The 288,358-nt window shown below is 38.5% G+C and overlaps 4 protein-coding genes and 2 long non-coding RNA genes across 16 annotated transcripts; 3 read left to right on the top strand and 3 right to left on the bottom strand.

Annotated features, from left to right (window-relative positions):
* The first annotated feature begins 5,688 nt into the window (after window positions 1-5,688).
* On the top strand, window positions 5,689-12,163 carry LOC104062618 (purpurin). Of its 2 annotated transcripts, XM_009564701.2 has the most exons (6): window positions 5,703-6,124; window positions 7,030-7,147; window positions 8,403-8,539; window positions 10,102-10,214; window positions 10,420-10,632; window positions 11,931-12,163. In XM_009564701.2, exons 2-6 carry the CDS (start codon window positions 7,031-7,033, stop codon window positions 11,939-11,941), a joined length of 591 nt encoding a protein of 196 aa, XP_009562996.1. In that variant the 5' UTR covers window positions 5,703-6,124; window position 7,030; the 3' UTR covers window positions 11,942-12,163. The 2 variants fall into 2 exon arrangements, with proteins under 2 accessions (XP_009562995.1, XP_009562996.1); XM_009564700.2 differs by lacking the exon at window positions 11,931-12,163 and having other exon boundaries at window positions 5,689-6,124; window positions 10,420-11,924.
* A 6,043-nt stretch (window positions 12,164-18,206) lies between these two features.
* IDUA (alpha-L-iduronidase) lies at window positions 18,207-62,382 on the bottom strand. 4 transcript variants are annotated; one of them, XM_054053831.1, is made up of 14 exons: window positions 62,138-62,382; window positions 59,397-59,537; window positions 30,542-30,624; window positions 29,818-29,925; window positions 29,081-29,176; window positions 28,313-28,515; window positions 27,722-27,901; window positions 24,939-25,155; window positions 24,134-24,349; window positions 23,434-23,555; window positions 21,959-22,084; window positions 21,272-21,348; window positions 20,431-20,531; window positions 18,207-18,343 (listed from the first exon to the last, which is right to left on the bottom strand). In XM_054053831.1, exons 1-14 carry the CDS (start codon window positions 62,257-62,259, stop codon window positions 18,243-18,245), a joined length of 1,893 nt encoding a protein of 630 aa, XP_053909806.1. In that variant the 5' UTR covers window positions 62,260-62,382; the 3' UTR covers window positions 18,207-18,242. The 4 variants fall into 4 exon arrangements, with proteins under 4 accessions (XP_053909806.1, XP_053909807.1, XP_053909808.1 ...); XM_054053832.1 differs by lacking the exon at window positions 62,138-62,382 and adding an exon at window positions 61,961-62,119; XM_054053833.1 differs by lacking the exon at window positions 62,138-62,382 and adding an exon at window positions 61,741-61,916.
* On the top strand, window positions 37,087-56,906 carry SLC26A1 (solute carrier family 26 member 1). 4 transcript variants are annotated; one of them, XR_008447699.1, is made up of 4 exons: window positions 37,087-37,266; window positions 50,006-50,665; window positions 51,993-55,349; window positions 56,164-56,906. XR_008447699.1 is itself a non-coding variant. In XM_054053828.1 (3 exons), the coding sequence occupies exons 1-3, from the start codon at window positions 37,102-37,104 to the stop codon at window positions 53,511-53,513; spliced, it is 2,346 nt and encodes a 781-aa protein (XP_053909803.1). In that variant the 5' UTR covers window positions 37,087-37,101; the 3' UTR covers window positions 53,514-56,905. The 4 variants fall into 4 exon arrangements, 3 of the variants coding, with proteins under 3 accessions (XP_053909803.1, XP_009562993.2, XP_053909804.1); XM_054053828.1 differs by having other exon boundaries at window positions 51,993-56,905; XM_009564698.2 differs by lacking the exon at window positions 37,087-37,266 and adding an exon at window positions 43,083-43,252 and having other exon boundaries at window positions 51,993-56,905.
* An 18,825-nt stretch (window positions 62,383-81,207) lies between the features above and the next one.
* On the bottom strand, window positions 81,208-143,794 carry SLC12A2 (solute carrier family 12 member 2). Of its 4 annotated transcripts, XM_054053795.1 has the most exons (28): window positions 143,169-143,794; window positions 126,022-126,141; window positions 125,682-125,757; window positions 124,984-125,079; window positions 123,254-123,393; window positions 121,580-121,690; window positions 120,645-120,753; window positions 120,111-120,238; window positions 119,939-120,023; window positions 115,718-115,866; window positions 111,600-111,707; window positions 108,267-108,390; window positions 106,809-106,910; window positions 105,440-105,595; window positions 104,281-104,380; window positions 101,783-101,894; window positions 99,973-100,113; window positions 99,650-99,756; window positions 97,987-98,066; window positions 96,112-96,252; window positions 95,305-95,352; window positions 93,677-93,799; window positions 93,399-93,510; window positions 92,821-92,907; window positions 90,257-90,392; window positions 88,759-88,826; window positions 87,679-87,846; window positions 81,208-85,731 (listed from the first exon to the last, which is right to left on the bottom strand). In XM_054053795.1, the coding sequence occupies exons 1-27, from the start codon at window positions 143,646-143,648 to the stop codon at window positions 87,711-87,713; spliced, it is 3,375 nt and encodes a 1,124-aa protein (XP_053909770.1). In that variant the 5' UTR covers window positions 143,649-143,794; the 3' UTR covers window positions 81,208-85,731; window positions 87,679-87,710. The 4 variants fall into 4 exon arrangements, with proteins under 4 accessions (XP_053909770.1, XP_009563023.2, XP_053909771.1 ...); XM_009564728.2 differs by having other exon boundaries at window positions 81,208-87,846; XM_054053796.1 differs by having other exon boundaries at window positions 81,208-87,846; window positions 96,112-96,249.
* A 15,300-nt stretch (window positions 143,795-159,094) lies between these two features.
* LOC128850331 (uncharacterized) lies at window positions 159,095-270,927 on the bottom strand. The gene is made up of 5 exons (XR_008447646.1): window positions 270,865-270,927; window positions 218,953-219,209; window positions 176,597-176,741; window positions 168,037-168,189; window positions 159,095-166,700 (listed from the first exon to the last, which is right to left on the bottom strand). It is a non-coding gene; the product is annotated as an uncharacterized LOC128850331 (long non-coding RNA).
* LOC128850330 (uncharacterized) lies at window positions 264,042-286,931 on the top strand. The gene is made up of 3 exons (XR_008447645.1): window positions 264,042-264,297; window positions 283,047-283,304; window positions 285,955-286,931. It is a non-coding gene; the product is annotated as an uncharacterized LOC128850330 (long non-coding RNA).
* The last annotated feature ends 1,427 nt before the right edge of the window (window positions 286,932-288,358 follow it).

The following is a 288,358-nucleotide window of genomic DNA, read 5'->3' as shown; positions in this document are numbered from 1 at the left end:
TCGGTGTATGCAGCAGAACAGTGTAAAGGGGGGTGCAACACTGGTATGAGCAGGGCTGCAGCAAAGAGGAAGCAAATACTCCCATTCCAGAGACCAGCAACAGTCTGTCATACAGGTTACAGGTGTTTTAGTGACTGTAAAAGGAATGGCTGTAGCTCCCCATGTTGAGACTCCACTCACAGAACTGCAGTAAGTACTCCAGAGGTTTTGACAATGTTTGCACACACTGCAGCCTGCCTCTACTTCCTTCTCTCCTTGTGGGCTGAGAGCTGCTTAATATTTGTTTCTCGCAGCAGAGGTTGATCCAGAAATGGTATTTTTAGTGGGTATTAGTAACTATCTCTTTGAGGCAATGCTGTAGTTATCAGTATTTCCATCTTGTTGCTCAGTCTGAACTGGATGTGAGTGCTGTCTTTGAGTCAAGTGTATTCCAGTTGGAAGTTTACAGAGATGGTAACACTTTGAGACTCTAAGAGTTGACTGGAACCTCTCTGCCCTTACGTAAAATAGATTCCTCTGCTATTTAAGTGCCCTCAGCTGATGAGAAGCATGCCATGGTGAGAACAGTAAAGTTTCCTATCCATGGAAGATCTACCTTATCTCAGGTCTTGCGGCTTCAAAGAAAATGAGCTGTTTAAAGCATAAAACAAAGTCCTCTGTGGAAAACAAATTATTAATCATCTTTGATAGCTTAGGAAAAGAAAATCCTAACAGTTCTTTTTGCTTTTCCAAAGCAATATAATGAAGTCCATCCTTTTCTCTCACAGAGGAAGCAGAGGTAGAAAGCTGAAATGCAATTATGTGAAAGCTTTTGGCTTATTCTCTAGTTCTGGGACTCACTAATCAGCTTCATGTTCACAATTATGCACTCCTTGGAGTGCAAAGAGGTGCTGCCACCTAAATCTCTCCTCCTCAGTCTGTTTCCACCTTCTGTTGCAGATGGAAACTGTGTTGTCTAATGCTCAGGAAGGCCAGGTGCCTGGCTAACTGCCTTTGGTTGCATGCATATACAGATCCCCCTGGCTTTGGTAATTTGCACTTCTGGTTTTAGCTTTTAAATCCATCATCAGGGCAAGCATAGACATCCTGGCTCATCCAGAACTACTCAAGCTCTGTGGCAGCAGTATTACTTTTATAAAAGCACTTTGAGATGCATGTCATGTAAGGAGCTGTAAATATCCCATTGGAGTAATCTGGAACAATAATCTGGAGGCAGCCCTTACAGCCTGCTATATGTAACGGAGGACTTACTTTCCGCTGTTTCATGTTTTGCAAGAAGTTAGAGCCTATAGATTTATTCCTGCATTTTTGGTGTTAAGCTGCTTCTGTTGTATGAACAGAAAAAGAACCAGACTTAGGATACTACATGTATGATCTACATGTATCTCAAAGATATTCTCACACTCTCTGAGCCTCTTGTTTTTGGAAGGCGTCCTGGAAATAATACCAGGGATAAAATATGCTCTGGTCTGTACCTCACCGCAAAATGTGGCAGGAGTTCTGGCTACCTCAAGAGAGCAACCTCCTTCCTCCTGCCTGCCCCTAGGAGAAGAATAGGATTAGACCATGGAGACACCCTATGGCTATTTTCAAGCACAAAGACCTTAACTGTAGACAGATGAACTCTGCTTATGTTTGCATGTGCCATCCTTCTTGCCCTCTTTTAAAAGGCAGGCTCTCCAAGCTTCCCACACTGAATTGGCTGGTGTTTGCCCTCCAGGAGCCAGCAGGTTGGTATGAAAAGACAAGTATTGTATCTTTAAGCAAATGTCGTAATTAAAATGAATAAACCTGACAATGTCTGCAAATGGGCTGTTTCAGTACCAGTAGTAAATGCTGGCTACGTGTATAGATATGCCAACAGTATGCCTAGTAGTAAACAGTAGAAAACAACAACAAAAATGTCCAGCTGTTGATTTGATGGCCAAAACCTTCACTTTTTTCATCAGGTTTTCTCAGGTCTGTATAGTCTTTTGATATAGAAGACCACTAGGGAAACTGTCGTGACATGGAGAGTGAAACCCAGCAGCTCACTAAACAAGCTGGAAACATCCTCTGTGCAATTGTGCAGAAACCAGGAGATGGCACAAAAACTGGTCTGTCTCTTTGGCCAGCAGATCCCTATATGTTTACACATGACTTCAGGAGATTTTGTCGTCAGCTCTGCCTTCTCCCTGTGCTTCCCAGGTGGCAAGATGCTGAAGGATTTTGAAGAGAGTCTGTAACTTAGTTTTGCCACCAAGCCTTTGACAACAGCCCTGACAAAACCATTCCCCTTGGCTGGTTACCCATCACAGGAGAAGATCTGAGGCTCCCAAACTCCACCAGGCTTTGGGCTGCCTCTCGTTTTCACTTGCAAGCTTGGAGGACATGTATGCCTGTCTGTGTCTGAGATATGCTGTGTGCACAGGAACACGTGAGCCCCAGCTCTACCGATTTTCACTGAATACCTTCAGCAAGAATGACAGTACCATAGTTCAGGAGGAAAAAGTGCCTTTCAGTTTATGTAATTTAAAGCTGTGACGCATTTGAATGGCACCTTGAAAGTAATAAGGCAGTGATTCATGATGCTTTTTTATCTAATGATGTAACACACCCAATAACTTTACCCTTGAACCACAAGGGATCAAACTTCAAATGATTTCCGCTTTGTCTGTATTGTATCACCCTCTTCATTGGGAAAGATCAGCATTTCCTAGCAGAAGTCACGGAAACTGAGAATCTCTTAGCCAATGGCCTTCATGTGGTGTACCACTGTGTGAAAGACTTATTTCTCCTGCCTCCTACCTTGGTGAAGGAGTAAAGCAAGCTACCCCTTCCTCTCAGTCCTTGGCAGACCTTGGACTGAGACACACGTCCTCCAGCAATGTAGGGACATGTATGTGACACTCTGGAAGGAACCTCTGCATCCTCAGTAGCAAAAATTAGATCTAAATCTAGATCAGGAAATCCTCCCAACTTACACTGCAATAACCACTGCAATAGCTATGAAGGGTCACCAAAAATTCATCTACATATAGTTGTTTTGCGGCACTGTAAACAAGCCCACAATGTGATCCTCTGCTGGACAACAGGGAACTTAATGCCTGATTCAGGTGTCTATTTAGAGATCTCATATTGTGCCATGGGCTGCTGAGCCAGCACATGTTGCTAAATCTGAGCCTGCAGTGCTATTGCAGTAATTCCCAGGGCAGTTTACCAGGTGCTTATTCCAATAATAAGGCGGGGGGAGCACTGTGAGGGGTAGGAAATCCAAAACTGCTGCTGCTGTGTTTCATAGGATATGGCAGAAAATAAGATTAATCAACTCATCTGCATACCTGTTTACTGTAGGCCATTAAAACTACCACTTACTCTTTTGCTGAGTCTAGTACATTGCATATGTGTTTTATTTGGTCAGGCCACTTCTACTAAAAACCAGTCAGGTTTTATGAGCAGGTCTGGAACAGGCCCTTGGATATCTCCTCTGACAACCAGCTCCTGCAGTGCACCATTGTTTTCATAAGATAGGTGCCATGGCACATGAAATTTAACAGGCCCAGGAATTTAATACTTCCATGCCTCCCTTTTTTTTTTGAGAACAAACTACCATAATACTGTGAAAATGAAGGTTAGTTTGATTTTGTTTTCTTCTTGCTCGAAACAGCAAATAATGCAGTGACAGATGTTATAGTTACCAACCAAAATCTTGTGCCGTGATTAGCTATTATTAGCATGTCTTTAATCCCCAGGGGATTAAATGGTCACCTAAGCATGGCTTCAAGCGTCACCTATGTCTCACATGGACATAAACTAATCTGTTTTGTTGGAAACAGATGAAGTGGTAAGTGTTTTGAAGCCCTTCTAGTTTACAGAAAACACTGCAGTTGCTCTCTCGCAAATCTCTGTATCAGGGTAGAAAAATGCAGTTTTGCACTTGGATCCAGTGTCAGGGGAAAGTCCTTTGAAAATCTAGTGGGCATCTAGCCCTAAAAAAGTAGTTTAAGGTGTTACTTTTTATGATATTCTTTAAGTGTCTGGGCATTTCAAAGAAATTAAATGGGCTTCCTGCTGATTTTCCTTTCTCTTCTAAATGAAGTAAAAGCTGCTTATGAAGAAGATGCCAGGGGAGCGGAAGCTAGACAGCCCAGTGTCTGTGCAAGGCCATAGGTAACAAGCTCTGCCTGAATTACCAGACTTGGTTATCTTCACATTCAGTGCCAGAGGCCACCAGTCCCATGCAATCCTTTCAGGGACCCTGCTCCCTGTACCATCCTTGGAGCATGGTACATATGATGAGCAGATAGCTGTAGCTGAAAGATCAGTTTGGTAAACAGCTGTTTGGCACTGTTCTATAAAACCGTGACAAGGGGTCAAGGCTGGATGAAGTAGATCTACATAGTCCAGGACATGAAGCAACCAGTACTTCATTGCCGAGGCTGGGTGTGTGACATCTCCTCACACTTCCAGGTCTAAGTGTTCCTGGATAAACCCAGCCAAAACGCAGAGGCCATCACACATCATGCTGTCCAGCCACGCAGTGTTATACGTGCCCCCCAAAAAGACAGAAAGAGCTAAGAGCATGGGGTGTGATGGCATGGCCTCACTGTGGCTGGGGAGGGCATGAAGGCTGCACCATACCCTCCATCAGATGGAGGTGGGCATGTTGTGGCATATGCCCTTGGTCATGGCCAGTCTTGGACGGGTGCTCTCACCTTCTTCTCCTCAATCACTAGCAGGTCACTTCCTTATAATCTTGCCCAGGCTGCCTTCGAAGACACGCAGATGACATGAACAACGTCAGCTCAGTCCCACAGCCAGAAACTGAAACACATTGAGAGTATTATTGCCTCCTTCTAAAAGTGAGTGGAAGATGCACTAAGACCAAAGCAAAGTTTCCTCTGGCAGCAAACAAGGACTGTCTTTCCCACATAATGGGCAACCCTAAATACGCTGCCTGGAAAGCAACACAGTTTACACTATCTATGGGCTCAGATTGCATGCTTTGCTCAGGAGTTCCTGGGAAAGTGGCTGAAAGGGATCTCTGCAGCATGTCCATTACATGCAGCAGCTTTAGCCATGCTCTAAATGTCCAGATTGTTGGATCAGTACCTGGAGGTTCAGGACTCCCTGGGCTTACTCCATAGGAACTATACAGTCATCCCTAATGTGTATGTCCAAGACTCCCCAGCACTCAGAAGCCCAGTGGGAGAAGTAACTTCCAGTGCTAAAAACTCCTGGATGAGTGTCTGAAGTCTTCAGTTTTCTAGGTGAGCCTGGGTAGAAAGAGGACATGGGCAGCCCTTGAAATTGGAGGAAATTCTTTGAGCACTTGGGTAAACTTTAAGAACAGCAGGCACAGTTCGCTATCAAAAATGTTTTTGAGCCATGCCTCTCATTTTTTTCTGTGCTTTGTTGCATCTCTGCATAAGACTTATAGGAAGAACATCTTGGGAAGGAGAGTGATAGTATTTACGTAACTGGAAAAGTTGACAATATGGGCTGGGAAGAATGTGTATAAAGATATTTCTGTGCACAGGATAACTGCAGACTACAAGATCCAAATGTGAACATGATGGCAAAATCTTTATTGTTGCAGTTTTGCACTAGTAGATAATGCATAACTTCTTTCTACTCTTGCCAAGATCACTTTAATTTAATGATGTAGATATTGGAAAACCTAATTATACCCCTAACCCATGCAAGCTGTCAAACAAAATATGAACACTTGCCTATGCAGGTGAGTATGTGTAGTCCACGAGTTTCTCTGTTTAATGATCTGTTCTGATTATCTTAACACGTGTTAGAAGCAGAAAGGCTTCAATGAGACAAAGGTGTGGTGCAATCACATCAGCAGACTCATTAGCTTCCTGGGCAGCTTTTTCCATTATGTAAAAGCTGTGTTTGTATTAGTATAGCAGTCAGACCCATCAGTACGAGGATTACAGTTGGTTTTTACATAATGGATTATCCAAGATTAAGCGTTTTATTCAGCCACACGACCAAAAATAACCAATTAGTGACTTTGCAGATTCATTATTTAAAGGCAGCTGGACGGCAATTGACACAAAACTCTCCTGTTGACTGTAGCCCAAAGATTGAAGCAGAATAGTCTCAGAGATCTCCAACACCTCTACCCCAACAGGTAAGTCTCTCTTCAGCAGAAGCGGGCCAGATTAACATCTCTTGCAGCAGGGAAGTGCAGCTCACATGGCAGCAACTGGGAACAGAGTAGCTGCTTGGGTGTTTGCAAGTCCTGGGTTGGTAGCTCAGCTTGGATGCTGCAGGCAAGTTTCACGTGTTTTATCTGGACATCAGAACAGGTATTCAAAGTCAAATTCTCTGCAAGAATATATATGCATGTGCTCCCTTCCCAAAGTGTGAGAAACAAATATCCTGGGGTACAGATGAGCTGGGATGATCAGGGAAACAGATAAAGGCATGGCCGCCTTGTGGGTGTGCTGCAATGGTAGATCAAGACTCTAGAAACTGACTATTACGTCATATTTGTAAAGGGAATGATCTGAGGTCAGACAATACCAGAACATGTTTTTCTGTTAGAGTAGACAGCTGGAAGAGCCTGTTTTGTTGAAGAGAACTGGTCATAAAGAACACAGCCTTGCTAGCTTAACAGTAAAGTGGACATTCACCATGAAATATTTAGAAACAGCATACTTACAACCTACAGTGCATTACCAGAACCCATCAGAATGTTATTCTTCTTGTGAAAACAAAAATTTTTAAGAAATCAAATTTTAATGAATTCTTACCATCCTTATCTAGAGTCTGATTTAGTTTATAATGTAAAAATACAATGAACGACAACACTGCTACTAACAAGCAAAATACTCTTGCAAAGTAATTGCCATTGACGCTTAGTTTTGGCTGGATTTAGGCACCACAAATGCAGTAATTTCTCATTGGGGGAGCTGGCAGTCTACTCAGTATGGAAAGAAACTGATTTTAAAATAAGAGGAATGTGTCTGTAGGAACAGTACTAGCTACTCACACCTACTGCATGAAATAAAGCTGTCTGGTTTTGTCTTGCAGAATGAAATACGCACAGTATGTTTTCCTGGCCTCAATCTTCTCCACAATTGAAAATAGCCTAGCTCAGACCTGTGCAGTGGAGTCTTTCGCTGTGAAAGACAATTTTGATCCAAAAAGGGTAATTATGGTTACTTCAACAGTATATGTGAAGAAGTTTCATATATAAACTTGTTTTTCCAGGTGATGGGTTGCATTAGTCTAAAGGGGTTTCTCATCAAGAAGTTAACTTTTCATTTGTGGTCTCACAGACACTATTCCTGTAGTTTGCTTGTCTCAGTACTGCTTAACCTTCTAAGCATTGCGGTAAACCTGCCCTTTAAAGTTAAGGATATTATTGTTTTAGACATGATCTGTGAGTTTGAAGCTCAGTATAGATCTCAGCTTTGAGCCGTCTCATGAATGAAACAATACAGTTCCCATCAGAGAGAAAGTCCAAACACATGCCTGGGGCACTTGCCTCTGAGGAGGAATTCAAAGCTAACTTGGTGTTGGAGAGGTCCAAACAAGTATGCCAGTACCTGTTTTGACTGTCCCTCAGCAAACATGACTTCCAGCCACAGCTCAGGAGGAGCCAGTACTTCCTCTATACAAGATTTGCTTTGCTGGAAACATCCCAGATTTAAAAAGTCAAAGTTTTGCTCAGGCTCCTGTATTTGGGAATTACAGACTCTGTTTCAGGCTTAAGCATGTAACTTGCCAAACAGATCTCATATGCTTCACCGAAGAATCAAACTTAACACAGCTAAGCTCTGCTTTCCTCAATGTTTCTACTGATAACGTTAACTACTGAGGCCCCTTCTGTCTGTCAGTTATGTGTTTAGAACTTGTTTTCATTTTACTAGATACTAGTTGCGCATATTTTTGGACCCATTTTTTCCTAAAAAAAATTCTTCCTCTTAATCTCATTGTATTTCCCCTTGCTGCTAGAGCCCCAAATACATCCTTTCCTCTTCACAGTGCACAGAGCCATGGCTTTTTGCTTTGCTGAGTAGTCTTTCAACACCAGAGATAAACTGTGGCCCCTGGGAACCACAGAAGTGTTTCCAGCCAACTCGCTAAGGACTTTCAGTCTGCTGTATGGTATTGTTGTTGGCATTTTCCGTGGAAAAGCAGAACCCCAAACATGAACAGGGAAGAACCTCCAGCAGACAGGAGAAGCTTTCAACGTGGGGTCACTCTGACAAGAATGTCTCATGTGACAAGGAGTACAAGCACACACAAGTGCAAAGCTGCTAGACCCACTGCTTCTGGTACAGAGGCAAGGGCACGTCAGATGGCAATAAATAGTTAGAAGGGCATTATGTTTACAAAAATGCTTTTGTGCTTATCTTGTCATGGTTAATAATCCAGATATTAATAGTCTTTGATGTTAGTATGCAGGGAAATGGTATGCCCTGGCCAAGAAGGATCCAGAAGGCCTTTTCCTTCAGGACAACATCTCTGCCGAGTATACTGTGGAGGAAGATGGAACAATGACAGCATCTTCCAAAGGCAGAGTGAAGCTTTTTGGGTGAGCTCTCTTGACTTTCAGCTCTAGCTGCTGCCATGAGGTGCTAGAGGAGGGGGACATGGATCGTGATCCATCCTGAGCACACAACACGACTGGGTTTTCTTTGTCAAAAAAGGAAGCTCAATAAAGGCAGTAATATATTAGAAGCCAGAGGTTAGACACTTACAAGTCCTGGGTTACTTCTCAGCCTGGTTCTGGTCTGAGTCCATCACAAAACTACTGCATAAATTAAATTATAAAATCAAGTTTTGAGTTAAGGAGTGGTTAGGTAAATTAACTGCAACCAAGAGAGCAGATCTAGCGAAGCCTGTGGGGCTGCGAGGGCAGGACGGCTCTGATTTAATAGAGGTTCAGGGGAAGGAGAGGAATCTAAGTGAGCATTGCTTTCACAGATCTTTCAACACAGTGTTGAATGGACTTCTGAGGAAAATGGTCAATTCTGGGATGTTGTTGCGATGCCTGAATAGACAGATGGAAGGAAGTTTAAGTTTTGACTTTGGTCATTGTTACCATAAGGAATTGCAACATGTAAAAAGCTTTCCGAGTGTAGAAAAGAAAACCTGGGGCTTCCCATAGGCTAACACTAGTTCTGTTGTGCATTATCTACAAAAAACTGTCTAATTGCATAAATAATAGAGTACAGCAAGTGGCTATGAACCTTATAAATCTTAACAGCACAGCACTCCAGGATACTTTGGGATTGGGCAAATGAATCTTGGCAAGCATGGCATACAGAGTGGGTGGGATGATTCCTGAAAGGACTCTTCAGAAATCTAGTGGGGTCACAAGGCTGCTAGGAATCTACTTCTGCAATGGCAGGGTAAAGGAGAAGCATAGCCTGTGCAAGGAAGGGAGTGAAGACCGTTCCACTGTTTCACAAATCTAGCTAGCGCCTGATGAACTGTGCTGAGACAAAGGTGGCCTTCAAAGTGAGTAGAAGCCAACCAGAAAAGGGCATAGAAGAAATAGGCAATAAAGACAGGCTGTTCTTGTACCTATAGGGTTCCCAAAAGCTATGTGAAGGCCTTTAAGTAGTTTGGAGAGCAGAGTGTTTTTATTTCCTTGCTTGTAACAGACATCCCTGTGCCAACAGAGTTAGGAAGTGTTAGGGAGAGAAGAGCCAGCTCCCTGCCTCCACCTGGGAACACAGCAGATGAGCCCAAATGAATCCAAATGCAGGTCAGCTCACTCTACACATTGCCAGCAGGGAGCCAAGAAATGACATCCATGATTTTGCTTGGTCACTATCTGCTTGTACAGAAATGAGTGGTAAAAAGCCTTCTGAGCTGAAGGAGGATCAGAACACTACCTTAGCTGCAGCATTGCTGCACAGCAGAGAGGTGGGACCAGAGAGCAGCAGCACACTGTCAGTGATGAGAGGTTTGGCCCAGATTTGCATTACTTACTGGCAAGCTGTGACTTTGCATTAAGAAGGGCCATGCCTATGACGAATGCAGTTGTGCTGAACCGTAGCCTGTTTCTGGCCCAAGTCCTGAATGCAAGACACTCATTTGAAGATATGCCACTGAGTTTTGTCTTCAATCTCATGGATCTTGTTGCAGGTTCTGGGTGATCTGTGCCGACATGGCTGCTCAGTATACCGTACCTGACCCAGCCACGCCAGCAAAAATGTACATGACTTACCAGGGCCTGGCCAGCTACCTCTCCAGTGGTGGTGAGTGAACTTCTGCAGTCCCACAGTGCTGGTCAATAGCTTTGCAGCTGCCTAGACATGTAATGATGTAGAGACAGGCTGAATGTGAGGTATGACTTTAGATCCTTTGCTGGAATGCTGAAATCAGGTGTTTTCCTGCACAATGACTAGGTCCACCTCTGCTCTGTTTTGCTGATTGTGACAAATGCATGCTCTACTGTTTCAGGGGATAACTACTGGGTGATTGACACCGACTATGATAACTATGCCATTACCTATGCCTGCCGCAGTCTAAAGGAGGATGGCTCCTGTGATGATGGCTATTCCCTGATCTTCTCACGCAACCCTCGTGGCCTCCCGCCAGCCATTCAGCGCATTGTGCGTCAGAAGCAGGAAGAAATCTGCATGTCTGGCCAGTTCCAGCCTGTGCTTCAGTCAGGTACTTCAGGCTAATTAGCAACCTCACTGAAATGGCTGCACTGGCAGCTTGTAAAGTAGGTGATTGCACTTGCTGTAAAAGCAACCGAACCATAGCAAACTAAGTTGTACTCTTTTAGCAACCTTTTTTTTTAACGTTATATCTAACAAAAGATAGCTGCAAAGAGAAGTCTGCATGAAGGAGAGCCTGTTACAGGCTGGTTCTACAGCCTTACATTTGCCCTTATAGGAGTCCTGTGTGCAGAAACTGGCACACTAATCAAAGAAAGATCAGCTTTGCTATGCTAATAGACGGATAGGATAGGATAGGATAGGATAGGATAGGATAGGATAGGATAGGATAGGATAGGATAGGATAGGATAGGATAGGACAGGATAACAGCATGGTGTTTCTGGACTTGGAAGTGCTTGTCTTGGCAATCTGGGTAACAGCATCTTACCTTAGGTCCGTGCAGTGTCCGCCAGGAAAGGAGGAGAAGCTGCCTCCAGGAAAGATCACCCTCATTCTTCTTAGCTCCACCATGATTTGCATCCTGGACAGTTTGAGAGCCCTGCGATGAAGGGCTCTGAGCCGCAGTTCTGACTGTGTCTGCTGGCATTGGGAGTCAGCAGTTGTGCCATGTACATGTAAACAGAGCACATCTAAAGCCCATCTTGAGACAAACTTTTTTCTGGAGGCATGGGAGCCAGTTCTCTAGTTCATAGGCTGTTCATGAGATAAGCAGGTATTTTTTTAAGGCTAAGCTGGAGGCAGATATTACTCTTTGTTGGCAGTTGAGTGCCCACACTCTATGCATGCTACCTTTTCTGGAGACTGGTCCTTTTCTAAGCTTGGCCTGAAGAGCCGGACTGGAGAATTGCCACAGTAACATGTATTCTGCACTGCTAGACAAGAGAGAGCAGCTAAAACCTCCTGAACAGCGTATCATTGTGAGCCAGTCCTTCACTACAGAACAAGTGCTGGCATCGTCCAAGCTTTTGGTGCTGATAAGGGCATACCTGCCCCACAACCTTTTGTACTGCTTAGCATAGTAGAGTGAGGGTAGTTGGTTTGTGGGCCCATGCTTAGGTGCTCACATGAGCTGAAACCACATGGCTAGCTGGGACTAGCAAAGGCTGCGCAAGTGCTGTGCCAACAGACACAGAGCAATGCAAATCAGCAACTTTTGCACTCCCCCATTTTTGATTCAGAAGTACCCTAGGAATGTTGTAGCTACAGCTTCACTGAAGACTGAAAGGCTGTTAAAGTACTTTACAAATTTACTTACAAGGACTAAAGTTTACTTTTCTTTCTTTCAGGGGCCTGCTAAAAGTACACTTCTGATCCTATCCTAAAGCACAGAAACTAGACCTCTCGGTCTTGAAGTTGCCACTCAGGTAATGAAAAAAGAAAATCATAGTATGGACTAGCATTTTTTTCCTGAAAAGCACTTGAAAATGTTGGGATTTTGTAGACCGCAATACAGTACTTATGTTTGAATTTTCAGGGGAATATCTAACGTGGTATTTGTCAATAAAAGTTTTTAAAAAAAACACGTCTGGAACTGCTTTTTGTTACTTGCCCTCCTGTTGCGGAGCAGGAAGAGCTGGACTGCTCGCTGAGAGGAGGTGAGACAGCAGCTAAGGGTGGCCCTGGCACAGGCAAGGAAGTGTCCCTCCCCAGCACCAAGGAGGGGAGCAGCGCAGGGGCAATGACAAAGATAGGTCCTCTGACAGTGCTGATCATTAGACAAATGTATGGTGGCAAGGCAGGTCTGGGGGTTCACTTAGGAAGTCCAGCCAGTGAGCAAGGGCAGCAAGGCAGAGGGCAAGGCACAGGTGTGCCTGCTAGGTGGCTTTGGCCAGAAACAGGATTGGAGACTGGGACAGAGGCAGAGCTACCTTCAGCAAGGCTCTCAAGGAGGAGAGACCTGGGCTGAACTGAAGATGGTTTGTGGACCAGGGGCAAGGGGTGTGCAGGTGAAGGTCACAGGTGAGACTGTGCAAAGCAACGAAGGCTTGTAGGTGACTACAGGGCCCTGGTGTACACAATGTACCTCACGCACCAACATTTCTATTTGAAGCCTGAAGCTAGGAAATCCTCTGAAACAACAAACACTGAGATTAGGCTGATAGGAAGATCCTTGCTGCCTGCTAATATCTTATGGATATTTCTGGTACACTTGAACACTCAAAAGTTTGCACAGAGTAATTCTAATAAGCCCCTGTATCACAAATGCAATAAAGCAGATATTCCTTTCAATAACACTGAGACATTGCTTTAAAAAAGCATTTACTTCCCTTTCTAATGGTGTAGGCAGTAATTTACACACCACTGCCTTCATAGTCCAGCCTTCAGTATCTGAGAGATGTAGAACTGAAAGATACAGAACCAACAGGTTTTACGGCCAAGCATTTCATAGATAGAGGGAACCAAAAGAATAGTAACTAGACAACTTCATGCAGAATGAGTCAGCATTTATGATGTATCTTATCCACTGCATGTAATAAAATCATATTCACTTTGAATGTTTACCATGAAAAACATTACCAGTCCAGAACACCACCAGGACCCTACTGAAACCTGCAGTTTATCAGCAACACAAATTTTTCCAAGTTACAGTTACCAAGCACAGAGTGATGACCAAGCTGAACAGAAGATGCTTGCGCAATTCTGTCTATAGTATCCAATGATTATCTACTACATCTGTTGGAAGAAGCATAAAACCCATTTACTATAGACTCTTCTCCAAAACCAGAGGCATTGTCCTAGGGATGCAGGGAAGTCTGTCAAGTTTGCTTCCCAGGATGTCCAGGTGGAACTCCTAAGACTCTCAACCAGCATCAAATAAAGGTGTTCCTTGCTCTTCTAGTTCAGGGAAAACTACCCTGACAAGGAACAGGACAGTGAACTACCATGTAAATCTAAGGACATAAACAGAAGAACAGCAGCAGGCAAGGCAAACAATGAAATACATAGAGACTACTGAGTGTTGAAAAATATGAGCCTTTTGTGTTGGACTAAGTGCAAGGTTGGTGCATTGACTGAATGTTTTCCATTTGCTCCCCTCTCATTAGGAATTTCTCGGGTGGAGATCTGTGAACTTAGGACTTGTATCACAAGTGATTAGACAATGCAAATGCTTAGTTGAAAGAGCCTGGCCTTTGGTCAGGACATTCAGACCAATACTATCAGTCCTGTAGAAGTGTGATTTTTATTGTCTATAGTTATAACAACAGTATGACCAGAGAAGATGGAAGTTCTAATAAGAAGGATCTGTATACAGGACTAAGTGCTGACCAGATGAGTTAAGTGCTGCTTAACTCATCTGGTCAGCCCCACAAGGTTATGCATCCAGGTTTGCAGGAGGAAAGTGGTGGCTCTGGCAGAACACACCACAGTTACACATGCCCCAGGAGTCTGCCTTGTTTTTGGAAGAACTAGGGGAATATGTTCCTATCAGCACTGCATGCAGGCCCTCATCATATAATCTGGTCAGTTAAGAAAAAGATGGGAGTTGGGTTCATATCTGTTGCTCTCCCCTGACTGCAGGAACATGAAAGATGATGTAGAGTAGGGCAGGCAGCTAAAAGTGCTTTCTGATCCGACTTATGCTTCTCTTGTTATTTTATTGAGTTCAACATACAACACGTAGGGTATGTCTACAGGCAGACACACTTCTGTTTGTTGTTTGAGCTGGCTGATGAGAACCAGTCTATTATTCCTGGATTTAAGTGTGTGTATATAGGTCTCAAGTCATAATTTATGTCCTGCATGAACTTTCCAGTACCAAGAGAAAAGAAAAAGCTGTTTACAAATGAAAAGAACTGTTGTTTTGTCCTCAAAAGGTCCTTTGGTGCTGGCAGAAAGGCCACAACTGTGCAACAGCAGGAGACACCCTGCAAGGATATTGTCCTTCACACACTAGTGCATCTCCTCCCAGCAAGGACGCAGCAAGTCCTGAGATCTGATGCTATGATATTATGTTGAGTTAGACCAGTTTTCCCAGGAATGTGGTAACTGAGATTAAGTTCCTACTTCAGCCTTGAAATTTCTTATGGTCACATTGCCTTCACGCTTCATTTTTATGCAATGTTGGAACTTGCACCAATCAAGCCATCTTTCCTGCCTTGAGAACCTGACACAGGAGTTTTGAACATCTTCCAGAACACAATGATCAGATCCTGTATATACAGGGTTCACGTGAAAGATTTAGAACTGTTTCTATTAGGTAGCACAAAAGATGGTAATGAATGCAGTACATACACAATTAGACACTATAGAACACTCCTTTGAAAGCCTCTTGGCTGACATTCATTTTAACAAATAGTTGCAAAATTTTTACAAGGCCTCAGAAGCTTTTGCTTGAAGAGCAGGCAATCAATCTCATCTTGCAGCTGCAAGACTAGATTTCTTAATTGGATTTATGGTCAGCAACAGAAATACTTGAGCACTCTGAAGTCTTGGTTTGGTTCTGATGCTAAGGAAGTACAAAGCTAAGGAACTACCTTCTACTCCCACTTAGCATGACATATATCCAGCACTTTGGAATACTGAAATTGTGAGGGCGGGTGTTGATCACTGCGTTGTAGCAGAGGAGATGGTAGAGTTATAAACAAGCAATTTGGAAGCCCTATCAGACAAAGTCAGTGCCAGATGGTTACAGAAAGCTCAGGTTTCAAATACCATTTTTCTGTAGACATTAAATTATAAAAAAAGATAAGGGCAGCCTAAAGCTTCTACACTTTGTTGAAATAACTTAAAGTCCGGAAACATTGAAGTCTCTTCTCTGCTGCAAGTGTTTAAAAGTTTATACCAAAGCAGCAAAAAAAAAGAAGAAAAAAAAAATCTTGCTGAATATTCAAATGTTGTTTCTGACAGACACTGCACCATTTTCAGTCAGTTCTGCTTTCAATGCACATTTGACACTGCCAGGAAAATTTCTGAAAAAGTACTGTGTCTTCCCCATCTACAACATGATAAGCTCTGACCTTGCAAATGGAATTGCTGCTTTTTTGCAGCTTCAATAAGCAATACAATAATGTATGGAATTTTACCTTGAAGCTGTAGAGAAAACAGCACTCTTTTGCTTTTTAACAAAAAAAGTGAGCATGAGAATTACAAACCACTTCAAAGAGGCAGCTGCAAACCTCATGTCTGTCACAGCTGAGAAGCAGAAATCCCAGACCAGCAGACCAACCAGCCTAAAAGCTTCTAAAAGATGCTAACTTGCCCTAAAGGAAATCACTTGCCATAGCGACAGACTTCAATACAGTGAAAGAGAAAGCAAATTGTCATTCTATATTCTGCAGCTTTGCCAAAGCCAAACATTCCACCAGGACTCATCAGCTCTGCATCATACATGCCATTAATGACCTCACTTATGTGAGGTATGATTTAAGTTTGCCTACTAAATAGAGCGGGACAGTGATTTTTAATCTTCTATTTTTCATGATTTTCACGCCTATATATTTTCTACCACACCCCTGCACAGCAAGATCAATATTCTTCACGACAGTTATACGTTGTTCTTTTTCAAACACCTGTAACTAGTACATGGTCCTTTGTTTGTTAAAGACTGCTATGTGGGAGAATTTTAACATAGAAGGCTACTCAAATATCCTAACGGGGTAAACTGTCCTCTTGAGCTCCTGTATCTTCCTCTGCATCAGATGCACTGAAATCTCTCAAGAACGTATACTTGAATATTTCCAAAACTCTTTTTTCCTGTGGTTCCACTTCATACTGGCAAAACAATATATCTTAACTGCTAGATTTTATTTAACTGCTTGTCACAAATGACATCACTGCTTATTCTGATTCCTCACTTAGGGGTAGTTATAACAACTTGGAAATCTATTTTTACAATCAACATCCAAGTAGAACTTCTTACTAACTTTTTTTAAAATTGAGAACACTTCTCAATTAAGCAGTCACCACTAGCCCTTTTCTATTCTGAATTAGTTTTTAAGGGCAAGGAATAGGCAGATTAAGACGTGATAAGCACTCCTTATCCAAACTTCAGTGAGGCAAGAAATGTTTCATCTGAGTGCCGTGACAAAATGAATGTTTTAAGGGTAACTTTCTGCATAAGAACATGAACGATTAACAAGAAAGTAAGATACAACACCTCATTTAATATATACTGACTTTTTGTATGTTTCCTTCCAGTAATGTAAAAGTGAGGCCATTTGAGGTAGTTCAACTCTCTCCTACTGTGCAAACTTGCTTTTTTTTGTCTGAGATCTGAATGTTTTGGTAAATATGCAGTCTTTGTTGTTACACTAATGAGGTGGCTGATGTCAGCAAAGAGAGCAGTAGGGGATTTGTTTGTGTGACAAAATTGCTCCTCTTATGGAAAACACTCCAACTGTTTTCACTGGCATTATCCTTCCCTCTACAAGCATTTTAAAGGCAACTTGAAACTGTGCCAGCTGTGAAAAGGGGAGAGTGAAAAATCACCCCTGCAATTTCAGGGAACTTTGCTGTTACATAAAATGTTAGGCAGCTGCAAAGACAGCCAGAGGTGTTCTGCAGATCATGATCAGAGGCTATCACATGCTTGTGCACGTTTTGCAAAGCACAGAGGCTCAAACTGTTCTCGACTAATTTCCTAACTGGTTGTCAGTAGCAGCCTTGTTATATTCAAGAGTGTGGTCTCCTGCAACATGAAAACACAAAAGGCGTTTCAGCTTTCTCCTGGCCACCGAAAGCCAAACCTCAGGTCACTTACAATCTGACAGGGGAGGCATTACTTGGGACAGACATTACCTGAAAGACCTGTAGAGGTAATGCGGAGAGTGAAGGGCTTTCAGGTTTATAGTGTCTACCACAAAGAAGCAGCAGCTAACAGTCATAGTGCAAACAGGTGAGTTGGGGAAAAAGCAGAAAGGGTGGGGAAGTCTGGAGGGCAGTTTCCTGTGTGTTCTTCTCCTTTCAGGATGAGCTGCTACTCCTTCCTCTGCCTGTGCATGGGGAATACCTCTGGCATCCAAGTTAACAGCCACAAATGCAGAGAGAGATGGGTGAAGAACCTCATAGATCAGAAGATATGGCAAGTGCTCTGAAATAACTCACTGGGCCATGTGTGACTAACTGGCAGGGAAGCAGGGATCCTTCACTTCATGCTCCTAACGTGTCTGGGTGCTGTGCATTTTTCCATCAAACCATATGCCAAGACAGCCTGGTAGCTGAGGCTGGAAGTTCACTCTCATGCAGGTTGTCCTTGTGCCTGTGCTCCCGTGCTCACGTATACAGTGAAGTGATTGTCCTGTTCCTCTTGCAGTCTGTAGCATCTACAAATCTTTGGTTGTCCCGGCCATTTGCTCAGTGTAAAACAGGGAATGACATTTATTTCCTTAATTCCTAGTTACTAAGCTGAATCCCAGTCGTACATCAGTCTCTTAAAATTGTACTGGTTGCATTGTCAGTTGTGGCTATTTGATGAGGCTATCTTTTGGGCTCTGAAGAGTTAATAAGGGCAGCTGTTTCAAACTTGCATTCCTCACTTGCTTCATCAGGTCCTTTTCATACTCCCTCCTCAGCTTGGGAGGAGTTTATTTTTTTGGGGAGTTGTCATTTGCAGGGACCATAGACCATGTAGCCAACAAGCCAGACACCATTCATCAGAGTCACTTGAAAGATTCAACATACTTCACAGGAAGAGAGGGCAGGCCTGCGTCCCCCCAATAGTCAATGGCACGCACTCTGTAAAAGCCGGAGACTGAGCTACCTGCAAATGAAAAGGTTAGAAATGGTCACTGTGAAAGGCTGAGACCTGTTGTGCCTGGAGGATGTGGGGCAGGCACTTCTCCTATAAAATGTAGGTTTATGGAATGAGCTGGGGAAGGGATGAAATCAGTTCTGCACCCTATGTAAGCATGTCTGTGTCTGCCTAACTAAAAATGATCATAAATTCCTCATGGCCAAGTACTGGCTTTTTTTCCTTCTTTGCACCACGGATCCCCTCTCTACTAATTAGGATTTGTAAGTACAGCTAGAGGACTGCTGTTGCAGCAGTCCCTTTGGAAGAAATTGATGACTACTCCTGCAACCCACAACGACTAATTTCTTTTCTTCTGACCTACTTTCCTGCCTGAATTGTGCCTTTGGAACAGGTAATGTGGGGACAGGACCAACAAAGCAGCAGAACAAGAAGTATGCAGGCTGACTGAAAACCCTCTGCTCAACTCACGAAGCAGCAGCGCTTGCTCCAAAGGTATGTGAGCTGATGTTCCGTGGCTCTGCTGGTTTTCATCCTTGATACAGTTTGAAGAATATAGCCTTCCCTACCAGAGTATTTAACCCCATAAACAATATAAACGTTTTTTTCTCATCTATTTTCTTGATTTTTATGTTTGCTTTATAGTTTTTTTTCTAAAAGAATGTTAGAAATAATGAGTAAGAAGGAAAAAACTAGCAGTAAGGGCTGCTGAGATGTGAGATTTTTTCAAGCAAACTTTTCTGTTTTTGAAACAAACAACTAAATTCGCTGGGTCTTCCAGATGTGTAGCAGTAGATGATAATGAATCCTAATTTCAGAGATTTGCTTTAGCCATGACTTACAGTCTTTGCTTACCTGTGTAGCCTTTACATTGCAATAATAGCTCTGAACGTACTATGCACTCACTGCTGATGCTAAGCCTTTCTCAAGCTAAGATGAGCTTGTGTTTCTGGCAAAAACCTCTTCGGATTGCTCTTTCTAGTATCGCTTTGAGCCAAGGTCTGTGTTTCACACAACTCTGATCAGTGCTTATTAGTACTACTTGTTGGATAGCTGCATTGTGGATTAGACCACAGTTGGTTAAAATAATCCCCCAAACAACAAAAAAAAATACTGAAAGAAGGCACCACTATCTTCTTTCAGTGTTTTTCATCTGGATATGTTGTATTACATCTAGGTTGTACTTGAGAAATGACCACAGGCTCCGGGAGAAGCTTTGCCTTTTAACAAAGATGAAACTCGCTGCCCTCTAACATGAAACATCTAAAACTTAGGCAAGCTAGTCAGGGCTAAAGGAAACAGCAAAAAGAGCAGTCTCTCCTTGGCTAGGTGTTCAGATAGCCAGGATAAACTGTCCTAATGGAGGACCTCTTCTGTTCTTACAGCAGAGCACCTCAATATCCTAAGATTCCCAAGTCATAAAACGGTGTGGGAACAGAGACAGATCATCATGAAGGGAGCAGAACTGCAGGTTTCCCCTGAAGCAGCTCAGAATCAGAATACAACCAAACTCTCCAAGAAAGGTGGATATGACCTCCTACTCTTTTCAGTGTTGATGCCAGGTCCTTAGGCAGTCTTAATAAAATAAGTGTTAATAAGGTAGTTTGCTCCTATTCCCCTACCCCTATCATACTAATCTAGGCAAAGGTATAGCCAATACCTGTAAGACATCCCAAACCTCAGACTTGCCTTGCTGTGAGTCTACTACCAAGAGCAGAACATCAATTTCTGGTCATGTGCAGCTATTTTCTTTTGTTCTTTCTTTTTTCACATGTTTCTACACCAGCTACGAGTAGAGACAAAAGTGCTGCTTTGCTTCTCAGGGAGCCTGCCAGGCTTGCAGCTGCATGATTTCAGTTTCTGTGACAGGCAATACTCCTAACAATGTCCTCATGACTATTTGTCAATTAGTGATTGTCCTTGAGAATAATAAGGCTTTCACTAAGAATGTGGTCTTAAATGGAGGGACGTGCTCTTATTTGTCATGGGATTGCATGCAACTACATACCTTCAGTAGTTACTAAATGATGTTTCACAGACTCATGAGCGGCACTACTAACATAACAAAGTATATAATATGTCTGTTCTTGCCTTACCTGGACTGTAGACCCAGAGAGTGAATATTGTGTCTTTGGCATTAATCCTATGGTATGCTTTTCCATCTGGTGAGAATTGCACTTCAAAAGTCTTTATACATCTAGGAAAGAAAACCAGTCAGCTCAGTAAAGAAAACTGATAATGTGCTGAGTAATCAAATCCTGATCTCAGGCCATTTCAACAAAGAAGGCCAAACCCAGGAATATTCAGTTGACACATTCCTACCATATGCGGGATGGCATGAATTATTGGTATTAGGAAGAATCACAGATCCAACAGCCCACAGATGAACACCCAGACTGACTTGCTATGTTGGGTACTTGCAGCATTATAAACTGTCAAACAATTTTTACTCCCAAACTAGGGTCATCAAGGCTTGAAAAGGAGCTAAGCCAGTGCTTCCTGAGGGATTATGGATGTACACTGGATACAGTTTCCCTACAGAGGGGTTCCCGGCTAGTACAGCTTGTTTGAGTGAGGAACTGGAGGTTTTCTCTTCCAGCTCACATCCCTTGCAGGTTATAATATATAATTTTATATATAGTATAACTTTTATCATAGATGTTCCTGTCTGCTACGCTGAAGGCAAGTCACTCAAAAACGCCATTGAATGCTGGTGAGGAACAGGCAGATTCCTTTGCTCAGACCATAAGTCAGGGCTGCTCTCCATAGGTACTGCATGTAGGTCCTACGGTTCATTGTCAAATACACTATAGCATCTCTGAAAGAGCAAGCAGTCATTAATTTGTGAACTCACTTCACTTTGTAGGACTGGTGACAGCTTATGGAGTATTGTGCTGGTAATTTGGTTATACCCATTTTATTTTAAAAGTTACTTACTTTGAATTTACACATTCATCGTCCCACAACACAATGACCTGCCCCTTTGTGAGAGGGATCAAACGAACACCAGTCACCTGTCCAAAGACACATGCCCACGTAAGAAAACATACAAACCAATCAGCCATGTCAGATTTTTCTGTTCATCCTTCCTTACTAATTATTTGCTTTGATTCTTTCAATTGAGACCAAGGGATAAAAAAATTCCTGTCTCCATGGCTTTGTAGCCTAGTCTCCACCCAGTCAACCTTGCAGAGGACTTTCACAGGCTTTGAGCACCACTATGAACATGGGAGGGGCTGAATAAGCAGATACAGACGTCTAATCTATGACAGCCACGACTCCATTTCATTTTCAGCTATCAGTTATTAACTGGAGAGCTGTTGTTAAGCCTGGTAGCACACAACGTGATTTGCAAAAAGATACTGCATTTTCCAGTACTGCATTATTATTTTATAGCCATAAATAAACTTGCAGTTATCTCATTGAGGGCTCCTATCACTTGCTGTGGAATGCCTTATTTTAAATTATACCTTGGAAAGCCTTACCATCAAAGGAGAGAAGTATTGGTTTTTTACTACTTTTAACAAAAATAGGCCCAAATGCTAGTCCAGCTCTTCTTAGTGAGACTTAGAGCAGGGAGCAGTTTTTAATTTGGTGAGTCCGACAGTAAAATACAATACATACTTGACCAGGAACAGATCTAGGTCTTGCACAGATGTGGATAAGAAAGACTGAGGGAATGGGAAGATCTTGCTTCAGTGTCAGGATGCAATCTTCAGGAAATGGGAATGGGCCTGTTGCCACTGGGTCCTGTGGAACCAAATAGAACCATTGCGAATGATCTTTCATTACAGCACCCCAAGGGCCTACTGTTACATCAGTGGAAATGGACTATGTATTTACTGTGGGACTATACATTTTGAATACGGTTGGTGCTGATAACCCATCAAAGCTCTTCAAGCCAAGAGACTTTTCTATTTCACCTTTTTTCCATCTCTTCAGGAAACAGAAAGTTTGTCCATCTCACAAACTGGGTTGATCACAAATTCCCTTTAGGCACCATTTGTCACTTTAGGTACCTCCCATGGATACCTTTCAGACCTGTGGTCTTTATAACCCACCCCGCTGCCTGTTAGATATGGATTCTTGGTGTGCAGTGAAAGCTATTGCTTGCTATAACAGCCACTCAGGTGGTCTCTGAGAATGAGGTTCCACCACATGGCCAAGTTTATTGAGAATTTTGCTGCTGCCTGGTTGACAGAAGATCTGTCATACTCAGAAGGCTCCTATAGTATCCCACAGGCCTTAGCAATAGTTGATTACGATGATTAGGAAAAGAATACATAGTACTGTACACCAAAGTCTGAATGCAATTACTGTCTATGGGCCCTTAAGAGCACAACAATGGCCTTCTTTATTTTAACTAATGGGTCTGAATGCATTGGGAAACTATGGGAGACAGAGCTAAAGTGACAGGCTGCTCATATATTCTCACTGGGCATGGCTTCTCTCAGTAGGGAGGAGTCATAGAATCACAGAATGGTTTGGGTTGGAAGGCACCTTCAAGATCATCTAGTCCTCTGGGAGGAGTTACTCCTCCATCCCTTCTGGTGTGCATTCAGTACTGGTGACAATGATGAGAAACTGCAGGCTTCCCTGTGAGCTCCTGAGAGATGCCAAGTGTCTTCCTAACCTGTACTGGGTAGTTTCTACATCAGGTAGCTATTCATTTTCAGCTATTGGAGGGGTTCATTTCAACTCCCTAATGCAGCAATTTAGCCCTTCTGTAATATATACAGGGCCACGTAACTTATCTGGGGAGACAGAACAGAAAGGCTCTCAAAGCGCGCTGAAGTTTCAGAAAGAAGGTGAAACTTGTTCTGGAGCAACTCTACCTCCTTAGCTAAGGGTAGGCCAGTAGCAAAGAAATGTCATCTACATTTAGGTATAATATGCATATGTCATATAGATATGTCGAGAAATGCATATCAGTTGCATTTCTTGACATGACTGCAAGTGCATTTGCACATGTATAAGAGATGTGCATAACTGTAGGCTAAGGAAATTTTGACTCCTGAGTTGATTTCTTGTCTCTTTAGCTGTAGCTAAGCAATTCACAAGCACTTTACCTATACGACACTTCGAAAATGAAGTCATACCTCAGCATCCCTTATTTGCTGGAACTGTTCTGGGGAAGGAAAGTCAGGGCTTCCTAGCTTTTTCCACACCAGGTAGGGATTGGTTTGGTTGTTATCCAGGTAATATGTCACAAACACCATCTCTTTAGGAACACAAATGAAAGACAGTAAACTCTTTACTTAGATTTAAAGATTAACAAGAATAAATTTAGAGGACACTGTTTAAGTCTTCATTGTCAAAAGTGATTTCAATACTTCAGAACCTGGATTCCACTGGGAAGTTACTCTTACAAGGCTCTAAAATTTATATTTGACAAGTTTAAATTTCCAGCTATTACTTCCATAACCAGAACTGAAACTTTCTTAATTTTTTGCACAGGTGTAGCATACACTTGTTGGACAACTGCATCAACTACATAATTATGTCATGATGGCTACCTTGGAGTCATCCCAGTTAAAGACACTGGGATTAACAGCTTTCCAAAAAGGCAGAACTTGCAGCTGCCATTAAAGGCAGGGTCAAAGTGCAAGAATTAGGAAAGAACCATTCCCAGAAGAGCACCATCATATTTTAGAAAATCAAGGAGTGCCCAAAAGATAAGGGAGAAAGTTAACAAATTAAACTCACTCTTGCAATGAAAGGTGACGCAGCAGAAGTGTTTCAGTAGATATTCTGTCCTAATGATCAATTACGTGAGCTGCCTACATGATGTCTGCTTACCTCTAAGTTTGGGGAAGTGTGTGGCATTCACTGTGACGGTGCTGATGTTGGATGAAGTCCTGTTATCCTCACTTGAATACATCAGTAGAGTAGCTTGCCAGCTGTCTGAGGGTTGCCTCTTACTTGGGTTGTGCACAGATGCCAGGACACCAATTGTGCTGTTTTCAGTACTTATGCCTTCACTGCTGTTCACTTCTGAAAATATCTGCTTTTCTCCTTTAAAAAAAAAAAAAGTGACAATTCTGTAAGCATCAGTGTTAGTCAGTTCTGTATCAGCTTCTGTTACAGGAAGAGTTAAAATATGAGGATCTACAGGCTGAGATACATTGTAGCTTATTTTACAAGCTATAGCATTCAGTCAGACAGTTTACAACAGCAGCAGAAGCACATACTGTAGTAGTTCTTATGCTTAGCAGTTCAGCTAGTAACTTCTAAGAACATAAAAGTGAATTAGGATCTTCCTTTAGTACGCTACATGGGTCTTCCACAGCTGGGGATTACTTAAAGACATTTGCAGCCTGATGTCATGGCACAAGAGGGAAGTACCAGTCAATAAAAAAGATAGAGGGTATAAACAAAGCAGTACATTAAATCAAATGGATAACAGACTGTCAAGAATATATCCCAAGCTGTTAATTTCTCAGAGGAAATGATGTTTCATTTTCTTAACATAGCTGGTAAATAGAGAGCAGAAGAAATCCTGCTTTTATCAATGGTAAGATGGCTGGAATAATCCCTCTTAGGCAAAAAAAAATTGTATGTAAATGAGTTTTTTGATGTGCAATTTAATGAATGGTTACTATACCTAGCAGTGCCAGCAAGCCCATGACAGTCAGCACTGGCTTCCGCACCATCTGGACATGAGGTGGCTTTGTATTGTTCATCTGAAAACGTGCTGTCAGAGTCCGCTGTGTGAAGTAATGAGGGTAGTAGCTCAAGAAGGCATTGTCATTACTCAGCAGTGTGTAGTTGATGGTGTTGTTTGCTTTGGAAATGATCAGGTTTTGATGCTGAACGATTACCTGCAAAATCATAGAGAAGATGGAACTTTATCGCAGAGAAAATCCAACAAACACAATGTCTGCATTTTTTAAAAATCTTTACAGCATATTAAGAAGAGCTGTCACTCTGCCATTTAGAAAAGTCTGAAGAACTAAACTGTTCCTCATAATTTTTGGAGAAATTATTCCTCGGGTGATATATTATTCATTGGAAAACTTAAAATATCCACATAGTTTTGCCAGTAGCAAGTCCCTGAAATACCCATTACCAGTAGTCTGCATAAATTATGACTATATTTCCTTGGCTACTGCACTAACAGCGATGTTCTTCTGTCTTGAATATTAAATTAGTAATCTGGATTTACCATGTGAATTAAATCTAAATGGTTCTCCAGTTCTGGAGTTCCTTTACACATATGCCCGGGAGCTGGTCCTGAATTCAGTTACTCAACGAGTCATTTTACCCACTTGGTGCTAACATGGAGTTAGTTCTCCTGGTATTTCATGGACTGCTGTGCTGCTTTTCTGCAAAATATCAGAGGTCCCAGGCTCTGTGTTTACCAGATTGTGCCTAAGTATCAGAATCAAACAGAACTTTAGAAGGCTGACAACTGAAAATGTCTCACAATAGTATCCCTGGAGGAACACAGGGCTCCAGTTCCTGTCCACCCAAATGTTAATTTTCCGTTGGATGTCCTTTGTTTTCTCTTTTCATATCACCATGTCTGTATTATAAACACTATTGGTTGCTTTCACAAACTTTCTGCAATGCAGTCAATGGCTTGTTGTTTTGGAGATGACTGCTTCTGTGTGCAGCCAAAAGGAGCTGGTAGCCTTTGTCTCCACAGGAACAGCTGATGAAACATATAATTTCCAGGTGACAAGACATGCTCCCAGGTCTGGTAATTATTACTTCGCACACGAGCACTTGGACTCTGGATGCTGTATGAGGTGGTGGCTCAAAAAACAACAGACTTGCAGTGGGTAGTATTGCCATGCAGAGATCCTCAGGGCTCCGTACTGTGACTACTGCTGGTTAATATTTTCATTGATAAGACAGTGAGATTGAGCGTACCCTCACCAAGTTTGCAGATGACGCCAAGGTGAGTGGTGCGGTTGTCACACCAGAAGGACAGGATGCCATCCAGAGGGACCTGGACAAGCTGGAGAAGTGGGGCTGTGAAAACCTCATGAGGTTCAACAAAGCCAAGAGCAAGGTCCTACAGCCGGGCCAGGGCAATTCGTGGTTTCAATACAGGCTGGGGGACAACATGATTTGAGAGCAGCCCTGCAAAGAAGGACTTGGGGGTGCTGATTGATAAGAAGCTTGACATGAGCTGTCAATGTGTGCTGACAGCCCAGAAAACCGCATCAAAAGAAGTGTGGCCAGCAGGGTGAGGGAGGTTATTCTCCCCCTCTACTCCACTCTTGTGAGACCCCACCTGGAGCCCTGTGTCCAGTTCTGGAATCCTCAACATAAAAAGGATATGGAGCTGTTTGAACAGGTCCAGAGGAGGGTTATGAAGATGATCAGAGCACTGGAGCGCCTTTGTTATTAGGACCATTTGAGAGAGTCGAGGTTGTTCAACCTGGAGAAGAGAAGGCTCCAGGGAGACCTTATGGTGGCCTTCCAGTACCTGAAGGAGGCCTACAAGAAAGCTGGAGAGGGACTTTTTACAAGGGCATGTGGGACACGATGAGGGGAATGGCTATAAATTGTAACGGGGAAGATTTTGATCAGACAGTAAGAAGAAATTCTTCTAGATGACAGTGGTGAGGCACTGGAACAGGTTACCCAAGGAAGTTGTGGATGCCCCCTCCCTGGAAGTATTGAGGGCCAGGTTGGATGGGGCTTTGAGCAGCCTGGTCTAGTGGGAGGTGTTCCTGCCCATGACAGTGTGTGGGAACTAGATGATCTTTAAGGTCCCTTCCAACCCAAACCGATCAATGATTCTATGAGTCTATGCAGGGTCAAGAGCTGAGCTTGCTCCAGGGCCAGGACAGAACTCCTACAGGGGCAGGAAGGCTGAGCATTCTCTTCTCCTTCTGCTTTTCTGATCAACAGCACTAATTACTAGCAGTAATTAATAAGACAGCATCCAAAACCGAAGAATGGGCTTATGCTGACAGCTCAAGGCACTTCTTCATTTTACCTTATGTCTCTTGATGAGATAAACTTACATACAAGCCGGGAAATGATGTCTCACATAAGTGAGGTGATAGCTAGCAGTAGTAGGTGATAGCAGTAGTATTACATGGAGAGCGGATGTGTTGGTGTAATCTTATCAGGTGGACCTAACTGAGGGACTGTATACAATATCTGACACACTCTCCAATACATAGAAGGCTAGTTCTCAAATGTTTTTTCTTTTTTTAAAGGGAAGATGTATGAAAGTAATAGAAACTCAATAAAGCTACTGAAAACAGGCTATTAGGGAAACCCCAACTGTAACAACAGGGAGATCTCCTTTTGTTGGATTTATTATTCTGAGTAGCTGCTTAAATATTTACTGCAAGTCTACTTTTGCGACTGCATTAATGTGTCAGGAGACCTTCCTGTGACAAGACACTCAATGAACCAAGTTACCTTTACAACCATAGCTGCGTAAGTCACATCAGCTCGCCACAGTTGCGGAACGGACCATCCAACCATTGGATCTGCTTCATCGTTGTATATGGCAACAGAAGTAAAATTTGGGAACAGCTTCTGAATTTGTTCAACTGCTTCTACTTCCTGTTGCAAGATGTAGAGAGAACTCCCACCTCCCTGCAACAATATTTCCTGTCTGCTTAGTGAAAGTGAGCAAACAGTAGCAAATACAACATACAGATACGAACATATCCTGAAAACATACTCCTGGAGTCCCTGGGGAGCTCTAGGCCAGACAGTATTAGTATTTTTATATAACCAAGTACAGCATATTTGCATGACCTCCTCCTAGAATGTAAAATGGAGAAGAGGTAAAGGAGTTGCTTCCCACTGGGAATTAGGCAAAGGAAAATTTGCTTTGAGTTTAAATCTTGCAACTGAACATCCTCAAAACTTTATTAGAATCGGTAGCCATGCTTCCTGCTATAGGCTGAATATTCATCCGGAAGTGAGCTTCATAAATCAGAATAAAATTTAACTTGCATTGAACCAATTAAAAAATAGCCTTAAATGAAATCTTGGACTGACCTTTTTATGGAGAGAGATGTAGTCTAGCCTTATACCAGTCTCTCCTGTGAAGAAGTTGGTTCCATTGTAGCAATGACACAGAAGACTCCAGCATATGGGTGACTTGGGTAAGGGGTGAAAGGAATCCCCAGGCCCTCCAAATTTCAGTAGAGGACTGGCTACTCTTAATCCTTCTGAGCAAGCATCATAATAGTTGAGAAACCCTGAATTCCAAGCAGATGTGTGTATCAAAGATGGTAACTCAAAATAGAATCTTGACCTAAAACTACAGGGAGATGTTATAACTCTATTATTGCATTTATTGGCATGACCTCACAACTGGGGCTACTCTTTCCTATGCAGACAACATGAGAAGACATCAAAACCTCAGCTGCATTCACAAGGCTCTTCCAAAGGTCTTGTCAGGACAGGTTCCCAAAGCGTGCATCTGCCAATGAACAGTTTTCCTCTTATTCCAGCCCCACCCCCTTTACCTCCAGTAACTTTACTTTATATTCAAACAATGAACTATGTCTTCTTAGTGTAACTCCTGTTCTGTTTTTCCTGTTCTATTATCCCTGTATTTATACTGATATTCAAGCAGGGGACATTGTGTAGTCAGTAATATGACCTTACCAGAAGAGACTAGATATACTTTTCACACTCCTTTACTCTCCTACCTACCTTAATTCTTTGCCAGCATGTCTCTTTTCTGACTGTCACCCTTCCACCCACTCCACACACCTGTCTCACTTTACTACACTAGTCAGTGCTTCAAAATGTGCTTACCCTTCACTGTCATAGACACATTGTCAAAGTCATGGTGGTCTGGTTCATTCCATGTTTCAAAATTCCATTTAGCAACATGCTCCAATCCGTACTTATCTGTAGGAGAGGCCTCATCTATCAGTAAGATGCATATTCAGACAATCCTACCACATATTCACTGATCTATACAATATTATCAATTAGGACTCCAGGTGACGTTTAACATCCAGAGCTACAATGAGGTGTAAATATTACCTATTTTTAAAAATGAGGGAAATGTGATTTGGGTAGTTTCTAAATGATCTTTCATTTTTGATCAAATGAAGCAGTATTTGAAAAAGATGAAAGATGAGAGAAAGATGAAGTGAGTTACAGCCTTGTGGTTGAGGCACTCACCTAGCCATAATTCAGGATAAGGCTTCTGTCTCATTAGAGATATTTGAAGCTGGCATATGGGAAATATTCAGATTATTATGTCCTAGTGCAAGCTCATGGTTTACAACAACAACATAACAAATTTAAAAGTCAGTCCTCAGAGGCATGTCAAATGTGTTACCCAGAACATGCTACTCATTTGGGATGTTGGCCACGGATCCCCAAAATGGGTCTATTATCCCATTGTCTGTTCTTTTCCTGTTCTGTGCAGAAATCCAGGCTCTTGAAATTGATCACAATACACTGAAATTTTGAAGGTACTTAGAAGGGATTAACACAGAATAAATAACAGGGCTTTTCTGATCTTTTTTTTTTCAACTTACCTATGTATCTCCTGGCCAGAAATGTAATTAAGTTCCTCCATCTTACTACCTGTTCTTTATCTTCAAAATCCAAAAAATATCCTGATGGATTCCCCATCAACTCAAATCCTAAAAAAGATACATAAGATTGGTCTCCTTTTTTTTGTTTGTGAATGCTATCTCCCTTTGATTAACAAAAGGGTGATTTCACTATCTAAAACAAACTTGTTAATGAAGTAACATCATTAAATGGGCTTCCCTGTTTCCACATGTCCTGCCAGGAATATTTCAGATTTGAGGCTGCTCACACTTGATACTTGTCAATCACTATATTAATCAATACTAATACTTACCACCATAAATTCAGCGCTCGGAGAGACCTTTAAACAGTCAATGTTTGCAAAAGTTCAAGGGAAGCTATACCTTTAGTATCTGCCTCTCTGGCCATTTTAGGTACATGTTTAAGGGTACAAAGGTTTCTGATCTTCAAGAGTTCTCATTTCCCAATTCATACATCTCAAGCTGTTGTTGAAAGCAATGTAATACCATTTGTGTCGTCTTAATTACTCTAACACTAATTTGCTCACCCTGTTTGCATTTACATGGACATGAGGAAAACCTAAGTAGGAAAAGAATTAATTTTTATCAAAATCAGCTTTGGCAAAGCTCTCTAAGAATTTTCTGATAATTGCACAACATGGAAAAATGGATGTAGGAAGTTGTGGGCTTAGGGAGCTGCTCTTACCTGGAATTAGCTTATTTTCCCACAGATGATCCATAAGGTTATCCAAGGCAGTAAAATTGTAGTAAAAATTCCCATTCATGACTCTGAAAAAAACAGGTAATCCAAAGTAGAAATGTAAATATGATAGCAAAGGTGGCACTTGGTTGCAGATGGCCGCCTTCTTTTGGCTCCCAAAATTTACAGATAACTATGGTTCTTGGAAATGTACACAAAATTCCTGTAATTGTACACCCATTCCTGTAATGGGTGTTCACCATAAGCAAGTAATGTTTCTTGTCCAATCCATACCCTTTTCCTATTGCAGCAGCAGCAACAGTAGCAATATAATGAACTTGCTTGCTGGATGTTGAATTTTTAACAGGATATTAAGATTTCTAACTCTTTTCTGAAGTAAAATTTACCTGGGCTTTTTTTGGCTAACCTGTGTTTTCAGTGTCTATTTGATTATGTACTGCCAGTCCAGCTGTTTTCCACCTTGTCTCATATGCAGTCTTTCTTAATATTTTCTTCACTTGTAATATATAATACAGCTTTCTTAATAATCCTCTTTATCGGTTTACATCCAGCTAAGAAATAACTTTGTATTTTTCAAAGAATATGGAATTTATGCACACATCTGTATTTTTTACTTAATTGTTAGCATTTGCTTACTAATTCTGCTGTATTCCCAGGATATCAGGCTGCAATCCTTTTACCCAGCCTTGAATCTTGAATATATGTGTTCAAAGACTTAGGAGTAGTCCCATGATCCATCCCTTTGTGTTAGTGAATCTTGCAGGAGCATAGGTAGCAAAAGTTGGACATGAACCTGCATGGGAACACTGGAGTTCTTTTACCCAGAGAATGAAAACTGGCATTTGCAATTCATCTATGATACATTTGAAGATATGCTTTAAAATCCAAAAAGGCTTTTCTTGCCCGGTACCCAGTGAAAACAAACATGTGCAACAGTTTGTGATTTCCCATAAACTTTGCACGTGTGGCCTGATTTAACTGAAATCTGATAGCATGAGAGAAGTTTTGCCAGTATGGAGTGGAAAATAGGGATTAAAAATGAACTTTTGATGATAATATTCTGGTAGTATGACTTACTGCCATTTGGCCCAAGCCATGGCCTTGGCCTGGTGCCCAAGTTCTGACCTCAGTATGCCCTGAGTGAGAATCTTTGTAAATACCCTTGAGATAAGTCCATCCCTGGTCATATAGGAGGGCTAATCCGGGTCTTACCAGTGCCTCTGAAAGCTGATTTCTCCAGCATTGCCAGAGCACTACACCTAATTTCTCTGGCACAGAGCAGCCTGAGCTCTGCCTCTGCTGTATTGCCTACTCTTTCCTAGGTACCTTGCCTCTGCTTGGGTGGAAAACCGTACAGGTGAACTGTAGATCCAATGTCCTAGGTATAACAGAAAGAAGAGACAATCACTTATAGTTCTTGTAACTGATCAGTACTAGCAAGGCATGCTGGACACGGTAAAAAGTGAGAATGAGGCAGTCAGCAGACCTCTTAAATCAGTGCTGGGCTCTGTTCTGAGATTCATGACTTGTTTCTTTCTGTGCCTTCCCATGCATTTCTAAACCACTTAGATTGAGGCTCTTCCTTATGCTTTCTTGCCAAGGGAAGGCTTCAGTTGAAGAACTGTAATAGCAGTCCCAAAGTTCTCAAAGAAATAAGAACTGCTGGCAGAATTGTCCAGTAAACAAAGAAGGGAACTGTGCAACCTGAAAAGGAAAAAGTGCAGTCAGCTTCACTGACTAAGATCTACAAAATGAAAAGAGGACAAGCAAAATGACTACAACGTAAGCCATATCCAGTGAACCAGCTCTACTTGTGAAGCAACCAAGCACACAGTCCTAGCCCCAGCATGGTCACACTCTTCTACCAAAAACCCGGAGCTGACTTTTCTCTTTTAAAATATGTTATACCACCATGACAGAAACTGTCATGTCTGCAGCAACTGATGAGCTTGCAGTTCCTGCCAAAGTCAAATGGTGTGGCTGAGAAATAAATAGCAAAAAGATATTTATTTACTTTAGTATCCATAAGAGCATTTTAGAAGTTACTGTTGAACTAAAGAATGCCCATTTGTAAGGGGAGGTGGGGGGGGGGGGGGAGGGAAGAAACATCTGATAGTCCTATTCCAAAGTTCAAAGACAAATATTTTGTTGCAAAAGGTAGCTTTGCTTCCTCAGATCCATTAACTGTTTCCAGTTGTACCCTGTGTTCTATTAAAATATTTGCTTACACGAACACTTACAGTCAGTGACCATAAGAATCATTAACTCTACTGTCTTGTAAAAACTTAATAATACCATTTAGATAATAGCAAAGGAACTAGTGTCTTCCTGACTCCAGTCTAATGCCTACATTGTAAAAATGTGAGTAAATAAGGCCTTCTATCTGATGCATATACACTTAAGATATCAGTACATCTACATTTCCCCCCATGTACCAATTAAGTAAAACATTTAAAACAGAATGCTATTCCTAGTCATGACTGAAGTGACAACAGAATATGAGATCCCGTGTCATGTTTGTAGACGTAGAGGAACTTCTTAAGTCATTGGCTGATCTGTCACTTAATGAGAATCTTTTTTTTTGCTTACAAATGGATTAGACAGCATGCTCCTATTAATAAAATGATTACTTGACTGACAAGACTTCCACTTCCTCAGATCTTGATCTTCTCCTTACTCATGTTATTTTTCTTTTGTGAAATTAATGCTATCATTTTATAACCTATATAGGATCACTAGAACTTGGGTTGCATGATTACATGCCATGTGGTGTCTGGAAGCCGTGTTGACTGTCAAGCATGAGGCTCAGCTGGAACCTCACAAGTTGGTATTATTTACAAACAACCTGTACGGGGAAGATTGGCTCAACTGTCAGCCTGTTACCAGAAATGCTGTAAACATAATTTTAGGACACTGAAGACCAGATCAAAACTGTTACAGCTATGTGACAAGGCAAACTCCTGATCTGGGATAAACTCACTTGACAAAGTGACCTAAACAGCTTTGTATATCCGACCTAGGACCTTCTGTGGCAGCATCACGAACCCATAGTAGCAGCGAACCCACAGACTTTTACAATCTTCTACCTTTTTTTTAGCCTGTTCCTATTCTGATCTTCCTGTCATTAAGTCATGGTTTCCAGACACCATTGTCTTCACTTATGAACACAAAGAAGGCTATATCCTTGCCATTTCATTTCAGTGCTGAATTTTTTACTTTCATTGTTTGCTGTTGGATGTTTCTGACATGAAGTGACAATTATTGTCCTGTCTGTACCTGGCCTTCAAATGTTCCTCAACTAGGCTTTTTTGGGACACTTGTCAGAAGAGGCCTTCCTCATATTCAGTCATAAGAAGCAGCTACGCTGAAGCACACTCACTGGCATCTTGGTACCAATGTCCTTGTAAGCTCCAGGTCTGAAGCTGCTATACCCCTGAGAATGATGGCTTTCTGGTGAGGTGTCTGCAGTCTTTGTCATGGTCTCAGTTCTAGACTGATTCATACATGTTGCCTCTTTAGAGCAATAACTGTGTTGTTATTATATATTATTATTATAACATGAAGAGCAGTGGTGAGTATGGAGGGGAGCTTGCTGTCTCTCCTAAAATCTTGCTTTTTTCCTTGGAAAGGCTTGCTTTGTCAGCCATCTGTTGTTCAGTCAAAGGCTACAGGCCTGTGTTAACAGCTTTCCACTGTCTTTCTTTACTGAAGTTAGGTTTTTCCATTATGGAGGGATATTCTTTCCAGGTGCACAGGCCGCTACTGCATAGCTTGCCAAACTGTTGTAAAATAATCATGTTGTGCTTCTTACCCATGCCACTTTCAACCTACTCCCACTCATGAAATTAATCTCTTGGGAGGGCAAGGGGAAGCTAGCTTTGGCTTCAACACTCTGCATTACAGCCAGATCTGCTCCAGTTAGCACAACTGCGTATACTGCTACTCAGCCTACAGCTACAGCTTGCCTCCTGTGCCCAGCAACTGCTTCTTTTCTTTTCTGTCCAGTGATATACTTTGGTCCACAGACATTGGACCAAATATCTTATCTACAGAGGAGACATCAAGAAAAACATAGGCAAGGAGTGTTTCCATTACGGGTATATCTGCAGTCAAGTATTGAAACTCTGATAACATGTTAAGCTGACTTTATCTCACTTGTATTGTACTAAACAAAATTTCCTGGTACAGGAAGCCTTGTGGCTGACCCCTGTCAGCTCACAGCCTTTTTAGAAATTCAAAGGTTACATGTAGGGTAACCCTCAAGAGAGTTATTCTATTAGTGGCAGATAGGAATGGTTGGACTCGACCATCTAAGAGGTCTTTTCCAACCTGGTGATTCTATGATTCCATGATTTTATGAAAAGAGCTTTGTCTGGCCTAGGATCAATATGATTGAGGAATATCTATATATTGGAGTAGTGCCTTTCTCATCCTGACAGTCTCACTTGGCCGGTACGTTCTACCTTTTTACTTCTGGCAAACACAGTTAACGTGCACATCGGAAGTTAACGTAGCCTGGTTTGCTTTCACCAACGACTGGGAACAGCCTCTTTTCAAGTAGATTGGCCCTTACGGCTGGCTAATACCAATCCCAAGGCAGCAGAGCCTGCTTACATCCTCACTGGAGTCTTCTACTGGGAAAGACTGCTCATCTAGTGTAAAAGCAGCCAAGAAATAGGGACAGGAAACTGGCACAAGGTGTTGCCAAAGGAGAGGTGCAAATGACACCTTAACAGTAAACAAAATTTTTCAGCAGGGTATTGGTTGACCTCAGATTTGAAAGGTACATGAGGGAGCTACCTGAAAAAGACTCTGCTCCATGGGAGTTTCCTGTGTTGCAGTCTTGGAGAGAAGTGAAAGTGCAGTCTAAGACACTAGCCTTGTATGGTGTCAGCTGAGATAATTATCATATTACATGCCACTATTCATTTAACAGAGATGCTTAACTGTGTGTCAGACTATCTACATCCAGCCTAGTAAGGTGGTTCCTGCAAATTTACACTTGTTTGGCCATGTGGACCAACAGTAACACAATCACTTCTCTTCTGATGAGTGTAAATATGCTTCATAATTAAATTCTCCCTCTCAAGAGTACATAAAGAGTAAACAGTTGTTGCAGTAGGTGACTACTATCAGGAGCATCCTTAGATACAGTGTCCCAAGGAACTGCTTTCTAGAGTCCGTGATGTCATTTTAGGGATCATAAAACTCCAGAATAGACACAAGTGCCCATCTAACCTGGAAAGGTGCTCACTGTTCAAAGCCGAGATGTTTAATGGGAAGAGTTAGGAACAAACACCAACAAACCATGCCTGTTCAAACTGTAGCTGCTATCAGATCCTCCACAAGCAAGTGTCTTCAGAAGTAACATTTCTTTAGCTAGGAGAGCAGGCTGCTGAAGTGATAATGAAGCATGTAGGCTGTGAGCACAGCATCTTCAAGATTTCCTGGTCAGGAAAAGCCAGCAAGTTGTCCCCCCACAGTTCATTTTACAACACAAAATGATCCTGCCTTCTCTACATACCTCAGAGTATGTAGCCCCCATCAGCATTCACTGTTCTAGAAGTTGCCTTCTCCGTGTTTATTGCTCCAGGTTTCCTCAATATCAACCTGAATAACCCTACTAGATTGGTACCTCAGGTTTAAGCATAAGATCATTAATGAATAACTATGAAATCAGCAGGCTCCTGGGTTATTAATAAACAACACTTTAATAAAAAACACTGAATTTAGTGGAAGCTGACAATGCAATACTCATTCATACCACAGCTGCTTCCACCCAGTTCTTGCTCCACTCGCTCTCTGTTTCCTATGATCAGTACCGGTATCATAAATATTCTCCCTTCCTTGAAATCCCCATATCCAAAACCAACCACAATCACTGGGCAGTTTGCGGGTCCATGAATACTGATTCTTTCTCCCTGTCAGCCCCCAGGCAAAACACATCCTGTGTTTTTCACACATGCTTTGCAGACCAAAAACCTCATTTAGAGGCTTTTTTTCAAAGTTGCAAGGCCAAAAACTACTGCACCCACGATAAAGAACTGGCATATTTTACCACTCCTGGGTTTTTTTATTAGCATTAACATTTCTTTGCACTTCCTTCTCACATATGTCGTTTATGTAAGCAGAGACTGAAAATCTGCTTCCTTAACAATCATGGCACAGCTTCAGCCAAGAGGCACAGTGCTGAAGTCCTTAGTACATCCTGGGTCCACGTTACGCAAAATTCACTCACCCTATAGCATTTAAGAGTCAGCCCAGCAATAATGGAAGGATGCATTACAAAACTACACAGCCAGGCAGCATCCAGCCCTTGCTGATGTCACAGCTTGTCACAGTTAATCCATCCACACAACCAACCAGCATGATACATGCGTAAAAAGAAGGACGGGTATGAATCTTCGTCTTTTAGGAACAAGCTGGCTTCAAAAATGCAAAATACAACATCTGTTATTTATTGGAAATCACTTCCTCTTCTACAAGCTAGCCAGGAGGCTGTGCATTCAACTGAATCATTTTATTTTTTTTTTAAATAGCTAACAATGAATGCTTTCAAGCAGATGCTAATCACGATCTATGATTTTCCATTTCTTACTCAGCCTGCTTTTGTGAGCACAGTCTCAGTCTTTCTTTCAGCAATGTGCATGCTGTGTGTGGGGAGAAGAGAGAGAGAGGCAGACAAAGCATCAGCAGCTTCCTGTGTCGAGGTGAGTTAGCTTGCTAGGAAAATATTATTAGATTGTTGTGTCTCTTCCCTTCCCACTTCTCCCCTCTCAAAATAAAATCAAGATGTAAAAGGTGAAACAGGCTATGAAAGCATAGACATTCAGGCAAAGGCATAAGGTATTTTAGTATCTGGTCTCTCCAGACATGCAAACATACCCCATCAGATCATGTAGGCATGGATAATTTAGAACTGTTGTGAGATCCTGTTGTGATCCCTCTGTTGAGATCTGTTGTGTCTACATTCATTTAGGAAGGGAAGCAATGAAATAATGATAAGGTGAATCCACTAGCAGGGTATACTTTTTGATTGATTTTTCACTGCAAATTTAAAGGCTCAGTCGGTGACTGATAGGCAGGCTCAGTCACTATGTGTGGGCTGGGCTGCTAAGAGGACACCTTTCTTTCTGATTGAGTTTGATGTATGGAAGTGATTTCCTCCTGCATAACAAGGAGGAGCCATTTACATGGCTACAAGTAAAATGTTCGTTGTGGTTTTATGCTGTCCTTGACAACGGAACTCCAAATAATGTCATCTATACACAAAAGTTTTGGAAAGAGGGGGATACGGAGACTAAAACCACAAAGACAACTAAAGGGTTACTATTTGGATACACAAGGAAGAAGAATGAGGACCAAGTGCTAAAACTAGCTTGTTTCAAGCACATAACTCCTTTTGGCATAGTCTGGGAAAGCTGTCACTGAACTCTTCTTTCCAAGCAGCAGCACAACTGTTCTCTGTATGCATCCAGAATTCTAATTCAAGCATGCAGCCTAATACTACACGCTCAGTAATGGGTGCCCATGGTACATATTTGAATTACTGGTTTCATTTCACAGTGCTGTTATTGCTACACCTCCGTTTTCACATTTTTATTTTCTGTTCATGCTCCTTCTGTTCCTTTGCCTGTCAGCTGTATGTGGAAATACTGTCCAACAGTATGTAAATTCAAATATAGCATGGGACATAGAGTATTTATTGTCGGGTAATATCAAAACAAACTGTTGGAATGATTGCCCTCCCTGTCGCCAAGTATGCAACAAGGACCAAGTTCAACAATGCTCTACTTAGTCTGCTCTGCACACCTTGCAGCTACTCAGGTTGCTCATAGGTTCAACTCACATGCTGTAACTGGACCTGAAATTCTGCACTAACGCACAGTGTGCTACTTTTATCCGATGTTTAACTTCTTCCATGTTATGGTTCTCAAAACTTGTTTCCACTTAGTGAGGCTGGTATTGAGGAGCATGTAATGGGACAACTAACAAACAGCCTAATAAAAGAAAAACATGGAGATACATATTGGAGGTGTGAAGATTTGCACCTAGACTTCTCAGACAATTTACTCCTCTAATGTCTAAGGTACTGATAGCACATGGTATCTGATGAAGTTCAGCTACTCCTAGATCTATTTACATGGCAGATGTAGATTCAGCTGTGTCTTTCTATATAAATCCTTGTCTGTCCAAAGGCAACTGTGTGTCTAACTTGAACATATCACTTATTTGCAAAATGGAAAATAGAAGAGGTCTTCACTAAATGATACTGAGTTAATTTCCCAATTTACCAGTTTTTAATAACTTACAGTGGTGGAAAGGCACAACATATATGTCATCCACTGTCTTGCTCTTAATCTTGCAGAATTTTTGTGATGAGTGGTTTGTGAACACTTTAGAACCAACAAATGAGCACCATAACCCAGTCTGGAAAGCACAGGTCTTAAAATGGCATCCCAGTGTCTGGTCTTAGCTTTTCAATGTAAAATACAGCAAAACCTCTAAAAATTAAGGAGGTAAAACTAACTAATTGCACTTACACCCAGTTTTCAATGAGATGCAAACCTATATGTCTCTTCGAACTGAAAGCTGACAGTTCTGTTCTGAACCTGGTTTTGGCGTTACAATTTAGGCTAATGATGTATTATTAAACATGGTAGTGTTAGCCTTTCCACTCCATGGTCTTCATCTTCATGTATAACCTTTTTTAATTCTTTCTTCTCCCATGCAAAACAACTTCCACTAATATGAAACGATGCCTCTATACTTTTTTTTTCAATATAAAGGCGCATTATATTCTGTGCCAATGAAAAATGAAAACTTACTTCACAACGCAGTAAGAAATCTTCAAATCTCTTTGCACACAGAAATGGGTTTTGAAAATCTAGTTAAGATTACACATGAATGCAAGGAATTAGTTGAAGCTTTAGTATTCCTGAAAGGCTATCCTTGCTACAGCAAAATTTGCCTCTAAGACTTACAAATATCAGCAGTAACACTCATTCTAAACCAATCAATAAGCAGGCTTTGGTTTCACAGTTCTAGCTGTTTAGGGATGAAACAACAGGCAGGCGAGCACAAGGCAGACAAGCCCAGACTTCTTACACTCATGCAAAACCTTCCTAGACAGCTGAAGGTATGCAAAGTCTTCCTAGACATTAAGATTTACTGGACAAGCCCACTTCATGATGTATTTCAATAAAAATTATTTTTCAAAGGACACAGCTGTGTTAATGACCGTGGACAGCTCAACACTGTGCGTTAAGGACAGCTCCACACGCTGCTTATCCTAATTCCACTTAACACATTGAAGTATTTTTTTGTCTAATTGCAGTAAGTATACAATACCCCTGAAAATGTTAAAGCTAAGTTAGGACTGCACTTCTGTTTGACCTCCATGTAGTACAACGCGCACTGTTAAAACAGAATAGCAGGGATGAGTAAGAAGGCAGAGATTACTAGCCCCTGTAATATAATGATTTTAAGCTTATCTTCTACCCAGTATTACACTCTACAGGACAAATAATTTTTTCCAGTGCTACTATTTATTTATGTTATCTCACTGTAAACACCAACGGAGTAATATCATTGGGCAGACATGAACTATATTACGACAGAATTTCTAATCTAGTCTTGTAGAAAGCTGTGCTTCTAAGGAGCCGTGTTACTGTGTGCTGATAAGAAATCTGCTGTGGACCTACTGCAGTTACTTTGTGCCTTTGATAAGTGCTAATCAATTGGTTTTATGTTTGTAGTAGGAAATGGAAGAAAAGATGCCTAGTAAAGGATGGTCTTACACAGTTTTGAATATATACATTTGCACTGAACTTTGCAGATCTCGGTGTTTCTCCTCAAAAGGGACTGCAGAAGATTGTTACCATTTTTTTTAAAAACAGCTAATCAATAACATGTCTCTCCCCTCCCATACAGGCAACATTTTCAGGTGCACCTTGTCACAAGTAAAGAAGAAATGTTAGGTGTAGCACATAGGGTCTTTTAAAAGAACGGATGCTTATTTTTACTGGTCTCATCCTTCCTACTAAATAGCAAACAAATGTATGGGTTTTGGGCACACCACTTGGTCACTATGGTGTAAAAGTAAATTGTAGACTAATCAAGGCTTGATTGCATTTTAAATATTGCAGACATTAGGTTTAAGTGTTTGTTATAATTGACTGAATTCATGAACTTCAAACATTTGTACAGAAGAAAGAACAAGGCTATTTCATTTGCATCATGTACTTTTGAAGATTTTACGTTATTGATTTTCTTTGAAAATTTTCAGAAAGTGTTATTTTTAGGCTAGCTTTAGGCAAAACAACTATATGTTGTAGGGGTCAAGTGACAGCCTTAACATCCTGTAGTACTCTTAGGAGCCTGATATTGGGAAAAGTACTGTTGGAAAGAAATGCAAAGATATGTCTTTCAAAAAAGTGTTAAGCAGGGCAATATCCATTATTATGCAAATCCCAGGACTGCGAATACTAGACATTGTGAAGTTTCCAAATCTTTGAAACATGTTGTAAAGGAGAACAGAGAAGGCAAGCTTACTTTGGTCCTGAAGCAGACAGCATGCACATTTTAAGCGATCTTTAGAGAAGATGACTCTTGGTTCTAAGAATTAGTAAAAAGGATGAAAGAACAGATTTGAGAGTCTGAGTTTAAGTCATTTTATCTGCAAGTAAGAAATGCCTCAGGCCTGAAAAGAAATTAACAGAAAAAACAGAGCCATTTTTATTTTCATGGTGCACAAGACCAAAGAGACATACTACCTTCCCACTATCAATGTGCAAAATTCATCATGCAGATTAAGCGCACTATTGCTTCCCTTTTATTCAAAGAGCTATCTTGAGAATGGAAAGGCTTGAAAAGACTTTCTACAGGAGAGGGGCAAGAAAGGACTTAAATGACCTTCCCTAGCTTTTGGGATGAGAATGTCTCAACTATTCACCAAGTCTGAGGTCTTGGTAACAGCCAGTAGTTTCAAGAACCCATGACAACTAGTTTAGCATCACAGAGGAAAGAGATGCTTCCGTTGCTGTTTCACACTCATGCTGATGTTTACACTTCTCATTTCCATAATTTTCATGTTTTCTTATTATTTTTAAAGAGCAGCAAACAAACTTTTGCAGTAGAATAAAAGAGGATGCTAGAACCTGGCCCTCTGTCAACGTGCTTGTGTACTGCATTACCCTACAAGCACTCCTACTGGCAGGGAAGAAAGAATGACATTTGTCTATCCAGAAACAGAGTCTGTTTCAGGCCTTGGACCTCCCATTTCAGATTGCTATTGCATGCATGTTCATGTTCTTCATTGGTTGAGCAACACAACACACATCTCCTTATCATGCTGCTTGTAGGCCAACTGCTTTTGAGAGTCCTGGCCTTGAGCCCAATCCGTTAATGTACACTGTTTAGTAACCACTAACCATTACTTATCACCTTTGTCGAGAGGAGGCGAGGGATAATTATTAGTCATTTGCATAGGTCTGCACCTATCCAAAGAGCTAAGGCAACAGAGGAGGGACTTGGTCATCTATATGAGGTACAACACAAAAATCCCAAGACAGTGCCTGTAACTTTTTTTTTAACAAATTAAAACAATCAACTATGATCACCTTCAAAATAGTTCCCTTCTGAGTTGACACACAGCTGCATACGATGCTGTAAACATTCAAAGCAATTCCACAGATAATTTTCTGCAAGGCTGTTGAGATTCTCTGTTGGTTTTGCTTTCACATCTTCTACCAACAAAAAATGGGTTCCTTTGAGCACTGACTTGATCTTTGGGACCTCTTCACCATAAGCCTCAGTCTATAACTGAAAAGTTTCTATTGTGGATTTCTTCAGTTTCACAGAAAACTTCATGCTAACTCCCTTTTAGCTCTTGCACACTGACATTTCCTGACTGAGGCTGAGCACATGTCTCTATTTGAATATGTGTCCACTCGTACTGAGTGAAGTGATCAAGTTAAGCCTTGTCTCACTGTGACAGTTTAGAATATGACCTGTAATTACCTTTTTCTCTCCCCTTCCACTCTTGGTTCCTGAGCTATAGCATTAGTCTAATTTTTTTGTGTTGGACCTCCTATACCTCACAAAGAAACTCAGTCTTTGTCCTGTTGATCTGCCTACATTTTGTAGTCATTGGTTTACACAGAGGCAATAGAGATCTTGTGATCTGAATGTGCCAAGGCGTACAAATGGAACTCTGACCTCTCGCTGTACCTTCCTATGTGCTGTACTTATTCCAGGCTGCAAAACACACAAATCTCAGGCAAGACTACAGTCCTACTCTTATACCTTGAATATGTAAAATCAAAAGCTAATGTGATATGAGGATGCATAAATCAGATCAAATGTCAGATGAGAAGTGGCTTGAAAGGTCAGAGATGTGCTAGCCTGAACTCAGCATAATTTTTGGAACAGTGTTAGTTAATTAATAATCTTGCGCATTATTTAACTCATATCCTCAGGAAGTGCTGCATATATATCCAAGTTTTCAGAGTGGTACAAGTGACAACACACTACCAAGCGGCAAGCTCAAGATTCCATAACAACCCATTTTTTCCCTTGAGGAATATTTAGCTAATAATTACCTTTTATGCAAATAAGGCAATGCCTGACTGAAGACTTTAATTCAATTCTACATGCAAAACCAGAGCTGAACATTCCTGTCAAAAAGCTATCCAGGTAAGAGATTTGCTTCCCCTCCCATACCTCTAAATTTAGGTTTTATTTGTTCTTTGGCTGTTTTCAAAGGTGTAGAACTGCTTCCTTTCAGTTATTTTGCAAGCTGGTGTTGCTTTTAGGCTTTATCATTATTCCATTCTTCATAAGTTTTGCTTATAAAGTAGATACTGGGCAAAGGTTTGTAAAACGTGTAGTTAGCTGCAATTGTTACAGAAGTAATCTTTCCTGCAAACTCTTGTCTAAGAGTTCAAGACAAGCCATTTGGCTAGTTCTTATTCGTACTTCTGAAAAGTAGTCTAGATGAAGCTTGTCTATTTCTCAAATTATTAAATTATCACTAAAACTGAGAATTTTCTTAGTGAATAAATATGAAAGAGGGTTTATAAAATATTGTACTTGTTTTGTGTAAAGACACAGGACAGGCAATAGGAAAAAACCATGAGAATGGTATATCAATTTGTTTCTTTCTATAGTAGTTTAGCGTGACTAAACAAAGTCCAGCAAAACCACAGAGCAGAAAAGAGAGCTTAGTGTTTAAGTTTGTGACTGATAATTAAGATCTTAAAAAGCTGTCTTGAAAGATTTTTTAAAGAAACACCTTCACTTTGGACTAGCTACTTTACCCAAAGGAAGAAGTCTGATTTTTAGGAATGTTCTTTGACGCCACAGAAAATGTGGTTTCAGTGGTCATGCCCTAGGACTCTGCAGAAGAACAGTGCTGTCTTGTCTTTGAATGCATACCAGTATTTTAACCAGCACGTTCTGGAACCCCTGAACAAAACCAGTCCCTGGAGAACCAGTGAAAGTACTTTATAATTTATTTCCAAGTTCTGATCATTCCCAAGGATGATTTGAATGGGCAGTCTTAACAGCAGCTACTGGCTGACTGTGAGTTCTATTGTAGACTGCTCTTCACACCTGGGATTGTAACATGTCATTGTCTGTAATCTTACTCACCAGGACACTGAACCGAGAACCCTTGGAAAAATATGAACTGAATTACAGCTGCTGGTGAATGGAGGCATCTGAGAAAGTCTAACTTGCCTTGGAAATCCTAGATCAATTTATAGCTGGAAGTAGAATTTATGAATTGGAGATCTTAAGTAGAAATACACAAATCTAAAAGACCTCTTGAGTTTCAGAATAACTCCTTAACACAGCAATATTAACTTCTAGGTGACTTAAGACTAATGTTCTAGCTTTCCTGACTCGTAGAGACCAATAAACATTTTCTTCTTTCACTTTTGAACTAGCATAATGCTGAAACTCAACAGAAAAATGCTTTGAACCCACAAAATTTTGCCCACATATAGTAAAACACTAACTCAGACCATCACGTTTCACAGAAGTTTCCTAAAATTCACTGTGATGTTCTTTGCCTTTATCTTGAAAGCTTGCTAGTTCAGTGTTTAAATAAAAGGTTTTGATATCTGGCACCTTGCTTAAGGTTGTTTAGGTGCTTAAGGTTGTTTAGGTGCTTAAGGTTGTTTCCAAGTACATGTGGGTCCTGGCCCTCTAAAGCTGAAAACACAAAGGCTTATGCAAGTCACAGAAAAACATTCATTTCATTTGTTCTGTTTTGTCACTTGGTCCTTTCTAATAGGTTATGTTGACATTTCTAAGTATTTCTGTACAACAAAACACCTTAGTAAATCAAAGCAGTAAGCGCTGAAGTAGTTCTGTATTATAATATATACACTTCATGTCATTTTATTTCATACTAGTCAGGTTTAAAAGTCCTTACCACATCTGTTCAAGTCTAACCAAAGAAACAATTGCTGGCTTAGGTTTTTATGCCACCACAAAGGGTCAGAGTGCACTGGGGCAGAGCTTCTGGGTACTTCCCTATTGAAAAAATGTTGTTTGCCAACATAACACGCCTCTGTACATTTAATCCGTGCATCATAAATGAAGCTAGCCAAAGGATTTTTCAAAACTGTGTTAAAACTGAAATCCAGAACAATAATGTAATCATAGCCATTAGAGATCAAGAGATGTTTCTTACAGGCAGAAAAGACTGCTGTCAGGAAAGATGGGTAAAATGAACAGTTTAACTCAACATCTACAAGTGCTTTAAATCAAATGCCTTGCTAAACTGATGTCTCACACTTTTTTCTATGGTATATGCAACAAAACCAGAATGAAACTTCACGTGATAAATATAAAACCCGCTTTATCTACATCAGGTTTTAGCTGATTTTTCAGTTTGAATATAGAGAAAACGGCAAGCCATCACTTGGTTCAAACTATTTAAGGGGCTCCATCCTAACTTACCATCACTATTTTAGTAAGACTGAGTGATTCTAGTGTAGAATTATGATACAGTCTGGCCTCTGTCCCAAATACAGCATTTAAGAGATTGCCTTAGCATAGAAAGGCAGGCTCACCCTACCTACTCCCTCCTGGGTTTTCTAGCAATACAGCTTCAGATTTTCTGGTGGACGGTCAGAACAGGGAGACAAAAGGATGCATCAGAATAAAGTTTTTTGGGGGTTGTTGTGTTTCACAAAGAATAACTCATCCAGCTAAAATGGTTATATATGTACTAGCAGAAACTGCTTGCCAAAGAATCTGCAAAGAGAAATCCCACTGAACACATTCAGATGAATCTTTCCTCCCCTCTAGAGAGATTTCGTCATGTCAGCTGCATGGTGAAAAGACAGGAATAGAAGTGGGACTAAGGCCAGCTGGAAAGTCAGCAGTTTCTTTGGCTTGAATGGTTCTTTGCCTTGTTTCTCTTTTTCATAAGACAAACTGCACTATATTTAACTTACTCAAACAGGAGGAAACAAAGGTCTTTTTCTTTTGCCTATATGGTCAAGTACAAGCTGAAAAAATGTAGCGGTGAAAATTCCAAACAGCAAAATACAATTAAAAAAACCCAAGATTACTTTTTGTTGTCATGACATGGATGATACATATGTATACAAGTGTGCACACAAGCAACACTCATTTGTATCCAAACAGCTGAGAACGTTCAGATACCAATGTCAGTGCAATGGATAGACATGTTCTATGATACACGTTTCTTCATTTGCACATCTACTCTAAAAACAGCTCTTTCAGCAAGTTACTTGCAGCCTTCACTTGAATAAAATGCCAGCATTATGTTCTGTGAACCTCTAGGGCATGAGGGGGAGCCTGAAGTAGGAACTGTCCCTTTTCTTATGAACCACTTGGTATGGGCTGAGCTGAAAATGAATCAGTTTGATGAACCACGAGAGGAATCTATTTACTGACACTCCTAGGGCTCCTGAATATTGCTTAAGTACTACCACTGTGAAAAGACAATGTTAGTGACAGAATCAGAAGGCTCGAGTCGTACTTGTGCACAGGACTAGACAAATCCTCTCTCTATCCTCCTTTCTTTGGAGATGGCAAAAGCATTCAAAGCTCCCACCTCTCTGCTATGCTGTACAAATGCACAGGGAATATCACAAAGCTATGGTGGAACCTGATTTTCTTCAGGTAAAGTAACTAAATTATTACTGAGCTATAGGCATCACAGCTTGTGAATTCTTGGATTACTCAGCTGAAAAATGTTTAGCTGGTAACAATTCCCTTTCTCTTATTTCGTTTGGCTTTAATATGTATTAAAAGCAACAATGAAACTCAATAAGCATTAATAGTTTCTGGAAACCAATATAATCTTGTTTTAGAGCTGAGTGCTCTATAGTCAGCAGGTTAATTTGACATGGGTTCTGAAAATGTATCTAGCAGAATAAGATGTTATTTATATGAAGAAAATCCTTATTTTTATGAGAAAAAAACAATTGAAGAAAATCACCTCCTTTCAATATTTAGCTATGTTCTAGCATGAGCGTATCTATTCCACCAGGAAGATTTTTTGACCTGTTTCTAAAATGCATCAAAACCGCTGAAAAGACACATGCTTCATCACACTAGTACAATCCAGATATATTACTAAATTATCATTCCTACAGAAGACTTCTTAACAGATACCCAGTGAAATTATGTTCCAATAATCTTAACTACTATCAATTATTATAGCCCCTAAGAAAGCTGCACAAACAATGCATATCTATGAATTTTAATGGCTTTTTCAGTAAACACAAATTTACTTTTGAGTAAATCGTTTGAGTTTAGAGAGAGGCAGACAGCAACTGTACAATTAAATATATGAGACTAGTGTACATAAGTCAATGCATTTTTTTTTAATGTAGTTTATCAAAAGCATTCACTGGGTACTGAACTGCCCACTAGCTTTAAGTATATAGAACAAAGGCTGTATTTATTTCTTGGCTGTCTGAATTCACTTGGCTGAAAGAAGCGAGTTGCATTCAAACAGGACTTCCTGTCCTTGTGCACGAGCCTCTCATGCTCCAAACTAATTTAGGTAAGACAAGAAGCGTGGGGTTTTTGTATCTTAAAAATGAGTGCCTTATTACAGTTGGTAGCACTCTGTATTTGGTAAACACTAACTATGCTCTTAAGTATTTATCTTGGTGCTGTAGCTTATTTTGTCTCTTTTGTCTTTTCTCTCACCTTTGCACTCTAACAAAGACTAGATCGAATGTATTTCTTGTGCAAGCAGATCCTGCCTAACATAACCAGATGGTACATTACAGTCCAAAGTTAAATTTGGCATTACAGGTAAAAATTAACCATCAATCTTTTGAAATAATTATACTAAATTGTAATTAGTTTTCCTTTATGACAGAGATAAAACTTACCTACAAACATAAAGAAACTTATACAGTGTTTAAAAACTATTTAATATAATTTGGATGGATAGAAATCTACTGGGTTTTTAAAATATATTTACACTACCATGCAGGTCATTTTCAAGTTGGGCAACCAGTAAACGTGCCTGCACCAAGAATCTCTTTTCTGCCTTTTACCCAAGTTATGAATTACACAATTGTAACACTTAAACATCCCATTTCAAGTTGTGGGTAAACTTTGCACGGCCTTCAAAATCATGCTGTGTCATTTACAATACAATGTAGGAAGTTGTTTAAGACTTCTGCGCTAGTTGCAGAAAACATATCTTCTTATTGTTTTTCATTTGCTGACAAAAAATACTTGTAAAATCTTGAAAAAAAATTTCAAGGCAGGATAGACAGAAGGCTTTATAACAAGACACTCTATTTGGAGTGCTACAGATAAAAGCTTACAGGCTGCTGCTATTCCAGTTGGACTCATAAGCCCTTTGTTTTTTCTCAGCTTGGAATTCCACACTTTAACTGGGCGTTACCGAGCATTTACAAATCATAACACTTTTCTTCACAAAAATTTTCTTCACATATAATTAAAATATACCAACAGAATACTGTGCCAGTGAGTATATTCCAAGTTTTAGGATACTGACGGGTATGGCTTCTGTCTCTAGATACTGAAAAACTAAAGAAACAGCTTTATCTTGTAAGGGAAGACAAGCTTTGACATATACTACAATGTCACAGCTGGCACCTAAAAGCTTTGTTGCAGAGATCCTGGCTGTTTATGAGAGAGTCTGGGCTTCAGAAGTCCTTTCCTAGAGATGCTGTATACCATTGTACCAGCACATACTCTCTTCTTCTAGGTCAATACGAGGCATTCCATTTCTCCCAGTACTTACATATGGGTACCTACTCTTGGAACTCAGTTCTTTCCTTCCGCTGCAAACCAGAATATAAGATTTGCCACTGGCCATAGTCTGACATTTTCCACCTTCCTGCTATTATTTTTATTTTTAAACTGTTTAAAGTAGACCACTTGCATGTGATACTGTCCTGCCTCTTAGTCACGTCCCAAACTACTCCCAAATGACTTATGAATGCACTACGCTAATTTCAATTTAATTTGACAGTTAAGCAAAAATGCAGAGGTTGAGTGAAAACAGTTGTGCTTATAGAGGCAAAAAACATCAAAAGCACCTTCATCTGGAGAATACAAATCTTCCCAGTCTTTATATATCAGAAAACTGCCATGCAGAAGAACCACAGGAAACACCACTGTGTTTGTTCTGCTGCAGGCATAATTATTTGTTATATCTTATTTCTTGGAGAGCAAATCCAGGGTAATTATGAGTTTGAACTGGTAATTCTAACATGTAGCACTCTTCTGAGATGGTAACAGATTCTATCACAGTTTATGGTCCACATGTTGCTATTTGTGACAAGAAGCTTGCTAATTAATAGAAACTGCACGTCAGAACAATCTGCAATTCAACAGGATCATTTATGTAGCAGCTTCTAAAGAGTCCATCAATGGTTTGTGCACAAATATTTGCATAAGACTAAATTGTTGCTCTCCAGAAAACTACTTTACAGATCCTACTAGCAAAATTTTTCTCCTGTGTATTGAGGACAGGTGCACTAACAGATGACTATATCATAGATGAGTTCCACATCAGTGACTACAGACACACTATTAGAAGGATCATAGCCTACCTCAATAGTGTATGTTTATTTCACACGATTAAGTGCTGCCTTCTGATGACAAAGACCTCTGTGACAGAGCATTTGGAAGAGCTGATGGAAATATGTCACAAAATGACTAATTTAACTTCATTTTTTATTAGTAGAACAAACCAGATTCAAATGAATGTACTCTTAAGTGTCTGCACGAAAGAGCTCAATGTGTAAATTTATTTCTTGCTGGTGTGTCATTGAAGCCCTTGGGTGGTGTTCTTGTTGCGATGATGCCTCCTGAAAAGCACAATCAGGTGACAAACTTTTAGTGTTAAGCATCTGTGCTGAAAAAACTTCCATGAATTGCAGCCTACCAGATATCTTCTTCACATTGCAGGAACAGGTATATGAAGTAAACACTGGGACAATGGAAAGACCACTTGAGGCTACCAGGATGGAAAACAATACCTCTTCCTGCTTTCTCATGGAAAGAAAGACTCGTGTCAAGATTAATATGAAAGAAGTCATGCTAGCTAAGCTGAGGAAGAGCTGCTCCTGCACTCCAAAGAAGTTGAAGAACTTTGTCATGGAATTCTTTCCTGTTTTACAATGGCTTCCTAAGTATCAGTGCAAAGAGTACATTTGGGGGGATATTATGTCTGGGTTAGTGATTGGGATTATTTTGGTGCCACAGGCAATTGCATACTCACTCCTGGCAGGTCTGAAGCCCATTTATAGTCTTTATACATCGTTCTTTGCCAACATCATCTATTTCTTAATGGGCACATCCCGTCACGTCTCAGTTGGCATTTTCAGCTTGATAAGCTTAATGGTAGGACAAGTTGTGGACCGAGAACTTGTCTTGGCTGGGTTTGACTTGAATGATGATGCCCCACCAGCCTTGGGTGATGGCTCTCTGCAGAATGGCAGTCAGTTCAACACAACTGCCTTCAACCTACGATTGAACACAACTGCTGGGATGAATGCTGAATGTGGGAAAGAATGCTACGCTATTGGCATTGCTACAGCCTTGACATTTGTGGCTGGAGTGTATCAGGTAAGTGGTTGCTGACATCCAAAGGCAAGGTACGAAGTCCCTAAAGACTCTTTGCATGACCTAAGCTTTGGTTTGACTCTCTTTCAATCAGATACAGCATCAGTTCACTTGAATGACCTTAAGACAGTTATCTCCAGGAAGCCTAACTGTAGGCAACTGAGAGAAAGCACGAGGTAGGCAGTTTTCTTAGCTACTAGCAAGCAGAGGATAAACAAGTGTCCTCTGTAAGACTATTATTATTTACTACTGCCTCTTGGCCTTGCTGCTTTCATGGGCCCACAAATCCAATACAGACCTTACCATAAGAGAAATTCCCAGGTAGCTGTGTACTTCAACAATGAAGATATAATTGTTTCCATACTTTAATAAAGGTGTTGATCCACTCACCTACTTCTACACAAGTTCAGAATGCATTGCTCAGTGTTTAGCTAGTGAGTACCAAGTTTACCAAACTGCTGTCTGAAGATAATTCATAAGCAGAAAGGACAAGGGATGAAATAGAATGACTAACCTACTTTTCAGAAAATGGGTGTGCTGGACTTTTTGAGACTCATCAACATGCTGCCTGTTATGAGGATATCAAAGGAACACAGAAGGGAGCGTGATAAACATACTTACACCTTAATTGTATGGAAAGGGCTTGCTATCTTCCTGTTTACTAAGAAACTGCAGGTCACAATGATGAACAACAAAATGTCCTTGTAAAGCTATATTTTCCAAAGCCACCAAAGAAAGGAGACACAACTAGTTAAGGGCAGTATCCCCGGATTTGGAAAGTGAGCAATTCTGCCACTTCTGACCTTACGCGTGCCACAAACGCTGCCTATGCTGTACTCTCCCTTCTGTTCAAAGGGCTAAAATTAAAAGCTGTTTAATGTAACAGTGCCACTAAAGTAAGGATCTTAGCTGTTGTCATTGAAGTTCTGTTCATGAAGCGATGGCTACAAGTTTTAACTTCATTCACTTTAAGACATGAAAAAAGAAAATTTGTTTTGGTATAACAGAAGCATTTTGGGATCCAATGATCTTTTGGACGGGAAATAAAATGTAGACAACCCATTTCACTGGAGTAACTTCAGACCATTGCCTGAGATAGAGAGTTTCATTGACCCTGCCTCAAACTCCTTATTGACCTCTTGGGTTTGTAGTATCCCAGGAAAAGGGATCATGTTTTAAAAGCAGACTAGAAACATCAGGATAATTCCTGTTTTAAACTTCAAATAGCTAAATGCTATTTGCCTCCAGTTAGTTCTCTCCCAGCTTTACTTAATTATTTGCAGCATGACTTAAGGCTCATCTTCTTTTGTTTTTTTCTGTTTCTCCTCAGGTTCTAATGGGGATATTTCGACTGGGTTTCGTATCTATGTACCTATCTGAGTCTGTACTAGATGGCTTTGCAACTGGTGCTTCCTTAACTATTTTAACAGCTCAAGTGAAGTATCTGATTGGAATAAAAATTCCACGTAGCCAAGGGCATGGGATGCTTGTTATTACCTGGATTAACATTTTCCGGAACATTTCTCAGGCTAATGTTTGTGATATCATCACAAGTGCCATCTGTATAGTGGTGCTGGTCACTGCTAAGGAACTGGGGGATCGGTATAAGCATAAGCTGAAATTTCCTCTTCCTACAGAACTGGTAGTTATTGTTGTGGCAACACTGATTTCACACTACGGGAAGTTAAATGAAGTGTATGCATCCAGTGTTTCTGGGACTATTCCAACAGGATTTATTCCCCCCAAGGTACCACATTTCAACTTAATGGTCCGAGTAGCTGTAGATGCTTTGCCTCTTGCAATAGTCAGCTTTGTCTTCACTGTATCCCTTTCTGAAATGTGTGCAAAGAAATATGCTTACACCATCCGAGCCAATCAGGAAATGTTTGCTGTGGGATTCTGCAACATCATTCCTTCATTCTTTCACTGTTTTGCAACAAGTGCAGCCCTGGCAAAAACACTCGTCAAAACATCTACAGGCTGTCAGACTCAGGTCTCTGGAGTAATTAGTGCAATGGTAGTCTTGCTGGTGCTGCTCTTCTTAGCACCTCTCTTCTACTCCTTGCAGAAGAGCGTCCTGGCTTGTATCATCATTGTCAGCCTTCGAGGAGCACTGAGGAAGTTCAAGGATGTGCCTGCACGGTACCACACGAATAAGGTGGACACAATTGTTTGGGTCGTTACTATGTTCGCCTCTGCCTTGATCAGCACAGAAATAGGGCTGTTGGTTGGCATTGTATTCTCCATGTTATGTATCATTGTTCGAACACAGCGCCCACGGACAGCCTTGCTTGGTCAGATCCAAGACACCAGCTTTTATGAGGATGACTCAGAATATGAAAATCTCTCTCCTGTTCCAAAGGTCAAAATATTCCGTTTTGAGGCCCCACTATACTATGCAAATAGAAACTATTTTCTAAAGTCTCTGTACAGATTGACCAACTTAGATCCTAACCTAGAAGCTGCCAGAAGGAAGAAATATGAAAAGAAGGAAAAGCAGCAACTGAAAAAGCGAGATCACACAACTGCTAATGGCCTAGGCACTGGAGAAACCATTCTTCAACTGGTTCCTAAGCAAATTGACTTCCAGGCCCTTGTTCTAGATTGCTCTTCCATCTCATTTTTGGACACCACTGGAGTTAATACTTTAAAGGAAATCCTGAAAGACTACAAGGACTTAAACATTTCTGTTCTCCTGGCTTGCTGCAATCCTTCAGTGATAGATTCTCTGAAAATAGGAGGTTACTTTGGGAAGGATTCTGGAAGTATGCAGGAAATGCTGTTTTACAGTATACACAATGCTGTGCAGTTTGCAAAAGAACAAATGCTTCCAGCAGATTGCTCAGTTTAATCCTGTATCTTCATTGATGATTAACTACACAGGTGATGGATGAGGAGGGGCAGTTTGCAATAACTAAATTATCAGACACACCGTTGGCCTTTCCCTCTTGAAAAGCTCTGCTGTTTGTCAGTTGCCACATAGGACAATCACTGCGGATGCAGTCCAGGACCAGGATGGAACAGATTGGATTATTACCTGCACTTTCACTTCAAAATGCAGGTGATCCACCAGATGGCAGTTTGGGATTGACTTCCCCCTTGCGCCATGACTATATGTGACCCAATATATAGATCATGAGATTGTTGTGCTGTCTGCCCAGTGTCAGTCAACTCTCCCAGTGGTTTAATGGCTGGTTTGTGTTAATAGGGATAAGCCATCTCCATCAAAATGCAATGGATCTAGCCTCCTGGACACATAATGGTTTAAATTCTGACTTGTAAGGCCTTACCCCTTCTGTCATTCTAGGTGTCCTCCTAGACAACTTCCACTATTTGCATACAAATAAATTGTATAAAATATTGTGGAATATAGCAAGTCTCTCCACCTTGATTACATCAGTTTAATGACACAACGTGCCACAAGTCAGAGAAAGCACAAGTTCCCTCTCAAAACCATCATTTCAAAAAATTATTCCTGGAGTCACCTGTGTTACTGGCTTCAATCTGTGGTATTAAATTACTGAAGGTTTTGATACTCTTAATGACACTGGAAGAAATATGACTCAGATGTACAATTTTGTAACTAGTAAGAGGATCAACAGGATTAAGAAAAATGAATGTCTTTAACTGGCAGTCACACAGTTACCCAGGTAGTTGTACCATCCTGTAAAAGTAAGTTGACCCCAGTGGGCAGATTCAGCTCCAATTCAGGAACACATAAGCACCATCAAACACAAAACCTCAGAACTGTGATGCACTACAGCACGTTCTTCCTACAGCTGCCTGCATGGGTGCAAAGAGAAACAGGAGTAAATACGGTAGGGTGGGAAGGTAAATGGGTGATGTATCTAGAAGGGAAGTGATGTGTCAGTGAGAACTGCCTGGCTGGTCTTCTCTGATGCAATGCTAATGAAGCTTTACAGCAGCATACCTGGGCCATCACCTGGCAGCAACACTTTGTAAGTTGTGATTCCCTATATGCTGGAAAACTTCCATCACTGAACATGCTACAGACATTTTGGGGATTTTTTTATTTTATCTTATTTTACTTTTTTATTCCTATTGTATTATGCTTTCACTTGAGGTCCACTAAGCTATTTTTTTCCAGAGCTGGGTTACTTTCTATAACAATTTGCATTAACTGCTGTACTTGCTGCTGTATATCAAATGATACCCCTCGAGTCAGTTGTGCTGTTATATTTACATGCTGTCTCTCTACAAACAAACATAGATTCAGATTTTGACTGTAACACAGCTAGTATTCAGTGTTCTAGCATTGGAACAATACCCTCTCTCATACTCAAGCTTATAACTACCAGCAGGAAAAGCTGCCCTATCTTTCTCTCCTTATTTGTAGCTGGTTCACACTCAGCATCAAGCATGGAAGGCATTTCTATCACAGCTGTGCCTCTTACAGTTAGCAGACTCTAGAAATACATTCAATGTATGCAGAAGCCATTTTTCTGCTGTGCCATTTAAAAAGGAAAGTTAGGCCAACACATCATGTGACTCGCTTATTTCAACTTTTCAGGTGATTGAATGAAAGAACACTCAAACTGAGGTTCTCCAGGTGCCCCAGAGCCTGTCTGGTTCTCAAGAACAAATATTTTCTTAAAGGAAAAGCAGTACATGCCCTAAAGACAAATAAAAAATGTCTTCAAAAGGATTGAGAATAGCACAATATTAGGTAAGTGATTCAATGCTGACATTTTCATGTATTCACTATAAAAAAATGCATACCAGCTGCACAGCTCAGTACCACCAGAGCAGTAAAACGTGATAGAAACGTCTCTCAAGAGATTAAAGGATTGACCAATGGCAGCATTCTCCTGCCATAAAACAATTTAATTACATTATTATTTAAATTGCTGACTTGGTATGACTACCTTTTTCTGTCATAAAAGCAAACGGACAGAGCCCAAGGACAAAGTATTGATCCCACTTTTGTTTTTAACCGTTCTTTGAACAGGATATACCTCTTATAAATTCCTGCTAGGGCCTATCATGAGGAAGTGGGTTTACAGGAGTTCTTGCCAGACAGTACCAATACAGACAGTCTTAGGTTGTTTTGCCAAAGTAAGGTGTTAATGGTAGTCAAATAAAATTGCTTCAGTACAGAAGAACACACATCCTAGCAATCTGGACTTCTTTTATCGGTTAAGTAACCAGCCTAGAACATGAAGAAAAAACATGCAAAAATATCCTTAACTCTAGATCAGTATCGTTTTAAAAGAGAAAAAAATAAGAACGATTCCAATGGAAGGTGTATCCCTGCAACAGTCTCTGGAGAAAAACAAAAAGACGTTACCCCTCTCTTATCCAAAAGGCTGAGAAATTAAGAGACAGGAGTCTCTTTTTCATCTTGTTTATTGTAAGAATGGCACCAAATGATATCTAAGCAAAGAAACTTGCCTGTGCATAAATGGGGTGTAAGCTTTAAGACTTTTCCTAGGAAGAAGCGATTTACCAGAAGAAACTGTAAGAGCAATTTTCTGTTTCAGCTGCACCGCCAGAGCTGGCTCTCAATCAAGTTGTTGTGTTGGACAACGTCAAACACAGCACAGAAACAGCTTTCAGTACTATGATGTAGGGATGCTGGGAGACTGTAAATTATTTCTAAGGAGCATGTAAAAGGTAACTTAAAAAGCAATCCTTTCCCTGGCACGTGTATGTTTGCTATACTGCATTTTATAAAGATTAATGTTATGAAGACTGAAAATGTTAAAAATTGTTGATTCTCTTTTCTCCTGTTCTACTAGGAATTAGGTATCGTGACTTTGAGAGGAGCTGGGAAGGGGCTGGTAATTCCAACCAAATTAATACTAATGTTGAAATAAAATCATTATACGTCTTTTAGAAAATGTTATAGGCATATGTAGATTGACTATTTTGCTGTGGTGCCTTGTATAAAACATGTATCCAACAAACTTCAGTACTGCTACATAAGAATAAGAAAGGATTCATAACTTGTGGATTGTTTGGGTCCCATGGAGCTGGGAACAAAGTTGCGAATCTTTACCTCAAACTCTCCTGTTTACTAGTGCAGCATGACCAGAGCGTGTGATGTAGGTGTCTAAATGGCTGTATTTATTGGCACTAGTAACTAAAATTCTCGCAACTGTCCATTCCTAGAAAGACACCTTGGGTTCCCTTGTAAACATGAATATTTCTGTGTCTCATGACCTAGAGACAAATGTGTGCTTTCATTTGGAAAATAAAACTAGCAGTTCTTTGAAAACAGTTCGCCTCATGGTATCTTTTCACAGATGGTAAAATGGCAGCATAACTTGGAATGAAGAAAAAGAAAATACGTGGGTTTGCTGCCTAGAAAAGGGTTAAAATACAAGGACGCACTCAGCGTTGGGGGATTAGAAGACATAATGAGAAAGAGCATTATAAAAGCAAGAAAGGGAAGGTGGTGGCCTTCTATGAGTATGCCTGCTTGGGAGGAACATTTATGGTACCTTTCTACAGACAGCACAACCATGAGGAAAAGCAATGCCTGTGCCTGTCAGTCATCCACAATAGTGGGATCTCCTAGTTCTCCATTTTCTGCAAGTACTCTTCTTCAGTCAAGTACCTCATATCACCTTCCAAGACATCTTCTCTACTCCCCGATCCCATGACATAACACAGTTTTCTTGTTCCAGGGTTGTCACTCAAAAACCGTTTACATCCTTCTGGTAATCACTGTTTCAAGAAGATAATTGCGCATGCACAGAAGTCAGCATTAGCAACAAACTCCTGTTCAGACCTGCATTCTTGCCCCTGTGGCTTCTTTCAATGCCAATGTTTGTCTGCAGGCTCCATGCTCTCTCCCAAACCATTCCTTTCCAAACTGTTGCTGCTGCTTAAGTCATTGGGTGTCCTTTCACAACTTAAATGCATTCCTGTCTTTGACAAATGCACATTTCTGTAAAATGAGCTTGGTTCTAGACAGTAGCAAAGTTTCTAAGTTCTGTATGTCAAAGCTGGGCTAGATATTGAGTCTGATGTGTTAGAACCGTACCCTTGAGGTACTGCTGCTTTCCTGGGGCTTCCTCTTTGACTACTAAGTTTCCATGCTCCTAGAACTTTTGACTGCGCAAAGGACATCCCACTTCAAAGGACTCAGTGCCTCACTCCCTACAAAGGCTGAGCAGAATCCGTAACAGATGCATTTCCCTTACTCATTGATTTGGAAAGCCCAATCCAAGACATCACACAGCTAAAGCAAGCTGCCAGGAGAGATTTTAGACTCTGAGTGTAGATGTGGCTGCTTTCTGTACTCACAGATTTTTCTCTAAGTCAATTGGTTACATAAACCTGAAAGACCTAAGCCATTGCTCAGAAGAAGCCTTAAAGATCCAAGACAGGGACTCCAGCAGCAGTGAGCAGTGACAGTTGTCCTTGTCCCTGCTGAAGGTGAGTCACTCCAAGAGTAATTATAAAATCCAGTAAGATAGGGAGACACAGCACAAGAAAGGGTGTTTACTGGGAAAATTCCGCAGGGAAAGACAGGAGAGAGGAGCTGTTTCACCTCCTGTATTCACAGATGGACTAGCTCTGAGTTACAAATGCAATACTCGTCTGTATGAAGGACCTCTGAACTCCTTCCCAAACAAACCTACATACACAAGCACACCCTAATATCTAAGAAGAAAATTTCTTCTGTTCCTAACGTACACTTTGAAACCCACTACTCCTCTGCTCACATCTTGTTTCCAGAGTCTGAGCTCTTCTGCCCCTTGTCACTTCTCCACACTTAAAACTGGCAAATTCCCATCTTCCTGTGCCTGAGACAGCAGATGCAGTCATGATGTAGATTGTAAACATGCTCCCCTTAGTAACATCCTGAGCTAGGAAGAACTTTAAAAGCTATTACAACTGCTGATGGATTTTTTTTATGGTTTGTCTTTCTTCACAGACCAATCACTCCTGTTCCAGGCATCTCTATTTGTTTTTTTAACCACCGCGCATACTGGTATGAATGTGTTCAAGCTGAATTTCCAAAGTCTGTCTTCATCCAGCAGTTCAGCCCAGTACAGAGTAGATGCTGGTGTCACTGCACTAAGACCAAACTCTGCTGGACTTGAAGGAACAGCAGTACTAACACCTAATATGAGTATTCAAACATTTGGAATGATTGTTGCATTCAATCAAGCTGACAGCTCTCTCCATAACACTAGGTGTAGATGCCCTGACTGTAAAGCAAAACTCTTGCTTGCTTGAGGAACCATAGCAGAATCCTCTAAAGCGCCTTTCAAAGTTGTGCCAAGCAGTATTTTATAAAGGATGCACACAGTTAAAGAAAGCTTCACTAGAACATTGCACATGCAATGGTCTAGGAAACCCATTTCTGCTAGTCTGAGGCCTCACTGGAGGTCATGGTACAATTGGGAATCAAGATTTTGAGGCCTAGACATGGCAGCAGAGGAGACATGGAATGACGGTAGCATACGACCTGAGATGGGCTTGGTAAAACTTGACCAGCACACCCACAAGACTCTTCAGGCGAAATGAAACCTTAAAGTGCTCCTTAAACTGCTGTTAGAATGAAATGCATGCAGGTTAACCCCAACTTTCTCAATGCAAGCCCTCTCTTTCTTACTGTCATACAGTCCCAAACTGACTCCCAAAGAAGCAAATTCATTCTCAGTTTGCAATTACACTAAGAAAAATATTAAAGTGAGCACCTGTTGGTCACTTTAATGTGTCACATTTTGCTGGATTTTGACTTCAGGTGTTCACTTACCTGACAGCAACTAATTCCAGTAACCAGTGAATCCGAACCTGTTCAATGCCACCATGCGGAACAGAAGAAACGTAGGCAAGGTTCATCACTTGGTCTTTGCTCAGGTCAAACAGGTCAGCACGGCTGTGAGGTAAAGGAGGGCTACAGGAAAGGAGAGACAGAAAAGAAACAATATATTGCAACATTAACTAGCAGCTCCATTGGGTATCCAAAGATTCCTATGCTAGGCCCCTATACCACCTGCAAGATCCTCTCTGTCTAACATGAGAGAGAAGTAAATGCAGTTGCAGGTTATTTGAGGCTAACTGGATACACATGTAGTTTGACAAAGCAGGACACAACTTGGGGGCATCTCATTGCCACGCTCAAAAGAAAGCACAACAAGCAGTCATTACTGCACGGGTAGCAACCTCAGGCAGCAGTGGCCTGCAGAAGCCATACAATGACAATCATCTTGCCTCTGAGTAACTGATGATAAAGGGTCTTCAGTGTCCTTTAGGCTGTGGAGTGAAAGTCAGACTTGCTCAGGTGTATAGTAAGACAACCATGCGCTCAATATTCCTACTGAATTCCATGTGAAAACATCAACTCTTGCTCTACTGTGGAAGCTGCACTCATTAGAAGCAGAATTCGACCCTCAGAGCCTCCACATTATCCAGCCATGTTCAACTCACCCCTAAGCATAAGGAAGCACAGGAGTATATGGCTTGAAGTGTCTATGCTTGATGCTGCAAGCAGTTTAGCCTGCTCCTGGCTATATAGCAATGATTCTGTTAACATGACTTTGGTGTCTACTTATTCCACTGAAAGTAACATAACACTGGGGCAAATTTCTGCTGCCTCCACCACCACAGATAAATAGCTGCAAGATGGAGGGAGATCTTACCTCCACCCTCCTAAGTCAAAAATTTAGAAAACTGCCCAGGTCACTGGGTTTGGACATCCTTAGAGTCTCATTAAGCATCCTGATAATGTATAAATTTCTGAGCTTTAAAGCATTTGTATTACAAGAAAGATAAAACAACCTTGTCTCCAAGGTTTGTTAAAATATTTCCACGTGTCTCACACAGCAAAGAGAGATAACTTGTGCTCTAACTACAGACAGTATATTAACTGTCTCCTCTGATGGCTGGATCAGCTCTGTGCTGACTGTAACTACGCTGAGAAGAGTCATACCGTCATCCTCTCCTCTTCTGCACCCCTCCACATACACCCTGTCTCCAAGGTCCACAGTGAATGAACTTGCTAGTGGAGAAACGTGCGCCCAAAACGGGAAAAGCCTGACCCCATCTGGCCAAAAACCATATGCAACTTTTATCCTAGATAAGACACTGCCTACTTATTACCTCACCTCCTGCATCCTTACCAGAAAGTGCAAGTCTCGATACAAATTACATCCTTGCAGTGCTTCATATCAATCTGCCAGCACATGTGACGCCTTCCAGAAACTTTACTAGTATAAAAGGCACTTACACACCACCTCCCTGAGATTGCTTCAAGTCACACAAGTAAGACAGAGAAGTTAACAATTCCACTCTTACTAAAAATGTATCAACCACGTGGGTCTTTTTAATTGTTCCAGTGGATAAGGCCAATGTTAATTGAAGTTTTTTGAAGAATTGCTTACTATCACTGATTCCAGCACTGTTGCAACTTTTTTTCCTACACCCGTTTTTTAATCCACTCTATGCGTAAGTGAAGGAAGTCAAGATCAGTTTAGGGTAAGATATGAACATGGCTGAGGAATACTCTTGCTCCTGAGCCTGCTAAAAGCATTCACATATCTCACAAAATGATGTTAAGGCCCTGGAGCGTGTCCAGAGAAAAGTAACAAAGCCAGCAAAGGGGCTGGAGAACAAGTCTTACAAGGAGTGCCTGAGGGAGCTCAGGCTGTTTAGCCTTCAGAAGAGGAGGCTGAGGGGAGACCTTATTGCTCTCTACAACTACCTGAAAGGAGGTAGTGGAGAGGAGGGAGCTGGCCTCTTCTCCCCAGTGACAGGGGACAGGACAAGGGGGAATGGCCTCAAGCTCCGCCAGGGGAGGTTCAGACTGGACATCAGGAAAAACATTTTCACAGAAAGGGTCATTGGGCACTGGAACAGGCTGCCCAGGGACAGGGTTGAGTCACCTTCCCCGGAGGTATTTAAAAGACAGGTAGATGAGGTCCTCAAGGACTTGGTTTAGTAGCAGCTAGGAATGGTTGGACTTGGTGATCCAAGAGGTCTTTTCCAACGTAGTGATTCCATGATTCTATGAAAACTTGAAGGCTGTTCAGCCTCAGCGCAGCAAGACTGGGCTTTCTCCAAGAAGCAAAGCACCAAATAAGATGAAACAGTGGTCCCACCTGTTCCCCTGACTCAGATGAAATGGCCTTACTGGCCACGACAGGAAGACGGTGCATGTCAGAAGTGTCTTGCAGGAAAAACAAACTCCTGGAACTAACAGCCAGGGAAGCTTTGCCTGAGCCTACTTAGGGACTGTGACAATGGGAACAGTGAAAAGGAAAAGGATGAGCTCCGAGTTCCAAAAGATGTGCTGCCTGGGTAAGAAGAAGGGCTTCACACCTTCGAGGGCGTTCGAAGCAAGTCGGAGAGGCGGCGTTGGCCCGCTGACACACCTGGCCGTGTCCCTGCAGGTGACCCGCACCGGGGACCCCGCAGCGCCGGGAGGGCCCGGAGAGGCCGCGCCCCGGTGGCCCCGGGCCGGAAGCGGCAGAGGCGGCGGCTCCCGCCCGCGCTTACCAGAAGCCCGTACTCCTCCAGAAGTGCCGCAGGGGCCGCCCGGCTCGCCGCGCATCCACAGACACCACGTAGGCGGCGGAGCCCGCGCCCAGCGGCAGCAGCAGCCACAGCAGCGGCCCCATGGCGGCGCGGGGGCCACAGGGGCCGAGCGGAGCCGAGCGGAGTCGATCGGGGCCGAGACGAGTCGAGCGGAGCCGAACGGAGCCGAGCGGAGCCGAGCCCAGATGGGCGGAGCCTATAGGAGCCGAACGGAGCCGAGCCCAGATGGGCGGAGCCGAGCCCAGATGGGCGGAGCCGACGGGAGCCGAGCGGAGGCGACAGGAGCCGAGGCGAGCCGAGCCTGGTCGAGCGGCGCCGACGGGAGGCGAGCCCTGCCTAGCCCTGCCGAGCCCAGCCGACAGGAGCCGAGCAAGGCCGAAAGAAGCCGGACGGACCCGGCACGGGCCGAGCTGAGGCTAGTCTAAAGGCGTTTCATGATGAACAATGGGCTTTAAGTAAAAAAAAACATGCAAAAATATCCTTAACTCTAGACCAGTCTCGTTTTAAAAGAGAAAAAAATAAGAACGATTCCAATGGAAGGTGTATCCCTGCAACAATCTCTGGAGAAAAACAAAAAGATGTTACCCGTCTTATCCAAAAGGCTGAGAAATTAAGAGACAGGAGTCTCTTTTTCATCTTGTTTATTGTAAGAATGGCACCAAATGATATCTAAGCAAAGAAACTTGCCTGTGCATAAATGGGGGTGTAAGCTTTAAGACTTTTCCTAGGAAGAAGCGATTTACCAGAAGAAACTGTAAGAGCAATTTTCTGTTTCAGCTGCACCGCCAGAGCTGGCTCTCAATCAAGTTGTTGTGTTGGACAACGTCAAACACAGCACAGAAACAGCTTTCAGTGCTACAATCATAGAATCACTAGGTTGGAAAAGACCTCTTGGATCATCAGGTCCAACCATTCCTAGCTGCTACTAAACCAAGTCCTTGAGCACCTCATCTACCTGTCTTTTAAATATCTCTGGGGAAGGTGACTTAACCCTGTCCCTGGGCAGCCTGTTCCAGTGCCCAATGACCCTTTCTGTGAAAATGTTTTTCCTGATGTCCAGTCTGAACCTCCCCTGGCGGAGCTTGAGGCCATTCCCCCTTGTCCTGTCCCCTGTCACTGGGGAGAAGAGGCCAGCTCCCTCCTCTCCACTACCTCCTTTCAGGTAGTTGTAGAGAGCAATAAGGTCTCCCCTCAGCCTCCTCTTCTGAAGGCTAAACAGCCTGAGCTCCCTCAGGCACTCCTTGTAAGACTTGTTCTCCAGCCCCTTTGCTGGCTTTGTTACTTTTCTCTGGACATGCTCCAGAGCCTCAACATCCTTCTTGGAGTGAGGGGCCTGGAACTGAACACAGTATTTGAGGCTTGGTCTCACCAGTGCCGAGACCAGAGGGCGAATAACCTCCCTGGACCTACTGGCCATGCCGTTTCTGGTACAAGCCAAGATGCTATTGGCCTTCTTGGCCACCTGGGCACACTGCTGGCTCATGTTCAGTCGGCTGTCAACCAGCACCCCCAGGTCCTTCTCCTCCATGCAGCTTTGTAGCCACTCTTCCCCCAGTCTGTGGCACTGCATAGGGTTATTGTGCCCCAAGTGCAGGACCCGGCATTTGGCCTTGTTAAACCTCATGCCATTGTCTCAGCCCAGCGGTCCAGCCTGTTCAGATCCTTTTGAAGAACCTTCCTACTGTCAATCAGATGTAACAGAGAGGCTGTAGGCTAACTTTCTAATGATTTATTTCTTACAATATGTATCTGAGGACTGGGTTTTCCGTGGGGGTGAAACTCTTCCTTAGCATCCCTCTCTTTTACATTATATGGCCTTCAGGAATCTTGCTAAGCTTTGCTAGCTAGAAAAATGGGGGGAATTGAGCCTCTCACATCCCCATTTTGTGTTCCTTAGTTCTGATGAAATATGTGGATGCATATCCCAGTCTGATTTCCAGCAGTGGCTTTGGATTTAGCAGGGGAAATCATGGGCCCCTGTAAGAGCGCTCACACCAGGGAAGCTGCACTTTGCCAGGCAAAGAACTGGTCTGCAGATGAAAACGAAGAAAACAAAGTGACTTCTGTGTCCATGGAAATTGAAGCTATCAGTTCTAGTGGTGCAACCAAAATTTGCCACTTCAAAAGCTCTGTTGTTTATGCCCATTTCACTAGAGCTTTCCCTGAAACACTTCTGCCACAGACAGCAGAGGTGGCAACAGACAGACTTTTATTCCTCAGCTCAAGAATATTACCACTAGGAAAAGACTGCACGAGTAAGTTTATGCCATGTGTAACTCTGCTTCAGCCAAAAGGTCCCCTGTCTCAAAGAAGTCATTAACTGGGACCCATCTCTAAGACATTGCAAAGTGGCTTGGTTCTGGTTGCTGTTACTTTATTCCTCTGCTTGCAGTTTCATCTGCCTCTTGAGGACTTCAGTCCTAGTGATACTTGTTTTGAGTTTCCAAAACTCACAGCCATAATCCAGGCAACTGCATTATGCCCTGGAGGCTCAGGTGGGAATGGTAACCTGACATTGAGACTTTACTCTGGCAAGGAGAATTTACCTAAATTCCCCAGGCCTGCTTGTGCTGTGGTTCGGCTCAGTACTCCAAGGCTTTGGAATTGCAGCAAGCCCAGTCTGAGTTCTAATGAGGTTTCCATGAAGGATAGTTAAGAAATTGCCTTTATCCTTACAGGTAATGCCAATTTGGCAGCCAGGGCTTCTGCAGTGGGATACCTAACTTCTCCAAACTCTCTTTTCTGAGAAGACCTGATGAAGGTTGTGGTCAATGACTCAATGTCCAATTGGAGACTGGTGACGAATGGCATTCCTCATCTGTTGATATTGGGATCAGTGGTATTTAACATCATTCTTGCTGATGTAGAGAGTGGGAATTGGGGGCACCTTCAGCAAGTTTGCTGATGATGCCAAGCTATGTGGTATAGTCGACACACTGGAGGGAAGGGATGCCATCCAGAGGGACCTTGACAGGCTTGAGAGGTGGCCCTGTGAGAATCTCTTGAAGTTCAACAACGCCAAGTGCAAGGTCCTGCACCTGCATCAGGGTCATCCCAAGCACAAATATAGGTTTGTTGGAGAATGGATTGAGAGGAGTCCTGAAGAGAAAGGCTTGGGAATGTTGGTTGATGAGAAGCTCAACATGAGCTGCAATGTGTGCTTACAGCCCAGAAAGCAAACCATATCGTGAGCCGCATCAAAAGAAGTGTGGGCAGAAGGTCCAGTGAATCCTGGAGTCCTCAACACAAGAAGGACATGGATCCACTAGAGCAAGTCCAGAGGAGGGCCATGAAGATGATCAGAGGGCTGGAGCACCTCCAATACAAGGGCACGCTGAGAGAGATAGGCTTGTTCAGCCTAGAAAAAGGAGGAGAAGGGTCTGTGAAGACCTTATAGCAGGCTTTCAGTACTTAAAGGGGAAGCCTACAGGAAAGCTGAGGAGGGGCTGTTTATCAGAGAGTGCAGTGGTAGAACAAGGGGTAATGGTTTTAAGCTGAAAGAGAGGAGATTTAGATTAGATATTAAGAAGATTTTTTTTACTGTGAGGGTGGTGAGACATTGGAACAGATTGCCCAGGGAAGTTATGGATGCTCCAGCCCTGGAGGTGTTCAAAGCCAGGCTGGATGAGGCCACGGATATAGTTGGGCAGAGAATGCATTGAGAGTAGCCCTGAAGAAGGGCAGCCTAATCTAGTGGAAGGACAGTGTCCCTGCCCATGGCGGAGGGGGGGGGGAGGTTGGAACTAGATGATCTTTGAGGTCCCTTCCAACATGAATGATTCTATGAAATAGGAAATGGTACCTTTTTCATGACTTCTAAAACATAAAGTATTTTAGTTTGTCTTGAAAATGTTCTCTTGATGTTATTGATGTTTCCAGCACTTAACTAGATTTTATGTAAATGTTTAATGAATGTATGTCATGGTATTTTAGTTTATGGGTATGACATTATTCCTTAAGCACTACTAGAAAACATGAGCAAGCACTGCAGTTTTCTTTCAGGCCCACCAAAGGACTTGTGCCCAGAATCCCTTACTGTGTGCTTTTCATTGTATCAACACTTACAGTTTCTATGAATGCACACGTCCAGTTGGCTATGAACTAAGAGAAGACCAAAAGATGTGCAAAGGTAATAAATGATGTATGAACTTTTCCCCAAATTTCATCACCCTGTACTGGCCAAAGCATAGTCTGAATATTTCTGTGCATCTTGCATTCATCCTCTCAGTGGAATGCAGCAGACAACCCAGCAGATGATGAATTACTTTTTTTTTGAAATTCAAGTAAGACTAGCATCTAGTGTTTTTGTTATCCTTGATGGGGATTGTAAAGCTAAGATAATTACAATGTTCATCTTCAACATGACAGGATGATACAGCTCACAAAGATCAAGTCAACTGCAATTAAGCACAGCTCTCAGATTTTTATTCAGTGCTCATTAGTTAGGGATATCTATGTATCGTTTTGATTGGGAAAGTTCTAATTGTCTTCAGTAACTGAAGGTAATGGAAGGACATACAAACACAATTTTTTTTTTTCTCTAGATCTAGATGAATGTACTGAAGGTTTCTATGACTGCGAGTCAAGAGGCATGATGTGCAAAAATTTGATTGGTATCTTTATGTGCATTTGTTCCCCTGGGATGACCATGAGATCTGATGGAGAAGGCTGCATACGTAAAGCTTAGAAAGGGAAGAAGACATCTATTGAAATATAAACAAGCAAGAAAATGTAAAATTATCTCTCTATGTAGTAAAATACAAAATAACAATTCATAAAGGACACTTAAGATGGCTAATGATGCCCAACATCTTGAACTTTCTTTTTTTGTTTCAAGGTTTGAGCCTTGTTAGGAAGTAGTTCTAAATCACTAATAAGTGTTTTAGAAGAAAAACTCTGCTTTTTTTATTTTGTTGTACAACAAAATCAGAAGGTTTGTTAGACACTTATTAGATTTGAAAAATAAGTTGCCAAACGAAAGAGACCTTATTGGATGAGTAGGAAGCAAAATTATCTTAAATAAAGATTACATTTCCTTTATCATTAATACTGTTCATAAATAATATTGCAGTTCCTTAAGAAATTAAAACTATAAGATTCTAAAACAACACATAAAAGCCAAGAAGAGCAAAAGATGTGGAAAATGCCGTAGTTCAAAATAATTCTCCATCCTGTAAGTAAGCAAACATCTTTCCTTTACGAATTTTTCAATTAGTCAAGGAGGAAACGGCAGCTACATTTTGGAAAATGGAGGCTGATATATTCAGCAACTATTTTGCCTCAGTCTTCACAAGAACAGGCTCAAGCCACACTGCCCAGGTTTCAAGGACTGGAATAATGAAGCACTGCCTGCTGTAGGAGATTAAGTACAGGATCATTTAAGTAACCTAAAGGTATACAGATCTGTGGGACCTGGTGCGATGCATCCATGGCTCCTGAGGGAACTGGCAGACGAAGTTGCTAAGCCACTATACATCTCATTTGAGAACTCATAGCAGTCCAGTGAAGTTCCCACTGACTGGAAATGGGGAAGTACAACTCCCTTTTTCAAAAAAGGAAAACCCAGGGAAATACAGGCTGTTCAGTCTCCCCCTTGTGACCGTCAAGATCATGGCAGATCCTGCTGGAAGCTCTGCTAAGGTATACAGAAAATACGGAGGTGACTGGTGGCAGCCAACATGGCATCACTGAAGGCAAATGATGCCTGACAAATTTGTTGGCCTTCTGTGATGGGACTACAGCGTTGGCTGGGAAGGGAAGAGTAACTGATATAATCTACCTGGACTTGTGCAAAGCATTCGATGTTGTCTTGCACAACATTCTTGTCTCTGTATTGGAGAGTCAGGGATTTGGACCACTTGATGGATAAGGAATTGGCTGGATGATCACTCTCAGGGTTGTGGTCAATGGTTCAGTGTCCAAGTGGAGACTGGTGATGAGTGCTGTTCCTCAAGGGTGGGTATTGAGGCTGGTGTTGTTTAACAATTTTGTGGGAGAGACAGTTAGTGAGATTGAGGGCACCCTCAGCAAATTTGCTAATAACACCAAGCTGTGTGATGTGGTCAACATGCTGGAGGAAAGAGATGCCATCCAGATGTACCTTGATAGGCTTGAGAGGTGGATCTATGTGAACTGCATGAAGTTCATCAAGGCAAAGCGCAAGCTCCTGCACATGGGTCGGGGCAATCCTGAGGCCAGATACAGCCTGGGTGGAAAATGGGTTAAAAGCAGTGCTGAAGAGAAGGAAGGGCATGAGGGTGTTGGTGGAGAAGAAGCCTTCCAGTCCCTAAAAAGGGAATCCTACAGGAAAGCTGGGGAGGGACTCTTATCAGAGTGTGGTGGTAGGACAAGGCATAACAGTTTTAAGCTGAAAGAGGGGAAATTTAGATTAGATGTTAGGAAGATTTTTTTTTACTGTGAGGGTGCTGAGGTACTGTAATATGTTGCCCAGAGACATCATGAAATCCCCATCCCCAGAGAGTTCAAGCCAGGCTGAATGGGGCTTTGGGCAGCCAGTTCTAGTGGAAGGTGTCACTGCTCATGGCAGAGGGGTTAGGACTGGGTGATCTCTATGGTCTCTCCTGACCCAAACTATTTTATGATTCTATGAAATTGTACTTTCTTCTAGTATGTAAAAAACCACCAAGACCATCCCAGAGTTCTCAGTGGACAGAAGTAGCTGAGGTTGTTGTTGGCTCAGAGGAAAAAAAAAAAAATCCATCTCAGCCTGAATGTATTTTAAAACACTGTTCCTTCAATAAAAGAATGTCTAATCTTCTTTAGAGATTTGTTATTTTTTAAGGGAAATAATCTCTGTTAATATGAATTTTGCCTTTTCTGATGTGTAATTCTGCCTTTAAACCACCTTAGGCTTCCCTGGAGTTTTACTTTAAGCATCTATAAATATGTATAATTGCATACAGTATCTGTACCACTAGTTACAGAAGAAAATACAATAAGATTGTAAACTGTTTCAGGGAAATGATGTGCAGACTGAAATACAAATTATTGAGAAAGAGGTCAAACTGATTCAGAGGCCTATAATGATTACAAAGTGAACATTTTTAATTGAAATAATACATATATTCTATTTTCTTTAAATGTTATTTATGACCAGTAAAGTATGACTAGAATTTGCTCTACTGCATGTGTTTTTTGCTATAAGTTGCAAAGAACGTACAAGGATTAAAGCTTTTGTCCTGGAATGCAGTACATAAGCAACAGAGTAGAATAGTGTTATTAGGAAAGTCCTTTCCAGACTTAATCAGTTGTTGATTTTCCACTTGGCAACTATTACACAGAATAATGAATGCATTCTGTAAGTGTGAAATATTTTCTTGTAAGAATTTATTTAATTCTTTAAATTATATTTTTGTATAGATGAAAATGAATGCCGCATCAAGACAGGTATCTGCAAAAGTGGTCATTGCATGAACATTATTGGGAGCTACCAATGTGAATGTAATGAGGGATTCCTGTCAAGTCCATCAGGCACTAAGTGTCTTGGTAAATGCCTCTTTGCTATGTGTTACATCTTACGTTAGGATATAAAGGATGCAGAGTATAAATTAGGCTTCTGAGCACCTAACAGCTCTCCTTTCTACAGAAATTAAATAATGATCCTTTTTACTTAAACAGTAAGATAATGATAGAATATTAAATAATGATAGGAATGAGGAGCATCTTGAGTCAGGTAATCAAGGGCCCTACATATGTCTAAATACCAAACGACATAAATATGGTGCTAAGCAACACTATCCAGACAAAATACAGATATTTTTAAAGGAAAAGTAGATTTAGTGACCTCAGGTAGAACAAAAAATGGTATGGAGAGCAAAATTAAGTGTTTGTATATTCAGAATGTGATTTTAAGTACCTCAATACTGTAAATAGGCAACTGAATTTTCTGTACCTTTAATTCAGACAGTGATTGTGAATATAAAATACTAGGATTTCACCAAAAAAAATGTGAGATATATTTAAAGTCTTGAGGCGGACCTGCACATTAAATGCTGGTGAAGGATTTTATATTCATCAACCTGTATTTCCTTTTCAATATATTCAGATTTGTCATTTGCACTGTAAAATTAATTAATTGTCCCCATTTTAGAAGTTGAACAGAACTGGAAAACCTTACTTTTTCATGATCAGTGGTCATGTGTACATACTTGGAAGTGTTTTACGATACTGAAACTGTATGAATATTTCATTATTATTCTTGCATCAAAAATACTTGTATGTTATCTTATGTAAGTATATTATGTAAGTATTAAACCAGCTTCCTGTAAATTGTCATTTGTAGCGTATGCTGACTTCATGGCAAAATAATAACATAGGAAGTGCAGGGTATTTCCTAGGGATTAAGACCAGATGGGAACAAGATGCCACAGTCTGTTTACCTCAGCCAGTCATTTAGTGCCAAGAAAGTCCCCTGCTTGCAGCTTATAATTAATATACGATTTTCCTACTATTTTCTATAAACTACACTTTGGGTTAGTTTGCTTATTGCTGCTTTTTCTTCAGTGTTTCTCAGGTCAGAACTTACAATGGAAAATGAGTCGGGGAGAAACAAAGTATTTCTTCAGAATTAAAGCACAAACATTGTCTTAGATTACATTATTTCAAATATATTATGCAAACCAATATATTCTGTTCACATTAAGGTTTATTCCGCATCTCAAACTGGGGCAAAGTAGTCTGTGTTCTTGAAGTCATAATGTGCACAAAGACCTGTACAATATACTATCTAGGAGAACAGAAATCTGCTGAATCTCACAAATTACTATGGCAAATATGTTGTCTATCACAACTGACACTTTCAGGAAGGACTGCTTTATTTGATGCAAACAGTTAAGTTACTGGGCACCCAGTACATTCTGCCTAAAGACAAAGTTTGCATTGTACCTGATTCATGTAAGGGATACACAGATTTTATTCCTCCTCTTTGTAAAAGGGAAGGTCAGTTGGGTGTTGATACACATGCGTGTTCTGAGGGATATGAATGATTTCAACTTCTAGCTTTAAAAGAAAAAAATAAAATCTTTCATTTAAAAACATAAATGTCTGCTAGACCATAGTTGACAACATCTCAGTTTTAATTAAGAAGTAAGACAAGTGATGTAGTCTATTTAGAAGATATAACCTCCTCAAAATTTAGAGTTTCTATTAACACTGGAGCTGGGATCTCTGCTCTCCTCAGCTGCCTGTTTGAAGTGGTAGGAACTTAACGACTCTGAAGCCTTACTCCTCTTTCAGGACTGACAGGTATTGACCAAAAGGTTTTAAAATAAAGGAAAACAGGATTAGAAATGGACAGGTCAACAATAAGGCATATAAATTTTTTTTTCCCCCTGACAAAATCTAGGAGTGCCACTGAATGAGGTATCAGCACTCCTAAGGATTTTGTCATTTAAACCACATCAAGATTGACATGCTATTTTTGCCAGTAAGACAAAGAAAACAAACTTCTAATGCTACTCCAAACAAATCCAAGTTCAAATGGAAGCCAAACATAGGCAATGTAGGCCCATAGCTTGTTTGGCTATCAAGCAAGCTTACCAGATATTCCCAAGAGCATGATTTTCCTAGAAGTAAAACTTATACCCAGCTCAAACTGGTAATGAACTTTAGGGATGTCTGAAATACATTTGGAATGGCAGCAAATGTATTTTGGCATGATAAATGGCAGAAGACACAGCTAGTATGAAAGGCTGTCGAAATAGACACAGGCTGGTTGCTAACAATCTTATAGTGCTCCCATGTGTTGACAGAGAACCAGAAAAATACATCATGTGCTTAACGGATCAAATGTTTATCTCCTGTGCTTTCTTGATCTCTCTACTAATTCCTTACAGATATTCGCCAAGGTTTTTGCTTTGCTGAAGTTTTACAGACGATGTGTCAGATGGCTTCAGGCAGCCAGAATCTTGTCACTAAATCTGAGTGCTGCTGTGATGGAGGCCGTACCTGGGGTAACCAGTGTGAGCTCTGTCTGCTTCCTGGAACCGCCCAATATAAGCAAATCTGTCCACACGGACTAGGCTATGCTACGGATGGAAGAGGTATTTGCAGGGCTGAAAACAGGCAGAAAAGGCAAAATGAATATGCTCGCATATATAAGAAAATGCAGTTAAAAACACCTTTAAACAGTAGCTGCAACCGGAATACTTAGAGCTGTGCAGAATTTTCAGAGTTGGGATCTAAAACAGGAGGTACCCATCCAGTAACTAAAAGCTGGAAACGATCCCAAAACTTTGTAAAGTTGCATACATGGCAAAGGGAACTGTTGCTCTAACAACAGTTTCACAAAATGCTTTACAAGCTGACATACATTTTTAAATTTTGATGAAAACTTTTTTACATCATTTAACTGATCATAAGAAAATTCACTTCTACTGGTTTTGCATTTTGAGTTAGCAAAACTAGAACCTGGTTACCCAGTGAAATAACAGGGAGGCTTTGTACAAAAAGCAATGTAAGTTTGAAAGATATTTGACTTTGAATTCAGTTCCATTATTAAAGAGAAAGAAAGGGTAAGTGGAAGAGAAGGAAAAGGTTGAATTTAAAACCAAAAGACATTACATTTAATGTTTTCTGTTCAGATATTGATGAATGTAAGGTAATGCCAAACCTATGTAGAAATGGACAGTGTATTAACACTATAGGCTCCTTCTGATGCTTCTGCAAAGTTGGCTATAACACCGACATAAGCGGCACATCTTGTATTGGTGAGATTCAGTATCTTAATCCTTTGTAAACCTTTGTATCAAAGTATTTCTTCTCTTTATCATTTTTGCCTCTTTTCTATCTTTCTTTCACTAACATGCCCTTGTATCTTTGTATTTCATTTAGGGAAATTGAGAAACAAGCTATACTGGCAATATTCCTGTTATAGGATGAGCACTGAAATACGTTTCAGCTGTATAACAATTTTGACTGACAAACCAGCTCATTACTTCATAGTCTACATTTTCTCACTTCCTTATTGTTTAACACACACAAGTGTACCATAATATACACAAAAATAAATACTTAGTCCTTACATAAAATATTAATGGCACTATCAATCTTGTATGCTACTGATTCAAGACGTTCAGTTTGTCACTGCAGTGGCAACTCCATAGGAATTCCTCAGCAACATATCCATAGAGAAAGAATTAGGAACTCTTAACAAATTTAAATTGGGGACGTTTTCCACAACTATTTTTCTCTTAAATATAATGCAGTTTAGAAAACACCCTTCAGAGACAGACAAAGAAATCGGTATAACAGATACTTAACAGTTTTTTTCTGTAGATCTTGATGAGTGCTCTCAGTCTCCTAAACCATGCAATTCTATCTGCAAGAACTCAGAAGGAAGTTATCAGTGCTCGTGTCCTTGGGGCTACATCCTTCAAAAAGATGGAAAGACATGTAAAGGTAAAGGAAGTTATACACAGTAACTTTTAATTTCTTTGCACCAAGACTGAAAAATAAATAGTTTTGAGGTTTGATGTTTTTATTAAGTTAGACTAAATGTACCTCTTTTTTTTTGTTGACTTTTCTTAAGTAACAAAAATCCCTTACTTTTAGATCTTGATGAATGTCAAACCAAACAAGACAATTGTCAGTTTCTCTGTGTCAACACTCTTGGAGGTTGTAAACCTTTAATTAAGTACTGATCAACCCGGAATATTAAACACAAATTAACATTGTTCTGGCACATGACAACGGCTAAATTCTTTAGTTCCAAAGTTCCAGAGAGGGTGGTTTTGTTTGTGTCTTTGAAAACTTATACATTAAAATTAGAAAAGCTCACAGGCCTTCAGCCAAGAGTTGTGTTTCATTCAGTGTGCCAGCGTGAAGAAAATTTATGCACAGACATCCTGTGGAGGCAAGGGAAAGGAGGAGGATACCAGAAACTGTGGTACATATTACATACACTCACTTTCCATTTAACAGTGTGGTTCGTGAGACTGCAAGAAGTAACTAAGACATTTTTATTCAACAGCCACTGTGTCTCAGGGATGGGATTTAACAAAGGCCTGCACCTGCCACTGGACAGAGATGCTCAAGAAGAGAATGCTTTGTCCCCTGAAGCATGTTATAAGTGCAAAATCAATGGCTATTCTAAAAAAGACAACAGGAAGAGAAGTGCTAATGACACTGTATGTACAATGACAAATAATCACTATAATGTAATTCAAGGTATTATAAAAGATACTATACTTGACACTGTCATTTAATGGAGAGAAATTTTTAACAGGCCACGCTTGGGTCCTATTGTGTGATAACCAGAAAGACATCAACAGCCATGAATGAGTGAAGTTTTTAAGGCTTGTAAAGGATCCTTTTCAGTGCAAAATGTAGTCTAGTTCCTCAAAAATACTTAGGGAAATAATTTTCCTATAATTACAGAGAGTAGGAAGCTGGTCACATCTGCAATCTGTTCTGCTGTCACGAGGAGACTGGATAGCACTTTATGGTCTGAGGCAGCTAAATAGATCTTTCAGATCATTTTAGTCTAAGTGTCTGTTCCATGGATGCTCAATTGTGGGAGAGACTAGAGTCTATGGCCTAGTTGATACACTTAAGTCCAATATTAGCACAATTGCTAAGGGTATTAGAGAATTATATTTAAGAGTGTTTTTTCTTACTGCATTTTGTGGGATTATAAAAAAGTTACGGGACACTCATGAAATGTTTTAGATGCTTTTTTCTAAAAGTTAGAAGAGTATACCTGCTTATGTGTTATCTGCATTGTCTGTTTGATAGGATGTTATCTTGTAGCATTAGCTCTGGTCTTGAAATCTGCAGTAATGGGAAACAATTAAGAGGTGAAGAAACACACAGATGTTCAATCAAGAGTGCAAGAGCTGTGTAATGCAAGCAGAGAAAATACAAGCCCTTTACTACAAACGTGAAGTGCGCTGGCCACATAATTTACATTAGAGGAATAGGGAAACAAGTCTCCTTTCTGAAAGGGAAAGGACATAAGACTATCCAGAAACTCCAGCCTTAGTACACGCTGCTTTGCATGATGATTTCCCCACACGCATCCACTTACCTCAAACATTTCTTTTTCCCTCTCCACCACCACTCCATTGGACCTGTTCCAGTATGAGTTCTGTGGTCAACCCACCACAGAAATACATGGACATTTTGAAAAACATTTTTCCTGTTGCACAGTTAATTTTGTAATTGTTGTTATTACGTCTTTTTATAGCGTTAACCTTTTCAGTTTCTAGTACTAGAACTATCTAAGCGGTAAAAGTGAAAATTTTCACATCCAGAAAACTGTGTGAAAAAAGAAACAATGTCATGACTAATGACATTATGTGGTGTAGTATTTAAAACATTGTAGTACTTGCTCCTGTCCAACAATTTTCCTTGTTTTCACCATGTGGTTTTAATTACATTACATATTAGTACACATATGTGCTCACATGCAACTGGAATTCCCCTACAGAGAGAAAACCTTTGCTATCTTTACAATGTGAAAGGATCTTGACTTGTGGGCTAGATACCACAGGCAGTATCAGGTTTCCTAAAGAAGAGTGCAGCCTATATACTTTCGTAGAAGGACTTCCAAAAGTTGTTGTTTGTTAGATGGTTTTCCTAGGAATGCACTCACTCGCACCTTCTGCCCCTAAGTGTATTCACAGCTAACACCTGTGGACAGTTTTACACCTGCAGCATAACTATACTGAAGCTCAAATTAAAAAAAGAGCACAACTCATTAGTCAGAAAAGCAATGCTACGACTTTTTTTCCACACTACTTTCAGTGGTCCAAATAGAATGTAATTGGACAATGTGACATACTAACCCTTTCTGTATAAGGCTAACAATATAGCCGTCCTTTCCTTACTTCAAAAACTCTACTTCCTCATCACCAAATGCTGAGCCTGCTTCTTTTAGAAGCCAGGATTCATTCAACCAGTTTTACTGGAAGTTTCAGGGACAATGTTGTGTTATGTGTTTCCGTAATGCTCCTCACTGAAGCTGGTGATAAGAGTAAGACTGTGCCTCTCCTACAGTCTTTACTGCAGTAGTAAACATAGGTCTCTTCTTTACATGGATGTTTTTGCAAACATGAAGCTAAACACATTCAGAAAAGAATCTGAAATCTGAGCTACCCTCTGTAGACCCGATGCTGTAAATTTAATTATTCTGTTAAGCCTGTGGTTAAGAATTACAGGGTGTATTATATGGAATGGAGCAGTTCTTCCAGGTGGGATGCATTTACAATTGTTTCTTTCATAGCTAGATTGACAAATTCAGAAACTGTTAATAATCATGTATTATTATTCTCCCAGTGCAAGCTAATATTTGTTTTTCTCCTGATTTAAAGACCTTCTTTTCTCCTTTACTTAAGATCAAGCAGATTAGTTTGGAAAGTCTAAACATAGGTAGTCCTTTGAAGATGAGAGTCAACATTTCCAGACTTGACAACAAGAAGCACATCTTGGAAATCATGCCAGCCATTGAGCCCCTTGCCAACCACATTCGCTATGTCATCTCACACAGCAACTATAACAGTGTCTTTCAAATCCGTCAGAAGAATGGACTGAGCTATTTGTACACAGTTAAGAAAAAGTCGGTGCCTGGAACTCACACACTGGAAATCACCAGCATTCCTCTATATAAGAAAAAGGAGCTAAAGAAACTGGAAGAGAGCAATGAGGACAACTACCTCCTAGGAGAGCTTGGAGAAGCTCTCAAAATGAGGCTGTGGATAGACCTCTTCTAGCCATCTTCCAGAAAGAGTCCAGTTCTTCACTCACTTCTGTTCACCTGTCTACCCACCTGAGCATATCTCCATTTCCAGGGCTTTGAAACAGTCACCAACATCTACGGGAGGAAGGGAGAGATGAAGGAAGACCTTTTTCTTTCCATCCTCCAACACTGTAGAACCACCTTTGCAGGAGGGTAACATAAACTCTGCTGCCACCAAAGCCTCAATTACAGTGGTGAACATGGTTACTATATCTTTTATATAGCCTCAATTAAAGGTATATTAAAAAGCTAAAGTTCAAGAAGTCATAATATGGCACTAAATGGCACAAAAAAAGTGAGCTATTTTTTTCCTGTTGGCAGTCTGTAACACTTCAGGTATTTTGCTATAGTTCCTGAAAAAAAAAAAAAATTATAGAAGTTTATTTATTTTTAATGCAGTAATATATGGAGAAAAAAACAAATTATAACAAAAGAAAACTTTACAGTTCTTTAGATTTATAAATTTGAGCTATAACATTTTAGAGGTACTTTCTTAATTCAAATCAGATTTCAAAGACTTTTTCCTTTTGTGTTTGGGCCAGACACAGAGCTGAAAAACCCCTGTAGTACATCTTCTAGATATTCTAAAGTGCTCTTGCAAAACTTTGAGTATTAAAAAAAAAGAAAAGCCTTAAAGAACAAAAATTAGTCGCTGCAGAGGTCATATTCACAGCACCTCAATAGGATTGTATTCTGAATCAGCCACACCAAATAATGGAAGAAGAGGCACAACCACTGCAGCAAAATACCTTGACTGCTTTTAATACCATTAGAATGGCAGAACCAAACTGTACCGTACTTCCTACCAATAACCTCAAAGAACCACACACACAGCCACACCTCATTCTTGGAAGGAGTGCTCTACAAACTTGCATCACTGTAAACAACTGAGGAAAATGTCTCACTCTGAAGGGAACACATAACGTTTCATGCTGTTTGTTGCTGGCTTAAATTAACGTATCAGGATTGCCGTATGTGCAATCTAATTATGCAGTGCAGGCAAGGGAAATGTGTTCTGGAAAGCTACAAACCCAAAAACTCTGTTGCTAACAGTAAAATGAAAACTGTTCTGCTATTTGAGAGAGGCTGCAATATAAGTCTCTTGGCAACTAGAAGCAAGATAGCAGCAAGTAAAGGTAACATCTAAGCTAAGCCTAGGCAGTGGGGTACAGTCCACCAGTATACTCCAGATATTCTGGCAAGTCTATGATACTTTCTCATAATAGTAGTTTTAAAATATATATGTATTAATAACTGATACCCTAAAATTTAATTTTGAGGAAAGTATTTCAGTTCTTTCCAGCTCTACTGCAAGGACTCAGCCTCCTAGCTCTAGATAAGAACATTTGCTTTCCCAGCATGCCAGCACAAAAGTTCAGCATCATTTACTGCAAACCCACAACGTCACCAGGCCCATCAAAGAATGAAAGGCTCCTTTTCTGGCCTCAAATGCTCCAGACTGTTTGACCTCTGTGTATGTGTCAAAGTGCCTAAGAATTGTGTACAGGCTTTTTAGGGTTCCTCCTTCTTCTTTAAGCACGGCTCCAATTCAATAGACAAAGGTGCATTGCTGGCAGTATTGCTTAGTAAGATTCCAGCGATGATTTCCGAGTATGTCATGTTCTTCTTCACAGCCACACCTCTTAATCTAACCAGCAGCAGTGATACAGCAATTCAAACATCCAGTTGTTTCACATTCCTTCTGTGACAGGGTGGGCCAGCAGCAGTTTTTGATAGGCCATTCTCTTCAGTCAGCATTATAGAATGGACTGCTTTTGTATGGCATTTTATTAGGTTGACGTGAAATCACCAGTAAAACTGGTCCCGGCTGCGAGTGCACTTTTAAGACCAGACTCACTACTGAGATACCTGAGCTCTATGTCTCTCATTCTTGATCAGTAAGACTAACTTCATCAGACAATTTAGTCAACAGTAGTCCCATCTCTGGAAAGCGCAATGTTTCTCATCAAGCCTTTAAACTTTGCAGAAATGTACTTTCCTGACTGACCCATTGAATTCTTGTACATATAATGCATAGTATTTTAATCCTTTGATTTCAGCATGCCTAAGATGCAGTGAAATCCTCACAATATGTACTGCTGTTACCCTAATCAAACACACAGAGATGGGGCCTTAAATAGCTGCTCTTGGTTCACAGCTGAGCTCACTTGGATAGCTCCTGATTCATCTCATCTATTAATACAACTTCATGGAAAATGCCAGTTATACCACACATGCTGTTAACTAAGTGGATTGAAATTCCTTTGCCTGCTTACTACATGATGCAAAGAAACACTCTTTCTCAAGTATCCCACACAATAATAAGATCTATTTAATCTCAAGCCAGCTGGTTTTTGGCTAACTGGTAGCTGTCCTGGAATGCAGTTTTATAGCCACGATGAAAGTAGAAGACAATTGTTTGAAAGGAAATTTGGTAGTTATAAGTAATTTTTCAGCTGCTTAGAACACAGATGTAAATTTTACAGATGTTCTCACTTCCAAATACAAGACATCATGGAATATGGAGTTAGCCATAGATGAGTCTTGTCTCCTGAATTGAGTTGCATCTATCCCTTCCTCAAGCCTAGCTACATCTCCTAAGATGAGGTACCATATGGAACAGAATATGATAGCATGACTTGCATCAATTACTCACATTATTGATTGGAATCCAACATGCTTTAATGCTCTTCAGTGTCTCCCCACTCTATTCTTTCATTTTTAAATGGACTGGCCTGGCTCTTGTGTATTTGTGTTTGTATTTAATGTCTGTCTAATTCTGCACGTTCCCAAACTTCTTTCAGTGAAAGGAAGAATAAGCTACCCTTCATCAGGACACGTGTTCTTAAGGAAAGCATAGTCCAGAGGCAACACCCAAGAAAAACAAGCCACAGCAACCAACACTAGAATTGACCACCAGCAAAGCAAATAATTGAAAAGGTCTTGTTCCCATGAAATTACATTTAAAACCCACAAAAACATTGCTGCCTGCAAGACAAAAAGTTGGTAAAAAGACAGCATGAAATGGGCCCTAGATATGTATATAATTTGGTACAGTTAATTAAAAAAGAAACACAAACAAATCCAAACACACCTTCTTTTTGGAAAGCAGTATTTTTTGTTACTGTTTCTGAATTTTCAAGACCGACATCCACAAAAAAATGGGTCATACCTTTATATCCACAAAATATGCAAAATTGTTAGTCACAGTGCCAGATTTACCTTCTCTATTGCTCAGACAATACTTTCCAAAATGAATACAATAGAAGTGTCTTTTAGATATGAGAGGAAACCACTCTTAACTCTCATAGTCATTTATCTCTCAGACTAAAACCAGCATCAGTTAACACTATATAATTTTTTTTTGTTAAATAACCATCAGCTAGTTAAGAAAGCCGCTTAGTTTTGCTTTTAATGGTGCTCATTAACCACTCTAATCTTCTTCACTTTTCACTTTCAGTATCAATTTCCTAAAAAATCAGCTCAACTTCCTAGCCTCACAACTTCTTCTATATTTTTCTTCCTAACATTCATAAGTCTCATCTCCGAAAGCAGTGCCCATAAATACAGAAAGACCATCACATGCTACTGTAGTAGCATATCAGAGAAGGATGCATTCAGATGTAGGATGAAGTCTACATCAAACAAGCACACAAGGATGACAGCTGGTTATGAAAACAACCATGAAAAACTATTCTAAAGTGACCAAGACAAAAACCAAGATTTGTTACAAAGCAAGAGGAAACACAGTCTAGAATACAATATACATAAGCTGTCAAAATCCAAAATTTTCAATGATGAAAGCTCTGTCAAGTATTCCAGAATTAAATGGTTAATTATGAAGGAAAAAAAGATGAAAAACAGTGAGAAAAAAAAAAAGGCTTAAAGCACTTCCATAGTACACTGCTTTTTCAAAATAATTCGGTACGCACAGAGGGTGTTCATACACTTTTCTCACCAGCTCTGATAGAAAATGGAAATAAGACAAATAACAGAAAACGTAAAGTTGATTACCACCACTACAAACTTGTTCCTCCACATGCACCTTCATTTGTGTAAGACCCCATATCTGCACTTCCAGGTATCCTATAACATTTCTCCAATGCCTTTCCACACAAGACCTTAATTTCTCTCCACGTGAGTGACAGAAAATAAGTGATAAAGACCTTCTTTTGAGAAAGCCAGCACGGTTTCACAAAGGTCAAGTCCTGCCTGACCAAAGTGGCTTTTTATGATGAGGTAACATCAGCAGACACAGGGAAAGCAACGGATGTGATCTATTCTTTAAAGCCTTTGACACGGTCCTCCACAACAGCCTTCTCTCTAAATTGGAGAGATTAGGATTTGATGGGTGGACTGTACAGTGGATAAGGAATTGGTTGGGTGGTTGCATTCAGAGAGTAGTGGTCAATGGCTAAAAGTCCAGATGGAGATCCGTGATGAGTGGTGTCCCTCAGTGGTCCGTACTGGTGCCAGTGCTGTTTAACATTTTCATCGATGATATAGACAGCAAGATTGAGTGCAGCCTCAGCAAGTTGCAGGTGACGCCACGCTGAGTGGTGCAGTTGTCACACCAGAAGGATGGGACATCATCCGGAGCGACTTGGACAAACTGGACAAATGGGCCTGCGTGAATCTCATGAGTTCTCACCCAAAACATGCACTCCACTGATCTCTCTGATCCATGTTTTGTTTTATTGTTAGGTGAAATGAATAGTCTATGTTAACAGTTTCAATGTAAATTCCCATCCTCTTAAAACTCCCAAGTGACACTTACAATCTCCTCTCCAAAACAGAAATCAGAACCATAGGATCTCATTCACGGACATTCATCTTCTGCCATTGGAATTACTTGCACCAAGGTGACTCCCAGTTCCCAGCTAAGAATCAAGCTTCATTCTTCTAGATGCTAACAAACACAGCAAGAAGAAAGCAGCACCCCCCAAACACAGAAACACAATTAAAATAAAAATATAATGGATAAAGTTGCTTAGTAAGGTATGGCATGTATTTTACAAAGCTTCAGTCTTCCCATTAAATCTTACCATAACTGAAGTACTACTGTTGCTAGTTGAAGGATACAGAAATATTTTAATCAGAATAGAGACCCTTAAAATTAACAACACTCAACTGCGCAATCAATAGTAAAATGAAATTCTATTTGAGGTTAGCCAAAATCCTATCGGAAAGCCCGCACTGTTCTGTGGTTAGCCTTGATTTCATATGCTAATATGATGAATGGCTGTTTTTGGTTGACTTCATAAAATGCCATTTCCTTTGAGGAGCAAGCTGCTCTTGGCAGGCACTGTGCTTTGATCCGCTACAATTTCTAGGTTACTGGTGCTTAAACTACTACGCTTTACTACATACAAATGTGCTTAATTTTTGTGCTTGTATTATTGCACTTTACATCTGTTTTGAATTTTTTTCCTGTACCTTCACAGCTCATCAGATGAGTTACATTAAATTGATCAAAATATTTATAAAACACATAGGCTAATATTGTCGTGACATATTCTTCTGTACGTATATCCCACCCCCTGCTTCATTTATATATTTTTTCATTATTATTCTAAACGTTAATCTATGTGATTCTTAATAGTAGTAGAAAAGAATTATTCCAGAGTCCCTATAATTTGCAACACCGCAGCTAAACCATCCGGCCAGGCAGCTTAGTCTGAAAAAATGAATGACCACACAGAACTGGGAGTGAGGATGTTTCAAGGTTAATCCCAGCTCCCAAATTTTCAGCCAGAGCCTGTGAAAATCCTTTGCTTGTGACTCCATTTTACCATCTGCTTGCAGCAACAAATTTAATTGCAAAGAGACATTCCAAGATTTAGTTATTACTCGGAAAACATTTCAACAGAGTGATAGAGTTAGTATCAAGCTTAATAAGCCTGGAACTGCCTGTTGCTACTCTATTCAGTTTCCTTCAATACTATAGCCTGTACCTTAATATTTTGGGATGACATAAAGCTTTTATCATCTCGGTCCTACCTCTGTAGAAAGTGGTAGATTGTCTTGTTTGCTACTTATGAAGCAAAAATACCTTGTTGAAATGTTATGGATCACTCTAAAACTAGAGCAACCGTACATGTTACTCTGTTTTTATTTTTTTCTAATATCTCTTTTCTCTCTGCCCGCAGCATTTATTCTTCTGTTCTCTAACACAGCTGGAAATAGCCACTGAGAAAAGTAAGCATCACCCAGTGCTTTATGAAATGGTGATTACTTGGTAGTAAAAAAGCTGTTTGAACTCAAGAGGCAACACCTGTATGGAGATTCCCACATTCTTTAGAAAAAAAACAGAGTATTTTTCCATACGGGAGGAGGGCGAAGGAAGGGAATGAATACTAAACTTTTCTCCAATCCATAGTCAAAATTATGACAAATTCAATGCAAAAGAATACTATTGTGCTGATACACATTAAATTTTTTTTTAAGTACTACGTGATTTAGCTCATGAAACTGAATGCACAGTGCAAGAAGAGCATGTTTGACAGTGCAATTTTAGACACTACCCAAAATGCAGATAGCAGAGCCATCTGGCGTTGCTAATGTAGCTTGAATTCCTAGAAAACCGTTCGGAGACAGTATACCCTATTTCTTTCACTAACAAAATCATGTTTTATTAAAAGGATTTAGAATTATTACCGTGGACGGGAACTGAGGGACTGTGAAGATGAGACACCTAGACCCAGAACCTCACACCAGAACTTGTTTTGGCTACAGCTCATCGGGTCAGTTTTCCCCGGATACCCACAGGGTAGGAGTGGAGCTACAAGGGTCTCCTCACATCCAGGTGCTGCTGCCTAGATTCCTCTTAACAGCATATGTTGCAAGATTTCACTGACGCACAATAAAAATGCATTTTCAGCACACAGCACTATGCATAAGCAGACATCAGGGCATTTTATAAGAGCAGCCGCAGAGAGGAGCAGTGCCGGGGTGGAGAGGCAGGGCAGGAGACGGGGTCTTTGGAGAGTGAGCAGTTAGCAACTTAAATTTAGCGTTGCCTGACATTTTAAATCCTGAACAATTCCATTTTCCCTGTCCCTGTTACATTGTGATACGCAGGTGAACACGGCTATGCAGGGTGTGTTATGGTAGCTCAGTGCTCTCAGTGCATTCCGGGAAGGCAGGCAAGCTCGCAGCAGACAGGGAAGAAAGCAGATTCCTGAAGCTACAAAAAGCCAATCTCTTCTGCAAGAGACAGATCAAGCGTGAGATCAGCAAAGAATCTGTTCCCAGGTTCCTTTTTCTGCTCTCAGTTTTGAGCCAGTAAGTATAGGTATGCAAGGAGCAGCCTGATCTTTGACTTATGCCAGGTCACACACACAACTAATGGTTATGCCAGCAGGTTTGCTGTATTCTGCCCAACGGACAGAGTACCGTTTCTTTCACAGTGAGACAGATCTCTGTGCATATGAAGCACCTAATATTTCAAGAGAAAGATCTTCCCTGCTTCTTTTTGGAAAAGGTTACTGTTACTGCTTCAACATTTACTCTTCCCGTTTAAAAAGTTAACAAAGCGGTGATTTCCACCAGCTACTTTACCAACGTATTTCCTCATATCCCAGTGGACTGCTCCTTCACTGTGTCCAGAAGCAAACCAAATTGCATATGTAATAGGAACAAATTTTCAGATACTAATGTTCCAGCTTAAAGCACTATGTATTGCAGATTGGTCTGCACTGTCTGGGAAGTTACAACAAATTTTAGAGAGTGGAACAAGATTTATTTTAATTATGCAACCACCGCTGTTAGTAACACACTAGTGGCAAAACCAATCCCCTGAAGAACAAAACATTTGTCTCCTTAAAACCAGACACTTGAATGGCTTCAAACTGAATTCAAGGTCCTATGCAAATTCCTCAATAACGGCAAGTATCAGATGGGGGCAGTAAGCATATTCACATACCAGGAACTATTTTCATCATGAATCTGTTCAAATACGAACATTATTCCTTATCCCTCAGCAATTAAAAGGGCTTTTTAAGACAAGACAGTTGTATTGAATTCACTTCCTTTTATTGCAGTGACATCCCCTGGTACAAAGTATTAACTGCAATAATTACGTTAAAACATTAGAAAAGCATTTGTGTGTGACAGTTACAGTACAGTATCAAATCTTACATTTTCAAACCAAGTGGGCCATTACCCACTAACGCTCAAATCTTTAAATTATTTTCAGTTATTTTTAAATATGTAATGTCAGAAAAAGCATATAAAAAGAATATGTAAAATGAAACCTAAATACAAATATAAGTGAACAAATAAATAATTGATTTCCTCCACTTTATCTTTCTAAACCCATACAAAGAAACCTAATCTACAGAAGGTATGAATTGCCATGTGTAAGTGATTTCATTTTTCAAGTAATTGATTGGAACATACCTAAGTTTGGCGTCAAAATCAAAGCAGAAGTTGGAGTGACTGCCACTAAATTATATCTGTTGCAAACAATTATTATTTATTTCTGAAATTTCAGTATAGCAAATGATCTTGAAACTTGACCTTGTGCCTAGCGTTAGTGGACTTCTGAGAGTGCATGTGAAAAGCATCCTATGTTATTTCACAGACATTACCTTAACTATCCCCATATGCATATTTAGATATATTTTATATAATTTTATACACATATATGCATGTATACACACACTTCATTTGGTTTCTGTGTTACAGATCACAAGCAATGGTTTCCTGAATGGGCAAAAAACCTTTTAAGTAAGTGTACCTGTGCACATTTTAAATTTTTTTTAAGATAGCAGCACTAAGTCCATGCCTTACTGTCCATCTGCAAAAAAAAAAAAAGAAACACGGCAATGATTCCATATGCACAACGTGACACCCTTAATCCCTAAAACCCACTGTAAAATCTGTAATAGATAAGTTGATAAGTTTGATCCCTGCCCCCTCACCTGAAGGAAACAGCATTTTTACTGCAAACTGGCTTTCTTACAATATTTATCGTAACAAGCTGGATTCATGCTGGCATCAGTTATCTCACACTTAGCAGCAAAACATACATTATTTTTTTTTTAAAGTGAAATGACTCAATACTAAAATCCAATTGACAGAAACAGCAAAAAGATTTCTTGCAGTTTATCAGGAACTTGACAATAGTGTATACTGCACTGTGTAGAACATTTTTATCTTTAATCACAATGACTTGAGGTTCTATCTTGCCACACAATGATTATGCTTTGTCCTTCAAAAGGAACAGTTACATTTCAATTTGATCTTGTATTGAGCATAAAAATAAATCTCTTCTGTGCATCCTTAAGTGAAAGTCACTCAATCACTGGTAAACCGATCCAGTAGCACGTCCAATGCTAATATCAAAAGCTTGTGAAATGTTTTTAGGCAATCCTTTCTACCCAAAATATACTAGGAATTTAAAAAACAGTTCACATTACTAACCTTTATACAAAGGCTCAAGCGAAATTTCTTGTGTAGGTGTTCATAGTAGACTAAATTATGAAGTTTTCAAAATATACAATGAAAGGGCATAAAATATTGGCAGTTTCTTTATTGAACATAAAAAATGTATAAAGTAGGATGTATGGAATACACCTAAATTGCTAGATGATCAAACCTGAGTATTATATAAGACTAACTGTTTTTTCTGACAACTGAATGAATTGACCTAAAAACATCTCTCCAAGTAACTAGTGGTCCTTTTAACCATTTGTTGAAAAATGCAAGAGAACTGTAGCTTTTACATTTCCTATTGGATAGCAAGATTCCACATAGTGTTTACTGTTTTCTGTTAGATAGCATCACATTGCTTATATTATCCCCATTCAAGCCTTAAGTTGAGTTTTGTTTCAAAATAAGTTGAAAGTAACACCTAAACATAACAGGCCAAGAACTAGGACAGGTCTTTAGCTTTTCTTCCAATTTGTAGTAAGATAAAAAGCCTTCGCCAGTAAGATAAGTTCAGTTTCCTATTAGAGCTACAGGACAAAGTCTGACCAGTATCCTTCGCCAAGGTAGCTAAAAATGCTAGCTGTGTAACTCAAACTAGTGCCAAAGCATTACACATTGTCAAATTTGAGAAAAGGATCCTCTCTGCTAGTAGAATTAGTTTATTATAACTGTTACAAAATTAAGTAGCACAAAGCGTCAACAATAGCAATAGGAATATGTTTTAGTTCAACAGACCTGCCCCAATTCTCACCTTCACATCTAACAGATATAATAATAAAAAAACAAAACCTTTCTGGCAATAGGAAACATACAGTACTAAAAACTAATAGCTCAATGGAAGACTGAAAAGCAGCATTCATTTTTATTGTAATACAGAAGAGACTAGAAACTAAAGGAAGTCTGATCTAAACTCTTAGTTGAAGGCAGATTTTGACATTCTATATAAATTTACAAAATAGGATGTATTGATGAGATTTGGTTAATTTCAGAAGGCACCTCAAGGCTAAAAGGCTTTTATAAATCTATAATCCTTTCATTGATCAAAAATAAAACATTTTATTGCTGCTATTCAAATAGCAAAAAAAGAAAGCTTGTCTTATTCTTCAGTCTAACAAGGAATCCTCCTCCATTAAGCAAGATTAAATTACAGAAAATATAGAATAAAACTGAAGATGTCACAACTTTAGAAATACAGTGACTTTCCTTGTGTGCTTTCAAGTCAGTGAAATAGTGAAAGAGAGTCACTTTTTGCCTTTGTGATGTTAATAAACTATAGACCATATCAGTCACTCTTCCCTGCGCACTGAAGTACCATTCATTGTAGCTGTCCCATGTGCAGTACTCTTAGGAATAGAAGGTAAGAACACTCTGATGATTTCCGCGAACAAGTAGAATTGGTGGCAGATCTTTAGAAAGAGCTTCCAGCCAGGCCATGTATAGTGCACTAGAAACCGCACCTTTTCGTGCAACTGGCAAACTCCTACAATTGATAAGAAAAAAAAAGCATTCAACAATTAGGAAACCCTGGTGGAGTGCTCGTCTTGTAAGTATGAAAGTATGATTCTGCAAAGAGGTAGATATTAAGTAAAATTTCCTAACCTTCTAGTTTGTTTTTTTCCCTCAGCACTCAGTTAATGACTTGAGAGTTTGTATCTTAAGCACCACAGTCCTTTACACCTATCTTCCCTCTCACTTTTGGCCTCTTACCACCATTTTGTATTCAGGTAGCTTCACAGAGAGTTCTCCTCAGTTCAAGACAGTTTCTCGAAAGACTTAAAATACAGCTTTTTCTTACGATGACTGGTTGATGCAGTCTAGTACTCCTTCTCACAATCTTTCCAAAACATGCCATACTCTTTTGTTTTAGAAAAAACCCAACTGTTAAGTCTATTTGACGTAGTCACATGTCACTTGCAACACTACTCCATGGAGCTCTGAAGCAGGCTCACGAAGAAAAAAAATAGGAGGGGGAAACCCATGATCTGCATTCTGTTAGTTTACCCCAAAGCTAATTCCACTGAAATTCATCAGTGGGATGATCATCTAATTTCATCTAGAGAGACTTCCTAAGAAAAGAACTGAAAGGAAAGAGAGGAGAACAGTTGGGATGCAGGAGCGGAAGAAAAGTTGGAGTCCTGTGCCACACTATTAAGGTGGAGGTACTCACCTAAAGCAGCATACCAGAAGCACAAAACTACACAGGTCATTTTTCATTCATCAGTATAGCAGCTCCATACTTTTAGTAAGTACTTCACCACTGAAACCTCCTTGTGTATTTCTACACTTTAATGCCAAGACACAGGGGTTTTTTCCTAGCCTGTATTTACATATATTTAGACTTCAAATCACAGTTCTAAATCAATTACGGTAACAGTACAAATCATGTACTTACATGACAATTATGTTAGCTGTACTTGAATGTTCTTTGAGCAACTCATTTAGCCTAATCTGGCGATAAGTCTGCAATTAAAATGAAACTTGTTAGGAAGGCTTTTTATAAAGCTACAAAAAGTTTATTTATTCAAGAAAAAGAAAAAACAGTTTTTATCAGTTGGCATGTGTCATTTACAGAAAGCATGTGCTTCCACCTCAGTTTTTCAAAACACTTACGGTTGTAAGGCTGTGAGAGAAAAAAGCAGTAACCTTAAAATATGTGGATAAGCAAGTACTATGAAAGCTAAATTTAAGCTTGTTCTTCTGATAATAATATCACTCTTCACAGCTCCCAGAAGCAAAAGGCCTCTGCTCTCTTTAAGGTTCTTTAAACTATGTCCTAAAAGCTTATAGTGAGCAAGTCTTAACAGAAGTGATGCCTTATCTTCATTTGGTAACCCTATCTCCATAATGCCCTTCCCTTTTTCTCCCTAAGCTGTCTTAACATTTGAGGTAGCGTTCTCAGCAATTTTCAGTTCTCTTATGTCGACTAACTTTATAGCAACATTTTGAGTTAACCATCTCTTATAGTTCGGCTTTTTGGAGATGAGCTGAAGTCTAGTTAGCCTGAAAGCTAGTGCCTGTAGAAATAATTAAGGTATCAGCAGACAGAAGAATAGAACATTTTGGTTATCTCACTGAGTTTGTGGGGCATATATTTTGTACATATGAGGAACAGCAAGACACCAAGGAGTACATTAACTACAAAGTAACTGTGATTTACAAAATCTTCCTCATCCCAGCCCCTTGGTAATATGCAGTTATAACAGATCTCAGCAGCAGCTACCAGTCTTTCTGTACTTACCTGTTAAACGGATTCCTGCTTTTTTTTTTTTTTGACTCTTAACAATGCAGAATGACCTAATATTCCCATTTCTTCTCTATTGCGAATCCTCACAGGATTGCAAAACCCGAACAGGAAAAAGAAGATAAGGGTGGAATATACTGAGGATCATCTTGACGAACTTCAGCACTGAGACTTTAACCAGTCTTACTCTAGATACTTGTATGTATCTCCATCCTCTTAAAGCACACTACCGGAACCTCCAACACCTGTGATGTCTCTATAGAGCAGAATGGCTTGAAAAAAATGTCAAACCTTCAATTGCTCCTTATGACCAGAATTAACATGGTGGGTTTTTTTTAATTAAGAAGGAAAAAAAATTTAGTTTGGTCCCCCAAAAGTCAACAAACAGTTGAATTTAGACTTTATTATTCTAAATTAACTGCTGAAATACTGTAGGAAAGCAGTTCAAGACCCTCTGCACCCTTCTGAATTGCAGAAACATTTCTTTTTTTTGCTGAACTACCTAAATGGTCTTAGATACTGCTTTCCATCAGCTTTCATAAACACAGCTGTGGAAGAGACAGAATAACAAGAATGAACTCACTGACCACAAATGCCATAGGAGAATAAAGTTTACCAACATTTAACATAACATTCAAGAATACAGAACCTTTGTTTTGTAAAGCTCAAGTTCATTATCTGTTATCCTCCATGGTTCATCCTCCTTCATTTTATCTGCAACTTCTTGTTCTTTATCATCTTCATGAAGTCGGAAGGGCTCTATCATTTCTTCAAAAGCTGCAATACTGGAATGATTAAGCAAGTCACCACATTAAAATGGATACGAGTACATCAGCAATAACTTTCATAATACCAGAAAGTAAGTTTTATTACATGTAAAAATAAATAAACTGATTTTTTTCACCGTCATTTGCAGTCAGAACAGCAAATTACCTATTTGTATATGCAGACATTACAATTTATCAATTAATGACATGTACAGTTTTCATTGTTCACCATGCAACTAAATACAAAATTTTATCCAGCTCAAAAAAACCCCAAATTTTGCTAGTTTTACCATAACTCCTTGATAGTTGAAGAGTGCTACCTTAGAGAATATAATGTAACAGCTGCTTCTTCAGAATTAAATTTGAAAGTTTTTGTCACATTAAAAAAAATAGCTCTCAAGTCCCATGCTACCACCACTACAATTTTGACTTCATTGCTTTATTTTGCTTCTTCTTAGTCTTTCCAATACAGTCTGAGAACCATATTCAAATGCAAATAGTCACAGCCATCTTGTTTGGGTTTCCTGCTCCACTATACTTTGAATTTAATTTAACTTTAGCAAGAACCTCAAATGAAAACAAAGAGACCAAGACGCATTCATTTCTACTACTACCTTACTTTCTGTACCCACATTAAGATACTTGAACAGCAAACAAAGGCTGCCACAAGTTATGAACGTAACTTGTCTTTGAATAACCTCAACATCCAAGATGTGAAATAAAATAAACAAGATTGTTAGGGGAACATACTGAAATGTATGACTTGCATCCAGTGAAATAACCACATTTTCATTTTATTTCAATGGGCTTTTTATAAAGATGACAAGCTATTGCCAATTTTCTGTGGTTGTGAATTACAGAGTGGAAAGTTTAAAAAACATTAAGGAGTATCTCTCTGATATACATCAATTCTATTATGTGTAACATGCAAGCTTCCATATAGTTAAACACCCCTCCATACCCATTTTCTAACTGAGGTGCTCGCATTCCTCTAGAAAACGCCCACATTACTAAAAAAATTTTTTTCTTCCTGCCCATGGTGGCCATTACTGAAGTAAATTGATACAATGACTTCATCCTCCTCAAAAAGGAAGACCCAGAAATGATCTGCTATTTTTCAGCTCAATAAAAAAGAAGAAGTATCAACAATGTACTATTACACAGCACAGCAACTGTTAAAAATAATCAGTCTTCCTACACATAGTTTACATCTCTCGTTAATGCCATGTTGTATCTTAGAAAGGTTTTGGATACTGTAGGCAATGTATCCACAGAGATAGAAAAAATGCCCTCATAAGAAGTAACTCATAGACCACTTCTATACAATTAAAATAGTTTCATGTAATTCTACAATCACAACTTTTTATGCATAAATACATGCTATCTATCTCTAAGACTACATATTTTACAACAGCAGACTTCCAAGAGCAAAGACTTCCAAAAGTATCATAGTGCCAGAATACTCTATCATTTTTGTTGTTTGATATATTCTATGCATTTAAGAAAAGGTCATTAAAAAGCAAGGTATAAAAGAATGCATATTAGCATTTACATAGTTGTAAAACAATATTTCCTAATTTGCATGACATGTTAGATTATTTAGATATATGTATATCCATGATATTTTTACAACTTCAACATATTAAAGAAGGCTTGAAGGGAAATCACAGAATCATAGAATAGTTTGGGTTAGAAGGGACCTTAAAGATAATCTAATTCCACACTCCTGCCATGGGCAGGGACACCTCCCACCAGACCAGGCTGCCCAAGGCCCCATCCAACCTGGCCTTGAACACCTCCAGGGATGGGGCAGCCACAGCTTCTCTGGGCACCCTGTGCCAGTGCCTCACCACTCTCATATTGAAGAAATTCTTCCTAATGTCTAGTCTAAATCTGCCCCTCTCCAGTTTATATCTGTATAAATAAGGATAATATTTTTAGATCTTATATTCTGTTATACCATTTGTACCTACAATTAGTTTTTTTTAAACTTGAAAATCAGAAATATCACATGTATGGTCACCCTGGTGTAACTTAGAAGTCCAGGCAATTTTAAAAAAAAAAAGAAGACAAAATTAGATCTGGATATCTGAAGATCAAGCTTTGCTACCTTAAACTAACAGTCAAAGAAAAATAAAGACCATTTAAGTTTTTCTGAGCCTTTCTCTTTCTAAAAAAGATTGCTCCAGACTAATCGGGGCTTTCTGAACTACATGTTTCCTAAATTTAATATTACTATCTAGGGGCCAGAGATTTTAAAAAAAACAAAATTCTTTTTTGTTGGATGTGGGACTTAATGCTTACTTTACTTCCTTCATTTCCATGAAACACTGGATGTCATAGGAACTACTCCGTCAAAACTGTTATGTAGGAAAGAATGACCTATTCCAGATTCATGAAAGACATCAAGAATTCAACTAACAAACTGGAGTTTTTTGAAACTTACTTTTCTTTCTTTGGCTTAGTATTAATATCCCCAAGAACCATAATGTCCGAGAAGTCTATCCGAAATTTGCTGAGCAAAGTAGCCATCCTGTATCAGAAAAACAAGCCTTTATGCATGATCAGATTTTTAATTATTTCACAGCGTAAACAGATAGATGTTTCGTAATAAAAACAGTAACTTAAGGAAAAAGAAAAAGCAATGTAAATGTTACAGGGGAAAAAAAAAATGAAATTGACCTGGCATACGGCTATAACTCAACAACATGCTTCAAGAACAAAACAAACTAACAAACATATCAAACTATGAGAAGATTTCTCCCTTAAAGACAACCTCAGAAAATTTTTGAAAAAGAAAATGAAATGTTAGTGTCAGACAATGCTGCAGGAAAAGTAGTAAAAACTCGAGGTATCTCATCCAAAACAATCTGAGGGAAATGGAGCTTGTTTTGGAGAAAGGGCAGAGAATATGGTTACGCCTCAACCAAATAACGAACAACAGAAGGCTGCTAGGAAAAGCGTCTCATGCTGCATAACATGCTCTATCAGCGTTTGGAATTAAATATTTAAAGATAAACTTACGCTCTTCGGTCATGATCAATCCTGTTTATTTTTCCACCAATGAACACTCTGATCTTACAGTCTTTCCACTTCTTCTTGGTTGTAAGAAGATATGGAATCAGCAGTGTCAAGCCTGCATTTTAGCCAGAATATGGAAATGATTCAGAAAACACAGCAACACGTTAGAGTTTAACAGAACAAATTTGTAATCTACATATGAACTGAGATATACCTACTCATTCAAAATCATATCAATATTTCTTTTTCAACATTTGTTTTTAAAGTATAAAGCAGATTACCTCCATCATCAAAAAGCCACCAGACATCAATATTGCTTTTGCCTTGTTTCTTCTGAAACTGAGTACTAGCATCAAGAAGTCTTTGGTCAGCCAAGTTTAAAGGAGCAGATGGGCTCTTTGAATCTGGAAAAAAGTATGAGGAAATTTCATTTCTAAAGTTTTTGGCATAATCACTCTGAAATTCATCAAATGCAGCTTATTAATATTTTGTGATATCTCTAAAGAAAGACTGTTTCTTTGCCCCAAACCCAAATCCAAATTCTGATAGAATGGATATAAAATGAACTATATTTAGGGAGTCTGCAAACTCATAACTTCAGCAGTTAAAGATTTAAAATTCAAAGTAATTTAGTGGACATTTGACAAATAAAGGAACAGTAAAATCTTTGTACAGTCATTTGCCTGGACAATTTAACTAACCTTGCATACGTACTTCAGAGCATTATGTCACACTCTATTGCTACGTCTTGCATATAACAAAATTTCAGTAAAAATAAAAACATGTAGATACTGATTATAAGTAAATATCATGTCCTAAGTGCTTTTCTTTTCTCCTAGAATTCATTTTTCTTTAAGTATGTGATGAAAATAAAAGCTAGTTCTGTGTACTGGAATTCTGACTTTGCAAGAAGTACCGTCTTGCATGTACAAGGCTCTGAAGCACAATACAGACCATTCTGCATAACAAAGTTACTGGATTTGCTGAAAACAAGACAAGAATGACATTTTCAATTTTTCATACAAGCAAATACAGCTTTTTTAAAACTTAAAAAAACCCTAGTCCCTGTCCCTTAATTAAAGCCTCAGTGTGAACAAGAGCCAGGAGTTGGATAGTTATCTCAGTCCTTACATCAGGAATTTAAAAATTCACAGTACATCTGTGACTAATTTACATTAATATACTTCTTTACTGCATACTGGGGCTTCTTCCAAACTGCCACCTGGTGCTTCAAGATGTAATCTCACTTTCCATTATCAAAACACAACAACTGTTAAAATTACAGAAAAGATGACAAAGAAAAGCTAAATTAATCTTATTTAAGACAAAAATAATTGCTTAACGAAAAAAAGTACGAAATAAACCAGGAAGTAAAAATTGCTTAATTAATCTCTCAAAACACTGTTTATTTACATGACTACTTCACATTATTTTAGATGTTAATATCACCGGGTGGCTATATTATGCATTAATTCACAGGCTATTGAACAATTTAAAATAACAGAGCAACATCTATGACTTTAGAAGATCTTCTGAATAGACTGATGGAGCACTTCCACTATAGAACTACATATTTTCCTAACTGCTAAATCTAATAAGGATCCAGATACATACATGAGAACTAAGCAAGTTCTTTAATACATTTATAACGTTACTTAAGAATAAAAGTTAAAAAATGGATATCCAACATTCATATGTTAGACACATGCACAATCTTTTCTCGATAGCAACTTGATATTTTTCCATAGCCTGATCTCTAAAGATGAAACACATTTTAAAGCATAAGAAAAAAATTAACATTGCATGGTTATTTTTCTCTCTCATATATGTGTAGAAAAGAGTAGAAAAGGAAAAGTAAAATTAACAATGTGAAAGAATGATTTAACACAAAAAGGTGGAAAATGCCTGCCTTTTTTCAACAGTGGTTGTGTTGGAGTCTTTCCGTCCTCGTCCTCCTCTGGAAGATTTTTAAAGATATAAAATAAAAAGGTTAATGTCCTTTGTGGTGTTAACGAAAATGCTACTAGCGTATATAAAAAAAGTAGAAAATAAAAATGTAGAATGAAATGGATTTTCATACAAAGAAAAGCACATAAATGCAGTCTACCAGATCCTACTAGTTATCTGTACTTCAAAAAACCAAAATTAATCACATTGCTCATTAAATTATTAAGTCACTCCAAACTTTTACTTTAAAAAGAAGAGGAAAGTTGGTTATTGTCAAGGGATCCTGAATGTTTTGTGTCTGTTAACATGCACATAACACTCTAGTCTGAAGTGAAAAAAAAGTTCATAAATTTAGCAGCCTTGAAATCACATTTTATATATATATTATATATACATATTTTTAGATATAATTTTTATGCTTATATAATTTTGTCTGTTTTATATATTTTATGTATTTTATATATATGTGTGTGCACGTTTGGCACAATTCTCAAGCAATTTTTAATGCCTGTTAAACTCATTAACAAAGAAAATCCATTGTCTGCCATCTAGGGGACTAGAAGCCGAAGGTTTATTTACATATTTGTAAGCTCTAAACCAAAGTACTTAAGAGGTTAGACATGTCATATTAGAAAAGCATGATACACTTCTGTTCCAGAGACACAAAAATCCCTTAAATAATTCCTTGGTAAGTGTAGAGAGGAACTGAAGAGAGAATGAGAGAAAGAAAGAGTAAGAATTCAAATGTCATTGTTAATTAGCAAGTTACCTTTATGTAAAGTGGGAGTTCTTTCACTAGATGATGGAGCAAAAGCTATAGAAGTGTCTGTCTCAGCCTTCTTGCTATAATCCACTTTTACTATGACATCCTTGGTACATGGAGATTTTTCTTGGGATGACAGTAACTCTTCTTTGAGAAAGCAAGGAAACACATTATAAAGCACTTAATTGTTGCAAACTGTTGCAAAACAGAGGCATGCACTATACTGAGATGGTTCACACTTGGCTAAGCTTTTCTGTAACTGTTATGCTATAGCAAAGGGTGGAGAGGGTGGAAGGCAGAAAACAAGAACACAATCTTGTTTGAACTGCTTCAGAGTACAAAGAAGCTCCTCCTGAGCAGATGCAATTTCCTGCTTCTTCCTTCCCAGGTTTTGGTTGTTATTCCCTTACCACAAGGTAAACATAAAACAGAGCTAGCTAACATGAGGAAGTACAACCTCTAAGAAAAAAAATTACTTGGTGAAACACTTCCCATTTCTCTCTAACTCAAAGGGGAAGATGAGCCTCAGACAAGGCCAAGACTAAGTATGTCTCACAGCCAAGTTTCTTTTTTTCCAGTGGAGCTACTTGGTAGCTGTGAGAGTTAATATGAGAGTTAAAACAAACTCCCAGTCTCCAGTGGATACTAAGAGTCTTTTGACACCTTCCTGAAGGGGCTGGAGAACAAGTCTTACAAGGAGTGGCTGAGGGAATTAGGTTTGTTTAGCCTGGAGAAGAGGAGGCTGAGGGGAGGCCTTATTGCTCTCTACAACTACCTGAGAGGAGATTGTAGAGAGGAGGGAGCTGGCCTCTTCTCCCAAGTGACAGGGGACAGGATAAGAGGGAATGGCCCCAGGGTCCTCCAGGGGAGGTTCAGGCTGGACATCAGAAAAAAAATTTTGACAGAAAGTGTAACTGGACACTGGCAGAAACTGCCCAGAGAGGTGGTTGAGCCACCATTCCTGGAGGTATTTAAAAGACCAATAGATGAGATGCTCAGGGGCATGGTTTAGTGGTTGACAGGAATGGTTGGACTCGATGACCCTAGATGTCTTTTCCAACCTAGTGATTCTGTGATACATTTCCCAGTCTTCTCAGCCATGCTGTCTTCACACCCCCTGTTCACTCCTTGCCCTTTCTCCTACTCCTCTGCCCTCTTGCACACAGTGACAGGCTCTCTGCCTCTCTCCAAATCCAAAGACTTTCATGTTTCCAGTGAACGAGCAATCCTCCCCTCTTTCAGCAGCCTGTACCCCTACACAGCTTGTGTCAAAAGCATTCTTCCTCATGGTAGCAACACCGTATGCATTATCAATTCATTAGACAGTTGCCAATAAAGCTCACAGGCTTCTTTCAAGTCCTGCTTAAAACTTAACTAGAATTGCACCATTCAGCTTAAGATCACTACATACAAAGCATATGCAAGTCTTCTACATTGAAAATAGGAAACCCTTCCCAACTTGCAACAGACTACTACTGAGATTTCTAATCGCGTGTGTGCATGTATAGGGGTTGGCAACCCATGCCAGAGCCATAACACTGTGCAACATTTGTTATTGTTTTCATTATTTCAAGTCTTGGTTCCTAAATACTGCATACCAATTTGCAAGCTTCTTTCATTTGTTTCGGTAAAACAGGAAATCCTTGGGAAGCAATTATTTATAAATGAAACACACAAACCAGCCAATCTGTTGCTGAACATGGGCTACTCTTACTTGACATATCAGACTTGCTAATTTGAGAGATTTTTATTCGATGAGAAGAGTGCTGTTTTGATTTGTTGCACTTCTCTAATAAATTATCTTGACTTAGTATTTGAAGAAAACAATATTAAAAGGGAATTAGAACACTTATTCACCAGATAAAACAAAATAAATCTTACCTTGGCCCTGAAGGTGAGAAATGTCCAGGCCTTCCTTTAGACGGATGACAACCACACCATATTGAACATCAAATGCATCACTACACAAAAGGAACAGAAATGAAATATTTTACAACTTTTTCTTTCCCAAAGCACGTACTTTATACACCCTCTTTGAACAAACTGTAGTGATTATGCACTGCCATTTAAACTGCCAAATCGTAAATTTCTTATTACAATTTCAGTTTCAATACCAAACTATCAAATGCATCAATAAACTTAGTATCACATCCAGAAAAGCAACACATAGGAAGGATATCTATTACCTGTCCTCCCTCTCTCCCCTAAGTAAACAGTGATTAAATAAAAGCAACATGAACAGGTCAGTCAAGTTCTGCACAGATGATGACAAGATATGCTGAGAAATCTGAATTTTTATCTTCCCCTGTCAATAAAAGCATTGATTATGAACAGATCTCCTCAATCTGAGAACTAAAAATTTCTGATGTCTTTCCAAAATGCTTGGGTATTAAAAAACATCTCTGAAGCTGCAATTTAGAATCAAATTACCTATAAGTGAACTATTACATGCCTATTCCCATTATATCTGATGGGGAAGGATCTTGCTCCTTTAACAAATAAAGTAAGGGGCAACATTACTGCGGATACAAGGAAAAAAATGGAATAAAAAGCTGTGTAGAAGTAGAGTAAAATGAAGCACAAAACCTTCAGTGAGATATAGGACAGAAAAACATGAACTTAAGCATATCATACAGTTTATGTTAGCCATTAATGTCCTTCAAATACAAACACTTAATTACAAATAACCATAAACTAGAGAACTCTCTCCCATGTCATTTAGAGAGAAATTTCTGAAGATTTCATTAAATACTTCTTCATAGAAGCAGTAAGACTTGATTAGAAATGTCCAAAATATCAACACCTTCTATAACAAATGCAAGAAAATTTGTGGTTGATTTAAGAAAATATTTTCTCCATTACTGAACATTTTTAATTCTTTATTTAATTTGTTAAATCTGTACAGATAAGATGTGTTTCCACTGTGTGCTTCAGAAATGTAAGTTTTCCAGAGAACTGCCAGAAATACACTTAACCTACACTTATTGCTTCCTGAGGTTTCTGTTATGGAATGTGGAGAATCACACGGCTTGTGGTCTTAAAAGATCTTCCAACACAAGCGATTCCAAAATAAAACAGGGTAAGAAAGAAACACAAAGAACTAACCAACGTTTCCTTATCTTCCACTGCATCTAGTGTTCCCGCTTTTCTCTCAAGAACTGGGAGAATGGGAGGGTATGTTTTTTTTCCTTTTCTAATCTCTGACTGTAATCCCTCATCTTCTCCTTCTTTTAAATGCACACTGTAAACCACAAATTAAGTGGGTTAAGCTCGCTCTTAAACCTCAAACCACTGACACAACTCTTTTTAGATGCATAAGGAGTAGCTATATAGAAATCTTCTCTATTAAATATATAGACTTGCTTATTAATTTCTGTATCCGAAAAACACAAGGGGAACTGAAGACTGTGGGATCAGCAATATGGAAAACGAAACATCCTAGTTAGTTAGCCTAACTAACGAAACATCAAGCAACTAAAATCTTCTTGAATTATTGCCAAACATACTGAAATGGAACATAAAATGTTCTGCATTTTCTACTTACTGAAATAAATTGATATAAGTTTCAACATCTCTCATGTCTCCTTGTTTCCAGTTTTTCTTAAATCCAACAACAAGAGTGTTAGGTCTCATTCTACCCAGACCAGCAGCCTAAAAAGAACAAAAAATATTTTTCAAAATACATGTTATTGAAACAAATAAAGCTTCTATTTAATTTTCTTAAGCAGAAAACAATCTTTTTTCACCAAAGTTGATGCTTTGCAATAACTTTGCCAAATGAAAATACTTCAAAGTATGAAAACATTTTCAATTTTGATGTTCATCTTCACCGCTTTCATTAAAAAAAATATTAAGAGAGAGGTGTACCTGCATTAAGTATTGTCCTCCATCCCTCAAGTCCTCTGCATGCACAGGTGCATAGAAAGCCTTCATCTTGTTTTTAATTAGCCATCGCTGATATTTAGCCAAGTCAGTTGACAGTTCCTTCATGGCTTGCCTCCGAGGACCCTTTCAAAACAAAGAAATAAAAAGAGGAGAGAAAACGAGAATTATGAATAGTGTTAAACACCCTATTTTTTAAATAATACTCCTAGAATCCAGTTCAAACTTTCAGCATCTCAAAACAAGCTCCTACACAAAGAAAAAAACCCCAAAATAACAAAATACCAGGCAGTATCAGTTTAGTTATCATCCTCTGAGGTATGATGATATGGCACTTCGGGACATGGTTTAGTCGTGAACTTATCAGTGTTAGGTTTATGGGGGGACTCATCTTAGAGATCTTTTGCGACTTGAACAATTCTGTGATTCTGTGACCAGATTCTCATTTTTAGGAAGAGGGCTGCTCAAACTTCACCAATCTTATTCCTGAAGAGCACAGGCCACTTCCCCAGCAGGTGGCACAAGCTTCTTCTCCAAAGAGTAACATACTTCTAAAACAAAAAGGCTTTGTAATGAAATATACAGAGATATACAATGACTTAGTATTAGGTTTTATGAGAATATTTGTTTCAAGCTTTACAAGTGTGCCTCTGTGTGTACATAATCCTAATCAGAAAGCCTTTGTCACAGTAGTGTCACTTCTGCAGTTCTATGTTACAGTCAAAGTCATCTCCTATCCAAATACTTGTGTTCCTCCTAGACAGCAAAATACAGAATACAGACGAGGCATAATCAAGAACATGGAAGGTTTTGCAAAAGGATACAGATCCTGACAAATGGTCACAGTGAAGAATAAGGCTGTGCCATTCTTCTTGTAGGAAAGCAATTTTAAACAAAGAGGATATGCTCCTGGAAAATCTCTAATCAGAATTGCTCTCCTACAAGAAGCATAACACTACCTTACTCTTTTCAGTATAGTCCTACTTTTAAAAGACAGTAATTCCACCTGTAATATCTTACCTCTCCAGTATTACTGAGTTTCTTTCCTTTGCACTCACTGAAATTTTAAGTTTGTATAGAAAAGAATTAAATGAATTAACATTTCTGAAGACGTAACTGGCTAATATTTGCTTTAAAAAGCATGTTCTGTGGAAGGCATTAACTTGATTTGCTCTTTTCTGTTAGCAGGTAACTGAAGCTTTGGTACAGATGGTAGAATGACAGCCACCTCCTATCACAGGTAAGACAACTCATGACGAGCGATTTTGAAGAGTCCTTACTTAAATCTTGCTTCTTCCCCACCCCCCACCAAATCCTCTGTACGTCTGCTGTAAAAGACATAACTTAAAAAAAATATGTAAAAACTGCTAACATCATGTCCTGTACATCATTTTGAGCAAGTGCTCTGTCCAAAGCATGAGAAAATACATAAGGCTGTATCAGACAATGCCAAAAAGAGACCCAGGTGGTAATTTAATGTTCACTTTACTCTGCAAAGCTTGCTCAGCACAAAAGTACTAACTTTGCAAAGTTTTCCCTGTAATGTATCTAACTGGAATAGAGAAGACACATAGATAAGTAGATCCTACCAGTAAATCCGTCTTTTCGGACTTCTCATGTCTAATGACACTTTCATTTTAAACACAAAACCTAAACCCAAATCAAACCAAAAGAAAACCCCTAACCCAAAACCCCACCAAAAAACACAAACACCCAACCACACCCAAAATCAAACAGGTTAAAAAACAAAACCAAAAACCAAGGTAACTTTAAAGTAAAGACAGAAGGGATTTACCATATGTACGTGGCCACAGATCATCAAGCCCACATTCTTGGTGAAAGCATGGACAACGTGAAGCAAAGCTGGACGTGCATTTGGAGGACCAGTCAAAATTAAGCACTGAGGTCTAGAGTCATGAATAGGTAAGTAGGAAAAAAAAAAAAAAAGGTTGGAATTAATTTCATTTGCAATTAGTGGGTTTTTTTAACTAACAGAAAGAAGTTTCTCCACAATGGCCATAAAAACACAATAATTACTGGAGAGGTAGTAACCTCAATTACTTTTACAAGACTACGTGAAATTAAGTAAAGATAATTTTTTCCACAATTGCCAGCAGACCTATGATTACTTGATTCCAAACTTAGTAATCCCACTAAATCTGAAATTTACACATTTAAAAAGATCAAAAGCAGATTTTAGACCAGATGAGGTCAGAGGGATGAATTTCTTCCCCTATTTGTAAGTAACATCCCTTTACATTTTGTAGGTTAGATTCTTCTGTGCCCAAGAAAAAAAACTGGAAGTGTATGCTTTTTTAAAAACTACAACCACTCAGAAGACAGAGCCAAACAACTGCAGGTAAGTTATACTAGACAACTGTCTAGACAACTTTAAAGGTGAAGTGCCCAGACTTCAGATGCATTTCAGGAGGTAGGTTTTTTATATCATCAGAACGTAAAGTCATCTGTCTTGATCTCTATAGCAGCTCCAGTACACTTTCCATATTAAAATTACAGAATGACAGAACTGTTTAGGTTGGAAAAGATCATCAAGTCCAACCATAAACCTAACACTGCCAAGTTCACCACTAAACCATATCCCTAAGTGCCATATTTTCATATCTTTTAAATAGCAGGGATGGTGACTCAACCACTTCCCTATGCAGTCTATTCCAGTGGCTAGCAACTCTTTTAGTGAAGACATTTGTGCTAGTACCCAATCTAAGCTTCTCCTGGCGCAACCAGAGGCAATTTCCTCTTTTTCTATCGCTTGTTATCTGGGAACAAAGATTGACACACACTTTACTACAGCCCCTTTTAGGGGTAGTTGTAAAGAGCGATAAGGTCTCCCCTCAGACTCCTTTTCTCCACACTGAACAAGCCCTGTTGAATCAGCTGCTTCTCTTAAGTCTAGACTACCAGACTCTTCACCAGCTTTGGTGCTCTTATATGGACATGATCCAGCACCGCAATGTCTTTCTTGTACTGAGAACCCAAAACCGAACACAGTATTCAACGTATGGCCTCACCAGTGCCAAGTACAGCGGGATGATCACTCCCCTCGCCCTGCTGGCCACACTGCTTCTGAGAAAAGCTGGGATGCTACTTGGCCTTCTTGGCCATCCAGGCACACTGCTGGTAGTGTAGAGTTTAGTAGCTTCCAAGAGAGGCTTGGGTTCAGAATTAGAGTATTCTCTGGCAGGAAATACTACAGATTTTTTCATTGGAAAAAAACTGTGTGGCTACCAGTTTCTGCATTCTGGACTTTATGTCAGAGAATGGCAAAAATCTCTTGCTGAACTTACTCCTTATTAAATTCTACCCTCAGTATGCACCATCTTCCTTCAGACACAACAGAATATTTCAGTAGCTAGATTCTCTTGCTAGTATGCCAAGCATAACAGAATAACACACTTCATGCAGCTGCACAGGATGACAAGAGATTTGCTAAACAGAGTGAATACTGTAAATCCTGTGCTGGGCATAGGCAGCATCTACAAGATAACTACTGTATGTCAAGAGACAAGTCAACACAACCTTCATCCTTGGAAATATTCAGAACTTGACAAGGTAGTACCTGAGCAATTTAATGCAACAAAGTTGTATCTAATTTTGCAGCCAGATGCATGGTAAGGCACTTCAGTCAAAGACTGGACAACAGCACAACGTAAAGTCACATTCAATCTATTATTCTATTTATTTGGAGAAATTAATTTATGTCAAAGCGTTCTGCTAAAAATTTTTGAAGCATGTTTCTTCTACAAAAGTTATTCCAGAAAAGTGGCGTAAGTACCATGGAAAACCACCTCCCTTGAGTAGGGCCTTCCTGGGTACCTATGCTGGCAGACAATAAATGCCTGTTTGCCATTACTAAAGTACAATGACAGAAAATGTCTTTTGTGCAAATAGCTGATGTTGAGGACAACATCCACAGCATACACATCTTGGAGATTTTACATTACTTCAGTTTTACCCCCAGCACATCAACTGAATGCTGTTTGGAGCACATCTTCCAATTCAGTTTCATTGAAGAGGAATGAAATTCACAATTTATGATGCAAAACATGAGGCATCTAACAATAAGCAGGCAGCACTCACAGAGTTGCTTCTAAAGTGCACTCTAAATCAGAAATAAAATGCTAGTGTATGTCCACAGGACGTCTATGGTGGTGAAATTCCAAGTTGTTATAACCCACAGAAGACAGACAGGCATTTAGTAGCAATGAAAGCAAACATCATGACAGTACCGTACTGAACACAAAGAAATTTCCTGTCTTTAATATTAACTGTTACCTAAAGTTTTTCACATGATCTTCCACTCCTGAGAGCCGAATAGAATGCTGTAGTGCATTCAAGTAAGTCAAAGCTTGTGTTGAGGATCCCCAGTTCACATCTGTGGGAAGATTTGAAGTTCCGATATTTTATTTAAAAGCTGTTCATTGTGAAAGTACATTATCACAAAATGAACGTTGAATACAAACTAAAAACACAGAAGATTTAAGCTACATCTTGGTAGTTCCTGCACAATCTTAGCCAACAAAACCTACAGCTACATAGGCAATTCTATTTAAAGATGGTATTTCTTTAGAAGTTTCAGCAGACAGTTATAGAGTTTGATATTTTACAGGAAAAAATTACTAATTTTTTTTAAAATTACTAATAATTACAGGAAAAAAGAACTGAGGTTTGTTTCCTCCAACACTTTGAAGCTTGTGACAACTTCAGAGTCAAAAAAAAGTAAGACTTTCAGACAAAATGCTGTGCTTAGATATTTTATATTTCAGCAAAGGGAAAAGTAATCTCAAATCACTGCCTAAACAAAGTTAAATACTTTCAGTGAAAAATGCTAGACTAAGAAGTTTTTATTATTTTTATAAGGAAATGAAAGAAAGGATCCCAGCATTCTGTTTCCACACCCATCTTCTCATAGGTACAATGAGTTTACCTTCCAAGTACTTTATAATCTTCATAGCCCAGGATGTAGGGTTTTCCTTATTCTTAACTCTACACGTTTTGTTTCACTTCTGCTCCATCTTCCACTTATGATCATACAGTGTTCTCAGAAGGAACAATTTTGTAAATCATTGTTCATAGCTACAGCAGCGGTTTATGTAAAAAAAAACACACCACCACACAAACCCCTTTCCAATTAGGAAAGGTTAGTGAGCATCTTCTTTCACTTCACAAAAAAAACCTACCATGCTTTCCTAGTGCCTTTGTTGTTGCAAACCAAGCTTTTTCCACATGTAACTTTTGCTCCCATTTTCATTCAAATGTTTATGTCTAAGTGTAAGGCATGCACCTGAATAATTTTGGAGGAGGGGAACAAAACCAGTGACTATACTGGAGTAATAAATTTCACTACAACTAAAAAGCTTGAAACAGAAGTTTGAACTAGTCAGCCAAACAGGAATAATTTCTACACCACAACCTAAAAAAGCCCGATACATACCTGGTTTCTTGTAAGTGACATAAATGTAGAGTCCAAGGACTATGACATATGTTAGAAGTGCTGCCCACCAATTAATGACAAACATCACAATGCAGCACAGAACAGCACCAACAAGAGAAATCCACATATTGTAGTATTTGAAAGCAGGGCGCCAACCTAGTAAAAAAATAATTCGGAAGACAGAAAAGAGAGGGAAAATTAGTTCAGTCACTATCCTAAGAAAAGGAAAGTGCTATTCCTCTTTTGCTTCCCTAGTGTCCTGTGTCACATTTCATGTGAATGTGCAACAGTTTCAGTAATGTACAAAATAAAGACTTTGGCAAATTTATGCTTTTCATTTTCCGTATCTTCCAAATGAATTTGCATCTTTCTTACGTAGATTTGTAAGATATGCAAGTTCCTAATTTTAGCGCTCTAAGAGCATATCTCAAAAGGAAAGTTTGAAGATGCTTGTGCCAGTATGTCTACCGAATCAGGTCACAGACACCTTTGGCAAGAGCTCGCCTGACAATTGATTTTTACTTTCAAAGGTAGCACAACATGAATCATCAGCTCGTGACTCACTCTCTCATGTATTACTAACGGTTTCTAGTTGTGTATTTTCACATGGCCAGAAATTTTTACCACACGAAAAGGAAAGGGACAGATACATCCAAGTACAACTTGAAAATGTCAAAATAGTACACTATCACTGTTTAAAATCCTTATTTGTCCTTATCCAAAGTCAAGTAAATTCATTCACAGCCCCAGTAACACACCCAAGACTCACAAATGTATTAGACACAGAATTGTTGTGTAAACAGTTATACACACAGAGAATGGTGTCTACCAGTTCAGCAGATTAAGAAGCTTTTAAGGGCATTATTTCACTACAAATGTTTACTGGACTGGGTATGATATACATCTATTCTGAAACTACTGGGTTTTGGCTTATTCTTATAATCTAACTAGCCTCCCATACAAAAGGCTAAAAATCGTGGCAACACCACCTGCAACTCTAGTTTCTTCTGGACTGCAAGGTGAAACATTAACAGAGAAATCCAAAGACAAAACGGTCGTTCTTGAATGCCAGCTATTGAATTAGCAAGAAAACTTTTTTCAAGAGTTTCTGAATAAACACTGATTATCTTATGTTCCCCCAGCAAAGATGACAGAATCAGCACCTCTCAAGCTCTACTATCACTTAGCCCTCAAATTTCAGAGGACTCAAGTATACACCATATTACCCTTGTAACTCAGATGCACAATAAGAGTCAAGTAGATATCCAGTAACTAAACTAAACATTCATTTATTACAATACCTTTTACATTGTATTTATGCATAGAGAAGTTGCAGACTGAACTCTCACCCCCAAAATGTCATTCCTACCTGGAGATTTTGCAAGAGAAGCATGGAATACAGAGAAGTTAATCAAGGCATATGAGGCCAAGAAGAAATTAGAAATAATTGGAGCAATGACATTCAGTTCAGCTGTAAAAACAAAAATCAAAGCAAGTTGTTACAAAAGGTATCATCCAATGCCTTTTTAGATTCCAGAGTAAAAAAATTTATGAACAACCTTATTTTCTGATGTACTCTAAGAAGATGTAGTTTGCCCTTTCTGTACAAAAGACAGAATTGTTATCTTAATGGTCTCTTATTTACTAAGTGTAACTTTCAGTTTTAAAACCAAACATTTTTCCACATCACCAAGCATTCCAAGACCACCACTTCTAAGGTACTACATACTTTCTCAAAAGAATTCACCCAACAGTGCATTCCTTTTAGTAAAAGATGTGAAGGAACCTGATGCTCTCCCTTCCTTGACGCAGCATGGTACACCACTCTTACATACGTACTCTCCCTATCAAAAAAAAGTGACCAAACAGCACAATGTGCCATGTTAGTCTGCCATTTTCTACTTCTTGTAATAAAGCTTCTAGTCAGTATGCTGCAGTAGGGACATCATGGCTACACCTGGGCCTTAAGCAGATTTAGGGGAAGGATGAAAAGGGAAAGTGAGAAAAATAGTTTAAAAGCACTGGTACAGGACTCGTGGATGGACACAGCACCATTAGCTTGTCATCCACACAGAACACATGTAATTCTGCTAAGACTATCTTTATCTTTTCCAACAGCAGCATCAGTACTCACCTTTACTGTTTCTAGCTTAACAGAAAAACACATTTTAAAAACTATTGTTCGTGCACGTATTCCATTTACTGAAGTTGTCTGCAATTATTAAAAATCTAAAATAGACTTTCATATCTGTCAGACTGAGTCCAGAGGAGGGCCACAAAGATGATCAGAGAGCTGGAGCACCTCCCATACGAGGACAAGCTGAGAGAGTTTGGCTAGTTTAGCCTAGAGAAAAGAAGACTGTGAGGAGACTTTACAGCAGCCTCCCAGTACCGAAAGAGGGCCTACAGGAAAGTTGAGAAAGAACTCCTTCATCAGAGAGCATTAGTGATAGGATGAGGGATGTCAGTTTTAAGTTGAAAGAAGGGAGATTTAGATGAGATACTTAGGAAGAAATTTTTTACTGTAAGGGTGGTGAGGCACTAGAATAGGTTACCCAGAGAAGTCATGCAAGCCCCATCCCGGGAAGTGCTCAAGGTTGGGTATCAGTTTGGATGAGGCTTTGGATAAGGCTTTGAGCAACCTGACCTAGTGGAAGGTGTCCCTGGTCATGGCTGTGGGGCTGGTATATCTAGCAGAAACTAAAAAGTAACCCTCAAAATAAACAGATTTAGAATGCTGCCTTAGAATTAAATTGTGCATTAGAACTCTGAGACACTGTCAGCAAGTCATGATATAAAATATAGTGCTTGTAAAAGGCAAACTAACCTATTAGTATGAATCCAAGGGCAATTAAAAATGTCAGAAGATATCCTCTCAGTGGTTCATTGTTCTTCCCATAGCCTTTAGCAAACATCTGAAATCCTGGATAAATGTTGTCTTTGCATAAAGCCTAAGAAATAATAAAATTCAAGAGTCAGCATGCATTTTGTTAAAAATGTATCCTTACTAATGCTTACTAACGCTGTTTTCCAAGACGTATTATCTTCCTGAGAGGTTTACAGCCACCATGTACTAATTCTGTTTTTCACTGCATCTTGACATTTTGCATTTCCAATATTCTATCCTTCGTAATAGCTATTTATTAAAAAAAGCTTTTTTTTTTTTACAAGTAATTGACTACTGTACTTTACTGGTGTCTTAGAATCACAAAGAGTCCTTCTATAGAGACAATGTTTTCTCATAAAGTGGAAAGCTTGTCCAATATATACACTATTTCTCTGTATCAATACTTGTGCTTCTATTGTGCAACAAAATCCCTTCTACTATTACGGAATTATTTGGTAGGAAAAGAACTTTTAAGATAACTGAGTGCAATCATATACCTAACAACACCAAACCCACCACTAATCCATGTCCCTAAAAGCGAGACCTCCGTGTCTTCTAAATAAATTCAGGCATGGTGACTCAATGACTTCCCTGGGCAACGTCTTCCAGTCCTTGACAACCCTTTCAGTGAAGTAATATTTTCTAATATCCAATCTAAACCTCCACTGGCACAACTTGAGTCCATTTCCCTCAGCCTCCTCTTCTCCAAGTGAAACAACCCCAGCTCCCTCAGCTGCTTCTCATAAGACTTCTGCTCCAGACTCTTCACCAGCTTTGTTACCCTCCTTTGCACATGCTCCAGCAGCTTAATACCTTTTTTTGTAGTGAGGGGCCCAAAACGGAACACAGGATTCAAGGCATGGCCTCACCAGTGCCAAGTACAAGGGGCGCAATCTCTTCCCTACTCCTGCTGGTCACACTACTTTGGATACAAACCAGGATACTGTTGGCCTTGGCTGCCTGGGCACGCTGCTGGCTCATATTCAGCTGGTTAGCAACCAACATCTCGACACCCTGTTCCATCATGCAGCTTTCCAGCCATTTATCCCCAAGCCTGTAGCACTGCATGGTGCTGTTACATCCCAAGTGCAGGTGTCAATGTCTGGCCTTGTTGAATCTCATACATTTGGTCCCAGACCATTGATCCAGCCTGTCCAGATCCCTCTGCAGAGCCTTCCTTACTTCAAACAGATCAACACTCCCGGGTAACTTGGTGTCATGTGCAAACCTTCTGAGGGTACATTCAATCCCCTCATCCATGTCATGGATGAATATACTAAACAGAACTGGCCCCAACACTGAGCCCTGAGGAAGATCACTTGTGACTGGCCACCAACTGGATTTACTTTTATTTACCATGACTCTCCAGGCCCAGCCATACAGCCAGTTTTTCACCCACTCATCAAGCCAAGAGCTGTCACCTTCTCCAGGAAAATGCTGTGGTAGATGGGGCCAAAGGCTTTACTAAAGTCTGGGTAGACAACATCGACGGGCTTTCCCTCATCTACTAAGAAGGTTATCATATTATAGAAGGAGACCAGATTAGTCAGGCAGGACCTGCCTTTCCTAAACCTGTGCAGGCTGGGCCTGTACATGCCACAAGATGGTATGACCTGCTCCACAACTTTCCCTGACACCGAGGTCCAGGCTGACAGGCCTGTAGTTCCCTGGATTCTCCTTCCAGACCCATTTGCTAATCTCCAGCCAAGTGAAACCTCTTCAGTTAACCAGGACTGCCAATAAATGATGGAAAGTGGCTTGGTAAGCACTCCTGCCTGTTCCTTCAGTACTCTTATGTACTCTTCAGTACACTCCTCCAGTCCCGTAGGCTTCTGAGTGTCTCAGTGGAATAGTAGATTGCTAACCATTACTTTGTGGATTATGGGGGCTCCACTCTGCTCCCTGCCCCCATTTTACAGCTCAGGGAGCTGAGTACCCAGAGAACAACTGGTCTTACTATTGAAGACTGAAGCAAAGAAGGCATTAAGTGCCTCAGTCTTTTCCTCTTCCTTTGTCACTGTTTCCCCCTGCATCCACTAAAGCCAGGAGAGTCTCCTTAGCCCTCCCTTTGCTTCTGATGCGTTTATAGAAACACTTTTTATTGCCCTCTACCTCAGTAGCCAAATTAAGTTCTTCAGCCCTTCTAACTTTCTCCCTGCATAACTTCACGACATCTTCATAGTCCTCCTGAGTTGCCTGCCCCTTTTTCTAAAGGCCATAAGCTTTCCTTTTTTTCCTGAGTTCCAGTCAGAGGTCTCTGTTCAGCCAGGCCAGTCTGCTTCCCTACTGGCCCATCTTTCAGTACACGGAGACAGCCAGTTCTTATGCTCTTAAGGCTTCCTCCTTGAAGAATGTCCAGATTTTCTGGACTCCTTTGCCCTTCAGCCCTGCCTCCCAGGGAACTATGCTGACCAGGGTCCTAAGCAGGCCAAAGCCTGCCATCTGGAAGTCCAGGGTAACTGTTCTGCTGACGCCTCTCCTCACTTCTCCAAAAATAAAAACTCTTTATCATTTCATGATCACTATGCCCAAGGTGTTCTTCAATCATCACATCACATAGAAGACTTTTTCAGTTCATAAACAAACTCAGCAAAGCACCTTTCCCAGTTGGTTCATTTCCCAGCTGTATCAAGAAGTTATCTTGCACAAACTCCAGAAGCCTTCTGGACTACTAACTCTCTACTGAACTTTTGGGAAAGAAGGTCATTACAAGACACTAAAATTTTACACATTTAAAAAGAACTTGTGCAACAAAGAAGAGGTTAATTGGTGAAAGAAAAGTAAAGGAAATTACGTTCAGGAACACCAAAAAAACCCAATGTAAATTATTTACGTGAGAACCAGTATATAATTATCTTGATAACGTATTCTCTGAGGATTAAGATTCACTGCTACAGGTTCAACTTCATGCTGTCTCATTCTGTGACTACTTTGAGAAATAAACTAATCAGTTATCTTTGTATGTGCTCCAACGTTACTTGCAACAAAAGACAACTGAAGGAGTTTGTAGATTCCTGTTAGTTACACCACAACTGATCTCTAAACTAATCAGAAACCCAGGAGATCTGGAACAAATTATAGTCCCAGTTAGCTTTAGTAATAGTAAAATGCAGTTTTCCCATTCGAAACAACAGGTAAACATTAGATCAATCTACTGACATCAACTGTTCAAACCATGATGGCAGTATGTCAGGAGTTCCCTCCCAAAAATTCTTATTCAAACACTAATTCAATTTGTTCTTTAAAAGACTGTGGTTTTGCTTCCATACTTACCTGGAAGATCTTAGGTGCACTCACAAGAGACGCCAATGCAGAAGACAAGGTGGCTGAAAAAATACCTGCAGAAATCAGTGGTGCAAATCCTGATACCATGCTCATCACCTGAAAGCAAATATTACTTTCTTTTAAAACATTACAAAGAAGCATACTCTATGAATGCATAATAACAAACACAAACAGAAAAATAAAATACTATGTACCCTCCACTTAAAAGCTATTTGAATATTATGTATGCATATCAATGAATGAACTAGGAAAAAATCTGTAATCATATAAATGATTACAAATTTCAGAACAAGCTGTTTTTTCATACAACTTATAGTCCAATCATGTAATTCTCAAGTCAAAACAATTAATAATTAAAGTCTCTACAGGTTCATAAAAGGATTAGAAATAAGTCATGGAAGAAAAATACATTGGAATTTGTGACATATTCTGACATTGCTGTTTTAAGACCTTCACTTTACTACACTTGCATCAACTTCCTATTTGGTTCTCACTATCTACTCAGGTTTTACATTATCTTTCTAGGTTCTGTTCCTTGCCTCCATTTATTTACAATAGCTATGTTTTAATATTACATCTCTTTTATAAATTTGAGAAAAATCTGAGCAACATGTATACAAATAATGGTTGTCCATTTTAAAATCCAGAAAGTTACAATTTAGGCTACTAATGTAAGAGACATTAGGAAGCTTTTTCTAAGGTAGGGGAGCAAAAGAGAAACCAGTTCCAGCAGAACTGGTACACTGGTGTAAAATATGCCTCCTCCTGCTCCTCCAAAACATGAGGCCTGACACAAAAAATGAGACTGACCCTTTATCTTGAGAACTAGCATTGGGAGGGGAGACACAAAGAGACGGTTATAGAATATGTTCTAACCTGTTACAGTGAGACAAAGCTCAACTTGATCGCTTCACTCAGTAAGAGTGGATGTGTTCAAACACTGAAGCCTTCTCAGCTGGAAAACGCCAGTGGGTGCAAGTCCACAACACTTTGTATGTAAAGCTGGTTTCAGCAGTTAACATCACTGTGCTTGAGCCCCCATCCTATTTGCCAGACCTGGCCTCCCTGTGATTTCCATTTCTTCCCAAAGATCAAGTTGATGATCAAAGCAACCCACTTTTTGTTGGTAGAAGATATGAAAACAAAAATCGCCAAGATCCTCAACAGCCTTACAGAAAACGATCTGCAGAACTGCTTTGAACAATGACAGCACCTTACACCGCTGTTTCTCAATTCAGAAGGGAACTATTTTGAAGGTGAATAGTTGCAGTTGATTTTCTTAATTTGTTAGATAAAAATAGTTACAGGCATAATCTCACTTTCTTTTTTTTTTTAATCAGACTTCGTATACTCCATAATCCAAATCTCATGACCACAAAATGAAGGAGTCCACACATGCAGCTAGATATGGCTCTGAAACTTTCATCCTTGAAAGAACACACAGATTTGGAAGGACAGCTATCTACTAAGATTTGTTGTTATCACTGGTGTGGCGAGACAGTTATACAGTTACTGCTGATAAGGAACTCATCGGCAGTTTGCTCAGCAGTTTCTTAAATTTCAAACATTTGGGATAATGAAATATTGTATTTTGACTACAGTTTCAGTCATTTGGTAAAGCTACTGTGAAGCAGAAAAAATTGTCACAAGAAAACAAAACAGCAGCTTCCTTAGATTTTTATACCGAATATGGACAAAGAATTATTCAACTCCCCCATCTCTTTAACTTTTCTCAAATATTCTATGGCTGCCTTACTTTACACAGGAGGAATACTCAGCAAAACTTTTACATTGTATCTAGAATGGAGTTTCATGCTACTTTCAACTTTCATCCAAAGCTGACCAAGTTCTGCATTTCAATTACCCAAAGCAATAACTTATTTTAGGGAAGCTCCAGCCTGAGGCTACAAAGCCCAAAACAAGTTTCTGAAGTTACACTTCTACCAGGTAACAGCCTGGGCAGAGAAATGTCACTGACATTGAGCAGAGAAATGTCTGAAGCCTGTGAGGACCTGCAATTCATTTGCATTGACTACAAAAGGATAAAGACGGTCTTTCTATGCAAGTCTGATAAGCCTGTGTCACCAACTATTTCCATTTTAAATTTCTTAGCATCATCTAAGCTTTCCACAGGTAAATCATACTACAAGTCACCCATTTGCTGCCCAAACACATTTAAAACCTGAGCTGTCTAAGCATTAACTTCAAATCAACTCTTTGCCAAAACAACTGAAGGCAGCATTAAGTGTATCAAAGTGATAAAGTCTTCAGGCTATGCACATGAATAAGCTGGCACATTCAACATCAGAAACGGCATGCTTACAAGCTCTAAGACAAATACAACTATCTTCACTCACTTCAGTGATTAATTTATGCTTGGCAAGTACTTGTTCTCAGCTATTAAACCTAAAGAGAGAAATGAACAGTTTTATGAAGAGATTGAGAGCTACAAAACCTTGGAACTCCTCCCCTCCCCACACTGTGACTTGCATTTTTTTTTTTAAAAAAAACCCTCTCTTTAAGGCTACCATTCAGAGCTACTAAGTTGAGGGCAGCTCAGTTAGGAAACGGACAACAGTTTATCTATAGGTAGAGAGCCTCTCATGTAAAGGATTTGCTTCTGACATCTCCTGAGAAGACAGAACCAGGCTCTTCTTAGAGATGAACAGCAAAAGCTGTGAGGATGAAAGAAAAAACAACTAACGAGGTCAAGCTCAGCTGGGTACTGGAAAGAACTGATTCTACAGAGAAGGCGGCTAAGCACTGCAGCAGAAAGTCCAGATTTTCTGTGCAGTTTCTGTGATGAAGTTTTCAAAATCTCAATAAAAGAGAGGCGGTAAAGGTCATTGAATTCTCTACGCAGCCTCCCATCTTAAAAGTGACTTTTCTTATTTGAACCCGCTAGTTGTTCCACAGAGAGGAGCAGGAACAATTTAGGAGACAGAAGTACGCTTTAGACCAAATCGTAAGAAACTCTAACATTAATTACTAACTTCTTGGAAGTACAAGTAACATTTATGATAAGCAATTTTACTGAAATTACAGCTTAAATAAAAAGACATAATCAAAGGAAACCTATTCTCAGCAGCACATTTGATTATATATTTCTTATGGCCTTAATCAAATGAGGAAAGTCGTCAGATTTTGAACAATTTTGAAATGTTTCCAAATACAGACATTTTCTAAACCAGAACAAAGTATCATCACACAGATACTCAAATTATTCCTTGAAAGGCATATTTTACTCTAACAGAATGTTCTGCACTGCAACATTATCTCAGCATGTACAAAATTAGTTTTACACTAAGCTCTGCAGGCAGACTGTCAGTCTAACATGCTAGGAGTACTTGTAAGAGGCACATCTACCACACGTACTTCTGATCAAGTCCAACAAGCCAGGCACCTTTCTGTTAGTGAATTTCAGCTTAATCTCTAGCCAACTTTTCATACATCTATTAGAAAAAATTAAGGCAAAGATGGACTACCACAATCCAAGTTTAAGTCAATGGGCAACAGGTATATTTTCCCTAGTTTCCTTCAAACCTTTACCAATAGTTCACATACATGCCAATTACCCATGAATTATAACTTGAAGACTAAGACTTTTAGGGGGTTTTTAGAAACATCAGGTTTTATTAAAATTCACAACATTCTTACCATCAAAGAGGATACTGTGACAAATAAGTAAAACATTCTTAAAATGTCAGCATTTTCTAAGAAACTTATAATGTTAAGGAACCAATTACTGACTGATGGTACCTATGATTACTATGCTGCACTGTTGAACAATGAGTACTTCTGTCCACATCAGTGAATGATGACATTCAGGTATCTAGAGAGGAAGTCAAAATCTCACCATCTAACCTAAACAGTTTACTCAGAAGAAGAGTAAATATTTATACTACCTATGTGTAAGCATCTAAAGTTTTTAACATAGCTACATTTCTCTTCCAGATGTTAGCTAGACGGTACTACATAATTATTCCACACAATATATTGTATTTACAGAGACAGGCATTTTTAGTCCATAATTTTTCCTAATATGCAATACAAAAAAAAAAGAACAAACACAAGAGCCCATAGAGATTTAGGAGAAAGTTTTATACCTGGAAATTGTTCATCAGCCCATACTGACACCCTGTCTGACAGGACGAGAAATCATAGTTTAATTTGCAAGCTGCGGTAGTGCAATTTGTCAGCTCAGTGACAATGGTGTTATTAACATTCCCTGTGGCATCTCGAACAACACAGGAACCTACAGTAGACACAATCACAAAACAACGCATTAACAGACTGAACCTGAACTTAAGGACATGAGTTAAGATCAATTCCCTTTTTGTGTAAGCATATTCTCACACAGCAACATTAAAATATGGCATTTACATTTTTAATGCATTTCAGTATTAAGCACATCTTCAATATGAAGAACAAATACAAGCAAGAAACACTCATTGCTCTTGTTTGAGATGATCTTCAGTTCTTTACCAAATCTGCATCTAATAAGAGAAGTAACGTTTTACACACAGGAAAACATGGTCAATAGAAGTACAAAAGTTTAACGGCAAAATCTTAGCTCAACCTACTACTTCACTGAATGCTTTTATACACAGTGCTCTAACTGGTTAGTATTATGCACCACCACTTGATTTTACAGTTTCTCTGTCAGTTTTCCTAGAGGAATGCATTTTTGTAGTGTATGTACAGATGTATGTTGACAGGTGTTGCAGGTGTGCATAGTGTTGCAGTTACTACTTTTCTAGTCAATACAGCCTAAACATTCAAAAGAAATTAAGTAGTTTGTCATGAAACTCTTACAAGCCACTCTCCAATACTTAAACAAGCCACCTTCTATGTGACAGTGGTATTTTAAGTTGATTTCTTGTTGACAAATAAAGCCACATAGTGACATTCCTACAACATCTTCTATAATTAAGTTTGTTTAGTTAAAATCGCTGTCTTCAATTTGCCTGTGATTATTTGTAATTTCATGGGTCAAGAAAAGACTGAAATACAGCATTTCAGCCCTTAAGTACTAATAAAAACTAATAAGTACTAGAAAGCCCACACGTCATCTACTTCAAGGTTTATTTTGTTCTATATGAGACAAAAAAAAATAGAGCAGAATAAGTATTACTTAACATTTTATGGTTTAATATTCAAGAAAGCCATGCTATTTGGACACCAGTAAATATTTTCAGAAGCAGGAATCAAATCAGGAAGGGAAGAAGGGAAGCCTACAAAGCAATAGCCAATAGAATTCCCTTAATTTGGTCTTTTAGGAACTTGAATGACAAGGTGGGCCTGGGGACAGAACCATATAACTGCTGAGGACCTAAATTACTTAGTTGCAAAATAAGAAGGAGGACACAGCTGTGCTGCAAGCTTAAGTTTTAAGTTTCTCCACTAACAATCCCTGTTATTTCTGTAATTTGCCTCTCTTTCGCTGGGAGTATGAATTCCTAAATATCTATGCCATATTTAGATTGCTTACGAGCCACTAGAATTTGATTAACAGTTCACAATAACACCTGGTCCTGGTAGATGGACATTACTTAATTGTTTCACTTCTCAGATTTACTTTTCAGTTACTTACTAGGCTTAGTTGGTTAAATTTCAGTAAGAGTTAGCTCTGTCAATCACCTCTTACGTGCTTTTCTTTTCTGTATATGAAAGGGCTAGGGGTTTTTTTTTTTGTTGTTGTTGCTGTTCCATTTTAAATGGGATTAAAAAAAAAAAAATCTATGTAAGGAAAAGTTTCTTCTCTTCCACTACGCAAGTATTTGCACCAACTATCCAAGCACTATCTAGTGGATGTGACTATATACTTACTAGTTGAACTATTTGTAGATAAAATTTTTTTTCATGATAGATTGCAATGGCAGATATATTAGGTTGAGCAACCCATTAAACAGCTACAGTGCACTATTACGACCCTCCTCTTGCTCATTCCCTTTTTCATAGTTCAGATCCAACTACCTGGCACACGTTTCACACATGAAGTCAAAGTACAACAGAAAAGGCCCCATGAAGAAACTTAATGTGAGCCTTACTATGACAGAATGCAGAACAGAAGCCAGCTGGGCAAGCTCCATTCTCAGCAGAAAATATTTAGGTGTAAGTAAGAGTCCAGATATTTTATTTAACATACATTCAGGAAAGTTTTATTTATCTACAGGATTCTGGCTACATTCTCCCTAAGAACCTCTAGGTCGTCTTTCCTGTAGAAAAAAGGTTTTACCTTTACATAGGTGTTTTAGGGAAGTTCCTGCCAAAGTCGAAGTTTTGCTGTGTTATAAGCCTGAGAAGGTTAACAGACCATCTGTATCAAGTTATCTTCTAAATATTTGCGACCAGCAAACTTTTCAGAGATACTACTTTGCGTCCTCCAGACAGCAGCTGAAAGTGTTTAACTTCTCCGGTGTTACAAGCAGCTACAGTTAGTGTATCATTAATTAGTTTTACTGCCCTGTGTACAGAACACATGTCTTAAGCCTACTTAGAACTCTGGGATTTTTATTAGAGCTTTCTTTGGTTTTAAAGCAATTTGAAATGTGTATTTCAATAATTTTGATATAAAATTTACTTATGCAAACTTCATTCTATCACCTGCACACATGCCTTAGTCCCTTGCTAAAATACAAAACTGCACAATTCATCCTCACAACTATTATCTTTTTGAAATAGTCTGCCTAGCTCTAGCAGCAGGACTAGCAATTTTCATCTTCTAAGCTTTCTCTATTCAGCTTCTTAACCTTCTTTTTATTACAGAGCATCCAGATACTGGGCAAAATTCAGAACACTATCTTCCCCTTCAGACATGACTACTCAGCGTTATTTACTAGCCCCTTCAAAGTTTCAATGACTCGCTTATTACTATGCTGGAAACTTACAGTGCAGAACAGTGCGTGAGGAAAGGGATATAAGTATTTTTTCAATACCTGATACAGTGCCTCAAAAAACCCTAACACATTTACTCATGTCATAATCTCCAACTTCTGCAACAGCACTAGCCTTTTCTAACTAGCATAATTCTAAGTTATAGAAGGCAACCAAGGCATGAAATTTTTGATGCATAAAACAATTTCAAGTTCAGTTGGTTTTGCAAACTATCTCTTTCACAATACAAAACATGAGGTTTTTCATGTTGGAAAGATGATCAAAGTATTCCATTAATAAACGCGCACTAATGAGCAATTTGCTGTCATGTGGGTTCTTGGTCTAAAGTATTCAAATTTGGCAGCAGAGGTGTATGCGGTCAATCTAATTAAGAAATAAGCATAGGTCATTATGCTGCATAAAGCACAGAGCAACTATTTGGCAGATCAACAGTACATTAGCCAACAGAGCTAGACTAGTGAGACTGGTATCTTTGAAAAGGAAGTATCATTAGTGGCAAGATCAATAGCACTCTTTATTTATAAGAGAATTTCATTCAAAAGGCAGCACAGTTAAAATAAGAAAAAGTTTTTCATGTAAGATAACCGATTACTGCTGCCAGAAACTAATTTATGTGACACAAATAAGAACATTTCCAATTATAGGGAAGAAATATGTGAGATACAATTACAGTCTTATGTTCTTGAAGTTGCCAGAATAGAATTATTTCATGGGTATGAAAAAGCTGGTTGAGCATTGGTGCTCTAGTGTAAAATTAATATAGAGCACCTAACCAGTTGCAAGGTAACTTCCACAGAGAATTTCAAACCACTGTAGGGTAAGGAAGACTGGGAAGAGAGGTTATACAAGACTCAGATGAGCCTATGACTGTTTCTCCTATTTCCATGTGAAAATAAAACTAGAGACAATGTTTCTGAACATGGCAATACTTTTGAAAGTGGGCTAGCCAGGTGGAGGTACTACTCACTCTCTACTGGTGAAATACTGCTCACGCATCCTCACCGAAGAGCTGTTTGATCATCCCACAATTCATTTCAGTTAAGTATCTGACTACCATCATATTCAAATCAAAACAGGTGTTCATTATCTTCTGAAAATGCACTTTTCTAATCCAGGGATTATCCCACAGCTAAACTGTAAATCTTTTAACATAAAAAACTGCAACAAATGAGGAAACATCCATATGAGGTCTTTTTTAATCTTAGTCTGAAGCAGTCACTAGCCTTAGAAAACCATCACTCATTTTAGGAGGTTAGAAAACTAGCTGAAAATCAAACCTCCAATGATAAAAATTAGAAACCTCCGGCTACTACTTTACATGCATGGAAGTCAATTATACAATGACTTTACACAACAAATTACACAAAATATACCAAACACCCCCTCAGAATTAATGTGAAAGGATAAAGTTAAAAACATTCTCTATTTACCTACAGATACTGCAATTCCTACGTAAACCAATGTAGTAATTAGGATGGCCAAGAGCGTTCCTTTAGGTATGGCTGACTGAGGATCCTGAAAGAAAAATGTCAGTAGACAGTGATGACAGAGGGAAACGTACACTCAGTGTTTGTGAATAATATTTATTAATTCACTACTCACCGCAAGATCACCTGAGATATTTGCCCCAGCAAGAATGCCAGTTGCAGCAGGAAAGAAAATAGCAAACACAGAAAAGAAAGTTTCCTCGTGTCGGAAATCTGGTCCAAAATTCTCCATAAATATTTCAGCTGCAGAAAAAGATTTAAGTCTATCAATATTTACAGGGAAGCTACAGCATTAGCTCATTTCAGCCATTATTAGCTCCATGAAAAAGCTGAAAGTCACAGCTGTATGACCATCTTAAAATTAGGCACAGAAATTTTAAGTCCTAATTCATCACTTTGCCTCAAAATAAAAGTTAACACAGTAAACTCATGAAACCTTTAAAACCAGAAAAATTACTTACAGTATTAACCAGATTTTTAAAATTTGATATAATCAATAATAATCAGTTTTGGCCCAATAGCTTTAAGGAACAAAACCATGGCATTTATAAAGAATCAGGAAAAGAATCTCTACAGTTAAATAGGACTATTAGCTATTTCAGATTATGACAGTATGTCTCCTCTTCGAAGAGATATTGTTCAAACATACCTTTATAACCAAAGAAACCTTTAGGCTTCTTGCTATCCAAAGGAATAAATGTTCCTATGACAAAGTCTCCAATAGCAACTATGAGGATCACCAGTAGGACTATCTGTGCCTGAAACATAATAATTGCAGTCAATCAGAAGAATTTGCTCATTTTCACAGTTTCAAGCTTCAATGTTGTGTTCTAAAATGTAAATATTTACGTGATTTCAAATTCAGCTTAGTCTTCTCAGTTTGTTTTCCACATATAAACAAGGCAAACCAGAGAGAATATGGACCAGGATTTTTAACAAAGAAATAGGAAAAGGTTGTAAGTTTAACATCCATTCAGAAGAGAATCTGTTCTCAAAGTTCTACGTTTAAAGACAAAAAAAGAACTTTTTATTCCATATGCCTTCTAGAACATACGGATTTGAGTAGACTGAAGAAATTCACAAGAGCTAAATGCATACAAATGCTAGGAGTATTGTCTTATTAACCACGACCATAATATTAAAAGTATTACTCTGGTACGTGGTACTTACTTTATTACTCTGTTTTATTACACCATGAATAGACATAAGACTACATTATAGATACTTTAATCAACAGGTAAGCATTACTGCTTTGCTATGCTAAGCTGTATGTTAACCCACATGAAGTGCTGGTTTGACAGGTTCCGTTGCCTGTCACTGTTCCTACTTGCCTTCTTCAATAACCTGGTCTAAGGTCTGAAACGCTGTCCAGGCCTGCACATGCCAGTCTTTGACAGAGTGCCATTACACAAAAACTGCCCAATGACTGACTTCTAACACACCACGTATGCAATACTGACTGCATTAAATATGTTAAAAATAAATAAAAGAGCTGAGGTCAAAAACAGAATTGAAACTAAAAGTTTCAATTGAAAAATTCAATTTTCAAAATTGAAAATAAAAGAAAAAGTGATAGTTCCTTACTTTTGCTTCCCATTCCATTCCAGCAACAGAAATACCGAGCAATATCACCACTGTGATAGCACCTATAATTCTGATATCATTCATTTCATCAATCATCAATGTTCCATTTTCCTAAAAAAAAATTTAAAAAAAAAATTTATCAAGTACTTATCTTTCCTACTGCAGAATAGCATTTTAGTGACTGTTATTTAATAATAGAGTTAACTTTTGTATCACAGATTTACTAATTTTTTTAATTCCCTGTATGGAGAAAAGTAATTTGTTTTTTTCCTTGTTTTAAATCACTGAATCTTCTAAATGAAAATTATCATTCCTATTCATAACCCATCCCCAGAGAGAATGGCCTCTCTTCAGCTTCCAGAGAATTAGATTGATCAGCAAGGCAACCGCTACCATCTTGCACCTATACTCTATTTTACTTGTTCAGTATTATTCTTGATTCTTTAAATGTATTCCAAACTTCTTCCTATCTACAAAAAGTAAGATTGAGTTCTCAATATTACATTTAATCAAAAAATAAAACAGATAAATAACACTTGGTTGTGTTAAACTTAAGGAATTGCTTTTAATAAGCAGAACTTTGAAAATGAGCTTAACATTAACGACTATCACTTACAAGAAACAGTTCATGAGTAAGAATCTCAGCATTAACAACTTCTGATTCTGTATCATTTATGTAACTGCCACTCTTCTCAACAGCCAGCCTGGACTTTACCACAATTTTACACTGCATTTTTTCAGGGAGGTAAATCATGTCAGGAGCTTCCATTTGACAAAAATGATAATTTAGTCTTACCATAAGGCTACTGATTTACAGCAGTATTTTGCCAATATATCAGTAGTAACCTTGTACCTCATTCCACTTCTTTGAACTTGTCAGGGCAACCCACAGTATCAATAACATGCTAGGGGATGAAGGGATCAAAACAGCCATGCTGAGAAGGAGTTCAGGGTACTGGTGGATGAAAAGCTGGACATGAGCTGACAGCACATGCTCATAAAGCCAACAGTATCTTGGGCTGCATCAAAAGAAACATCGCCAGCAGGTCAAAGGAGTTGATTCTGCACCTCTACTCTGCTCTGGTGAGCCCCCACCTGGGGTACTGCATCCAGCATTGGATCCCTCTGTACAAGACAGACATGGATCTGTTGGAGCAGGTCCAGAGGAGAGCCACAAAAATGGTCAGAAGGATGGAACACCTCTCCTGTGAAGGTAGGTTGAGAACGTTGGGGTTGTTCAGCCTGAAGAAGAGAATGCTCTGGGGAGACTTTGTTGTGGCCTTTCAATACTTAAAGCGAGCTTAGAAGAAAGATGGGGACAGACTTTTTTAGCAGGACCTGTAGCAGTAGGACCACAGGTAATGGTTTTAAAAGAAAAGAAGGTTGATTCAGACTACGTATAGGGACGAAAATTTTTTACAATGAAGAATGCCAAACACTAGGACAGGTTGCCCAGGGAGCCTGTAGATACTCATTCCTGGAAACATCTGAAGTCTGGTTGCATGGGCCTCTGAGCAACCGGACCTGGTTGACCTCCAGGCTGCAGGGGGACTGTACTTGATGACCTCTGGAGGTCTGTTCGAACCTAAGTAATTCTATGATTCCATGATTAGATGACCACTCACACTTGCATAAAGGACAGTGTAATGAATATAAACGCTATCATCTGTCTACCTTGAGCAGCTCCACAACTGTCTCTGCAAAGCCAACGACATACATTGCTACTGCAACAGCATTGGCAAATGCAAAAATCAGACCTATGGCACCACCGAACTCTGGTCCCAGACTCCGAGAAATTAAGTAATATGCTCCCCCTGAAAAAAAAAAAAAAAAAAAAAGACAAAAACCACAGCATGAAATAGCCTAAGAATAAGCAGTCATCAGCAATTTAATGTTTACATTAAGAAGATGTTACTTATTATTGCAACTTCCCTGATGTATTAAAAAATAACCCAAAAGTCAGTGTTTTAGGGACAGGCTTGCTGAATTTTCAAGAATATATTTCAATTTTTTAAGAAAAGGCACTAGCGGGAAATAATCACCTGACTCGTGTACCACAATGATTATACTGCTACACAATCAGTTCTGTGGTTAAAAAAAATTTTCTTAAAGCTCTTTTGTTAATGAAATTTTCTGCCCTCCAATAAGGCTCTCAAAACAATCACGTGATCACTCCATTTTTCAGAAGCCATACTTTGTATTTTAGAGCATGACAAATACAACATCTTAAACCCCACATGACAAAGGCAAAATGGAATATCTGCATCATTAGAGAAGGATAAATATTTTTAAGTGTATCAAAAGTACACTCCTGCAATTTAAGCTTTTTAGAAGCACCAAAAATTTGCAACATGAAAACCTAAATTTGACTGCATTACAGTTCCTGTGCAAACCTTATGTATGTATCCAGCTTTGACATACTTTGCAAATGAGAATGTTAACCTAAGAAATTACTGTAATGTAAGATTTTGATAGGAGCAACTGTGATTTTATTCTACAGTTCTTCCTATTCAGCACTTCAAATTTTCTAATTAAGTAATATTTTGCAAGTGACTCTAAAAAAAAAAAGCTCTCATAAGAATAAGAAAATCCAGTACATAAAGCAATTTAAGAAACAAAGTGCATTTAAAAACTAAGCGTGGCATACAGTTGATCTTTCCTGTTGGGTCTGTTTACTTTAGGGACTGAGTTTTTTTCCTCATTCTTAATGAAGAGAATTTTATAAGCTTCTATTTTAATTTCACTAGATTTTCTATTAGTAGCAGTCTTGTGACATCATAAAGCAGTTTGTGTGTGTCAGAGGCACCAGCCACTTACAAAACCATTTTGTAGTAATTTCTGACAATAGCATATAAACCATGAAAGAGAAAAAGCCATCAATCTCGGGAAACCTGAAAATAATCAAGAGTTTGAAAAGTTCTTGTGTATTAAAAAAAAATCACAATAGAACATGTCCCTTTGTACAGTCTTATGTAGATACAGCTTATCTTCCTATACAATGTATTTTTTCATCAATGAGTTTTACTTCAGGACACACACAAGCACAGTCTTAATCAGCCCGAAGTAGGAGAACATTAAGACACTACTCATTCCTGGATGTGTGTCTCTAAAACGTTTGTATTCCAAAAATTACAAATAATTTTTCTTCCACAGTAGGAAAACAAGCCACTGGGAATCAAACCAGTAGGCTAATTATTGACTTTCCATTAATCACATGACTGCTTAGTCACACATAAAATTTAGGAAAGGCTCTGCTCCTCGGAAAACTAACTCTTCCCTACATTTCATCTGTGCTGGTTTTTCCCTGATGCTAAAAAAAAAGGGAAATAAATTAGCGGTTACATCCTTAAGTTGTATACTTCAGGGTAATGAAAGCTTTAAAACCTTTAGGAAAGTAGGTTTACCTCCTCTCACAAATCCATTTGTGGCTATTGCTGAAGTAGACAGTCCCGTGATAGTTGTCACAACAGTAGCCATTCCAATAACCAAGACAGATAGACCTTTTGGAAAAAGGAGGAGAAAGGAAGGATCTAAGTCTAGTGACATTAAAATGAACAAACCCTCAATTTAACTTGGTTTAAAGAATTAAGTCCTGCAAATATAACACAAATTTAATGTATGGTCCCATACATTCAAGCAAAAGGCTCCTTTCACCACCCTTTTGTACAGACGGTTCCAGAATATAAACAAAACTGGAAAAATGTTCTATTATATCAGGAAGGTAAAAGCTGTATCCTACATCTTGAAGAAAACACATGTATTTTTTTGACAGATATTTTCTGCAGTTCAATACTAACTTAAGCCTTGAAAGAAAATGGTTTATATACTACTGTCTACATGCAGATTTTAACAACCAGAGATCAGAAATGTATCTCTACAGTTCAATAAAGACTTATAACTTTCAATTACATACCTTATAGCTAAATGAAAAAGTCTAAGTAACTTCACACTGCTTGAAGTTATCCTAAGGGTAAACTACCTTAAAAACTGGCAACATTAAGGTCATTTGCAACCCTATTTAAAGTGTAAGCTCAGGATCAATACAGCTTTTGGATCACATTTTAAAGTCACAGAAATATAATTCTAGTGTTAGTACCCATACCTATCCCAGCTTGTCCTACAATCCATGATAGTCTGATGAAGAGCATCACACCCCAAATATTTAACATACATCGTACCTAGGACAAAACAGAAATTTTACATAGTTTACATCTTACATCTGCAGTCATTTTCATCAATTACTCATTTCAATTTTTAGCATCGTCAAAATTATCGTGCAGTGTTTCCTCACCACCTTTCAGTTTATTTCACAAGAACAGTTAAATTAGACAACTTTAAATTTGATTAAAAGAAAAAAACCAAAACCTATCACAACTCCTCAAAAAAAAAGTTATTAAAATGATTTATCTTTAAGAAACTGAAGAACTATAGACCAAACTTACCAATACACCTTTTATCCAGCCAAATTTGACCACTCCTTTGCTATCAGTCACATAAGTGGCAGCCGCCTCTTCAGCTGCTGCGCCTTCCTCACCATTTGCGTAGCCATCTTCAAAGGGCTCCTTGGGGGTGGGGGGAAAAAAGAGTTTCTTTTATGTTATTAAAAGAGCAGAGAGGACATTTGATACTGTCATTGTAAAAAAAACTGTCTACTTGTGCAAACAGAAAAATTACAAAACAACATGGCAGATGTTTTAAGCTTTTCCTTTATGTTCCTTGCATTAAGGCACACCTCTCAGATTTCTAGGAATATAAAACAAACTTACACAGATGACTTAGGTATTCTGCTTCAGTTAGAGCAGACTGTTAGCAGTCAGACTAACATTTTTAAGAATCAATTCTACAGCCCTAAGAAACAAACACGTGGCCTTTTCAGAAAGGGCTACAAGATTTCAAATACAGTGACTTCTACAGAAGAGGAAGTTTTATTTCTTCATCTGGAAGTGTATAATGCTCTACCACAAGTTACCAGTCTCAGCTATAGCCTTTCCTGTAGTTCAGATCTAGCTGTCATTCGATCAGTTTTTCAGGAAATAAATTATTCACTTCGCTGTGAACTATTCTACTATTCATTGCAAAGTGATACAGCTGGAGAGTGAAATAGTGGCATTTCAGGGAGAAGAAAGGAAGTCTCTTCCCAAACACACTTAACAGTTTTAAAACGGAAGGACAAGAGATGCAGCAAACATTAGTCCTGTACAAAGACCAACTTGGGGATTTTCTTTACAATTCAGCTCGCAGCCTTACAACGCAAACATCTTAAATGCATGATACGCATTAGAAATATGAGTATATGCGCATACTTGTTACACACTTGCTTTTCAAGAGTTTTGCTTTGCCAAGCCAGCGTCTAAATATTTAAACTCAAGGATCTCCTACACCTGCTGTAAGAAATCTGCAAGAAGCCCTCTAAACGAAGTACGTTATCCAAGGCAACAAGCATAAAGAATTATTACACTACAAAGACCCTGAATACCACTGATACTACTACTCAACAAATTAGGTCAAGCAATATTTGTGACAGGCTTACAAAACATCTAAGCAATTAGAGGTATAATCCTAATGAGGTACAGGGTAAACTCCCACTCACAAAATAAGACACAAAATAGACCAGAGTCAGATTTCAAGAATATATTCCATGTTGAAGGGACACATTAAGAAAGTTTAATGTGAGACACTTTATTATAAATTCCCCCTCCTCCTGATACATTAATACCAAAAATACCATCATCACAAAGTCCAAACAAAATATATATAGAACTGTCACTTATGAAGGCTGTTATCCATGTCCCCTTACAATCAGCAGTAAACATACATACAGATATCAAAACCAAAACAAAATAAGATTCTGTTTACCTTATTCAAAGGTCATTAGCACAGATTCATGTCAGTGCTTCTCTCACTGACTCTGCATTATGGAATTCTTATAAAAACAGGTGTACCTCTAACACTTCTGGACATCCTGTATGGCATAAACTTTCCACCAGTAGAAAGAATCATGATCAATTTGCAGATTATCAACTTTAACTGACAGCTTGCTTAAATAGTAGGTTTTCTTGATTCCAGAAGGGATTAAGAAAACAGTAGACGGACATATGTGTGTTATATACACATATTTTTGTATGTGTGCGTGCATATAATGTGTATAATACGCTGTACACATTAAACATAGGCCAAAAAGAAACGTAACTACCAATGACCCAGTTTGCTGAACTGCAGCTCTTCTGGATATAAAAGAACCAACAGCTGTAACTTCTTGGGAGATATGCACAGCCTTTGACCAGATGAATCTATTGATATTCTGACTATTTGCATTTAGGCACTCAAACCAAATCAATTAAGAAGTGATGTGTGATCCATTTAGAGTGGCAAGAAGAACAGTGAGGACCAAAAAAACCCAGAATTACCACGCTGCTATATTTAAGATTTTACATAAAATTAACTCTAGCATCACTATGTCAAGAAGTAGACTAATAACTAACTAGTTTTAATTTAATATATACACTTACAAGCCACCTATTTGCTGAGCCTATACTCACCTGTCTAAAGCAAAACTAAGAATATGTAAAGCCCTCTCATCAGGCTTCTCATTCAACTCAAGCATACCTGAAGCACACAGCAGGAAAGAATGACTCTACATATGGCCCTGCTCTGTACCCCTGAGCACTAATCCTTCAGATGATTTTCCTAGAAATGCAGGATAAACCTCATCAGATTCTGCTATTTCCAACAGCACTTAGCAGAAGTTTGTCCTTGCTTCTTCCCTACCCACCTTCAGAAGTGCAGAGGAAACAAGAAAATAAGATGATAGAATCATAGAAACATAGAATGGTTTGGGTTGGAAGAGACCTTAAAAATCATGTAGTTCTAACTGCCCTGCCACAGGCAGAGACACCTCCCACAAGACCACGCTACCCAAGGCCCCATCCAACCTGGCCTTGAACACCTCCAGGGATGGGGCAGCCACAGCTTCCCTGGGCAACCTGTGCCAGTGTCTCACTGCCCAGATCACAAACAATTTCTTCCTAACGTCTAATCTAAACCTTCCTCCTTTCAGCCTATTGCCATTCCCTCTCATCGTATCACTACACACCCTTGAAAAAAGCCCCTCCCCAGCTTTCCTGTAGATCTCTTTCAGGTACTGAAAGGTTGCTATAAGGTCTCCCCAGAGCCTTCTCTTCTGCAGGATGAACAACCCCAATTTTCTACGATCCTGTCTTCATAGGAGAGGTGCTCCAGCCCTCTGATCATCTTCACAGCCCTCCTCTGGTCCTGTTCCAGCAGATCCACATCCTTCTTACACTTAAGATTCCAGAACTGGACACAATACACCAGGTGAGGCCTTACAAGAGCAGATCAGAGGGGCAGAATCACCTCCTTCGACCTGCTGGCCACAATTCTTTTGATACAGCCCAGGATACCATTGGCATTCCGGGCTGGAAGTGCACATTATTGGCTCATGTCGAGCTTCTCGTCAGCTAGCACCCCCAAGTCCTTCTCTGCAGGACTGGTCTCAACCACATCATGCCCCAGCCTCTACTGAAACCATGGTTTGCCCTGACCCAGATGTGGGACCTCACACTTGGTTCACACAGGCCCACTCCTCCAGCTTGCCTAGGTCCCTCTAGATGACATTGCATGCTTTCAGCGTGGCAACACCACCACTCAGCTTCGTGTCATCTACAAACTGTCTGAGGGTGCACTCAATCTCGATGTGCATATCATTAATGAAAATATTAAACAAAGGACAGATATATAAACATGTTCACAATCACAACAACAAAACCTCCAATCAAGCATCCAACAGTGTAACTGTACAGTTATTCCTTCATATAAAATCTATTCCTATTTCTCATGATAAAGCATTACATCATACTTGCAAAAAAGTAGATTTTGAAGTATTGCATTAAGAGAGTCACATTTATATTATCTGAGCAGTTTTATACTTTGGCCAAGAAAACTGCTGAGATTTGATAACACCTTCTGGTATTGCAGAAAGGCATGTAATGTCTCTAACACGAAACAACAAAATTGTTCTTTGAAAAGAGTTGTCAGGGAAGATATCAAGGAAGGGCTAGAAGAAATATATCTTCATGTCCTAAAATATTGAAACATTATATGTGACTCAAGTTATTGCTGTAATATTGAGTCACTTTTTTTTAAACAAAAACAAGCTAGATGTTTTCATTTACTATTCATTTAAGTTTTAAGGGAAGATGGAGAATATACTAGTATCTAGAGTAAAGGACAATTCAATACTTCAGCACACCACCACAGTTGGCCAGGTATTCATAAAACCTGTACGCATAAACACAATGACCTCCAGAGGTCATTTCCAACCTCAGTCACCATGTACTAGCCATGCATTTTACTACAGTGCTCAAACAAGCCCACAGCTCAGCCTGTTGTACTCTGGGAAGGAGCTCACAACTGATATTTTGAGTTATCAGTTACCAAGTCAGCTTCAAGACATGCACACTATGAACACAATAAAGATTTGTTCTGTATGTCTTGTCTCTCCACACTATGCAATATTTCTTAGGAAAGTATTTTGAAACACATGCAAAATCTAATAATTGAAAGGTTATTGCTGGTTATCAGTGCTAGTGGGTGCCTGATAAAGCACCAGTGAGAACAGACATTACAGAGTGTGGGCACAAAAGAATTCCATTACACAAGGCTCCAAGTTCAGCCCTTTAATGTAAGATCAAGAAAGTACCACTGTGGTCTCAGCTGTAAATAAGGCAGGCATAGTATTTTCAGTGCTTGTGCTCACGAGGAAACAATGCCTCTACTCAAGTCACACAGTGAATGGAAAAAAAATGCACTAGCAGTATTTTAGAACAGTAATATACATGTATGATAAGATCTTACTAAACAGTAAAAAACACTAACACAGTGTGGATCTGGAGAGGGTGTAACAAAAGGGGAAAGAAAAGAGTAAGCTTTAGCATTTCAGAACAGAAATGCTCATATTAACACAACTTTTTAATCAAAATAATGTCTTATCTAATCTGTCTGACAACTCAGAGTTACGGTGTTCTCTTGCACTGTTAAAGGAAAAATAAAGACACGTTTACATGTTAACAATAATATCATGCATTGACAGGCATTTAGCCAAGAAACAGTTTAAATTCTGTTCCTACAAGGGAACTTCCATTGCTGTATCACAGTGCACTGTTCATCTCCAGTATTTACATCATGACAATAAGTTATTTGTACCAATTGTGAATAGCCTCCACATTTATTAGAAGTGGATTACTAAGGAGACAAGATTTGTTGGCCAGAAGAGATCTGAGATTTTTCACACACAGTCTGAAATACACTGGTGCACGGAAAAGTTTCTCAATAGTAAAAATTGCTTTTTATTTTTACTGAGAGTTCTTGATAGTGGTGTAAATATGTAGCATATTTACTTGCAGTGAATTTATCTAGACTCCATCTTAACAGCAACATACCTGGGTTACGTTGAACTTTATGAGGTGGTACCAGAAAACATGCACATAAATTCTCCTATTCTTGGTTCATTTCACATATGACTACTTGGAAGCCCTAAATAAAGGGCAGGACAACCAGCAAGTTTGCATCTAAGACTGTGTTTCTTCTTCAGGCAGATCACAAAGAAAGCAGTCTGATTTGGCATCTCCCAAGCAGTAATTAACTTCTTTAGCTAATGCTTCCTGTTGCCATTACTCTTGAGCGAAGAGTAGATGCTAAAACAGCACCTGAGACTAGAACATTTAACTGCTTTCTTTCCATCTCTCAACTTCCACTAGTTACAGGTTTTGTGGTGAAAGAAACCAAGAGTACTGAGTTTCCTTTCCAAAATGTCTACATCTCTATGGAATTGTGTTAAGTACATCATCATCCAGGGACACAAGAGAGTCCTGTGAGTAACACTTTATCAAGAAAAGTCTCATATTTGGGTGTCTGAATACTGTTTTCAGTACCCAAATATGTGAGAAGAAAAATAAATTCTCACCAGTCTTTAACTTGATCTTGCGACACTGGCTATTGTTTTTAACAATATTTTCAACCAATCACTGTTCCAAAATGGCTGAGAGAACTGTTTGCTTTGTAGACTAACAACAAATCACACGGTTTTTAAAGGTAAGTTTGAAAGACACCTCTGCCAGGTCTGACAGTTTACAAGCATTTTTTGTATGGGAAACAAAAAGTTGTAAAACACAGTAAGTATTGTAGATATTACCTTTAAAACATCTTACTGTAAGTAATACAATGTTAAGGAACAGTCCTACAGTCTACTTTGTAAACTAGTAACACTAGCAATACTGTTGTTGACAGCTATTTTCTTCTCTATACTAATCCGTTTCAGAAATCCTAGCTCTAAGGCTTTGTTAGGTATACTCATTGCTTTCATTTATGACAAAATTAATTTGCCTAAGCCTCCTTCCCATTAAATTCCCCCAAACTATACAGTAAATATCAATATCCAAACCTCAGAAAGTTACTTTTCAAGAAATGCAATTTGCTATTTAGTCCTATCAAACAATGCAAAAGAATCCTGTTAAAACTAGGAACTGGAAATTTAAAACAAATGAAACTCAATGCCTTTAAAAGCAAAGTAACAAGCAGAAAAAAAATACATTGTCTATGTATCTCACTGCCCTTTAAAGAACTCTTCTTCTAGTCTACCCTAACCTTTCAGAACACTGCCATCTTGTTACACAGTAGTATTTGAACAGAAAGTATAATAAAACAAACAAACAAAAAAAATTCTGTAATGAGCAAATCAAGAAAAGAGATCTGTGGTATACCTGAACTTGAAATGAAAACAGAGAAAGTACAGATTCTAAACCTGAAAGTACGTTAAACTTCCTACATCTTAATTACATCAATAACTTACCTCTTAAAACAGATGTAATAGTCTGAATCTTTGGTACTTCTAACAGTGATAATTCAAGTGAACCTAATTACCTCCCACTTTAAATATTTCTACTCACAAAGATAGTGGCTTCCATAAATACCTAGAACAGCTTACAGTAATTGGTTAGTAAAAATAAACTTCCCACATTAGCAGAACAGATTCAGGTGTCAAGGTTTTTCAGGAATTAGATGGGAAGCTTGAGCAACTAACATTGTTACCAGAAGAAAAAATGCAGTCAGTAGCACATGTGAAAGAAAACAGGGTAGAAGAAAAGTTGAAGACATATCAAGTCTGCCTAAACACTTTCTTAGCATACTCTTTAAAAAACAAACTGGAAAAAACCACACACTTTCAGGAAACACTGCTAGTCATTGTGCAATGACTAGCCACTGACAGCAGTTCAGCAACTCCAGCAGTCATAGTAGGTCGTTCACTGCTTGGTTTTAAATAAGGAATGCGTTACAGCAAGTTTGCTAAAAGAATACTCCTTGTAAAATGTAATGTAAAAATGCTGCTACTACAGTACCTTTACAGATCATAGCAAAAAAAAAAAAAAAAAAAAAAAATAGCCTACTAACCCATTAAATGACACCAGGCAGTTACCTACAACAACAGGAGATAAATTACCTAGATGAAACAGGATCTATTCTTAAAACTCAGAATTCTTGGAATCAAACACGAACAGCTTCAGCCATTGGTTTCTTGCCTCAATCAAAGGAAATCCCTTTCAGGTTTGTAGCCAAGAGACAAACTTAAGTGCTTTTGCCATGTTATCTTCTCTACAATTACAAACTTAAAATATAGCAGCAAATGTTTCCTGTATCCACTTCCAGAAATTTTAGAAGAGACTGCATCAAACACAAAATGTTATCTTAAACTGAAATTAAAGTCTGTTGCACTTTGATTACAGCAGAACAATTTTAAACAGAAGAAATAGTAGGCTTGTAGTGATAGGACTAGGGGCAATGGTATACACTGGAGAGGGGCAGATTTAGACTATACTTTAGGAAGAATAGAACAGGCTGCCCAGGGGACCTGTGGTTACCCCATCCCTGGAGGTGTTCAAGGCCAGGTTGGATGGGGCCTTGGGCAGCATGATCTAGTGGGATGTCCCTGCCCATGGCTGGGGCGTTGGAACTGGATGATCTTTAAGGTCCCTTCCAACTCAAACTATTCTAGGATTCTAGTTACAATTAACATGTCAATTGAAGAATTAGCCAGATACATCTTTGCCATCAGCTTATACTTCAGCATCTTATAGCTCAATACTGCTTTTAACAGAGCAACTTTAAGCAATGGGCTGGTTTGGGTTTGTTTTTTTTTTGTTTTGGGCTTGTGTGTGTGTGTGTGTGCGCGCGCGTGTGTATGTTTACATATATATTCTGATTTTTAAAGCCATTTTAACTTTAATTCTTCAAAAGTGATAATCACCCATTCTCCTTCCCAACTCTTCCAAGCACCACGATGTGTTAAGGAGGCTAGCAAGACAGTTAATGAAGAAACTTAGTCAGGCAAATCTCAGCTTAGGTGTAAATCATTTTTGCAAGGTGGTACACTTACAAATGACAGCATACAAATTTTTTGACTCATCTCTAAGCATACTAACCACTGGAAGGCTATGGACTTCTCTCTCTAACGAGGCAATTATGATACTGCCCTCCTTATATGGGATGGATACAAACTGCAATCTCGTAGATTCCTGGTTGAAGGAAAAGCCTCTGTAACACAACAGTGCCAACACCATTTGATCTAGTTATCATAACATCAGCACAGGAAGTTCACATTCAAATCCCTGCAATCCTGACAGAGGACTAGACATTTACAGAAGAAAAGTTCCAGAGGAAAGCACTGAAGTCCAGAAAACCATGCAAAGGCTGAGATTTGAGAGCCTGCAGCCAGTACGGTGTGACAAAATGAAATCCTTTCAAGTAGTTTTCACACATGAAATGGTAGCAAAGTTTTGTTGACATCTGCAGGTATGCAAGAGGGGTATCTCACCTGAAATACAAGTAGTACTTCTTTCTCCGTATCAAAAAAATTACTTAAAGAGCATTTTGCAAAAGCATCAAACTAAAGAAAATTCTGTGCATCATGATTCATACATTTCTCCATAAGCATGAAACGATATGAATACTCTGGGCAAGTTGATCATGGGAATTAGAGACAAACAAGAAAAGATCTCTGTTTAGTAGCTACACAGTGTGGCTACGCCATGGTAGACTCATCATGCTTATGTTCTGCACTCCCAGAAATATTGTAGGCAAAGTCAGGCTATCCTGACTGCCAGGACAGAAAAAAAATAAAGTTAAAAAAAACCCAACCAAATAAAACTATTTCCTTAGCCATTTTCTCCATTTCTTCTAGTTAAGACAAATTTTACCATTAATAGCTACCTAGTCACAGAAAATGGAGGTGTTTTGTGGAATCAAAGTCTATAACCCAAAACGAGTTATAAAGCAGGTATGTTTATTTCCAGTGCTGGGGTGCAAGAGGGTTCTCCTCCTAGCTTGCACACCGTATAGCTTAACAAGCAGCTACTTATAGTGTAAAGACATGCACAGGTATAAGCGCCTACTACATATTCATAACCTTTTCCCGCTTCGTATTATAATTAGATCTGGAAAGTTCGCTCCAATCTTGCGCCTGCGTAGTGCCTCCTGATGGTCGTTGGCCGGGGTCTTGGGGATGAAGTAGGAGGTCTTCCTCGGGATGAATATATTTCTTTTTGAACTTTGCGCAGACTCAGTCTCCTCTGGATGTTTTCAAACTCCTGAACCAAATGCAGCCAGCTTTCTGCATTCCAGTGCCCACTTATCAGTAAACTGCTGCTAGCTGGCTCCTTCATTATCAGCTTCCAAGGTCTTCAAGGCAAACAACGCCAAGCTCTAATGAACGCTCCTGGCCTCCCTTGTCTGCTTTCACACATCAGAGGCATGACTTCCTCCACAAGTTTAAGGGCAACCAATTCACCTGGCTTAAGAGGAGGAAATACATACAGTCTACTTCACACCTCAAGAAGACACCTCAGTTCTGGCTTCATGGATCACTCCTTTCTTGCTCTCTCCAGAACCAAACTACTTGTTTCCTTATTGTAGCTATGTGAGTGATCAAAGTAATTATTCAATACTGTGCACGGACCATCATATTCCTTTTAATATCCATTGGCATTAGAAGAGTAATCACACTTCTCCGGAAAATAGATCTATGCTCTGAACAGAGATAGTTTTCATTCAATTATTTGAAAAACCTAACCCAGATAAAAGCTCTCTAATCATTAGAGATGCTGTGTTTCACATAATTTTCTTGTTCTCCAGAATGAAGCAGATGCAGCATTTGACTGCTCGAGAGCTGAATTAAATCCTATTAGTAGGTCTCTTGCATAGTAGCTTAGCCTATTCAAATACAGTCTGAGAAATACAGAAGATGTTCTCCAAGTACAAAAAGAATGTTTCAATCTTGCTTAAGATTTCGTTTTCAACACAGCAAACTCACAAGTCACCTTCTATACTCTTCCCCAAAAAAGTTCACTTGAAGCATCTTTGCCCCTAACACTTTTCAGTTTTCATTCACTGCTACAGAACAATGCACTTCCTCCTCAAGAGCTGGGGGATGAGTATCAAGTGTACCACACTATGCAGCAGTAACCTTAATAAAACTCCCCATTTTAGTTGGAAATCTAGTACTAACTGTGGTAAACTCATGAAAAATACATTTTGCCTACTGTCTTACAATAGACTAAGCAGGCCATGGCAATAAGCTTAAAAAAAAAATCAATTAAACTGTCTGAGTTTCTAATATTGTGCCATGAAGTGTTGGATTCGGCTACAAGCCCAGCCCTTAACCTAGTGCTGAGCACAGCTGGTACATTCATGTACCACAGCACTTACTTGTACTGATATGGTACTACATTCAAGCCTAAGATGCCAAATAATTTACAGCTCAAGAGCAGAATTACTCAGAATAGCCTTAGAAATTTCCCTACCATGCAAACCCTCAGTCAGTTGAAATATTAACCTAGTATCACTGTTTATTTACGGTTGAAATGGACCTTGCTGTTTTCTTTGAATTAAAAAAAAAAATAAAAAATAAAAAAAACCTGAATAATCTGAACTAGAACCAGGTCACTTGAAGAAGGGAAGCTCACAAGCAAAATGAACATGCAAGAGATAAGCTTCCTTGTTAGAATGGAATTTTAGGACTTTCAAACTTATTTTTAATCATAAAAATCAATAGAATCAATAGGTTGGAAAAACCTTTGAGATCATCAAGTCCAACTGTGCCTGTCCACTATTAAATCATATCCCTAAACACTTAATCTACCCATCTTTTAAATAGTTCCAGGGATGACTTAAATCACCTCCCTGAGCAGCCTGTTCTAATGCCCAATAACGCTTTCCATGAAGAATTTTTTCCCAATGTCCAATGTGAACATCCCCTGGTGCAGCTAGAGGCCATGCCTTCTCGTCCTATCGCACAGGTGAAGAGACCAACACTCACCTCTCTACAACCTCTTTTCAGGCAGTTGTAGACAGTAGTAAAGTCTCCCCTCAGCCTCCTCTCCTACAGGCTAAAGCCACTCCTTGTAATTTGGTCTCCAGCCCTTCACCAGTTTCACTGCTCTTCTCTAGACATGCTCCAGTACCTGCCTCACCAGTGATGAGTACAGAGGCAGAACCACTTCCCTGGGCCTGCTGGCCGCACCGTTTCCAATACAAGCCAAGATGCTATTGGCTGCCTTGGCCCGCACTGCTGACTCGTGTTCAGTCAGTTTTCAACCAACATCACCAGGTCCTTCTCCACCAGAAGAGCAGCAGAGCACCACCTGCTTCAGTCAGTTACATTTACAGGGCACAAATAATGCCTTATAGCTAAGTTTTTATGCATAAAGAAATCTCAGTAACTTTATCAGGCCTAATTGGCATGCTGAATGTAGAAATATGTCCATGATGTTCCATGCAGTCAAGCTGCAAGAACTGGATAGCTTCCAAAATACCGGAAGTCAATTATTTTTAAAAATTCTTATTAGAATTATAATTTATTAAAAAAAATTATTAAAAAAAAGCTAAGCTCCTCCAAACAGGCACTCCATCCTTTCTTCCTTCCTCACTTGTACTCTTCTGGTAAATTACAATGTCTTTTCTTCCGACATGAGTGCTCAAGGGATTCATAATGCATTGCAGCACCCTCCAAACAGGGCTGCATGCACCCCGAGATGTTCACAGGACAGTCCCCTGTGAACATGGGAAAAAAAGTATTTTCTGTAGTGTTAGTAAAGTACAAACATTTTACTGAAAGTATTTATTTCATCTTAATCTTGTCCTTCAATTTTTATTTTGTACCATACATAGTATTAGTACAGTAGAACATATATTTACTTATAAATTGCGTACATGTATATTAGAGGTGCATGCTCAAAAAAATTAATTGACAAAAGTGTGCAATCAAAAGTTTCAGAAACCACTGGTGTATTGGATCAAGGAACTGACTTGTCACATCCACTGCAAGATTTTGCAGCCAGATGGGGAGGAAGGTGGTGCCTTCCTTAAATCAGGTAATTTCCCAGACAACTCAAAAATACAAACTTCAGGACAAGAGAGAGCACAGACGTTTACCCCCTTAAGCAGCAGACCACACTTCTGCTGTCAAAGTATAACCTGTCAATAGTGTTCAGTTATTTTCAGCCTCTCTGAAACAAAACAAGAACAAAGTTGGAAAAACAACATTAGCAGTCTGCTGAAGACATTCATGTGTTTCAGTACTCCATAGGTGTTTTGGACTAACTATTTATCACAGAGATCAGACAAGAGAATCAAGCATCAGCAACACAAAATTACAAAATACACAGTGCCCTTAAATAATAAAATCCATGCAGGTCTAATATGATTCACTGCCACAAACAGAACAGTACATTAGGTATTTTTCCCTTGATAAAGACAGCAGTAATTAAGAGTGGTATGAGGACAAGCAAAGCAAGGATTCTCCACATTAACTGAAAAAGCATAAAAGCACCACTTTGCATGATGCTAGTAAAGCTCCATCTGAGTAGCAGTGCTTTGAAATGTTTTTCAAAAGTGATGAATGAGAACACTTAAAAATTAAAGGCTCCTAGGGCATTCAAGAGCACAGAAACCAATACTAAGAGCATAAAAGCTTGTCCAGTTTTAGTTTCATACAATTTTCGGAAAGAAAATTCAAGTTCTGCTTACAAATATGAAGTAGAGCAAGAAGGAAGAGAGGCTACTGTGAAATCACGCTGACTCAAGAACTAAGAGACCCACTCATTGTAAGCGCAATTCAGCAAGGTAGAACAATAAAAACTATCTGCAAGAGAGTCTCAGTCTTCCAGCAGAGGGAGAGGGGAGGAAGACAGACTTTACATAACATGGTCAGCTAACCTGATAGCCTAGAATTATCTAGAATCATTTTTTTTGCCTGCTATGCATCTTCAGCTGAGCTCTATTTTCTTTAAAGTTTAAGCAGACAACCAGGAACTGAAAATAATAATACGCAAATGTTAGAGGTGCAGCAGCTGTTTAACATTTTCAATGGCCAGCACACTGTTAAAAAGCAGTGCCATGCACAGCCTTTTCATGTGCTCAAGTTAAGCATTTTGTTATCATTAAAAAGGAAAAGCTGCAATGTTCAAAAAGACAAAAATAAAAGCTATGAAAAAAGTTTAAAAAATTGTAGTCATCCAACAAAAAAACTCAATCCTGCATCAAGAGTATAGGTAATGTCTTCTTTTTTAGTTCTGTCTCCAAATTCAGAGAAGAGGCGCATTGATTTCTGTGTCTGAGAGGAAGCAAAGCACACTTGTGTTTTTAAATGCTTATCGTGGGGGTTTTTGTGTCTTCCATTTCGGCTGGGGGGGGTGGGAGTGGTTCCTCTTAAATCACTGCCTTCCAGCCTGTCAAGTATTTTCAGTGAGTATTTAGCAAACAGCAGAACAAATCTACCAGTAGAGGGCTCGGTTCATGTAACATCCCTTTACCGCGGCTGTAAAATGACTGCACAAAGACATACCAAATCTAAATCGCTCACGCATTGTGAAGTTTATTCTTCCAAAAAGCTCCCCAATTAAGGCAATGCTATACAGAAAAATTATAAATAAAAGCACAGTAGGAGATTACTAAACCACAGTGCAATTCTTAACAGTTTAGAAGAATTCATTTTCCAGAAACATAAGGTCTATGACATTATGGCACGATCATTTTTACACTGAGACAGACAAAGGCAGATGAAGTTTCTTCTACAGGCCATAGTTTTACCGACAGATGTAGCTGACCTACACAAAACTGATATTCCTAAACTGTAAGATAGGAAAAAGAACAGAAAAACTAGGACACTTTCAATCTTTGTACCATCTGAAGGCAGATCCCCTGAAGAGGGCAGAGGACACCACTGCAACTGCAACAAAAGCCTACGTATGGTGGTATGCTGTTTTCCTCCCACTCCTTTATTAATAACCATCCTCTTACCACTACGTCACTGGAAACTACTGCTCCTGCAAAGCATCAACTTATCCGAGACTACCAACTGTAACAGCATCACCAAATTCCCTTTAAAGCAGAGCAAGATTAATATCCATTAACTGGGTAAGCAACAGATTGATCCACCTTTGCTGCCTGGAAAGATATATTAAGACAAGACCCCTAACTTGAAATTTAACACGATAGACCAAGATCGGTAGTATGCAATTCACTCACTTCAGACCACTGCAGCATCACCCAGTTGTGTTTCCACAACTAGTTTCAAGAACAATCCTTTTGTTTTCTAAGCCACTGTTTTTGAATGAACACAGGAAACCTGAGGTGCTTAGACATCTATCAGGACAGCATGATAAACCCTTGTCACAAGGTACCTCTTCTGTATGCGTATGTGCAGCTTCCTCAAACAGTACATCTTCCTCTAACATTGCTTTTCCGTGAGAACAGAATCAGTAGAACAACTGGACATACGGAGCACGTAAACAAAACTAAGGGGGTGGGAAAAATCTGTTCTATCATTAGCACTAGCACCAATATCACTGTTACACTGCCTCACAACATTTCCTTACCTTTTAAAATGAAAAAAGAACAGCACAAACGTTAACTGCAAGATGAAACTGCTACACTCAAAGCAGTGAACTACACTGCAAAATATATTTTTTGATGAGTCTTAAAAAATAACTGCAAACGCCAATCTTGAAGCAAGATTGCTTGGGTCAAGAAGCAGAGGCATCACAATAAGTCTTTATGTAGTGCGAAAATTATGTAATGGTACTAGGATGTTTACACCAGCTGCGCTAATAAGTCTTTGACATACAAGCTGTTACAAGTTAAGTAAGGACAAAAACCATGGCTAAAGAGCAAGGTAAATTTTTCAAGTTCTTAAAAGTCAGTGAAATATCTTCTTTAATGCATCATACTATTCAACACTAGATACCATTGCTGTTAGTCAGCAGGAACTGAAGCCACTTTCGGAATGGAGATAAGGCCTCCTGAAATACAGTGAAAGAAAGCACAATACCTTTGTGAACATCTTTTACTTAAAAGTACAGCACCACCATGATTTAAAAGTTATCAGCACTCTGCGGCTAGAAATCAAGTATATAATCACAGATTTGGTATATTTTATACTCCAGAGATATTTATGCTCCAATGCTAAATTAGCATGCATGACACAGTCTCATTAAAATCTTTTGTGTTCTCAACTTTATCTTGCAAACTGTTTTGATAAGTCTGAATCAAAAATAATTACTTCCCTTCATCATGTAAGCCTAAATGCTTGCTAACACGTTAATTGCTTTGGAAATTAAACATCCTGTGACAAAAAAGATTAATTACTACATAGAACTTCAACTCAATTTCTGAAGTTTATACCACAACAGGTTTTAAAAATCAATACTTCGAGTAAAATATCAAATGTAACCAAAATTGCACACTCCATCCCCCACCTTTTTTTTTCGCAGGGGCTGGCACAACAGACTGGATATCACTTTAAAAAATAAAAATCTTTATGTGAACACCTATACATGCTGCAGAACAAATTTATGACATTGACAAATTAATAATTTGAGTTAATTAATGCTCACAATGAAACTGTTCTGATAATGATCCTGTAATTAGGTCACCTTCTGCTCCTCCATGCCACAACCTACCAAGAACACTGCTTGCCATGCTTTGTAATGAAATAGGAAGAAACTGCACTTTCAGTTAAGTTTGATTCTACACTGAAATGTCTTAATGGTGTCCTAAAGATCTTTCCTGACTGTTGCAATATAAACATACCAAACCCCAAGCTTATAAATTCAACTGATGTTCTGCTTGCAGAGTAGAGTATTTGATAACCTGGTCATCCCATCATGAAAAAAGTCTGAACTTGAGAGTGGTGGGGGCAGATCAGTGTGTTTTCAAATACATCGCTTTGTTTATTTATAGCGTGTCTAACTCCATGGTCAAGATAGTAACCGCCAACTTCCATACCACAATCAGACTAAAGAACATAATTTAACTTGATCAGGAAGGTACCTAAAAGGCACGAACAACTTGCTTGTTAGGGTTAGTGATTATTTTGGTATCTAAGTTTTAAGAAGTATCTCTACAGCACACCAAACAATTACTTCTCTCAGAAAGGATGAGCAGTCAGTTTCAAAAAAACACACTTAAAGGAATGTGCAAAACCACCAAAAAAACTCACAGATCAGTGCAGATACACTGAGATGACCAATGGTATAGAACAGAACAGTCAAAATAACATACATTTTCTCACGGAACTCCACCTATAAGGAGTGAAAGGCATGATGAAAAATGAAAAACGTTCTGGAAACAGAACATTCTTCACCTCATTAGGCCCACGCGTTCCTTTATTTCCCTAAACCCAGAAGAAAAATCCCACTACAAAATGGGATGCTTAAAGCACAGTCAAATATCAAGACCGCAAGAAAAGAGCACTGAAACAGTCTGATCTGGCTTTATTTTAGTTTAATAGTTTAATCATGACCTAAGAAATGCATCAAATTAATTCCAGCCTCAGGTAAAGCTTGCCTTTTAATAATGGCAGCCTACAGAGCAAATAAGCTTCCGCTGTAACTCATCTCCCAACAACGTACCGACTAGTACAAAACAGAAAAAACTTGACATGCACAGCTTCCAAATTTTTGAAGCTTTGATCACGACACCCTCAGAGTGGAGGCTTCTCAGCACAACTGAAAAGGCTCCTGAAGGAGAAGGAGCCTCAGCAGTATCAGTGCATCCTTCAGTGTCATGCCAGAAGGCGGTGCGGTTTGGCTCTGCATGCGCAGGGGGGAGAGAGGCATGCGCCTTCAGCCCCTTAGGAGACAAACCTCCCGTCGCTAGCGAGAGCGAGCGCATCCTTTTTTTAGCTACTCTTCCAAAATTTTCCACCTCCCTTCCCAGACTAATACCTCTCGCGGACCCCGAATTCCCTACCTGTTGAAAGCAGGAATTCCCTACCTGAAGAAGCAGTAAAGAAAACCCGCTGTGTGCAAGGGTTATGGAGAAAACATTTGCTGACCTACAGCTCTCAACCACGGCGAACATCCCCCAAAAAACCTTGCGAGGGGGGGAAGGGGACTGCGTCATGATAAAACCCAAACCCCACAAACCCCAGAGACGAGAGCCCCGATGCATCTGCGCCTCCCCGAGGCTGAGCCCCGGCCCTTCACCTCCTTCCTCCCGCTGCCTCTAGGCGACGGCTCACCTTGTCCAGCTCATCGTGCAGCTCGGCTAGGCTGGGCCGGATAAGCTTCTCACCCAGGTCTGCGGCGGTCTGGCGGTAGTGGTCGATGCGAGGCACAGCGTCCATCGTGTTGTGGCCGAAGGTGCGCAGGTAGTAAGTGTTGGTGTGGGTGTCGTAGTAGTAGTGGTGGTGCCCGCCCGAGTGCAGGCTGCCCTCACTCAGCACCGTGTCGCCGCCGTTCTGGAAGCTGACATTGCCCCCCTCCGAGCTACCTCCCCCCGGCTCGCCGGGGCTCTCGTCGCCGGCCGACGGGTCCACGAAGTTCACCCGAAACCGGCCCTTGGCTTCGCCAGCGCCTCCCGCCTCGCGGGGCTCCTCGGCCGGGCGCCCGGCGCCCTCGGCCACTAGGTCAACCTGGAAGCGGCTCTGGCTGGGCGTAGGACCCAGCGGTCTTCCCGCCGCATCGCCGCCTTCCCCCTCGCGCCGCCGCTCGCCCTCCATCGCCGCTCCTCGCCGGCCTCTCCCCGCTCTCTGGACGCCCCTGGCGGCGGCTCCACTGCTTTAAGCTGCCGACGCGCAGCCCCCGCCCCCTCCGCGCCGCCAGGTGGTGATGGCGGGATGCGGGACCAGCCCCTCAGACCGCTACGCCGAGCGCGGAGAGAGAGAGAGAAGAGGAGGGAGCGCCCCCGCGGGACTTCAGCGGGCAGGAGGGCACGGAGACGGCAAGGGCAGCTCCGCGATGCGCTCCCCGCGCCAGCCGAGCCGGGACGCGGAGCGGCGCGTGGCCGTTTCCCGGGCGCAGGCGGAATATTGCGGCGGCTCCTCCCGACCCAAATGATGGCCGCCCGGCCCCCGCCCGCCTGTCAAAGCCTGCTGCGAGCCCGCCGGCCGCCGCCACATCTCGCGAGAGGACCGCGGCGGGAGATGCGGGGGCCGCGCAGGCTTCGCGCGAGATGGGGTTCCTGCGCCCCCCGCTCACCCCACCCGTGTCTCCTCCTCCGCCCGTCTCCCGCCCACAGAAACGCCCTGCGGGCTCTGAGCCGGGGGGGGGGGGGGTCCGCGCCGCCCCTCCTCCTCCTCCCGATCCCCCTAGAAGTGAGGCGAGGGAGGGCAGAGATGCACGCGGGTAGCTGGAGGTGCGCGGGAGCGCTTGGCCACGGGTACCTTGGAGAAGGGATGGAATCATTGAACCGTAGAATCATGGAATAGCTTCGGTTGAAAGGGACCTTAAAGATCATCCAATTCCAACCTCCCACTAGATCAGGCTGCCCAAGGCCCCATCCAACCTGGCCTTGAACACCTCCAGGGATGGGGCAGCCACAACTTCCCTGGGAAAACTGTGCCAGCACCTTACCACTCCCATAGTGAAGAAATTCTTCCTTATGTCTAGCCTAAATCTGAATAAATGAGAGTACTAAAAGCAGGTGGTCAGTTGAGTGCCCTTTTCACCTTTCAGCACCCAATTCTCTTCCGAGTATACTGTAAAAAATAATTTTCTCTTTGCATAGTACATCTGACATTGATAGTAAGTCATTCTCTGTGTCCTGTGTAGCAACTTTTTGCCCTGTTCTGTTAAATCGTGTTCTTTCTCCATAAGTATACATGATTAGTTGTTGTAATAAATGCAGTTGTTCTGCCTTCCCCTTTTAGTGGACCATGTGTCTGGATAATCCATGGAAGCATGGGAGGTTAAGTCTGAGTCTGTGGAAAAAAAAAAGAAACCTTAGGCTTAAGTAAAATTCTTCTCTTTCCACTGTAAGAAATTAGAAAGGGATCCAACAACAATTTTTCATCATATGTTTGTATTGTCTTCATACTTGAAGGTAGTAGCTCACAGAAGAGCAGGAGAATTGGGCAGCAGTTGCCAAAACAATTTTAGCTTATTGCTAAAAGTTATCAATCAACCATTCACTTAAGTTAGTCCTCCCAAGCAGTGTCACCTCTTCATTTCAAAAATGTTTTGGTTGGCACTTCTTGGTTCCAGCTTCTTTTTCCTATTGATGTACAGTTCTGTATGGTTTTCCCCTCTGTCCAGCGTCCATTTTCTAGCTCACCATATCTCTACTGTTTTATTTAAATTAACAATTTGTTGACATAATCCAGCAGAAAAGGACTGGTGTTGTAAAACAAAGCTTGGGGTTTTTTTTTAGTTGTTACTTAGAGGAAAAAGTGTTTCCATTTTAGAGGTGTGTACCTGTGTGAAACACAGCTGGGAACACTTCAGTAGATTGAAAAGATGGGTACAGTGATGCTTTCTTGTTCAAACACTGGCCTACAAAAAGAACAAAAACCATATACTTAAAAATTGTTTGAGAAATTTGTTAGTGGATTCCAAAACTCCTAAGAATAATAAATTAAAAAAGACAGGATTTGGGAGTGTAAAGAATAAACTAAAATCTGTGAGTAAATTGAAAATAAAAGATTAAATGGTGAAATTTTTACTTTTGTCAGGCATCAGGGACTTGAGAAGCAGTGGATGATAAATGGAACAAGTTAGGATAAAGGGTTGTGTTCAGAATTGAAAGCAAACAACATTAGAATACCAGATGATGTGCAAAGAAAAACCTCCACTGCACAAGCAGATATAAACACTGCGTGATCAACACCTGCATAGAATGTTGTATGGTGAGATGTTTGGAAGCAATTTAGATTTGAAAATGGTTATTTCTGTCAGTTTCCTGTATAAATAAGTAATAACAGGAAAGAGGAGAGAAGCAGCTTGTGAAATGCTGTACTCGCGATACAGTTGGTGATGATGGGATTGTTTTATGCTATTTAGCCATTTTAAATCCCACAGCCTTATGTATGTGCGGCCAGGTATGTATTGGCTGTATCTGTGAGACCTGCAGCCTGCCTGATGTGAGTTCCTTTTTTTGTCTTGGTTTATATTATTGCAATGTAGTGTTCAAAGATTTAACCTGTCCTACAGTTCTGCATCCCCAGAATCAGTGACCAGGTTTGCATTGCTCATACTAAAGGAGATCACAGTGCCAGTCTGAGTGAAACAGGTGACAGATGGAGCCCTTGCACTTCGGGTTTCAGCAAGAGGTTCCTTCATAGAAGACTGAAGAGGAAACTGGGTGGGAAGAGTATGCTAACAGGAAGAAGGAAAACTCTAGGAGAGAAGAGTACATCATCCTAGTGGAAAGGCAGTAGGGGCACACAAGAGGAAATGAGGAAATGAAAGAAAAAGACAAGGTGTAGCATTTGGAGTAAATAAATCTTGTGATGTGGCTTTGAAAAAAGAGTTGGGGATGCTACTGCACTCCCCATGAAAGACAAGAGAGTGGAAGGCACAAGAATAAGAATGGCTTCTACAGGTATATCAATCAGAAAAGGAAAGTTAAAGAGAGTGTATCCTCACTGATGGATGAAAATGATGGCCTTGTATGAAGAGACGAGCAGAGGGAGAGGTACTCAACAACTTCTTTGCCTTAGTCTTCACTGACAGGTGCCCTCCTCACCCCTCCTAGGTCATGGCACAATAAGATGGTGACCAGGGGGTTAAAGCCCTGGCTTTATGAGAGGGTCAGGTTCATGTCTCTGTGAGGACCTGATGAGATGCATCCCGGAGTCCTGAGGGAACTGGCTGATGTGGTCGCCAAGCCACTCTCCATAATATTTGAAAAGTCATGGCAGTCAGAAGTCCCTGGTGACTGGAAGAAAGCTGTCATTGTCCTCATTTTTAAAAAGGGTGGAAAAGATGACCCTGGGAACTAACTACTGGCCTGTCAGCCTCACCTCTGGGAAGACGATGGAACAGATCCTCCTACAAGCTATGCTAAAGCACATGAAGGATAGGGAGGTGATTAGAGGCAGCCAGAATGGCTTCACCAAGGGCAAGTCCTGTGTGACCAACCTAGTGGCTTTCTGTGATGGGGTAGCCACAGCTGTGGGCATGGGAAAAGCAATGGATGTGATCTGTCTGGACTTCTGTAAAGCCTTTGACATGGTCCCCCACAACAGCCTTCTCTCTGAATTAGAGAGATACAGATTTGATGGATGGACTTTTTGGTGGGTAAGAAATTGGCTGGAAGGTCCTATTCAGAGAGTAGTGGTCAATGGCTTGATGTCCAGATGGAGGTCCGTGGCAAGTGCTGTCCCTCAGGGGTCCATACTGGGACCAGTGCTGCTTAATATGTTCATTGATGATATAGATAGTGAGATCAAGTTTGCAGATGACACCAAGCTGAGTGGTACAGTTGCCACACCAGAATGGCGGGATGTCTTCCAGAGGGACCTAGTTAGGCTGGAGAATTGGGCCTGTGTGAACATCATGAGGTTCAACAAGGCCAAGTGCAAGGTCCCGTACCTGGATCGGGGCAATCCATAGTTTCAATACAGGCTGGAGCATGGTGTAATTGAGACTAGCACTGCAGAGAAGAGTTTGGGGGTGTTGATTGATGAGAAGCTCAACATGAGCAAGCAATGTGTGCTTGCAGTCCAAAAGGCCTGCCGTACCCTGAGCTGCATCAAAAGCAATGTGGCCACCAGATTGAGGGAGGTGATTCTGCCCCTCTATTCCTCTCTTGTGAGAGCTCATCTGGAGTATTGCGTCCAGTTCTGGAATCCTCAACATAAGAAGGATATGGAACTATTGGAACGGGTCCAGAGGAGGGCTACAAAGATGATTAGAGGGCTGGAGCACCTCTTGTACGAAGACAGGCTGAGAGAGTTGGGGTTGTTCAGCCTGCAGAAGAGAATGCTCCAAGGAGACTTTATAATGGTTTTTCAATATGTGAAAGAGGCCTACAAGAAACCTGGGAAGAGACTTTTTACAAAGGCATGTAGTGATAGGACTAGGGAGAGTGACTATAAATTGAATAGGGGCAGATTTTGACTAGGCGTAAGGAGGAGCTTCTTGACAGTGAGGGTGGTGATGCACTGGAACAGGTTGCCCTGGGAACTTGTGGATGCCCCATCCATGGAGGTGTTTGAGGCCAGGTTGGATGGGGCTTTGGGCAGCCTGATCTAGTGGGAGGTGTCCCTGGCCATAGCAGGGAGGGTGGAATTAAATGATCTTTAAGGTCCCTTCCAACACAAACCATTCTATGATTTTAAGATAGATGAGAAAAATGCAGGCGCCTTAGAGCCAAAAGCATCAAGGACATTTAGAAATACTATTATATGAGAAGCTGGCAAGAGTAAGAAGAAAATGCAGTCAGTCTTCATAGAAGTCCTGGCACTTCTCGTGGCGTGGTGAAGGGTGAGAGGATCTGTAATTGTAAAGGAGAATAAAAGGCACACAAACTTCCAGTAACTGCCAAGAAAAATGCCGTACTAAAAAATACACCTTGAAGACAGAAAATAATAATAATAATATTCACTTTAATCTCTTCATTAAATTATTTCTGCCATACCACTATTTAAAACATTAGCACAGTAGATTCTGGGTGACATTGGTGAACAAAGCAGAAGTTTAGCACATTAAATAAAAGTAAGCAATAAATTACTCTAATTCTAGCTAAAATCATTTGCCACATAATATTAACAAAAGTGGGGTTTTTCTTTACAAAGTGTGCAGAAAGGAGCTGTGCAGGGTTTTAGTGTCCTGCCAAACATGCAAAAGTAGTACTGAAAATACAACATGTGGTTTTGGTAGATTAAAAATTTAACAACAGTGGATTAATACTTATGTGTACCTGCATACTATGTGTGTTTACTGAATAAAATATCCAATATGGTTGGCTTAATATATTGCCTTTATCAGAGGTAACTTTTGCCAGCAGATATATCCTTTTGGCACTCAAGGGCATCAGAAGGGTCTGTGAGAATTGCTATCAGCATTGGTAAAGGGAGTTTAACATCCATGTAAGAAGATCAGAACAGAACAGTAGTTCTGCATAAGACAATAAGTTTGTTTAATCCAGTAACCAGCCTGCAGCAGTGGCCACCGGGGATAGACTGCCTAAGAACAGAGCAAACATAGCCTCCAATACTTCACAGCTAGGGCATGGCTAAGCAAGCCAGAGAAGCTTTCTTCTTCCATAACTGGCCTGTTTTCCCCCTGACATTATGCAGCTTCCCCAATGTCTTGTGGCAGGGACTTCCACATATAAAGGTGGAACAAGGAACTGCCTCCATTTTCTACTGTGAACTTGCCATTTGCCAGCTTCACTGGGTACTCCATAGTGCTTATTTGATACCCAATATGATACAGTGGGACACGTAGCCGCTTTATGACATCATGACTATTATGGCTGTTTAGACCTTGACTAGATCTCTCTTCCATTTGCCCCTTTTTAAAGCTAGCTGGAACACTAGTTCTAAAGTCCTTTCTCCTGTGGACACTCTTCCATACATCCTTGCTCCTCTCTGGTTCTACCAGATGCTTTTTAAGGTGCACAGACAGTGTTCAGCTTATTAGTGCACTGTAGATCTCTTTTTACTGTGTTAATGAGCCTTCCCTCTCATTTAATTGATACTCAGTTTCCTTGAAAGCCTTTGGCAAGAGATCTTGTAAAAAATGTTTCTGAAAACTATGTAAATAGTTTCAATTAAATCTTATCTACTTGCTTGTGAATGCCTTAAAAAACCTCTGGTATACTCCCAAAGTACAAGAGCTGCGCTGACACTCCAGAAATCATATTTTCCCACATGTCCACCAATTCTATGCTTATAATTTCTCACGATTTCTCTGGTAACAGGCAGCAGACCTACAAGTCTGTATCTCCACAGATCTCCCCTCAAATCATTAAAAATAAGTATCTCATTTCCAAAGTTCACATCTTCAGGCATAAAACTGGTTTTAAGATGCTATGCATCAAAGTTAATACTTCAGCAGTTTCATCCTTGAGTTCCTCCAGAGCTTAGGGTGGGTTGACATTTGGACCTGCTGCCTTGTTACTGTTCAGGCTGATCCCTTCTATGCATGCCTTGCAAAGAAGGGCTCCAGCAGAGGAACATCTGCCAATTCCACAATGCAGGCAGATGGCAAGAACTTGTTTTGCTTGCCTTATACAGCCTTGTCTACCCTGAGTGATCTTACTATATCTTCATTGGTCTTAGACTCTTGACAAGCTTGCTGTTCCAGATACATACATGTAAAGGACGATTCCTTACTCATTTTTTTTAAAAAACCTCGTTTCTGCTTATTCTGTTTGGGTTGTCATCTCATGCTTATGATCTGTTTTGTTTTGAGTTTAATATATTTGGACACAACTTCAGTTTTTCAAAGGATTACTTTTTTCTTCTAGTAACTTGCCTTATTTGTGGCAGTCTTCTATCTACCTTTCTCAAGTCATTCTTGATGGGTGGTATAAATTTGCTTGTATTTTTCAGCAGTCAGCACTCGGAGGAATCTAACTTTTTGTTCTCCTTTCTGGCTTTGTCTTTGACCAGGTTCCTTATTTTTTGTTTGGTTGGGTTTTTTTAATTGAGCATAAATCTGGTGGATTTGGGGTTTTTGCATACTTCTCATTTCTGTAGGGCAAGCTGTTGGCACAGTTGCAATGCAGTTCTTCAGTGATAAAATTTTGAAACAGATCCCATGTGTGCACTGCTTGAACCTTATTGAGCATTACTTCCTTGCTTTTATACCACCTACTTAGTTGCCTCCTTGGTGAAGTCATTGTTAGCATCTAAAAACTTTGTTTCTGCATCATGAAATTATGCCAGGCTCTCCCAGTCAGCACATGGTCTTCTTCCCTTCTTTTCCTTCATTTCTTCTTTTGTATTCCTTCCTTCCTTCCTTCCTTCCTTCCTTCCTTCCTTCCTTCCTTCCTTCCTTCCTTCCTTCCTTCCTTCCTTCCTTCCTTCCTTCCTTCCTTCCTTCCTTCCTTCCTTCCTTCCTTCTTTTTTCCTTCCTGTTCCATAACAAATAGATGCATGGTTAATATTTGTATTCTGCTACTGTGCTTTTTATTCTGTCTTTTATAATTATTACAGCTGTTCATCCAGATCAGTGTTTAAATAATACTGTTTTTCTTTCCCCAGAAATCTGGATGAAGTCCTAACAAATACTGTATTGTCATTGCCTGTATTTGTATTATGCTAATCCTAGCTTGCAAGTAAAAAAGATAATTGCAGCAACACTTCTGAAAAGCTGCCAGATAAATCCTATGATTAAGACACTCGAAAATTAAACCCATTTTCTGGCAGCCGGATGTGGTGATGGAACAGTCTGTTTCAGGGGCTTTTCTTGTTCCAGCCATGCCTTTGATATGTTCCTGTGCGTCTTCAATATTCCACAGCACTGCTTTGTTTTTATTGAGCCAGTGGTAACAAGAGTACATGTGTAATTAAGCTACTTATTTCTAATCTTTGAGTATTTCTAACATTTTCAGTGTGAAGACTGATGTGCAAGATAGGTTTTTGATAGCTTCTTCAAAGGATGTCAATTTTTAGTACTGTCTTAGCAATGTATTTACTTAGGAGTGAGGTGGAGAGTATATCTTATGTCCATCCAAAAATGGAAATTTTTGCAAGATGCTGTGCTTTTTTTGGTAGCTGAAGGAAGGTCATTCAACAGGTGCTCGCCACCGTGAATTTGTGAGTTTTCATGTCTAGCTGTAGAATGCTAGTTTGTCTTTCATGTTCTGATTGTCTCGCTATCCAATAGACTGCCTGTCATCCTGTGACTGCATCAGTTCAGTCGAGACAAGTGAAGCCCTACTGGCTCTAAAAAACAATGCCAAATTCTCCATGTGAGAGAGTGAGATTAAATGTGAAGACTTTATAATTATGGACTTTAATTATCACATATCATCCAGAGCACTTAATGTCTCATTCATTCCTTTTATTGCCCATCATTTGAAAATTGCAGTGTGTATATACATGCATTAGGAAGAAGAAATTATTCAAAGGAGAGATGGAGTTTGTTATGTTAAAGTGCTGTGGCTGCAGGCAGTTACATCAACAATAACTTGAGAATATAGATCAACACATTGCAGCAATTCTGGAAATGTAAATAAACAAATGAACAGGCTTTTTGTGCAGTTCAGTGTGTCTTCAAATCAAAATGATACTCCATGATTTTTTGTTTTTGTTATAATTCTAGTTTTAGTCATTTCTACTTGTCTCAGTCTCTGAGGAATTTTATGGCAGACAATGCTGCAGGGTAGCACTGAGGCACTGCTGAAATATCAGTTGGACAGCTTGAGTGCTCAGTAACTTTGCAGTCCAGACCATGGAGCGCTAATTTTGATTCCAAACCTTGCATGCAGATTGCAGCCATGTAGCTCAGGACAGAGGTCACATAGTCTCTCTCACCAGAGATCTTCTTATTTCATTTTGCTGTGAGCTAGTAACCTGTTCTGGTACTTTCTTCCTGATATCTCTGTGTGAACTAAATCTATTTTGCATTATTCAATTCCTTCTAAGTTAATTGCTTGCTCTTTAGAATTATTTACAACAAGTCATCTCAAACATTAAACTTCTGGAGATCGTTTACATATAGACATGAGATAGCCAGAATACAGGGGTAAGGAACTGCTTTACCCTTCAGAGGTGTACAGCAGTGATTTCTGTTTCTCATTTTTCCTTTTCAAAGTTGTCGGCTACTATAATCATGTTTCTTGAAGATAAAATTAACTTCCACATCTTTGTATCCCATTCATTAGTTTCTTAAAAGAATATCCTTAGGATAGATATCCACTGTACAAAGAAGCCTAAGGAAGTGAGTTGGCTAGCAGCCCACCAATGCCCACAAACAAGATGTCTGTATTTCCAGAAGTTCAAGCCAGCTAACCACATTCTAACCATACAAATAATTTTCAGTCCTTTTCTTTAAATTCTCCTCATATTATGACAGTTATTCTGTTAAACTGTTGTTTTATTTTGGTTTTCTATATTCTATAAAATCTCATTATCAAAATTGAGAAGAAGTTATCAGTCATTTATGCTGCATTCATCCCTTCATTTTTTTCACCTTGCCTACTTCATTCACTATTTGGAAAACTCTTAGTTTTTGTTCTACCTTATTATAATATATGGTTTCCAATATTGTTTTCTGAGTTTTTCTTATGGGAAACCATCTAACATTTCCAAGAAATATCCTGGCACTGTTAGTACTTACAGTCTAGCAACAGGTTAGTGATGTGAAAAAAGTTAAAAAAAAGTCTTGGAAACAAAGTAAATGAGCAAATATATTCTGCCAGGTCCAAGAGCCTAGGAGAGACGAGGCTTCTTAGCTTCATGTCGCTGTGTCCAGCCAGCAGTGAGGCTGGAGATGCACTCCAGACAGGAAGACACACAGAGAGCACACATACACCTCATGTACTTATCTACATGTGACTGGACACACTGGTCACAGACAGACACCTAGAGCACTCACACGGACACAGGCAGCACTAAGAGCCTCATCTTGCTTCTCTCTCCGACAGAGATCCACAAGTGACAACATGTATGCATGAGTGAATAAGGAGGGTCGCTCTGGCAACTGGCTTATGGCTCAAACCCTTAGCCTGCCCAGCAGCTGCCCCTGGTCTCCTCAGTCACTGGCACCAAGCGTACAAACCCTGAGGTTGCAGCCCCATGACAACTGTTGGGACAGACCTTTACACACGTCTGTGTAGACGTGCACACACACACATACAGAGCTGTTGCCCAGGACAGAGTGAGGAAGAAGTCTGGTGAACAGCTGGCACAGGCAGTGCCAACTGGGTGCATGGCATGGCTGAGAAGTGTACCCACCAACCAACTTCTTGCCTGCCACGGGCTCTTTTTGGCCCCTCGTCGCTCATTTTCCCATTCCTGCTCCTCACCAGATCACCTAAACACCTTTTTCCCACCTTCAGATCCTCCCCAAACATGCCATAATAAATCCTATGGATTCCAAGCTCCTCTTCCTCTGCACCTGCAACATGACCGCCAGCCCTGGGCAGCAAGTCCCCTCGCTCTGAAATTATTTGATTTCTGTTTTGTCAGATCAAAAAAGAGTCAAATACATGATTTGAATATCCATCAAATGTTTTACATCTGGATGATAATAACACAGTTTTCTCAAAAAAAGGAAAACAAGAAAATCTTAGTATTCTAAAGTAAGTCATACTTGTAAGCATTAATCCAGGACTACTGGAAGGTACAAATTGAGAGGATGACATTTTGCATTCACAGCCTCTGTAGTCCAAGTGATGCTTACAGGTTTGTGTAGACTCATTTTACTGCTTTTGACCATGGCTATTTGAGTGATTTTACTACCTCTCATGTTCCAAACTGTCATCATTTGCCTGTGAAGTGCAACTACTAGCTTGAGTATATCTTAAGGAGTCTTTTGTGGTTACTGCCTGATGTTACTTGATTGCAGTTGTATCTCAATGATACTTCTTTGTGTTATATGCATATCAGCGGACTCCTTACATGTAGGGCTTTATCAGCCTGAACTTGCCAAGTTTTGTATGTTGACTTCATAGAATTTAAGTAAAATTGAGTTAGATTTGAGATCTAGCACTCTTCAACAGAAGTTCTGACATGCATTTTGACAAGAGTGGGAACCAGATTAGGTACTGCCAAGGAGAGGTACGTGTGCTACATGTTCCTGCTATGCAAGAATTATTCATTCCTTTCTACTACTGAATTCATGCCAGGAAGATGGCTACTAATTAATTCTGGGATGCTATTTAAGATTATTAGAAATCTAAGTAGAATTTTGCTTCAGGCTGTCACTGGTACAAGCCATAAAAATATTTGACAAAGTAGAATAAAATAACAGCTTAAAACTGAGTGGTTGAGTCTGGAAGAAGAAGTCTATACCGTCCTCTGACAAGACAAAAGAAGTGTGTCCCATATGCCAGCAGCATAAAATATTATTTATCCACTCATACATTTTTCATGTTGTTTTATGATTTTAAAGAGTTTACATAATCAGGAGGTTAAGGTTATGGGAAAGGAAGATTACACTACTTGTATTATATGTCACAAATATGCTCTCACCAATGTACCAATGTACACTTAATTAATATTCAAATACTTGGGTAGGTATGGTATGTAATTGTGATGCTTATGATGTTTGGTAGGCATCAGACCCTTGGTGACTGGTTAAGGAACGTAGACCCTTATCAAATTTGTGAGGATGGCCACACAGGGAACTTGTGTCCCAGTGTGTACAGCCTTTGAAGCAATATCACCTAGGAGAACTGCCGTGGAGAAGGAATGAAGTCAGCTTGGTCATAAGCAGTTTTTTTAATACTGATTTCTCTCCTTTCCTCTTCAGAAGATGAAATGAATGTGGGAACATGAGAGAACTAAGGTAGGTATTCTGGTTTGGGTTAAAGCAGAATTAATTCTCTAAATTTTCAGTTAAGCCTTGTCTAAGTAGCTTCATTTTCTGAATGTTAACTACATGTTTTCAGCCAGTGTCTGTCTGTAGAAGTGATAAAACTTAAAATATATTATTATCACCAAAGCAATGGGCCATTGTTTATATTTGTTTCTGTGGAAGTCAACAACATCGTTGAGTGGGTGGAAGGCCATAAGTCAAGGTGACAAAAAAGGGTCACATCTGCAGGGAGAGGTAGAGAGGAGAGGTGAACTAATACTGACCAACAGAGTATTCTGTTCCGTATAGGTCATACTTGGTATAAAATTGAGGGATCTTAACGGTCAAGCCTTCTTCTTTGATGGCTGGTGTCTAATATGGACCTTGTCTGTCCTTTTGCTGCTAATCTTGAATCCATGCATTCCTGAGTCCAGCTGCCACCTTCTTCCCAGTCTAATGCACTCCTTCTCTTTGATGTGCTGCAGCATCAGTAGTGACATTTAGTCATTGGAGGGGTCGAGTTTGTGTATTTTTTTGTATTTTATTATCTTCTTATTAATGTTATTGTCATTATTATTAATGTTATTATTATTATTGTTGTTGTTGTTTCATTAAAGCTGTTTTAGTTGTCGCTTCTAGCCCACAAGTCTCTCTCTTTCACATTTTTCTTTCCCCTTTCCTTAGGCAAGGGAGCAGGGTGATTGGTTTCACCACTGCTCATGTTTATCTGCCAGTCAGCCCAGGAGGGGTTAAAATGTTTCAGTGGGAGAAGTTTGGCAGTGGTAAAAGAGCATATTCTGACTTGAACCAGTTTACAAATGTGAAAACTGAGGCCAAAAAGATGATAGCTTGAATCAAATCTCCTGTGTTTGAGTGAAAGTGGATATTTTGAGTATACAATACCCCTCAGTTTTCATTTCCACATTTTTGTTCCACCCAAAGATTCACTGGGGAAATTACTAATACTAAAGGCAGTCAAATCCATTATAATCTTATAAGTAGTGGGAGCTGAAAACGCAGGTTTGTAGTAATGCATTTGTTATTCCTTTTTTCCCAGTCTTTGAACTTATCTTAGAACTACAGATTGCATTACAGATATTAGTTGTAGGTCCTTTGTGTAGCTTTTTAAGATACCTTGGCAGGATAAGTTGCTATATAATTTATTGTATTCCTGAACAATGCTAAATATTGTGGTCAAGTGTTCTTTCTTCTCTTAGGGTATTTTTGTATGTGCTCTTACGGTCTTTAAATGCTTAGATAGTGACTCACCTACAACCATTCAAAGAGTTTATCACTAATCTCTGAAAATCATTACACCAAAGTTTTATAAAAAAATGTGGCCCCATGTGTTTATATAGGGTAGAATCCGAAGATTTTTCTTTTTAACCTTAAAAATATTTTTTTTTCCTACAATAAGTTCAGGGTTACCTGAATGAACAGTCCGTGAAAGAGCTAAGGAAATTTAATGTTGATGAAAATTCAGTGGGAAAAGTAGTATGTACCGGGTACTTCTAAGTAAACAATGAATGAGTCAAAGGAAAAAGATCTAAATTATATTAACATATCTTAAAGAAACCCTCTATCATGGTGCAGCAGCAGTTAAAAAAAGAAATGAAGACACAGTAAACTGTTATAATAATACTTAATCAGTCACTCATCTCCATTTGAAATCATACAGACAGTTCTGATTGATTAGTCTGTGTAAATAAAACCATCAGTAGCTAAAGGTTTCCAGTTTTAAAGGAATAAAAGTACTTAGAAGTGAGGAAATGAAAGACTGAAAAGGCTGTGGTTCTTCAGAGAGGTCACATAGCAAAGGGCTTTGTGGGTGTGTCAAAGTGCTGGAAGGCAATGGAGGAGAGAAAATATGAAGCTATAGTCTACCTTTTTTCTAGACTGTGGCAGTCAGTTAACTTAAAAAGTGATGACACATAGCATAATTAACTTCTTGATGCAAATGCCATAGACTTGGGTAGGTAGGAAGAAAGGATTAGGCATTGAAATGACCAATAAAACATCAGCAGTTTTTAGGCAGAATAAAGAGTTAAAAATCTTGATGTGTTTCTGTCAACATGTGAGTGAATTCTAACAAAAATTAGAAAGAATTTCTCTCCAAAACAGTGTATTAATTTCTACTCTGAATTTCTTCTTCCTTGCTCCTGTTTCTGGTCAGTGTTAAAGACTAAGTTTCTGGATATTTACATTTTCTCTCTTCATATAGTGCTTTTGCTTCTAGGAAAACACCCCTATTAAGAGGCTTCTGGTGGTAAAAAAATGGTAAAAAGAAAAATCAGGTACCTTTGTAAATTCTGGAAAATTAAACTGTCAGCACAAAAACTGATGAAAATTCCAGTAGGATTGTTCAAAACAGAATCTACTGAGTTTCTTCCTCTGTAATGAAAGGTACATAAAGGTCCAGCAAAACTTGCTGACCAACTTGCTCCTGCTTTGGTCAGTTAAGCGATTTGCATTTTCAAAACGTCCTGTAAACAGTTCATTTTGACCAAGAGGGAGAACTGTTGTAGCTCTAGCTCATTTCTGTCCCACAGACCATACTGTAAAATTTGTGTTATCCAGTTTCAAAAATAGCTACTTCAGCTGTGTCAGAAAACATATGGCAAGCAGCACCCCCACACATTGCAGTCTATTGTCATCACTTCTTTATGTCAAAGGGAATTAATATCATGGGCCCTCCTTGATCTTTCAGAATGGGCTGGAAGGAAATGTGGTAGAAATACTTTCCTGCAACTGTCTCTGTACATCCTTTAATTGTGAGATCTGGTTATCCTCAACTAGAACATCAAAATGCAAAAATATCTAAATTTTGTATTTTTTTCATTGCTCAGTATTTCCTGTAATCTCTTTAACTATGTCAGTAAGTAGTTTTTCCTCCTATCCCTGTATGGTATGATTTCTTAAAAGAATGTTTTTGGTTTGTTTTGTAATGGAAATTGTAACTGATCCTTCATTGTTTCTGTCCTCCTGGTATGCGCCATAGTGACAAACCTCAAAAGGTTGTTCTTTGTGTGACCAGCTACCTCCCACGGCAGACACACCTTAGAAGAGAATTTGCCTCTGTTCTGTCACTGTCTTGTCTCATTTACAAGTGAAATTTTGAATCCCTACCTGTTTGTTTCTCCTAGAGCTATTGCTAGTACTCTGTTTTGTATTTGTTATCTTGTTTTGCAGCTGTCTTTCCTTTTGGCCTTTGTCCAGTAATACAGCTTGGGTTTTAAGCAGGCTGAAAAGTATCAGATCCCAGATTATAGCTTTCAGTACTCTAGTCCACTGAATTTTAAGAACTGTTAATTGACCTGTACTGCATTGGAGTAAATGGATGTATAATTTTGGTATCGAATTGGATACATTTATAGACATAATTAGATACCCAACTTAGCAGATTATGTAAGCATGTGTTTATCTCCTTTGCTATTTAGCAAGTTGCTGGTCCAGATCCAATAAGGTGAAGCAGTTGGTTTTAAGAGCTATGCCAAACAGAGGTAGATCGCTGAGAGAAATCCCTCATTAAATGTTATTTTGCAGTTTTGTACATGAAAAAAAAAGTTAAAAATGATGGAAATTAACAAAGAGGTTTAAAGTTCTCGATTGAAACATTTCACCTCTCAGCAGACATGTTTAAGTGTTTTCACTGAGTTTATTTATTTAGTTGCTCTTTTTTTGTACACAAAAGTATGCAATAGAAACTGGAGATAGAACTGAATAATCATACAGTGAATTTTCCTGTGTTTATTTTTCTAGTACCTAGGCCTGGTTGTGAGCAGTGGACAGTGAACTCCATAAAAGATTCTTTTAAGATTCATACAGGATTTTCCTATTTGACCCTAGAACTCCTGCACCTCAGATGAACATACACTGTCATGTGCAACAGAACTGTCCACACATAGGCATTGTAGGTTGTTCTTACATTAATTATGAAATATTCTGTATGTTATTTGTTGGAAACTCTTTGTAAATTTTAAATTCCAGTTGCAGCTATTGCAGGAAATAACACACAGCATATTTTGTGTGAAAGGGCATGTACTCTTCAGAAATATTACATCAGACAAAAATTATGGGTTTTTTCCAAAATTCCTACTTCTGTTAGAACATGGGTGCCACTATTATTTTGCTAGTTTGACAATTATTTTTATTTATGTAGAATATTAATGTACCAATTTTCATGTTCCAACAGGGAAGCGTTTTCTTGTTTTACCAAATCAAACAGGTGAACAAGGCATTTTGAAACGCAGTGCTTGTCACTCCTCTCATTCCTTGATTTCATGTCAATAGATTGATGAAGTATAGACAGGCATTAGGTAACTATATACAAATAAACAATTTATGAAAAATTACCATAGTAGGCATTATTAAATGTATAAAGGACACTAGAAATTCCTTCCCTATTAAGTTTGTCAGAAAAGTTATACTTAGCAGTGCTCTGTGAAAACTGCAACTTTGATTTCATGGTCTAATAGTTTTACATGCATTCACATCTTCTCTTCAATCAGATTTCTGATGCTATTTAATATTTTTTTTCAGTTAAAAAAACGCCAATGTATCAATTTGTTCCCAAGGAATAGGCATGACTCTTCTCAAAGAAACCAGGATGACTTTAAAATATTATATTACGTTATGACTTTACCATTGAGGACACTGAAATTAGATTCATAGAATCATAGAGCGGTTTGGGTTAGAAGGGACCTTAAAGATCATCTAATTCCAACGCCCCTACCATTAGTAAAACAAATTTATCTTAAAACTGTTATGTTAGCTATGAATACTTTGCATAATGTAGTCATTTCTGGAAAAAAAAATCTTGATGATTTCTTTCTGTAGATGAATGAAGATTCCTTTAAGATAACTAACTTATAAATACAAATATGATTAACTTAGAGTTGTGCAGTACCAATTTGGGGTTTGTTTACCCAATTCGCACAGGAATTAGGGGTAAAGGCCAAAGACAGAAAGTTTAGAAATCCAGGATGAAAAGTTATGGTACAAAATATGTTTTAAATTTTTGCAGCTGTTGCTGTTCCTCTTTCTCTACTATCCAGATGTACAAAAATTTGTGGTTTTAGTCTGGCTAGTGTCATATTGAACATTAAACATTTCATACACACAACTGAAGTCACCCTTAATTTCTTCACCTTCATTCTCACTTGGACATCAGTTAAATTTTAGAACTATTTTTTACCAGTGGAGTCATTCTGCAGATACACAGTACGGAGATAAAACATAGATTCTGATGGCTAATTTTTCCATTATTCTGTAGTGAGATTGATTCCATTCTAGCTTACATTTATGTTGTACTGCTTTTTAAACCTAATTGATAAAAATGGAGTAATGCTGAAATCCCTGGCTAATTTATTATTATCCATGGCTATTTAAAAAAAAATAATTTAAAAAAGCTGAAATTTTTTTATCAATCTATTTATTTAGTCTTGGCCTCTCAGTGAAATATTATTATCTCTGTTAAAATTCTTTTCAGGTTTAGAGACTGGTTTGGTAGTAGATACCATTTTGCCTTATTCTGAATCTTGTTAGTGGGTCTCTAAATTGGTAACTTCATGCCAGGTTTATTTTCCCAAGATTTATTTTCTAAATATGAACCAGTGTTTCTTCAAAATAGTGATTTTTCAGGTATAGCTGTAGAGGTTCATCATAACAATACACTATCTGAAAATTCACTATCTGAAAATCCCAGTAATTCAAGGCACTTTTGATAAATGAGGAAGATAAAAGATCAGCACCTTTGCATTAAAACTTTGCCAGAAATGCAAACTGAAAACATTATTTATTTATTTATTTATTTATTTAGCAGGAAAGTAGGGATTATTCAGTTAAATATGAATTAATTATGACAGTTACTCTGGTTTAGGCAGTAAAATATTAGAAAAATTACATATGTACACATATATATTTGCCCCAAATGTTATAAGCCATGTGTCTAATTGGGTCTCAGTTATCTACCATCTTCTTAATTTTATGAAAGAAATGTGATACTTTATGTTTTCATGCCTGGTAAATACAAGTATCACTGCCTTGTACATTAAATTATTGCCAAAGATTCCAGGGTGAAAATGACCTTCAGAGAATTAAATCAAACAGATGCCTCCTCAGTGGTGTTCTGACTTGAGAAAAGATGCAGGGAAAATTCTTTCCCATCCCTCTCCCTACTTTTTTCCTGCTGGGATAAGGCCATTCCTTTTCTCTTTTTGCTTCCTCTCTCTCCCTCCTTACTGTCAGTAAGAGCAAGGTCTTTCGTTTGCTCCACACCACCAAGCTTACAAAGCTGGATAAACATAACTTTTAGCAGACAAAGAGCCATTCTCTTTATTGATTGCCATTGATTGTTTTTATTACTCATTTCTCCGTGTGGGTAGTCTGCATCACAGGACTAGTCCAAGTGAGAATTACCCAAAGACAGCAACAGAATAATGTCTTTCAGAGCTCCCATCTGGCCTGCCTCCCAATGCCAACATCCTGCATATTGACTGTGCCAAAGCACCTTCTCCTCCTCTTCTTGTGGGAACACTAGGAACTTGCCTATACTTGGTATACAAACCACTGGATTAGCCATTCAAGTTAAAGGTTAACTCCAAGAGCCGTTTAATTTTGCAATCCCATTCTCTGACAAAATTCCTTTATTTTACTGCATGGAAGCCTCAACTCACATTCAGCTGAGGTTCATTGGCTTTCAAGAGTCAGCCTGAAATTGGTGGGGAGAGCACATCCTGAAGGCAGTTTGCCTAGCCAACGTCTAATTGTCACCTGAAGGATCCTAACTCCTACTAGCAGTAGGAGAGAGCAGACAGGCCAGCTAAGCCTATAAAATTTGTAAAATTAGGTAGCTGGCACATGAACGCAAGAGGTATAGGAAAGGGCAGGTCTTTGTCACCTGATTTGTGAGGAGATAGCTGTTTTACACAGGATTCTATCCCTGGAGAATAAGACCTTTGCCTCTGGGCTTGGCGTGTCCAGGTTTTCTCTTGTTTTGTTTTTCTGTCTTGAAAGAGAGCAGTGGAGTTATTAACAGCCCTTGGTTCCAGTGGCTGAAAATGACCTAGAGAGGTAAATTTGACCAAGAAAAAAATGCAGTGGACTAAGATCATGAGAACAATAATGGGTAGGGTGAGGAGGAAGGAAAATAGATTTTGAGAAGGTGTGTAGTTATTGCTTTGGAGTAAGACAAATCAACTGCACCAATAATACATGTTTGTCTAACCTGGTAATAAAACCTGCAATAGTAGACTTCCCATTGGCTCTCTCTTCTTGTGTTTAACTAGCTTTGATGCTCTGCCTTTGGAGTGCTCATTTAAGCAGACATTTCTATCAGCCCTGCCCTTATACTGCATAGTTCTCCAGCTCCTCACATGAAAGCTTCATTGTTAGTGTTTGTTCTGCCTTTTCGTATTTAGACAATCTTTCACCTAGCCAGGGCAGGTGTAATGTCGAGCTTGTTCTGTGCCAAAAGTAGCAGATACATGCTCCTAGACTAGTCTTTACATTCTTATCCAACTTGTCAATACATACGTAATCTGTTTTTATGAAATTCTTTTTATCTGTACCACGAGTTGCAACATGTAAATGTTTGTGTCTACCCTGAGTATATACTTTTCAAGGACATTTTTTTAAAAAACAGGCTAAAACTTCTTAAGAGGCTATCTCCTGGTTTGCAAAAGAGCAGTTAATTTAATAGCATTACTTACAGCATAATTATAATAGTTCATCCTCCTGAGTGTAGAAAGAGGTGGGGATTTAACAGTGGTGGTGGGAAAGAATATTTGAGCTTCTGTATTACGGACTAGCTTTTGTATCCATAGTGGTCCTAAAACTTAGGAAAAAACTTCCATACCTGTGGCCCTTCTTTAGATTTAGCCAGTTCAGTAAAACTGAAGAAGTAAACAGAAGCAGACCTAAGATTTTGTCAGAACTTTCTGGAACTCAATAGTTATCAAAACATTGTGTAACGTTCTAGCTCAACAGTTCTGGGTTTTGGCTCAGACTCTTATTGCACTTGAATTGTTTCCGAGTGATCAAAAGAGAAATTAATAGATGCCTAGTAAGAAAGCTCACTTTATGTTATTTACAGTCTAGTCTAATCTCAAGACATTTAGATAGCTGTGATAAACACCCCTTTGAACTAAACCTAACTTATTTCTGAAGGATTACTGAACTCAGAGGTCTATGAAAGCATTAAACACAACTGCTGTCTCAAATTATTCTGTCTTTCTTGTGTGCTTACAAACGTTTTCATAAAACTTAGAAGACTTCACATTGTGCATTCATATGGCTATTACATATATATTAAAGGAGAGCAGCAGTTTGTTGTATTTTACTATGAGCAGATGATCTAAAATAAGGGCACTTACTGTCTTAGGTATAAAATGGCTGGATACAACAGAGGGGTGTTTATGCTTTCCACAGCAGGCATCTATTAATAGAAATCAGAGCCTGGACTATATCCTCTAGTGTACCCATAAGCAATTCAAAAATATAATTAACAAATAGCCAGCAGATGTCATTTATGTTTTAGGTGCCAGAAGGCTGTTGTTACCACTGTGAAGTACTTCGATGACTTGCACTTTGGGGAATACATGATTTTCTTTGGAGGTTGAACTGTGCTGCTTATTACATTTCAGTGGAAATTAGATTAAAACATTATAATCTATATTGTTAAAAATTAGACATCTGTGTCTGACAAAACCTATTTTTTTAGTGTGGCAATCACTGTGAAGTAAACTGAAATATGATTTTTATTCTTTTTTACATTGAAAATGTATGTCTAACTCTCATCAGTAATTGATAGCAAAACTGATTAATTTCAGTAGAGCAACATCAAACTAAGAGTAAAGTTAAGTTGCTTAAATCCCAGAGTGATTTAAGCAGACAAGTCTGCTTCTGTTTAATTTGAGGCATTTTCATTCAGGTGATGTAAAATTCTTATCAAAAGAACAGTTACTTTGAGCAAAATGATTAAGCTTCTAGGTTTCATACATTTTTAAATTATGTTGAAACTAACCAGATGTTTTGGTGAGCAGAAATAGAATTGGTTCGTATTACAATGTTGGCATATTCTAAAGCACTTTGTTGCACATGATGTTAATTTGCTTTCTACAGAAACACTGATTTTAATAATAACAAAGCCAGAGACAAGTGCCATCTTTTCCATGTAGTCATGAACTGATAAGCACTTTCCCATTTCTTTTCAGCTCCAGAGTGCTGAGTTACATGTTTTCTGCTAGAAATGTTAAAAATGGAACAAGCTATCACATATCCAAACAAGACTGTTGCAGCTATCTGTTAGTCAAAATTGTTAAGATTTTATGTATGTTCTGCTGTGTTTTGAATATTGGGTTAGATTTGTTGTATTGCTATGATCCAAATATGAAGAATATAGCAGACATTAGAGTTACATTGTCAAGGTAATTGCAGTATATTTCCATGCATTGTTATATTTTATAATGCAGGAATATCTTTTACGTATGTCCAATTTCTATCTAGTAGATCACTACATTTTGAGAGTTTAATTTTTTATATTTTTATTTTGCATTTTAATATATTTGTAGTAGTATTAAATCGCTTTTTTAATTATCAGACTAAAAGATTGTGATAATTGTATGGAATTTTGCATATCTTTGTCAAAATACTCAATAAGCTGTGATACAAAATGTTTAAATGTCTTCTAACACAGTGTTCATAAAAGATTGTGTGACTGTAAGGTAATGGACAGCTAGACACCAGGATGTGTGCAAGCCTGTGTCAACTGGACATTATGCTGTGAGCATGAGTAATTAAACATTTACAGAGGGATACAGAAGGATGTACCTTAGGCTGAGATCTTTTGAACTTGTATGTGTAGTAATATCAAGAATACTAAAATATTCAGAAGATGTCCAGTAGCAGGGGTGTGGGAAACAACACTCATGTTTTGGTAGTGATGCTGACCATAGAATGGTCTTAGAGCCTTGCACTGTTGGACAGATGGTCCCTTGCAGCCAGTTGTCAGTATCAAAGTTTCTGTACTGGTACGACTCTCTTAGCTTTCCGAATGTGTCCATTCTCTCTATATGCACATGGACAGACAAGTATGTCCATGGTACAAACTAACGTGTGAAGCAGGAGTAGAAGAAAGTTTCTGAAAATTTGCCTGAGCCGAAGTGGGTAGTTCTTTTATTCCTATTGCAGAGACCCTTCCCAGGAGAGAAGCGTTGATAAGGACAAGGTAGATCTGGAGAATCACGTCACACAAGGTGTTGATGAGCATTTTTAAACCTTACGGTAACTTGGATTATGCTGACCCGAGCTGGATAGAATGGTTCTAGAAATTTAGAATTTGTTCCAATCTTCGTGTCATTTTACTTCCACATTAACAAGTTGTTTCTTATTTGAGGATATGCAAGTTTGTACACTCATAAATCACTTTCAGCCTTATGATTAGGAGATGCAATGTTACCAAAATAGCAGTTTTGCATAGCACAAAATGCTTGTTAATCTTACTAACTGGCTGGCTGCATGTAGGACATCATGTACCACAAACAGCCTCCAAATAAAACACTAAATATTTAGATATAAAACACTAAAATACAACATACATTTCTACATATTTAACTTTGTACAATGATGAGTGAGGGCCTGTTCACATTTATTCTTTGGTCATTACTGGAACAAACACATTTAATAAAAAGATGAAGAGAGACTGACATGCAAGTTATGATGGCAATTTCAGGTTTTGTTCCCATCTTGATCCAACACAAAACATCAGAATTACTCATATGGTGGATAAGAAATTGGTTGGAAGGTCATACTTAGAGAGTAGTGGTCAATGGCTCAATGTCCAGATGGAGATCCGTGACAACGGGTGTCCCTCAGGGGTCTGTACTGGGACCAGTCCTGTTTAATATCTTCATTGATGATATAGACAGGAAGATCGAGTACACCATCGGCAAGTTTGCATATGACACCAGGTTGAGTGGTGCAGTTGAAACACCAGAAGGACAGGATGCCATCCGGAGGGACCTCAACAAGCTGGAGAAGTGGGCCTGTGTGAACATCATGAGGTTCAACAAGGTCAAGTGCGAGGTCCTGTATCTGGGTCGGGGCAATCCACAGTTTCAATACAGGCTGGAGCATGATGTAATTGAGACCATGCCTGAGCCCTGCAGAGAAGGTCTTGGGGGTGCTGATTGATGAGAAGCTTGACATGAGCCGGCAATGTGTGCTTGCAGCCCAAAAGGCCAACTGTATCCTGGGCTGTATCAAAAGCAGTGTGGCCAGCAGGTTGAGGGAGGTGATTCTGCCCCTCAATTCCTCTCTTCTGAGATCTCACCTGGAGTATTGTGTCCGGTTCTGCAATCCTCAACATAAGAAGGATATGGAACTATTGGAACGGGTCCAGAGGAGGGCTACAAAGATGATTAGAGGGCTGAAGCACCTCTTGTATGAAGACAGGCTGAGAGAGTTGGGGTTGTTCAGCCTGCAGAAGAGAAGGCTCCGAGGAGACCTTATAGCGACCTTCCAGTATCTGAAGGAGGCCTACAAGAAAGCTGGGAAGGGACTTTGTATAAAGGCATGTAGTGATAGGACGAGGGGAATGACTATGAACTGGAGGGGGGAAGATTTAGATTAGACATTAGGAAGAAATTCTTCACGATGAGGGTAGTGAGACACTGGAACAAATTGCCCAGGGAAGCTGTGGATGCCCCATCTCTGGAGGTGTTCAAGGCCAGGTTGGATGGGGCTTTGGGCAGCCTGATCAGTGGGAGGTGTCCCTGCCTATGGCGGGGGGTGTGTGTGTGTGTGTGTGTGTGTGTGTGTGTGTGTGTGTGGAATTAAATGGTCTTTAAGGTCCCTTCCAACACAAACCATTCTATGATTCTATGACTATGATTCTATGACCATCTGCTACCCTTTGCTTTTCTACCTTTTCATATTTAGATGCCACTGTGTGCCTCCTCAGGGCTAAAATATTACGCAGAACGGAACATCAAAAACTCCTAAGGCCTCTAGAGTGGGTTATTTAGTTAGGCTTAAAATGTCCAGTCCCTTACAATCTTCCTAATTTTATGAACTGTCTGAAAAAATGTTCACAAATGTTGGATCCCAGAGAACACATGAAAGAGTCTGAAGGAAAGAGCTCTGGGAATTCAAAGGCAGATGACACGAGCTTCCAAAGGATTTAGTTTGGATGTTGGCTAGACTGGATATGGCTGACTGTGCAGCTGGGTCTCATGATAATCTAGTTCCTGGCACAGCTGAGGATTAGGACTACCCAGGAGCTTTCAGTCTAGCATGTTATTGTCATGTGAGATAACCTGTTAAGGGTGCCACCGGTGACCTATTCACAGCATGAGCCCCAGGCTGCTTTTCCTTGTCACTGGCACTCTTACAACATGCCTGATAAGTATTACTTAAGACTATCATGAGGGAGAACAGGTCCCTAATAGGTGAGAGATAGCCAAGGACTCATGCAGAAAACACTTGAAACTTAAAAGAATATATAGAAGGAAGCCGGTATGAGTGAATGATAGGTACAGTGGTCTAGGAGGTCCAGACTAAGCTTCTTGAGTGATTACTACCACCAGGAAAGGATTGAAAGTTGATTACTTTGGGAAAGAGGCATGACTATCAGCTGGCTGAATCAGATTAGTTTTAAGCAATCCTGCTAAGCTTTTCTTTCAAGCTCATACTCACTTTATCTTCTGAAATGCTGTTCCTTTGGGAACCAGCCCTCCCAAATAGTGTTTAGGAACCTCAGATCCCAGTGAAATGCTGAGATGCAACTGCCTGCAGGACTGCTTGGAGTTTGTGATGCACGCTTGGGCTATCCTCATTGTGAACTGCAGCCTGGAACATAAAGGTGTGGATTTAGAAAACAGCATCTGAATATCTATGTCCAAGATTTTAAATAATAAAAGATAAAAGCAAAGGTCTAAACCTGCACTCAAGTAGATTAACTAGAAATCTACTAGCGGCTGATATTCAGATTTCTGAAAAACAAGCCAAAAAATCAGCAAAAACCTATCTAGTGTCCTATGCCCTCCCACTTAATGCTTCTATTTGGTATGTAGCCATATTTACACAATGCATGTATCTAACTGGGCCCATTTCCAAATTCTGTAAGTCAGTCATGGGAAATATAAACAAGAAACTATTTAACTTTATACAAATCCTATACAAACTTTATACAAAACTTTATACAAATGTTAGATGTTACACATACCCCCAGTATTCCAGAAAAAAAAAAAATCACTTTGACAAGTATAAGTCAATGTGTAAGTTAAGCTGAAAACACAATTGCTTGTAAAATCTCAGCAGGGCTGAAAAGTAGAATGAGAAAATCTACAGGGCAAGAATAGCTGCACAGTGCACTGATTTTCAGACAGCTGTTCTGCCTTTTTCTGTGGCATCTAAATCCCATGCTGGAATAGATGCTGTCTTTTAAAACACTAACTAAATATTAAACTTGTACACTCTGTCTTATTGTTTGCATTCTTTGACACTTAGCTGTAACTCATTGTAAGATTCTCAGATGAAGTCACTTTTTGACAAGATGGCTGATAGCTCTGAAGTAATATCGTAGAATCATAGACTCACTAGGTTGGAAAGGACCCACTGGATCATTGAGTCCGACCATTCCTAACAATCCCTAAACCATGGCCCTCAGCACCTCATCCACCCACCCTTTAAACACCTCCGGGGAGGGTGACTCAACCGCTTCCCTAGGCTGCCTGTTCCAGTGCCCAATGACACGTTTCCTAAATGTTATAGTGCTTCTCATTAAGTAGCATTCTCCTGGCTGCAGGAGGAGAAACATTGCTGTACTCTCTGGATTAGCTAAGCTCGAGGAATCACCCTTTCTCTTGATCTTTCCTTACAGAAAGCAGGGGAACCTGTGACCAGCATTTTTTTTTTTTTGGTGGACTAAAAGGCCATATTGCAGAACTCACTGCTGATGCTCATTCTTACTCATTTTATCTGTCAACTAATTTCTGAAGGGACATGATATACTCGTGAAATTTTATTTTCTTTGAGTCTATGTACATGTTTTAGTTATGTATCCATCAGCTTTTGCTTTGTTGTCTGAACGAGGTCAAGAGTCAAAGTCACGATCAAATATTGCTTGTTTATTTTTCATTCTTGGTAAGAAAATAATTCTTTCATTTAATGATTTACGAAAAATACAATATGCAAACTATGGAGGTAGACAAAACCAAGTATTTCACTGATTCGTGGATGTCTGTGGGAATTTCATCAGTGCACCTAGAATCCCCCTGAATACACAGTGCATTTAAGGCACAAGATGTTGGTATTTTGTAGTTATAACAGCTCCAGTTTTGTGATAGAATACTAATCCTAGAAAACAGAAAAAAAAGTATTTGAAATAGGAAACTGAGAATAAGTAGGCTTTGTTCCTATGTTTACTGCGGTCTTTGAGGGTTATCTCAAATACTCATTTGTATCAGAGCTTTCAAAAGCATCCACTTATTCTGCAAAGTCAATTGAAGATATCTAGGAACTGATTTCCTCGTGATAGTCAAGGCTCCTGTGTACTTCTGTAGGAGTATCAGGACTCAACATAGGAAAATTAAATGGCATGCATCTCAAATTGAGCACTACCATTAAACAGAGTCTGGATTTAAAAACTTTTGTTTTCTTTCTAATTCCTGCTAATATAGGCAGAATGGTCCTAATATTCACCAGAAAAAAAAAAACTCCGCAGTTAGTTGGCGTGTTCTGAACATCTTCTGGACATTAATTTAATTTATGATAAATAACTTTAAAAAATAGTGCTTTTATAACAATGTTTCTTGACAAGTCACAGAAGTTATTCACTTACAAACTGATTTATTTGAATTGCTGATAATACAGTATTATACTATGTTTATAAATTAATCTCACTCTCCCATAATTAACTTAGGCAAAACTGAGTTCTAGCCAAACCTCTAGCCACATACTTCTTCTACACTAAGCTACTATAAATTTAGTATCTGCACGTTGAAAATATGGCCTCTTTTGTCACACAGCAATCTGGTGTGCTGAATGTTGTTAAGCGATTTGATCTACAAAAAAATACCAATGAAGATTAAAGTATCATCCCAAATACTTTCTTATAGTATCTGTTGCAGGAAGTTGCCCCAAATCAGTAATAAATTTCCCTTCTGTCTGTGAATACTATTAAAATATTCCAGAGAACAAAAAAATATTGGCTTGCTTTTTCTATTCGCAACAAATTTTTATAAACTTGTTTCACATTTGATTGCTTTGGGATCATCTGGAATAAGTGTATGGCATCAGTAGTCAGAAATACTCCTAAAATGTTCTCATTTGGAAGTAAGAGAGAGAAGTCTAACTTAAGCTGCTGCTAAAATGGTCGGGATTTATCACCCCTAGCTTTAGCCATCTATATTTAAACATCAAGTTTATATTACTTGCTTCTTTCTCAGATTATGCTAATAGAGTGAGATAAGCACCTCCAATGGATGATTCATGCCACTTTAAGACAGAAATCTAAGATAGATAGGAAGTGCGTGTCTTTCTGTTAGATAAGTCTCCTAGATGATGAATTTATACAAGATATCTAACTTGCAGACAGCCAAAAGTGGTTGAAAGAAATCCCAAGAAACTACATACTCCAGAACAGGAAAACCATAGAAGAATTTGGCAGGGAATATAGGGAAGTTACCGTCACCTGATTATGACACTGCAGAACTAAAACAATAATTTAAAGAAAAAATCCTGAGACTATCCGTGAGGAAAGAAGAAACATTAAGATTCTTTTCTGTCTTTCTTTAATAAATATCCTGATTTTAATGTCTAACAGTGAATTGCTGGAAGGGGCTATATTCATCATAATTTTGTGATTCCTTTACTGTAATTCAAATATTTATTCCTAGTTTAAATTCTAGGCATATTCAGTCAGTGACTAGGGGCACAATGCAGTCTATTGCTGTCAGCCACCTGCCTTGGATATCTGGCCCACATGGAGGGGGAACCATGCTGGAGAGGGATTCAGGCAAGACTAGAAAATCCTGCGTTGTCTGGAAGAAGAGCCAAGTCAGATGTCGAAAGGTGACAGTATTGTCACCGAGGCTCAGCACTGGAATTGAGAAAAAAAGGGGATGCCTCAGTACTGCTTCAGTTCATTTGCTAACAAAAACATTTGTAAAATCTATGAAGTTGTTACCTCTGGCATAGAAGGGATGGGAATAACAATAAAAGCAGCATATAATTGAAAATGTATTAGCTTGTCTCGCTTCCTTTGCATCTTCTCAGAGGCATTCTAAAGAGGCTTTTGCATCTAGACAGACTCCTCGTGACTTCTGCTTCTTTCCTATCTCTGACTTTTTCTGAGAATCTGGATTGTAATCTGCTGTCCTCCTACAGGTCCTTATGGAATCTTAGTGCTATCCAAAAATATCCATGTATTCTACAAAGAAACTGCCTATTTGCTTGGAACTATATCGGCATCCTGGGTTTTGCTAGATTGTAGCTTCAACTCATTAATTTCCTTCCAGAACAGTTAATTTCCAATGTAATGATCTAGGTTCAATAAGTTATTTGAGCAGCCATTTTAACCAAAATGGTTCCAAATTACAGAGTTCAGGTAGAACTCAATCTCTAGGTAATCTGTGGTTGTTTTTTTCCCTTCTGTTTACGAATTGTTACATATTTGCTTGAAACACCCAAATAAATTATAAGAAAATTCCTTCACACATGTACTGAAGTATGTTTCAGAGCCAATCTAGGACACAGAGGTATTGAATTCTTTCTGTGCTTTCTCAGATTTAGCAGTACTCTGGGCTGCATAGCATATTCAAAGTCATAGTCAGGTTGTTTGTGTATAACTTGCACCAGACTGTATTTCCTATTATGAACATTTTATAATGTGGAACAGTATTGACCAAAGATGAACAGACACATAAATTGAAGTTTTAGAGGAGTTTTAAGGTTTTTTCATGTTTCCTTCAGTTTCAGACACTATTCTCCTTTTCCTTCAACATTATGCATGCAAGCATGCTAATACTTCTATTACATAAGTGTTCAGAAATGCTCACATTTCACAGGAAAGATGCATCTCATTCACACACCTTATGCAAACAAGATATAAATTGCTACACAAGTGAGGGCACGCAACATTATGCTTAAAGGACTGTTCAGGTGAAGTTGTCATGGTCCTTCTTTGTGCCAGACAGCAAAACCTTTCCTTTGGCTTGTTTTCCTCTCTTTCTGGGACTGACAAAACAGTGCTTCTTCATCACTAATAGGGAAGAGCTGTGTGATGAAAACAATCCCCCTTTCATGTTCAAGGTTGAGTTGACCTCTACAGAACATACTCTTATGCAGGAGATTCAATGCCAACTGGACAATTTTTAAAGAGCTAGCCTAAATGACATGAATTGCATGCATAAGCATATGGGTTAGCTTAAGCTCTTGTAAACCTTTATCATCACCCTCACCTTTGTCACAGTCCGAATACAGCTGTAGAAAAGCAAACTGCTCAGCAAGCAATAGGATGAAATAGCTATGGTTGATGCTTGGTGATTTTTTAAAAGATACATAGTCTTCCAGCTGGAGTCTTTACACAGCTGGAACACATAAGCAGTTTGTCTCAGGTGCAGATCTGTAGTCAAATCACAGGGGTTTTTTTCTTTCTCAGCCAAAGTTTCTGTCCTCTCAACAGCCCATTTTTAATTTTTTTGAGAAATTACTGATTGAAAGACGTCTGCGGGTTGATTGGTAAATATGTGCAAGTTACTGGAGTGGACAAGGAGGCAGATGATATGATCATATTTTGACAAGAAACTGGACTGTGATAATTCCAGAAGCCGTTCATTTAGTTAATATCTAAATGTTAAGGGGTGAAACCAAATTCTATTCCCAGATTTTCAGACACCGAAAGATTGTAATTTTTAGTGACAGTCTGATAACCACTATTTCCCAGGAGAGTACAAGACTGACAAAAATTGCCTGAGTCATCACTTGACTTGTAAAGTATGAATATTACCTAAGGCTAGATATCTGGCAACAAAAGCATAAATTGACAGGGGCACAATCTTCATTAGTAGTTCACTGTTCTTAGTAGTTCATTATTTCTAAGTTAAGTTCTTTATTCAAGAAAGTTTCTATATGCAGCAGAAGATATACTGATACTCTCTATCTTGAATTAAGTAAACTTTATATTAAATTTAAGTCAATTTTACCATACATTTATTGAAAGAAGAGAAGTACACTGAGGTAAGAGTGGAGAGTAGACATAGCAGGTAAGATGCTGACAGCTGCATTTCCCTATTGCTCCGCTATTCCCCCTCCCCCCGTCTAACTCTGGTACTTTTCCTGTAACACTCCTCACTGCAGGGCAGCTTAGGATTGTTTTGGCAGGGAACAGTCTGCTTATTCTCCCTGGAGACTACGGAGAGATCATAAATCCTTTTGGAGTTCTTAACCCTTATATGTAACTGGCAGCTTTAATTTCCTGCATTACTAGATTCGAGCAAGATGCAGTACTAGCATGCAGACAGAAGACACACATATTCAAATTACTGGGTAGACAGTCACACACTTTCTCATGTTGTTATTTAATGGATTTTGCAAGCAGAATATGTTGTGCACTGGAGATACGGTGTTTGAGACACACCAGTGTCATAGTTATTCTGATATAAATAGGTTGCCGAATTTTCTTTGGTTAAGAAATTCCTTCTTTGAGTCGTACTAGTGACTTCTGCCCCCTTTTCCACAAAATTATGTTTTGTGTTATACTCATTCCCTTCTGTATTTTTGTCTTGGCATAACTGGCACCACTTTCATGCTTATGTTTCTACTATTAAAGTAAGAGGGAATCAAGTACCAATGCTAATCACTCTAGCAAGGTGTTCTGTGAATGCTGCTGATTTTCTAGCAGATAAAAGGAAATTATGATGTGTTAAGCCAATCCAGTCCACTATTTTGATGAGAGAATATTCTGTTTGAATCTTTTTGCAGGTGGCTAAATAAAATATAATGCCTTATATGCCCTACTTCTCACTTATATTCAGAAAAATTTGGTTATGATACTGCTCCAATAATGTTTTCACTGAAACAGCACTGCTTTGCATGTATTTTAGAACATTTCATACAGGAGTTAACATTTATCTTGCATATAAAACAGAGAAAATAAATCATATATTCCAACTGGCACATGGTTTTATTATTACGGTTAGGGAGATGATTGGTTCTTATGTCTTGTTGCATGAGCCCGAAGCTGCAAGAAGCATTTGTGAAAGAATGCTGGAATGCTGATACATAATTCTTGGGTATTTTTCGCCGTTTAGCATGCTGGCATTAGTGTTTGACTTACTGTGTGTTCCTAAAGATGACAGAACATTGTCTCTTTTCAGTTTACAGGATTTTTTTGCCTCCTTTACATAAGGATTGCTTTCACAGCACTGATTGCTGAAGGCAAGTGCTGTCTAAATGTCTTTGAATGTACACAATCATCAGAGGCATGTTTTGCAACTTTCTGTCAAAATCCAATAAAAATTCAGAAATTGAAGGAGAGATTATGAGAATCTACTAGGCAGATAAACAAGTTTCTAAAAAGGGTATTTTCCACAAATAAAAATTTGCCAACATAATTTTTGAAAGAATCCAGCAGTTCATGAGTTGCTGTGAGTCTGCATTGTCTGTCCGATACCACAAAAGCGGATTTTGTTCAGAATTCAGAACCAGAAGCAACATGTGAAATGTACAGTGGTGATAAGGTCGGATATGACAATTTTACCAATGTCACAGTATTTCATTTGAACACGATGCCCTCTGTCAACTGCATAAATCCAAACACAATGACATTTAAACAACTCAAACTCCTTCAGTGACAAGCCAGACTGGCAGTCGGTAGTACACAATGAGAGAGCAATAAGCGGAAGAGTTATAAAGCTTGCCTTTGTAGGGACTGTACAGATCAGCTGACCACCAGATGATTTCAAGGGAAGGTTTTATCTCCCTTCATATGCCCACGGCAAACAGATAAATAAAGCATCTATTCCTCTTTCTACAGATACAAACTGAAGCAACTTTCCCAAGAACAGTAAATAGGTAGCAGTGCGTACGTTTTCAAGGTTCTATCAATAAAACTAAATGATGTTTTTGCTAATATGGTTCAACATATGCTACAGCTCTGAGTTGTTTATACTGAATGTCCACAGGATTCTTAGAGTTTGTCTTGATTACGTGTACTGTCCCTACTTTTCATGGGAAGTTACTGATAGGAAATTGCCAAGCAGGTCCAGTTGTGGCTTAGTGGCAGTTCTGGGATTTAAGTACTTTGAGAATATTTCATTCATGTTCACTTAGAGTTTATATTGGAAGTTGAATTTCAGTCCACAGAAACATGTGAGTAATGCACTGCGTACCAGAATAGCAGTGATTTCCTATGATTTTCTTAATTTTCTCAGTAATGTGGATGCTATTAGGAAGATGCCTCCTACCTGTTTAAGGATTTTAAGCTCTTACTAGAAAAACAGCAGAAAATGGTACATTATTTGCCATGCATAATTAGGCTCTTGCAACATGAAGACAACAGGATATCAAACAGTAACTCTGAAAAATAGGTAGGCTATTTAAGATATAGATTAAAAGGACAGGGTTTTTTTTCCAGGTTGTAGGTGGGAAGTTTTGGGTATTGTCCCAGATGACTCAGTTTGTCTGGCTTTTCTGAGTATGTGACAACCAAAGTGATGTAAATATAAATTACAATCATAACAGGCCAATGCTGCTTTTTAATGTCTCCATTGTGCCTCAAAACACTTACTTTCCTTTAAGCAGCACAAATGTCCTTAAGGCACTATTATTTTATTAAACAGCTTACTGATACAACAGTCTTCAGCCACAAAGTTTGTTTGCATATTGACAACAGCAATGCTAGTATTTAAATCAATCCTGAATTTACAGTGTAAGGACAGCATTTTCAAAACTTTGAGTTAAATACTCAATTCCCACTCAGTCTTTTAATGTATTTCCAAAATTGCTGCTATAGAGGCTTAGACTGAAATTGGGCTCCTTCATAATTGTCATAAGTCTCACAGATTAGATAGACCATGGAAATGGTCCATCTAAGGATGTACCTATGAAACTACAGAAATATTTTATGAAGCAAATGTTGAAACATTTTGATCTTGTCTGTGTTGATGCAGAAATAACTACGTTTCAGGCCCGATCTATAATAAACACTCTTGTGGAACTGAGACAGACTTTAAAACATAAAATTCAACCTTACTGTTCCTTTCTCTGCTTTATTTCAAGCAGGGACGTTTGTGGTGTACTTCCTGGGCTGGAAGGAAAATGCAGTATGTTTTTTGAGCTTTTGCCTTGAAATCTTTCTGTCCTTCCTCAGTTCCCTTTCCACCTTCCCAATGTCGTATCTGTAACAAAATGAGAAGTTCAAAATGCTGGTGATAGACAGTTTCTGAAACAGGTGGTGTTTATGATAAAGGCTCTGTACATTGTTTTCTCTCTGGTATGCCATATCTCAGCAGTCAGTAACCTGCCCTGAGTCAGATATGCAACTGCTCTTAATAAATGAGAGAAAAAACCCCAAATCTGTGATGAACTTTTGCATATAATGGCTTCAACAAAATGCAAAAGAAACATGTAACTGTTTAGCACATGTTAAATATGAATTTAAGACATCAGATGGGCTTTTCAGTAAGTTCATTAAGAGGCTAATAAAGCATTGCCATTTATCTTTTCAACACCCTGCATACTGTGAACATTAGAAATCCAGCTCCTCATTAATTAGAGAAAAAACATTTCTGACTGTGTGTCCATTCAAGCTACCAAATAATGTCAAGTAAAAGAACTGTTCCTAACTCTGTAAATGGAAAGCTGTGTGGAATGCTATGGAAATGACGTTCTTCAAAGACCAATTCTAAAAGCTTTAGGAAACATATAGTGTTATCTTTGCTCTTCCAATTCTTACTCGTGGCACAAAAAAAACCCAGTTAAAAACGTACACTAGACTTGCAGAGTGCCTGAGGAAAGAATCCACATGCAATGGTTACATGTTTAAGATAGTGTTTGTGCTTGGGAGTGCGCTGCTTACTGTACCCACAACAAGGTTTAAGATCTGACAGAGGCAGGCTGTTGCTCAGTTCCAAGGGAGGCTGTACTTAAACCCATCAAAGCACCAAAAGAGAACATTCTGGAGAACAGTTTGGGAGCCTACAGGCCCCTGCACAGTCATTCGAAGCCATATTCAGAACAAACTACAAAGCATTTCTGTTGTTCAGTTTATACCAAATAGATTGGCAGTAGCTGCTGCATGGGTGATTTGTACAGTGAGTCAGGCATATTTCCTGAATGGTAACTATCAGCCAATTTGATCTTTCTTCCAGAAAGACTTTTTCTTTCCTCACGGAGCGAAAATTAAGAAGAAAAGCACTGAAAACCAGAATAAAAACATGAGGCAACTGAGTTTTTGATACAAAGAGGTAGGAAAAGAAAAACAAAACCAAGGAACTCATTAAAACAGAACAAGACAGTGTGGTATGCTAACACAATATAGCTTTGGAGCATCCCAAGCACATTGCAATTTCACTATAACAGCTTACTTGACAGGAGCCTCTGTCAGTCTTATCACCAAGGCCATCACTGAAGAGCCTTCTGCTTTGTAAATGAAGGCAACATTTAGTTTAAGATTTTGCACAGTTCGTAGTTACTTTATATTCTAGAAACTCCATATTTTCTGCAATAGGAGTGGTTAAAAATATTACATGAGGTTTTTTTTTTCTAAAAACAGTTCTGAATTTCATTCCAGAACACTATGATTATTTTAATGCAAATTAAGTTCTCCCTTTTTTTCTTTCTGTTTTGCAACTCAGCATGCCCGAGTAGGTAACTCCCAAGCTATAAGAATATGATATCTGGAGTAAAATATACAAGTAACCTGTTTTTCTTTCAACCAAACTATCCTCAAAGATGAAGAAAAAAAATGCAAAATGGAACAGGGAAAAATAACCCTTAAATACTAAAGTATGTTTTCTTCAGTGTATGTGGGAGGGATAAGACAGAAAGAAGAAAAGGGGAAGGAAAATATATTTGACAATTCATTTCAAGCCAAGTTTCAAAATTCTTCCATTTGTCAGTGAAAAAAAGTTCTGTGAAGCCATCTGATTTCCCTAAAACTACCAAAACGACACCTCCTTATTCTCCGTCCTCCATTCCCCACCCCCCGCCCCAGGTTTCTCTTGCCTGTCAGTTTGTCACAGTAGCACATATTGTAGATCCAAACAAACACCCAGCCTGTCATACTAATTTCATGCTCCCTGAAAGGGAGGTCAGATTGAATGTCAGCTGTGAATCAGGGCCTCTAAGTACGTCCTTCTCTCTCTTTCTGCAAAACACCATCAGGACAGCTTGATTCACAGAGGATTGTATATTAATTCTAACTGACTGGCTTCCTGGGTATATCTCACTCAGCCATGTGCAATCTATTATGTCTCTGGACTGAAACCCACAGTGACGATATTTAGAAATTTAATACGTCCAAGCAATTAAGCCATTGATTCCCATCCAAGAACTTAATCAACAGGACACATTTTCTTCAACTGTGATGTCTCATGAATGAATTAATGCAATTCAAGATTCTTGTGTTTTGAAAATGTGCATGGTTAATTACAGGCTAAAGCCAAACACTTTCAACAGAACAGATGATTTGCTCTGCTAATCTGGGGCATGTTTAACTCTGTGCTTTGTCGTTGACAACAAAACCCATTCTAACAACTTCTTGTGCGACGGGTCAAGGAGACTGTCACATTTTCTTTTTTGAGTCAAGACTATTTTCATTCCAGAAGCACGATGACTTGTAGTCCTGAGAGGAAATGAAAGCATAATAAAACATGAAACTACTTCTTCTGTGTATCATGGATTCTTTTCATTTTTGTGTCTTAATTTTGTGGAAAATTCATGTTGCCAGACTTATTTTCTCCTTAAGTGGACAGAAGACCAAAGAGAACCTAAAGGATTTTCTTTTCTTCTATTTTTTTCTCTTTTTTATAATCTTTGCTATCTGCACAGATTTGCCTGCTTTGCTTTGTATGAGAAATGGAAACTATCATCTTCCAGTCAACCTGCTGCAGTAATTAACTCCTAAGACATGTTGCAGAACCCATACAATGCTTGCCTTATTATGATACACTTCTAAAGCTGCCCTCAATGTTTTCAAGCTTTATTTGTAATAAGCATGAACAAGCATATTTTAATTAGTTATCTTTAAAACAGCTTAGTTTCTTTGACAGTATTTGAGGACGAAAGAATATCTGTAACAGATCTATAATATACAGTAGATTATGAAGTCTGGGCTTCTGTGTGCATTGATCGTATAAGTCCACACAGACATGGTTGTTATATATCAACAGAAAGATACAATAATTAAGAATTAAGCTAATTGGAAGTATATAAACATATCAACATAATCAACATCTGGCTATATAACAATTAGATATCATATTTTTGCTATGACTTTTTACCATCTCTTCATGATTCTACTATTGTCAGGGTTTTTTCAGCAGATATTTTCTTACTATGTTTACGCAATGTGGAACAGAATAAGAACTCAGTTGTACTTGAAGTCCTCAAATACTACTATAATATTAAAAAAAACCCTCCACTACCAGCAAAGATGAATCGAGAAATTGTACTAATGCCTATTTATATAATTAAAACTATAACATATATCTCTTGTCCCTCTCCCTCCTCACCGCCATCTTTAAGCTGTATGTGGTTGTTGGGATGATCAGCAGCCTTAAATGGTTTTCTGGCTTTTAAATTAAATGAGTAAACCAGAACATGCTTTCAATTCAAAGGTGCAAAGAGAAAAATGACATGTATAACAATTAAGACTGAAATATGGTTATACATGGAAATTATCCCATTTCAAAGGAGCTTTGGAGAACCTATTCTAAAACTCGGCAGGTTTTCACCAATCAACAGCTAAAAAGTCATATATGTTGGACCTGAGGTTCAGAGATTTTAACTAGATTTGGCTGACAAGTTTCAGCCTAGTGAGGATCCAGAAAGTAAAATAAACATCAATGGAAGAGAAATTTCATCATTACCTGACCTTTAAAATAAAACCCGTACTTATTTTACTCAATCTTGTATCCCAGAATTTCACATGATGGTAAGAATGCCTTATTATGACTAAACTCTTGAATGTATTTGTTAGTAATTAATTAACTGGTGAGACCTACTGTTGTTTCAGCTACATGGCTGAAAGAACAGCATAATCCATGACATTCATTTTAGGAGGAGAGTTTGTGGTACATTTGGCTTGAACTGGTTTTTCAGAGACCAGGACTTTGGCTCGATAGCGTTGTATTTGTGTCCTAATGCACACTAAATCATTCTCAGCATTTAGGAATTATACATCACAAAATTAGAGGGGAAGGCTTAACTAAGTGTACTCAAACTTAGTTATCAAAATAATATGCATTGCTAGTGATCCATAAACAGTTATCGGATTGTCAAAGTTTTCAAATACATTCCAGTAATTAATAGCTGACCTAACAGCAGAACTAATTTATAATTTTTATCCAAAGCTTAGAAGTCCAACATCTGCAATGTTTATTCAGTAAAGAGTAAATCGGTACCAGAATACATAATGCATACATTATATTGCTACTATCATATACTTGTGTTAATCTTTCAAGATATGAGAAATCTAGAGTCTGCTGTATGACTTTCTACATATAATCAGAGGTGAGTAACAAATGAAATGAAAAAAATTTCAGGAGAATACCCCAGTTTCATCGTCATGGTACATAAATGTCACCTTGATTAATAAGGTGGCATGCAGTGCTAGCCAAGTCACATTTCCTAGATGCTATGCATTTCTCGTGTTCTCAGAGGTGAACTTGCAACACACAGGCTATGATGTGCAGTAGACTTGAGCAATCACTGTTGCATTTGAAATCAAGTGTTTGACTTTTCAATGCCCTATTACATGCTAAGCATTCTGAAAAAAAATTACATGTTAAGTATTATAGAACTGTAAATTCTGAATGAATTTTAATTTTAATTTAAGTTTTCCTACCTTGCTTACCCTCCCCAATTAGGAAAACTACTGAGTTTGCAGGATGTTATTAAGCAACATTGGTAAAAAACTAAGAGGCAAGTTATTAATGGTAGTAAGTACTCAAAGAATAGTCATATTAAAAACCTACAAGGGCAAATAAATACAGGACTTTGAAAGATGACTAAATCATTTTAAAAAAGGCCTTAAAATCATGAGAATACTAGAGGAAATGAATCTTTCTACATGTACAATATAATGTCTCACACCAAATGATAGCATAACAATATTGTCTGGCCATTCATTTGTGGTCATCAGCCATTCTCAGAACTATTAAAGAAGGGTTTGAGTTTTTCTGGTATAAAAATACTCTACTTATTTTCAATCAATAATATCTCTACGAGAACACAGACTATCGAAAGTGTAGGTTACAAACCTGTAATGCTTTACTGCAGTTCTAGACAGACTAAAATAAACTAAGAGTCCAGAGTATTAACTAAGTAATTTTCTGCTTGTTTTGCCAAGTTACAATCTGGGACAATCAAACAATAGAAGATAGTTATTCTGTCACGATCAGAGTTGGATATGTTTTTAGGCAAGAGTAGCTCTGGATTTAAGTATGAATGTATCTCGATTATTGATGCTGCTTTTGGGGACCAACAGTAAATAGAATCTTAGTAAGTTAACATAAGCAGGCCTGTGGTAAAAAAAAAAAAAAAAAATCAAACTCCATTACTCATATGCATATTCTTTGTCTTAGGCTTATATTGGTCTGTAAAGCCTGGACTACCATTTTGGCTGGCTTTTTTGCTGCTGCTGACATACATGTACCTGAGGATTACAATAAAAATCTTATAGGTGCTCTGGGAAAAAACGCCTCTAGAAGTGAGATTCTGATTGACATACACTTCTTTTTCCAAATATATCTCAATCCATTCTCAGTCTATGTTAATTAACTTCCAGTCAGGCTGTTTTCTTCCATTTCTCCTGATAATGCAGTAGTGGTCAGGGAATCATCACCTTATCAAAGAGCTTACTTTGTTGAGAGTAATGGTTTAGACCTATGGAAGTAGGTGCTCTCCTGAGGCTAAGAGAAAAAGGTGTTCTCCAATTGATTTCATTGTGGATTTGTGGACTGTGGAGGTACAAGCTGACCTGCTAAAATGGAAATAAAGATGTTGGGCTGGATCTAGTTACTATTAAAGGGCTGATTTTTTATGCAAATTACAATAGTTTAATTGAAAAAGACCCACAACCATTTATCTTCCAAATCTGGGAAGAGGCCTTGAAAGCACGTGCTCTAAGGAGCATGGAAGTTCCTCTGCATGAGGGAACTGACCAACGTGTTTGTAGAGCAGTAGTGACTGTACTGTCACTCTGGCAGTAAAGCTTGCCAGTAAAACACAAGTTAAACTTGTGTGTGTGTTTTTTTTAGTATCCAACCCAAACCTCCTCTGGTGCATCTTGAGGCCATTTCCTCTTGTCCTGCCACTTTTTACCAGGGAAAGGAGACCAACACCCACCTCTCTATAACCTCCTTTCAGGCAGTTGTAGAGAGTGATAAGATCTCTCCTCAGCCTTCTCTTCTCCAGGCTAAACAATTCCTGTTCCCTCAGCCACTCCTCATAAGACTTCTGCTCCAGACCCTTTACCAGCTTCATTGCCTTCTTCTGGACACACTTCAGTGCCTCAATGTGGTTTTTGTGCAGAGGGGCCCAAAACTGAATCACTTTATTTGAGGTGTGGCCTCACGAGTGCTAGATTCAGAGAGACAACCACTTTCTTACTCCTGCTGGCCACACCATTTCTGATACAAGCCAGGATGCTGTTGCCCACCTGGGCACACTGCTGGCTCATACTCAGGCAGCTGTCACTCAGCCTTCAGGTCCTTTTCTGCCATGCAGCTTTCTATCCATGCTTCCCCAACGCTATAGGGTTGCATGGGTTGTTAAGGTCCAAGTGCAGGATACAGCACTTAACGCTTGTTGAATCTCATGCAGTTGATCTCAGCCCATCAATAGAGCCTGTCCAGATCACTCTGTAGAGCCTTCCTACCCTTAAGCAGATCAACACTCCTGCCCAACTTGATGTCGTCTGCAAACTTAGGTGTTACAAGTCATAGTCTCCCTGATTTGTTTAGCAAAACAAAAATGTATCATCAAAAGTACTCTAAGTATTCCTTCATCCTTCATCTGCTTGAAACTTCTGACTAGAAAGCAGCTTTTCCTATTTGATCTTAGCCAGAGTTTTGTAGACTCTTCATGGATACCAAGGAGAGAGAGTTGAAAACACTGGAATACATCCAATCTCATGTACTGCCACTTGTGAATGATAAGTCATTCCAAAGGAATGTGCTGGATGATGCTAATGAAATCTTTTTTCTCTTTGAAATATCTAAGTTTAAGTAATGGTACGTGGTGATTGCATGCCCCAATATCTTCCATAGAGCAAATGGAAGACCATAAAGCTGTCTTTTTTTCTAGTCTTCAAACTTGCTCCTCGGCTTTTAACTCTTCTTGTTTTCTGCATATTTACCAATACAAAACCATGAAATAAGCAAATATTCTTTCATGAACCTTTGTGATTGCTCCTAGCATGTAAAACTAGCCACTAAATACCAACTATTCTGTTATTCTACTTAGCATATGAAAATGCCTTCTTCATAGCATATGAAAAGCGCCTGAAGCAGCTTTCAGAAACCTTTTCTGTGCAACACTATTGATATTTTCAAAGAATTTCAGAAGCAGAGCTAATTACTTATTCAAGTACTATTCAGTGTCTGCATGAAGGAGTCTTTAACATACAGAATAAAGCCAAACAATTTTCTCCTTTGCCTGTTTCACTCATTGGTGCCTAGCACAAGGAGTTTAAGACAAAGCTGGTATGCAGCTAAGAAGGAAGTTAAGAATTTGTGATTTGTAACTCCTATCGATACATTTCCCTTTCCTTTCTCCATCTGAAAACAACAACAAAACCAGTTCTGTATGTTTTTTCAGGTGCCTGTAAGGTATTAATTTTTTCCTGAGATTTCTGACTCATTTCCTGTCTTTCTGTAAATAATTTTACCCAAGAATCTGCTATCCAGTATTCTCCCTACTAAAAAATCTTCAGACTGTTTATAGTCAGAAATATTGCACTATGCTAAGGCTTGAATGTAAGAAGAGAAGTAATATTCAGAGATTCTTCTTGAAGTATTCTATTCTGTATGTTCTTCTGAAACAGAATAATTCAATCCTGGAAAAAGTAATGTATTTAAGGAACCTTTAAATATATATCGAAATAGAGATTCTTTCTGTTCTCTTGGCTAACTGTCAACAGTATCAGAAAGGAAATGATGGAAGATAAGAGCCTGCACTGTGAAGTTCAACTAAGGTCATGGATGCATTTAAGAACATAAGGAGGAAATTCTTCACAATGAGGGTGGTGAGGCACTGGCATAGATTGCCCAGGGAAGCTGTGGCTACCCCTTCCCTGGAGGTGTTCAGCGTCAGTCTGGATGGGGCCTTGGAGCAGCCTGATCTAAAGGGAGGTGTCCCTGCCCGTGGCAGGGGGGTAGAAATCAAATGATCTTTAAGATCCCTTCCAACTCAAACCTTTATGAGTCTATGATTCTATGATTTTACTTGACTGTCCACATGAAATGGAAGATAAGCACAGTTTTGATTTTTTGTATGTATTTATTTTTTTAAAGAAGTGGATGTTTAGAGACTAATCATATTTGGTCTAGAGATTCCAAGTGTGTTGTTTTATACCACTTTTAAAGAAGAGTGCAGAAGTACGAAAAATTCTGTGCAGATGAATACACATGCTGTCAATATTTATCTTTTGTCATAAATACCTGTCAGAAATGTCAATATGTATTTTGGGAAGTAACACATGACAAGCTGATTTTAGACATAGAGAGTAAACAAAATGTAAAATATTACCTGATTGTGTATTTCATATTTTAGTTCTCTGTGTTATGTTTAGGAAAACTACCCCCAAAAAGTTAATGTCTTATCCAGTATCACACCATGTCATGTTTACAGCCTTGGCTTCTGCTTTGTGTCAAAGGCCTTTCTGGATTGCTGCAGCAATATTAACTAATATAGGCATTAAGTCTCTTGAGAACTACTTGAGGAGATAATCCAAGTTCATATAGAATAAAGCAATGCTGAATATACTTTAGTTTGCCCTAGGAATTTGGTTTACCTCTGTTGTTGCCCAAAAGGGGCTGAAAAACAAGTTGGTTCAATTGGACCAGCCTCTTGCATCCCACTTTATGGTTTAATCAGATATGTATGGAAGGGGTCTTAAGTAGAGAAGCTTTATTTAAAATACATGACAGATTTTCTTACAGTCCACATAAAAGTAACTTATTTATATCAGAAGTATCAAGAAAAATGGCTAAATTGATGATATAATTAAAAAGAGAAGTGTCCCTATTTTTCACACCATGTATCTTTGTTGATCTTATTTTGGAAATTGTTTGTGAATGACTGGTACCAAATCCACCCAGAATAAATCTGATAAATCTGATTAATTTGGAGGATAATGCGACTTAAATAAAGCACAAGTACAGATTGGCAGCAGTGTCATTATTTTTAGAAAATACATCTCTAAAACATGAAAAGTTTGCAAGCATGCAGTCTTAACTCATTACATAACTACTAGTTTATTTCAGATTATCCATATGAAGTTACACATTCTGATATCCTTTTTAGTGGTGCAGAACCATTAGAGGCGTTACTCTGTATTTAAAGCATGGTGATAATGAAGATCAGAGATTGGACCACAAAGAAGATAGAAATATCAGCATGACTCACCTGAAATACAAAAATTCTACACTTTATATCTGCCTCAAACAGGATTTAATTTCACTGATATGCAACAGCTGTTGATTTAAAAAAAAAAAAACCAACAACAAAACCAAAAAAAACCCCAGTCTCAGCACTGCTGCAATCCTGACAAACAATGACCTTGGTTTATATCTCGTCACCATGGTAGCAACTGAAAGGATTCTTCCCACAATGTATTAGGAGCAGGGCTTTAATCGTCTTTTCCCATAACTGGATGTCTCAACAATGGAGCAAGACTGGAAAAAAGCATTTTGCAGTAGAGGAGGTTGCTCTGAGGCACAAGATAATTTGTGATCGCTCCACAGGAATTTTGCTTCAGTCCTGTAGGGAATGTACCTGCTCTGGAGGCTCTGGTTGCAGCTACTTTTGGAATCATAGAACTGCACATATAAATGGTGATGAAGTTTTACTTATTTATTTATATATTATACATATATATTGTATAAATATTTTAAATAAATACATGTATATTTCTATTTTTGTTATTTTTATTTATCAAAGGAACAGAACAATCTGTATGTGAGTAGTTTTTTCAGTGTTTCTTCTTAGTTTGAGCAGGGCTGTGAAGTCAAAGTCAAAACTCTGGAGCCTCTGCTCAGTCTGAGTTTTGGAAATTTCTTTGTGCTCCTTTCATTAAATGTGTAAGAAGACCGCTACTGCTTTCTGCTTACAGGAATGTAGAAAAAAAAATTCATCCCTTTCAAAACCAAAAAAGTTTGAAGAGGCTTTTCTGACTTTGACCCTGACAGGTGAAGTTAATGGCTCACTCATTTTTGTCAATTAGCTGGTGCATTTTTTCCTCATATCCTCAGACAGTGCAAAATGCGTGAATAAGATGTCATCAGCTTGATTTCTGTGTTCACAGATGGTAAAAGAGAATTCTAAAATGGGAAAGTAGCAACGGAGATCTGCACAAAGTTAATAACGTAAATGTAAGGTTAACTTCCGTACCAAAAGATCAAAGCACTGATCTTCACACCTTGGCCACAGTTTCAGAAACCTCCACTTAGCCAAGGAAGCTCAGATGGAATCTTTGTGTCTCCTCTGTGTTTACACTCACTAGGTTTTGATGTGTATGTAAGGGAAGTGCTCCAGTCTCCACCAAGTAAGCTGCCTGACTTGTTTATTTCAGCAGCTGTCGCCCTGTTTTATCCAATTCTCGGGCACATTCTCTTCCTATTGGATCCAGGGCTCCATGTAAATTCTCAGCTGAGGTCAGTATGAGCAATATGCAGAATTTTCTACTTACATTTGCTCTGTCACACAGCCATCCTCCTAGCTCATTGTAAAGCTGCTCACTTAACCTTCTTGGCAGAATAAATCAGTAGGGTCGCAGTAAATACCAAGCTTTGATTGGACTCAGTTCCATAGTAGCCTCTCAAGCTACAATCCTCCAGCCTGTGAGGAAAGGAAGCTGCCAGCAAGAAGCAAGGATCCAAGTTCTCACTACACCCTGCCTACAAAAAGGAGAAAACCCATTGTATGATGTGTACAAAGAGATGACTACTTGCATGGAATCCTTTACATAATCCTTAAAATCTGTAAGAATAAATATGCTGAGGAAATTCAATACGATCGTTGTGAAGGGAAGCTATTACATAATTGGTAGTTCTTCTCTGTGGGGCTTCCCTCACTGATTTTTCCAAGTTAAGCATAAAGAAGTAAAATTTAGAGTATCACTTCAGTGTGGCAAAATGGAGGAGATATAAATGAGGCCTTCTCAATTATCCCAAGGACTAGGATGCCTATTGCTAAAAGGGCAGAGTGAATCAACCCTGCACTGTTGGGAATCCCTCCTGTTTGGAAAAGAGATTGATATTCAGTATACCTTCAGTGAGAGAGCACCGCAATCACCATGACAGATGCAGTGATTCTTGCTGAAATTTGAAAAATAACAGCAACAAACAGTTCCAGTGTTATCTTCTCAAAATCTGCAGAGAGCCACAAAAAAACCCTGGAGCACTGAAAAGTGTGCAGGAAATGACTGTCAACATTGGATGCCTAAAATAAGAATGGACTACACTAACATCACTTAGAAATAATACTTTCCCAGAAAAGTCACAGCAACTGCCACTCCGAGGACTCCTTCAGTATATTTAGTAGCCCTTGCTGGACTTTCTTTTCATTAAGTTTGTATGGTCACTTTTTGAATAAATGAAAATGTTCATCTTTCTCTGCATCCTGTGGCAAGAGGTTATTTAACCTACCTCCCTTTTGTTTTAGCTTAACCTGCTAGACCATAGTTTTGTTAGATGTTTCATAATTGTATTTAAAGAGGCAATTGACAGTCATTGCCTACTTCTTTCTTCCCTGTTCCCAGTGATTTTTATGGGCCCCTTCCTGCCTTTTCTAAAGTGAAGAGCTCCAGTGTATGTGTTCCTGCCTCCATGCCACTCCCACATGCGGATCATCTGTTTGTTCAGATTATATGAACCTTTTTGTCTTACTGCTTTCCAATATGCAGCACTTAGAGCTACATATAGAATTCAGCGTCCGGCAGCTGCTGGCTTCACATCATGCCACCACGATACTTTCTGGGGGCAGAGGGGAGGAGGATGAGGGAGCAGGATAGTAATGTCAATTTTGTATTTTTAAACTCATAGCTATGATAGGAAATTCCTGGATGATGACTGGTTGAGAGATTAATAAGCAAGTAAGCTATGCCACTTGTAAATGTTTGCTCTTAAAAGTGGTTCTACAGGCAGTCTTGCAGAACCTATGTAGGCAGAACTATGCATTCTTAGTGGAACAAAACTACTGTGAAAGCTAAATTAAAAGTCAAAAAAGTCGGCTTCATTCCTTATTCAGAAATGCACAGTGAATATGTAGTAACTGTTGGCAGCCCTTCGGGTTGGATGGTCTTGTGAGAATGGAATCTACATGGGAATTCCCATGTTTTGGGCAAAGAAGGAAAACAAGAAAGAGGGACCTACTGCCTTGTAAGATACAGAGACAAGAGGGGAGTGGTTTTACAGATTGCTGTGTGCGATTGAACTGCATGACACTACTGACTGAAGTGAAAATTATTTAAAGTGTATTAGGGGTAAACTGGGAAATGTGCACTCATTGCAAGTACTGTTAATATTCCATTAGTACTTGCATGTTTAAAACACAAAATATACCAAACCTATAGCTTTTTGAACTTTGTGTGGGGAGAAGTTTACAGAGACAAGCTATCTTGCAAATTGCAAGGTTATTGCAGAGCCAGAGATATGACAAGAAGGCATAACGTTCTCACTTGGTGACAGCTGTTTATTTAGTTACCATGTAAATGTACAATTTTAAAAAATATTGAGCAAAAATGTCATTTAGAGCTTTTCTTCTTGCAAGAATTAAAAAATAAATCTTAAATACCATGCTACATATTCTCCATATATTTCCATATTGTTTTAATTTGAAAAAATGATAGTGTACACATTTCACTTATTTGTATTTGATAGCAGGCCTTAAGTACGTAGACGTTAAACCACCTCTGAAACATAGTTTTTATTTTCTACATAACCTCCCAGAGTTCGTAGCACTCATACCAACTTCTTTGCTTTCCCTACAATATAGCCTGAAATGACCCATTTGTTGTTTAAATTAGTAAGCATGCACAATACAAGAAACAGCAGAAAGAAATTAGTATTTTTCTACAAAATGTCTTATTATTTACTGGAAAGATGTGCCTGAAAGCCTATATTGATATTTACCGAGGTGCTGGTATTTAAATACATTATACTGTCTGGAGATTACATACGTATACAGAACATACAAAAATCTCTGCACATCTGGTGAATTTAAACATCAGCTTTTGAAAGTCACACTGAGGCTTTGATTCATATCTTGAGTTATTTTAGTGACTTAAAGCCGAAACTGTAACTCCCTTGGGTGATAATTGCCTTGAAGGAAAAGAAGTAATAAAGCTGGCCAAAGTACAGGTGGCTTAAGATGCTGCATTGGCTATTACCTTAGCGATCCTGCAAGACATGCCTGGTTTTGTCCGTACAACAGTGAGGAGACTACACTTACAGAAAATTATTGCAAACGCTTAAACGCTCTCCACTCCAGGAGAGAAGGCAAGCCCCTAAAACAAGTTGGAAATGGGCTGGGAGAGAGACTGTGTTCAAGGCCCTTTGACTTGCCAGCTATTAAACAAGTTTGTGCAAATCATATAAAAGTTTGCTTTTCTATATTTCAGATAGAGTAAAGCAGTTTGCATTAGAAGTCTCAGTATTGCTGTTTTTCATTTTTAGCATGCCTGTGGAAATTAGATGCTAGCTTTTTGACAGACTTCTCAGTAAGCTTTAATGACAGGGAATATTTGAAGGAAAAAAGGTACTTCTTTAATTAAAGAAGTGCTGTTTTGCAGTTCCTTCTCTGTTTAACACCTCTGTTTCTGCATTATTCTTAGACTAAGCCAAAATTCCCCTCCTTTCACATGAAGTCTATCTCGTTTCTGTTATCTGACAGTAGTCCTCTCATGACCCATAACTTCAAAGGAAGGCTAAAGATTTAAGATCCAGACCCCTTAATCAAAGAAGATTAAGGCACCTTAAAAATGTGTCCTTTTTCCTTGAAATTTCCTAGCTAAGTTTTCATCTCCCTTGAGACTTTGCTGCCTTGTTTCTTCTTAGGGAGCACCAGTAGGACACGCAGTATAACGAGCACACACGGACCCAAAGATTGACTCCTGGCCTTTCATACCACTTCTTCAAGTGAATAAGATTTCTGATTGGAATCTCCTTTTCACTATCATAGCCTTCTAAAGTCACATGGATGAAGCAGCAAGCTGAGCACACTCCCTCAGAAAAAAATTGACATATAAACCTTTCTCCCAATAATTGTTACCATATCCCATGTATCTTCTATAGGTGGATCCAGCGAATACAAAATAAAAAGGGAAAACCTTGCATCAGTTTCAAAAGTCCTAGAATCATACCCCATTTCCTTTAACATAAATATATGAATATTAATAAATAATGCAGTAAAATAATTCATACAATCGGTGGTGAGCAGAAATCCACCAATATAAATCTGGTGTTTTGTATACAAACAGTTTGTTTTACACATGTCAAACATATCATTTTGGCGTCATATTCTTTATAAATGAACTTTTTTTTTGCTTAACTCTTAGGAAAATCTTAATCATGTACTTTCTCCGTAGTTCTCACACATATCTGACAACCTATTTTGCTTTAATATTAATGACAATGCTCAATTTTCAGCTCAGATAACAGCTTCTAAGTTTCAGGAGTTCTTAGACTATCCCTATTTTTTTACTTGCTTTCATGTTTCAAATGCCTTCCTACACAGCCCTCCTGCATAATGTTTGCTTGGTTATATCTTTGGGGAAAATGTTTTTTTTTTTAAATTATATTTAATTCAAGACAAATAGTTGTCCTGACAGCTCTAAGATCCCAGGTCACTGATCAAAGATTCTCATTCTCTCTCACTCTCACTCTCACTCTCTCTCACTCTCACTCTCACTCTCACTCTCACTCTCACTCTCGCTATCAATCCCTTGTAAGCAACTTGAATAAAATAAGTGTGAAAAACATTCCAATCATAAGCCAAGTATTGACAAAAAGCATTTTTTTCTACCAAAATATATTCATAGCTATATTGCTGTAGTTAAGACCTACTGCCATGGCCTTTTCTGTTGGTGCAATGTTTTCATTTGAGATTTTCTTTCTTCACGTGTTGAAAATACTTGTTAGCATGTCTGCTTATATGGGATAATGTCACACAAAACCTTTCTGAGGCAAAGAGATATAAAAAAGAGCTACACGATTAAGAGTAGAGTGAAATCAGAACAACCTCTTATCCTAAACAGAGAAAACATTGTATCACATGTTCAGCTATTTATGCCTGAAAAATGAAATAGTCTTAGACCTGCAGAAGTGCTCAGCTTCCCTTGCTTGTGAATACTTATTTCCTAATAAAAATATTTCCTAAGCTTCCTTCTTGGTCGAAATTTGTGTTTTCCTTAGGGGCTATGCAAATGGAGGGATATACTTTGCGGGGTTTGTAAATGTATTTGTTAACTAAACATTTAGCTTACTCTGCTGAAATTTTCTCAAATAAAGCAACTATTGCACTAGACTTTATTGCAGAAGCAATTAAAGTCACGAGATCATACATTGTGCTTCTAAATCATGGGAAGAACTTAAACAGAAGGAACATTTTGGCATTTCTTTAAGTAGGGTATTTCTTTCACTTAACTGCTCCAAAGAGATTTCAAAGTCTGTAGCTCCTAAGAAGGAGTGATGTTTAAGGGTATCAAATTCCTCACAGGATCACATTGTCACACATGTTATTTTGTGTAAATGGGATGCAGCTATTAAGCAGTGCAATAGGATGCAGCTTTGTGTACTTTGAACAAACCCCATGCTTTTGGATTTGGTAACTAACCATAAAGAAAAAAAAAAACTACAGAATTTGTATGCAAGCAGGCAGTGCAACCAGCTTAGTCTCTGTTTTGCATCAGAAAACACTTAAAATAAAGGGTATGCACACAAAAAAGCAGCTGACTCAAAGCTCTCTGGAGTCAAAGATTTTAACAATGGTGCTTAAATTCTTTAATTCATCAGGACCTACCCGATAACTAGAAATAATCCAGTTGTTCTAAAAATTTTAAAAATTGCACCATGGGATTTTTATGGACAAGCTGTACAAAAAGGAGACACAGGCCTTTCGGAACAGTTCCTTGACTCTTCTACAGGTGGATAATTTCTGATGGAAAACATGGAAGATAGGACTTTCAGAGCATGTCAGAATGGGACTCCCCCTGGTTTCATAATTAAGCATCTGCCTGTGTCGCCTTACTTAATTTATAATCTTTTGCATCTGCCAAATAAGAATCTTTAAGCTTGCTTGTCTTCCTAAGGTACATAGAAATATAGAGATCTGTTTGTTCTACATTTCACTTACTTTGGATAATAGTCATTCAAGGTTCCCGGTGAAACCATTACAAGATCTATCAAACAAAGCTACAGGTTGTAGCCTTTCATTAGCATGGGAATGTGCTTATAACTTCATGACAGTGGCTTTGAAAATACAGCTGTATCACTCCAGAAGAAGACTTGCTGACTCTGTAACAGCTTTTACTTTCCTGTGAGTTTACTAAATTCTCACATGATTACAGAGTGTTTCTTCTGTAACTACCTGAAGTTACTCACTGTTTTATGCAAGATTATAAATCTTGCTAATTAATATTGTTTATGAGTCCATATTTTCTGTGACAAACTTACCTATGGCTTCTCAGAAAGTTAGTTTTCACGCTTATGAATAATTTCACATGTCTGGAAAGATCAGACTGGGTCAATATAAGTGTCTTACCTTCAGAAATGTGAAATATTTCATTTGGATTTCAAATTCCTTTGAAACACTGTAAGAAATTGAAAAACACCAAATCATTATTTTCAAATTATAAATAAAACTTACATTTAAAATATGGAAATGAGCCTTTGGATGGTTAAAAAAAATCCAATTTTCTTTTTTTTTCCTGCAATAAATGTTAGATCAAAACTGCTATAATTTGTTTAACAACAAATGTGTGGTTCTAGATTTATTGAAATTTCTCTTTATCTTTGAAAAAATCTTCTCTCCCCAAGGATTACTCCCACTATGCTGTCTGAGGAAGATGGAACATTAATTGATATTTTCATTTCTTTTTTAGTCAACTACAGACATGAGAGAAAGTATGGATCTTGTGCTTTATGATGTGGTTTTGTAATCTTAAAATCCTTAGGGGATTTGCCCACTTGACTGGAATTATACCACCACAGTTTGCCTAGATCGTCTTTTTAGTATTATAAATATTTACTAAGTGTTAATGAAGTGTGTTCCAGACAAAAATAAAAGGCAATAGCAGAAAAATTGAGAGAATATGTAAACAAATTTCCTAGGCTAATTCATTGCATAGTAATAATTTTGCAGCCAGTTTAAAAACTACAGCTGCCAAAGAGAAAGGCATAGTTTGAAATTTCTTCCTTAAATGCAATTGCTTAGTAACTTTGAACTGTGATATTACTGTTTATTTTTCTGTGCTTTCTATAATGAGTGTGACTACTGTATTCTTTCCAGTTTAACTGATACTATGTCTCCCTCATCTAAAGTTATTCATACATTGCTAATTATATGATCAAACTTATCATTAAGGCTCCATTTTCTGATTTGGCTTTATAGTTTGTTGATTTTCTGTTTCTAAATGATATAACGAAGCAGGAAGAAGTTTTGTTTAATGCTGGGAAACACACTATTGTATCTTTTTCTTCTGAGAACTGTGTGAACATTAGCTGATTTGACATCAGGTTGTACACTCAATAATTTAAATTATGAAAGTTCTGGTTCTCAGAATTTTTTATGAAATTTATCCTGACTATTGTCATTTGATACTTTTGATGAATGTTTTTAAGATATTTTAGCAACCAGAACATCCTTGGACTTCGAATCTTCTACTGGCTGCTGCATGTTCTTTTCACTGTACTCTGAATTTGATCCAGTTACTTTATCTACAGTGAAACTTGCATATATGAAACTAGAATCAAACAAACTCTATTGCCTCTCTCCCTCACTGATCTGAAATCTCTACAGAGCTCTATTATCCTGCTTCCCTTTAAAATAACCTTAAAAAAAAGCTCTGTTCAATTTTAATTTCACTCGGTGTAAATAACAAATTTCCTTTTCCTCTAGTCACTTTGTTAATCGTATTCTTAGAAAAGTAAAAAACTCCAGTTTGAGTTGCAGGAGATGCTGACAAGTGTAGATTCCTGCTGGAAAATGTCTGCACTTAAACGTACACCAATTTTATCTGAAGAGTTATAATTGTCTCTATCTGAATATTTTACCATTGAATATTTTGATACCAATTATGTGAAGACTGATTGCTATCACTACTGCAAACATTTGACAACTATGCTGACACTGATGGATAGGAATTTGGAATAGAGCTTGAAGATTCTCTGGGGCTTATCATAAAATGCATTTGAATGTCTGATGATATATTAGCTTCTTAAAAAATGACAAATGCCAAGATCTTCAAAACTAGTATTCAACTTTTTTTTCCATACTGCTGGAAACCACCCCCTACCCCAGTTCTTGAAAATCATGTAGAACAAAAAGGGGAAGACAGTGGGAAGGAAAGCATATGGAATGTGATAAAATCAGGACACACAGCAATCATATATTTTTTAAAAACTCCAGAAAAAGTATAGATTGAAAAATACTAATAGCACAATATGGCAATAAAAAATAGAAGCCCATTCAAAATGTATCCTGAATGGGTCATGTAAATAAATCACATAACTTCTGTGTGAAGCTAAGTTTATAAAAAATAAAAAAGAGTAACCTCACAGAAACACATATTTTTATCGCTAGCAGTTATAAGCCAAGAAGCATTCATTAAACAAGTTAATACGTCAGTAAAAGCAGGGAAATGACATTCAGCACAGAGTAGAAAGTCAGCTTTCATTATGAGAAAGTCCTTTATAACAGATTTTTAAAGAATTTCCATTTTTCTACTTAGGTAAGCAAGAAAAATGACAAAATGGCGATACAATGAACATGAAAGTAGTTAGTATAATCTATGGGCTGCTGCTGTTTTGTATCTTTTTTTAAAGCAGTTGAAATTGCTATTTCTTGTAATTAACACTTTAGATTGTCAAAACCTGTGTTTCTGGTAGAAATAGCATGTAGACATAATGTTGGATCAGATTACAGCATAGTATTTTTGTGTATCAGTGGAATTTTATCAAATAATAAGAACATATTCTAGGCTTATATCAGCAAAGAAAGGGTACTAGTGGCTTGCTGAAGCCTGAAGAAGCAGAATTAGTTGTCAGGAATGCAGCTTTCTCCAAAGAGGTTTGATCTTTAAACAGACTAAGAAGTCCTTCCCAATATGTTTCTCTCTTGTGGATATCTTAAATATAACGTACTCTATCTCTTTTGTTCCTTGCTTTTAAGAGCGGCAGTGCTGCAAGTGTTTTGATAGCTAAGTACAGTACACATGACTGAAGGCCAGATATTTAAAGGGGTTTGAACACTTAAACTAATGGGAGTAACACATTTTTTTGTCTGCCCCCCCTCCCCCCAACATCTGAATCACCTTGAAAAATGTTCCCTTAGGTTATCATAACAAGTTTTGTGAGGATTTTTCGTTGGGTGAGGCTTGGGATTTCTGAAGTCTGTGTTTCCTTGCTTATTTTAAAATGACTTTATTTTATTTCTTACCTGAAGAAAAGTGAAGAAACCAGTTCTGATTCTGTGGCTTTTAAAGCAGCTTTACGCTGGTGTCTGGGCACAAGAATGCTGTGAAGCTGGTGGAACTAGTTAGTGCTATATTTACATGTTCTACAAACCCCCAAGTAAATGCAAAATTGCAGTTCATGTTAGCCAAAACAGGACTGGACAATCCATGAGACTTGATACATTTGGTGTATTCACAGCTTGCCCTCAGCTATAGCAGAAATGCAAATGCTCAGGGAGGCTAAAACTGGGAAATACCGCCAACAACATCAGCACATAATCCAGATTACGGCTTTTTTTTAGTTCACTGCCTACTAGGATAGTCACACAGAAATAAGGAACAATATGTTTAAGGATGTTCTACAGAAATACAGCTTCCCTCAACTATTTTCCTTTCTATTTCTACAAGCAATTTAGTTATGGTAAGCTTCAGTTTATCATTTAGTATGGTGGTTCACTGATGATTTGTTTTTGTTAGTACCAACAGAAAATAACTCCACAGCTACATTTGAAATCAACTCCAGTGGAAAACTCAGGCTTAATAAAAGCTAATAAAATTGCTTGTATAAATTATCTCTTCACAGATTCTGTCTTATATAGGGTTTTAAGCAGGGCTTTATGTAAGAGACACTAGCATTTCATCACACAGTATACAAGACAGTATACTGCCAGTAACCTTAATGAGACATCACATATTGCTTTCTCATCAACAGCACACATGCAAGGGATTTTCACATACTGCTATATTTCTGTAGTACAATATGCTGTAGAAAGTTACCTGCTTTTAAATCCCATTAAGTGCAGTAACACACGTGGATGCTTGCTTTTCAAGTTTCTTGGCAGTGCACAAGGCAAGTGACTGAGAAACATGAAGCCCAGCATTAAAGACTACATGCTCCAACATATGAGGGCTTGTTTTAAACACTGAAGAGAGATATTTCTAACAGTGCTCAGTCTGCAACTGCTTGAATTGTCACAAGGAAGGATTCTTACCCTACATCATTGCTGTCTTCCTCTGAAGAAATATCTAGGCTGACAGTATTAGAGATCAAATACTGTTTCTATAATACACCCGAGAAATGAGATAGCAAATCCACCACATCGTCAGGAAGAAAATTCCTTATATTGCCCTTTAATTTAGACTCTAGACTCTTTTTGCTCGTGTTTGCACATTAGTGCCCTCACTGAAAATTATTTTCTATCTTGGAGCTTCCAGATGCTCCAATTATGCAAGTAACAATATTATGAAGGAATAGAAACAACAATAATTCTCTAATTTGCCTTAAGAGAGAGGGAAAGGATGCAGAGGCTATTAAACAGCTTTAGCAGACAGAATAATTTTTCTGTATGTGACTGAAATGACTGAAAGATTTTGCCTCTTTTTCATGCTAAATAGTATTTGTTTGCTAGTGGTTATGTTCAGTTTTCTCTTAGTAGGCAGGGTTTTCTGTATTAAAGAACGACGTGGGATTTCAAAGATACTGAAGATGTAGAAGGACTTCGAGGGTACTGATAACACGAAAAATTGGACATGAGCCGGTGATGTGTGATCACAGCCCAGAAAGCAAATCATATCCTGGGCTGCATCAAAACAAGCAGGACCAGCAGGTCAAGGGAGCTTATTCTGCTCCTCGATTCTACTCTGGTGAGACCTCGAAGAGTATTCCATTCACCTCTGGAGTCCCTTGCACAGGAAAGACATGGACCTGTTACAGAAAGACCAGAGGGCCACAAGAATGATCAGAGAGATGGGACACCTCTCCTATGAAGAAAGTCTGAGTGGTTTCAGTCCCTCAGCACAGTTTGCTCCATAAGGCAGCTTAGGTGCAGAAACAGATCATTTGCATTTGTTCTGGATTAGTTTGTACCTACCCTTTGCAGTCTCTCCACATTAATTTTATAATAAGTACTTTTGAAATTTCATTACTGCAGGCAACTCTGAGGTAAATTGTTGATACACACATTTCAACCCTTAAAAACAAGACTATCCTTAAACCAGAGTTCCTACCATCTCCTTTTGGTAAAATAACTTACTTCCATAGTGTCTCCTCTGCCAGGTCAGGCTACAAATACAGAGAAATAGATAGCTGTATTACTTTTATAAAAATGTCTCAAAACAATGTAAACTGAGGCATTTTACTCTTCATATGGCCAGGACCATGAGTTACATTACAAATTAGTTTAGGTTCTGGCAGTTTAGCAACCACTCTGAAATTGAAAGAAAACCAATCAGAACTCATGCTAAGAGCTTTTCAGGACTTGCTCTTAGTGCCTCGCCTAAACTTCCACTGAAACCAATGAAAATATTTAATAAAAAGCTCATAGGGGTTCTATATTGATCTATAGTTCATCCAAACAGTATATTTTTCAGGCAAATTAAATTGAAACTGCAAATGAAGGGCCATTTATTCCCCATGCTAAACACAATTAGTGTGATTAGTTGCTATACATTTAATAACAACTGGAAGATAAAATAATAGTTGCATCTCCTAGAATCTAATTCACTGTCCACGAAAGGACCTCAGCAAGTTCTAAACATGTAGGATCTCTTCTTATCTCTCATTCATCTAATTTCAAATAGAGTTTCTTCTCTTAAAATAAAAGAGAATAAACCTGCCACCATAAAGCTCCACATTCTTCTGATTTTTAGACCCAAATATTTTTTATCCCCACAATTATGCTTAGATCAAGGATACAGTAGTAGTGATTTACAAAACAGAAGAGTAATGAAACAGAAGCAAGACATGAAATCAACCTAAGAGTTACAGAACAGGATCTTTATTTCTAAGATGGTCACAATATGTAACTTCATGAAGGTGAGAGAGATCAAGGAGCTGCCCAATGAAAACATATAACAATGTCAGAAATCCACACTATCACTATATTCTCACCACATAAATTCTCTTCTTTCAGATCCTTTAATATCTGAGTTCTTAGATAGTATTATCCTGGTCTTCTTTTTTTCTCATTAATCCCATTTAATTAAAAAAAGATAAGACTATGTTCCAAAACAAGCTGTCAGACAAGCTGTTACAAGAATGCATAGTCTAAATCCAGCTCCTCTGGTCATCCAGGGATTAACTCCTCAGGCAGAAAATAGAGAAACTCCAACCTTGCCAAATGTAATGACTCCACTCTGCCTTCCAGAATAAGACCCCTGCTCTCTGATTTGCCCTGCCTGCATACTTCATAGTTTGTTTCCTCAGTGGATGCTGTAGTCCAGTTAATTATCAATCAAAAAGCTGTGGAATTTCCAGATTTTTTAATAGATATATTTTAGTATTGCTGAAGCTATGTTTCCCAAATAAGTTTTAAAATTTTGCATACAGGAGGACTGTAATGCAGCTACATTGGGAGTCAGCAGCAGTAACGCATAGGAGGCAATATTATGGCAAGGGCTTATGGGGAAATCTCCCTCTTCAGAATAGTCCTCTGAAATCTGTAAAGTCCAGTCTGAGCAGGGAGAACCTCAGTATTAAAATTTTAAGAGGCACTATACTTCATAAATTTTTGGAACTACTTTGGGGCAACCCTTCCTCTTTCTTCGAAAAATGTTGTGCCAAAGCTCAGATAAAGAGCCAACAGAAAGCAGCACAAATGACAGAGTAGTTTCTATGACACCCCCTCTTCCCACAGCAAAAAGTGAAATTTGTAAAACTGTATGCATCTGCTGTCTGGTGAGCACTGACTTTCATAATGGTCCTGTTCAGCTTCAGGCTTGTACTGCAACTTGCAGTAAAGCAGCTGCTTTCTCTGCTCGAACAGTATTAGCATGCCAACCTGCAAATTGTCACTGCTCATCTACAAAGGTAAGTTAAGCTTATTTTTTGTTCCACATAGTCCCTCAGCCTCACATGAGACATAAGCATTAGTTTTGAAGTCTAACCTTTCAGGAATTAACAGATAAATGAATCCCACTAAAACAGGAATTGATGGTAGCAGGTTATCCAACCTAACTAAACCAGGACTCCCCTAAAATCATTGGGGACCCCATCTGACTTTTAAAAAATACATTCTTGCATTGCGCATAGTTAAGTAAAATCTATTCTGTGACTCCTACTCAAAGACCTTCCCACCTGCACCTGCACACGTGTTTTTGCAGAAAGACGATCCCTATCTTAAATCCTTAGGGATCTTGGCACTATGAGAAGTTTGCTTTCCTGTTATTTTTCATGCTGTATAAATAAACGTAGCGGGTTTTTTTCCTCCTCAGCATGCTAAATCCTGTATCCTGTTTCTCAAGTCTGATTCTGAAAGCTGGGGACTTTGAAGTGCTTACTACTGTCTGATAACTTGGTTACTGCGAACAAACAATTCTGAAGTTCTTTATCAAATTTCTTGCAGCTGAAGAACCTCAAGGACTATATTATATCAGGGCTTCCACAGCATACTTGTTAGCTGTGGCCATGCACCTGCAATCCTTGAAACTACATTAGTTAACACAACTGTACAGAAAGACATATAGGTTAATTTTTTTTCCTCATGTCCTTTTTTCATACAGTCCCGGTATTCCCACTGGAGAACCATGCCCACTTGTCATCATTCTTCTCTTTCACTCTTAATGCTTTGTCCCTTCCTAGGCTCACCCAGTCTGGGATGTCTCTCATAACCCTCAGTTGTTTACTTGCTATACAAATACCTCAAAGACTTTTCCCTTTCTGCTGAGTTTGCACTCCATACTTCATCCTGTCTTGGTCTGCCTCTGATCCCTAAACAGAAAAGATTAAGTACTGAGACTGCTTGTGTATATGGAACAGACATGAAGAGAAGTTGGTTAGGGAAACAGAAGCTTTGGTGGTACATAAACAGTAGCTGCTTGTAGTGAGAGTTTAACCCCATTGCTTAAGGGCACGTACCTGCATTTGCAACCTGCCACCACTTGCCACTGTGCATTGGATCTACAAGTAATAGATTCCTCCCCTCTAACACAGTAGAGAAAGCAATTTTTTTACTTCAAAACTGAACTGAGCTATAATTTTTACTCTTCTCTCCTTGCTTTTGACACAGCATCTTATACTAAAAAATGAATTTCTCATAAAAGAATAAAGAAAAAAAGAAAAAAACCGCCATCCTCCCTCCAAAACCCGAGTCCCTAAATGTCCCCAACGGCACTGAATTATCCCTTTGTTTGGTTCCCTGATTGTCTTTGTATATATTTATAACATCATGATTAGCACAGAGTAGGGCTAGATTTCAACTATTAACAGTATTGTTAACTATTGTAAATTCAGTACACAGAATTCAATGTTAGCCAGGAAACTACCCCAAAAGCTGTAGAAATATTTGGTTGATTAGACTATCCTGTCATAACTAAACTGCTAAAGGGAATATCTCAGCTGTGGAGAGCTTTGCACTCTATCAGGAACAGAAAGTGTAATAATGAGAAGATGTGACTGTTTTGACACTACCAGATTATACAACAGAGCTGTACAAATGGCGGCAAACATTTTTTCTTGTATAGATAAGAACAAAGTAATTTGCACGCTACAATGGCTCTCACTGAGAAGGAAGACCTAGGCAAGGGGGGCAGATGAATTAATGAGGTATATATTCACTTAAAAAAAAAAGTTATAGTCCAAATAGCAAAAACATCTTGTATATAGTTGTCCCACAAATGTACATGAATGCTTAATTAATTTGCACATATAATTGTAAGGATTGTATATGCATATGAAAACATTGATAGGCAAATTACACCGTAACTTACTACAGGCATGCATAAATAAATGCATCAGAGTATTACTAATTTGTCCATGTAATGGACATGTGAAAAGCAAATGCAGATCTGGAAACCTGCTTGAATGAGATGGAAGTAAAGTGTTTATCTGGGACACTCAAATGATACCTGTCATCTTTGTGCTTTGTTTTCAGAAAATCAGGAGTCATTTCATTCACAGCAGACAGGTTATCCAGTGCGTACATTATGTATTCTAAAACGCAAATAAGAAAGAAGTCGTAGCAGGTAGGCAGACAGCTTTGGCCCAGTGATGCAGAAGGATACAAGAAGGAGCTCCTGGAAGCTCTTGCATCCAGCAACATATGGCAACACAACATGCTTCTGGTTTGGTTTTGATACAAGACTGGCTAGAACATGGAAAGCAGTCTCACAGACAGATTACACTGACGTTATTCCTTGCACTGTCTACTGAATTTGTTCAGGAGACTGCATATACACAGTGAGGTACTAATTACCAAGGACCTGGTTTTCCATTAGAGCAGATACTTAGTATATGTCTTTTACTCCAATGTAAGAAAGAAAATAATCAGTCTCAGAACATCTCAAGTACACATCTGGAGTAAGACTTTCAGTATTTCTGTGAGAAGTGTTTCATATAAGACATTATCACTGTGGGAGAATCAAATGCACTATGTAAAGTAATAGCCTTCTTAAACTGTGTACTGACTTTTTTAACCAAAGCTTTAAGATTCTCCTCCTACTGTATCTGTAAAATGCAGTTAAACATGCTATTGTCCATGTTCTATGGAAAAAAACACATTATTATTGGGTCTTAAAACTGGCCTGCATCTATCTTGTTATTTCAATATGGTTTTGTCTCAGACAAATTACAAATTCAGTCAGCAACAAATGCAGATATTCCAAGGGTTGTAGTTGTGCCACCCTATCTGTGAAATCATGTGAAATGCTGTGACTTGGATAGCTAACAATGAAATAGGATTCTGGCGACGGTAAAAATACACCTTGCTTAAAGTCTTATTTTAATTGTAACACAATTACTAGAAAAATATGAAAGTGTAATTTTCCAGGGGGTTCTTACTTTCCACCTGGTCAGTTGCCTGTAGCTATTAGAACAGCTTTTGCTGTTCTAAACATGCTGGGTTTCAAAGGGATTATTTGGAGAATAAACAAGTATCCCATGGGAATGCTGATGCACACTCTATCCCTTCGTGCTTTTTTTAACTTGCATTGGAGGTATGTAAGCCACATCTGGAGGTTTGTATTCATGGTTTCAAACTCTAATTGCTTCACAAACTTCTTAGTGCTTTTAATTAAAGTCTTACAAACTCAATTAGTTATGTACTTTAACCTCATCTAATTTTTCCAACCCACCTATCTGTTTTAGAGAAATAGATGATCCACAATGCAGGTTACAATAATCTTAAAGACTACTGTAATTGATGGCCTCCTTAGAACCATATCTAACATATTTTCACAACCCCAAGCCTTAAACATGCTGAGCAGCAGCACTGTCTGTCTCTCCACAGTGCACCTGGTACTAATCTTGCTCTGCCTCCATCTGCAAGGACTTATCTCTGTACTATTTATTTTGGGAATCCAGCCCTATAATTACAGTGGGATCCTGCCATTTAGGAGTACAAAAAGGTCATTAAAGTCTAATTCATCCAAGTCTGAAACTTTGCCAACAGCTTTCTTCTGCCCAAGATATACAGATCCTGCCACCTAACAGAGGATAAAACAAAAGGCAGTGGCATTCCTAAAATCCCTCTGGGAGTGTGTGGAAAAGTTTGAAAAAGTTATAACAGTCCTATAGAGTTTTGCCTAGGTATTAGAGATTTCCCCCATTTTCCTTTTGCTATTGTACGTTACTAAGGATATTTACTGGAAGACAGAATCTTTGTTTAAGTATTCATCTTTCTTTTTCTACTTATTAAAAATCTGAAATACTAATCTTCTGTTTGTGACATCACAGCAGGACTGCTATGGAAATTATTACACTGCCAAAACTCAGAGGACTATGACACTAGGTAGAGAATAAACAGGAGAGGCGGATGAACTGTTGGGAAATAAGGATCTGGTTTTATCCAAATATTTTTATTAATAAAGAACAAGGGAAGTGAAGGAAAGTACATGATATGTTTCTCAGGCCCAGCTTCTCGTTTAACCAAGCGTTCAGGGGGATGAAGTGTGAAAGGGCCTTGTCACTCATTAAAGAAAGGCTTTCATTTTGTGCATTGGGGTTTTGTAGTTGATCTTCTGTTTTGCTCATTTTTAATCCAGACATTTGGCTCCTATGATTTATTTGCATACCTTGATATTTTGTTCCTCGAAGTCCACAGGCACCAATATCAGGAACAGTAAGAGTCATTTCCAGAAACCTCTGTCAAGGACACAGTGTTGCCAATTACCTTCAGAAATCCTGAGTTCTCCGAAAGTAAAGGTATTGTCAAAACCATCAAAATATTTATACTTCTTTTCTGACTTCTTTACTTCTACAATAACATGACATGTTTCAAACATTTCTTTTGTAGCTATGACGGTACATCAGGTGAAAGTTTATGTAGTCATTTGGCGTTTAACCCCAGTGAAGGAGTACTTCAGTGAGAATACTGAATGTAAGTGATAATGGGTAGGTTTTAACCCCGCAGTAGCAACTGCCTGCTGCTGTATGATAATAGCTGCATTGGACTTCCATTGTATATTCATTTTGTTGATAAAAAAGTTGTCGAAAAGGAAAGAGTAGTATGAAACAGGGATATGTAATGATAAAAAAAAAAACCTTAAAATGTTATTTAAGGTACATAAAAGATTTACCGGAAGCAAGTTTCAAAACCAGACCAAGCGTATTTATTGTCTTCCTGACCCCAAGCCCAGCTGACAGTTGTTGTGAAGAAGGAAACAGAGAAAAGAAGAACATGGACAATTTTTTCCTAGAAAAACAAAATGGTATGTTATAAGCAGATTCTAAGGTAAACAGCACAAGTGATTGTGAAAAAAGAAACCAAGAGTTTAGACAGGGCTATCCAAGGTATGTTAAAGCAAAGAAAGATGGTAAATAAGGTTATACGTCCAGAGTTATCTATGCCCAGGCACCAAGTATTGTTGATCATACAGTGGATATAGTTGGTGAGGAATGTATGACAGATATCAGAGTGAAGGAAAGCAGCTGCCTTGCAAGATGTATCTTCACAAAAAGAGATCATTATCACTGTGGTCCAGACAGAGCTGTAAAGAAATGTGATTATTTACTCACTATTGCTTATGAAACATAAGTTAGACGATCAGATAAAATTGTTGCACATGGAACAAGAGGTAGTACTTCACCAGGAAATTTTTGTTTCATGGGAGAAAACTTGCCAGTTGAAAATTTAAAGAAAAAAATAATAACAAATGCACTCAGTTGGACAAAACTAGGCATTTGAAAAATATAAGCCTTATTCTAATTATCTGTCACGCAGCAGTACTTCCCAATGGAATCACTACTCTGTGCGTTGGAAATTAACTGTATCAGGCTCATCAGAAAGCAGCAGAGATAAATCTCTCTAAAATGCTGAAGAAGTTTATAACATTCTAAACATAAATGCCTAGATGTAATCTGGACCTGTGCTAGTAATTGGGCTACACCCACTTTTTTCACTCCTCCTTCTCAGCTGCATTTTGAGGGGACTATAATTCTTGCTTAAGTCAGCAGATGTGAATTAAAAATCCAGCTCATGTTGAAAACAGTGGAGAGCAAAACTAATCAAGAATGAGCAATCTGGAGAAACTAGATCTCACTGTCAAGAACAGTTCTTACGTATTCCTGCTTACAGCATAATGCAGGCTGTGTCATGCCTGAGTGCCATGTGGCCTGTCCATCCATAGCTACCTGAACAGCTCAGCTAACATGTTGAAGGAAAGGAAACATACTACCATAGTTTCCCTTACTCAGCAATAGAATAGCCAAACAATGATTCATCTCCAGCTCAGAACCCAAATGAGCCCTAGCCCTTATAAGATCTCTGAAGCAGAAAATTCCAAGATCATAGGGCAGAGTTTCAGTGGCTGGCTAAACCAGCCCAGTATAAGGCAGATTTGACGCATTGCTCAGCCCAGTATTATGGACTGTGCACCAGCAAGGACTGGGGATTTTTCATCTCTCTAGTGTGAGAGGTCTAAATGTAATGACTTTGAGCTGGAGCCTGCCAGGGGGAGTTTGTTCTGGTAGGACTCACTGTCTCCCTGCACTTGCATACATTCGTTATTTCAGATAGTTTTGCAGCTCAGAGGTATCTGATATCTTAATGGTGAATTAATTATGCTACTTCTAGTGTCCCAAGAATGCTCGTGTATCCTTGCATGTTTTTCTTCTGCCTATATGGGCAGTTTCAGTATAAAATTTCCCACTAGATGGGACCTCACTATAACATCTGAAACCACTTTAACAATTAGATAACTCATTGATGAAAGAAAAGCAGCAGACTCAGTTCAGCAGTTTTCCTTCTGTAAAGTGGGAGCGAAAAAAGAGTAGCATGGATATTAAAAACTTCTGGTTAAAGCCAGTGCAGCTTCTGTTTGCTGTGGTGCAGGAGGGGTTTTGGTAAAACTTTCACCCTTTGCTAACAGGAGGAATTGTTTTGTTGTGCAAGCATAGGATCTGTAGTATCGCTGCTTGTTTCAGAATCTCCCCCTTCCGAACAACTTACTGTTTCTGGAACTATATTAAAACCTCATTTGTGGCCTCTTTTGGCTGACAAGATTTTTTCTTCAAGTGTTATTGTGTGATACTGGATTGGGACAACCCTCAGTATCAATTCTGGCTGGGGGATGAAGAGGTTGAGAGCAGCCCTGCAGAGAAGGACCTAGGGGTGCTGGTGAATGAGAAGCTGGACATGAGCCGGCAATGTATGCTTGCAGCCCACAAGGCCAACTGTGTTGCCAACAGGTTGAGGGAGGTGATTCTGCCTCTCTACTCTGCTCTGGTAAGACCACAACTGCAATATTGCATCCAGCTCTGGAATCCTCAGCACAGGAGGGACATATACCTATTGGAGTCCCTCCTCCCAGAGGAGAGACACAAAAATTATCAAAGACCTAGAACACCTTTCCTACGAAGGGCAGCTGGGAGAGCTGAGGTTGTTCAGCTTGGAGAAGACTCTGTGGAGACTTTATTGCAGCCCTCTGGTATTTATAGGGGGCTAATAAGAAAGATGGGGAAAAACATTTCAGCAGGGCCTGTAGCAATAGGACAAGGAGTAATGTTTTTAAACTAAAAGAGAAGTAGTTTAGAATAGATATTAGGAAGAAATTTTTACACTGGGGGTAGTGAAACACTGGCACAAGTTGCCCAGAGAGGTGGTAGATGCCCCATCCCTGGAAACATTCAAGGTCAGATTGGATAGGACTCTGAGCAACCTGATCTGGTCGAACGTGTCCCAGCTCACTGCAGGGAGTTCGGACTAGATTCTATGATTCTGTGATTCCTGGCTCTTCCTCATATGTTTTTATAAGGCATGAGAAGGGCAGAAACTATACCTAACTGTTCATACCAGGCACATCTGTTCTAGTCACAGAAACATAGGCTATGACTTGGTAGTGTTCACTAATGTGTTCTGCTTTGAAAAGCCTTTGAAAAATGGGCCTGGCATTTCTGTCTCTATTATTTCTTTTTGGGTTACATCTATGAACCTTCACAGCAGAATGCCGTCTTGGGAAATGATTCTGATGGTTTCAAGGCCACCAGTTATCATGAACAGCGAAGTCAGGTTGGAAAGCCTGACTCATAGAAATTCAACATGATTACCCAAGCTACAATTCAGGCACTAGTCAAACATTTAGCTAAGTGACCTTTTCTAATTTGATACTAGTATGTTTTCATAAGCAGCTGAAACTTTGAGAAAAGCAAATCCTGAATTATCTTCTGCTGAGAAATCATGGAAAACTCGTGGAGAATTTTTATCCAGTCATAATATAAAGAACATCACTGGTAAAAAGTATGTATACAATATCTGTATATGTACATATGAATATCCAGGAAGGTTGGACATCCTTCAAGAAGGAAGCCTTAAAGGCGCCATGAGATGAACCAGAAGGGAAGATGACTGAGCAGCCTGAACAGGGAGCTTTTGCTAGGACTCAGGAAAAAAAGTAGAGTTTATCTCCTTTGGAAGAAGGGGCAGGCAATTCAAGAAGACTACTGAGGTCTCATTAGGTCATGCAGAAAGAAAATTAGAAAGGGAAATGCCCAGCTCAAAGTCAGTCTAGCCACTGTTGTAAGTGATAACAAAAAATTATTTTATAAATACACTAACAACAATAAGAGAGCCGAGGAGAATCTCCATCCTTTATTGGATGTGGGGGCAGGGAATAGCACCACCAAGATGAAAAGGCTGAGGTGCTTAATGCATTCTCATCCTTTAACAGCCAGACCCGTTATCCCCAGGGTATTCGGCCACCTGAACTGGAAGGTAGGGACAGAGAGCAGAATAAATCCCTCATAATCGAGGAGGAAGCAGTTGACAACCTGCTACACCACCTGGACACTCACAAGTCTACGGGGCCAAATGCAATCTATCCAAGAGTACTGAGGGAGCTGGTGGAGGAGGTTGCCAAGCCACTCTCCATCATTTATCAGCAGTCCTGGTTAGCAGGGGAAGTCCCAGATGACTGGAGGCTTGCCAGTGTGACAACCATCTACAAGAAGGACCAGAAGGAGGATTTGGAGAACTATAGGCTTGTCAGCCTAACATTTATATCAGGGAAAATAATGGATTGTTTCATTCTGAGTGCACTCACCAGGCAAGTGCAGGACAGAGAGGGGATCAGGCCCTGCCAACATGGGTTCATCAAAGGCAGGTCCTGCTCTTCGAGTGGCTTGATTTCCTTCTGTGACCAGGTGATCCATCCAGTCAATGACAGAAAGGCTGTAGACACCACTTCCCACAGCATTCTTCCAGAGCAGCTGGTGGCTCGCGACTTAGACAGGTATGCACTTTGCTGGGTAAAAAACTGGCTGGATGGCCTAGCCCAGAAACTTGTGAGCTAAATCCAGCCAGCAGCCAATCACATGTGATGTTCCCCAGAGCTATTGTTGGGGGCAGTTCTGTTTAGTATCTTTATCAGTGGTCTGGATGAGAGGATTGAGTGCTCCCTCAGTAAGTTTGCAGATGACACGAAACTGGGCAGGAGTGTTGGTCTGCCTAGGGGAAGGAAGGCTCGCCAGTGGGATCTGGACAGGCTGGACCTATGGGCAGAGGCCAATTGTACAAGATTCAACAAGGCCAAGTGCTGGGTCCTGGAGGTGGGTCACAACAACCCCGTGCAATACTAAAGCTTAGGGAAGTGTGGCTGGAAAACTGCGTGGTGGAAAAGGGCCTGGGGATACTGGTGGACAGCCATCTGAACATGAGCCAGCATTATATCAGATCACCATAAAGACCAACAGCATCTGGTTTGTACAAGAAATAGTGTGGCCATCAGGAGTAGGGAACGGATTGTCCCTTTGCACAGAGCACTGGTACCACAAATGTTGTGTTCAGTTTGGGGCCTCTCAGTACAGTAAGGGTGTTGAGCTGCTGGAGCATGTCCAGAGAAGGGCAACAAAGCTGGTGAAGTGTCTGGAAAACAAGTATTATGAGGATCATCCAAGGGAACAGGGGTTGTCTAGGCTGGAGAAGAGGAGGCTGAGGGGAGACCTTATTGCCCTCTACAACTACTTAAAAGAGGTTGTACCGAGGTGAGTGTCAGTTTCTTCTCCCAAGTAACAAGTGATAGGACAAAAGGAAATGTTCTCAAGTTGCACCAGGAGACGATTAGATTGGATATTAGAAAAAAATTTTTTACCAGAAGAGTGGTCAAGCATTGGAACAGGCTGCTCAGGTAAGTGGTAGAATAACCATCCTTGAGGTATTTAAAAGACATGTTGATATGGCACTTCCTGACACATTTTAGTAGGCATGGTTGTGTTGGTCTGAAGGTAGGATTTGATGATCTTAGAGGTTTTTGCAACCCTCATTATTCTATGTTTCTATTCTATGAGTCTATGATATTCACCTATCATCCAAATTAAATGATATTGTTCAGTTTTCAAAGAAGCAATAGAGATGAAGTTAAAATGCTGAAGGTCAGGGTGTTCTTCTATTTTTTTGGCAAGTGAATGTTATAACATTATTTTTACTGAAAACATAGCACAAAAAATTCAGTCCAGTAAGGGGATAGGAGGACAAGAGGGAAGCTAAGAAATTTCTTCAAAATGCATGTTCTGTCTTCAGAACATCATGATTGGTTAAAATGTTTTTCATGCATGTCCAAATATTCATGCATGGATAAAGCCATAAAATCCATCTGATATACACTTAGATTCAGGGACAGAAGATTATAATTAGACAGTTACGAAATAATATAATGTTCAGTAAGGTGAAGCATCATCTTGTTACGTGATTTTAGCCTTTAAAGGATTTCCCCTCCTTCAGATTATTTTTTGATTAAACTGTAATATATTAACAAATAGTAGTCTTCTGTATATGTTAATGTATTTTTTTAAAAAAATCTGTTAGAATTCTCTCCACAGCTCAGATGCTTTCTCCTTTCTTCGGAAACAAGAAATATTTAAAATTAACAAGATTTGGCTTAGTTTTACATCTATTGTTCAAAATTAAAACAAACAAAACCCTCTTGAATTCTAACATATATTTACACAGAGTGTTCAGTCATGAATTAGCCTCATATTGCAGTAACATGACATGAAAAAGTAATACAGACAATCCATGCCACAAAGCACAGAGCAGAAGATTGTAAGTAGATCATACATGTGTTTAAATAAGGCTGAACTGTCTAAGGAAGTCAACAATAAGAGAGACAAGCAAAGGGGTCTCTTTGTATTTATACCACTTGCAAACACTGTCTATTCAATTTACTGCACCTGGTGCAAAGAAAGAAGAAAACATACTACAGGATGAAAAAATATTGTGTAATGAACAGAGTAGCAGACAGAGATGATCTTGATCAATATAATCTGTAGCTTGTGTTAATAAATGTATGTATACTATTGCCTAATGCTGGATTATTTTGAAGCTAAATGAAAGATTATTCACAGCTGCATTTACTTCATCTCATAAATGCAGATTAAAGCAGATTTGAAAGCATCATTATGAATAATGCATTATTTTTAAAGAACAAAGTGGATAAGCTAGTCAGCCTGTATAATCCTGGAACAGGAAAATTTTCAGTCAGTTGCATCATTCTCGACCATAAACAAAGCACAGCACTTTCTTGGGATGAAGAGAGGTTATGCTCATGAATGGGTTCAATTGCTGAATGTCTGCGATGGTACAAGGAGAGGAGAGCACTTCAAATTTTTTTGGAAGATTCTATTTGACTGCATTGTCATGCAGACTGCATCTTCACACATTAGTCTTAGTGAAGGATCTGCAAAAAAGGAAATCGAAGCCTAACTAGGGGTAAAGTTGAAGTAAAAACAAAGAAACTTTAGTTCTTGCAACTTTCAACAATCTGTTCGAGAAAGTCTTTCCATTACATTCATAAACTATTTTACCATATAAAAATTTCTGAAATAAACACCCTCTACAAACCTGTTCTGCCAGTTTGTATTGGTGGTCCTGTATTTGATACATTCAAATCAATAACACCTTGACTATTAGAACTTCTTAACCTTTACATTTAATAAATATTTATTATCCATGCAAGTCAGTCATTCTTCCATTTTCACTCCAAGAAAAGATCCTTTTGTACTTAGAATAAAACAAGTCCTATTTAAGTAAAGACAACTGGATTAGATCCTTCCATTTGAAAATATTAAATACATATGTGTGTGCAATTTTAAAATATACATATTACATATAATATAAATGCAACATACAATATATTAATTATGTGCTTCTGTAAGTACATCATCTGGAGTTCTTTGTCCAGTTCTGGAATTCTCAGCATAAGAAGGATATGGAGCTGTTGGAACGGGTCCAGAGGAGGGCTACAAGGATGCTCAGAGGGCTGGAGCACCTCCCATATGAGGACACGCTGAGAGAGTTCGGGTTATTCAACCTGGAGAAGAAAGGCTCCGAGGAGACCTTATAGTGACTTTCCAGTGCCTGAAAGGGCTACAAGAAAGCTGGGGAAGGACTGTCCACCAAGGCTTGTCGTGGTAGGACGAGGGGGAACAGGTATAAACTGGACAGGGGCAGATTTAGACTAGACATTAGGAAGAATTTCTTCATGATGAAACTGGTGAGGCGCTGGCATAGGTTGCACAGAGAAGTTGTGGCTGCCCCATCCCCAGAAGTGTTCAAGGCTGGGTTGGATGGAGCCTTGAGCAGCCTGGTCAGTCCCTGCCCATGTCAAGGGGGGTTGGAACTAGATGATCTTTAGGGTCCCTTCCAACCCAAACTATCCTATGATTCTATAATTCTGTGATTCTAAGTACATTTTCTACACACATATACCTGTATGTTTTGGTATGTAAATGATTCTATATATAGTTATATATAGTTATGTATGGTTATATATATAATTCTATATGTACCTATATATTTATATAAAACATATGTATAAAACCTCAAGAGTATCCATTGCAATCCTGGTCACACAGGGTACGTTGAAAAGAAACAGTTTGACTGATGTCAATAATCATTCCTACCATAAAATTCTAGGCATAGTTTCCATTGGTTTTAAGATTAAAACTCTAGATACTTGTCGTTCATGGAACAGACGGCCCATCCTTGTCGCACAACTAACTATGCCACTATATGCTTCAGGCATGTGGAAAAGCAGCCAGAACAATTAACACTGTTTTACTCTGAAAAAAAACCCTCTCACTTTTAAGGCCAATGCTTTTTGAAACAATACATCTTGAGGTAACTTCACTAAAAATCTGCATGAACACACCCATGCTGTGCTGTAATTTAGTGAGTAAGTATTGATCAACCAACTACAGAACCATAGAACGAAAGAATTTTGGAATCATAGAATCATAGAATGGTTTGTACTGGAAGGAACATTAAAGGCTGTCTAGTCCAACCCCCCTGCCATGGGCAGGGACACATCCCACGAGATAAGGCTGCTCAAATCCCCATCTAACCTGGTCTTGAACACTTCCAGGGATGGCGCAGCCACAACTTCCCTGAGCAACCTATGTCAGTGCCTCACCACTCTGAGTGTGAAGAATTTCTTAGTAATGTCTCATCTAAATCTCCCCCCTTTCAATCTAAAGCCATTCCCCTTCATTCTATCACTACATGACCTTGTAAAAAGTCCCTTCCCAGCTCTCTTGTACCCCCCTTGAAGTACTGGAAAGCCTCTATAAAGTCACCGTGGAGCCTTCTCTTCTCCAGGCTGAACAACCCTAACCTTCTATGAGCCTGTCCTTGTAACAGAGGTGCTCCAGCCCTCTGATCATCTTCATGGCCCTTCTCTGGACCCATTCTAATAGTTCCATATCCTTCATATGGTGAGGATTCCAGAAGTGTACACAATACTCCAGATGGAGTCTCATGAGAGCAAAGGAAGGGCAAAAGGAGGGCAGAATCACCTCCCTTGACCTGCTAGCCATGCTTCTTTTGATGCAGCTCAGGATATGGTTGGTCTTCTGGGCTACAAATGCATATTGCCAGTTCATGTCCAGCTTTTCATCAATGAACAACCTGAAGTCCTTCTCTGCAGGGCAGCTGTCAATCACATCGTCCCCCGGCCCGTATTGAAACTGCCGATCGCCCCAACACAGGTGTAGGACCTTGCATCTAGCCTTGTTGAACTTCATGACATTCACACAGGCTGTTTTCCAGCTTGTCGAGGTCCCTCTGGATCATATCCTGTCCTTCTCATGTGACAACTGCACTACTCAGCTTGGAATCATCTACAAATTTGGTGAGGGTGCACTCAGTCTCTCTATTTAAATCACTGATGAAAAACTTAACTGGTCCCCTGAGGGGTCAATGATCTGCGTTAGATCATAATGTCCTTAGACCTTTTCTGTGAACTCAGAAATTGATGATTCGTTGCATAACTGCTAGGGAATACAAGATCTCAATACTTTATTTTCAATTGTTTTCTAGAACTTTTATGTTAAATTATTAAACCAAAGAGAAAGGATTTTTGTCTGTATACCTAAGGCCGTAAGTGCCAATCCCTGGAATATGCACACACTCAGAAAAAAAAACCTTTCCTAGACCTCTGTGAAGGGCATTTAATCTTATCACCTTTTCCTTTCTAAGATAAAAGGGTTTCATGTACACAGAGTTGCCAAGCATGGTAGCTTAATCATGTGTCATGCACCTGGTACAGCATTTGCAGCTCACGTGTCCAAATATTATAGTGTTTTGCGAGTATAAAATTTTCTAAACTCAGGAGGTAAGTTGTTGGAGGTTGGAGTCTAGCAGGGTGTGTCTCTGTAAACAGATGAAAGAGGGCTTCATAAACACTGTTTAAGGAAAAGGAAAATATAAATATATATTTTTTTAATCTTCATATCTCACTTGCCAAGATCCAGATTGTGTTTCTTGTTTCCCTGTATTATGTTTTCTATAAATCACTGGAGATTAAAACTTGCTGCACACGTTGCTCTCTCTTTTTCTCTTTTTAGGGAAGGTTAGCATTCTTTAGAAACGACCAATTGTTCTTCCACTTACATGGGCTCTTGTGCCAATTTGGGAAATCACACTGAAGTAAATCAAAGACTAATAACTTCTGCCTGATCTTTAAAAGCACTTCAAAAGTAGTTTCCCTTAATTGGTCTTCATCGTACTCGATACAGTATACACAAAATTAATCAGGTTTGTTATTCTGCAAGATGTCTTCCACAGACCTGTGCAATTTCAGCCCAAATCCTGATCTGTCTTTCCCTTCTCTCTTTCTTCCTCTTTTTCTCTTTCTCCCTCCAACTCCCCTCTCCTTCTTCCCTATTCTTCCCCTCAGTTTTTACCCCTTTGTCACTCCAAGGCAACAATATATATTTACTTCTAGGGAAAACTGAGTAAAGACTTCAAAATGCGAATCTTCAAAATACGAATCTTCAAAATAGGGTCACCTTTTTCTTCAACTTTAAACCTTTAGAATTCACTTATTCATGCCTTACTAGCTGCCACAATACAGGATGTCTTTTTCTTGTATAGAAAGAAAGAGCTCTCCTGTACATTTTTTAAAATTTGATTTTAACAACTTAAGTTTTGCTTTTTTTTCCAGACTTCTGTTCCCTGCTAGAGGAAAACAAGTAGCTATTTAAAGACCTTAATGATAGGGCAGTGGTCCCTACTCCACCATCTCCAACAACCCAGAAAGAAAAAGAAAACCTACAATGACCATCTTCTTTTAAACCTACTATGACCATATTCTTTTGTAATTCAGCTCTTCTTGAACTCCTTGTCTATAACCAACATCAGAGTTTGCCTGTGATAACCACTAAAGCTGGTTTGATCAGTGTGGATTTCTTTTTGATGTTTTCCTGAATGATTTCCTGTGTAAGCATTTTAGTTTAAAAATGTAATTTGGTAATATGAAGCTTGATAAAACAATAACAATATCTTATAATCTTTATCAAGGGCATCATGAGTGTTGTTTGGCCACTTTCAGTCATAATATGGAAAAATATAATTTACAGCTATGTTTTGAGACTATTTGTGTGTATACTGTCATCTCCTGCCATGAGACTTGTTCCTTCACATAAAAAAGCGGTTCCCATGAGCATTTGGACAAACTGTTATTAAATAATTCTCTGGCGATTTGAGAACTTTTCTCTAAGAATAAGTATTTTTGCTGGTAAGACAGTTATTTTTCATATGTCCAGTCTTGAGCTGTACACATCAGGTACAATGTATCTTCAGTATCTTTAAGTTTACTGAGCAGGTGCTGGAGACAGAAATTTTCTAAAAGCTTGTTAAATCTTTACTTTCACAGGATCAAGTAGTACTTTTTTATCATATTCAGCGGTAATCAGGCTTGCCCAAATACTTTTTACCAACAAACTAAAAAGAGTATTCAACAGAAAGATGTTTTTCTTGAAAAAAATCTTCTTGCCTGTTATTGAAGATGTATTTACATGGTTTTGTTATATTCTTTGGCATGAGCAGACTGTCCCCATGCAATTTAGTCTCCCCATACTCCCGCTTGCTCTATAAACTTTTCCAGTGACTGCAACCATGCCTGTTGGGTAGAGTCAAGTTGGTCAGAACTCAGCTTTCCTCAGTGCTTCTGAGGTCCGTCAACAACCCAGTCATAACTCCAGCAAATGTTATACTTCTAAATGCCAGGGTAACCTTAAAAAATACAATCTAGGACTCCTGGAACAAATTAATACAACTATTTAAGCCCTTCACTCAATGTTAGGAGGAAGTCTGTTTTTAATTTTCTTATAAACTAGTATTTTCCACAAAAAAATGTACTTGTTACGTTCTTCCCCATCTGTTCCTAAAGTATAGAAAGCAAAGGCTGTTCTTTAGAAAATTAACACTGTTAAAGATATTTAAGCACCTTTTAAAATGTTACTAAAATCAATGGGAAATAGGCACATGTCTTCATAAGTCAAATCCACAGTCAAGACTTTGCCTTTTTCTGGGGCTTATCCTTGTCCAAAAACCAGTTAACATTTTTCAGACCTAAATGCCCATAGGGCTTTTGTCTCAGGGCTGCTCAAACCACACCAAGTTTCTTCTTCTCACCCCTTTACTCATGTCTCCCTCACATTTGGATTGGGTGAGGCACCATCAGTCTTTGTCAGACAGAAGATATGTTTAACCCTTTCTCACTATGGTCAATGCTTCAAAATATGTGGCTGATTCAGCTAATTGCTGATAGCATTTGCCAAAATTTATAATGTGGGTAATATGATGACCGCCCTGTTAGTGTTTGCACTTCATAGCTTGCTTTAACATACTCCTATATGGTATAGTGAACCACGGACTTGGGATATAAGATTTCTGAGTTCATGTTGCTTAATTGCCACTCACCAGTAAAAGTTTAAACCTTACATTGCTTATGCAGTTATGCTGGCCATTGGCCTACTGAAATAGGAGCATACATTGAGGCTTCTTAAGTTAGATGTCTATTTTACTTGCAAAAAAAAAATGCAATTTTCATGTTTATTTAGTTGTCTGTTTTAGTGACAAGATACTGAAATTTGGGTAGAAAAATTCAATCTATTCAGATAACTTTTTCATAATAATTCTATTTCTTTTATAAAAATAACCTGTTTTTCTTCATAGAATAAAGAATATTGTTATCTTGACTGTCTCTAGCAATCCTATAGGGGTTTTTATTGATTGTTCTTGGCATTTGCCAATTAGCAAAGGTAATATGCATGATGCTATCAGCTGTCCCCTTATTATCTTGTATGGTTAATGCAGGCTAAGAGCTGTATTGTTGTAAACATGTGCAGCTTCATCTACTTCAATTACAACCAGGTTTGGCTTAAAAAAACTACTCCTGTCTTTATATTCTTTCCTCACCAATGTGACCAAGAAGATAACCAGACACATAAATCACATCTGGAGTCCTACAGTTCTTCCACTAAAATCAGTGAAACTGCTCAGACTTTCACACAGCAATTCTAGATCTGCTATGTCCTAACAGAAAAAATTGCGATTCCCTGCTTAGATGATAAAGAGAATTCTGGATTTCTATCAGAAGTTCAGGATATTTCTATCCTTTTGCACCAATTTAATACTCACATTATCTCCTTTCCTCTTTCTTTCTAATGGAATGCTTCATTACCTTGCAATGTTTTTATTAATTACAGTTTATTACAGAGCAAATAAAACCAGGTTTATTAGTACTACTACTACTGCTGCTGCTGCTATTATGCTATTGTTATTACTGTTTCTTATTCTTCTCTAAAAGAGAACTCAGTTTCAGGTGCTGCGATAGTCAACTAACTGAAATTTTTTCTGATGTTATAATTGTATGTGCACCTGAATAGTTTGTAGATTTGAATTGAATTTGCAGAGATACTAGATATTTTGAAATGAGAGCCAGCCTGAACAAGAACTAGTTCAAAGGATATAGCGAATTTAAAACTCAAAGAAGAGAAGGGTAACTGTATTTCCTTGTGTCTTTGGAAAAATTGGAACAGATGTGAAAAAAAATAGTTTCCTGCTTCAGCAGAACATAGAAAATCTTCAAAAATCTTACAGACTTCTACCTTTGTCAAGTTTCTCACTCATCTCTTGAATTTTTGAATATACATCAAGACTCAAAATCTCTGCAGTGCCTACAAAAATTATGGACTTCAGACTTCTCTGAAACAGCTACATTCTAGTTTCTTTTCAGCACCAGAAAACAGCAAAAAATTTCTTCAATTTATTTGGAGTTCTTAAAAAGGAAGTATTTTAAAATCTCACTCACATTCCCAGAGCCTGGAGAGACAGGCACTTGGATACATTCTGGATTTTTGAAATATTATTTCTTTAGGTACAGATGAAGATATGAAGATGAAGGTATGAAGAGGTACTTGTTTAGTTGGGATTTGGGGTAGTTTGGGATTTTTTTTGTTTTGTTTTCCCAAAGAAAATGTTTTTTTGACAGGAGAAGATCCGGGTCTTCTGTCTTGAAGATTCAGAATTGTCTTTCCAGCTTAAGAGAGCAGCCCTCTTCGCTACTCATTTTCTCTGGTGGTAATCAATACACAAAGCTTAGAGATCAGTGCTTTTACCTTTCCTCAGAGCTTGAGAATTACTGTTTTTTTGAGGACTAGATCAACAACTCAAAAGCTACCCTTCTGTTCCTTTTTCTGTGAAAAACATGACTTCAAAGTAAGCAAAAAGAATTGCTGCCCTATGCAAAACAAATATTTTAATGTAGATTCATGAGTTTCTTACCATGGCAACGCTTCTTTTTCTGCATCACTTTTTACTGTACTGCCATAATATCCAGCTCCTTGATTAAGAAGATTGCAGCTCAATTCAGCAGTAGGAGGCAACTGGCTAAACTGGCAGCATTTCAAAACGCATTCCCTAAGGTCGTAGCTCCTAACTCTTGTTCTGTGCCATGAATGTCTGCAAGATGGTTATGACAGCTGGAACAGATGTAGTTCGATAAAACCCACGCTCTTCCTCTGGGATAGTTCCTACAGAAACTGGAAAACAAGAACAAGCAATTAAGTTTCCTTTTAAAGAAAACAGAGCTATAATATCTCTTCTGCTCTAAGTGAATCTAAGTAATAGCAAGCTCAAGAATCTTGTATGTCATAAACTCTCCCCTGTTCTCTTTCTTAGTTCCACTAGAGCTGAATGGATAGCAGTCCTTGTAACAGCATAATTATTTATTTTGAAATTTTGAGCCAGAGGACTTCTGCATTAAAATAGGTGCAAGATAAAAACTGGCTACCTCAGCAAAAAGCAAGCTGTCAGGGGGAAAAAAATAATCAGAGTACCATCCAGCAGTCTAGTCAGGGACTGACTGAGCTGTTCTGCTCACCTATATTATTAGCCTATCACAACGCCACACCATCCTGAGCTGAACAGTCTGTTCTTTCCAAAAGCCTGAATTTTCTGCACAGCTAAACATCTACTTAATATATTAAAAAATGAAGAGCAGTGAATTTTCTCCCTGAACGTATAAAAAGAACACTGTACATCTGAGAGGAAGCCATTTCTAACACCATTCAACTCTGTAGAAGTCCAACAAAGAAATTCAGCCAGCAAAATTTGGACTAAACATCTTCAAATGGATATTTTGGTATTTCTGGGCTTTATTATAACCGTATCAAATAAAGAAGTCTGTCTTTCAGAGAGAAAATGTGAATAGCTCTTCAGAACCAGTCACTGAGTAGAAATTAAACAGCAGAGGTAGGGGAAATATAAATATTCTAAAATTCAAGGACCTGTGTGGCCAGAGGGCAGTTCTTGGATACTGCACACAGAGAAGATACTGAACACAGCAAAGTCAGTAGTTTCAAATCTGGGGAAAGGGTTCTGTGCCTACAAGTTTGCTACTTTTTCCAACTGTAATAGCTAGATGGTCTATCAAAAGATATTATCTTACCTAGAAATCTTGCCCTGATTCTTATTTTTTCAGCATCATGGCTACGATAACTGCAATTGTAAATAGATGTTATTCAAACACCATTTGTGTTCAAGGGAGATTTCTATCTTTCCTAGAAAAAACAATTAAGGCAAAGTAACAACACAAACATGCACTTGCATTGAGCATGTTTGTATTTGAGAGTTAACAGAAAACTCTACTGCTTTGATTTCTTCCTTTCTGTCCCACCAGTTTCTGTGGCTACAGGAAAGTGAAAAATCCCCAGTAGGGATTTTCTAGATTTCTCCTTTTTCTGTCTGAGAAGCATTATCAGCGCTGAGAAGAGGGAGAGAAAAGTGTCTGTGGATCACTGATATTGTTCTTGACAGATCTGCCAATCTTCCACAGTGTAGATCCAGACAAAGAGTGAAAAATGACAGCCTGCCTGGTTTACCAATGCTACAGCAGTACTGCAAATATTACAGACAAACTGCAGGGAATGCAGATTCTAAACAATGAAAACTTTGTAGTTTTTACATTAGCTAACTAAGAACAATCTGTGATGAAGAAAGAGGGAATGGCAGGGATAAACAGAGCAGGAGGCACTCAACTCTCTCCTTGTCACAGCTGAGGTCACAAGCTCAAGAGAAGTGGCAGGAGCAGCAGGTGCTTCTGAAAAATCTTCCTGGCACATTGCCACTGTCACATGTTTGCTGTATCAAGCTGCATGAATCAGTAAAACTCCTTTCCCAGTTGATAAGAGACACAAGCATTCTAATGAAATAACCTGTATCAGCCAGAAATTATTTTCTTTTGAGACTTCAGGGACTTGACCTAAGACATAGAAGAGATAACTTCAATGTTTCCAGTGATTCTGGGAGTTTTGAATCAGCTTCATAAACTGTGGGAAAGAACTGCACAGAGGAAATGTCACCCAATGGGCTGCCTGGGAATCTGTTCTCCCAGGAACTATGATTGTTGCTGACCTTCACAGGGGCAAGCAACAAACGTCATTTTCATATATCTGTTTTCCGGCATTTACTTCTCTTGAGGACAAACCTCTTGTGAAATAGAAAAGGCAAAACATGTGAGAGACATACATAGGAGTGAGGAATTTTTAGAAGAATCACATATATGAAAAAAAGTATTCACATAACTATGTAAAAAAAAAAAAATCTGAAACTACTTGGGAAAGTAAACAATCACAAAATGTCTCAGCTGCAAGCTTGCAGACTGCCCATGAACAAATGTGACAGAGAGGTTGCTTGCCTTTTTTTTTCTCTATATCTTTACAATCAGATCATACCTAAACTGCTATAAACAGAGACTGAATAAGAATATGGTCTTCATTTAAAGAGTAAATCACCTGGGACAAGTCAGGACCTAAATAACAGGGACACAGACTCTGCTGTGTGGGGTACAGTTTTGTGAGTTGCTGTATCAAGAACACACAGACTACTGCTTTTGCCAGGTAGATCTATGTACAAATTGAACGTTGTAGTTCATTGGAATCGCTTTCTCTTGCCCTCATAGTTGCATGCTTAACTCTAAATTCTCTCCTAATGGATTAGGGCAATAGTAATTAAATATATATAAAAATTACTATAAACAATGATAATTATCAGGAAAAATAAAGAAGGTAGAACCAATATAAAGGTAGCTCAAGAAAAACAGGTTTGTGTTTCTGGTAGAGTGCGCTCTCTCTCTGAATTATAAATATCAGTTAAAATGTTGAGATTAATTGTAAATATGTGTATTACATTGTCAAAATATTATATGTATTTTTTCATATATAAATTCCCAGAGTGCATCCTTTAGTTTATTATCTAATAATGTATAGCACCAATTTACTAGCAGACATTTACAAAGATTTTATGGACTCTTCGATACCACAGAAACTGAAGGAAGGATTTTAATTTATAATCAGTCTTTCATTCCATTTTACCAGGCAATCTAAACTCTGTTATGGAGATCTCTGTAAAGCATGCAGTTACAGCACATCATTTTTCACACATGAGTATACAGAACTCCTGCTGACATCTATAGCTCTTTGTGTAGCAAAGATTATAACCCAATGTATAACTAAATAATGTTTTAATCTAATAAATTTTTATTCCCTGCTTTCTAACTATTTGTTCCTTGTTCAGATGTTGATCATCTCTAAGCGATAGCACAATGAGGTGCTGCCAAAACAACCATGATGTCATAAACGGAAGTCACAAAGATGGGAAAGAGGACATTAAGTTTCTAATACCAAAAGTTTTCTTTCAAATGTATTTCCACCAACATATTTCCAACAGTGGACTTTATGTTATTTACAAATTATTTTTAAAAATCTCTCTGAAATAAATTCAGTGGTTTTTCCAGTGCTATGCACCAGACCAGTGCTGCTCTCAGTTCATAGAATCAGGATGGTTTGGGTTGGAAGAGACCTTTAGAAGTCATCTAGTCCAACCCACCTGCAGTGACCTGGGACATGTTCAACCAGATCAGGTTGCTAAGAGCCCCACCCAACCTGACCTTGAATGTTTCCATCTATGGGGCATCTACCACCTCTCTGGGCAACCTGTGCCAGTGTTAAAAATTTGTTCCTAATATCTATTCGAAACTACTTCTCTTTTTAGTTCAAAACCATTACTCCTTGTCCTATTGCTACAGGCCCTGCTGAAATGTTTTTCCCCATCTTTCTTATTAGCCCCCTATAAGTACTGGGAGGTCGCAATAAGGTCTCCTTGGAGTGTTTTTTTCTCTAAGCTGAACAACTCCAGCTCTCACAGCCTCTCTTCACAGGGAGGGTGTTCCAGGCCTTTGATCACTTTTGTGGCCCTCCTCTGGACCCACTCCAATAGGTCCATGTCTCTCCTGTGCTGAGGATTCCAGAGCTGGCCACAATCTTCCAAGTGTGGTCTCACCAGAGTAGAGGGTGAGAATCACCTCCCTTGCCCTGCTGGCCACGCTTCTTTTGATGCAGTCCAGGATATGGTTGGCCTTCTTGGCTGCGAGTGCACATTGCCGTCTCATGTCCAACTTCTCACCCTCCAGCACCTCCAAGTCCGTCTCTGCAGGGCTGCTCTTAATCTCTTCATCCTCCAGTCAGTATTGATACTGAGGGATGTTCTGACCCAGGTGTAGGATCTTGCATATGTTGAACCTCATGAGGCTCATACAGGCCCACTTCTCCAGCTTTTCCAGGTCCCTTTGGATGGCATTGGATACCTCAGAGGCATCACATCAACACAGTCCTTGTGCGGACTTTCTTGCTCTTTTTGACTGTGAGTATTGCAGACCTCCTTTTTCTTTCCCTCTTTCTTTTTTTTGAACTCAGCTTCAATCTTTTTTTTTTTTTTTGCTTTTTCCGTTGTCTTTTCTTTAAGACCATTTTGCCCTAGGCTTATGTTCAACTTGGGCAATTTGAGCTGAGAAAAAAAGCACAACAGATTTTTATGTCCTTCTGAAAGTTATTCAGGCACCAAGGACCAGGTCTTGATTAACGTTCTCTTTTGAAGTCAGTGTTATTTAAACTATTACACAATTTGTTTTGGAATTTTCCTTGTTTTCAGAAGTAGTGTTGACAACTCAATGAAGTTAATACAAAGAACTACTGTAATGAGGTAAGATTGTGTCCGTACCAGCAAAATGGATAAAAATTAATTATTTCATATGCTGCCAGTAAGCGTCAGTGTTAAGTGAATGTACGAGCAGTAAAATTTTCATTCATTTGCCCAAATATAGGCAATATCTAGTGATATTTGAGTTGCTCTAGGATTTCCCATGACATTCATATGGAAATACAAAAAGTCATAATTCTTTCTTATTTTTGGGAGGCATTACATCTGACAGGCCTATGCAAATTATCCATGTCTGACAATCTATTAGAGAGTTTTGCTGCAGCAGTTGAATCAAGCCCTAAGTGCCTGTGTATTCTGTTACTTAGTCATTGCCAGCAAAAAATTAGCTTTATACTTTGTTGATAAAGGACACATCTATTAAATATTTTAAACGTGAATTTGAAAATATGATTAATATGAATTTTACATAGTCTGCAAATCATGAATATGAGAATAGTAAAGTCTTATCACCTTTATGCCATATGCTTTGTTCTCTTGGCTGTCAAATTATAGCACACTCCCAGGAGGACAAGTACAACCATGTTGTAGAACCTTAGTGAAACATGTAAAATCCAGTAGCCCAAATCATCTGCTGCATAATAAGATACAGCCCATGTGACGTGTGCAAAGTTGATCCTGTTTCATGTCATGGTAAATTGGTTGAAGTGAATTAATCTGGGTTTTAATAAAGTTACTGAATGTAGGTATTAAAAGCTTTGGTTCAATCACCATGTGCAAGCCTAGAACATAACCATATCATAAACTACTCACCAACAAGATGTAGCTTAGAATGTTTATAAATTAAAGTGAAAAATTCTGAACAATTCAGTTTACATTGTGAAATATACTTTTTTATTCTAGATGGATCATCTAGTGCTTACTTTACTTATGCTATGACATTTGTTATATTAGGAGTGCATTTTTCCCTGTCTTTTTAGAAGGGAAGAGTTTCCAAGGAACTGTTTCCATTTAGTGGGTGAGAAATCTTCTTTTCAGATAGCATTTGCAATTCATAGAAGAAACATAGTGTCACATAGACAAAATATTAGTGTCACTAATATGAAATCTTCAACCATTTAATATGAATAACAGGTCCATTATGTTTAGCAAACTTTGTGATCTTGTCCAAGTCACTGTGACAAGCACAGTTTCTTTTTACCTTCTTTTCTCTTTTCCTTATCCATAGCCATCTTGCTTTCACCTCAGCTGCAGACTGCCTCTGTATTGTCCTTCCCTTACAAGGAATGGCCTACCCATCATTGCTTGCTGCATCAGTTAACCTACCCAAGCTGATCAATTCAACCTATTCCTGCCTTTTTTTTTGAGAAGTTAACCAACTCAGGGCTCCAGTTCTACTTTAGTAACCTTTTGACATTGGGTCCTGGTGTACAATAACGGGTTGTACTGCCAAGAGTTATTACTGACGTTTGACATGGCTTTAAAGAGGTCACTTAAGGACAGATCATAATCTAAGTGTAAGCTCCTTTCTATAGGAGGTTATTTTATTCTTAACGTTGTTTAGATTTCTCTGTGCTGATGTTACCATGATTATACTGACCTCTAGGGGTTTGCTTTCTATCACAGAGTTTACAGCTTTAGTGAGGTCAGTTTCCTGCTTGACTTGTGCCAGTGGAACTATATTGTCATTTCTTTTGCACGTTGTAGTTTCTTTAAAAGATTAGAAAGACATAAAATTAACACTAAAGTGACAAGACACAAAAGCACATGCATCCATGTTTGTAAGGCGTCAGGTGAGATACAACACTTCTTCAGAGATAACTAGAGCCTTGAACAGAATCAGTACCATTTCAAGGCCTGACGGATGAAAGTCTTATAAATAGAATAAGAGCAATGGTATTTTCATGCTTTTCATTGCAGTCATCCTCTGTTTTCATGAGAGTAACATGACTAATTTTTATTCCATAGAACTTTGTTCACTACCAAAATTTCTAGGAAGAACTCAAACAGGTTTCAGTGACAATTCATCTTTTGTCAAAGATGTTTGTTTATCATACATGACAAATTAGTAAGACAAACTGATTGCTCTGAATGATGCAAAACTAGCTTCTGAACAATGAAATTGATTCTTTATTTCAAAAACTTCATTCTAATAATAAAAATTTCTCTAAAAGGAATTTGCCTTACATACAAAATTGTCTAGTAGTGTACATCAACAACAAATGTTTCAACAAAAACGTGTTGGCCTTAGCATCTCCCAGCAGCATTTTTCTTTCAGAAAAAGTCCGTAACATTAACAGTACAGCCGTAAGTTTTCATTTAAACAATATAGATCAGAAATGTAGAAGTGAAATATACTGAGACAGTCTTTAATTATAGGAATGCATGCAGATGCATATAATTCCATGTTCTTAACATGGACGTGTATAATCTCCTCACTAGTATGTTCTACTTCATATTTGCCCAAATTAACATTCAATTAACAAAAAATCACCAAAACTATAAATTATGAGTGAAAAACAATTTTCAATCATCACATCTGACAAAATCTTCATGAATTCCAATAAATCTCACTGTTATGATGCAGATACTTAGACAACATTGATGGCTTTTACCACTATTGCCCCAGCTATAATCATAACAGAACAGAGGCCAAAATGTCAGTCTAAATTTGGAAAAGTGCACTGGCTTTGTGCCCAAAATAAAACACTCCCATTTTCTGCTTTTACTTGTACATCTGGAATCACTAGATAATCAGGAAATCCGTAGGTGGAAAATGGGAAATCCTATATTCTTCCTCTGAATTGAAAGGGAATTCCACTGTGGAAAACCATATCAGCTTTCAACAGGACTAGATATAACATATAAAAAAGAAATTAAGGGAGGGTGGGGGGAGGGGGGAGTGATTTAAACTAGGAAAGTTTAAATAAAGGGCAGAAACACAAGGAAGTGATTCTTATTAAGTTTTAATTTACTATGGTAGTATGATAGAATTTTTAGCTGCTTTCTAAAGCCCATGTAAGACAGCTGAGAGCAATAATATCAGAAAACATAACAACTGGAGAGGAATGCTGAATTCCAGTCAAAGGCTAGACATGTCTCATTTTGCTAATCACACTCGAATTCCTGGCTTTCCTTCTCCTGATTCTTTTGATGTTGTTCTTAATTTCACTTCTGTTTCCTTCAGTCTCACCTGGACCTTGTATACTTTGATTAATTTTCCTCTGAAATGTCATCTTAAGGCTTCTGTCCCGGGCCTGGATTTATGCAGCCTTTTCCTCCTGTGCGCTTGAGTCCTTTGGCAGGTCCTCTGTCTTGAACTGTCTTGTCATTCCACTTGGGATGAATCAAGCCCCAGACCTATGTGGTTCGCAATTCCTTGTCTTTTTTCACTGCAAACAGACTTACTGACAACAAGCAAGCAAAGTACAAGCAATAATTCCACTCAAGCCAATACCTCTCCACAAGTTATGATTTCTGCTTTATTTTATCTAACATCAAGGTGTCTATGCCACTACCATCATTTAGTTTAATTTATACCTTCTGAAATTCAGAATCATCTTTTTTATTATCAGTCACCAAAAGAAGCTCAAATCCTGTGTACTTTTTTGGTAGAATATATTATAGAAATAGATGTCTAAAGAAGAAACTCCTGTCACATTTTCCCCAATTCACCCTATGAATGGAATGGGTGTTATTTTGTTTTTAGAGAAAAGAGCTGCTATGCCATTCTCAGAAACAGTGGGGCTCCTACAAGAATCTTTCTGATGCTGTCAAATTTGGAAGCCTCTGTCAGAAAGCCGCTTTGTAACAGCCTAGTTCCGAAGAAACAGGGTTAGTACATAAGTACAAATGAAATTTTCTAATCTGAAAAGGACTGCAGATGAAGTAATTCTGTTTAAGTCTTCAAATGCACTGGAGCGGCCTAGAAAATAGTTTAAAAAAAAAAAAACAAATTAAAAAATCCCCAGTGGCAATGGTATATTACATGGATTCAAAGAGATTCAGTTGTGGAACGTCCAGTTGATGCATGATCTAAAATGCAGAAATATGATTAGAACTTCTCTACAGTTAACAGCACATAAAGCAGTAAAAAATAGGGACACAGCCATGCAGAATCTCCATTTTGTGAAAGGCCTGTCAAAACTGTTGTTATAGAAAGCAAAATAAACTCTTGTGCTCATCAAAAGGCTGAAGTAGAAAGTAGCACAGACACTGCGCACTTAAAATTCAAATAAAAAGTTCTTTTTCACACTACTCCTGTAAACACAGAAGGAATGCAGCCAATAGTTCTAAACATTATGTTGGTAGGTGCTGCCTAAAACTAATTCTCTGCATTGAAAGTTAGAATTACCAAGAAGGAGACACAACTTAATAGTTTGAAGGTTATCCTCCCAGATGCTGCCTAGGGAGCTAAATGAAGAAAATATGTATTTTCACAGCTTAATCTTTAAAAATCAAGTTATTATTTTGCGTAAAAACAAAAGGTGATTGTTGATGAATAATGCAGTAAAACACAACAAGGAAAAAACCTTGTAATCATAGCACACAACAAAACCATTTTAAATATGATTTGTATACCAAACATATAGCATCATAAATAGTAGTTTTGGGTAACTAGCTAAATTATATTTTCATATGCCACAATCTCCTATGTAAGCAAAGCGCTTTATGGTAAATACTCAACCAACCCTTCTGGTTAATGACTGTTAACAAAGCCAGTTCTGAACAAAGCTGAACATATTTAGCTTAATGAATTGCACATATACAACATGTAAGTTGGAGAAATATGGACAATGGCTAAATTTTAATAATTATTTCATTGTATGTTTCTTTACCTACAAAATACCTGACATTACAGGTCTTCTTTCAGTACTCAATTTCAAGTCAGTCATTCTTTGATACAATAATATATTTGTTTAAATTTTGAGCACCAATTCACAACTTTTTTTCAGGTTTTCTTTTTGTTTTGTTTAAATAAAGGAAAAGGAAGTATCAGGAGACAAATGTGGTATTCTAAATGAAATTGTGTTCAATACGTCATTTCTAAATTAAAGGTCCTCTCTGGAATCTGGATGAAACTGAAATTCCTATCAGTGTAGCTATGCTAATATCATCACTAGAACTGACAAGAATCTCAGTTTCATTCAGCTGATGTGAAATTTATATAAAGAAGTGCATCAAAGGATATTGAAAATTATGATGCACTTGAATAACTTTAGTGAGATAGTCATGTCCTGATAGCTTTTATTGTAGCTATTTTTAATTACTTCTGTACAGACTTATTTTAACTTTCTTTGGCTTGCTTATTATAAATTGCCTGTGCTAAAATCACCAACTCCATATTAGTCTCTGAGCAAAGTAGAAAACCCAATGGCACTAGAATTTGAAGGAAAAAAGCCATAGAAAATGTAGCATCTGCATGGTTATGTGTAATTAATCTCAATACTACCTCTGTATGGTATCTCACACTAAGAAGGTTTCTCTCACCCTTTTGTTGGAATACTTGCAAAATCATACTGTTAAAAAGGCATTAAACATAATACAGAAAGACTAGCTACAATGGTCATAACTAAACAAAACACGAAATATTATTAGAGAGTTAAAATGACATCCTTATTATTAATGGTAACGAGTGTGAAGTAATTATTCCTGTGTTTGTTTGTTTATTTTTACAGATTATTAGTAAATTAGCTGATTTTGCTTATTAGAATTCCTTCTACCAGTTTCAGTAAAAAATCTTCCCTTATAATTCTGAGCTTTTAAATAACTGTCATAGATCTCACAAGTTGTGATTTTGCATTCAATAGCATAAAAGGCATTCCTTTTAACACTGTGACCTCTGGATTATATTGATTTTTTAATTACTTGCTCATGCTAGCTCAATACATCTCACACACTACAAGCGAGACTCACAGTGTTGAATTTCCAGCTTACCACTGCTCAGTCATCTCTAGAAATAATATTGGACTTCTTTCAACAGAGCTACATGCAATGTGACCTCACTGGTTATCCGCTAACCAGCTCTGAGTGGAATTATATGGATCAGACAGGTCACAAAATAGCACCACATACTGTAGTTAAAGTTGAGATATTCAGTGAGGGTCCCTTCTTCAAATGGCAGTGCTATGCTACAGTCTGGCACCTTAGCCTTTTTCCAAGTCATGCAATCTGATTATCCCTGTCTCTTTCCACTTTCCATATACTGAGCCACAATTATGGATGTGACATGGCTCATGTAATAAAACAAAAGTTATGTGTCTGCACTTAGTTTGAAAAATTTAACAAGGGTACTTCTTAAATATCAAGTGTATTAGCTCAATTAGTACTCTGCATATGGGTTGCCAATACTGGAAGCAAAGCTTCCTATCTGTACTCAAAGCAAAGATTCAGAATATATTTATAGCAGGTTTTGTATTTTGAAATTCAATAATTAGATTAATGTTGACTAAACTCTGGACTGGTTTGGAAAGAAGACTACAAAGGAGCAACCCTGCTCTATATAAATTGCAAAGTAGTAGAAGCTTAAATAAATCTGATTAGTTATTTCATTCTACAATTGCAACAATGTGTACTAACCTTCAGTTGTTTCCCAAACTGCTCTGAGGTGAAGAACTCAAAAGAAAGACTAGTCTAGAAAAAGCAATATATAATGCCCTATTGTTCAAACTGATTAAATGCCTTCATTTATACTTCTAAATGAAACTTACTCCTGTAAATGTGTACCATCTTAATCTGAAAAATCTATCACACTAAACTCTAAAATCCATCTCTTACTACTATTGTACAGCACACCAAAACACTCAGAATAGAAGCAATAGCTGGAGTTGAAAACTCCTGATATTCGGCAACATCTTATGTAATACACCTTTATAACTTCCTGTCAGTTGCATTTAACCTTTGATGTCACCACTGGAATATTTTCTGTAATAGTAGCCAAAACAAACAGCACAAGCACAGTAGAATCCTTTCTCACATCTGCTTAAATTCCATTCACAGAAACACACAGGGTTTTTTTCTTTTTTAAAGTAAAGTTTGTTTCCACTTGGTTATCAAGACCTGTCATATCTATTAAGCATGTCAAAAAAAATGAAGCCTCACCTAAGAATAGTATTATTTGTCTTATCTTCTTTGCAGACAAACCCTGAAACTAATTATCACATATGTATTTTCAATCAGCCAGAACTGTTTAAGACTAGAAATAGAGTCCAAAAGTCAATCCATAGATTCTTAGCCTGATGACCAAAAACTGATAAGAAGTCTTCCCCTCCTTTGTTAAAATGGGAGCATTAGAGTACCACAAACTTTAAAGTTAGGTTGCTCTGTTTTCAAAAATTATGGGAATAAAATATGCGAATCTCCTTTTAAAGTCTTGAAGTCTAATTTAAAATGTTAATGCTCTTCTGTTGTATCAGGTTTCACACAAATACAAGCTGCCACCCAAATGAAAATGTAATGTACAGGAAACTGAAGCTTTTCTGGTAAATCAGGATCAAATCAGACCAGAGTTAATAAGAGACTACTTGTAAAGCATGTGCATAAAGGGGACAACTGATTGCACTTTCTTTCCCCAAACTACAGATCTGTAGTTTGTGAGGTCATTTTTGTCTTTCTAACAGGGAAGAAATTTTCTGGACTTCTTTTGTACTTCTTACATTCAAAGAGGTTCACTCTGATGAGCAACTCATATGGAATGGTTCACAAGTATTTTAGTAGTACTTTTCTATGTCAATCTGAAGAAGTTTCCCAGAAATGGCTTGCTTACACTTCCATCTCACCTGTAAATTCTGTGACAGCAGTATTGTGTATTCATACACGAGAAAAATGATGGTGTAATATAAATGTTTCCAGAACCTTAAAAGCAGTCCTGTAAATCTACTTACACTGTTTTATTGAGAATATATATTATTTTCATAATTATTCCACTAGATAAGAATTTAGCACAATAGGAGGCGTAAATATTGTTCCAAACAGCAAAGAGTTTTTCATGGATAAACACACTGACTTCTTTCCAAAGTCAATGCTCCACTTAGGAAAACAGTCTTTTCTAAAACTTCTGAAGGTGTATCCAGCAAAAGCAAAAGAACCTCTGGTAAACATAGGAAAGAAAAATAACGTGTATTTTTTATCTGTCCTGAGGAGTATAAAAAGATAGCACCATGCTTGGCAACTCTTGAGCCCTTTCCTCTTTTTCTCCATTATTTTGTATTTGTGGCCCCTTCTGGCTCAGTCAGCCTCCAGAATTACTGCTGGCACAACATTGTACAAAACAATTGCACACCCTTGCAAAAGCTCATGTCACTAGAACAAGACAAATTTTTCTCTCTCACAGGCACACACTTTTTAGTTTAAACATCAACACACAAAGTAAAATGGTATATATATGTCAGAGTTGAAGCTTTTATTATATACAAAGTCTGAAAGATTCCAAGTCTAATAATTTTCTGTTCCACGGCAGTGGTATGAAGTCATGACTTTAATTTCTTTTATATGAAACCATAAGCTTGTTGGAGGAACTGCCACTCAGTACAATAATTACAGCAAAGAAAGCTATCTGTTTAGAAATGTTTTGGTGTACAACACTATTGAGATTTGAAGCATGACATGAGCTGCCAGGCCTTGCAACAGAAGAAACAGAAAATCGGACTGAAGACTCAGTTTGGAGGTTTCAGAACTACAAATAAAAGTTGGCTGTTGCTTTAGGTCAAGAAACTGAGTAGCATCACTACAGGGCAGGCTGCTATTAGGTGGTGCAGGAATTAGCTGAATGCACAGTTAGCTGGAAAGATCTTGTTTAAACAAGTCACGTTCAGTGCTTTGAAACCTGTTTCGGTCATCACACCCACATGGGAAACTAAATACTTAGCCTTGGGACAGACCCTCTGTACTGGGGAAAAGGTTGTGAGACGATACTCAGCAAGTATGCAGCTCTAGTTTCAGACCATTATAAAGATGCTAGTTTTCCAGCCTTTCAGTATAAACAAGGAATATGTGGTACTTCTGAAGCAAAATCACCCCCATGGCGTGAAAACTGAACAGCATCTGATATTCCATAAGGTAAAAACACAGTAGCTATGATACACACTTCCAGTACTTTGTGACAACTGTCTTGACTTTGGCTTGGAAGACAATCCAGAACTCTGAAAACATGTTCAGGTCTGTATAAACCTATCAAAAGGGAACTAGTTATAGAACTATATGTGTTCTTTTAAGTTTTTAAGTATAGCCAAGTCTTAAAATCAGCAGTTTATTAAACTGAATTGCTTTTTCTTGATTAGTGCATGTATGATTTTAGAGGGATTCTTAACCTCCTGAAATGAATGAGGATACACTTGTGTCGTGGTTTAACCCCAACTGGCAACTAAGCACCACACAGCCTCTCAAATACTCTATGCCCCTGGTGGGTTGGGAGAAAAAATCAGAAGGATAAAAGTGAGAAAACTCATGGACTGAGATAAAAAGAGTTTAATAATACAAATGAATAATAGTAAAAACAATAATAACAAATTGTAAGGAAAAAAGGGATGGGGGAAGAACAAAATCAAAGACAGAAAAAAATAAAACTCACGAAAAACAAGTGATGCAATAATTCCTTACCACCAACCAACTGATACCCAACTAGGCCCAGGCACCATCACTCTCATCAAACTCCCCACAGTTTTATTGCTGAACATGATGCCATATGGTCTGGAATATCCCTCTGGTAGATTAGGGTGAGCTATCTTAGCTGTATGACCCCCCCATTTCTTGTGCACCCCCAGCTTACTCACTGGCAGGGCATTGTGAGAAGCAGAAAAGGCCTTGACCGTGTAAGCACTGCAAAAATCCAGTGCACCTTTGCAAATACTAGTACAGTTAGTACTTCTTCTCTTTCTGACAATTTGTCTACTGTTCTTCAACAATAACACATTTGGGCCACTTCTACAACTCTTTACAAACAGGAAAATTCCTAGTGAAGTTTTTGTAGAATTATAAAAGTCGCAAAGATAGCGATTGAGAATCAAGGCCTTCTTGGTTAGCACTCAATTTAGCTCTCCTTTCATCCTGTGATTTAAACACAGAGTCACAGAAAGCAAAGAGTACTCTTTTCCCATCTTAACAAAATTTTTTGATGTTATTTTAAAACATTTAACATGTAGGTCAGTTGTTCCAGGCATAATTGTAGCATCATGAACAAGTTTCCTTTCTAAAGCCTCTTGTGCTGATGAAACAATTAGTGTTCCTTTACAAGAAATATATAGCCCTTCGTCAGCAACCTCTTGATATACAGATCTAGCAAAAGTTAACAGAAGCCCTATTAGAGTAGCAGTTGTGTCAGAAACTCCAGCTGTTAAGATAGAAAGACAAGTCTTCATGAGGTACCTACAGCTTGTTTGGGGCTCAGGGTTTGTATCTGTTTTGCTAAGACAGCAAAGATCCACTTAACTGTTTTGCTGAACAAAATGTTACCAAATAATTCAGTGAATGATAAGAGTCCAGGGGAAAAAACAGAGCCAATTTACACATGGTCTAACCTACAATTATTGTTACAATTCACTCTTTATTTGTACATCTTTTGTAGCAGTGCAGAGGAAAGGAAGTTATTCTAAATCTATCTTCTCTGTTCATGATAAACTGGGATTAGGCTCAAAATTTGGGTTATTTTTCAATCAAATAGCTACATACTCACAGGTTATTTCTAGGACTACACATTAACTAGGCAGAGGGTAAAGGACATGAAGACCCCCTATGAATATACAAACGCACAACTAAACTAATGTACAGTTTAAAAATATCCAGTGCTTTTTCAGATGAAGACAGAAACTAACCTGAAAATGTCCGGTCACTGACAAAGGTTGTTGCATAATTGCATGCATTCCTGTTCTAATGAAAGATTTGATCAATCTCTGCTTGTCTGGGTCCAGCATGGAAAGTTACAAGTCAGGCAGCATTGAAGATACTTTGCAGCTGAACAAGTTCTTCTAGCCTCACCTAGTTCTTTCACAGTGATTAAATTTTTAGGAGCAGAATATTTATATATTGACTGTCTTTGTAATCCATCTACAAGACATTTTAAAATTTCTTAAGACTCAAGGAATTTGAGGCTTGTCTCTCATTATAAGAATACATACACATAACTACTGTGCTGAAGTCACGTCTAAGGTAGCCTGTCAGTCACATCCAGAATTTACTATTAATGTGGTTAATTAAAAACTGTCATGTCAATTGGCTTCATTTTGATGTGGTGTCTCTTATTATATGGGATAATGTACAGTAGTTGGAGGATTGCAATGTGCTACTGTGGCAAAGAACAATCTTGTAATACCCTTGGGTTAGTGGGAAAACATAAAGCACTATTAATCATGTTTAATAAACCCCTTAATTAGGCTATGTTACAGGGAATTGAGCAGAAGGGCACACAAACTACCATTGTACCAAATTCCTTCACAATTTTATTGCAGATTCCTGTAACAGTGACTGTTCCTGGAGGTTTTAATAAATCTTTCGCATAAGGTAAGCACTGCTGCAGATGAGGACATGTAATAATTTGTTAAGTGGCAGAGTTGAGTCTGATGTTACAAGACAAGAGGGGCTGTGATCTTATTTATTTCTGCTTTATTTCAAACTAAAAAACTTCTTGTTTCTAGTAAAGAATCAACGACCAACAGGAACAGGTTCAAAACCAAGAGTCCTTGTAGTTTATTGCGTATTTTTCTGAAATGGAGGAGGAATATAGACTTTCCTTCTTCCTTTAAGTTAGCAGTGATCAACAGTAATTGCTACAGCACAATACAGTAAAATGTGCATAGCACTTTAAGAATGTAAATAGTTTAGTTGGATAGAACTTGTGTTCTTCAGACAACATAAACTTGTAAATATTTAGCTGAAATAAAGATGATGTTGGTTATTTGTCATCTTGACAAAAAGAGAAAAGCAATGATTGTCTCAAACAGCAAAAATGCTGACCTTGCTCTTTAGTTAACAATGGTAAAGTCATTCCAGTGTTGTACTTAAACTACGTACAGAAAGTTATTTATAAATTGGATACACATATTTTCGCTTGCAATAGAAGGTTTCAATCCAAGTGGTATTTAGTATAACACTGATATACTAAAAATCCCTACTCAAGCTGTCTTAGACTTTTAACTGTGATACAAAGTCACATTCAAAGTCAGTTGAGTCCTTGTTTGTTGGGAACAGAAAACAAGAACTTTTAACCTACAGCTTAGGCCATAAAGAAAAAATAGAGGGATAAAAGGAGAGAAGAGCCCTCATGTCCATAATTTAATAATTGGTTAATTTTAAAAAAAAAAACCTGCAATTTTTGATGATCTCTTCTGGTGCTAAATCAAAGGTTATCAATGGCCCTGTGAAATCAGCAGAAGACTGAATGATTTCAAATGGAACAGGACCAAGTTCTTTCCTAAAGAGGTTTTTCATATGTGCTGTTACACCACTTGATCAGTTCAGGCTGGCTCCTGTGATTTCGTTGCTGTTAATTTGTTCCACAGAGTCTGCCAAAGCTACTGAATATCTGCCAAAGAGAAACATCACAGAACAAGCAATGCTGGAGTCAGACTTGAGGAAAAAGGATGAACATCATATATTGCAGCAACGCTGTAAGAAACTGAGATGTAGGACCATCCAGTAAAGCATCGTTGCTACCACCAGGAAGAAGTCACTCACACATATGCTGTCCATATTAACTCATTTAATTGAGATGTTAACTCTGGCTTTTCTTGCTACATTTTTGAATAATCACCTTCAACCACAAAGTATAATTTGAAAACTCAGAATCCCTTCTGTTTAATGATACATATAAAAATATTTTTAGCTGCCCTTGCAGTTGGTAATTAACTGTGGTTGGCTTGATTGCTTGATTTTTTTTGTTTATTTTTCTTGTGAAAAAAAGATCAAGTGGGCTGTTCAAAAGTAAGAAATAGTAAAGAAAAGTAAGAAATTGTGAAGGTCACAAGTACTTCATCATCTTGCTCTGCAGCCTGCTCCCCATTACACACCACTTAGTCCTAGCTTTTCATTGCAAAATGGGACTTGCACATGCCATAAGTCAGGTTCCCACATTTCCATAAATCAATATATAGCCTATATGCATTCTCAGAGAAGTGAGCTTAATAGTGGAAGAATTGCACAGATATTAATTTTATTTCAGAATCTGTAACAGTTACAGGTGGGCAACTGTTCTCTTCCACCTTCTTCCTTCCTTGCACTGGCAGAACCAAAAAGTGGTTAAGGCTGTTGCTTGATGAAAAATTCCTACTGTTCTTTTTTCTCACTTTTTGCTCAGCTGTGGGTTAATGAAAGTCATTGTAATCGATGGTCCGATGGGAGGCTGTGAGAATAATTGTTTTCATTTCACTGATACTGTCAGAGATCTTGCCTTTCTGTCTTTCCACTGTCAAATAAAAATCTCATATCCAGATGAAGTGGCATTGCAAACTGGGATAACTGGTCTCACTGGCTGTATTATACAGTGGTAAGACTGCTTTAAATCAGCCAAATGTGCACTAAAGATGCAGGATGGATCATTAAGTTCAACAGATATTCAGCACCTTCCCATAGTTTCCCACTCTTCAACAAAACATACAACTTCCCAGTCTAGTGTTCACCACAAAATCATAAAATAATTGCCTTACTAAAGTATGGACATTGGTACTATACACTACACACGTCAGTAAGGTATATGCATTAGAGGAAGCTATATAACCTGACAATTCATGTTTGGCTCTGGTGTAAATTAAGCTGTGCAAAATTTTCTAAGTAGTAGCTCTCTGGGAAAATCTGAAAAATTCAATTATTCATAGTCCTGTGTCTTAAGAACCTACCAGTAGACAGGTGCATATTTGTTGCAGTGATTAAGTGGCTTTTGCAGCACCCTCTTTGTCAAATGGTGAAGGGCTGAGGCCTGGGGAAAGCTGTGTGCTATGCAGCCCCTACAAGCACTAACAAAAGTGTTGTTTTAAATCATATGTCAGCAGTGCTACAAGTATGCGTAATATGAGTGTCTTACAGTAGCATACCTCTATCTTCAAGTAATGCAGAAACGACTTGGCAACACACCGGCAGACAAATCAGACTCTTTAGAATTTCCTTCTTTCAGCATCATGGGCCTTTATATTTAACAAATCATAGGGTACAGTTCCACACCTGAAAAAAACCTAGAATTTCTTAAGCAAACTTCAGCATAAAAGCAGGTATATGAGACTCAAAGAAAGTACTCATCCAAAACCTGAAATTTTTTTCCTCCAATAAGCTTTCTACAAGCTGAAAAACAAAGTACCACACATGGTACTTTGTGTGTCAGGAAGTACACTACATCAGCTCCCTTTTGTAAAAAGCTTGTGGAGATAAGGCTGCAGTTTTTGGCACAGCATAGGTTGGCCAGTTCAACATTTGGTGCAGATATTGTGTTGGATTGTCCTGGTTTGAGCTAGACAGAACCGACTCTCCTTTCAGTATTTTTTACTTTTCAGTTAAACCTTTTCTAAGTGACTGCTTTTTCTGAAATTAATGACATATTTTTCAGACAGTGTCTGTTTCTACAAGTGATAACACAATATTTATAGTTATTACAAAGGTAACAGTACAAATAGTATTCAAAAAGTCTCTTGCTTATATTTATTCCTATAGAAACCAATGCCACTGTTAAAGTTGTTATGTGACGTGTTCAAGTGCTCTAAGTGAAAAGGCAAAAGGATTGCACCTACAGAAAGAAGTGAACAGAACAGGTCATCCCAAACTGACTAACAACGTATTCTATCCTACATACATCAAACTGAGTATAAACCTAAGGGGTCAGAAGAGTCAAGCTCTCTTCTTCTATGCCCAGCATTAGAAGAGGACTCAGTCTGTTCTTCTCCCTTTGATCCCAATAAGAATGTTCCTGTTTGTCGCTGAGTTCAGTCTGGGATTTGGCCAGTGCCTGCTCTGCAACGTCAGTGGTGACAGGATCATCACTGGGGGAGCTCAATGTTAGTTTAGTTTATTTATTTATATATATTTCATTATTTTCTTATTAATATTATTATCTTTCTTTTTATTGCTATTGGTTCATTAAAACCATCATAGGGTTTTTTTCCAACCCATAAGACTGTCTCCCTTATTCCTTTTCTCTTCCTCTTCTTGGAAGGGGAAGGGAAATGGAAAGAGATAAATAGAGAGCTTCTGTTGCCTGTTTAGTGGCCAGCTCAGCCTTAACCATGACATAGGTATAATGTTGAAATTGCCTAATTACATCAAGGTAAAAGTGTCAATGCTTTCTCTCCAGAAAAATCTTAGTGGATTTTAGTAATTCAAGTAAATGATGACATTATAAGACAATTCATTAAGTATATGTTGATCAATTATATAAGCTTCTTTTTTTCTCTGGGACATGTATATTTTGGAGTCGAGAGAGGGTTAATGTATTTTGAAAGTACTTGCATATAGTGTCAGTCCATATAGAAAGTGGCCTACTGCACTATATATGCCTTTTTGTCTTTCATATTTGCTAAATGATCAGTGGCAATAGAAAAGTATTAACTACATGTAGCACTCCACATTTTTAATTGAATCATCTCCTAAGCACTTCTGCATGACTGCTATTCTGGCAAGGCAGTGGTATTAGTGCTCTACTAATTAAATTAGAAGACTCCAATAATGAAACAGAAAGAATAACTTGCCTGGGGAACTGAGCAAAGAACTGGAAATAAACAGAAATTAACTAATCGCACAGTAGACCACTGTACAAACCTCATCAAGCAGTGCCAAATGTAAGAGTCGCTTTCATTTTGCATGAGAGCCTTTGCAGAGACCATTTAAGAGTAAATGGATTCCTAGGTGTCTCCCAGCACGGCCTAATGATAAAAACACATAGACAGGAAGAAAGCCACAAAGCTGTACTTTAGGCCAAAGCAATTTGAACAAAAAAAGTGAAGGAGATTTTCAGTAAAGAAGATAATCATCTGGATCTTTTGCCAAGGAATACACCACTACTTTTCTTTGTATTTTTCTTGCTTGTCTTAACAATATAGATGCTTAATGCATGACACGAGATGGTGGGTGGAAGGATAATCCTGCACATATAAACTCTATTGCAGAATGCATTCATTCCCTATCTTATGTGATTTGTGTGTTAGAAGTAGTTAACTTGCTTTCTTTGTATTCTAAATGTCCTTAAAGTGAAGTAACAAAAGTATGAAGTGAGTATCAAGTTTTCTCTCCCTCAAGAATGGCTTTTGAGAGTCAGGCAACAGTACTGACTGCTGCCTTCTAGGTGTTCCTTACGAGTGAAGGCTGATAACTAAAGTAGTTTTAAAACCCAGTTTGTGTATTCACATTGGTCTTTAGTCTTCTTATTACCATCATAGCATGTTGAAGTAATAGTCTTTAGCTTTGATTATGGCTATGGCACTGCACAAATGCAGAAACAAAATCACTTATTACTGTCTATGTAAATTAGATAAGCAAATTATAGACTTCATCCATGGCCTCCTTCCTTCCCAGTAATCCACAAGAAATATAAAGAAGCACAGCAGAGAAAATGAATCTTCATAGAAGAGCAGTTGAGAAAAGCAGGCTGCTAAGAACCCAAGATCTGCATCTTATTAACATATGAATTTTCACATGCATTGCTAATTAATGCAAGTAAAACAGGTTGTTATTTATAGAACACTGAAATAGTATCCAGGTCTCTAGAGAAAATACAGAAAAGAGAGAAAGAAAGACTTCTGAATAAGAAGGCTTGTTTCTCCTAGAGTCAGTTCGAGGAGTCTAAGCTTTCCACCTGATAGAGTAGAGACGGTGGAAGAGCAGCAGCAATAGTGGTATTTGGGTATTTTTGAGACTGATAAAAGATTTGCTACTCAGGAAATATGATGAAACAGAGAATCTTTGTTTCAGTTTGAAATTATTCTATCTCTGCATAAGTTTCTACAGTGCTTCTGGCAAAAAGTAGTTAAAGTTCTATATTTTCCATTTTTTCTCTTTTTACATTCCTTCCTCTTCTGTAATGTGCTGTGACACATGATGATAGTCATGCCAAAAAGACAATGTAATGCAGCAGGAGAGCAATACCCACACAGAGAATCCATTTGGGGGACTTTTCAGAAGACAGTTGTGATACAATACTGATGTAAACCCAGTTATTTGTGCTCCAGGCCTACACAACTCTGGGAATCCTATTGCAGTTCTCCTTATTGAACATTCAGTGAAAAATGTGAAGTTCATTTCCTTGTAAGATACAAAAAGGAATCTGGCCTCAGGACCTCAAAGGAATTTTAGATGTGACAAAAGACCATGCAGGCACAATCTACAAGCATATCAAAATGTCATTCTTTTCAGTCTGAACAGCTTTCGCTCTCTGAAGTGAGAAATACTGTGAAAAAATCTTACCTTTACAGCTCAGAGTGGCAGACTTTCATTTGTCTTCTGGGTAAATACCTCACGGAAAAGAAAGAAGTTATCTACCTACCTTTCAGGATAACCACACTGATGACCTTTATATTTGGTATTAAAAAGCCCTGTCATCCAGACTTTGGTGCTTTTCATTTAAGAGTTTCTGTATACAGAATTTGAAATATTCTATGATCAAATTATACCAATATATTTGATGGCTTGGGCTTATCATCTGATAAATTTAGCTTGAAATTTCTATAGTGTTATATGATTTCAATTAAGTAGTGATGCATGTTACAGAGCAGTTGAGTGTGTGTACAACTATATAGAAAGACAAATTTGAGAATATGGAATATAATAGAAACAAAAATCCATTACCTGTACACTGGTGTGCAGTCCTACAGTGAGTTTGCCTTCTAGTCTTTATACTAAGTTTGAGCTAATGAAAACCTTTGTGTCTGCAGATTACAAACACCAAAGAATTCTATGTTCCAATACTAACTTCTTGATTATTAAAATACCCAAATTAATGGCTATGATTTTATTACAATTATGATAATATGATAACTACAGATATACTTAATTCTACACTCTAAAGCAAAAAATACAAACGCAAGATTATTATCAAAATGTAGAGGCTAAGATATAAGACATTCACATGGGAGAATAATAATTAGATTTTCATAGATGGACACCTTGAATAAAGAAACTAAAATCTATTGTTCACTACCAAAACATATGCTGTAATTTTAAGTGCCACATATTTGAAGCTGGTATTTGATTTTAATGAGTTTGCCTCTATCTTTTACTAGCAAGATCAGAACTAACTCCAAGGGTATGCTCTTAAGAATGTTCTGTGAAATCCATTGAAAAAATTTCCCATATTATCGACAGAGGGAAGACTAAGTTTGAAGTATTTCTATTTTTTTACCTAGGGATTGCCAAATATAGGTGAAAAGAAGACATACCTTGTAAATGTTATAACACAACCAGGCAAATCAGTGTGTGGCTGAAGCCAAGGCAACTTAAGCCCCTCCCTTGCCTTATATACAATATTTAATTTAAGTTGAATATGTAATTCCACTATATACATGACATTTAAAGACTCCTAATTTGCAAGGCAAATTCAGTAGGCTGTTAGAGAGAAAACAGGTTTTTGCAGTTCTTGTGTTGGGTTTAAATCACTATTTTCAGTGTTAGTCTAATGCAAATTTTAAAGAAAAATTTAAAAATAATTATTCAGTGGTCTAAACACTCATTATTTACGTGATTACAGTTTCTTTGGACTCCTTAAAAGTTTTATATTTTTTTGAAGTGTTTAACTAAAATGACAACTTCTTCTCTGATTCACCTGTCCTTACTATTTACTGTAGTGTGCTGTTATGCTTTTCATTTTCGGGATCACTAAGATTTCTAGATGACAAAATAGGTTTCTACTTTTAAAGGCTATGGCAAACAAAAATAAATCAGTATACCCTGTTAAGAGAGAAAACTCTTGCAGGATATAGATGACAAAAAAGTGGGGGAAAAAATTGTCCTTTCACACAGTGCCGTTGCACTGCATACTCAATACATGATCTTTGAACGCACCATACCGTAAGGAAAGCAATAAGTGTTTATGATTGTAATTAAACTTCAAAGTGTGTTTTGTACTAAATAATTCAACAGTTGAGGCTGTTTGGAGTATGCCAGTGTTTTACAGGCAGAGCTGATTCCCAGGTTAATATACTGGTGTTATGACAAATTATGGTAGCTAGATAAAGCCTAAACTCTTGTAATCTTCCTTTACAATTCAGGGACTTTACAAGGAGTATATAAACAAAGAAGAAAAGTCAGTTCGGGACCAGGTGCAACTTTCACTAGGGTTGGTTACCACTCAGTTTTCAAGAACGTTCCCATGTAAATTTCTCAGTGCTGAGAGACTTCTGGTACCTTCCTCAGCTGTGCTCATGACAGCAGAGAAATATCACACAGTAAATTGGCAAAGAGTTACAGGTAGTTCACGCTTCCAAGAAAAAAAGGAATATGTCCTAATGGCATGGGGCAGCATATTCAGCATATGTTCAGCATATTCATAAATAATTTGAGGAAAACAGTGATACTGAAGTGGCAATGTTTTCTCTTTAAACTAGAGCTATTCAAGACACTAAAAATAAGTCATAAGGAACTAGAGAAAGAAAAGGGTGACTGGGCAATAAAACAGCAGAGGAAATGTAGGTAGATAAAAGCAAAGTGAAGAACAGGAAGAGTAATCCTAAACTTACCTCTGCACCCTCCCTTCAGGTATTTATATACATTATTAAGAATCCCCCAAGCCTTTTCTTCTCCAGGCTAAACAGCCTCAGCTTGCTAAGCCTTTCCTTATATGTGAGGTCCTCCTGTCCCTTTATTACCCTTGTGTCCATTTGGTGAACTCTTTCCAATGTGTCCATGTCTCTTTTGTACAGGGAGCTCAGAGGTTGACACAGCACTCTAGGAGTAGCCTCATCAGAGCTGAATAAAGTGGAAGGATCACCTCTCTTGACCTGCTGGCAACGCTTTTTTTAACGCAGCAGAGAATGCCACTCTCCTTCACAGCAGGAAGGACACATCCCTGGTTCATGTTCAACCATATGTCCATCAGAACTGCAGACCTTTTTCTGCCAAGCTGTTTTCCAACTGGATGCTCTCAACATATATTGGTGCACGCAGTTGTTCTTCCCCAGGTGCAGGACTTTGCACTTGTTGAAGTTCATGATGTCTGTGTCAGCTCATGTCTCCAGTCTGTCAAGGTCCTTCTGGATGGTAGCATGACCCTCTGTGATAATAGCCACTGCTCCCAGTTTGGTGTAATCTCCAGACTTGCTGAGGGTACACTCTGCCCCGTCATCCAGGCCATTGATGAAAAAATGAGACTGAACCCAGTATTGAACCCTGGGGTACAGTGCTGGTCACTGGCCTCCAACTAGACTTTGCACTGCCCATCATCCACCTCTGGGCCCAGCCATTCAGCTAGCTTTCCAACTGCGTCACCATCTGCTCATTCAGCCCGCATATCAACAGATTTTCTAAGGGGTTCTTATGGCAAAGAGTGTTAAAGGATTTACTGACTATCTCTCCCCTCATCTACGAGACCAGTCATGTCATTGCATAAGTTTATCAAGTTGGTCAAGCATGACTTCCCCTTTTTGTGTTTGAGCTTGGCCAGGAGCTACTTGTTCATCCACATAGGACTCCTACCATTTTTGCCTGATTTCTTATTCATTGGGATGGAGTTCTTTTGAGCTTGGAGGAGATGACCTTTGAGTATGAACCAGTTCTCTTGGGTTCTTCTTCCCTCTAGGACCTTATCCCACAGGACTCTTTCAAGCAGAACTCTGAAGAGGCCAAATTCTGCTCTCCTGAAGTTCAGGGCTGTGATCTTGCTATTTGACCTGCTCACTTTCTCCCGTACAGGAGAAAGTCATCTCGTAGCCACTGCAGCCAAGGCTACCTTTGATCTTCAAATCCCTAACGCCCCTCCTTGTTGGTGAGTATCATATCCAGCAGATTAACTCTCTGTCAGGTCCTTTTCCATCCCCAGGCAGAGTTCCATACACTCCAAGTATATGCTCACATAAAGAATAAATCTCATTCCTCTTCCCTTCCTGTCCTTCCTAAAGAGCCTGTAACCACTCCGGTCATGGGAGCTGCCCCACCTCATCTCCACAAACCCAACAAGACAGCAGCCCTGCGGTTGCAGACAGACCTCTAACTGATCATGTTTATTCTCCATACTGTGTGGGGATAAAGAGTTAAAGAATTGCACTGCTTTACAGCTTCAGCTTTCTGATAGGCACTTAATTTGGAATACATTTGTACAGATTAAAAAGTCAAACCAGCAAATGACATTATTCTTAACAACTGTGTATTTATAACCACATAGTCTGCTGCATATTAGAGATGGTATATTTCACCATACCAAGTACTGACTTGGTTAAGTATTGTCTAATGGAGGTATTTGAACACTGATTCAAGAGCATGACAGGAAATGGAAACAAGGGTATAGCAGGAACAATGACGGTTAAGATTTTTCTTCTTTATTTCCCATATGAAAAAATACTACAACATACGGAATAAAATAAAAAAGCAGTAGTGTTTGGAACTTATCAAATAAAACTGTCTACTGCTTGCTTGAAGATAGTGTAGTACAATAAAAACAGCACAAAGAAAGTTTGAATAATAATTAATCTGTTACATTTGGGCAGTTTATTAAGTCACCTATGTAACAAACACTGTCAAATCAGGAAAATAAGATATATACATGTCATTAGAACAGCTACAGAGTGATTATAATTTCCTGAATAAGCAATATTCCAAGGAAAGTAAGTTTGTATGAAGACTATTTTAAAACTCCAGCCTTTTTGTGGTGTATATTTTGTCAGCAGCAAAAATGAAGAAACATCACACTGAATTACATGGGTCATATGGCTGTTCAAACTATAGAACAACCGTATTTGAAGAGAGAAATACTGATACAAACTCTGGCAGGGAGAAGATAGTGTGCAAGTCTGACTTTTTTCTTGTTGGGAGAATACGCTTAGACATGACTAGGGACATAATCCTCTAAAAGTGGCACTGGCGCATTGGCAACATAAACCCTCCTGTTACTGAGGTTTTGGGTGCAATATTTTCTCTGTAGAAAGAAAAGATAATAACTCAGACTAAATTGCTCTGCTGTAAGGAAGTCCAATGGTGCCAGTCTATACTTTCAGAAATATCTGCAACACTCAGGGGCTTGCACTTTCAATGGAAGACATAAAGGTTCTTTTCAGACCAAAACAGAGTAATGGCACATAGTACAATTCTTATCACCATTTCATTGTACATTTGTTCTGAAATTTCCAGTGCTTCTAGGTGATCTGTCAGGTGATAGAGGAGTTCCTTCTGTAGCCTATAAGATGTATATGCTTCTTGGCCTTCATTTTTGTTTTGTTTTAGGTTTTCTTTGTAGCTCAACATAGTTATGAGAATTAACTTTGCTTCCTGAGGAAGAAAGGGCTTAGTTTTAGAATCATAGAATCATAGAATAGTTTGGGTTGGAGGGGACCTTAAAGATCACCTAGTTCCAACACCGCTGCCATGGGCAGGGACACCTCCCACTAGATGGCTGGGGAGTGGGAGAGGTTCTTTCTTCCTTTTGTTCCTGAACTGCCAAGTCCCCATGCATGGATGTCAGAATATTTGAAAGTAAAACTACAGAAAGTCCTAGCTATTTCATCTGTATGTTATTTCTTGCCTTCAGTTTTGGAGACAGTGCTGGATTGCTTGGAGGAAGGATGCCTACTAAGCAGTATTGATGACTAGAACAGACAAAACAGGATTGCTGGATGAAAATGGGGTTATAAATAGGTGTCTCTGCAGAAAAGAAAAAAAAAATCCAAATATTGCATGTACCAAATTCTGTTTTTTCTACACCATACGACTATCAAGTTATTAGGCTGATTTCCATGACATTCTTCCAAGTCTAAACTCATAGCCTTAGCAGACCTCACCTCACCGTAATTAGCTAGCTTTCTTTAAATGCTGTATCCTAAGGAATGCAGTCAGTTAAACATACACTTATTCTTTTATGCCAGTTTTGGAGAAATGTATAACCTACGAAACACATGGTATTATGGTTTTCCAATACAGCATGTTTGAAAGACTTTGCACTGTCAGATTTAGAATCACATGTCCTCATGACATATTAAAATTGCATTTGTTGAAAACCAAGGGATAATAGGCCAGAAACTTAATGACAATAACATAATATCTCTTGAGATTTCTTCCAATCCCACGTTGTACTACATTTTTACCTACTGGAAAGTTTTGTTTTGAAAAAAAAGATAATGAAGAAAGGAGGAAGTGGTGGAGAAAATTCTTTGTAACCACTGAACTGCTTTTAGTGATACGGAAAATTTTTCCCCTTTACAGCTGAAGGTTGCTGTTGTAAACAAACATCTGTCTCTCAAACTTTCTCTCATGTGCATTTTATGTATAGTCCTTAGTTAATAGAAGTAATGTTCCTATGCCTCTTCTCAGACTCTACAATTGCCATAATTAAGCTATTTATCCAAAGTTTCTTTTTTTGCTGTAATCTAATGAAGAGCACTTCTTTGTTTGCACACAGTGAGAATCATGTTTGCTTTCTACTTTTATTACACTCCTAAAAAGAGAGTAAACTGCCCATTCTTATTCTGCAGGTATCAAGATATATTTCAAGATTTAAGGAAGTCAGGTTTCATTTTTACTTTATTGTTTCACAAAACCAGAAGTTAAATTGAAAAGGCTTAGTGCTGCTCTGAAACTAAGGACTGGCTTTTTATGAAGCAATATCCCAGTTAAATTTAAATGCGTATCTTAATTCAGAACAAGGTGTTGCCATATTTTGACAAGATTCAAAAAACTATTAAGTTTTCGGTATAAGGGGCCTGATTTTGTTCCTGCTAACGTCAGCAATAATGACTGATTGATATCAATGAAAACAGTTTCTGTTTCTTTAGAAAGCAGTAGTTTCAGGAAGAGTATAATTTATTCCTGGTTATGTCAAAAAGGGCATAGTAGCTTTCATGACTTCAATATTTTTCATATTTATATTTAAAATATCAAGTAATTATGAAAAAAAGAAGGGAAATTTACACAATTTTCAAACTCTTTCCATGCAATTTCAGTTCTTTTAATCCCTCTATATACTGAAAATAAAAAAAAATACTGACTTTCTGCTGAAAAATAACTTTTATATGTGTACAAATTTCAAACAAAAATTAAACCCCATGCTTGCCAGGACACATTACGATTAAATGAACACAGTGTATTTCTTTCAGGTTATAGTTTTACTTGCTTTTGCACTGTCTCTAAGTTTCACTGTGAGAACTACTTTGTGTTTTAAAAGATCTCCAGAGACTTTTGAATGCTTTTACAGTTGAGCAAGTTGAAGTCAGAGTTGCTAAAAGTACACAAATAATAAGCAGCAGAACAAGAACTAGAATATACTGGTCTTGACTGCCAGACTTCTCCTCAAACTAGAAAGAACAATGCAAAAAGTAGGTTGAAAATAATAAGTCATAACAAAAAGGCAGAAAATTAGCTGAATTAGCTGAATGAGATGAGTAGTAGCGCTATTGACTGGCTAGATTTTATTGTACACGCACATCCAGAAATTAATGTGTTCAGTGAATGAGTTTATCGAACAGACAGAACAATCCATTGTGATATGTCTCGACTGTTAGTGATGCTGGCAGCACAGCTGAACCTTACAGGGTAATTAACTGAGGATAAATTAATCTGTTAATCTGTGAGCCCTGCTTCAAAGCAGGTTTTCTTTCTTCTTTTTTTTTTTTTTTTTTAAGTGTTTAATTTACTCTTCCTTGGAAATTGAGTAAATAGTTGCATCTGCAGTTATGAAATATTGCTTTAACATTTTAAAATAAGTTTCTTGAGTGAAAAAAACTCATGTGTTGGCTTAACGTCAGACCGTTTTCCAGTTAATACTGGATCTTTAGATTCTTTGTGCAAATGTTCTGTGGGAAATATCACATAGCTAGTCTCAAGGAAGATAAATATTTAGTTTTTGCAATACTGTCCTTAAATGACTACATGTAGCTTAGGCAAAAAGGATTTGGCACAAATCCTTTCTTTATTCTACTTTAGCTACCAGTAAACTTTGTTTAAAGTTCTTGAGTTTTTTAAAACTTGGGGTCTTAGTTCTTTTAAGCTATCCTGGAATGTAACTCATTTATGGCTAATACTTCTGTTTCAAAGATTCTGCTTTAATGGTAGCTATTTCCAAATACTCTTATGACACTTGGTCTTATCACTCTGTCTTATTAGACCTAGCAGGCTAAAAATATAATACATATTTTAATTTTCTGCAAAGCATTTATTCGAAAAGAAACTAAAACCTGAGAACTGTGTTCAGGATACCTATTTTCTTTTAAAATCCATTGAAATTACTTGCCACTAATACAAACTGGAAATGAGGCAGTTCTTCACAAAGAACTAATATGATAGGCACCCGGTTTCCTCACATACATCTTCAGTGAAAATTAAGGATTATTTGAACTGCCAAACATTTGAACTGATTTATTTCCAGAAGTATTCTATTTTGCATCCCATTAAAAACTGATTTTCAAGTAAGCTCTCCTTGACTCACGCAGTTTTCCAGCCATTGGAAGCAGGAGAAACTCACACCATGCAGAGGATATGCTGATTGCTTGCACCTCCGCAGACTGTCCCCACAGACCAGTTTTGCCTAGAGTTAGTGGGCAGTAAAAGCAGCTCTCCATTATCTCATAAAAGGGGCTGTCAGCTGAGAAGTAAGCTCTTCTGTGTGTGGATTCACTCCTGCACAAAACAACTGCAAACAACTCTAATTTTTCTCACGCTGAGACTCCTGTGTTAGGATTCTCCTATGCTACTTCTTAAGTTTAGCCTTAGGCTTGCCTTCGTCTTTGTTAATTTTTATTTGTATCATCCCCTTACAGAATCTGGCCTGGAGATGCTGCTGTTGGAGACCAGCTTCTCCTGGAGACTGCTTCTCCTCACCCATATACCTCCCTCACAGAAAGGTGAGAAACATTGCAAATTTGGTCTCGGCTATTCATGCAAATTTTCACCATTTTGTTGTGGGATGGCAGCCCCACATAGTTCCTAAATATGGGTTTCCTTATTTAAATGAAAACATGGTGTACACATAACCTGATGGGAATTCTTATCCATCATCTCTGTGTCTGATTGATGGTGGATGTTAGAGGGCATTGGATTCTCCTTGGCCGAAGTGCAGAGGTGGATGCCTCATGCTGCAGCACTCCACCTCACCTGTCAGCGAGGCATCCCCAGCCTACACACAGGCTGTCAAATGGAGAGGAAACTGAAGTAAAAGGACTGAATAGATTCTCCCATTATGCCTTCCAGGTCAAGTCCTTTCCTCCAAGCTGATTCCAGCCTCACAGCCCAGAACCTGGCTGGGTTGCAGCAGACTCAGTGCTGCCACAGCCAGGAGTCTTTGGCTGTTTCTTCTCCCATCTGAGGTACCTGGCTGCATAACTGCTTCCTCCTCTCTCCCATGGGTTGGCAAGCTTTGCAGTCTCCAGGGGCTCCCTCCTCACTTGGTCATTTCCTCACACTGCTCTCAGCCTTGCAGAAGGTTCCCCTGGGGATGACTCAGCTCGAAGCCACATGAGGAGCCTCCAGCCCTTCCCAGCAAGGACAAGCCAAGCCCATGACCTTCTCTGCTTGCATGCTGCACCCTTGTCTCAGGTGTGTCTCAGACAGGCTGAGCTTGGGCCTCCCAGCAGGAAGCCTGAGCCCGGAACAAGCAGTCCTACCACCACCAGCAGCTTTCACACAGCCTCCAGCTCTGCCTGTGACCTCAGGTAGGGTAAGAGCCCTCTGCACTGACTGGTGGAGAGGGGAGTGTTTAGAGAGGTCTTGCACGTTCTCACTTGGCTTTTTTAAAAAAATCCACTATTTGCAAGGAGTTCTTTGTTTCTTTGGGAGCTTTCTGGGATTGCAGCTGGAGTCCTGAGATGCGTAGATGATTTTGCTCACTGACTTTGCTGAGAGATAGATGTTGCAATAGTTTCCTGTTCCTCTGAGCAGCATGCAGAAATCAGACCTGATGTTTTCATGGAAACAAAATTAAATGAAAACTGGTTTGTACTAGTGAGCTTCACGTTTGGCAGCTTAGCTTGACACTGGTGGGTGTGACCACTCAGTATCCTCTGCAAATTCTTCACTTTTTTGAACAGTTTCCCATAGTTCATTAACAGCTTCCTAGTAAGGCATGTGGTCAGGCTGCTGTTAGTCGCAAGACTGGTTTTCTCTGAAGTCTGTAATTTTGTTCTGACAACCAAGTTTGATTAATGGCAACCCAATGTCATGGCACACAACAGGGTCGGAAAAGGCAACACGCTCCTTTGGCTCAGATTTGACTGACAAACCAGAAAAATCTGCAGTTAATGTGATTTTTCTTTTACATGATGAGGCTTGTGATCAAAAGTATTTTGGTGCATATTAACTAACAGCGGCAGGTTGGGTAGTTAATCAAAGCTTCATATCAGAGAAGAGGTGGAGAGTAAAAACAGAAGCATGACCTTGGGTTTCTCAGCCTGTATGGACAGTGCCAAACAACTTTCATGTATCACCCAAGGTAAGTGAACTAGGATACAAAACATAACAAACAAGGAAAATTAGGTCATACGTGACTTATAATTAGGATATTCTACTACAAGTCTTGTAAGATATTATAAAAAAAAAAGAGAGAGCTATAATGGCAAAATGTATTTAGGCATTTTCTTTATTTAGGAATATTTATGTGATTAAGAAATAAAATCGTCATACGGCCACAGGACAAGAGGCTAATAGGATTTTTTGGGCTGGCAGGGAGTTTCAGATGTCTCTGGTCCAGTGTGCTGCTCACAGCCATGGTCAGACCAGGCTGCTCAGGGCTTCATCCATGTGGGATATGCAACACTCTGAGGAGAGAGGGAGCATGGACCGCTGCTTGCCTGGCCTCCTAGCGGAAAGGAATTCTTACAGGCAGTCCTCACCTTTCTTATCCCTCAGTCTCCCGTCATGGCCCACTAAGAAATGCCCAGCTTCATTTCCCCAGTAGCCCCTCACAGGCACCAAAGTCTTCTTCAAAAGTTTCCCCTGAGCCAGACCTTCTCCAAGCCGAATCAGCCCTGGTTCCTCAGCCGCTCTGGTCCCTCAGCCTTAATTCACAGGACAAGTGGTCCAGACTCAGTCATCTCAGTGGTCCTCTGCCAAACTTGCTCCAGTTAGTTTATGACTTTCCCATATTGGGGACCCAAAACAGAACACTATCTCGGTGTGGTCTAACGACAGCTGAATAGACGAGCAGTCTCCTCCATTAACTGACTGGCCATGCTCCTGCTCATACAGCCCAGTACCTGCCAGAGCACACTGCTGGCTCATGCTCAACCTGCTGTCTGCTGGGATCCCCCTGGGTATTTTCATCAGAGCTAATGGCAGTCCCCAGCCTGTAGCACTGCTAGGGGTTATTCAATCCCAGGTCAGGACTTTGCATCTGTTCTTGTTGAATTTCATGGGGTTTCTCTCAGCCCATTCCTCCAACTTATTTAGATCTTTCTAGATTACAGCCTTGTCCTTATGCACATTGACTGGTAACTCTGATTATCTAATCATAAGTTATAATTATCCATAAAATTTTTCAATTGTCTTTTTTTCTTTTCATTTCCTGAAACATTCCTGAGTAAAACAACTCTGAGAGGGGACTTCTACAGGAATATTGCCTTGCCTAAATAAGTAGAACTTATTTTAGGACTATTAAAAAGCTGAGAAAATTAAGCTGCCCTCACTGTAAGAGGATTCTAGCAACATTTAATGAAGTTTATAACCTAAAGAGTGAATTCATCTTCTGGAATTGAGCTTTAATTCACAAAATCTCAGCCATGATCTTAGATTCACTTTTAATGTTTCTTTAAGATTAAAATAAATATTTGTGCTACGATAAGACGAACATCAATGTCATCACCATTCAAAAAGTTTTTGAATTGAGAATAGTTCGAATAATTGACCTGGAAATTAATAATAAGTAAGATTAAATTCCTTAGCTTATGAAACATTAAGTTGCTCAGAAAAGAGAGACAGAGGATACTTTTTTACTGTTGATTTTTCCTTTATTTTTGGAGATAATGTCATATGTTGTTCAATATTTATAGCACCTGTGATCTTCACCATGAATCTGTAGATGTCCTCAGGAACTGAAGAAGGACAAAATCATAAAATAATGAAGAACATTTATGTATCAATTTCCCTGTTATGGCATAAACCAATTTTAATAATCTTCTTCACACATTGGCAGCAAAAATGTCATCTGTACTGTCTTCAAAATCAGATAAGGAGAAGGCTCCAGGCCAGTCTGGCAGATGTTACACCACAGAGAGGGAGCGGATGACTGTTGAGACAAATACAACTCTCAGCTAAACTATATATAGAGTTCACAAATCTTGTCCAGAGCTGAATTACACTAGTAACTACCTGTGCTGTTGGCAGGGTAACTAATAAGAGAATTTTTAAAATACTTGTTGAACCACTGCAAAAAAACAGGTATTTCCAGACACAGCATTATGCTGAGTTGGCCAACTTTCTTTAGGTATTATGTCTAATTTAGAAAAACAGCAAAAAATGATTTCTTTCCCTTCCTGTCACGCTAGGTACAGTTTCCATTAATTCCATTGGTAGCTGCAAATTGACTGTGTTTTGGCTAGGGTCTGAATAAGCCAGAGAATCATTGTGGAAATAATTTTAGTAGTAGTTCTAGCCTTTGATTTATGCCTTTGAGAGGCGTAATAAAACTTTTAATCACTCCAAGTCGATGTCTTCATCAGGAATCCCAGACGTTAGTATCTAGAAACAACACAGTCAAGACAAGATCTGTATCTCTTTCTCCGCTAAGATTATCTTCAATTAAAAGGCTTTTTTTTTTAGTTGTAGTGTATGTTATTTAAATTATATTAAATAAAACACTTTGACTGCCTGTTAACTTTCCATTTTAACTCCCCAATAGCTCTCTTTGCTAAAATGTTCTTTTTCCATGGTGCTCTAGTCTGTGTTTTAAATGTTATCTGTTATGAATGGAAATGTTTGTAGTGTTCCTATTATGAAAAATATTTATGGCAAAGTATTTTTAATGGTGACTGTAGAAAATTTGCATGATATCTTCAAATATACGGTATCTCTGTGTTAGATCTACCTGAAATGCACTAATTCAGCCACGTGGAAACAAGGCCATCTCTTACCTTGGGCAACAAAAATGTCCTTTACTGAATTTGAACCAGGCCAAAAGACACTAGGGCTCAAAAGCATTGATTATTCTAGTACGAGAAGATTCAATAGTACAGATGTCTGTATGACATATTATGTTTTATGCTGCACCAGTCAGCCTAGAGAAATATTTATCCAGTAAGTAATTGCTTACTGTATGAACCTTACGCTCTGCCTCAAAGATTATATACATTTTTTTTGCAGGTCATAAAATACTAGATATCCTTATCCTGTATCTTCTTATTGTAGTTATTAAAGCTAACATTATTTTTTTTGTCTTCTATTATCACCCTGGTTTGGGAATCAAACCACAAGGTTCTTCTCACAACTTGAGCCATATGAGCAGTTGCTACCTGGTTTAAAAATTAAATTCTGTTTCTATCTGTAATCCATAAAGTTCCTGGATGCTGAAAGCAGAATAAGATGAACAGACTTCTGGTTCCATCTATATTGTTCCACTGACTGAACATGGAGCCTACATAAATACCTTTCAGGAAGCTCAAGTTGTGTGAAATCATATTAACCAGTTTCTCAGTATTTTTTAATCAGTATTTTTAATCTAGAAAAACAGTATTCAGATTTCCTGTTTTCTTAGAATTCCTAAACCTTGTTTTAAACAACTAGCTTTTTTTTTGGTAGACTGCTAGATGAAGTTAGACTTATTTTCTAAAACTCCTCTGTATGGATCAGGTAAGTGTCTGATAGATTAATTTTAAATTTTTTTGTCATTCCACTCTGTGACTCATACGTCTGTGGCTTGCATCTTAGGCCATATTTAGGTCATGTGTGTATGTTAACACATCTGACTTGTGATACATTAAACACACTTGTGTGTGAAAGAAGTCGGTCAGTACAAGCAAAAGAAGTGGCATTATTCTGAAGTTAATTCTAAATCACCATTTATTGAGCATTAAAGGATGTTATGTTCTAAGTCACCTAAGGTTTTTAGTATTTGTGGAAATTTAAGGTCTTGTTATTTTTCAGTGCTGTAAGATATGCGCAGGTAAATCGTGATGTTCTGGCTTCATATCTCCACCTATCTGCTAAAATTCCCCTACTAGTTCTGTTAGTCTGTTTCAGTTACTATTGTAACTCTGACTGGCTCTGAGATTAGGCAACAGCTGACAGCGCACAGTGAAGTGGCATTTAATTCTTGCAGGTGTTATGACAATGGATAGGTATTTTTATGTTTCTGTCGTTACTGCAGCTTTTTACCTTAAAATTATCTGTGTTAACCTAGCCACCATGCCTTGAAGGCAGACCTCAAATTACCTTTCCTGCATACTGATAACAAAAGATAATCGTTATGAAAATGTGCAGACACTACAATCACAAAACTTGATACCTAATTTTCCTCCCAACCTTTCCATAACCTTCTCCAAGTATTTGCTCCGAAACACACGTTTCTCCCCTTTCAATGTACTGTGACCCACCCCACCTTGCCAGTACACACCTAAACTTCATATGGGACTTCACCATTTTCCATCCCACCTCTAGCTGTCAGTTTCTCTACTTGCGTTCTTATGTCTGGCAGGAACCGAAACAGAACACATAACTTCAGCCTCAATTTAAAAAAAGTAATGAATCTGTCCTTCCACATCTAATAGAGGGTTGTACCAGAATATAGATTAGGCACTGGCCTGATACGAAGGCTTTAATTTCTCACACAGACACTGTAAACTGCACACTGCTGTGTCAAGAGTAGCAGGAACTGGTAACAGGATCAAACAAACCAGCTGACAACACACAGAGGTGATGAAAAGGTCAAAGATGACAGTGAGAGATCAGATGCCACCATACAGATCTGCCTTTTCCTGATAGTCTGGTCAGTGTAGACACCTTCAAAGGTTTGTCACAGTCAAGAGGAGTTCCCTTGCCTCCTATTGTAACCCAAGGACTTCTTCCACAGTCAGTACCAGAAAAACCCAGCAGAAAATAGCTCTGTTAATAGCAGCCAGTTGACAGCGGTACGATCAGATAATTGCTGCATAGAAGTTCAACAGCTGTCAGTTGTTTAGGGAAGAACATATCCCTGTGCTAAGCATTTAACAGAACACAGTCACACTAGATTTTCAGGGTCTGTTCTCAGTCAGTTAAAATGCAGCCTGAGGGTCGGCTTTAGCCTTTTGTCCCATTGCCTCAAGTCAGACACATTTCAGCAAGAAGAGGAGCTGTTGTCATCCTCTGTACTGAAAGAAGCAAGACCCCATTGCTTGTGTGACTCCCAGCTAAACTGACCTGGGCCATGGGCAACTGGCATTCCACAGTGGGAGTTGAGATATTTCTGTCTGCTGACAGCAAAGCCATTCTGCTCCAGAGCATTTGTTTCTTTGTTTTCTTGATTTGGCTGGCAGTCTAGTCCATAACCTTCTGCAGAAATGTGTGGAATAATACAATGATTTACTGGTTTTGAAATCCTGAGATAAGTTATTTGTTCTACTGATCATAGCCAAACACAGGTCAATGTGTGTGTAGGGCATGACACCAACATACTTATATTTCTGTGTGGAACTACTGCTGCATGGTGAGTTGCTACATATAGGGTAACTGGCAGTAATTTTACCTATGATTAGTTTCCAATGAAGATAGAGCCTAGCCATCTCTCTAAAATGTGTCAGTTTCAGATGGAAGATGATATAATTATTTATCCAACCCTGAAAATTCACAGGAAAACAGAAACACAAATTATACTGTGTGTTGAAGTCATAAGCTTATCTGCGTGCACCATTCACACCACCAAAAACATGACATCTAAGACTAAGCAAAGCCATCAGTTATGTAATTAGTTAGCAGAGGCAAACATCCTGCCTGGAAAAACAAGAACAAAAGCTGGTTTGTTATATTTTCGCCTTTCCCTTTGAGCCAATATGCTGCTCTAAATACAGCATTGCTGTACCAGTGTTCGTGTTCCTTCCTCACTAACAAAGCTGAAGTCCTGCTGCAGAACAATTCTCTTGTAGTGACATCAGATACAAATAGTCTCAGAAGTAACATATTTGCTTGAAGGAAGTTCCAGTTACTAAAATTAGCTGTATAACTGCATTTATCATCAGAGATTACTGTGTTAGTGATGCCATGCTGCTCCCTGGGAGACTTAAATAATAGGGTTTTTATCACTAATAATTCTGATTTGGGGATTCTCTGATCATCTGGGTATAACACAAAACTTAAGCCTGCGTTCAGGCAGAATTAACTGGATAGAGAGATAGAAAATTCCAATTACTTACATTAGCTGTATGACTACATTTATTATGAGAGATTACTGTCTCAGTGATGATGTGCCGGTCCCCACGGGACTTACCTAATAGGTTTCTCTGTCGCTAATTATTATGACTTTTTATCTTGTGATCAGGTGGGTATTACACAAAACTTAAGCACATGTTCAGACAGAATTAGCTGCAGTGGAGGAATTTCACTTTCGGCTCTACAGAAATTAAACTGTTTGGGCACTTTCACATATAAACACTGCTGCTAAGACTACCTTACTTCAAACAAACTTATCCTCATTAGATCAACTGTTCTATTTAAACACTATAACACAATAGGCAGTGCATATTTGGGCAATCAATTCATGCATCAAATGATGTTTAACCACTCATCAGGCACAATAATCCCCTAGAAACACACCAGCTAAAAAACCATACTGGTTTTATAGAACTGAACTCACAAAGAAATAGAGGGAAAACACTCTAAATGTGCACTGGCCTAAATAGGCTACTACCACAGCCAAGCACAAATCTTTGTTTATATCAAATATTCTGGAGCCATTACACAATTTGATAGAGTCCAAGGTATTCTCAGAAATCTCTGTAGTCAGGGATAGGACTATGGCACAATGTGTTAGGTTTTCAATATGTAACTGAAAAATTGATTCATCTGTATTTATATGGCTTCTATAATCACCTGGAAAGATGTGCAACAGAAAGCTACAGTTGTCTGGGAGAGATAATCTGGCTGAAATGTGGAGATAAACTTTTCATTATTATATTAGCCTTTATTTTCTTAAAAACTAAAATTCTGTCATGAATTCAGATGAGTGGAAAAAGAGTGATTCTACTGAAATGGTGATGCAAATTCCTTGACCTTGGAATTTATCATTGTTTGTACTGACATAAAGAAGTCAACACAATTCAGAGGAAAAATCAATTAACAAGTCATAAATCAGGCACTTCTCAAGTTACTAGTGAATACTCAGTTTTTACCTTTTCTTTGTGCTTGTGTTCATTTGTATTAGCTATAAACTGAAACTTTTCCAAGCATACAGTCTAGTGCTGAAAAAGACAAGGTAGACAAGCAGAACTAGATAGATGTGGGCTATGGTTATGTTACCGATAATATATATGTATGTGGGCATATTGGTAACATTTAATGAATTATGTTTATTCACACATGTAGATATTACTGCATTGTATCTGTTACCTTGTAACGGGGCCTTGGTTAAGTCTTCCAATGTCTGACATATGCAAAGGCACATCCAAATTAATAATAAAATCAGAGGTAAGGAAGATACCATTTCTACTTTTCTTAGCTTCAATCTGGTCTGTTTGACAGTGGTCAAAAACCAAAAGGAAATGTATATTTTTGGATGTAGTTTCTGAGGCTCTTAAGAACAATAAAAATCTTGGAACTTGAACAGTCTGCTCAGACCCATTAGGGACAGAGGCTGGACACAAAGTAGACAATGGAAACCTGTGGTGTTTAGTCATTCTAAAAGAAGATAAGAATCCTGTTAAAAGTTCATTTCTCTTATTCTTTTTATTCTCTTGCCCCAACTAGTGGTGAATTATTAGTGATGTATTCTAAGAAGAAAAACAACACAATAAACTCCTTTTAATTTGATTGTCTAGACATTCTTATAAACAAAATTAACTAAGAGTGAACTAATTGCAGATCAATTAATTGACAAGTACTGGTCAGTCAGTACCAGCTCTCTACAATAGCATGATGCGTTTTAGTTACAACCTCTACTATATATTTGGCAGTGTCCTGAGACAATAAACCCCCAGAAGCATTTCAGGACTAGGACCAGGTTTATTCCAGGCTTCTTTCTTCTTGGTAAAATGAACTCCAAAAGAGATAATCCTCTTGGTTTCTTCCTCAGGTTGTCCATCAAGACTAGGGCTCTAACTACTTTCCTCACAAACTTGCTATTAAGTGGGAAATATCTCATGAGGTAAGACTGCACTCTGTACTAGATTCATACCCAAATAATGTAAGGAAGTTATGGGGTAGTGCTATAACAGGGAGTCAAGCTGTATGGCTGAGTAGTGGAGAGGAAATACAGAGGGGTTGAAAAGCTATTTTTGATGTAGTATCGTACACGCACACCCAACTCTCTAATTTTTCTATGGTTTGGGTTAGAAGGCACCTTCAAAGACCATGTAGTCCAACTCCGTAACATTAACAAAAATTAGTAAGCAAGATTGTAGTAGGATTTTCTAGGTAATAGGCATGCTATCAAAGACTATTTTAAAACAATTTCTCTGAAGAGTAACACTTCTATGTGCATATTAGCATTCAAGAAAAAAATATTAGAAATATTTACAAATTAGCAAGTATCAGTTGAGACTACAAACCTCAAAATGCCTGTAGTTTCTAAGGCAATTGCCCTGCTTCTGGTTCTCTGCCTCTTATATGATAGACCTTTTATCTTTCTTTACTTAGCAGTACAAAAAGTAAGTGAGACCATCTGGCAAGAAGGGCACTCAGAAGCACACAAAAACTAGAAAATAAAACTCTTTTTTAGTGTAACGAGTAACTTATGTCTAAGTGTAGAGAAAAAGTGCAGGGGATATAAGCCCCATAAACTAAATCACATAGTAGTTATTCTTTCCATTAATTTCTCTGCTCAGTTAAAAAACCAGGTCACTTGCTTAAAATCCTTACGAGCTCCTCTCTCTCTGCTTCTACGATAATTCACACAGATTTTACTAATTACAGCTCTGCAAAAATGCCTAGTGGCAGCCAGGCCCATTTTCCCTGCTCACATGATCTTTTTTATAGAGCCCACCTCTCTAAAGATATAACCACGTAACACACTGAGATCAAAATTTGGACTATGCAATAGTAATGTGGTGTAAAATTAGTGTGAGGAGAATTGAGCTTATTGATTTCAACAAAGCTTCTCATCAGACTAAAGCTGTCAGGATTGACCCAGGGAATCTTGTGACACAATGTTCCAGGAAGCAGCCTTTGTTTGCACACACTGTGGCTCTTATTTATTAATATGTAAGGCCAACAATGCCTATTGTCTCTTTTCATATTAGAATGTTGTCACATGAGCAGCTCAAGTGACACCAAGGATTGCAAGGCGAAGACAAGTGACTCTCTCTGACTCCAACTGGAAACCCTGTATGTTTGAATACATTAATACTCAACAAATATCCCTTTAGATTAAATGACTCTGTTCTTTTTTTTTTTTTAATTAAAAGCCAGTCAAGCAACTATGCCTAACATGAAGTTTTGTTCTGCTCTTTGAAAGACTCATTTTTTTTCTCCTTCTCACTCTTATAGATCAGTCTTACAAAATAAACAATATTTAATATTATTTACATGAGCACTATTATGTATGGTTTCATCAGAGAACAATTCTTTCTCTTTTGCCTTAAAATTGCTGCTTTCTTCTCGTATTTTAAGTGAATTATTTAAGTGATGCAGTTTTCCGTAACTGCATCTATTGTTCCTTTTGAGAGAAGAGATGAGGACTCTTCTGTTATCAGACTAACTTGAAATTAATACAGCTAAGTTTCCAGCTAGTGTTGTAGTGCAAGGAGCAACCTTGCTTCTATGCATTCATGATGGAATAAATGAAGAATAACGAAAAGGAGGCAATGAAATACAGAGGAACTCTCTCTGAATTGTATTTCAAACTATCTATCTAAACCATTGGCATGTAGACAGTACTAAGGAGATGCTCTGTCCTGGGAAAGACAGGAGCAAGTACATAGAAGGTATTTTTTAGCAATGCCAAGCTGCATTCCCTTTTAAAAAAATTATTGAACTCATAGACTCCAATCACTAAACACTCCCCAGACACAGATTTCTGCAGGAGTTATACACTGAATATTTTTTGGATCTAACCCCTGAAACCCTAAACTATATTTTGGGTACTAAATACTAAAGAGTTCAAAACATGTCTGAGATTTAAAATAATAGAATGGAATTGCTGTGTCCAACATCACAATTCCTCTGAAAACCTTGAAATCCCTTACATTTGTCTTTTAGCTCTAGTTTCCCTGTGTTTCTGGCAGGAATGTACAGAACATTCCAAACATGCAATATCACCAGACTGTTGGCTCTAAACCTCACTAAGCAAGAGAGACAGGACAAAGGAGAGTATAGAATATCTATTTTTCAATTAATATTCCTTCTATCCACATTAGAACAGTTTTAGTTAGGTGCTAAAATGTAGCCCAGCAATAAAAGCACTTGTTCTATGGGAATACTTTGCTATATATGAACGGATATAGAATCATAGAATCATAGAATCATAGAATCATAGAATCGTAGAATTGTAGAATCATAGTCTGGGTTGGAAAAGGCCTTAAAGATCATCTAGTTCCAACTCCCTTGCCATGGGCAGGGGGACAACCCGCTAGATCAGGCTGCCCAAGGCCCCATCCAAACTGGCCGTGAACACCTCCAGGGGTGGGGCGCCCACAGCTTCCCTGGGCAACCTGTGCCAGTGTTTCACCGCTCTCATTGTAAAGAAATTCTTCCTAATGTCTGGTCTAAATCTGCCCCTCTCCAGTTTATACCCACTCCCCCGGTCCAATACCCACAAGCCTTTATGAATAGCCCCACTCCAGCTTTCCTGTAGGCTTTCCTCTCCAGCTTTCCTTGAATGGATTGAGGCACCCACCTACTTTTGAGAGCTAAGATCTTTTACCAGTATTTCCCAAAGGTGAATTTAGGCAACATTCCACTCACTTTATTGACTTCCGTGAACCACATCATAAGATGAGGTCACCTTCCTATGTTTTTCACAGATGATTATGTATCCACCTCAGGACAAATAATTCTTTTAGACATAGGATTGCCACATGCTGGACATACCAATGCCCAGGAAGTTTTGCGTGTATCTACCTCCCACTGACCTTAAAGCATTTAAAAATCCTGCTGTTTGGGTTCTTAGACATTTAAAAATCTTTACAAGTCCTGTCTTACATTCCTAGTTACTTAAGGTACTTCTGAACATTGTATTTCTAGTTTTGCTGTACTTTTTATATAACATTGTATGACATGGATCCAGAAAAGATTTATCAAATGCCAAAATCATTTAACATTAACCTGGTTTTAAGAACTCAGGACAATGCACTTCTTTCCCTTTCATGACCTTGTGTTCTATGGTGACAGAGAAAGGGAAGGCATCAAGCCAGGAAACAGTGTACTTAAATACCCTGAGTCTTTGGTAAATCAACAGTATTACCATTGGAGAATTGAGCTTAGAGCAGGATAATGCTAACATCACCAAAGCTAAGTGAAGAATGATGCTAGCATCACTAAATTGCAGCCACTGTTTTTCCTCTTTTTAGGGGAGGGTAGTGTTATTGCAAGGTAGGTAATGCCACTTAGAGGAACAGAAAACAGAATTACAGCTTCTTGTGAATGCTCTGAAATGTACATTTCTCTGGATAAAAGGAGACTCTATGTCTCACTCTATGTTTTGTATGTGCAGACTTGACTGCACATACAAAGAACTGGTTTCTAACAGTATGCCTATGATTCTGCCAAGCGGAAGTTTTGTCATTGTCTTCTCAGGAATTCAGGACCAGTGTGTTAATGTTTTTATATGTCAAATGCTTGCCAACTTATCTCTTAGAAGCTGCTACTCTAAAAAAAACATGTACAGCAGTGGAATAAAATTCCAGAGATTTTTGTTATACAACAACTACCATATTTTATAATAGTTATGCAATAGGCTGCCCATGTTCTTTTAGATTCTCATCACCTGCTGTTCAAGTCTTTGTGAGCTTGCCACTGACTGAATGGGCTCAGCAACCTGTCCTTACTGCTACAATCATTCTGCAGTGATAGACAAGATAGCTGGCAAGGAAGAACAGTGGCACCCAGTGGTGATTTTCTTTTTCTTTTCAGAGTATTTTCTCTAGGAAGAGGTTTTCCTTAGCTTTTTGAGCAGTTGTCCCATATAATATACAGCTCAGTTTACACAAATAATAGACAGACATCTGTGCATGTTATACAACAGTATACGTACATGCACATGCTGTAATTCATAAAGTAAATGTGACTTCTAAGTGGATTCAAAAGGAAATAAACAACCAAATTACACTTCAGAAAAAAGTCTAATCTCTTTATGTAGATTAATGGTAATGGCATTTCTACAGTAGTTAAAGAAACTCAGTCCTAATCAAGCATTAAAAATTAATACAATTGAATATTTAAGAGCAGGTAGCTATACTTCATCTCTTAACTTATTACTATTCAAGCCAAAGTTCTCTAGTTTCTTATTGCTTTTACCAAGTGTACTGCAGGAGGTACTGGTTTGTCTATATTTTTGGCTACATGGCAATCATGTCAGTGCTGTATCTATTCTATTAGCTTAAATGTAGTCAAGGTTGCCGTCTGACGCTAAACTAAACTGACAAGGGAAGGCTTTTACATACTGTTAAATTCTGGGACTGCAGGCAAAGTGATTGTTTATTATTAGAAAGTATTAAGTGGGTTGAACCACAACTATACCAGAGGTCATTACAATAGTTGATTTAGATGGACAGTTTAGAGCTAACACCTCAGAACATTCTCAGACTTTGCTTAATTTTTCAACATATGAATATCCTGTAGAACTGCCATAAAGAACTCGAGATTTTTTAAGTTTAATGTGGTCTTATCATGCTTAAACATGCTTTTCAGGGTTGCAGGATAAGGTGGGGCCTGAGGCCTGAAAGCAATTTGAAGACCTGGAGCAGAAACCTCTAAACTGATGGAAAGTCAGAAAAAATTGTTTGACCCTTGGCTGAGAGAGAGAGAGAGTAAATAAAAGGATCAAGAAGCAAAAGTAGATAATGTTTAATTTTTATTTTATGTTCCTTTACAGTTACAGCCCTTCAAAAAATAAAACCAACACACGTAATAACTGGGTAAGATTATACTGTTGAAACACTGTGTAAAGGTTTGAGCACAAGAACTGCTCTATCAGAGGGTATAGTACTTTACTCCACCAGTACACTGCAGCCTTGGGATTCTTTCTGTAAAAGACTAAAGTCATTGAAGAGATGTAGCTGCCTGGGCAGGACACATGACAGCCCATAGCACGGGGTCCAATGCAACATGTTTGATCCTTTGCCATGCACCAAGATAGATAACGGAGCCCTAGAATTTGATACCGACATTTCATAACTGCAGCATTACTAGAAGAGGAGGAGCAGAGCAGACAGCTGTCCAAGTAGCTGCACGATCAAGAATTCAGAGAGTGGACTTCCTTTAGGAAAGGTACAGAACACTGTTGCATATTTATCTTTCCTTTCTTTTATAAAATCAGTATTGTAAAAGGTTTGATTACTTATTTTTGAATGAGGGTTTGCAGTTGGTTGACCACCAAGACAATCTTTAAATATTTCAGCATTTTCAGAAGGAGAAGTTAAGCTGCTCTTTGTTAGAGGCCCTTCATTAAAAATTTTCAGACCCTACCAAGTCTTCATTGAATGACGAGGCCAGTAGCAAATAAAAGAGCTAAGTTTTACTTGATTTCTTTTGCAAGATCATGTGAACTTGATATCAAATGCAGGTTTTGTTATGTTAATAAGGTTAGTAAGCAAAGCAAATCTTTCTAAACTGTTAAACTTTGTAACATTTCCTGCCTCATATGACAAGTGCTGCTCTGTTCTGCAGTGCAGACAGAATGCATATTAGTCCAGCAAGACACTGTTTACTTGAAATGTTAGACTTGTTTTCTAAACAGTAGCACATAAGGAAAATATCAGGTTTGTGTATGAAGTGCCATGTCACGTATGTGTTTGCAATTGCAGTCTTATAAGACTTGTTTTTTCATTTAATACATTACTGCAAATATGCACAATGTTACTCCACTGTTCACTATACAGAATGCTAGTAATTGTGCTGACAGCTTGCAAGAAAGCAATGCTGTTGACCCCAATTACTACAACCTGATTAAGAAGCAAAGAAAATGAAATTCACTCGCAGTCTAAAATTCGTTAATCTCCTGTCAGTGTGAATCAACTGATGCCAGCAGTTCTGGCTAAGGCTGCTATAAAGCATTCACATCCAACCCAGAAAATCCTTTCTCTGAAGTTAACATCAAAATTGTCATCCTAACACTGGTTCAGGAGATTGGGATTTCTCATATCTGAATAGCAAGCTGCTTTCAAAAGCATGAGAAAGTAAAAATGGCAAGGTCAAAGGATATTTGATGGACTCTTGTTCTCTATTTTTGAGAAGAGAGCCTTAAAAGTAAGGTTCCTGAGAACTTACACTAACATAAAAGAGCTTAATAGAAATATTAGACTATTTCTGTAGTTCTCTTGGGCAGTCTCACACCTAGTTATACTCTTGGGAGTCTCACTATGCTCAGACAGAATTTCTGCTGAAAGCCACCAGCTGAATGCAAACAAATCAGCACTATTAGCAAGTACTCACAGTGAAGGGCATCAGTTCAAGAGAGAACCAGTTTCAAAGTCAAGATGAATGTCAGACTTATGGACAGAGAGAGATTCACCTGGCAAAAACATAGCTATAGAACCATAGCTACTTGTTTGCCAGATATTAGTGTCTTTCTTCAGTAACACTAAAGATTTAGATATTTTTTTAAAAAAAACTTCGAAATGCCATCTGTGTCTAAACACTATCTGTGAGCTCATAGCTTTTTCCCAGAAATAATTAGGATATTGTGCTTGGAGAACACACTTCTGAAGGAATACATACATAGATATTTTTTTTAAATAGTTACAACATTAAATATTACAGAGTCATCTTCTGGAAACACGTGATCATTTTCTATTATTTGTTAAAACAAAGGATGAACTAAATGAAAAATGGAGGCCTCTTGAGCAAATTCACAGTAAACAATATTTAAATCTGTAGTGGCAAAATTACTCATAGGCTAAAAGCCCCAGAGCAGAGCACTGACCAAAATTCTTGAAAGAGCTTAGAACAGACTAATCTGCATTAGCAGAAAGATAAAACAGATCTTTTGTTGACTGTAGATCTGTCAGCAGTGAGTGACTGACAATTTGATTAAATTTTAAATTCATCCTTATTTAAGCTTTTTTCAAGTTCTGCTTTATGCAATTTGTGTTCCTTGATGATGCTCATAGTACAATTAAGACAAGAAAAGGCAGCTTGTGAATAGCATTCCATCTTCTTTTGGGTAATCGACAAATAATTCTTGAGCACTATAATCTTATTTTAAATTTCTTCCTTGAAAACCTGTCTGCACTGGAGAAAAAAATTAGCAACAATAATTAGAAGAAATGCTGAGTGCTAAAATTACAGAGCATTCAAGGACCTCAGGCAGAATAATTCTTTGGAGAAAAACATTTCTCGGTATGAAGTCTAACATTTCCGTTTAGATGTCAGAAGAATCTGGTGAATGATAACTTTTCATTTCATTATGTCAAGACCACACAGAAACATTTTCATTAACCCCCACGAATCAGTAGCCATGCTCTCAAGATTTTGTCATCCATCTCCAAGTTTAGGTTCTGGAGAGGATATTTTAAGTGGAAAACTCTACCAGGCAACCAAATTGTTCAAGAAAACCAAAGTTCAAGAAATTAGTCCAGTTTAGTTCTGAACTTTTCCGTCTGTCTTTAGCTTAGAGTACTGCAGTCTCTTTGTAAAGAAAATTTCAGATTTTCAGTCTTGGTCTTCAAAGCTAGTATGTCCAGTAAAAACAGGAACACTATTGACTTTGGTAATCTAGGCAAAGGAGGCAAGAGGATGGAATCTACTTTCACTGCAAAGAAGTTCCATTTATCTAGGAATCAAATGAAAGTGGAACAAATTTGGCTGTATTTGAAGAACACACAGAGAAACTCCATGTTTCAGTGTAGAAATCATGTGAATAATGGAATAAATTTAGCCTCTTTGCAGCATTATGGACAAATCAAAGGATTCACGGGATTCAAATTGAATTGGGGGATATAATATTGTCCTAAAACTGTTGTCTTCCTACTCATATTTTACACAGAGCTTGGCTAGGTAACTGTATTTTGAAATATACTTCAATGTTCTCAAGGGGCAAATTATTCCTTATCATATGTGCAAAAATGTTATAAAGGCTGAGATTACTTATGTTTGGTAGGATATGGTGAAGGAGAGTTGGATTAGATCAAAGAATTTTTTTTAAAAAAGAGATAAAAATAGAATGTGCATTTGTAAAGCACAACATATATGGAAAAATGGTGATCTGGGAACAGAAAAAGAGGAAGATCTGGAAATCAATCAGAACTCTCATGTCTGTATTGTCTCACTCATTGGGTGTAAGAACCCTCACTTCAAGCAAAACAAAGCATCCTCAAATGTGCTCCATCAACCCCTGTAACACCTTCAGCAAAGAAATTAGAAGTCTTTACAACAATATTTATTATTCTTCTCTGGAATTCTCCACTGTTGTCCCTCTCACCCTTCTCTCCTCCCCTGGAAAAAGTTGTACATACTGCTGTCATGTTAACCATGTTGAACGTTAAAGTCCTTAAACAGAAGAAAACAAGGTTTTTTTGGCAAATCCATGGTTTGGCTGATGAAGATGTTGACAGAATATGCTTAAAACTCTTGTTGCTGGTACTTGCAGTTCCTGAAGCCATTCAACTTAATATTAAAAAGCTATCTAACAATATAACAAATGCTGTATAATATAGACATGGAACACGCTGCACTAATATAACTGCTTTGCTAATGAAGAACAGTTCATTGTTAACAGCATTTCTGCTAGCATTTAGACATATATTTTCTTGGGACTATTGTGAAATTTCTCACCAATAATAAAGTAGATTTTTTGTTGATAAACTCTGTCAAACAGCAGTTTTCTCATATAGCCAAATAGAAAATATCTAGATTTGGAAAACACGGCACATAAATTGCTGTTATATCATGCTGACTCATGCTCTCAGCAGAAGAAAGGTATAAAGATGCTTATACTGGTAATGTTTATTTTTCGGACAGGTACTCCGATAATAAGGTTTTCAGATAAGGATCTTTTTGTATTATGCTAATTATGTTTACACTAACAATTTTATTTCTAGTGGCAGTGGTATAGATTCACAGGACAAATGGTCTGGCAGCCTGGGATAGATAACACGGACAAAGAACACACAGGTGAAGGACTGTGAGAGTTGGGGCTGTTCCACCTAGAGAAGAGAAGGCTGTAGGGAGACCTCATAACAGCTTTTCAGTACTTCGTGGGGGCCTGTGGAAAAGGTGGGGAGAGGCTGTTTATCAGGCAGTGCAGTGATAGGATGAGGAGTAATGGTTTTAAGCTGAAAGTGAGTAGATTTAGATTAAGTATGAGGAAGAAATTTTCTACTGTGGAGGGCGGTGAGGCACAGGAACAGGTTGCCCAGAGAAGTCACGGAAGCCCCCTCCCTGGAGGGGTTCAAGGCCAGGCTGGATGAGGCTCTGAACAACTCGTTCTAGCAATAGGTGTCCTTGCTTATGGCAGAGGGGCTAGAATTAGATGATATTTATGGTCCCTTCCAACCCAAACCATTCTATGAATCTATGATTCTATGATTCTATGATTCTATGATTCTATGATTCTATGATTCTATGATTCTGTGATTCTATTTAGCTGACCATCACCCCAAAGCCAGTCTAATGACATGTCAGTCTGGGATACATAGCGTTTACTAGTTTATGAGCCCTGATGTGTGAGGGCAGATAAACTACTTGCAGAATCAACTTAGAACTTCAGTGATTTTTAAGAACCCCCCAAGACAAGCAGTCAGGAAGATAATCCTTCTTATGGGAAGGAATCTCTTTTTTTCTGCTCTCCACTGCTCTTATTTACAAAAGTCAGATTAAACACTAATTAGTGAATGGCACTTGGATGATTTCTGCAATTTTAGTGCCTTGTATTTGAGCCTGTATGTCTCTCCAGAGCTAGAGTTGTCTGAACTGTGATAAAGGAACCAAGAAGGGCTTGCAGAACTGTGTGTCATTCTGTGTGTATCACGTTATTCCTATTATCCAGATATTTCTGCTCATTAAGTTATCTACATCCCTAACTATCCTAGATAAAGGAGAGCTAACTATAGTCCTTTCACTCTATTTCTTTAGTTACCCACTCACCAAGGTCACAGAGAAACTTACACTCTTCATCTGCTTTCTCTAGCCTTGGCTAGGAAAACTCAGTTCCTTCAAAAATGCATATTCCAAATATCTTCTGACACATTGATTCTAACATCTCCTTAATAACAAGCTCTTCATAAAATGCCTTAAGCTGGGCATTATACCTACGCAAGGCATTGCCAAAGCAAAGCAATGTAACCCTTTAGGTCTTCCATGTAGCAATACCATTAATGAACAGGAAACATTTTATTTTTTTAACTAGTGCTTTACATCTTATTCATACTTATTTTTTAATCCACTACAGCCTACAGATTCATTCCTACAGCACTCCTAACTGGGCAGTTATTTTCATCTAGCAAAAGATCTTCCTAATCATAATATTGTACATTATGTATATACAGCTTATTTTTTATAAATTTCACGTACCTGACTTTCAAGCAATTTGTTGTCAAAATATATATATATATTTGTTGTCAAAATATATAGATGGACAGTGGCTAGATACTGCCCCACATCTAGACTGGCAGAACCTGTTCCCACTCCTCTTGTTCTTTTGCTTTCTAAAAATCACTCAGATTCTCACAGGCGGCCAGAATAAGGACATAGAAATATTTCTGACATGTTAATCCCTGCTGCTGTCGTTGCCAGTCATGTCATTCCTCCATGCCTCTCATTGTATAACAAAATTGCAAGTGGCTCATCACACAATCATTGTGCACAAGTTCATCAGCAACCTATTCCAGAGCGTCATATGACACACAAACACTTTGCCATGTGTTTCTATAGGCTTGCATTTTGGTCTAGCAATGCGCAGAAGGACCTAACTGTTGGAGCAGATCCACCTCTTTCAAGCATCTCACAGAAAAGTATCCAAAGCGGGGGAAAACAACTTTTAATGTTTGTTCAGGAGATAGAAGAACAAATATCTTTGTTGATAATTTCCTTTTCCCTTTGCTACTATTCAGACTGAATGTCAGAGAATTAGTTTATAGTGGGCCTGGTCCAAAGCCCATAAATTTCAGTGAAATGCTTTAGTTACCTTCCACAGGCTTTGAATGAAGTCTGTTAGTCCACTACATGAGGTCTGTTTTAATGTGTTGCCTTGTTGTAGTCAACATCTGTATCTAAGGAAGTTTTTGCCACTGGTGTTATAAAGCCTTTTGAAGATGGAAACTAAATTATTTTAATTACATTTCCTGGATTATGCTACCTTTCCTCTGTATTCTTGTGAATGTACTACTCTAGGCTTCAGTCTCTAAAACACAGTAGAGTTTAGCATTGTTGCTTTAAATAATATAATTACAGGCATTTTTATAATTAGTTATAGCAAAGTTCCATAATTAAATCTAGTAAAGACCAGATCTCTTCTAATAGATTATCTTTTATGGGGAAAAAGAATATGTAATTTATTCACTGTGCTACTTTAGCATCATTTGTGGAAACAGTCTTTATAGTATACTGGCATACCCGGAGATTCGCTATAAAAGACTGACTTGCACTGTTAAACTTTGTTGACTTCTTCGTTCTATATGGTAAATTGTGCTACCTTTGAACACCATGTTTATAAACATGCTCCTCAAGTAACTGAGTAGTGTGAAATATCCAACATAAATTCTTATTTTTAAACTTCAAGGTTTCAAAGTGACAGTGAATAAATATGCAGTTTTCAGGTGAGGATATAAAAGAAAAAAAGAAAAAATATATAAGGAAAATATGGAGGTAGAGGGAGAAATCAAAGAAATTGAAGCTTACCATCAGATATTGCAATTTATTTTTTTTTTCAATCTCTCTGCTCCCTCCCACACTGTACCTTTCTTGATGAAAGACAGTTGATCTGAAAGAAAGCTCAGCCTACTTTAATCCTGGAAAGAGATTGTGGCTTGTATCTCCAGGCATCCAGAAAAGTAGGGCAATGAAATAGCACTCTGTTCTATTTCTGTTGCCACATTTAAACAAGTTACTCTTCACAAAAAATAAAATACAGATTTCTCTCCATTCTTTCTTGTGTATGTTCATTTCCACTTACCTTCAAATGTCCACCCTGAACTACATTAATACAATACTCACTGTGTATGCACTAATGTCTGAACTTTTGGAGGCATTTCTTTGGAGGTTATTTTTCGCCGGGAGTTTAATTTTCTCCATTTTCTTGAATTTCAGTCTTCAAAGTAAACTTTACTGTCCAAGCTGCAAATTCAGGTGTTACAAGGAAAGAGTGAGTGAACACAACTTGACAAGAAATTAAAAATTTGCAGATAATAGAATACATCCCAGAAAAGTTATATAATTTTTGTTGAAATAAGACTTCCCTTCAGGGTTACATGTATAATTCTGATGCCATGGAGTGAAGAGTGAAATGTGCCACATTTTGTGTAACATCTAGATAAAACCAGACTCAACTTTATGTGTGTGCTACATTTGATTTTAAGTAGGTAATGGGAATTAGAGATATTTTGCCCTTAAAAAAGACATTTACTGACTTTATATATAGTCTATCAGATCAATAGTATACTCTGAGTGAATATTTCCTTTGCTAAGTGATATGGAATAGAACAAAACTATGGAAAATACAGTGGTGACTGTTGTTAAACACAAAGAGCTCCAACTACCAAGCCGCTGGTTTGACACTGTGTGAAGGAGAATGCAGGGGTTATAAAGTATAGATAGGAAAATGCTAGTCTTCAAAACATACAGATTCTATACACGGGAAACAGCAAAAGAGAAGTTCTTCCACTGGTCTAAAATACACATCATAGGCCAAAATCTAGTTAAAGCAGGACATTATGGTCTAAGGAATACAAATTAAAGAATTTTAGCTATGTCTGTCAGTTATGTTCTCCGGGAGTCAATAGCACTATGCCAGCTTTGCAGCAGCAAGGGGCTAGCTCTAAAACTTTAGCAACATATTAAAAGTTATATTTCCCATAACCTCTGGTCTGGCTGTCACAATGCTGTCCAATTTGACTTTCTCAAAGAGGAATTTTCTCAAGAGGAATAATTAATTTGTGCAGATTGTTTACAAGGCAGGACGTTACTTTATTTCAGATAGGAACACAGAGGATGTGAGCAACGACCGTCCTCAGAAGAGAGTGTTCATTTTCAAATTGAGAAAAAGCAGGGAAGATATGCCAGATGGTGATTCTTAGATAAGTTACACATTATGAAGTGTGAAGTCAGACAAGTGACTTTTCAGAAGTCTCAAATGTTATATACCGAGCAAATTACCTGTTATTTTTGTCTCCTTCACACCACCTACTGTAGTGTGATCACTGGTCTTGACTTATTATCCGTGTCAAGAGGAGATAAGTCTGACTGTTAAGGACAAGGATGTTATGTCAGTACTACAGGGTTCTAAGTGAGGGGACTTGCCTTTAGAAGCTGAATGCCAATGCAACTTCTTAACTTAGTGAATAGAGCATTTTGCCCAAAAATTCAGCAAGTCTCAGCTTATCTATCCCATGAACTTCCTTTGTTTAAAGAGCAGTCAGTTCAACATGTTAGATAAATTAAACATATTTAAACAAAGTTTTGGACAACATATGCAATATTTGTACCGTCTGTAAAAATTTACTTGTACTGTTCTCTGAAATTTCAGTATCATGAAATTTCCAGTATTACTGATGCTAATGTACCAACAATTACAAACTTTGATTTAGCCTATGACCTTCCAGCATAAAAGTTTGAGACTACCCTTTATAGCTACCTGCAATAGTCAACTGACTACTCAAGAGGAAAATTCAGGTTAGGCCCTTTAGAAATAAATGGAAATATCTCACCTTTATGTAAAACACACTTTCAGAATCTGAAGAATTCTTAGCAGTCTCTGTTCAGCCCTAAAAAACCTCAATTGTCAGAGTACCAGATTAAGATGATTCATTCCACAGTACAGCTTCACCACTTCTCCAAATTGGTTGGCCACGCCAATATCAAGCTGACTCAATTTGGATCAAACAGAAGGTATATCCATTTGTTGTCATTATGTGATAAGCAGCATTTGCTTTTTACTGACCAATTTTTTTCCATTGGTCAGTAGCCTTATCACTCCAAATATCCAGGATACTATTTCCTAATTATAACATATTAGAAGGGCCATATGCTGAATTAAAAAGTCACGAGTGATAGCACACTGAGGTGGTATTCCATATTCACGTATATCAGCTAAATCTGTCTTGCCTATGCATAAAAGCAGTAATCAATGTGAACAGACTCCGTCAATTAAATACTCAGGTCTAAAATGTCAAGCTCAGATGAAGACTTAAGATATCCCAAATGAATCAAAGGTTTAGAGACCATAGAGGCCTCTACAGGTTGTCTTCTAATTTTCCTGCAGAGTACAGCTGTTCAGCATCCAGTGAATCAGAAAAGTAGATGCTTTCAGAGAGGTTATGTTTTTGAAGAGTTATTTCAAAATAATTCCCAATATTTTATTCATCCTAAGGTTTAGACATCTTCCTTGGATATTTTTTACTGTTCTAGTGGGGAAAAGTTGCCTTAAACTTTTAAGGATTTTATCCTCTCTTCATGAACTGTGGGAATATCTGAAGACAATAGAATGGCACTGGTATGAGTGCATGAAATATTGTTTATCACGGTCTTCTGAGTGTACAAGGACCATGTGGCTTCAGCAGAGTATCCTGTAAGCATACACATTACTGCATCACATAAATGTTCATTAGCAGTTTATAGTTCCAGCAGCGATTTGCATGTTTTAATTTGGTTCCTCTTTCAAGCACAATTCTTAGCAAACTATAACCTAAACATTACATATGTTGTGGTTGTGTTAATTTATTCTACCCTTATGAAGCGCTGTCTGACTGAGAATTTTTAAAGACTATAATCTTACAAAAGCTTTGCTGCAGATTGCTTGTGGCTTACTTAAGCTGATTTTTCATTTGTTTTCTTAGTGGCAGAAAATTAAATGCAGCACCATTTCTGAAGGAAGCAAACCCACCACATTGTTCACAGAAAGTCAACAGGGTCCTAGGATGCTGCTTTTTGGTTTTGTTTGTGTTATTTTAGTAGTGACTCTATGATGTTGTTAATTCAGACAAGACACTGACAAATTTTTCCAACACTTCTCGATCCTAGGGCTGTTCAGAATTTTTCCTCTGATATGTACTCGCTTCTGCTTATAGAATTACTGCAAGAACAATGCTTTGTCCAGAAAAATAGCTTTGTTGTATTTTTCTTATGCTCAAATAGGAAAGCCAAAACATACTTTCTTTCAAAGTTTCTTAAAATAAATAAGTATATTTCTCTATTAACCCTGACTTGGCACAATGCATACTTGAACTACTTTAGTGCATCCTCTAATACCTAATGGAATAACACCCCAAATTTTGAGCAGCTGTAAAATAATTGTTTAAGATCTGGGTTGTTTTCATCTTAATATGCAGATTGCATTCAAATGAATTTAATCTGAAAAACTGAAAATTTGAATCACAGGGATAAAGACTTGAGCTTCTGCTTTATCCTTGCCCTGAAGCAGGATTATACTTAAACTCTTCTTAGCTTGTATGCAGATTGCACGTATTGGGAAACAATTGCTGGAGGCATACGTTTTACAAAGTACTTTTCAAGTTATCCCACTTCTCAAACTTCCTGAATTAATTTCTTAGCAATTTGGAGTATTTCTTGTGTTGGTCTGAGTCAAGGGAACTGAGTAGGACTCATTCCTTATTTGTAAGCTACTGCTTAAGTTTATAGTCATATCAAAGTGATGTTAATGGAAGACAAACATTTTGTCAAATAAGCTTGGTGCTATTAATTGTTGAGCCAGTAACTTGCGAACGTTCCACACTACAAACGACTGTTACTGATTTTCACTTCCTGTTTCACTTCCATATTCAATCCTAGTTTCCTCTCAGGTATTCAGCATTAGATCGTTACCAAGCCATTTTAAGCCAACATTTTTACTTTTTTCGTGTGATCAATGCAGAATGTGTCTCCCCATCTTCTAAAAGTGTGGAAGGGGTTTTTTTGAAAAAACACACCGCCTTACAACACTGTGTCATGCACTTGTGCACTGGCGTGGAAAATTTTCAAGTTATTCATCCATTTGCTTTATTCATAGAGTATTTGCAACACTTCAAATTAAATAATGTTTTCAGGAAAATTAAAGATAGTAGAAAACAAAGCATAAGTTAAATGTATCCAAGTAAACACCTAAGTCATCCCTCAATCCTCAAACTTTCGTCTGCTGTAACCAAAATGTCCTTAGTGATGATTTAAATGCAAATTCCCAGTATTTCATCTATCCATGTCTTGAAGAGTGTAATAAAACAGCACGTCAGATTTAGCCACAGTTTTCACTTTTTCAGGATACCAGTAAGGCCTTGGCAGTGCCTTGCAGATATTTAATTCTTTTACCAGGGTGTAAACTTTTTCCCTTGTGAGAAGCATACACCATATATCATGGAAAATGTTCTATAAAGGAAGAGATACCAAGACAAGTACTTGCAGTCTCACTCAGCTACTGCAAAAGACTGCTATGAAACTGGAAGACAGGTTGCATATGAAGGGCTTAATTTAGGGCTGACTTTTAGCTGGGTATCACTCCATACATGGAGGTGGACAGACAGAGGCAGGATTCTATTTGCTTATAAATTGCAAGATCTACTTAGAGCCATATGAGAGATTTCTTTTTTTTCTCAAATAGACTTGACAGATGTTGTAGAATCCTGTTCAGTGAAAATAATTCTCTTGCCTTCCAACAGCCCTCAAGTTAATGTGGAATTTTACAATGTTCTCTCATACTAAATATAATATATTAAGAAGTTGCAAGAATCAACAAAGATGTACTTATCTGAATTCTACTTAAAATAAACCTGGGACCAAACTACAGAACTCTAGTGTATCTTGGTCTACAGCTTAGACTAAGTTAAAGGAAGCTACATCGTAGTCCTTTCCTTGAAATCCAAATATCTATAAGGCCTATCATATAAAGTTTCTCAAAGAACTAGTCTCCAAACCTGGAACTAGATTTTTGAAAGATTTACCCTTCTGTTTATGTTCTGGTGTAAGTGGCAAGATTTTTCAAGATAGAAAAGTATCTGGCATATGTTCTTTACATTGGTTCATATACGGAAACTGGATAAGACCCGGACTCAAGGAAGTTCCAGGCAAAGATTTTATTTTCAATAAATAGTTAGTGGGGAGAGGTGTTGCTTTGGAGAGGGGAAGGTTTTGTCTTTGTACCTGCCGATGACAGCACAGTATGAAGAGTACTATTTAGCTGCCACAGCAAGTGGATGAGACATGGGATGATAATTGGTTATTATTCTTTCCACCTCCAGGCAGCCCCTGAAAATCCTATTTAACTGACCTGGCATGCCACAGCTAAGACAAAAATATGCTTTTACAGTGTGTAAATAAGCACAGAAATAGAGAAATACAGCATTACTTTTGTCAGCATCTGAATCACAAATAAACTTAAACAATAGACTCTTTGAAATTCAGCTAATGCCTGAGGAGAAAAGAAGGAATGCAAGACCAAAAATTCCACCCACAGTCTCAACAAGCTGGTAATTAAAATCATACTTGTTTACCATTACCAAATGGTTAACCTCTTTGTGTTGCTTATCCGTACAGACTCCCACATACTCTATTGTAAAAACTGCACGTTACACAGCTGACATCTTAACTTAGACAGACATAGTTCTACTTCAAAATCAATACGAAAACGTCCATTGCATTCAGTGATGGCAGGATTTAGCCCTAAATCTGAGCCACATTTCTTTAAAATTTAGTTTGTATGTGTGAATACATATATTTATGCACAAGTACATAGCCACATTCCATTGGGTTTTTTATCCAACCCAAATCCATTAAAAGAACTGTTCCTTAAGTTAATACTGCAGGAACTCAGATATAAATTTAATTTGATGGTACCCAGTGTAAATATGGCTGAGGTTGTCCACTGAGGTGACTGAGAAAATATTGCATTTCTCAGAATAAATTGAAATATATAAAGACATTCTATATTTCCTTACCATGTTTTTTCTCCTCTTTGAATTAATAAGTTCATACTAACTGCAATTAAATCTTAAAGAGGGTAATAATTTACTTTTCCAAATATGCTTTTAAACAAGATATGTTAGGTAGTTACTTTGTAGTGGATTTATAGCTACTTCCAGAAATTAACAAAAAAGAAAATTCTGTTGAATGTCCATTCTGGGATTACCAGTACAAAAGGATAAGTGATTAAATAAATTTTGTGTGTGAAATGCATATATCCGAATTTTCCACAAAATCTGTAATGCAAATAAAGATTCTTGATCCAAAAGTTATTCTAGTGAGTTACTATTTCTCCATTTTACCCTGGTACAAACAGCTCAAGAAAATCATAAAAATAAAAAGCCTCTCTCTGTTCCTCTGTTTATGTGGAACCTATTTCAACTCTGCCTCTGCTGAACCAAATTTCAGGGACTTAGGGTTGGAATCCATTGCTACAGGTATAAACATGAAAGCAACATCTGTTTAGGTGGTGAGCGATCCTCTGAAAAATGCCTCATTTCTCATCTCAAGGACAAAACCTTCCACATGTACAAGAAGAGCAAGACAAGCTGCAATTGCATGGATCTAATCAGAGTCTTATAAAATAACTGATCAGAAAGAACTATAAGATAATAGCACACTCCAAAATAAGCCAGAAAGGCTGAAAGAAACTGAAGAAGCATTTCATGAAATCACAATTGTCTGATATTATATTAGTGACCACAGAACTGCAGGTAAACAGCTAAAAATCTTCTTTTTCAGCTTGATATTAACATCTACCTGTTGTTGTGAGGAACACATGATTCACAGTGATCCAGGTGGGATCAGTAGGTGGTTTGCTGATACTGAGAGACACCACCTTAGTACAACCACGCAATAACGACATTAAAAATAGTCTTCTGCAACAGTCACGACAAAATAAAAGAGAAGTTAAAAAGATTAATCCAGAAAAACTTAATTTTGTTTTTTCATTACCTTAAAATGCTTTTCTGTATCATTTGGTATAGATACTTTTACTTCTATTTCTACATTTTATTATCACTATGAAATCAATTTCCTTTCTCAGTTGAAATTCATTTACCAAACCTGTAAATTGGAGTCTTCTCATAGAAACTGTTTTAGTGAGCTTTTTTCTTGTGTTCCCTAAAAGAAGACTAAAAGATGAGACACTGTAATTTCAGGTTCTTCATATACATTTTAATATTAAACTCTTTATGTCCCAGAATAGCCACAGAAATCTTCCTGCAGTGAAGTAAATGAGAAATGTTATACCATGTTTGATGGGTTTTGTATGAAGTCCTCAATCAACTGAACAATCTTACAGCCTATTTCTGGGGGGAAAAAAGAAGATATTTTATATAATCAGTGATTTTTTGCACTATCACAACTGCAAGCCAAACAAATCATTCAAAATACCTGTTTTGTTAGAATGATAATTTAGAATATGTGAAACAGATTCTTTGAAAATTATTTCATTTTCTTTCACATCCTCACTACATGTCTGTTCCCAGCAGAATTAAAGCTCAACAACTGTTCACAGAAACTGATTTTTTACACAACGCATTATATGCACATTACAGGTGTCTAAGACAACCTTTTCTCTCTTGGGTCTTTTTTAATAAGAAGATAAAAAATGCTCTTTTACATCCTAACAATGTTTTCCCTATCTGGCATTATGGGCAGCAGCATATTGCATACATGATGTCTGGTTGGAGTGTCACAAAAAAAAAAATCTCCAAATGACAGGAGATGATGCACCATTGCTTCATTCTACCAATTTTATAATTACCTTCCTTTTGATCTCCGACCTGTTCTTTGCTCTTGGTGTCTGGGCCACTGGTGTTATGGTGACCTTGCAGCTACAGCCTATCCCCACTGGAACTGCAACTCCTGTAACCTCAACCAGACATGTCCTATTAAGAAGCTCCCTTCTTTTCAATGTCACTGCTATTTTGGAGTCTTATGATAGTTTCTTACCTCCTAAAGGCCACCAAAGGAGAGACAGCAACTGTTCCACATTAATACTAGGCAATCTGCATGAATCTTTGCCCATGAGTCTGGACAGGAACTACCTTGTGAACTTGCCGTTAGCAAGCAGAAGGAATCTCTTCAGGCTATGGCTTTCAACCTAGCAGATGTCTTGGCTCCTCTCAATCTCTCATGCATTGCAAAGGACAAGATGACAACAGCTAGGGTGACGGAAAAGGTATTTTTGTTTTATGTAGGCAATAAAAAACAACTTCTGTTCTATGTGGTAAAACTGAATCAGAAATTTGAGAAATCAGAAATCAGAAATTACTGTGCATTTCAAGAGGTGTAACACTTTTGTGGAACACATCCTGCAGAAAAGGATGAGGGTGAAAATGTACAATGAGTCAAAAATTAGCTCCAAATAGGCAACCTGAAGGTCAAGCAGATACCAACTGCCAAATTGACTGCAAAACATGATTTATTTAAGATATAACACTTGGAAAAAGTATGCTAGAAGTGATTGAGTCCTCACAGAATATACTGAGGATACATCAATTTTTGTGCAGGAAAATAATTCTTTAGGAATGTTTTGAGCTTTCAGACAATGAGAACTGTCATGACTCAATCCACACTCACTTATAGATGACAAAGCTGGTGAAGTTATTAAGGTTTAATATTATATTATTTTGCTTTTGGGGAAACCATATTTAAGGTTGAATATCTAATAAGTACAGCCTCATTCTGGCTGATCAGAGCCATGTGTCCTTCCATTTGATCCAGTCATTTGTCTGCAGTATATGAATTCTCTAAAATATCTTATGATGAGAAAGCAATGTATCTGTTTCCAAGACAGAAAAATTTTCATCACAAACCTAATGAACCACCTCCTTCAAACTAATAATGTGAATATATATTAATTTTGTATAGCATTAGAGTGCATTTTTATATATTTTGTGCTTTGAAAAAACTTTTCTTAGCTTCCATAAGTATCTCCAACCTGTGTTTACTGAGCACATTTCTAAAAATTTTGTGGTTACAGCCTAAGAAAACTGTAGTCCAAAATCTTATCTATCTTTTAGGTTGCTTACTCCCCCATTTCTGGGAAAATTTATAAGTAACAAATCCACCCTAAAGAAAAAAAGAAAAAATGTTAGTCAATTTTGAGGAAAAAAGAATGGTTACTGGGTACTGCAGCAGCTTTAGGAAATTGATAAACTGCTAGGGGACAGCAGCTGCTGAGCTAGCTACTACGCCTGTGCTACATGTGACAGAAGTAACTGCTGAAAGAATTTCGCATTAGTGTTGCAGTAGAGGAGTACAGCACAGTGCTACAATTTGCTGGAAGTGACTGGAAGCATAATGTCCACTTTCAACAAAATAATAACTATATGGCAATTAAATTTGGAAAGGAATACTTTTCTGTACAACTATATTTGATTACAAGCTGTAAATTCAAAGTTTGAATTCCTGAAGACATATATGTATGTATCTATCATTCTGGATATGTTAAGTTTAAAATTCTACATATGATATCTCAACCTGCTGAATTCCCAGAAAATTGAAACGATTTCTGTATTTCGTAAGCTATAATTACATTTTATTGAAAAATTGAGATTTCACACCCTAATGTTAGGAGTACCCAACATTTTGAAACTAATAATACTTTGCAAAAACCTCAGATTTCAAAATAAATGTTCTATGGAGGATCAACACTGACATTGCCAACAAACAAAGGTGAATTGTGAGATAATAAACTGCCCTCCTACACTTTCCAGTTTTCTGTCAAGAATTTGAAGTGACGGCATGTTAAAAGACTGTTGAATGAATTACTTTTTGACATTTAATAAACAAACACACTGACAAATGCATAGCTTTGAAGTTAAAAAATGTACAGCGTAAGAGTGCACAGAGCCTTTGTTTTCTAAAGGCAGAGGGAGGTCATGAATTTAGTAATACAGATTCCGAATCCACAGAGAATTCATGTGGGTTTGCTCATTCATCAGGAATTCAATAACATCACTCAAAACACACAGATAAGTCAAAATTGGTGTCTATTTTTTTTTTGATGGTCAAAAAGATCTAGCTATAAACTTAGTTGGCCTTCTTGAAACAGTACTTTAGCATGTCCTCCTGTTCTGCTGAAGTGAGGCAACAACTTACCAAAATCATGTAGGAGAACATCAAGTCATAACTACTCTACTTCAAACTGCAGGCTCAGATTCCCCTCAGAATGTTTCTCCTGTCTACTGGTGGCACCTGAACACCACTGAACATCTTTTGGAAGAAATAAAAAAACTCAAACAGACTTCAAGAGCTCGGCAATATTATTGTTTCTTCCTATTGAATGTAGTGATGAAATCTTCCACAAATTCAACACACTAGAATCCAGTTCTTGTGCCTTCTTTAGTGAGATTAGTCTTATTTTCACAGCACACCAGCAGCTACAGATGTCAGAGCTTTCAATATTTCTTATATCTGCTTTTCTTATGGCGCCTTTTGTGCTACACAATGATGTTTCAAGTGTGTCTGTGGATTCAAACTACAACAATATATATTTACTGTCAGGTCAAATGGTCTTCAGGTATCATATAGCTTTATTTCCACAATATGGGAGGGGAAATGAAATTTTGCTTTAGGAATGTTCTCCTATAACATTTTAGTGGTTTGCCACTCAGCTGATTACCATGCTGGCTATAAGTGCTCCAAAATAGGCACAAAATGCCAAAAGCAACTTCCACTATTCACAGTCCTTTTGTGAATCTCCATTAAAAGAATGCTGCCTGGGTAGCACACTGATAAGCTCTTTCACTTATCAGTGACATGAGATAGAAGCCACCTGGCAACAACTAATGATGATCCCAGCATTGACACAAGATACTTGTCTGTAATACGCTGGTACCATGTGTGGGTCACACAAGACAAGGAGGTAAACTCTAAGCCAAATTTGTAACTATAAGTGGCATTTTGAGCCTAGAAACATCCTTTGAGGATCTTTAGCATCTCTGAAGTCTCTATAAACCCTATTACATTACAGCTTATAAACATATTTATTTCAAATCTTGTAGTGTTTAAATCACTAGAGTAAATGCTGTCAAAAACCTACACCAGTACTCTAAGATCTGGATTATTTTGCTTATTCTGACTAAATGCAATATTCCGTATACAGCTGAGAAAGGTGGAAAACTTTCAGATTCTACTTACATGTCTAAGTTACACTCTACAATATAAGTCAAAATGCATGAAATATTTATGTCAACAAGCAAAACGTAAAATTGCACAAAAAAAATTTAAAAAAAATTTTGGAGAGTGTAAATATGGCAGAAGTAACTAAATAGTCTCACTGTCTTCTCGGGAGGCTGTACTTTTAAGTATTCCAAAAGGCATAAAAAATAATCAAAAGGATTGGAACCAGATGCTAGTGGAGGGCACCATGAATAGCTCTCTGCCCAGTTCCTCTGAAAGGAAGTGCTGCCATGAGAGGTAAGAACAGCTGACCTGCCAGTTCGGAACTTCTTCAGTTTTAAGTCCAGAACATGAAAAAAGTCAGCACATCTCAGATTCTTCTATTCCAAGAATAATAGCTATACTCATCCAATTTTTGTTTATCAGCATGTGTTGCTCAGATCTGTAAACTTTTAGATTTTTTTTCTGATTAAAAGAATTAAATTTCTCTAGTAAGTCCACCTATTGACTTCTAGTTTGCACTCTTCAACATTAGAGAAGAATCAGGACCAAATCTTTCTGACTCATTTTAGTTGCTACTTATGACAATAATGAAGTGAAACAGAGTGCATAAACCTGCTTTCAAAGTAAGCAAATCGATGAATAATTGCTATAGCATCAGATTGGCAATTTCTCCTTAGCACGTTCTGAAATAGCTAAATTTTCATTATGAGAACTGGTAATGAGAGTCGTAATAGACTAATTGTAGAGGAGTTGTGAATTGCTATCTCTCTTCTTCCTTACAGAGAAAAAGCTCTAGGAAGTAGTCTTGTAGGAAATCATTGACGATGGAAAGCCGCTGGATTCCTACACAACAAATCACTGAAATGACTGAAGGAAAAGGTGATTCAAGCCAATTTATGGAATAAACGCCATCCAGCTGGCTTTGATGTTGTGGAACAAGAAAACCAGCCAGTATTTTATTTCATGCTGACTTGTAAATGGTAGAAAATGCTTTTTGGGGTGGTTAAAGCAACAGAAACAGTACAACTGGCTGCATAGAGGTAAGCCCATGTAGGTTTGCACGTAGTGGTGATATTGCTGCCTGGCTAGAGAAAGCAACTGTAAGGGTAAGGGTAGATAATTTAGATGACCATATATCCGAGAGCTGAGCCACTGAGAAACACTGAAACAACCAGCAAGTGGATCAGACTGCCAAAGCGTTCCAGATTTGGACTGGCAACATAAAAGTGAATTATTCTTATCTCAGTAAGCCCACTTCATGTCGCCAAGGAAGAAATGCAACATACAAATGGGCTCGTGACCAAGGGCTAAATTTAACCATGGATGCTATTGTGCAGGTTCTCCATGACTGTGAAACATACACCACAACACAAAATGGTAAACAGTTAAAACCTTTGTGGCATGTTGGACATTGGTTGAAGTATAGATACAGGGAGGCCTGGCAAGTTGACTATATCACATTCCCTTAGAGCCAACAGGGTAAATGCAATGTGCTTACAATTGTGGAAACAACCACTGGATGGCTGGAAACACATCCTGTGCCCCATACCACTGTCCGTTAGACAATCTGGGCTTTGAAAAGCACATGCTGGCATATCACTCCAGAAAGAATTGACTTTGTCAATGATACTCGTTTCAAAAACGACCTTATAAATATCTGGGCCAAAGAGCATGGCATTGAATAGAGATATCATATTCTCTATTAACACACCAGCCTCGGAGAAAACTGAGCTATGCAATGGACTCTTAGAAACTACAGTGAAAGGAATGGGAAGTTGTACCTTTAAAAATTGGGATAAGCACTTGGCAGAAACCACCCAGATAGTTAACACCAGGGGATCTAGCAATTGAGCTCATTCTACTCAATCAGACCTTCTACATACAATTGAAAGAACTTTATCCAAGTCCCTGTGTTGCATTAAAATAATTTCTTGGGGAAAACTGTTTGGATTTCTCCTGCCTTGGGCAAAGATAAACCCATTTGCGTCATTGCTTTTTCTCAAGGTCCTGGACACACTCAGTGGGTAAAGCTGAATGATGGTGAAGTTCAATGTGTACCTCAGGGAAATCTGACTCTGTGTGAGAATATCCAATATAAAACTGTATATTTGTCAATTGCTACATAATGCTATCAGTATTTACTAAACATTTTTTCAGGACAATGAGATAGCTTCTTCATATAGTGTCCAATGACTTCCTCAAGGTTGACCTCTCTAATGTGCAGCTTGGGGCCATGAACCACAACGAATTCTCACACCATTCCTTTTGCCCTAAAAGATAATTATAATGGATGAAACCCCAGAATCATGAACTTAATGAACTTTTGTGTAGGCAAACTGTGGATTAGTGACCTATACATATTTGTATGTATTCTACATGACGTATATTTGAAGATATAAATAGCACTGATCAGAGCGTGATATAAATTATATGGAATAAGAGGTATAGCACTCTGATTTGGGCTAAAGCAGAATCAATTTTCTGAATTTTCAGCTAAGCCTCGTCTAAGTAAGTTCATTTTCTGAATGTTAACTACATGTTTTCAGACAGCATCTGTCTCTAGAAGTGATAATACTTAAAATTTATGACTATCACCAAAGTAACAGGGCATTGGTATGCAGAAAGGCCATTATCTGTATGTCTTTCTGTGGAAGTACAGGCATTCTCAGGTTGGTGAGATGCCATAAGTCAAAGGGGAAAAAAAAAGGTTGCATCTGCAGGGAGGTGACCCAAACTGACCAACAGACTATTCTGTTCCATATGCATTATATATTTGCTGTGAAACAAAAGGATGACATGGGTCAAGTGCTCTTCCTCAATGGCTAGCATCTAATGTGGACCTTGTCTGTCCTGTTGCCCCTGATTCCAGATCCATGTGTTACTGAATCCATTTCCTGAGTTCAGTTCCCCCCTGCCTTTTCTCCATGCCTTCTCTGTAGCGTCAGTGGCGATTTACACTCATCAGAGGGGTTCATATATTTGTACATATTTTATTGTTTTCTTATTAATATTGTTTTCCCTACTATTATTACTGTTTCATTAAAGCTGCTTCAGTTTTAGTTTCCAACTCACAAGTCTTTCTTGTTTCCCATCTCCCTTTCCCTACATGGAGGCTGGGTGATTTGGTTCACAACTGCTCATCTTTACTGGCTGATCAAACTGAGAGGGGCTAAACTGTGACATGCCTTCTCTCTCTTTTACCTTCTGTTTTGGTGGAAACTTCACTGCAATAAGTTTCCTTGCTCCTGTTTTGAATTTCATTGAGCTTTTTAGGATGGATTTTAAAAATCAAGGGAGACAGATAATATAATTGCAGAAATTTGGTTCTTAGCTTAGGTTTCCACAACAGCCAGAAGTGTCTAGCCAAAGCTCACTCACTCTCCAGACGGCAAGAAGTAATTCTGCTTGTGAAATCTTGACTAAGCAATGTGTTAGCTCAAGCAACAGTTTTTCCTGTCTCTGACTAAAGGGAGATTTCCTTAAAGTATGTGTGCTGTGCATGGTGGTTTTTCATGTCTTCACAGCAAATGCTAAGAATACAACACTGTATCGTTTCTCACCCTTTCTCACACGTTTTTGGTTGACTTTTCAGGGGTTTTGTTTGTATTTTAAGGACTTAATATTTCATTGGCTTATAAATCATTAAGCTTTATTATATTGTTCACCTTAATTAATGGTTTCTCCCTTAAGATTCAGGACAACAAGACTGAAGTTCATTTTTAAAGCAGAAGTTTATATAACAGAAGACGCATGAAATATGAAGAGTTAGTGTCTGGATCAGCAGTTCCTTCAGTCAAGTTGCCTTCCTAACCATCTCAAAACACAAGAATCCCAAAGTTCTTTGCATGCAGGCTTCTTTTTGCCATAGTTGAAGCAAACCTAGAATCTTAGCTAAAAAGAATCAGCATTTTTATCCAGGTTATGGGTAAAGAAGCACAGCTATTTAATTGCCTGGTTTGATAGCCAATTTTCCTACATTACTAGACGGAAACTGTAACAATAAAATTACTGAAGTCTAGTGATACAAAAGAAGAAACTTGTTATTTCACTTACTAAGGACAAAACCAACACTTACCTCCTTCCTCTTTTTCTGTGTCATCATAGAGCAGGTTTCTAACATCAGATTTTCAGTAGCTAAAACACAACTGCTTACAGCAGCAAAACAGACTGAACCTACAATGGAAAATTCACAATTTCTTTACAATGGGCAGGCATTTATCGTGTGCTTTCACAGCATTAATACTAGGTCATTTTCAACCTTGGAAAACAATTTTAACAGAGTAATTTTACCAGTGGATGAAGTTTTACATATAAACAGAGTTCAAATAAAGATACTAAGAATGCCAGGTGATAAGTATATTTATGAAAACCATAGACATGCCTACACACCAATTATAGACTTATTGATGGGCAATCAGTGAACCACTCTTCATGAAGGTTAAAAAAAAAATCACCTAAAATTTTGTTAATTTCAGTAGGTCAAGAGCTCAGAAAGAATAGTTTTACAGTCAAGCATGGATGCTTTTATAAAGTAAAGAATTGAAAGGCTTAAAAAATTATGTGTCTTATTAAACTAGCTTGAAACCCTCTAATTTAAAAATAGCATTAAAAAAGAGCAAGAATTTAACAATGCTTGTGTATACATAACCCCCCCTTTGGAAACAATTATTCAAACTCTCTAGAAAATGATCTTAATACAAATCATGATTATTTCTTTACTGGCAAGGTGCCTTGGCTCTTCATTATAGTTTTGGGGTTTTGAACAGGGAAAGTTCAGTAGTTACTTAGCACACATATACCCCCACTAACAAACATCAGTTTCGCCAGTCTATATGGCAAAATAAGTAAACTGGGAACTACAGGATGGAGAGTTAGCCACACTAAGACTGGAACAACTGTTTTTGTTAGACAAATGTACTCCTTTCAAGCTGCAAAAAATATCTATTATTAGGCATATGTGTATACACATGTACTATGTATGTACTAAGAATTCTGCCTGTTGTTGATGGCTGTGGACAGAAGGATCATTTTCCCCTTCAGATCTACCTTTTTAAGATTCACTTAATAGGAAAAAGAATGATCTCATAAATATTTTATGTAGAGTTTTGATGATAGATGTTATATACACCAAAAGGCACATATACAACATATTCCTTTGACCAACATGAAGAATTCATAAAATAGGAAGTTCACTGATAAAAATGGTTAGACAACTACCACTAACAGTTCATTAAATAAAATTAGATATGTGGAGGGAAAGATACGTTTTGTTTTAAAATCCTATTTATGTTCATTTTTATCATCCTGTTGTATTTTCTGCCATCTTTATCAATATCCCTACTTAAAGGTCTCTTTAGGTGACTTTTAACATTGTCCAGTGGAGCACGTGTGTGATTTTTCTATATTTTTTAACACCTTTGTGAAAAAAATTCCCTGTTAAATTCTTTTTCAATCTCAGGAAGACAGAAGAAGAAAGAATTGTTTAGGTAGGTAGGGACGCAATGTGAAAAGACTAGAAAATCTCTACAGATGTTTTACATATTTAAATGTTAATTAAAAAAATGTTATTTAAAACCAATTTTAAAATCTAGATACCTAGTCATTGGTGAAGAGAATTATGAGGAGAAGCAAAACCAGAGACTGCAAATAGGCATCAGAAGAAGAAAAAAACTTGGGGCACTAGCCATGTACATTGCATTTCTACCCTTAAACCAACTGGTGTTTGCACTGCTCTCTACTTTAAGGATACTTTACACTGAATAATCTGATTAGCAAACGTTCACAGCTCAATGAGGGGTGATCAGTCACTCCTATGTCACCTTTAAGCTGCAGAAAATTAGGGACTCATTTCTTCTGGAGTCTGTATGTCTTTTGGTAATACTGTGGGGAAAAAAAAAAAACAAACCGAAAACAAAAAAAACCAAAAAACAAAATTCAAACAAGTTTAGACCAGTTCTGCATTTCTCAGGAAGATTCCCCCTTACAAGCAACAAGTATCCCAAAACAACAGTTTGTCTCTAAACAGCTCCCTACTTTGAGTGCGCTATCCAATGTCCAGTGACCTTGTCTTCTCCTTCCTTCTCCCTCCCTTCGC

Source organism: Cuculus canorus, chromosome Z, assembly GCF_017976375.1.
Source record: "Cuculus canorus isolate bCucCan1 chromosome Z, bCucCan1.pri, whole genome shotgun sequence".
Classification (NCBI taxonomy): domain Eukaryota; kingdom Metazoa; phylum Chordata; class Aves; order Cuculiformes; family Cuculidae; genus Cuculus; species Cuculus canorus.
Note: the sequence above shows the minus strand (reverse complement) of the source record. Positions and strands in the feature narration are given on the sequence as shown.

Bases quoted from the DNA above. Each gene is read 5' to 3' on its own strand.
- LOC104062618 (XM_009564700.2), top strand. From the start codon at position 7,031: ATGAAATACGCACAGTATGTTTTCCTGGCCTCAATCTTCTCCACAATT. The intron at 7,148-8,402 runs GTAATTATGGTT...CTTTGATGTTAG, and splicing joins ACAATTTTGATCCAAAAAGG to TATGCAGGGAAATGGTATGC. The intron at 10,215-10,419 runs GTGAGTGAACTT...CTACTGTTTCAG, and splicing joins CAGCTACCTCTCCAGTGGTG to GGGATAACTACTGGGTGATT.
- SLC12A2 (XM_009564728.2), bottom strand. From the start codon at position 143,648: ATGGAGGGCGAGCGGCGGCGCGAGGGGGAAGGCGGCGATGCGGCGGGA. The intron at 123,394-124,983 runs GTAAACCTACTT...TTTTTTTTTCAG, and splicing joins AAATGGATTTGTGAGAGGAG to GGGGAGCATATTACTTAATT. The intron at 90,393-92,820 runs GTAAGTTTCAAA...TAATCATTCCAG, and splicing joins ACTAAGCCAAAGAAAGAAAA to TATTGCAGCTTTTGAAGAAA.
- IDUA (XM_054053831.1), bottom strand. From the start codon at position 62,259: ATGGGGCCGCTGCTGTGGCTGCTGCTGCCGCTGGGCGCGGGCTCCGCC. The intron at 27,902-28,312 runs GTCAGTCCAAGA...ATATTGTTGCAG, and splicing joins ACATCTCTCTCCATAAAAAG to GGAGGTGGGAGTTCTCTCTA. The intron at 22,085-23,433 runs GTATGACTTCAT...TTGGTTCCACAG, and splicing joins AGCAAATAAGGGATGCTGAG to GACCCAGTGGCAACAGGCCC.
- SLC26A1 (XM_054053828.1), top strand. From the start codon at position 37,102: ATGAATGCTTTCAAGCAGATGCTAATCACGATCTATGATTTTCCATTT. The intron at 37,267-50,005 runs GTGAGTTAGCTT...TTCACATTGCAG, and splicing joins CAGCAGCTTCCTGTGTCGAG to GAACAGGTATATGAAGTAAA. The intron at 50,666-51,992 runs GTAAGTGGTTGC...GTTTCTCCTCAG, and splicing joins TTGTGGCTGGAGTGTATCAG to GTTCTAATGGGGATATTTCG.